At 38.1% G+C, this 288,358-nt stretch overlaps 2 protein-coding genes and 2 non-coding genes across 11 annotated transcripts; 2 read left to right on the top strand and 2 right to left on the bottom strand.

Annotated features, from left to right (window-relative positions):
- Positions 1-85,283: 85,283 nt before the first annotated feature.
- PHF8 (PHD finger protein 8) lies at positions 85,284-170,599 on the bottom strand. 5 transcript variants are annotated; one of them, XM_010970760.3, is made up of 23 exons: positions 170,464-170,599; positions 170,181-170,255; positions 167,916-168,105; positions 145,106-145,191; positions 144,620-144,728; positions 142,402-142,562; positions 141,646-141,787; positions 140,761-140,947; positions 138,890-139,052; positions 132,510-132,597; positions 132,035-132,141; positions 130,696-130,787; positions 128,103-128,192; positions 125,923-126,225; positions 125,062-125,165; positions 120,523-120,701; positions 120,144-120,229; positions 119,495-119,628; positions 118,569-118,882; positions 103,843-103,938; positions 92,841-92,950; positions 88,807-89,143; positions 85,284-87,893 (listed from the first exon to the last, which is right to left on the bottom strand). In XM_010970760.3, the coding sequence occupies exons 2-23, from the start codon at positions 170,194-170,196 to the stop codon at positions 87,805-87,807; spliced, it is 3,183 nt and encodes a 1,060-aa protein (XP_010969062.1). In that variant the 5' UTR covers positions 170,197-170,255; positions 170,464-170,599; the 3' UTR covers positions 85,284-87,804. The 5 variants fall into 5 exon arrangements, with proteins under 5 accessions (XP_010969062.1, XP_074215385.1, XP_010969088.1 ...); XM_074359284.1 differs by lacking the exons at positions 170,181-170,255; positions 170,464-170,599 and adding exons at positions 169,032-169,482; positions 169,836-169,851; XM_010970786.3 differs by lacking the exon at positions 125,923-126,225.
- Positions 170,600-171,546: 947 nt separating this feature from the next.
- Positions 171,547-171,653, top strand: LOC123613250 (U6 spliceosomal RNA). The gene has a single exon (XR_006720604.1). It is a non-coding gene; the product is annotated as a U6 spliceosomal RNA (small nuclear RNA).
- Positions 171,654-186,321: 14,668 nt separating this feature from the next.
- Positions 186,322-282,999, bottom strand: FAM120C (family with sequence similarity 120 member C). 4 transcript variants are annotated; one of them, XM_010970798.3, is made up of 16 exons: positions 281,972-282,999; positions 253,308-253,554; positions 251,982-252,064; positions 247,056-247,184; positions 244,675-244,777; positions 244,032-244,108; positions 243,308-243,588; positions 242,066-242,339; positions 240,733-240,904; positions 225,825-226,074; positions 200,381-200,495; positions 198,379-198,588; positions 196,962-197,163; positions 194,929-195,067; positions 194,495-194,552; positions 186,322-191,246 (listed from the first exon to the last, which is right to left on the bottom strand). In XM_010970798.3, exons 1-16 carry the CDS (start codon positions 282,662-282,664, stop codon positions 190,995-190,997), a joined length of 3,285 nt encoding a protein of 1,094 aa, XP_010969100.2. In that variant the 5' UTR covers positions 282,665-282,999; the 3' UTR covers positions 186,322-190,994. The 4 variants fall into 4 exon arrangements, with proteins under 4 accessions (XP_010969100.2, XP_074215383.1, XP_074215381.1 ...); XM_074359282.1 differs by lacking the exons at positions 196,962-197,163; positions 198,379-198,588 and having other exon boundaries at positions 191,046-191,246; XM_074359280.1 differs by lacking the exons at positions 186,322-191,246; positions 194,495-194,552; positions 194,929-195,067; ... (7 more) ...; positions 244,032-244,108; positions 244,675-244,777 and adding an exon at positions 245,437-246,700.
- TRNAA-CGC (transfer RNA alanine (anticodon CGC)) lies at positions 258,336-258,408 on the top strand. The gene has a single exon. It is a non-coding gene; the product is annotated as a tRNA-Ala (tRNA).
- Positions 283,000-288,358: the final 5,359 nt, after the last annotated feature.

Raw genomic sequence — 288,358 nt, 5'->3', positions numbered from 1 at the left:
CAAATGTTAGCCACTATATATCAAAATAGATAAAAATGTTTCTTCTGTATAGCACAGGGAACTATGCTCAATATCTTGTAGTAACTTTTAATGAAAATAATATGAAATGAATAAATGTATGTATATGCATAACTGGGGCATTGTGCTGTACACCAGAAATTGACACACTGTAACTGACTGTACTTCAATAAAAAAAATCCAGGTAATTATAGTACACTTCTTGGCTCTGTAGCAACTACTGATTTAGTATGAATTAGGATATAATCATACTGGAAGAGTGAAGTGAGGGAGGGTAGGAATGTGTATATGGAGGTGGATAAAATCATCTTCTACTACAACAAGATGTCAAGAGATAATGCCTCAAAATGCTAAGTTAAGAAAGAGTAGTGTAAGCATATTATATAGAACCATGGTGGTCCTTCAGTTAAAAATCTTTTCAGCTACAAGTACCAAGAAAACCCAACTGACAGTGGATTAAACACATATGACTTTTATTTATTTATTTATTTATTTATTTATTTATTTATTTATTTATTTACTTACTTATTTACTTACTTACTTATTTAGTATTTTTCAGGAAGTTAATTTATTATTAACAGAAGTGTGGCATGGGTTCAGCTGTTCAATGATGCCATCAAGGATCTATGCTATTTCTAACTTTTTTGTCTGTAATATGTAGAGTCTTCATTCTCATGCTCATCCCCTCATGGTCACAAGAGCGTTGTCACAACTCCAATCAGTATGACTATATTCAAGGCAGAAAGAAAAAGGAAGGTAGAATTGTGAGCCACGTGTGCCTAAGGAAAGCAAAAGCCTTTCAAAAGGTCCCCAGAAAACATCTCATGACCATAACTGGGACACATAGCCATCCCTAGCTCCAAGGGAAGCTAAGAAAGTTTCTGGCTCTTCAGCTTCTGAATGGGAGATGGCAAGGGAGAAGGGAATTTTGGAGTGGTGTCAGAAGAAATAGTCAAAAACTGGTAAAACAGTTTAAAGTAGTTGGCTCTAGGGAGCAGGACTTACAGTGGAAAGGAGTAGGACGGGATATTGCTGGGGTTTATTATGAGCTCTTTAGCACTATTTTATTTTTTAACTATGTGCAAGTATTATTTCGATGAAAGATAAAAATGTAGAAATAAAGTGTTATGATTTCTATGAAGGAAAAACCTTTGTAAAATAAAAGCTGGTAGCAGTTTTCTGTCTTCAGAGAAAAGGACGTCAATTTACCTTAGAAGCAAAGTAACCAGAATAGGCTCTTTACTTGGACTAATGTATGTTGGGCATTCACCCCCGATCTTAGAGAAAATTGTGCCATCACTATTAACCTGAACGTGGCTGCTGGAAACCAGTACAGCGCTGTGTAGCAGTTACATAGGTTGACTGTGCTTAGACAGTCTTGGTGCAATTTCCTGTCTGCCATTTATTAGCTCTGTGACCCTGGGCAAGTGACACCTGGGAGCCTCACTCTCCATCGTTATGAAATGATGGTAATTCAAGTGCCTGGTTCAGAGTAAGCACTTAGCAAATGTTACCAACTGTGATTCTAATGTTAAACGTTCTGAGTAGTGACATAATTTGGGTGTACTTTAACAGTATTATGCTTTCACTGAGTTCATTTTTTTAATCCTATACAAGGGCTTGGACTGGACTATCCCTGAAAATTACTATTCACACTTGAGAGACGTGCATGCATATTTTTGCTGAGGCCTTTGCTCACAGAAGATACTCCGTTTGGATCATCAAGAAGTGTGTAGGCTTAGATTGCTGTTGACTCTTGTCAGAGGAAAGCTGTAAAAAGGACTGGATTATTGTTTCCACTCGATATACTGTTATTTCACATCAAAAACAATCCACCCAGTGAAATGTGCTGCTCACTATTGTGATTGCCTTGCGTGGGCCATGGGGACCAGGTCTGAACTGTGGGAAGCAGGTGTGAGAATGCCTCAGGAAGAAAATGGATACAGGGAGTGTTATGCTGGAGCAGGAAACACAGTTGGCCTGGGAGTGGGGAACAGAGCAATGACCTCCTCTCTCTGATGTCAAGGTGAAAGCTGGAGACCTGGACTCCAGGTGGGGAACACATGGCCCCAAACCATCCAGTTGGTGGATAATAAGCATTCCCACACATGATAGCAGGCCAGGAGGCTAAAAAGAGGGACAGCCAGTTAGCAACCCCCTACCAGGGGGGGCCTGAGTGACATTCTCCTGGAGAGGTAATATATGGAATCCATTTACAATTTTCCTTTCTGGCCTGATAATTATCATCTGTTATCCTCAAGACTCCAGTAAAGTTCTGTTAAGCACACATACAGAGGAGAAAAGGATGCAATGGAAAAGGTAACTTTAGAGAATAAAGAAGAGCACTTAGAAATTTAAAATAATTTAAAATAAAAATAAAAACTTAATCAATGATAAAGTCAAGAAAATGTCTCAGAATGCAGAATGAAAAAGACATGGGATACTTTCAGTTTCTGGTCTGGCATGTAAGGAGCTTAGAAGTCATCACTTCATACATACAGTGAGAAAAAGGCTTAACAAACTGAAAATCAACAACTCTTTTTAGATCCCTAAGAGAACTGTGATCATAGTGAACACTTCTGTCCTTAAATTGAAGGGATAGCCCAAGAAGTAAGCAGAATCAGAACTTATTGGAGCAGAATACCAGGAGCAAAAAACTCTGTAGGAAACAGTATCAAGGTGGGAAAACCTAAACAGTAATTGATGAATTACTGGAGGCTGAGTGTGGAAAACTTTGAAAGTTATAAACTCCAAGGAAGCTAAGTGTTACTGGTCTCTGACATTTTCTTGAGTTTTACTTCCAGGAACCCTACCAGGTTCTCATGGTAGACTGGGGGAAAATCTTCTCCTGCTTCTGGTAAGGGGAGAGGGCTCATGGCCATATTCCCAAAACGTGTGTTCTCCTAAACAAGGTCTGCTCTTTTTTTTTTTTTTTAACATTTTTTTATTGAGTTATAGTCATTTTACAATGTTGTGTTAAATTCCAGTGTAGAGCACAATTTTTCATTTATACATGAACATACATATACTCATTGTCACATTTTGTTTTTCACTCTGAGCTACCACAAGATCTTTTATATATTTCCCTGTGCTATACAGTATAATCTTCAAGGTCTGCTGTTAAGGTGAACAATTATTACCACAGTCTGACTAAGGTTTTACCAGACACTAAATGAACTAGGGGAATGAAAATACCCAACTCCAGGCCTTTCTAACCCTCCTGCCTAACCTAATAGGGGAAAAAAATTAAGACGCACGTTTGAAGTTCACAGTCTAGGTTGACAAATACATGAAGATCTCATCATAGGTCTATAGAACAATTTCTCTCATTTGACAGCTTAGCCCAATAGGGCTCCTATATAATAATAGAGAAATACAACTGAAGGAACTGTGCATCTCAGTCTTTATTTAAGAAGAGACCTCATGCAATCGACAAGGGATTAATTTCCAAAATATACAAACAGGTCATATAGCTCAATACAAAAAAACCAAACAAACTCATCAAAAAATGGGCAGAAGACCTAAATAAACATTTGTCCAAAGAAGTCATGTAGATGACTATCATGTACATGAAAAGATGCACAATATTTCTAGTTATCAGAGAAATGCAAATCAAAACAACAATGAGAGTCATTTCATACCAGTCAGAATGGCCATTAAAAGGTCCACAAACCATAAATGCTGGAGAGGGTGTGGAGAAAAGGGAACCCTCTTACACTATTGGGAATGTAGTTTGTTACAGCCATTATAGAGACTTCTTAAAGAACTAAAACTAGACTTACCACATGATCCAGCAATCCCACTCTTGGGAATATATCCAGACAGAACTCTAACTTGAGAAGATATATGCACCCCAGTGTTCATAGCAGCACTATTTACAATAGCCAAGACATGGAAGTAACCTAAATGTCTTACAGATGACTGGATAAAGAAGATGTAGCATATATATATACAATGGAATACTACTCAATCAAAAAAGTGGAATGAAATAATGCCATTTGCAGCAACATGGATGGACCTGGAGATTATCATACTAAAGGGAGTAAATCAGACAGAGAAAGTCAAATATCACATAATATCACTTACATGTGGAATCTTAAAAAATGATACAAATGAACTTATTTACAAATCAGGAACAGATTCACGGACATAGAAAACAAACTGATCCAAAGGGGAAAGGGGGTAAAGAGGGATAAATTAGAAGTTTGGGATTAGAATATACAAACTACTATACATAAAATAGATTTAAAAACAAAGTCTTACTGTATAGCACAGGGAACTACATTCAATATCTTGTAATTACCTGTAAAGGAAAATAATCTGAAAAAGAGTATATATACATATAACTGAATCATTTTGTTGTATACTTGAAACATTGTAAATCAACTATACTTCAATAAAAAAAAACTAAAAAATGATGAGATCTCAGAGGAAACCGAAAGACAACAGGGGAGACAAAAACAAGGACACCAGATGAAATTTTAGCCTTTGACACCTAGAGCTACAGGAAATCCTGTAAGCATAGGTTAATTCCTAGGCAGATAAACATAATACCTCACCCCAAAGGCCTATTTACCTCAGTTAATATTACCCAGTACATTATGTCTGGCTTTCACCAAAAAAAATTAAAAAAAGACAAAAACAGACTTTGAAGAGGCAGAGGGATAAATTAGGAGTACAGAATTAACAGACAGAAATTACTATATATAAAATAGATAAGCAACAGAATTTACTGTATGGTACAGCAAACTATATTCAATATCTTGTAATAACCTATAATGGAAAATAACCTGAAATATATATATATATATATATATATATATCTGAATCACTTTGCTATACACCTGAAACTAACATAATACTGTAAATCAACTATACTTCAATTTTAAAAAATGGGTGAAGAGAGTGACACCAGCAAATTGCTGAAATAAAATGCTCCAGGCCCTCGATCCCCATGGAGACACTGAATATAGAACAATATATGGACCTAAATAGCTTTGTGACTACTTTAGCAGCCAGCTTAAAAGCTGCATCAACCAGGCGAATGTTTATGCAAGAAAAAAACTGAATTCAAAATGATAGAAAATATCAGATCATTTTGCCCACCCTGGCCCCACCTCATCCTCAGTGCAATACAGTGTGGTCAGAGGGGTCACTCATTTCTAGATACTCCCTCAAAGCAGAAAAGGAATATAAGTTTGCTTGCAATGTTTGGTTTATCTGAGGGTTGTCCAAGGGACTGGTTTTTGTCTTGCTTTACTTAGAGCACTGATGGGAATGACTACATAGCATGGATTGGAAGCCACGGAAAGCAGTGGCAAGGGCCATGGTGTGTTAAAGCTGCAGGGGATCTGCAGACCTGTAGGCACTTGGGGTCCAGAGATTATGAGCAGAAGAATAGAAATCCAAGGTTACTTAAAAAAAGCAGAGGTGAGACTCTTAGGGAAACTAAGACATTTAAAATCCCCCACATATACCACAAACTGGAATAAAAGCATACACAGAGGCCCAGGGAAGATGCATTTCCAGAATAAGTTTGAAAGGACACAAAGCGTTACACCTTGCTGATTAGTGAAGGACTTCCCCTGATGAAGCCAGTCTGCAAAGACTGAGAGAGGTGGCTGTTTTTTCCAATGCCCAAATTTCAACAATAGTTCACAAGGTGTACAGAGAAACAGGGTAATATAACCCATTCAAAGGGAAAAAAAAATCCAGAAATTGACCTTAAAGAAATGCAGGCCTCTGTTTTACTTGACTAAGAATTTGAAATGCGTGTCCCCCAAAGATGCTAAATGAGATAAAAAAGAACATGTACAGACAACTAAATGAAATCAAGAAAATGATGTATGAACAAAATGAGAATACCAAACAAAAATTTTTTTTAAAAAAGGACCAAACACAAATTTTAGATCTGAAAGATTCTGTGGTGATTAATTTTATGTGTCAACTTGACTGAGTCATAAAGTGTCAGGTATTTGGTTAAACGTTATTTCTGGTTGCATCTCTGAGGGTGTTTCTGGGAAATTAGCATTTGAATTGGTAGACTGAATAAAGCAGATTGCCCTTTTCAATGTGAGTGGGCATTATCCAATCCACTGAACATCTGAATAGAACAAAAAGGCAGAGGATAGGAGAATTGTTTCTCTGTACCTGATTGTTGACGTGAGACATTGGTCTTCTCTCAAATCGGAACTTAAAGACCTTTGGTTCTCCTGGTTCTCAGGCCTTCAGACTGAGATTGGAAATACACTACTTGATTTCCTGGGTCTCCAGCTTGTTGTGGAACTTCTCAGCCTCCATAATTACATGAGTCAATTTGTTATTTTATAAATATATAAATTTATAAATGTATAAAAAAATTGAAGAAAAGTGAACAGATCCTAATGGACTTATGGGAGACCATAAGCAAACGCATATATGCACTATGGGAGTGTCAGAAGAACAAGAGAGGGAGAAAGGGGCAGAGATCTTATTTGGAGAAATGACTGAAAATTTCCTAAATCTGAAGAAAGAAATGCATATGCCCATATAAGAAACTCAACCAACTCCAAGTAGGATAAATCCAAAACACCCATAGTGAAACACATTACAATCAAACTGTGGTAGGCCAGAGAAAAAGAGAAAACCATAAAAGTAGCAAGAGAAAAGTGATTTGTTATATACAAGAGAGCTCCCATAAGATTATAAGCAGGTTTCTCAGTGCTTATACCTTGCAGTGCTGAAAGAAAAAAATCCATCATGCAGGAATACTGTTTATAAACTGTTCTCATTTTTTGGGTTAGTTTTTCTTTTTGCTGTTCTAATTCAGTTATTTCTATCATTCTAGCTCTACATCACTTAGGCATTCTTATATATCACCTAGTCTGCTGCTAATTTCTTCTGGTGTGTTTTTCATTTCAGTTACTGTATTCTTCAGTTCTGACTGGTTCTTTTTTAATGTTTTCTAGTTTCTTGTTAAAATTCTCACTGTGTTCATCTATTCTTTTCCCTAGTTCAGTTAGTATTCTTATTACTAGTGCTTTGAACGCTTTACCTGGTAAATTATTTATCTCTGTTTTGTAAGTTGTTTTTCCAGATACTTTTTCTTGGTTTTTCATTTGAAACAAATTCCTGTCTTCTTCCAATTTTCCTTAACTTACTCTGTCCATGAGACTAGGTGAAATTGGTACTTATCCTGGTCTTGAAGGGTGTCCTTGTGTTGAGTGTCCATATATGGTCTGCATGTGTCTAGTGGCTTTGGTGGGATAGCTGGATCTGATGTGAGCACAAGTCATGTCGTCTCCCAGCGTGTGCAGGCAGCTATCACCTTGGTAGGAGGTGGGGCTGTAGATGGAGGGGCTACAGCCAGAGCCAGATGTGAGCCAGAGCTTCTCCTCTACTCCCTATTCAGGGTGGGGGCAGGTTCCAAGTTGCTGGAGCAGAACCTCTGCGGGTAGTCTGAGCCAGCTCCATCCTCTACAACTGCACACTCTCCTCAGCCACAGCACTCATCTCCCAGTTTGGACCTGCTTTGTGGGGAAAGAGGGACCAGAACAGGCACTCAGTGTGAGCCAGGGCATGTACTGGGGCAGTCCCAGCACCAGTCAGAGCTCCCAACTACTCCCAATCTGTCGCCCCTGTGAATACTAGTAATGGCTGCCCTCACCCTGTTCGATTGCCATGCTGGCTCCGAGCCAGCTCCATCCCATAGAACTGGGCATTCTCCTTGGTTGCAGCAGCCATTGCCCTAGTGTGAAGCTGTGCTGTGGAGGCAGCACTCAGTTCAGGCAGGAGTTTTGCTGAGGTGGTCACAGGAAACTGACCAGTGTCCTGGGCAGTTTCAATCTGCTTCCACTACCTTGTTTCAGGAGTAAGCAAGCATATACCTACTCTGCACAAATGGAATCTAGGTTTCTTATAGCTCGCTGTCATTCCCACTGGTTTTCAAACCAGCTGAGGGGAATTGTCCTCCCAGTGTTGCACTCCATGGCCGGGGTGCCCAATATGTGGTTCTAACTGCTCACTCTCCAGGAAGAATTTATAAGCTTATGTAGTTCCCCTCCTCTTCTGTATCATCTCCTAGGGGCACGGGTCTGACCTGGTCACTTCTTTTCCCTTCCTACCCAACTCTGTGTGGATCTTTCTTACAGCATTGGTTGTATAAATCTTTCCTCCCATCTCCAGTTCTCCAGTTCATTTTCAGTGAGAACTGCTCCACATGTAGACATATTTTTAATATGTTCATGGAGGGAGGTGAGCTCCACAACCTCTTCATCATCTTGATTTCCTCTTCAGAAATTACATGTGTTCAGTGAAGGGTCCAGATAAAGAGTCAGATTCCTCCCCAGTGTGTGGGAGAGAAACTGGAGGTCTCTGAGTAGGATGAGATGTGTGTCCCATAGATTTTTGGACCATTCATTGGTGTGGTCCTCTTTGGGTTGATACTGTTTGGGAATCCCTGTGCTTCCTGTACCTAGATGCCTATTTCCCTTCCTAGGTTAGGGAAGTTTTCAGCTATTATGTCTCCTAATATGTTCTCTGCCCCCGTCTTTCTTCTCCTTCAATGACTCCTATACTGCAAATGCTAGTACACGTGATGTTGTCCCAGAGGTCTCAAACTGTCCTCATTTCTTTTATTCTTTTGTCTTTTTTTCTGTTCAGCATCAGTGATTTCCATTACTCTGTCTTCCATCTCTCTGGTGTCTTCTCTGTATCTTCTAATCTATTGTTGATTCCCTCTAGTGTATTTTTACTTCAGTTATTGTGTTAATCTCTCGTTCTTCTTTACAATTTCTAACCCTTCATTTAAAAATTTTAACTTCTAGGGATTTCAAGGTGGCAGAATAGAAGGACATGGAGCTCAATTCCTCCCACAAATACATCAAAATACATCTACATGTGGAATAATTCTCACAGAATACCTACTGGACTACCACAGAAGAACTCATATAATCAAAGCTACAAGAAACATCTCCACGTAAATGGGTAGAACAACAACAACAAAAAGAATTGGGATGGGACCTGCACCCTTGGGAGGGAGTTGTGAAAGAGGAAATGATCTCACACCCTGGAAAGCCCCTTCACCAGTGGGGAGATCATCCAAGACAGAAAAGGAACTTCAGAGGTTTGGAGGAGAGCACAGCAGACAGTTTGCGGCAAGCGGAGCAGAGAGATATCAGCACAGAGGATCCATGCCTCCTCTTTGCCTTCCCCAGCCTAAGATGTGGGCCTGTTTATTGTGGCTGCTGGGTGCTGAAATTTGGGCTTCAGAGGACAGATCCCAGGGAGAGGACTGGGGTTGGCTGCATAGAGACAGCTTGAAGGAGCTGGAGAGTGGTATGGGCTGCAACTGGGAGTGTGTGCAGTGGAGCCCAGGACCACCATAAAAAGCCCCATTGTTAATGAGTGCCCACAAAGGCAGTGGTGGGACTCTGCCATAGCAGCTTCTTTCTTGGCGTGCTTGCAGCAGGCATGGCTCCTCCATGGAAGCTCCAGGTGGCTTTGGCTGATTTATGCCTCCCTATACCTTTGTAAACTCAGCACCTGCAAGACATCTGAGCAGATTATTTGTGCACTGCTGGGGCAGGTCAGGCATTAGCAGAGGGTATATGTACTTGGAGGCAGGGCTGTGGAACTGAGCTGACCCTGAAGCCATAGCAGACCCAGGTACATGACTACATGTGACTACGGCCAGTCTTAGTGACTAACTTCAGTGACTCTGTGACTAATTTCAATGGATCTGCCCTTTGTGGCTTGGTGAGTACAGTGTCCAAGGGACACCAGGGTAGATTTCCTGCATTCCCATGACTGAGGTGAGGCTGAGGGCAGTGCCAACAACAGATACTTGTTGAGCCTGCACAGTGGGTGACAGGTGACACCACAGAGTGCACATCCTGGTGGACAACTCCTGCAGAGGATTACTCAGTGGCTCTTCTCCCAGTGGAAAAGCTTCAGTCCTGCCTACCTCACACAGCAGCTCAGAAATGGATCTGGGGGCTTCTACTCCAACAACTAAGGAACAGACCCAGCCCCTGACAGGGCTGTGACAACCACAGAGCAAAGTGGAGGCCCCATTCAACATCCATTGCAGGCTCTGGTCATCACAACACCAATCAATCACACCCCCTATCAAGGGGATAATAACCAGCACACACAGAGGAAAGATATGACAGCCATCCATCCTAGAATCAGCCCTTGCAACAAAAATATTAGATGCATACAGGCTACATATGAATGCTCCCACATAAAAACAACCCTTCAAGGCCACAGTAGATAATTGTTACTCCTAAATTCATAATCATAGAAATATAAGTAAAATGAAGAAGCAGAGGAACCACTCAATTAAAAGAACAAGAAAAATTCCCTGAAAGACCAAACAATGAAATAGACCTCTCCAGTCTACGAGAACTTGAGTTCAAAAAGGAGATAAAAAAATAATGAAGGAATTAAGAAAGGTTATCTATAGAAATGCAGATCACTATAACAAGGAACTAGAAACTATAAAGAGGAACCAGGTAAAACTAGAAAAATCATTTGCCAAGACAAAGATGAGATAAAAACAATAGATAGCAAACTAACTAATGCAGAAGGATGAATAAGTGATCTGGAAGGCATAATATTGAAAATCAACCAATAAGAACAGCACATAGAAAGACAAAAAAAAAAAGGAAAATATAAGAGACTTATGTGATAATATAAAGCACCAATTATGCATAATAGGGGCCCCAGAAGGAGAAGAAAGAGAAAAGGGGATCAAAAATGTATTTGAAGTAGTTATGGCTAAAAACTTCCCAAACCTAAAGAAGGAAGCAGATATCCAAGTACAGGGAAAACAGAGGGTCCCAAACAAGATTAACCCAAAGAGACTTACACCGAGACATATTATAATTAAAATGGCAAAAGTTAAAGATAAAAAGAAGATTCTAAAGGTGGCAAGAGACAAACAAAGTTATTTACAAGGGAATGCCCATAAAGCTATCTGCTGATTTCTCTACAGAAAAGTTGCAGCAGAAGGGAGTGGCAAGATATATTCAAAGTTCTGAAAGGGAAGAACCTGCAACCTAGGATACTCTGCCCAGCAAGATTATCATTTAGATTAGAAGGAGAGATAAAGAATTTCTCAGACAAGCAAAAACTAAAAGAATACAGCAAGATGAAACCTATCCTGCAGGGGAGGTAATAGCTTAGTGGTAGAGTGCATGCTTAGCATGCAAGAGTTCCTGGGTTCAATCTTTAGTACCTCTATTAAAAATAAATTTAAAAAAAAACCAAGACTTGATAGAAAAGAGAAAATCATAATTGGAAATGCTATGATAACTACAGTGAAAAGAAAAAGAATAAACATGAAGATGTAAAGGACAACAAAAATCAGAAAGTGTAGAGGAGGAGAATGAGAAAATACAGATTTTTTTTAAGAATGTGTTTGAGCCTACTTGAAGACCAGTCTAAAGCAAGTAGATGTAGTAATGGGTTAATGTACTGGAAAAATAGGGTAACCACAGATTAAAAACATACAATAGATTCATGAAAACCAAAAAGAGGAGAACTCAAGCATAATACACACACACAAAAATCATCAAACCACAAAAGAAAAAACAAAAACAAAAAGAAAGAAACAAAGAAAAAACACAAAATCAACTGGAAAACAAGGTTTAAAGTGCAATAAATATATGTCTATCAATAATTACCTTAAATGTCAATGGACTAAATGTTCCAATCAAAAGACACAGTGTGACACAACATTGTAATCAACTATATTTCAATTAAAAAAAAAAGACAAAGCGGCAGATTGGATAATAAAACAAGAGCTTACAGTAGGCTGCCTACAAGAGATCAACTTTAGGTGAAGGACACACATAGCTTGAAAGTGAGGGGATGGCAAAAGATATTTCATTCAAATGGAAATGATAAGAAAGTAGCGGTAGCAGTACTTATATCAGACAAAACAGACTTTAAAACAAAGGCTATAAAGAAAGACAGTATATAATGTTGAAAGAATCAATATAAGAAGAGGAATCTATACTCATTAACATATATGCACCCAATATAGGAGCACCTAAAAACATAAAACAAATACTAACAGACATAAAGGGAGAAATTGATGGGAATACAATAATAGTAAGAGATTTTAACAGCCCATTAACATAAATGGATAGATCTTCCAGACAGAAAATCAATAAGGCAACAGACATACTAAATGACACAATAGAACAGTTAGAGTTTATTGATATTTTCAGGACATTACATCCAGAAAACTCCCTAGAATATACATTCTTTTCAAGTGCACATGGAACACTCCTTAGGATAGATCACATACTTGGATACAAAAGAAGCCTCAACAAATTTAAGAGGATAGATACTAGTTCAAGTGTCTTTTCTGAGCGCAGTGGCATGAAACTAGAAATCAAGCACTGAAAAACAAATAAGAAAAAACAATTGCATGGAGACTAAACAACATGGTACTAAAAATCCCAATGAGTAAAAAGTGATATCAAAGAGGAAATTTTAAAAGATTTTGAGACAAGTGACAATGAAAATACAACCAAACAAAATCTATAGGATACCCAAACACAATCTTAAGAGGAAAGTTCATAGCAATACAGGCCTTTCTCAAAAAATAAGAACAATCTCAAATAAACAACCTAGCCTACCACCTAAAAGAATTAGACAAAGAAGAACAAACAAAACCTGAAGTTAGTAGAAGAAATGAAATAATAAAGATCAGAGAGGAAATAAATAAAATAGACATTTAAAAAACAATAGAAAAAATCAATCAGACCAAGAGCTGGTTTTTGAAAGAGTAAAGAAAATTGACAAACCTCTGGCCAGGCTCATCAAAAAGAGAGAGCACACAAATAAACAAAATAAGAAATGGAAGAGGAGAAATTACAACTCATACCACAGAAATGCAAAAAAGCATAAGAGAATACTATGAACAACTATGTGCCAACAAATGATAGAAGAAATGAACAAGTTTCTAGAAGCATACAGTCCACCAAAACTGAATCAAGAAGAAATAGATAATTTGCACAAGCCATTCACTAGAAGTGAAATAGAATCTGTAATTTAAAAATAATACCCTGCAAACAAAAGTCCAGAACGAGATGACTTTCTTAGTGAATTTTACCAAACATACAAAGAAGAACTTATACTGATTCTTCTCAAACTCTTCCAAAAGATTGAATAGGAGGTGACACTCCCAAACTCATTCTATGAAGCCACAATTACCCTGATATCAAAGCCAGATAAAGACACTACCAAAAAAGAAAATTACAGGCCAATATCTTTGATGAACATAGATGCAAAAATCCTCAAGAAAATATGAGCAAATAGAATCCAACAACACATAAAAAAGATGATACACTATGATCATGTTGGATTCATCCCAGAGTCACAAGGATAGCTCAACATATGCAAATCAATCAGTGTGAAACACCACATCCACAAAAGAAAGGACAAAAACTACATGATCATCTCAATAGATGCAGAAAAAGCATTTGATAAAATTCAACATCAATTTATGACAAAAACTCTTACCAAAGTGGATATAGAAGAAACATATCTCAACATAATAAAAGCTATTTATGACAAACTCACAGCCAACATAATACGCAATTCTGAAAAGCTGAAAGCCTTCCTGCCAAAATCTGGAATAAGACAAGGATATCCAGTCTCACCACTGCTATTCAACATAGTTTGGAAGACCTAGCCACAGTAATCACAAAAGAAAAAGAAAAAGAAATAAAAGGGATCCAAATTGGAATGGAAAAGGGGAAATTGTCACTATATGCAGCTGACATGATTCTCTACAGAAAAAACCCTAAAGACTCCACACAATAACTACTAGAAGTGATAGATGAATTCAACAAAGTAGCAGGATACAAGATTAACATAGAGAAATCAGTTGCTTTTCTTTACAATAACAATGAAATATCAGGAAAAAAGTACAAACATCCATTTTATAATTGTATCCAAAAAAATAAAATCCTTAGGAATAAACCTGACCAAGGAGGTGAAAGACATATGTATATATAACTGAATCACTTTGCTGTACACTTGAAGGTAACACAACATTGTAAACCAACTATACTTCAATAAAAATTTTTAAAAACAATACAAATCACCACATTGTACACCTTAAACTTACACAATGCTATATGTCAATTATATCTCAATGCAGCTAGAAAAAATATTTATTAACTCATAACCAGTACTCTACCGTTTACAATCCCAAAAACCTTCTAATACTCAATTATTTAAAGCAAAGCCTAGATATATCATTTCAATCACAAATACTTCACTATGCATCTCTAAAAGAGAGTTTCTGAATGTTGGCACTATTAACATTTTGAGTCACAAGAATCTTCTTCTTCTTCTTCTTCTTTTTGGCTTGTGCACTGTAGCATATTTAGCAGCAATATTCATGTTTACACACTAGATGGTAGTAACCCCCACCCAGACAAAAAATGGTGACTTTGGACATTGCTAAATGTCCCCTTGGTGGCAAAATCCCCCTCCTCCTTCAATTGAGAATCATTGTTGTAAAACATAAGGAATTTAAAAGAAAAACCACAATGCCATTTTTGGTAAATAATATTAACAGCAATTCCTTAATATCATAAACCTGGTCAATATTCAAATTGTCCTGATTATTTCATAAAATTTTTTACAGATTTTTCAAATCAAGTCTCAATTAATTTGCACATGTCTCTTTTCATTTAATCTATAAATTCCCTCTCTTTGCTATGGATTCAAGTGATGTCTGCACGTATCAATTGGCTGATTTGTCTCTTTTAATATGTAACAACTTTGTCTCTTACTTTATTATTTTTTTCTTTCTGTTTGTTCATGGAAGAGACCAGGTCTTTTGTCCTTTAGAGTTTTCCATACTTTGGGTTAAGCTAACTGCATCTCTGTGCTTTTATTTAACATGTTCCTCTGTTACCAGTGTTTAGATAGATACATAGATAGATAGATAGATAGATAGATAGATAGATAGATAGATAGATAGGGAATCTTGATCAGACCAATGTTTATTTTTGGTGAGAATACTCCATAGGCAATGTTGAACATTCATAAATTTTAACATTACAGAGAAAGAGAACTGCTGACAGGTGTCAATTAATAAAATGCAAGAGGAAGTTCACAAGTACACAGCATCAACTATGATATATTCTTGCCACAAATAAAAAATTAACTTGAATCCAATCAAACTCTAGACTTAGCTACAACTTTACAGGAAAAACAGGGGATGTAAGAACATGTTAAATAACATCATGGGAATAATCAGCCAAATTCAGAATGTAGAAAACTCTGTGGGACAAATGACCCAATTTTCTCCCATCAATAAACAGGAAAAATATAGAGTAGTATAGGAAAATGTTATAGACCATCAGTGGTATACCAACCAATTGTAACACTGTAACATATGAATGTCACATAAATCCTGATTTAAACACAAACTCTGTAAATAAAATGTCTATGGGTCTTTCATGGAAATTTGAACATTCACTGGATATTAGATGTTATTAATGAGTTATTACTTGGAGGGTAGTTTTTTTATTCTAGTGATATATGCTGAGATAATTATGAATGGAATAACATGTGGAATTTGATTTAAAATAGTCCAGTGGGAAAAACATTCCTGCAAACAAAATTCTAAGACCAGATGGCTTCACTGGGGAATTCTATCAAACATACAAAGAGGAGCTCATAACAATCCTTTTCAAACTCATCTAAAAGAATGAAGAGGAGGGAATACTCTCAAACTCTTTCTATGAAACCACCATCACCCTGATACCAAAGCTAGACAAAGACACTATCAAAAAAGAAAATTAAAGGCCAATATTTTTGATGAACATAGATGCAAAAATCCTCAAGAAAATATGAGCAAACAGAATCCAACAACACATAAAAGAGATCATACACTATCAAGTTGGATTCATCCCAGGGATACAAGGATTCATCATACACAAATCAATCAACATGATACAACACAGCAACAACAATAAAAAGGACAAAAATCACTTGATCATTTCAATAGATGCAGGAAAAGCATTTGATAAAATTCAACACCTATTTATGATAAAAACTCTTACCAAAGTGGGTATAGAGGGAACACATCTGAACAAAATAAAAACTATGACAAACCCACAGTCAGCACAATACTCAATGGTGAAAAGTTGAAAGCCTTTCTACTAAAATCTGGAACAATACAAGGATGCCCACTGTCACCACTTCTATTAAATATAGTATTGGAAGTCCTAGCCATAGCAATCAGAAAAGAAAGAGGAATAAAAGGGTTCCGAATTGGAATGGAAGAGATAAAATTGTCACTATATGTGGATGACATAATACTATATATAGAAAATCCTGTAAGGCACCACACAAAAAATACTAGAACTGATAAAGAAATTCAGCAAGGTGGCAGGATACAAGATTAATGTACAGAAATCAGTTGCATTTCTTTACACTAACAATGAAATATCAGAAAAGGAAAGTAAAGAAACAATACCTTTAAAAATTGCTTTAAAAAAAACCTAGGGATAAACCTGACCAAGGGGGTGAAATACTTACACATGGAGAACTACAAAACATTGATTAAGGAAATTGAAGATGATTTAAAGAAATGGAAAGATATCCCATGCTATTGGATTGGAAGAATCAATATTGTTAAAATAGTCATACTACCCAAAGTAATCTACAAATTTAATGCAATCCTTAACAAATTACTCATGACATTTTTCATAGAACTAGAACAAATAATCCTAAAATTTTTGTGTAATCACAAAAGGCCCAGAATTGCCTAAGCAATGTTGAAGAATAACAACAAAGCTGGAGGAATAACTTCCCCAGAGTTCAGACAATAATACAGGTCTACAGTAATCGAAACAGCATGATATTGGTACAAAAACACACATAGGGATCAGTGGAACAGAATAGAGATTGCAGAAGTAAACCCACAGACTTATGGTCAATTAGACAAAAAAAGCAAGAATATACAATGGAGAAAAGACAGCCTCTTTAGCAAGTGGTGTTGGGAAAACTGGACAGCAGCATGTAAATCAAAGAAGTTAGACCACTCCCACACACCATACACAAAAATAAACTCAAAATGGCTTAAAGACTTAAACATAACACAAGACATGATAAACCTCCTAGAAGAAAACATAAGCAAAACATTCTCTGACATTAATCTTAGCAATGCTCTCCTAGGGCAGTCTACCGAGGCAATAGAAATAAGGGCAAAATAAACAAATGGGACCTAATTAAACTTATAAGCTTTTGCACAGCAAAGGAAAACATAAGCAAAACAAATAACAACCTACGGAAAGGGAGAAAATATTTGCAAATGATGCAATTGATAAAGGCTTAATTTCCAGAATATATAAACAGCTGATACAACTTAATAACAACAACAACAACAAAACCAAACAACCCAATCCAAAAATGGGCAGAAGACCTAAACAAGCAATTTTCCAGTGAAGATATACAAATGGTCAATAGGCACCTGAAAAAATGCTCAATATCACAAATTATCAGAGAAATGCAAATCAAAACTACAATGAAGTATCACCACACACCAGTCAGAATGACTATCATTCAAAAGTCCATGAACGATAAATGTTGGAGAAGGTGTGGAGTAAAGGGAACCCTCCTACACTATTGGTGAGAATGTAGCTTGGTGCAGCCACTATGGAGAAAGGTATGGATATTCCTCTTAAAAAAAAAAACCTAAAAATATACTTACCATATGCTCCAGCAATCCCACTCCTAAGCATATATCCAGAGGGAACCATAATTCAAAAATACACATGCACCCCAATGTTCATAGCAGCACTATTTACAGTAGTCAATACATGGAAACAACCTAAATGTCCATCAATAGATGACTGGATAAAGAAGAAGTGGTATATTTATACAGTTGAATACTATTCAGCCATAAAAAAGAATAAAATAATGCCATTTGCAGCAACATGGATGGACCTGGGGATTGTCATTCTAAGTGAAGTAAGCCAGAAAGAGAGAGAAAAATACCATATGACATCACTCAAATAGTATCAAAACACACACACACACACACACTAATGAACTTAATTACAAAACAGAAACAGACTCACAGACATAGAAAACAAACACAGTTTCCAGTGGGGAAAGGGGGTGAGAAGAAATAAATTGGGAGCTTGAGATTTGCAGATACTAACTACTTGCTATATATAAAATAGATAAGCAACAACTTTACACTGTACAGCACAGGGAACTATATTCAATATTTTGTAGTAACCTATAATGAAAAAGAATATGAAAATGAATATATGTATGTATATATATGACTGAAACATTATGTTGTACACCAGAAATTGATACAACATTGTAAACTGACTATACTTCAATTTTAAAAAAGACACAGAAAACGTTCATCACAACAAAGATCCTTCATATTGCCCTTTTATAACTACACTCACTTCCCTCTCCCACCTGCCTCCACTAGTCCCTAGTTCCTTGTAACCAATAATCTGCTCTCCATTTCTAAATTTTATCATTTCAAAAGTCCTGTATAATGGAATCACATGGTATATTAACTTTTTGGATTGGATTTTTACACTCAACATAATCTGCTGGTGATTATTCCACATTGCAGCATATATAAGTAATTTGCTCTTTTTCATTCCTGAGTAGTATTCCATATGGTTGTACCAGTTTGTTTAATCATTTGCCTGTTGAAGGTCATCTAGGATGTTTCCAGTTTTGTGGTATTATGATGAATGCTGGTACTAACATTCATGTACATGTTTTTGTGTGAACATAAATTTTAATTTCTCTAGGATAAATGCCCATGAGTACAATTGCTGGGTTACATGGAAAGTGTATATTTGGTTTTGTAAGAAATTGTCATATTATTTTCCAGTGTCTGTATCATTTTACATTCCCACCAGCATCGTATGAGTGATCTAGTTTCTCCACATCCTTTTAAGTATTTGGTGTTATTATTATTTTAAAAAAATTTATCTGTTTTGAGAGGTGAGTGATATTTCATTGTGCTCTTAATTTGTACTTTTCAAGTGACTAATAATGTTGAAGATCTTTTCATGTGATTATTTTCAACTGCATATCTTCTTCAGTGAAATGTCTGTTCACACCTTTTATACTTTTTCCAATTGGATTTTTTTTTATTGTTGACTTTTGAGATTCCTATATATATTCTAGCTAGAATATATATTAAGAGAAAGAATATAGACTATAGTCCATGGTTGAATATGTGGTTTGCAAATATTTTCTTCCAGCTTGTAATGTGTTTTTTCATCTTCTTCATACTATGTTCAGCAGATTAAATGTTTTTTAATTTTTATGAAGTTCAACTTATTTTTGTTTAAGGATTGTGGTATTGATGTCTAAGAATTCTTTACCTAGCCCTCGGTTCTGAAGAATTTCTTCTATTTTTTATTCTAAAACGTTTATAGTTTAACAAGTTACATTTAATTCCATCGACCACTAAAATGATAATATAAGAAGAGTACAAACAACTTTACACTCTTAAATTGGACAAATAAGAAGAAATGGACAAATTCCTTTTAAACCACAAATTATCCAACTGAGATGAAAGAAACAATTTGAATAGTTTTATAGCCGTTAAAGAAAACAAATTCATAATTTAAAATTTCCCCCTTGCACAAATATCTATGCTCAGATTGTTTTACTGGAGAATTCTATTTTATTTTTAACCTAGATGTGTCTTTAAATCTAAAATGTGTCTATTGTAGACAGCATATATTTGCATCTTTAAAAAAAAATCCAATCTGATAATCTTTGTCTTTTAATTGAAGTGTTTCATCTATTTATATTTAAGACTATTATTGATATGGTTCAATATAGAGTTGCCATTTTGCTATTTCTTTTCTATATGTTTGACTCCTGTCTTTTTTGTTCATTTTTTAAATTGAAGTATAGTCGGTTTACAATGTTGTGTTGATTTCTGATGTACAGCATAGTGATTCAGCTGTGTGTGTGTGTGTGTGTGTGTGTATTTCTTTTCTTATTGACTCCTGTCTTTTTTGGTCTCCTGTTCTTTCTTTACCATTTTCTTTTGTGTTAAATATTTGCTTTCTAGCGTATGAATTCTTTTATTGTTTTTTTTTAATCTATATTTTTAAGTTATTTTCTTAGCGGTTACTCTGGAAATTACAATATGCATCTTAATTTATTACAATCTACTTCAGATTAATGCTAACTTAGTTCTAGTAAAACATACAAATTTTATTCCAATATTTCTCCATTTCCTCCCCCCTCTTTTTTGCTCATTTGTCCTATATATTACATATTTATATGTCCTGAGCCTAGCAATAAAGTTTTTTAATTTCTTTTTTTCTTTTTAAAAATTGAGTTATAGTCAGTTTACAATGTTGTGTCAATTTCTGATATACAGCAAAATTTTTCAGTCATACATGAATATACCTATGTTCATTTTCATATTATTTTTCACCATGAGCTACTACAAGATCTTGAATATATTTCCTTGTGATATACAGTATAAACTTGTTTTTGTAATCTATATATACCTGCCAGTATCTACAAATCTCAAACTCCCAGTCTGTCCCTTCCCACTCTCCTCTCTCCTGGCAACTACAAGTTTGTATTCTATGTCTGTGAGTCTGTTTCTGTTTTATATTTAAGCTCATTTGTCTTTTTTTTTAGATTCCACATATGAGTGATATCATATGGTCTTTTTATTTCTGTTTCTGGCTTACTTCACTTAGTATGACATTCTCCAAGGACATCCATGTTGCTGCAAATGGTGTTATGTTGTAATTTTTTATGGTTGAGTAGTACTCCATTGTATAAATATACCACCACTTCTTTATCCAGTCATCTGTTGATGGACATTTAGGCTGTTTCCATGTCTTGGTTATTGTAAATAGTGCTGCTATGAACATTGGGGTGCAGGTATCTTTTTGAATTAGGGTTCCCTCTGGATATATGCCCATGAGTAGGATTGCTGAGTCATATGGTAAGTCTATTCCTAGTCTTTTGAGGAATCTCCATACTGTTTTCCACAGTGGCTGCACCAAACTTCATTCCCAGCAACAGTGTAGGAGGGTTCCCTTTTCTCCACACCCTCTCCAGCATTTGTGGACTTTTGAATGATGGCCATTCTGGCTGGTGTGAGGTGATACTTCATTGTGATTTGCATTTCTCTGATAATTAGTGATATTGAGCATTTTTTCATGTGCCTATTGATCATTTGTATGTCTTCATTGGAGAATTACTTGTTTAGGTAAGTACTGTTTTGTGCAAGTTTCTTTTAAATCAGTTAAAAAAAGAGAAAAATATATTTATATTGTATGTTATATTTACTTACATAATTTTCACATGTCTTAACACTCCTTATCTTTCCTCTACCTTTATTATCATTATAGACTCATGCCATGTTTTGGCAGATTCAAGTTATGTCAATTGACTATAATGATAATTACAGAAATTATTTTCTGTATTAGAAATAGTATACATTTTATGTATCATAAAACTATTTATTTTCATTTATATACTTTTGAATAAGCTCCTTTTGCCAGTGGGTGTCCTTCCTAGGTTGTCCTGTTTTCTCATTTCCAAAACTGACTCAGCTATCTCTGAGAGCATCCTCACTGTCTGAGAGTAGCAAGATATTCCATATTACTTTCTTCCTGTACCAATAGCTACCCTAAAAGGAGCCTGGCTCCTTTACACAAAAAAGAATTCAGTGATTCAGATCTTCATGATGTAGTGCACATGACAGGCAGTTTTAGGCAGGGTAACATGAAAGGCTATACAACTGCATCAGAGATACAGCAAGAGGAGGTCTAAGAATTATCACCTCAACTGACTTTTGACATACTGGACCTCCTTTTTAAAAATCCTGTTTTAATATGCAAGATGGTCCAATTCTGGCAGAGAGGAGACAGAGAGAGAGAGAGAGAGATGTCTTCCTAACAAATCTGAAGTTTTGTTCTATACAGTTACACCAAAAATATTGTCCAGAGCTTTTCATAGATTCCACACATCATAAAGCAGAAATTATGGCACATTAATAATTTCATTTTTGGCTCTGAGAAGACTACTGTGATTTATAAATCATAAACAAACACAAATGTGTGAGTATATGTGCATATAGCATGGTTTTTGTGCATTTTTCTTCTGATTCTAATTTCATGTTTTTCTTCAACTTCAGTCCAAGCACCCTAAAACTGACTCCAAAGTGTGCATATCCATCTTTTCTTTCTAAACATTGTCATCATGTACAGAATAGCAGTCAGGAAAGTAAAAAATATCTATATGTCTATATCTGCATCCATATCTATATGTGGAATTAAACTAGAAATCAGAGATTGGCCAATACCATTACAAATACCATACAGAATACAGATATTTGAATCTGTTTTTTTTAAATTAATCTCTTATTGGTTCATTTTTTATCTTAACTTCAAAGTTATTTTTTTCTTTTCCTTTCTTTAAAACTTAATAGATTTTTTTAAAGTCTCCATTGTCAATAATCCCCTTTGCCAGTTGTACTCCACAATATGGAACAATTCAGGTATCAGCCCTTCTCTCACCTTGTAGGGCTGGTTCCACACTTCTTAGGTCCTTGGTGAGGGGCCGAGTCCTACTCTTTTGTTAGGACACAGGGTTCAAAAAAAAAAAAAGATTTGTTTCTCTGATATTTTAAATGCAAAGGAACAGGTCACAGACAGAAAGAGATATTATGTGAAACAAATTTTGCTTAAACTGTTTTAGGAGATAATTACACAGCAGTGAAACCAGTGAAAAAGGTAATGGGACACTACTGATATTCTGACAAGCATTCACTCACTGAGGTCATATTTACTAAATACAGTTCCAGGAACTGGGGACACCATAATGCATAAGACAAGTTCTACACCTGTAGAGCTGACATTCTAGTAGGATGGGGGAGACAATGAACAAATAAGCAAAGAAATATCTAACATAATATTAGGTAATACTCAGTGATAGAAAGACTAGTACAGCAGGGGTACAGATAGGGGTACAGAAAGTGACATTAAAGTCTATTTAAACATAGTAGCCAAGGAACACTCCTCTGAGGAAGCTCTGCCTTTTGAACAGAGCTTTGACAGAGGTAAGGGAAGAGCATTTCAGGAAGAAAGATCAGCAACAGCAGTCTCTGAGTAAGGAACAAGCATGGAGTGTTTGTGGAACCATAAAAGTGTCAGTGACGTGAGAGGAGTGAGGGAAGAGGAGAGGGTAGAAGAGGTTAGACATATAATAGGGCAGGAGTCAGATCAAGTGAAGTCTTGAAGGCCATTATGAAGACATTGGCTTTTACTCTGAAATGGGGAGCTGTTGGGGGGTTTGATCAAGGTAATGATGACATCTGATTTTTTGCATTAAAAGATCACTCTGGCTGCTATGTGGAAAATAAGCCAGGTATGGGTAAGAGCCAAAGGAGTGGAACCACAAGGACTCAGTTGCACAGGGGCCTAGGCCCATACACACTGGGCCAAGACCAGCCTAGAGCTTCCCTCCACAGAGCCTATAGGCAGTAGTCCTGAGACACTGTCCCAAACACCAACAGGCCAGTACCAGGGCTGGGCACCCCGAGACCTGGAGCTAATTACCAATGGGCAAGCACTGGCTCTGGGTCCCCAGGATCTGGTCCTTTCCGCCAATGGGATGCCATGAACCCCAGGACCATGCAGGCTACACAGTGAGCCATTCTGGGACCCAGACTTGCCCACCAGCAGGCTGGAAGCTACTGCACAAGAAAGGGCCTGGCAACCAACCAGGTCAGGGGGCATTCTCACCTACCAGCATGCTGAGAGTAGTTGACCCCACCACAACAGATGTGCCCATGCAGTCCACAGTGTGCACCCCTAGATCATATTATTTTGATGACCAATGGGGAGTGTGTTACTGGGTCCAATGGGATGTCTCCTACATAAGACTTCTTCTCTGACATTGGAAAATGTAACCTACCTAACTAATACATAGAAATAAACACAGATAGAACTAGGCAAAGTGGGGAGACAGAGGAATATCTTTTCAAAAGAAGGAACAAGACAAACCCCAGAAGAACTAAATTAAATGGAGATAACTAACAAAGAGTTCAAGATAATGATCATAAAGATGCAAAGTGAATTCAGGAGAAGAATGAATGGACACTGTGAGAAGTTTAATAAAGAGTTCAAACTTATACAGAAGCTTCAAACAGAGCTGAAGAACACAATATTGAAAGAAAAATACACTAAAAGGAAACAATAGTAGAATAGATGATACTAAGGAATGAATCAGTGATAGGAATACAGAGTAGTGGAAATCACCCAAGCGGAAAAGGAGAAAGAAAAAAGATTTTAAAAAAATGAGGATAGTTTAAGAGACATCTAGAACAACATCAGGAGTACTATCATTCACAGTACAGGGGCCCCAGAAGTAGAAGAGAGAAAGAAACATGCAGAGAACATATTTGAAGACATAACAGGTGAAAACATCCTTAAGCTGGGAAAGGAAACAGATATTCAGGTCCAGGAGTCACGGAGTATCCCAAACAAGATAAAGTCAAAGAGGTACATATCAAGACACATTATAATTAAAATGGCAAAAGATCAAGTGAGAATCTTAAAATATGAGGTGAAAAGCAACTAGTCTGTACAAGGGTACTCCCATAAGACTAGGAGGTGACTTTTCAGCAGAAACCTTGCAAGCCAAAAGGGAGTGACTTGATATATTCAAAGTGATGAAAGGAAAAAAAGCTACAACCAAGACTACTTTACCCAACAAGGTTCTCATACAGATTTGAAGGAGAGATCAAAAGTTTTACAGACAAGTTAAGAGTCCAACACACTAAACCAGCTGTATAAGAAAAGTTAAAGGGAATGCTCAAAGTGGAAAAGAAAAGAATAAAACTAGAAATATGAAAATTACAGAAGAAAATTTTCATTTTAAAGGTAAATATACAGTAAAGGTAGTAGATCAACCACATATAAAGCTAATAGGAATGTTAAAACCCAAAAGTAATAAAATTACCTATAACCACAATAAGTAATTAAAGGATACACAAGGCAAAAGATGTAAAATATGATGTCAAAAAAATTAAACATGAGTGGGGGAGCAAAAATGCAGGGTTTCTAGAATATGTTCAAATTTAAGAGATTAGCAAGAGGTACATGAAATTTATGGTAACCACAAATTAAATATCTATAATAGATACACACACACACAAAGAGAAAGTAATCCAAACATAGCATGAAGATTGTCATTAAATCACAAGGGAAAAGAGCAAAAAACAATTAACAAAATGGCAATTAGTATATACCTCTCAATAATTACTTTAAATGTAAATGGATTAAATGCTCCAACTAAAAGACATAGAGTGGATGAATGGATAAAAAAAAACAAGACATATATTTATATACTGCCCTCAGGAGACTTATTTCAGATCTAAAGACACAAACTGAAAGTAAGGAGATGGGAAAAGGTATTCTGTGCAAATAGAAATGAAAAGAAAGCTGGGGTAGCAATACTTATACCAGACAAAAACTTTAAAACAAAGACTGTAACAAGAGACAAAGAACATTACATAATGATCAAGGGATCAATCCAAAATAAGCTATAACAATTATAAATATATATGCACCTAATATAGGAAAACACACAAAAATGTAAAGCAAATATTAACAAATAAAAAGGATGATTGCCTATAACACAATAATAGTAAGGAACTTTAACACCTCATTTAACATCAATAGACAGATCATTCAGATCAAAAATTAATTAAGTTAACAATGGCTTTAAATGACACTATTATACCAGATGGAATTTATATATATGTGTGTATGTGTATATATATATATACACACACACACGACATTTCACTCCCCAAACAGCAGAATACACATTCTCTTCAAGGGCACATGGATCATTTTCCAGGCTAGATCACATGCTAGGCAGCAAAACAAGTCTCAATAAATTTAATAAGATTGAAATCATATCAAGCATCATTTCTGACCACAATGCTATGTCTAGAAATCAATTTCATGGGAAAAAAAAAAACCTGTGGAAAACAAAATCATGTGGCGTCTAAACAACATGCTACTTAAAAACCAATAGGCCACTAAAGAAAAAAAGAGGAAATGAAAAAAAAAAAAAACTGGAGACAAATGAAAATGGAAGCACAATGATCCAAAATCTCTTTAATGCAGGAAAAGCAGTTCTAATGGAGAAGTTTATAGTGATACAAGCCTACCTTGGAAAAATGAAAAATCTCAAATAACCAAATTAACCATACACATAAATTAACTAGAAAAAGAAGAACAAAACAAAAGCTACAATTTGTGGAAGAAAGAAATAATAAAGATCAGAACAGCAATAATAGTCAATGAAACTAAAACCTGTTTCTTTGAAAAGGTAAACAAAATTGATAAATCTTTAGCCAGACTCATTAAGAAAAAAAGGAGATTGGACCCAAATCAATAAAATCAGAAATGAAAAAGGAGAAGTTACAACCAACACCACAGAAATATAAAGGCTCATAAGAGATTCACATGAGCAATTAATTATACACCAATAAAATGAACAACCTAGAGGAAATGAGCAAATTGCTAGAAATGCACAATCTCCCAAGACTGAGCCAAGAAGAAATAGAAAATATGAAAGGACAAATTACTACTAATAAAATTGAACCAGTAATAAAACAACTCACAACAGCAAAAGTCCAGGACCAGATGGCTTCACAGGTGAATTTTAGCAAAATTTAAACAGTTAACACCCTCGAACCATGCCAAGAAATTGCAGAGGAAGGAATGCTCCCAAACTCATTCTATGAGGCCAGCATTAGCCTAATCCCAAAGTCAGACAAAGATATCACAAAAAAATTATAGGTCAATATCACTGATAAACATAGATGCAAAAATTTTCAAAAACATTAGCAAACTGAATTCAACAATACATTTAAAAAAATCATACACCATGATCAAGTGGAATTTACCCCAGGGATGCAAGGATGGTTCCATATCTGCAAATCTATCTATGTGACATACCACATTAACAAACTGAAGAATAAATATCATATGATGATCAAATAGATGGAGAAAAAGCTTTTGACAAAATTAACATCCACTTATGATAATAGCTCTTAACAAGTGGATATAGAGATAACGTATTTCAACATAATAAAGGCCATACATGACAAACCTTCAGCTAACATTATACTACATGGTGAAAAGCTGAAAGTATTTCCTCTAAGATCAGCAACAAGACAAGTATGTCCTCTCTCACCACTTTTATTCAATATAGTTTTGGAAGTGCTAGCCACAGCACTCAGACAAAAAAGAGAAATAAAAGGAATTCAAATTGAAAAGGAAAAAAACTATCACTGTTTGCAGATGACAGGATGCAATGCATAGAAAATCCTAAAGATGACACAAAAAACTATTAGAACTTATAAATGAATTCAGTAAAGTTGCAGGATAAAAATTAATATACCAAAATCTGTTGTGTTTCTATACACTAAAAGTGAACTATCAGAAAGAGAAATTAAGACAATAATTCCATTTATAGTTGTATAAAAAAGAATATAATACCTAGGAATACATCCAACCAAGAAGGTGAAAGACTTGTACTTGGAAAACTATAAGACACTGATAAAAGGAATTAAAAGTGACACAAACAAATGAAAAGATATATCATGTTCATGGATTGGAAGAAATAATATTGTTAAGTGACCATACTCCCCAAGGCAGCATACAAATTCAATGCAATTTCTATCAAAATACCAATGGTATTTTGTCACAGAACTAAAAAAAGAAAAATTCCAAAATTTGCATGGAAACACAAAAGATCCCAAATAGCAAAACAAACTTGAAAAAGAACAAAACTGGGGGTATCAAGCTCCCTGGTTTCAAAATATACTACAAAGCTGCAATAATAGAAACAGTATGGTAGTGGCACAGACACATAGATCAATGGAACAAAATGGAGAGCCCCCAAACAAACCCACACTTAAATAATCAGTTAATATATTACAAATGAAGTAAGAATATGCTACTGGGAAAGACAGCTTCTTCAATAAATGGTGTTGGGAAATCTGTACATCCATATGCAAAAGAATGTAACTGGACATTTTCTTACACCACATACCAAAATAAATGCAAAATTGAATAAAAGCTTAAATATAAGACCTAAAATCTTAAAACATCTAGAAGGAAACTTATGCAGTACACTCTTTCACATCAGTCTTAGCAATAGTTTTTTGGGTATGTGTCCTCAGGCAAGGGCAACAAAAGCAAAAATAAATAAATGGGATTACATCAAACTTAAAACCTTTTGTATAGTGAAGGAAACATTCAACAAAATGAAAAGGCAGCCTACTGAATGGGAGAAGATATTAGCAAATGATATATCTGATAAGGAATTAATATCCAAAATATACAAAGAACTCATACAACTCAACATAAAAAATGATTTAAAAAATAGGCAGAGGACCTGAATTGACTTTTGTCCAAAAAAAGACATGTGGATGGCCAACAAACACATGAATAGATGCTCAACACTACTAATCATCAGGGAAATGCAAATTAAAACCACAATGAGATATAACCTTATACCTGTCAGAATGGTTGTTAGCAAGAAGACAACAAATAACAAGTGTTGGCTAGGATGTGGTGAAAAAGGAGCCTCTGTGCACTGTTGATGGGAATATAAATTGGTATAGCCACGATGGTAAACAATATGGCCTCTCCTCAAAAAGATTAAAAATAGAAAAATAGAACTGCCATACAATCCAGCAGTTCCACTTCTGGATACTTTTCCAAAGAAAACAAAAACAGTATTTCAAAAAGATATATGCACCTTTATGTTCATTGCAGCATTTTTTACAACAGCTAAGATATGGAAGCAACTTGTTGATAAATGGATAAAGATGTGGTATACATATACAATGCTATATTAAAAATAATGAAATCTTGCAATTGGCAACAATTTGGGTGAACCTAGAGGGTATTATGCTAAGTGAAATAAGTTATACAGAGAGACAAATATCATATGATTTCATTTATATGTGGAATCTAGAAAACAAAACAAATAAACATAATAAAACAGAAACAGACTCATAGATACAGAGAACAAACTAGTGGTTGCCAGATGGGAAGGAGATGGGGGGAAGATTTAAATAAATAAGAGAGATTAAGAAGAAGAAACTTTCTCCCTTAGCAATAATCTGAGAGTTATTGACTATGATGTTATCTTTCCATGTTAACTCTTGAGACCAAAGAGATTGGATAAATGAGACAAGAACAAGTAAGGGTGGAGTTAGGGTCCCTGGCATTTGGGGGGGGTGGGGAGAAAGAGGGGAAAAGAGAAAAAGAAAAAAAAGGAAGAGAAAAGAAAAGAAACTGCGGGGTGTCCGTGGCTCCAGCTCAAATAATTGTCCTCAGTGTGACTCATGTGAGACAAAAAGGGCCTTTGGTCTGGTACTAAAGGGAATTATAGGGACGGGAGCTGCAGCTGCCCCTTGGGTAGGATTTGCCTACCATGAGACAACCTTGAGGGACCTAACTTCCTCCCTGGATAACACACTAAAGAAAACCAGAGACACTCTAACACTCTTACAAAAGTCCCTTGATTCTCTGGCAGGGGTTGTCTTTGACAATTGCTAAGCCCTAGACTATTTACTAGCAAGCGAAGGAGGGGTTTGTGCAGTCATAAACAAAATATGCTGCACATATATTAATGTCTCAGGAGAAGCAGAAGTAAATGTTAAAAAAATTTATAAACAGGCTTCCTGGCTCCGCAGGAACAACCAAGGAAAACAGGATGGTTTCCAGGATATACCTGGCTTCTTTCATTTCTAGGCCCCATAGCCACCATATTTCTTATCTTTCTCTTTGGTCTTTGTATTTTTAACCACCTAGTAAAATTTCTATCCTCTAAAATACAACAACTTCATTTTCAAATAATGGTGCGACAAGAATTCCAACCCATCCCACCTGAAGATAAAGACCATCAACATCCACTGGACAAGGCCTCTGCCTCCTTCTACTCCCCACTCTCCATCCCTGCCACTACTAACAATTCTGAGACCCCTATCTCTGACGGATAGCAAGGAAATCTGGGCCCACAGGTAAGGACTACGTCCATGTTCAGCTTGAAGCAGTTACAGAAGACTGACCATCGTCCCTTTTCCCCTTAAAAGGTTTTAAGGGTCCAGACTCCTTGAGGGGAAAATGTTAGAGCAGGCAGATAGCTAGCTATGAGCAGAGAAAGGGGGACACAGACCAAATGGCAGGAATTGGGCAGAAAGGAGGGGCACGGGACAAATGCAGGAAATCACACATCATGTAAGCAACAGGAATCCTTGGCAGAGAAAGAAAAGCAGGAACCTTGGGGCTGATAAGGGATCATGCTTTTTGGGGTGACAAGTGGCCTGGAGAAGAACAAAGAAAGGTGAGAAAAGACAGGAATTTCCAGTGTCCGAATGTAACCTTTTGCTCATTATGCCCTCATTTCAATAAAATTAGCCTTGCAGATCAGAAGTAGCCATCATGCACAGACGCCATGACACTTCCAATCCAGACTAAATAAGGACAAAAATCCCTCCTCCCTTTGGGAAGGTGGAGTTGGGATGATAATCAGGGAATACGACCCCAAACCCTTCCCTCCCCAATGAATATTCCACCCTTTCATTTTTACACCCTATGTAGCTAACTTGCCAAAGAAACTCAGGGCAGCTGCTCACCTGAGCCTGCCTGCTCTCCCCTGAGAGTGTACTATCCATCCTTTAATAAATCCTCACTTTACCCTTTTTAAAAAGAAGAAGAAACTTTCAGTTATAAAATAAACAAGTCACAGGAATGTAATGTACAATGTGGGGAACATAGTCAATAATATTGTATTTACTTTGTATGCTGACAGATGGCAACTTACTTATCATGGTGATCATTTTGTAATGTATAAAAATATAGAATCACTATGTTGTACACCTGAAGCTAATATAATATTGTAAGTGAACTATAACTCAATAAATAAGGAAATAAAGATTATTTGTAAAGGCATACTTAAATAAACATAAAATAAAGAATTAATGTATTTTGTATTTAAACTTTTCCTCCTACCTTATTTAAAAGCAATTACATAGATTCCACATATAAACGATCTCATATGGTATTTTTCTTTCTCTTTCTGCCTTACTTCACTTAGAATGACATTCTCCAGGGACATCCATGTTGCTGCAAATGGCATTATGTTGTCGTTTTTTATGGCTGAATACTAGAATTTGACACAACATTGTAAAATGACTATAACTCAATAAAAATGTTTTTAAAAAGCAATTACATAAAGCAAGAATCATAATATTGTGCTGATGGCTTATAATTTATAAAGATGTAATTTGTGTGAAAATGATATTATGGAGAGGGGATGAAATGGAAATGAATCTCAGCAATGTTTTTGAAAACTCTTGAAATTAAGTTAGTAGTATTCCATACTAGATTCTTTTAATTTTAAGTTAAGATGGAAATTGTCATTTTTAAGGCAATGAATAAGAGAATAACTCAAAAGAAACAAGAAGGGATTTAAAATAACATGCCAGAAAATATTGATTTAACACAAAAGAAGTGAGTTATAGAGAAACATGGGAAAACAAAACCTGCATAAGACCTTACAAAATAATAAGACAAGGAAACACTGCCAAACTCATTAACTAAGGTCTATATTACCTTGATATCAAAACCAGAATAATATCACAAGAGAAGAAAACAACAGACCAATATCCCTTATAAATATAAATGTAAAACTCCTCAAAAAACATTAAAAAAAACTAATTCAGCATTATATAAAAAGGATTATATACCATGAGCAATTGGGTTTTATACCCGAAATGCATGGTTGTTTGAACATAGGAAAATTAATCAGGTAATATAATGTACTGATAAAATAAAAGGCAAAAACTGCTTCATTATTTAAACAGATGCAGAAAAAATATTTCACAAAATCAAATACCCTTTCATGATAAAAAAAAAAGTATTAACATAACAAATTGGAATAGGAGGGAACTTCCTGAAACAGATTAATGCCATTGACAGAAAGCTCACAACTAACATACTGAAAGGTGAATGACTGCATGCTATTCCCCCAAGACTGGCAACAAGACAAAATTGTCCATTCTGGCCACTTCTTTTCAACATTTACTGAAGTTTCTAACCATACAATTAATTAATAAAATAAATAAAACCCATCTAAATTGGAAAGCAAAAAATAAAGTTATCTATTTGCAAATGATGTAATCCTGAACATAGAAAAACTTAATAAATCCCCAAAGAAAATATTAAAACTAATAAGCCAGTTAAGGAAACTTGCAGAAATGAAACCCAGAAGGAGAGGAAAAAGAAAATGTGTTTGAAAATGTATTTGAAGAAATAATGGAGAAAACTTTCCAAATTTGGCAAAAGAATTTAATCCACAGATTCAGGAAGTGAGCAAATCCCAAAGAAATCCACATTAAGACCCATTATAAATAATTTCTGATAAGAAAAAAATAAATTGCAAAAACAGGGAGAATGATGCATTATCTAGAGGGTGACACCACCTTGAATGACAGTATGCTTCTTACCTGAAACCATGGAGGCCAGAAGCAAGTGGTAGAATATCCTCCAAATGCTGAAAGAATACACCTGCCAACCCCTAATACTGTGTCTGCTGAAAATATCCTTAAATAAAGATATTCTCAGACTAAGAGAAAATAAGACAGTTTGTTACTCAGAAACCTATCCTTAGAGAATGGCTAACAGAAGCTTTTAAAAATAAATAAATGATAAAAGAAGAAGGATGTGACCTATAAAATGGTAAGAAGAAAAACAGAATAGGTAAAAGTAGAAGTAAACATCATGGACTATCCTTCACCTAATGAGTTTCTTTAATTATATTTTATGGTAGAAACAACAACAACAACAAAACACCTAATGTGGTGCTCAGTGTATGCAGAGGAAATGCTTAACATAATTACACTTTAAAAATGGGGAGATGAGTAAAAGAAAAGGACAAAAGATCAATAAAGTGATAAAGGACTTGAACAAAACTATAAAATAATTGTACCTAACAGACACATACAGAACCTTCCATCAAATAACAAGAGAATATACTCATTTTTTCTCAAGAGCACATGGAACATTTTCCATGATAGACCAAATGTTATGTGACAGAAAAAGTCTCAATAAATTTTAAGACTGAAATCATAGACATGATAATAATAGGAAAATCCAGAAATCAATAAAAGTAGAAAAACTGTAAAATTCACAAATATATGAAAATTGAACAACACTCTTCAATAACCAGTGAGTCAAATAAGAAATCATAAAGAATATTAGAAAAAATTTTGAGCAAAGTGAAAACAAAAATATAGCATACCACCATTTATGGGATACAGCAAAAGCAATAATGACAGGGAAATGATATCCTATAAATGCATTCATTTAAAAAAAAAGAAAGACCTTAAATCAATAACCTAACTTTACACTTTAAGGAACTAGGAAAAGAATGGCAAACAAAACCCAAATCTAGAAGGAAGGAAATAATAAAGATTAAATTAGAGACAAATAAAATAGAGAATATAAAACAATAGAGAAAATTAAACAAACACAATATTGGCTCTTTGAAAAGATCAACAAAATTTACAAACGTTTAGCTAGATTGACTAATAAAAAAGAAGACTCAAATTACTATAATCATAAATGAAAATAGAATAATTAGAAGTGAAAGCTACAACCAATTTTACAAAAATAAAAAAGATTATAAGAGAGTACTAGGGGAGTTCCAGTCAAGATGGCAGAGTGGTAGGACCACGAGCTTGCCTCTCCTCATGACTACAATGAAACCACAACTGAAGGCTAAACAACCATTGAAAAAAGACTGGAATCTAGCAAAAAAGATCTTCTGCAACTGGAAACACAAAGAGGAAACCACAGCAGGATGGTAGGAGGGGTGTGCTCGCAATATAACTGGGCTCCATATCCCTCAGGTGGGTGACCCACAAGCTGAAGATTTGTTGAGTTGCAGAGGCCCTCCCGCAGGAGTGAGAGCTCTTAGCCACACATCAGGCTTCCCAGCTCAGGTTCTGGCATTGGGAAGAGAAGGAAACCCCAGGACATCTGGTTTTGAAGGCCAGGGGGCTTGGCTCTGGGAGCCTCACAGGACTGGGGGAAATGGAGACTCCATTCACTTGAGAAGCGTACATGGAAATTCACATGCACCAGGCCCAAGGGCAGAGGCAATGATTTCATAGGAGCCTGGGCCAGACCTGCCTGCTGGTTTTAGAGTCTTCTGGGGACATGGGGGACAGCTGCAGCTCAATCAGGGGATGTAAAAGTTGGTGGTGGACATTCTGGGAGTATTCATCTACATGAGCTTCCCTGGAGGCTGACATCTGTATTGGATCATTAACACCAAGACCTAGCCCCACCCAACAGCCTGTAGGAAAGCCTCAGGCCAAACAACATACAGGGTGGGAACACAGCCACACCCATCAGCAGACTTCCTAAGCCACAAAGGCCCCTAGACACAGCCCTACCCATCAGAGGTCCAGGACCAAGCTTCACCCAGCAGTGGGCAGGCACCAGCTCCTCCTGCCAGGAAACCTGCATAACCCTCTAGTCCAGCCTCATGCACCAGGGGCAGATACTAGAAATAAGAAAACAACAATCCCAAAGCCTGTGGAAGGAATCCACAAACACATAGAAAGATAGACAATATGAGGCAGCAAAGGAATATCTCCCAGGCCAAGGCACAAGATAAAATCCCAGAAGAAGAAATAAGTGATGAGGAGATAGGCAATTTATCTGAGAAAGAGTTTAAAGTAATGATGGCCAAGATGTTCAGAGAACTCAAGAGGAGTATAGATGCACAGAGCAAAGTTTTTAGCAAAGAGTTGCTAAATGTAAAGAATACCCAAACAGACTTGAAGAATAAAATCACTGAAATGAACAACACACTATAAGGAAACAAGAATAGACTAAATGAGGCAGAAGAAAGGATCAGTGAGCTAGAAAATAGATTAGTGGAAATCACTACTCCAGAACATAAAAAAGAAAAAAGAATAAAAAGGAATGAGGATAATTTAAGAGAACTCTGGGACAACATGAAGCACTCTAATATTTGCGTTATAGGGGCCCCAGAAAGAGAAGAGAGAGAAAATACGTGAGAAATATTTTGGAAAGATAATAACAGAAAACTTCCCCAACTTGAGAAAGGAAACAGTCACCCAATTACAGGAAGCACAGAGACTATAACATAGAATCAACCCAAAGAGGAACACACCAAGGCACATAGTCATCAAATTAACAATGAAGGATAAGGAGAAAATATTAAAATCAGCAAGAGAAAAGCAACAAATAACATACAAGAGAACTCCATAAGATTATCAGCTGAATTTTCAGCAGAAACTCTACAGGCCAGAAGGGCGTGGCACGATATATTTAAAGTGATGAAAGGGGGAAACTTACAACCAAGAATACTCTATCCAGCAAGGTTCTCATTCAGACATGATGGAGAAATCAAAAACTTCACAGATAAACAAAAGCTGAAAGATTTCAGCACCACCAAACCAGCTTTACAACAAATGTTAAAGGACCTTCTCTAGTCATCTAACCATAAGGAAAGAGAACAAAAAGAAGAAACAAACAAACAAAAGACCTACAAAAGATTGCTTTGGCTGTTTGGAATCTTTTGTGATTCCTTATAAATTTTGGAATTGTTTGTTCTAGTTCTGTGAGGAATGTCGTGAGTATTTTGATGGGGGTTGCACTGGATCTGTGGATTGCTTTGGGTAGTGGGGCCATTTTGATAGAGTTGATTCTTCCAATCCAAGAGCACAAGAAATCTTTCCATTTCTTTTTGTCATTTTGGTTTTCAGAATATGGATAACCTCCTTGGTTAAGTGTATTTCTAGGTATTTTTTGTTTTTGATGTAATGGAAATGTCTCTGCCACTTATAAAATTCTGGTTTTCGAAGTGAAAAAAAAGCAAATGAAGGGCCACAAATGGCAAAATATCCTTTTTATGGGTGAGTTGTATTCCATTACACACACACACACACACACACACACACATATACATATATACATACATATATACTGCATCTTCATTATCTATTTAACTATTGATGTGCACTTAGGATGCTTCCATATCTTGACAATTATAAATGTGTGTTGCTGTTAATAGCAGGGTGTATATATCTTTTTGAATTAATCCTTACTTTATGATTGACTTTATTCCTTTGATAACTATATAATTTTAAAAAGCTAAAGCTCTAAACATTCTTAGAAACAATGAACAGCACATATATGTAAATTTGAAAATATATGTGCAGTAAAAAAAGATCTATCAAGCCATGAAAGATATGGAAGAAACTTAAAAGACACATTGCTAAATGAAAGAAGCCAGTCTGAAAAGGCTAAAAACTGTAAGATTCCAACCAAATGACATTCTGGAAAAGGCATAGCTACAGAAACAATAAAACAATCATGGTTTCCAGGGGTTTGGGGAGAAGGGGGGAGGGAGGATTGAATAGATGGAGCACAAGGGATTTATAGGGCAATGAAATTATTCTATATAATACTATAGTGGTGGCTACATGTCATTAAGCATTTGTCAAAACCCATACAATGTACAAAATCAAGAGTGAACCCTAATGTAAACTATAGACTTTGGTTGATAATAATGTGCCCATGCTGGTTCATTGATTGTACCAAATATGCCACACTGATGAAGGATATTGAGGGTAGGGGAGCATACATGTGTGGGTGAGGAGGGCTATGTGCGAATTATCTGTGTTTTCTGCTCAATTCTATTGTGAACCTGAAACTGCTCTAAAAGAATAAAGTCTATTTTTAAAAAAAGAGTACTGGGAACAATTTTACGCCAAAAAATTAGATAACTCAGCTAACATGGACAAAACCCTAGGAAAAAACAATCTATGAAGACTGAATCATAAAGAAATAGAAAAATTTGAATAGAGCTATCATTAGTAAGAAAATTGAATCAGTAATAAAAAATTTCCCAACAAAAACTAGAGCTAGACCAGATGGCTGAACTGGTGAATTCTACCAAACATTTAAAGAAGAATTAACACCAATCCTTCTCAAATTCTTCCAAAAAATTGAAAAAGGGAGAATATTTCCTAACTAATTCTATGAGGCCATCATTATAGTAATATCAAAGCCAGAAAATGACACTACAAGAAAAGAAAACCTTAGACCATATTCCTTATAAGTATTGATGTTAAAATCCTCAAAAATAATAACAAATTAAATTCATCAAGATATTAAAAGGATTATACACCATGACCAAGCACAGTTTATTTCTGGAATGCAAGGATAGTCTAGTAGAGAAAAATGAATCAATATAACACATTAAGAGAATAAAGGAGGGAAATCACAAGATCATCCCAAAAGATGCAGATAAAGCACCTGACAAAATTCAACACCCATTTATGATTTAAAAACAAAACACTCAACCATTAGGAATAGAAAAAATTTCTTCAACATAATAAAAGCCATATAGGAAAACACACAGCTAATGTCCTACTCAATGGGGAAAAAAACTGAACAATTTTACTGTAAGTTCAAGAACAAGATAAGGATACCTGCTTTCACCACTGATATGCTCTGATAGTTTTAAAAGTTTTAGCCAGAGAAATTAGGCAAGAAAAAGAAATATAAGTCAACCAAGTTGGAAATAATGATGCAAATTATCTACTGCATATATCCTGATCTTATATGTAGAAACCCCTGAGACTCCCCAAAAAAACTTTGAAAGCAAATAAATGAATTCAGCTACATTTCAAGATACAAAACCAATACACAAACATCAGCAGTATTTCTATACACTAACAATGAACAATCTGAAAAGAAAATTATGTAATTAATTCCATTTAAAACAACATAAGAGTAATAAGATTCTTAGAAATAAAGTCAACCAAATAGATAAAAAATAAGCATACATTGAAAATTATAAAACATTGCTGAAAGAAATTAAACATAAATAAATGGAAAGACATCTGTGTTCATAGATTGGAAGAGTTTGTACTTTTAAAATGACAGCACTACCCAAAGTGATCTATGTGTTCAATGCAATCCCTATAAAAATCTCAATGACCATTTTTCAGCAATAGAAAAAGTTCCAAAGATAATGTGGAATCTCAGTGGATTTTGAATGGCCAAAACAGACTTGAAAAGGGACAAAGTTGGTGGACCCCTACTTCCTGATTTCAAAACTTATTGCAAAGCTAATAATAAGCAAAACAATGTAATGCTGGCATAAACTCAGACATATACATCAATGAAATAAATAGAGGGCCCAGAAGTAGATCATCACATATACGGTAAATAATTTTTTACAGAGGCACTAAGACTATTTAATGAGGAAAGGACTGTTTTTGACAAATGGTACTGGAAATACTGGACATTTGCATGTAAAAAACAACAACAAACCAAAAAACTTTGGACTCTTACTTTATACCATACAAAAATTAACTCAAAGTAGATTAAACACATAAATATGAGAGCTAAAATTATAAAACTCTTAGAAAACACAGAGGAAAAAGATTCATGACATTAGATTTGGCAATGATATCCTAGACGTGACAACAAAAGCACAGGTAAATCAAGAAAAAATAGATAAGCTGGATTTCATCAAAGTTAAAAACTTTTTTGCGTCAAAGAAGGGTTAACATCCAGAATATATAAAGAACTCCTACAACTCAACAATAAAGAAAATTTAAAAATCAAATCAAAATTGAGTAAGGGATTTGAATAGACATTCTCCAAAGACACACAGATCTCCAATAAGCAATGAAAAAAATGTTAAGCATCACTAATCACTAGAGAAATGCAAATCAAAACCACAATAAGACACTACTTTATCACTATTACGATGGCAATTATCAAAAGTAGCAAATAACAAATGCTAGCAAGAATTACAGAAATTCAAACACTTATGCATTGCTGGTGGGAATGTAAAACAGTACAGGTGCTATAGAAAACCCTAAAAGCTCCAAACAAAAAATACTAGAGCTGATAAAAGAATACCAGAGCAAGGTAGAAGGATACAAAATTAACATACAAAAATCTGTTGCATTTCATTACACTAACAACAAAATATCAGAAAAGTAATGTAAAGAAAAAAACCTTGGTGGTGCCTCAAAAAGCTAAACCTAGAATTACAACATGATTCAGCAATTTCACTCCTAGATATATAAGCAAAAGAATTGAAAGCAGGGACTTGAACAGATATTTGTATGCCAGTGTTCATTGCAGCATTATTCACTATAGCCAAAAGGTGAGGGGAAAAATACATGTCAATCAACAGGTGAATATATAAATAAAATATTGTATATGTACACAATGGAATAATATTCATCCATAAAAGGAGTGAAACTCTGATATAAGCTACTAACACAAAAGGACAAATATTGTATGATTCCACTTAGGTGATGTACCTAGAATAGTCAGATTCATAGAGTCAAGGAATAATAGTGGTTGTTGCAGCTTGGAAGAGTGAGGAATGGAGAATCATTTAATAGTTACAGAGTTTCTACTTCAGTGTTGAAAACTTTTTGGAAACAGTGGTGATGGCTGTATAACATTGTGAATGACTTCATGCCACTGAATTGTATACTTAAAAATGGTTAAAATCATCCATTTAACATCATGTCTATTTTGCCAAACATGCACACACACAAACACACATAAAGTTGGGAAGCTAAAGAGACCTAAATAAAACTAAGGTTTCTACATTTAACTCAAAGTGGTGAAACAACAATACCAGTAAGCAGTGATAAGTTACACATGTATTAGTAATACCAAGAACAAACACAAAAAAAATTATTCAAAATTATATATTGAATACCACTATAATAATAATTCAAGATGGAATCCTCAAAATGTTTTTTAATTGAAGTAAGTCACTTACTATGTGTTAATTTCTGGTGTACAGCACAACACCCAGTCATGTATATACATACATACATTTGTTTTCATATTTTTTCATTAAAGGTTATTACAAGATATTGAACATAGTTCCCTGTGCTAGATGGAAGAAACTTTTAAAAATCTATTTTTATATATAGTGGGTAACATTTGTAAATCTCAAACTCCCAAATGGATCCCTCCCCACCCGCTTGCACAGGTAACCATAAGATTGTTTACTATGTCTGCAAGTCTGTTTCTGTTTTGTAGATGAGTTCAAGTTTTTGTTTCTTTTTCAGATTCCACATATAGTGACATCATATGGTATTTTTCTTACTCTTTCTGGCTTACTTCACTTAGAATGACCATCTCTATGTCCATCCATGTTGCTGCAAAAGGCATTATTTTATTCTTTTTTATAGCTATGTGGTATTCCATTGTATAAATATACCACAACTTCTTTATCCAGTCATCTGTTGATGGACATTTAGGTGGGTTCCATGTCTTGGCTATTGTATACAGTGCTGCTATGAACATTGGGGTGCATGTATATTTTTGAATTAGAGTTCCCACTGGATATATACCTAGAAGTGGGACTGCTGGATCATATAGTAGGTCTATTCTTACTCTTTGAGTAATCTCCATATTGTTTTCCATAATGTCTGCACCAAACAACATTCCCACCAGCAGTTTGGGGGGGTTTCCTCTACTCCACATCCTCTCCAGCATTTATCTTTCATGGCCTTTTGAATGATGGCCATTCTGACTGCTGTGAGGTGATAACTCATTGTAGTTTTGATTTGCATTTCTCTGATGATGAGTGATATTGAGCATTGTATGTTTTCACTGGAGAATTGCTTGTTTAGGCCCTCTGCCCATTTTTTTTATTAGATTGTTGGGGTTTTTTGTTGTTAAATTGTGTGAGCTGTTTATATATTCTGGAAATAAAGCCTTTGTCAATTGTATCATTTGCAAATATTTTCTCCCATTCTGAAGGTTGTCATTTTGTTTTGCTTATGGTTTCCTTTGCTGTGCAAAATTTATAAGTTTAATTAGGTCCATTTGTTTATTTTTGCTTTTATTTCTATTGCCTGGGTAGACTGCCTTAGGAGAACATGCTAAGATTTATGTCAGGAAATGTTTTGCCTATGTTTTCTTCTAGAAGATTTATCGTGCCTTATGTTTAAGTCTTTAAGACATTTTGAGTTTATTTTTGTGTATGGTGTGAGGAAGTGTTCTAATTTCATTGATTTACATGTGGCTGTACAGTTTTACCAACACCATTTGCTGAAGAGACTGTCTTTTCTCCAGTGTATGTTCTTGCCTCCTTTGTCAGAGATTAATTGACCATATGTGTGTGGATTTATTTCTGGGTTATCTATTCTGTTCCACTGATCCCTATGTCTGCTTTTATACCAATAGCATGCTGTTTTGATTACTGTAACTGTAGAATTGTCTGAAGTCTGGGAGGGTTATTCCTCCAGCTTCATTCTTTTTCTTCAATATTGCTTTGACAATTCTTTTGTGATTCCATATAAATTTTAGGTTTGTTTGTTCTAGTTCTGTAAAAAAAAAAAAAAAAAGAAAAGTCCCAGGTAATTTGATAGAGCTCGCATTAAATCTATAGATTGCCTTGGGCAGTATGGCCAATTTAATGATACTGATTCTTCCAATCCAAGAGCATGGGATATATTTCCATTTCTTTAATTCCTTTTTAATTTCCTTAATCAATGTTTTGTAGTTCTCCATGTATAGGTCTTTCACTTCCTTGGTAAGATTTATTCCTAAGTATTTTATTGTTTTGGATGCAATTTTAGAAAGGATTGTTTCTTTACGTTACTTTTCTGATATTTTGTTGTTAGTGTAATGAAATGCAACTGATTTTTGTATGTTAATCTTGTATCCTTCTACCTTGCTCTAGTATTATTTTATCAGCTCTAGTATTTTTTGTTTGGAGCTTTTAATGTTTTCTATATATAGTATCATTTCATCCACATTTTGTTTATTTGTGTTCTCTCTCTTTTCTTCTTGGTGACAATTTTACCTCTTCCCTTCCAATCTGGGTCCCTTCAATTTTTTTTTCTTGCCTGATTGCTGTGGCTAGGACTTCCAAGACTATGTTGAATACAGGTGGTGAGAGGGGGCATCCTTGTCTTATTCCAGATTTCAGTAGGAAAGCTTTCAATTTTTCACTGTTGAGTACTATACTGACTGTAGGTTTGTCATAAATAGCTTTTATTATGTTGAGATATGTTCCCTCTATACCCACTTTGGTAAGGGTTTTTATCTTAAATGGCTGTTGAATTTTATCATCTGCTTTTCCTGCATCTATTGAGATGATCATGTGGTTTTTTGTCCTTTCTCTTGTTGATGTGGTGTATCACATTGATTTGCGAATGCTGAAGCATCCTTGTGTCCCTAGGATGAATCCAACTTGGTCATGGTGTATGATCTTTTTTATGTGCTGTTGGATTCTGTTTGCTAATATTTTGTTGAGGATTTTTGCATCTATATTCATCAGTGATGTTGGTCTGTAATTTTCTTTTTTTGGTATATCTTTGTCTGGTTTTGGTATCAGGGTGATGGTGGCTTCATAGAATGAGTTTGGTAGTCCTCCCTCTTTTTCAATCTTTTGGAAAAGTTTGATGAGGACCAGTCTGAATTCTTCTTTGTATATTTTGTAGAATTCCCCGGTGAAGCCATCTGATCCTGGACTTTTGTTTGTAGGGAGGTTTTGTTATTCCTAATTCTATTTCATTTTTAGTGATCAGTCAGTTCAAGTAGTCTACGTCTTCTTGATTCAGTCTTGGTAGGCTGTAAGTTTCCAGAAACTTGTCTATTTCTTCTACTTTGTCCATTTGATTCCATATAGTTGTTCATAGTATTCTCTCATGGTATTTTGTATTTCTTTGATATTGGCTGTAATTTCTTCATTTTCATTTCTTAATTTTGTTCATTTGTGTTCTCTCTCTTATCTTCATGAAGAGCCTGGCCAGAGGTCTGTCAGTTCTGTCTACTCTTTCAAAAAATCAACTCTTGATTCAATTGATTTTTTTCTATTCTTTTTAATCTGTTTTTATTTATTTCCTTCCTGATCTTTATTATTTCCTTCTTTCTACTGACTTTTGGTTTTGTTTGCCCTACTTTTTCTAATTTTTTTGGCGGTAGGTTAGGTTATTTGAGATTGTTCTTCCTTTTTGAGGAAGGCCTGTATTGCTATGAACTTCTCTCTTAGGACTGCTTTCAATGAATCCCATAGATTTTGTGTGGTAGTGTTTTCATTGTCATTTGTCTCAAAGCATTTTTTAATTTCTTCTTTGATTTCATCAGTGACCCATTGGTTTTTCAGTAGCATGTTGTTTAATCTGCATTTGTTGTTTTTTTTTTCCTCCTTTGTTTTTCTGTGGTAGATTTTTAGTTTCCTGCCAGAAAAGATGCTTGAAATAATTTCTACCCTCTTAAATTTGTGGAGGCTTCTTTTGTGCCCATGTACATGATCTATCTTAGAGAATGTTCCATGCACACTTGAAAATAATGTGTATTCTATTTTGTGGGGATGTAATGTCATAAAACATATCAACCAAGTCCAACTGTTCTATTGTGTAATTTAGTTTCTCTGTTGCCTTATTGATTTTCTGTCCAAAAGATCTGTCCAATGATGCTAATGTGGTGTTAAAGTCTCCTACTATGACTATATTCCCATCAGTTTCTCCCTTTATATCTGTTAATATTTGCTTTATGTACTTAGGTGCTCCTATATTGGGTGCATATATGTTAATGAGTGTAGTATCCTCATCTTGTATTGTTCCATTAATAATTATACAGTGTCTTTCTTTATCTTTCTTTGTGGTCTTTGTTTTAATATCTATTTTGTCTGAAGTCAGTATTGCTACTCCTGCTTTCTTGTCATTTTCATTTGCATGAAAAATCTTTTTTCATCCTCTCACTTTCAATCTATGTATGTCTTTCTCCCTGAAGTGGGTCTCTATATATATAGAGAAAGTGCAGCATATTGTAGGTTCTTCTTTTATATCCAGTCTGCCACATAATACCTAGAGGGTATTATGCTAAGTGGAATAAGTTAGACAAATACTGTATGTTTTCACTTATATGTGGAATCTAAAAAATAAAACAAAAGAATGAATATAACAAAACAGAAACAAACTCACAGATTTAGAGAACAAACTAGTGATTAGCAGTGGGGAGAGGGATAGGAGAAGGGGTGAGATAGAGGAAGGAGGTTGAATTGCAAACTATGAGGTGTAAAACAAATAAGATACGTGGATGTAAGGTACAACATAGGGAATGTAGCCAATATTTTGTAATAATTTTAAATGGAATATGATCTCTAAAAATATTGAATCACTATGTTGTACACCTGAAACTCATATATTATTTTAAGCCAGCTATACTTACATTAAGAAAAAAAAATAATTGTTAACATGCAACAGGAGCTCAGAAGTAGGCAAAGAGTTCATTTCTAATTTGAAGAGAAGCCTCAAGGAAGAGGAATTGTAAGCGAGGCCTTGAAAAGTATGAACTCTTTAGAGACATGAAGAAGGAAGTGTGTGGCATTTCAGGCAGAAGAGGCTATCATGTGAGCAAAAAGTTCAGAAGTGTGGTAGGGCCAAGCGTATCCATCGAGAAGAATGAAATTCACCTTGGACAAAGCATAGCATGGTGGGTAGAAGAGTGGAAGATAACACTAGAAATGTAGGTGAGGCCAGTTGTAAAAAGTTTTAAAGTCAGCAAACAGGATTGGCTTTTCAGCTGATATCAAGAGGAATCTTGAAAGTTTAATGAGAAAGAAGTCATAAACTTTAAAAAAAATCTGTAATAACTGCTAAATTTTTTAAAAACAAAGGAAAAAACATAATGACAAATGTAAGTTGAAAGTAAAAAGATGGAAAAGAATATATTATTTTAAAATAATTAAAAGAAAGTAGGAATGACTGTACAAATATCAGATAGTCTTCTGAGCAAAGAAAGTTGCTGATGATAAGGAAGGAAGTTACATGTTGATAAAGTGTCAATGTACCAAGAAGATGAAGCAATTCTAAATGAGGATACCCCAAACAGAATTTAAAATTTATGAAGTAAAAATTGATAAAGCTAAAAATGGAAGGAGATAAATTCACAATTTTAGTTGGAGCTTTTAATATCCACTCAGCAACTGATAAAATTTCTAGACAGAAAATCAGTAAGATACTGAAAAATTCAATGAACAGCATTTAATTGACATAAATAGAACAATCAACAATAGCAAAATATACACTTGTCTCAGATATATATGGAACATACACCAATGTAAACCTTATCTTGAGTTATAAAACAAATGTTTACATGTATAAGAATTCCCAATCACATGAAAGTCTTACATTGGAAGGAAATCTTGTCACATTTTACAACATGAATGAACCTTGAGGGCATTACACTAAGTGAAATAAACCTGTTACAAGAAGATAAATAATATATGAGTCTATTCATATGATGTATCTAAAGTAGTCAAACCTATAGAAACAGAAAGTAGAATGGTGGTTTCCTGGGCCAGAGGGAAATGGGAAATTAGGGAGTTGTTTAATGGCTACAGAGTTTCAGTTATGCAAGATGAAAATGTTTTGGAGATCTGTTTAACAACAATGTTAATATACTTAACAGTGTTGAACTGTGCACTTAAAAATTATCAGGATAGTTTTAAAAATTACAAGGTGTATGTATTCTCAGCTCAGTGGAGCCAAACTAGAAGTTAGTAACAGATAGACAACAGAAAAATCTCCAAATATTTGGAAATTAAACTACACATTTCCAAGTAACCCATGGGTCAAAGGGGAAGTATAGAAGAAAAAAATTTAAACACATAGAACTTAACAAAAAGTGAAAATACAACATATCAAAGTCTCTGGGGCCCAACTAAAACAGCACTGAGAGCGAAAACTATAGCTGTATGTGCTTAGTTTAGAAAAGAGAAAAAGATCTCAAATCAAAAATCAAAGGTCCTACCCTCCCAGACTTCAGACAATATTACAGAGCTACAGTAATCAAAGCAGCATGGTATTGGCACAAAAACAGACATATAGACCAGTGGAACAGAATAGAGAGCCCAGAAATGAACCCACAAACTTCTGGTCAACTAATCTTCGACAAAGGAGGCAAGAACATACAATGGAATAAAGACAGTCTCTTCAGCAAATGGTGTTGGGAAAACTGGACAGCAGCATGTAAAACAATGAAGCTAGAACACTCCCTTACACCATACACAAAAATCAACTCAAAATGGATCAAAGACTTAAACATAAGACAAGATACAATAAACCTCCTAGAGGAAAACATAGGCAAAACATTATCTGACATACATCTCAGAAATTTTCTCCTAGAAGAAATAAAAGCAAGAATAAACAAATGGAACCTAATGAAACTTATAAAGTTTTGCACAGCAAAGGAAACCATAAGCAAAACAAAAAGACAACCTATGGAATGTGAGAAAATTTTTGCAAAAGATGAGACTCACAGGGGCTTAATTTTTTGAATATATAAACAGCTCATACAACTTAATAAGACAAAAACAAATAATCCAATTCAAAAATTGGCAGAAGACCCAAACAACCAGGTCTCCAATGAAGACATATGAATGGCCAATAGGCACATGAAAAAATGCTCAATATTGCTAATTACCAGAGAAATGCAAATCAAAACTACAATGAGGTATCACCTCACACCAGTCAGAATGGCCATAATTAAAAAATCCACAAATGACAAATGCTGGAGAGGCTGTGGAGAAAGGGGAACCCTCCTACACTGCTGGTGGGAATGCAGTTTGGTGCAGCCACTATGGAAAACAGTGTGGAGATTCCTCAAAAGACTAGGAATAGACTTACCGTGTGACCCAGGAATCCCACTCCTTGGCTTGTATCCAGAAGGAACCCTACTTCAGGATGACACCTGCACCCCAGTGTTCATAGCAGCACTATTTACAATAGCCAAAACATGGAAACAGCCTAAATGTCCATCAACAGGTGACTGGATAAAGAAGTGGTGGTATATTTATACAATGGAATACTACTCAGCCATAAAAACCGACAACATAACGCCATTTGCAGCAACATGGATGCTCCTGGAGAATGTCATTCTAAGCGAAGTAAGCCAGAAAGAGAAAGAAAAATACCAAATGAGATCGCTCATATTGGAATCTAAAAAACAAACAAACAAACAAAAACAAAGCGTAAACACAGGACAGAAATAGACTCATAGACAGAGAATACAGACTTGTGGTTGCCAAGGGGGCAGAGGGTGGGAAGGGATAGACTGGGATTTCAAAATTGTAGAATAGATAAACAAGATTATACTGTATAGCACAGGGAAATATACACAAAACGTTATGGTAGCTCACAGAGAAAAAAATGTGACAATGAGTGTGTATATGTCCATGTATGACTGAAAATTGTGCTGAACACTGGAATTTGACACAACATTGTAAAACGATTATAAATCAATAAAAAATGTTAAAAAAAATTAGTAGTGGAGGAAAATGGGGAGAACATATGCCAAAAATGCTTCAATATCTCCAGTAATTATATTAGTGGTGGTATTAGTATAAATATAAATTGTAAGGAAGTGAAAAAGATGCAAGAGGGATCTAGAGATTTATGGGCCATATTCAACTACAGTGTCCAGGGATTCACATTTGGGTGATAAAAAATTTTATCAAAAAATTACAAGGAATTACTGTAAAAGTCAAGACAGTGGTTTCTTACTGGGGACAGGAGGGTCTGCATTTGGGGTATGGCACATATAAGGGGCTTCTTGTGTGACTGGCAAAGTTCTATTTCATATCTTGGTGGTTTTCACCTTATAATAATTCATTAAGTCATACATTTGATCCATTTGGTTTTCTATATCTGTATTTTATTTTACAATAAAAAGATTTTGTTAAAAAGTGTCTCAAAAATAGGTTTAGACGTTCCTTCTCTCTGTAGCTGCAGAGTTACCATTCTTCATCTCAAAGTATTTAAAAGAATCTGATTTGATAAAATGTTGTTAGGTTGAAAACATTCACAACAATATAAATTTTGTTTCTTCGTGCAAAATAGAGACTTCCGTTTATTGAATAGGTGTTATCAATTGTTTTCTCTCCCCATGTAAATCTAACCTTGGAAATATCATTTGTATAACGGTATCTTGTAAGATTCCAAAAGCTTGAGAAATTGTTGCCATGTCCTATTAAAATAGTCTATAAAAGAAACCTACAATTCTGACTGGTTGTCTTATTTGATAAATTTTTGCCCTGATAATAATGTTGCAATTGACATTTCTGTGTTACTAAAGGATTTAAATAATTATTTGTAAGGTTGCTCTATCAAATCAGAAGTCAGTCATTGGCACTTTATTCCCCTCTCTTATCGATGATTTTTAAAAAGCCTCTTTACTCTGAATTTTTCTCTGATTTTAACAAAAAAAGTGAGCATTACAAGATGGAAAACTCCATAATAAAAACAATAAATGAATTTCTGTTAGACCCAACAGGATTGAATCTTCAAATAATGTTTTGCAAAAGAGGCCAGAAACAAAAGATAATCATACTGTATAATTCCATTTATAGAAAATTCAAAACAGGCAAAACTCATTTAAAATGTTAAAAGTTAGGATACTGGTTCATATTTGATGAGGCTTAGTGACCAGGAGGGAGCATGAAGGGGAGCCTTAACAGGAGAAATAACTGGGGAATACTTTGAGGTAGAGCATTATAGGAGCAGGTAACAGGCATTTGGAGTTGCATTTTGCTTTTCATTTGTCATCTTCCCCTGCATATGCTTCTCTATTTAGAACTTTATAGGGAATATTGACAGTGTGACAGTGGTCTGGGGGAAGATTCCATTATCCCTGGGTCCTTTGACAATCATATCATCTTAATATCATAAGCATTATACCAAAATAAACTAAATTTTGGGGAGAAGGACTTGGAAGATCAACTGATTTAAATGATGGAAGAAAAACAGTGCAACTACGACAAAACTCTAATTCAAAAAAAGAAAGGAAGGAAGGAAGAAATGGAGGGAGAGAGGAAGGAGTAAAAGGAAGGAAGAAACCTTTAGTTCAGCATCATCAGTTCAGTGCATATATTGCATTCAGCAGGCACATAAGTGACAGGACAGTGAATCTCATGGTCATCAGTTGTTGGATTATATCCTTGGAAGGGAAACAAGTTTCTTGTCAGCAAATCTGGATGCCCTAGGTTCCCCCTCCTGGCAGATTTCCTTTGTCCTTCAGGGGGAGTCCTTGGAGGAACACTGGGGATAATTGACCCCAGAAAATTGTATGGCTACATCAGCTCATCTCTGGCTGGGGCTGCCATCTTTCTCTGTGAGCCTAGGGATTTCCAAAGGAACTAGGACACTCCTGCTTTGCTGGGTTAAGTTGTACACAAGCTCCTGTTCTCAAGGCTCAGGGTTTTTCTGGTGACACAACTCCTATTGGTGATCTGTCAATTTTGATTTTGTTTTTGAAGACTCTCTTGTCCGTAAGCCAATGCCAGAAATTGCTCCACTATCTTTTAGCATTCAGATTTGGGAATGAAACCACCGATATTAGTTTGATACTATTTCTCTTGTAGGTATCCCTTTCTGTCTGAAAAGTCAGTGCAGTGGTTCAGAATTACATAGATTTGATTTTTTTAACCTTTAAAAGATCTTTTCTATTTTGAAATAATTATAGATTCACAAGCACAGATCCTGTTTTGAATCTCAGCTCTGCCGTTTGTCAGCTGTGTTGCTGGCAAGTTATTTAAACTCTCTTGAACCTAAATTAACTTGTAGTAACATTTCCATCATTACATTTACCCTGACACCAAACCCCCAGGACCATGCACTTGCCAACACTGATCTCCATCCACAGAAGCACTCCATCAGTTAGACACTATACCTGACCAGTCAGCATCCTCTCCACTACCCCAGAGCCAGTGCTCTAGACAACACCACTGCAACTACCCTAAGCATGAAGGTCCTCGAAGTTTATAGGGAAAAAAAAAAAAAAAAACCCACGGTCAATTATGCTGTCTTTGGAGCTTCTCCACCAGACTGCAACAGAATTCTGATGGTGTTAATATCCATTAACCTATGGTCAGAACTTACTATCTTGACAATCCAGTGACCTAATTCCATCCTGCTTCTAATCCCTGTTTTCCTTGTTCACTGCCCATATAAATGCATTTTCTCATTTTTCCTCTCTCTCTAATATTCTGGCTTCCTCTACCTTCATATACTGCACTCTAACCCTTCTCCTTACTCTCTCAGATCCTTACAACATGCTCCCTGGAACCTTAGCCCTGTGATGCACAGACTCTCCTACATTCTCAACTTCTCTGAATATTCTTTCCTCTTCCTGCCTTCACTCAACCTTAGCTATACTCAGTCACCCTTTTTCTGCAGCAGCCCTCTGCAGTGAAGCTGCTCATTCTCATACTCCCCACAGATAGCAGTGTGGAGACAAAAGGATGGACTGCCAACAAATTCTCCCTTTCTATCATGAATAGGACCATGCTTCCTTGGGGTTTCTGCCATTTGGTGCTAACAACCTTCATTGATGTCACCTGCAAATCTATTAGACACACTCTTTTTTATATGAATAACCTTCACACTTAGCTCACAGTTCTCTTCATCTCAACTCCTGCCATCATCCTGGATAAATTCCTATCCAACAACCTGGCCTCCTCGCTATAACCTCATCTCTAATTTCTTTTTCCTCCACTCATCTCAGGTCCTTATTCCTATAATCATATTCTGGATTTCATCATAAGCTGAAATTTCTCCACCTCAGAAACTTCTTATTTAAACATTCTACTCTGACCAAAACCTTCTCTCCTTATAGTTTGATGCTCCACTGCTTTCACTTCTTAGATTTCATCAAGATTGATATAACTGATACAACTACTTTCTCCCTTTCTTTTTCCTCTCTCCTATGTCCTTTTTCCTCTACCCAGGTTAAAATCCATGGTTCATATTTTCAATGACTGTCTTGCAAATAACATCCCCAATTCCCTCTCCCCCATTGAAAATTCTTTGCAAACATTAGAATAATCCCAACCATGGATGTCTGTGTCTTCTCCCTGCTTGCACTTGGCTCACAAGCACGGCTATACAAGTCATAAAATGTGGCACATTGCTATCACACTAGATAAATGGTGATGAATGAACCCTTTGAACTACCCAGAGAGTCTATCATCCTTCCGTTGTGAATTTATTCTCTCATTCTCAACAAATCTCTCACTGCACCTCCTATCATTTCACACTCAGCAAATGACCTTGTCTTCTCCTTCACAGAGAAAATAGAAGCTCTCATCAGGAACTATCTCAGTTTTCCACCAAATCTATAGAAATATCTCTTTTGCAACAACCTACCTCTTCCCCCCTCTTATCTAAATTAAACCCATCACTTGTACTTTCTCTTTCCAGGATGCTCGGTATCTTTAAGTCTTGATTATCCCCTTGTATTGCTCTATTTTCTATGTAAGTGTATTGAAAAATACTCTATATGGCAGTGTTTTCATTTTCTCATTATTCATGTATTTTCAGCCTCCTTCCTTCTGGTTTGCGCCTATAGCAGTCCTAAATTTGTTCTTGCCCAGATGATCAATGATCGACAAATTACCAAACTCAATGGCTACTTTTAAGTCCTCATCTCATTCACCTCTCAACAGCATTTACCACAGAGTTGATGAAACCCTCCTATTTTGAACACCTGCCCTTAACATTCGTGGTAAAACATTGCTACAACTGTGCCAGAAACATTAACTATATGCAAAATTCAATTATAAAATTCTTGAAATTTCTCAACAAGTGTTTTTCTTTTTAGAAGAAAATAAACTATTTTCTTCTATGTTTATTCCTAAAAACTTTCATGCACACCTATGGATCTAAGTACTACCTGTGTGCTAACTTTAAAAAACGGCTCATTATGAGAAATTCAAGCAATACTGGAAAGCACGAAGAAGAAAGCAAAAAAAAAAAAAAAATCACCTTAAAATGCCACACTCCAAAACAATCATTAACATTAGGTGAACGTCATTTCAGACATTTCCCAATGCATGAGAAAATGCAGTTTATTAAGTTCTTCTATAAGATGACGTGCTAGTCGGCAATCTTCTTCTGTCCCTTGGGTTGTGTTTTTCCTTCCAACTAGGTTTTAAACCTGTCTTTGCATATTATGTCCCTGTTTATTTTTCTGCCTTACCACCTTTGCATAATAGCCTGTTTCTTTTCATCTTGCTCAGACTTAATTGGAAAGCTGTGTGCAGTCCCCTATTTTCTCTGCTATGAGGGGGATGAATTATACTTACCTTATCTGGAAACTTTTTGCCCCCTTCTCAGGACCACACTGTAAGATACGCTTCTAATTGTCTATGTCACTGTAGCTGAAGGAACAGTGGTAAGAGTGGTGATGGTGGATAGTCACTAGGAGGGTCTGGGCTCGACCACTTTGCAAATTTATGTCATGAGGTTAGCTTCCTTCTTTGTTTGATTGTGACTCGGTGTGCTTTTTGCTGGATTTCACTATTTTTCTTCGGGGTTCATTTTAGTAGGCATTGGAGGAGGGAAATTCTGTGATTTGACTGTACGCCACCATGTTTTACCCTGGCAGCTGACAGCATAATTCCGTAGTTCCAGTCTGGACTTCTCCTTTGTTCTCTAGATCCACGCGACCAAAAGAGTCATTGAGATCTCCCCTTCTATGCTGTGGCCCTCACTGTCCTTGGCCTATCCAACAACAACTTCCTGACCCACCCTGCCTTCCCATGCAGAGATCCCTTGATTTTATGGAGGAAACGAGACGTGATCTAAATGAGTGATACTGTTCACAATCCTCTCAGTTACTGATTGGCCTAAGGCTGGACATGCAAGAGAAGCTAATGTGATACAAGAGGAATTCTACTAGGGAGAAGCTTCTCTTTCTGAACAAAATGACCGAGCCTCACAGGAAGAAAACCTTTTCCTGCTTTCCCTTCTTCCTGCCTTGGACTTGGATGCATCGAACAGCATTTGTGACCAGGAGGGAAAAAGCCAAGAGAATTATGGAGATGTCAGCATTGACATTTTAAATCACTGAACCAACTCTGACAACCACCCTCATCTAGACCTTTTGTTTCATGAAAGTTTAAGCCCCATTTGTTTAAACCACCCCTAACTGGGTATTCTGTTGGCATCTGCATGGGTATCAGCAGCCAAAAGAATAACTGTGACACATTTATTGCACACACCTCAAAATGAACATAAGTGAACTCATGATCCTCTCTACTAAACTTGACTCTCTTCCAGTCTCTTTCACCTTAGTAACTTTTACACCACCTACTCCTACTCAGCTGTCTAAGTCAAAAACCACGAATTTCCCTTAAATCTGCCCCCTCCCCATACACACACCGACATTCTATCACCAAATGTTGTCAATTCTCTCTCTCAAATCTCTCTCCAATCTTTCCACACCTGCTGCCACCACTCCAGTCCAACTCAGCAGCATCTATTGCAATGGACTACTGAAAATGGTTCTCACCACATCTCCTCTGGCCCATCTCCAATACATTCTCCAGTATAGCAATCACGATGTTTTTAAAGAAACATATGTGATCAAGTCCATCCCCTTGCTTAATATTCTGTAATGGTTTCCCACTTAACTTGGAGTAAGTGCAAACTCCTTACAGGGCCTAGAAGGCCTTATGGGATGTGAACCTTGTCTATGTTTTTAGCTTCATCTCAAACTTGGTCCTCTTCAATCTCCGGACTGACATTACTGGCTTTCTTTTACTTTCTCGACCACTTTGAGTTCTTTTTCATGCCAGGAAGATAGACACATATATATCTGTATATATGTATACATATATACAGACACTAATATACATATACATATACATATACATATACATATATAACATTATATGATGAGTAGATTACATATATGTAAGATATGTTTATTATGTAATTATACATTCTATATAGTATGTGGCATATATTCTATAATACATAATTATAGAATATATAAAATATTATTATAATGTCACATATTATATAATGTATATAGTTCCCTCAGCCTAGTACATTTTTTCCCCAATCTTCGCCTCAGTAACTCTTCCTCATCATTCAGGTCTCAGCTAGCATGTCATTTCCTTAGTGAGCCTTCCATGGACCCACATGACTAGGTCCAATTCCTCATTGAATGCTACCACAGCACCATGTTCCCTTTAAGCACGTGTAACATCTAATTACTTACTCTGTTTTCCTGCTGGACTGGAAGCTCCTGAGCACAGGCACCATGTCTGCTTTGAAACAAAACCCTCATCTTTCCACCAACAAATCTTTAAACCTACGTTGATTCTCACCCAACTTCTTCCTCCTGTTAAGGGAGAAAATGTCTCTCCTCCTATCTCTTCACTTGTCCTTCGGCTCCCACATCCCCCTCCCCATCTTCTCAAGTACTTTGAACATATGACTCCCCCTAACCCCCACCCCTCAAACACACTCTTTTCAGAATCATTCATCTCTCCCTCTCCTCTCCCTCTGACTGACTTGCACAGAGAGACCCCCTATAATTCATCTAATCATTAAGAGCCTCCTTCCCAGTAGTGGCTTTTTGGTGAATGTTCACATGGGACGCAAATATTCTCAAATTCTGGGTCCATTTGGAGAGCTCCACCCACATGCCTCCTCTTCCAGTCTGGTCGCCGGGCTGCCAGTCTTATTCCATCTCCCAATCATTAACCACAGCCCTGAACATGAGTGTCAATCCTGACTTCAGTCCCGTGTACTTCTTGGGAAAACGGGCAGACAGTAAGATGCATTTATCAAAGTTCTGCTGACTGAGGATTTCCCTTTCCCCGCTGTACTTCAGGGCCACATCTCACTGGGACTGTAATATCACAGCCGTCCATTTCCACATGGTTTCAGCACATCCTGTAGAGCACTTCACTAGACCAGTCTAGAGCCTTTCTCCCCAGTCACCAGGTCATAAGAAACTCCCAGTGAACCCATATGTGTACGTTGAGGAACAGGTGGCAGCACAGGGAGAGATAAAAGCCCAATTTTGCATATACCATTTCCCTTTGGTGACAGAGTTCTACTGGCTACACTAGACTTATGGCTTAGTGGATGAGTCAACACCCAGTGCATGATGGGCAGCTCAAGTCACATGATCATCTGGCTTCTCATAGTCAGTCTCTACGAGGGCCAGTAGCAAGCTAAGAGCAGTTTCTCAAAAAGATAATAGCTACTTGCTCATGGAGTCGTGGATTTACTTCAACTCTAGAGTCCACTGATTTGATTCTCTTATTGGGGATTACTGCAGACTCCCTATGGCATCATGATCTGCCACAGGCACTTCAAGCACCATTGGATCTCCTGGGTCATAAGGGCTTGGTGGCAGAGCTGCTTGAATTGCAGCCTGGGACGATCAGAGAGCCTTTGTTTGCTCTGGGCTTTATTTAGTATTGGTTATTTTTCTTGCCACCTACAAAATGGGTTGGAGCAGGACACCTAAATGTGGAAATCTTTTTCTTTTTTCTTTTTTAATTGAAGTATGGTTGATTTACAATGTTGTGTGAGTTTCTGGTGTACTCCATAGTGATTCAGTTACATATACATACATACATACATACATATACATACATACATACACACACACACACACACACACACATATATATATATATATATATATTCTTTTTCAAGATATTGAATGTAGATTATTACAAGATATTGAGTGTAGATCCCTGTGCTACACAGTAGGACCTTGTTGTTTATCTATATTATATAGCAGTTTGTATCTGCTAATCCCAAATTCCTAATTTATTCTTCCCCCTCTTCAAATGTGGAAAATTTTATCTTCAGCATCCAAATTGGCCCACCAAGGGTTGTGCCTCATTACTGGTAGGGAATGAAAATTGAAGCAACTTGTCTTCCACGTTGGAGGAACTATCTCGACGTGTCTCAAGCCACTGGCCCCCTGGCAATATCACAGAGGTAGCAGGCTCCTGTAACTTCAAAGGATTTAACTCGTAGCCTGTAGAACCTCAAAATTATTTCCAAGGCATCTACAGTAACTGCTCCTTTGTCTTCTCTAGGTCCCATCAGCACAATGTCAACAGTAGTGGGCTAGCATAATTCCCCTTGGATGGTGGTGTGGTTAAAATCTACAGAGACTAAACTGGAACTCTGACTCGGAGATATGATTTACGTCTGGACAAGACAGTAAACGTATAGAATTTTCTATGCCAGGAAAATCAGACTTGCTTTTAGTGTTCTCTGCTTCCTGGAATCTAGAAAAGAGTATTGATTTGCTTCAGTAAAGAGGCTACACCTGGGATAGCAACTGCTGTGGAGCCACCACCTGATTATATTTGTGATAATCCACAGTCACACTCCAAGGTCCATCCATTTCTTGCTCTGTCTAATATTGGTATGGGAATAAGATAGGAATCACTGCCTCCGCATCTTTTAATACTTTGCTGGTGGCAAGAAATTTCTGATATTTCCACAGGCGTGTGATATTGCTTTTGACGTGGTTATCTTGTAAGGAGTGGACTATCTAGTGGCGCCTTCTTCCTCTTCCTCTTCCTCTTCCTCCTCCTCCTCCTCCTCCTCCTCCACCCCCCTCTCCTCCTCCTCCTTCTTCTTTTTTTTTGATGGGCGGAAGCAGAATTTTAATGATACCGTGGATTAGCTGGACACTTTCAGGCAATATGCATTCTGTTTGAACAGTGTTCACTTCTCCAGAATTAAGGGGGGCTATTTACTCTTCATATGCCCACATTTCTTTCTTTTTTCTTTTTCTTTATCGAAGTATAGTCAGTTTACCATGTTGTGTCAGTTTCAGGTGTACAGCATAATAGTTCAGGCATGCAAATACGTACATATATTCCTTCTCATATCCTTTTCCATTATAGGTTACTACAAGATATTGAATATAGTTCCCCATGCTATACAATATAAACTTGTTGTTTATCTACATTTTTTTTGTTTATCTCTATTTTAACACCTTTATTGTGGTATGGTTCCTGTACGGTAAACTACACATATTTTAGATGTACAACTGATAGATTCTGATAGATGTATACACTAATGAAATCACTATCACAATCAAGATAACTAACATTTCCATCACTCCCCAAGAGGTGCAATTTTCGAATTCCCAATTTATCCCTTCCCACACCCTTCACCTCCTGATAACCATAAGTTTGTGCTCTATATCTGTGAGTCTGTTTCTGTTTGTATGTAGGTTCATTGGTGTCCTTTTTTTTTTTTTTTTAGATTCCACATATGTGATATCATATGGCATTTTTCTTTCTCTTTCTGGCTTACTTCACTTAGAATGACGATCTCCATGTCCAACTATGTTGCTGCAAATGGCATTTTTTCATTCTTTTTAATGGCTGGGTAATATTCCACTTTATATGTAGACCTTATCTTCTTTATCCAGTCATCTGTCGATGGACATTTAGGTTGTTTCCATGTCTTGGCTATTGTAAATAGTGCTGCTATGAACATTGGGGTGCATGTATCTTTTCAAATTAGAGTTTTTTTTCCAGATATACGCTCAGGAGTGGGATTGCTAGATCACATGGTAAGTCTATTTTTAGGTTTTTAAGGAACCTCCATAGTGTTCTCCATAGTGGCTGCACCAATTTACATTCCCACCTACAGTGTAGGAGGGTTCCTTTTTCTCCACACCCTCTCCAGCATTTATTATTTGTAGACTTTTTGATGATGGCCATTCTGACTGGTGGGAGGTGATACCTCATTTTGGTTTGGATTTTCATTTCTCTAATAATTAGAGCTATTGAGCATGTTTTCATGTGCCTGTTGGCCATCTGTATGTCTTCTTTGGAAAAATGTCTGTTTAGGTCTTCTGTCCATTTTTTGATTGAGCTGTTTGTTGTTGTTGTTGTTGTTGTTGTTGTTGTTGTTGTTGTTGTTGTTGTTGAGTTGTATGAGCCACTTGTATATTTTGGAAATTAAGCCCTTGTCAGTTGCATCATTTGCAAATATTTTTCTCCCATTTCCTAGGTTGTCTTTTTTGTTTTGTTTATGGCTTCCTTTGCTGTGCAAAAGCTTGTAAGTTTAATTAGGTCCCATTTGTCTATTTTTGCTTTTATTTCCATTACTCTAGGAGATGGATCCAAAAATATGATGCCATGACTTATGTCAAAGAGTGTTCTGCCTATGTGTTCCTCTAGGAGTTTCAGAGGATCCCATCTTACATTTAGCTCTTTAATCCATTTTGAGTTTATTTTCATATATGGTGTTAGAGAATTTTCTAATTTCATTCTTTTACATGTAGCTGTCCAGTTTTCCCAGCACCACTTATTAAAGAGACTGTCTTTTCTCCATTGTGTATTTTTGCCACCTTTGCCGTAGATTAATTGACCATAAGTGGGTGGGTTTATTTCTGGGTTTTCTATCCTGGTCCATTGATCCATGTGTCTGTTTTTGTGCCAGTACCATACTGTTTTGATTACTGTGGCTTTGTAGTACAGTCTGAAGTCAGGGAGCCTGATTCCTTCAGCTCCATTCTTCTTTCTCAAGATTGTTTTGGCTATTCGGGGTCTTTTGTGCTTCCATACAAAATAAAATTTTTTTCTTCCAGTTCCGTGAGAAATTTCATTCTAATTTGATAGGGATTATCTTGGCCCTGTATATTGCCTTGGGTAGTATATCTTTCCATCTGTTTCTGTCATCTTCAGTTTCTTTCATCAGTGTCCTGTAGTTTTACAAGTACAGGTCTTTTGCCTCCTTAGGTAGGTTTATTCCCAGGTATTTTATTCTTTTTGATGCGATGGCAAATGGAATTGCTTCTTTAATTTCTTTTTCTGATATTTTGTTGTTAGTGTAAAGAAATGCAACAGATTTCTGCATATCAATTTTGTATCCTGCAACTTTATCAAATTCATTGATGCGCTCTAGTAGTTTTCTGGTAGCTTCTTTAGGATTTTCTATGTATTGTATCATGTCATCTGCAAATAGTGACAGTGTTACTTCTTCTTTTCTAATTTGGATTTCTTTTATTACTTATTCTTCTCTGATTGCTGTTAGCCCCTGTACTTTTAATATGGTGCCCTTAAACAGGATTTTTTTTAATTTTTAAAAATTATTATTATGTTTTATTGATGTATAGTCACTGTACAGTGTTATATGTTACAGCTGTACAATGTATTGTTTCACAATAATCAAAGCTTATACTCCATTCATAGTTATTATAAAATATTGGCTAAATTGCATGTGTTGTAAAATATATTCTTGTTGTTTATTTTGTACCTAATATTTTGTACCTCTTAATCCCCTAGCCCCTCCCTTTTTAATAAAATCAACTGTACTTCAATTAAAAAGCAAACAAACAATCAACCCATGTAAAATATGGGCAGAAGAATTCAATAGACATTTTTCCAAAAGAGGAAATGCAGATGGCCAACAGGAATATGAAAAATTGCTAAACCTCACTAATATCAGGGAACTGCAAATCAAAATCACAATGAGACATCATCTCACACCTGTCAGAATGGCCATCTCCAACAAGAACACAAATAACTAATGTTGGGAAAAATATGTAGAAAAAGGAACTCTGGTACACTGTTGGTGGGAATGTAAATTGGTGCAGGCACTATGGAAAACAATATGGAGGTTTCTCAAAAACCTAATACTCGAACTACCATATGGCCCAGCAATTCCACTTCTGGGCATATATCTGAGAAAAACAGAAACATTAATTCAAAAAGGTACATACACCCTGCTATTAACAGCAACATTAATTATAATTGCCAAGATATGGAAGCATCCTAAGTGCACATCAATAGATGAATGGTAAAGAAGATATGGCATATATATGTAATGGAATGCAACTCACACATAAAAAAGAAGGATATTTTCCATTTGTGGCCCTTCATTCACTTTCTTTTCACTTCAAAAACCAGAATTTTATAACTGGCATAAATATTTCCATTGCACCAAAAATAACAAAATACCTAGAAACAAACTTAACCAAGGAGTTTACCTATACTCTGAAAACTGTAAAAAACTGATGAAGGAAATGGAAGATGATACAAAGAATTGGAAAGTTATCTTGTGCTCTTGGATCGGAAGAACCAACATTATCAAAACGGCCATAGTACCCAAAGCAATCTACAGATCCAATGCAACCCCTGTCAAAATACTCACGACATTTTTCACAGAAGTAGAACAAACAATTCCAAAATTTATGTGGAACCATAAAAGACCCCAAATTGCCAAAGCAATCTTTTCTAGTTTTTTTTTTTTCTCTTCCATTTTTTTTTTTTTTGTTCTCTTTTCTTATGGTTTGAAGACTAGAGAAGTTGCTGTAACATTTGTTGTAAAGCTGGTTTGCTGGTGCTGATTTCTTTTAGCTTTTGTTTATCTGTGAAGCTTTTGATTTCTCCATCAAATTGAATGAGAGCTTTGCTGGATAGAATATTTTTGGTTGTAAGCTTTCCCCTTTCATCACTTTAAATACATCCTGCTACTCCCTTCTGGTCCATAGTTTCTGCTGAAAAATCAACTGATAACTTTATGGGAGTTCATTTGCATGTTATTTATTGCTTTTCTCTTGCTAACTTTAATATTTTCTCCTTATCCTTAATTTTTGTCAGTTTGTTGACTATGTGCCTGATTTATATCAACTTGTGTACCTTCCCTTCTAGCCTATGGTAGCAGTTGTCGTTGATCATGACTGCTTCCCTAGTGTCTCCACAGTGACTAGCACATACTAGGTGATAAGCAAATTTTGGGGTGGGTGAATGAACTTTCCTTCAGCCACTCTAGCTTTGCGAACTCAGGAATGAGTCCATAGTCAGCACTCCAAACCATGCCCCACTCCATCTCACCATGTCAATCTTGTTCTGCTTATAGGGGATTTGATCACCACAAAGAATTCCCAAATCCCCCAGAACCCCAGTGGGTTGTCCATCAATTTCTTTTCTCCAGACTCCATAATTAATTGACTACAGCCAGCAATCTCTAATGACAAGTCATTCTGATTACTACACTTGACCTTGCTTCCCATTATGGCCACCACACCCACTTTCTCTGTGTTGGTTCAGTGCCAACCTGGCCTCTGGCATTTAGTGATCCTCACCTTTGTATGGAAACCGAGGATACCAGTTCAGCTGCCGTGATTCCCAATAGCATTCCATGAATGTTGAGAATCTCTGAGAAAATGTTAAATATATACCAGTGTTTCAACACCAACATAATCTCAAGTTGTGGAAAGAAACTCTGTGGTCCTACTTGCATGACTTAGTCAGTGACATAAACATTAGAGTCCATCATTTTTCCCCAGATTGTTTTTAGTTACTTTCTTTCCAACATGTCAAGGGACTTCTGTTATTTCCAACTGTCTTGGGGAAAACCAGGAAGAGATCTAGTTCATGGTAAGCATTCCTAGAAACTAATGGAGCCACACCTAGCAGCTCGAGCTAACCCACAAAGTCTAAAGTCTGCAAAGTGCATCAATGTTGGCAATTTAGCTCAAACTAAAATTGCGTTTCTCCTTACCTGGTTGAGCATTCTCAAAATCCATTACCACAAATGCTATTTGGATTGTGTTGGTCTTCTTTACACAAATTTGAAGTTCCTCTCATCACCAAGTTTTTTTTGTACATTACAAATAATTTCCAAAAATCTTCTCAGAGATGTCCATTCCAATTTTCGAAGTTTCGTTATTTCCCAATTAACACCCTGATGTTCACATAAGAACCCTGAAGAAGCTGTGAATTCAACTTGTATTCTGGACTTATCTGTGGGATCAGGTTTCCTAGTTAATCTTGGGAACCAAGTTATGTAGTCTTTTAACATATTCACTTGAGTTTTAATCCATACTTTGTGGTGATTATGTGAAGATTCATGTTCTTGCTTTAATTTATTTAGTGAAGTCATATGAAGCCACCATGGTCTTGGTAATTAAGTTCCTCATTGTTTCTTCACATTCTCTGGCAAGAGTTTGTAAGTCATTCAAAGGTAGTTTTCAATGGATACTTTTTTCTAGTTTCTCAGAATAAATAATTTAAACATTCCACCACTATACTCTTGTCTAAAAATATTAATTAGTACCTCACTAATCACTGAAATGAATAACACACTAGAAACAACCCCAAATAGACTAAATGAGGCAGAAGAATGGATCAGTGAGCTAGAAGAAAGATTAGTGGAAATCACTACTGCAGAAGAGAAAAAAGAAAAAAGAATGAAAAAAATTAGGATACTTTAAGAGAACTCTGGCAGAACATGAAGCACAACAATATTCCCATTATAGGGGTCCTAGGAAGAGAAGACAGAGAGAAAGGACCTGAGAAAATTTTTGAAGAGATAATAACCAAAAATTTCCCCAAATAGGGAAAGGAAACAGTTACCCAAGTCCAGGAAGTAAAGAGATTTCCACACAGTATCAACCCAAAGAGGAAAACACCAAGGCAAATAGTCAACAAACTGACAAAAATTAAGGATAAGGAGAAAATATTAAAGTTAGCAAGAGAAAAGCAATAAATAACATGCAAATGAACTCCCATAAAGTTATCAGTTGATTTTTCAGCAGAAACTATGGACCAGAAGGGAGTAGCAGGATGTATTTAAAGTGATGAAAGGGGAAAGCTTACAACCAAAAATATTCTATCCAGCAAAGCTCTCATTCAATTTGATGGAGAAATCAAAAGCTTCACAGATAAACAAAAGCTAAAAGAAATCAGCACCAGCAAACCAGCTTTACAACAAATGTTACAGCAACTTCTCTAGTCTTCAAACCATAAGAAAAGAGAACAAAAAAAAAAAAAATGGAAGAGAAAAAAAAAAAACTAGAAAAGATTGCTTTGGCAATTTGGGGTCTTTTATGGTTCCACATAAATTTTGGAATTGTTTGTTCTACTTCTGTGAAAAATGTCGTGAGTATTTTGACAGGGGTTGCATTGGATCTGTAGATTGCTTTGGGTACTATGGCCGTTTTGATAATGTTGGTTCTTCCGATCCAAGAGCACAAGATAACTTTCCAATTCTTTGTATCATCTTCCATTTCCTTCATCAGTTTTTTACAGTTTTCAGAGTATAGGTAAACTCCTTGGTTAAGTTTGTTTCTAGGTATTTTGTTATTTTTGGTGCAATGGAAATATTTATGCCAGTTATAAAATTCTGGTTTTTGAAGTGAAAAGAAAGTGAATGAAGGGCCACAAATGGAAAATATCCTTCTTTTTTATGTGTGAGTTGCATTCCATTACATATATATGCCATATCTTCTTTACCATTCATCTATTGATGTGCACTTAGGATGCTTCCATATCTTGGCAATTATAATTAATGTTGCTGTTAATAGCAGGGTGTATGTACCTTTTTGAATTAATGTTTCTGTTTTTCTCAGATATATGCCCAGAAGTGGAATTGCTGGGCCATATGGTAGTTCGAGTATTAGGTTTTTGAGAAACCTCCATATTGTTTTCCATAGTGCCTGCACCAATTTACATTCCCACCAACAGTGTACCAGAGTTCCTTTTTCTACATATTTTTCCCAACATTAGTTATTTGTGTTCTTGTTGGAGATGGCCATTCTGACAGGTGTGAGATGATGTCTCATTGTGATTTTGATTTGCAGTTCCCTGATATTAGTGAGGTTTAGCAATTTTTCATATTCCTGTTGGCCATCTGCATTTCCTCTTTTGGAAAAATGTCTATTGAATTCTTCTGCCCATATTTTACATGGGTTGATTGTTTGTTTGCTTTTTAATTGAAGTACAGTTGATTTTATTAAAAAGGGAGGGGCTAGGGGATTAAGAGGTACAAAATATTAGGTACAAAATAAACAACAAGAATATATTTTACAACACATGCAATTTAGCCAATATTTTATAATAACTATGAATGGAGTATAAGCTTTGATTATTGTGAAACAATACATTGTACAGCTGTAACATATAACACTGTACAGTGACTATACATCAATAAAACATAATAATAATTTTTAAAAATTAAAAAAAATCCTGTTTAAGGGCACCATATTAAAAGTACAGGGGCTAACAGCAATCAGAGAAGAATAAGTAATAAAAGAAATCCAAATTAGAAAAGAAGAAGTAACACTGTCACTATTTGCAGATGACATGATACAATACATAGAAAATCCTAAAGAAGCTACCAGAAAACTACTAGAGCGCATCAATGAATTTGATAAAGTTGCAGGATACAAAATTGATATGCAGAAATCTGTTGCATTTCTTTACACTAACAACAAAATATCAGAAAAAGAAATTAAAGAAGCAATTCCATTTGCCATCGCATCAAAAAGAATAAAATACCTGGGAATAAACCTACCTAAGGAGGCAAAAGACCTGTACTTGTAAAACTACAGGACACTGATGAAAGAAACTGAAGATGACAGAAACAGATGGAAAGATATACTACCCAAGGCAATATACAGGGCCAAGATAATCCCTATCAAATTAGAATGAAATTTCTCACGGAACTGGAAGAAAAAAATTTTATTTTGTATGGAAGCACAAAAGACCCCGAATAGCCAAAACAATCTTGAGAAAGAAGAATGGAGCTGAAGGAATCAGGCTCCCTGACTTCAGACTGTACTACAAAGCCACAGTAATCAAAACAGTATGGTACTGGCACAAAAACAGACACATGGATCAATGGACCAGGATAGAAAACCCAGAAATAAACCCACCCACTTATGGTCAATTAATCTACGGCAAAGGTGGCAAAAATACACAATGGAGAAAAGACAGTCTCTTTAATAAGTGGTGCTGGGAAAACTGGACAGCTACATGTAAAAGAATGAAATTAGAAAATTCTCTAACACCATATATGAAAATAAACTCAAAATGGATTAAAGAGCTAAATGTAAGATGGGATCCTCTGAAACTCCTAGAGGAACACATAGGCAGAACACTCTTTGACATAAGTCATGGCATCATATTTTTGGATCCATCTCCTAGAGTAATGGAAATAAAAGCAAAAATAGACAAATGGGACCTAATTAAACTTACAAGCTTTTGCACAGCAAAGGAAGCCATAAACAAAACAAAAAAGACAACCTAGGAAATGGGAGAAAAATATTTGCAAATGATGCAACTGACAAGGGCTTAATTTCCAAAATATACAAGTGGCTCATACAACTCAACAACAACAACAACAACAACAACAACAACAACAACAACAACAACAACAAACAGCTCAATCAAAAAATGGACAGAAGACCTAAACAGACATTTTTCCAAAGAAGACATACAGATGGCCAACAGGCACATGAAAACATGCTCAATAGCTCTAATTATTAGAGAAATGAAAATCCAAACCAAAATGAGGTATCACCTCCCACCAGTCAGAATGGCCATCATCAAAAAGTCTACAAATAATAAATGCTGGAGAGGGTGTGGAGAAAAAGGAACCCTCCTACACTGTAGGTGGGAATGTAAATTGGTGCAGCCACTATGGAGAACACTATGGAGGTTCCTTAAAAACCTAAAAATAGACTTACCATGTGATCTAGCAATCCCACTCCTGAGCGTATATCTGGAAAAAAAACTCTAATTTGAAAAGATACATGCACCCCAATGTTCATAGCAGCACTATTTACAATAGCCAAGACATGGAAACAACCTAAATGTCCATCGACAGATGACTGGATAAAGAAGATAAGGTCTACATATAAAGTGGAATATTACCCAGCCATTAAAAAGAATGAAAAAATGCCATTTGCAGCAACATAGTTGGACATGGAGATCGTCATTCTAAGTGAAGTAAGCCAGAAAGAGAAAGAAAAATGCCATATGATATCACATATGTGGAATCTAAAAAAAAAAAAAAAAGGACACCAATGAACCTACATACAAACAGAAACAGACTCACAGATATAGAGCACAAACTTATGGTTATCAGGAGGTGAAGGGTGTGGGAAGGGATAAATTGGGAATTCGAAAATTGCACCTCTTGGGGAGTGATGGAAATGTTAGTTATCTTGATTGTGATAGTGATTTCATTAGTGTATACATCTATCAGAATCTATCAGTTGTACATCTAAAATATGTGTAGTTTACCGTACAGGAACCATACCACAATAAAGGTGTTAAAATAGAGATAAACAAAAAAAATGTAGATAAACAACAAGTTTATATTGTATAGCATGGGGAACTATATTCAATATCTTGTAGTAACCTATAATGGAAAAGGATATGAGAAGGAATATATGTACGTATTTGCATGCCTGAACTATTATGCTGTACACCTGAAACTGACACAACATGGTAAACTGACTATACTTCGATAAAGAAAAAGAAAAAAGAAAGAAATGTGGGCATATGAAGAGTAAATAGCCCCCCTTAATTCTGGAGAAGTGAACACTGTTCAAACAGAATGCATATTGCCTGAAAGTGTCCAGCTAATCCACGGTATCATTAAAATTCTGCTTCCGCCCATCAAAAAAAAAGAAGAAGGAGGAGGAGGAGAGGGGGGTGGAGGAGGAGGAGGAGGAGGAGGAGGAAGAGGAAGAGGAAGAGGAAGAAGGCGCCACTAGATAGTCCACTCCTTACAAGATAACCACGTCAAAAGCAATATCACACGCCTGTGGAAATATCAGAAATTTCTTGCCACCAGCAAAGTATTAAAAGATGCGGAGGCAGTGATTCCTATCTTATTCCCATACCAATATTAGACAGAGCAAGAAATGGATGGACCTTGGAGTGTGACTGTGGATTATCACAAATATAATCAGGTGGTGGCTCCACAGCAGTTGCTATCCCAGGTGTAGCCTCTTTACTGAAGCAAATCAATACTCTTTTCTAGATTCCAGGAAGCAGAGAACACTAAAAGCAAGTCTGATTTTCCTGGCATAGAAAATTCTATACGTTTACTGTCTTGTCCAGACGTAAATCATATCTCCGAGTCAGAGTTCCAGTTTAGTCTCTGTAGATTTTAACCACACCACCATCCAAGGGGAATTATGCTAGCCCACTACTGTTGACATTGTGCTGATGGGACCTAGAGAAGACAAAGGAGCAGTTACTGTAGATGCCTTGGAAATAATTTTGAGGTTCTACAGGCTACGAGTTAAATCCTTTGAAGTTACAGGAGCCTGCTACCTCTGTGATATTGCCAGGGGGCCAGTGGCTTGAGACACGTCGAGATAGTTCCTCCAACGTGGAAGACAAGTTGCTTCAATTTTCATTCCCTACCAGTAATGAGGCACAACCCTTGGTGGGCCAATTTGGATGCTGAAGATAAAATTTTCCACATTTGAAGAGGGGGAAGAATAAATTAGGAATTTGGGATTAGCAGATACAAACTGCTATATAATATAGATAAACAACAAGGTCCTACTGTGTAGCACAGGGATCTACACTCAATATCTTGTAATAATCTACATTCAATATCTTGAAAAAGAATATATATATATATATATATATGTGTGTGTGTGTGTGTGTGTGTGTATGTATGTATGTATATGTATGTATGTATGTATGTATATGTAACTGAATCACTATGGAGTACACCAGAAACTCACACAACATTGTAAATCAACCATACTTCAATTAAAAAAGAAAAAAGAAAAAGATTTCCACATTTAGGTGTCCTGCTCCAACCCATTTTGTAGGTGGCAAGAAAAATAACCAATACTAAATAAAGCCCAGAGCAAACAAAGGCTCTCTGATCGTCCCAGGCTGCAATTCAAGCAGCTCTGCCACCAAGCCCTTATGACCCAGGAGATCCAATGGTGCTTGAAGTGCCTGTGGCAGATCATGATGCCATAGGGAGTCTGCAGTAATCCCCAATAAGAGAATCAAATCAGTGGACTCTAGAGTTGAAGTAAATCCACGACTCCATGAGCAAGTAGCTATTATCTTTTTGAGAAACTGCTCTTAGCTTGCTACTGGCCCTCGTAGAGACTGACTATGAGAAGCCAGATGATCATGTGACTTGAGCTGCCCATCATGCACTGGGTGTTGACTCATCCACTAAGCCATAAGTCTAGTGTAGCCAGTAGAACTCTGTCACCAAAGGGAAATGGTATATGCAAAATTGGGCTTTTATCTCTCCCTGTGCTGCCACCTGTTCCTCAACGTACACATATGGGTTCACTGGGAGTTTCTTATGACCTGGTGACTGGGGAGAAAGGCTCTAGACTGGTCTAGTGAAGTGCTCTACAGGATGTGCTGAAACCATGTGGAAATGGACGGCTGTGATATTACAGTCCCAGTGAGATGTGGCCCTGAAGTACAGCGGGGAAAGGGAAATCCTCAGTCAGCAGAACTTTGATAAATGCATCTTACTGTCTGCCCGTTTTCCCAAGAAGTACACGGGACTGAAGTCAGGATTGACACTCATGTTCAGGGCTGTGGTTAATGATTGGGAGATGGAATAAGACTGGCAGCCCGGCGACCAGACTGGAAGAGGAGGCATGTGGGTGGAGCTCTCCAAATGGACCCAGAATTTGAGAATATTTGCGTCCCATGTGAACATTCACCAAAAAGCCACTACTGGGAAGGAGGCTCTTAATGATTAGATGAATTATAGGGGGTCTCTCTGTGCAAGTCAGTCAGAGGGAGAGGAGAGGGAGAGATGAATGATTCTGAAAAGAGTGTGTTTGAGGGGTGGGGGTTAGGGGGAGTCATATGTTCAAAGTACTTGAGAAGATGGGGAGGGGGATGTGGGAGCCGAAGGACAAGTGAAGAGATAGGAGGAGAGACATTTTCTCCCTTAACAGGAGGAAGAAGTTGGGTGAGAATCAACGTAGGTTTAAAGATTTGTTGGTGGAAAGATGAGGGTTTTGTTTCAAAGCAGACATGGTGCCTGTGCTCAGGAGCTTCCAGTCCAGCAGGAAAACAGAGTAAGTAATTAGATGTTACACGTGCTTAAAGGGAACATGGTGCTGTGGTAGCATTCAATGAGGAATTGGACCTAGTCATGTGGGTCCATGGAAGGCTCACTAAGGAAATGACATGCTAGCTGAGACCTGAATGATGAGGAAGAGTTACTGAGGCGAAGATTGGGGAAAAAATGTACTAGGCTGAGGGAACTATATACATTATATAATATGTGACATTATAATAATATTTTATATATTCTATAATTATGTATTATAGAATATATGCCACATACTATATAGAATGTATAATTACATAATAAACATATCTTACATATATGTAATCTACTCATCATATAATGTTATATATGTATATGTATATGTATATGTATATGTATATTAGTGTCTGTATATATGTATACATATATACAGATATATATGTGTCTATCTTCCTGGCATGAAAAAGAACTCAAAGTGGTCGAGAAAGTAAAAGAAAGCCAGTAATGTCAGTCCGGAGATTGAAGAGGACCAAGTTTGAGATGAAGCTAAAAACATAGACAAGGTTCACATCCCATAAGGCCTTCTAGGCCCTGTAAGGAGTTTGCACTTACTCCAAGTTAAGTGGGAAACCATTACAGAATATTAAGCAAGGGGATGGACTTGATCACATATGTTTCTTTAAAAACATCGTGATTGCTATACTGGAGAATGTATTGGAGATGGGCCAGAGGAGATGTGGTGAGAACCATTTTCAGTAGTCCATTGCAATAGATGCTGCTGAGTTGGACTGGAGTGGTGGCAGCAGGTGTGGAAAGATTGGAGAGAGATTTGAGAGAGAGAATTGACAACATTTGGTGATAGAATGTCGGTGTGTGTATGGGGAGGGGGCAGATTTAAGGGAAATTCGTGGTTTTTGACTTAGACAGCTGAGTAGGAGTAGGTGGTGTAAAAGTTACTAAGGTGAAAGAGACTGGAAGAGAGTCAAGTTTAGTAGAGAGGATCATGAGTTCACTTATGTTCATTTTGAGGTGTGTGCAATAAATGTGTCACAGTTATTCTTTTGGCTGCTGATACCCATGCAGATGCCAACAGAATACCCAGTTAGGGGTGGTTTAAACAAATGGGGCTTAAACTTTCATGAAACAAAAGGTCTAGATGAGGGTGGTTGTCAGAGTTGGTTCAGTGATTTAAAATGTCAATGCTGACATCTCCATAATTCTCTTGGCTTTTTCCCTCCTGGTCACAAATGCTGTTCGATGCATCCAAGTCCAAGGCAGGAAGAAGGGAAAGCAGGAAAAGGTTTTCTTCCTGTGAGGCTCGGTCATTTTGTTCAGAAAGAGAAGCTTCTCCCTAGTAGAATTCCTCTTGTATCACATTAGCTTCTCTTGCATGTCCAGCCTTAGGCCAATCAGTAACTGAGAGGATTGTGAACAGTATCACTCATTTAGATCACGTCTCGTTTCCTCCATAAAATCAAGGGATCTCTGCATGGGAAGGCAGGGTGGGTCAGGAAGTTGTTGTTGGATAGGCCAAGGACAGTGAGGGCCACAGCATAGAAGGGGAGATCTCAATGACTCTTTTGGTCGCGTGGATCTAGAGAACAAAGGAGAAGTCCAGACTGGAACTACGGAATTATGCTGTCAGCTGCCAGGGTAAAACATGGTGGCGTACAGTCAAATCACAGAATTTCCCTCCTCCAATGCCTACTAAAATGAACCCCGAAGAAAAATAGTGAAATCCAGCAAAAAGCACACCGAGTCACAATCAAACAAAGAAGGAAGCTAACCTCATGACATAAATTTGCAAAGTGGTCGAGCCCAGACCCTCCTAGTGACTATCCACCATCACCACTCTTACCACTGTTCCTTCAGCTACAGTGACATAGACAATTAGAAGCGTATCTTACAGTGTGGTCCTGAGAAGGGGGCAAAAAGTTTCCAGATAAGGTAAGTATAATTCATCCCCCTCATAGCAGAGAAAATAGGGGACTGCACACAGCTTTCCAATTAAGTCTGAGCAAGATGAAAAGAAACAGGCTATTATGCAAAGGTGGTAAGGCAGAAAAATAAACAGGGACATAATATGCAAAGACAGGTTTAAAACCTAGTTGGAAGGAAAAACACAACCCAAGGGACAGAAGAAGATTGCCGACTAGCACGTCATCTTATAGAAGAACTTAATAAACTGCATTTTCTCATGCATTGGGAAATGTCTGAAATGACGTTCACCTAATGTTAATGATTGTTTTGGAGTGTGGCATTTTAAGGTGATTTTTTTTTTTTTTTGCTTTCTTCTTCGTGCTTTCCAGTATTGCTTGAATTTCTCATAATGAGCCGTTTTTTAAAGTTAGCACACAGGTAGTACTTAGATCCATAGGTGTGTGTGAGATTCCTCATGAAGATAGCATAACACACAGAAGTGCTTTAGGAGATCTGTGTGAGCTATTTTTGTATTTAATGGTTACATATTAAAATTTTGTGTCAGAATATACTGAGGTGAATAACCAGAAGATTGGAAGAAAATGTAGAAATGTTGTATCAAGGAAGATAAGGCCAGAAGTGTTTAAAATGTAAGGATGTAATAAGCTTTGTATTGAATGCTGATCAGAGGTTAGTGTGATAAAGCCTAAAAAGTGGCCATTGAGTTTAGCAAGCTAATGGTCATTAGTGTTTTAGAAGACATATTTATGAGTGGTGGAGTCCCAACCAGACTGATGTGGGGTGAGAAGTGCATTAATAGTGAGGAAATAAGAACAGTGCTATATAGACTATTTTAAAGATACACATAGGTGTATTTTAATGCTCATCAAATAGGGCTATTAGAGATGGAAATGTAATATAGCCCCACAAAGGGGATAATCACTAAAGCAAGATGCTGGGAATGCAGGAAGGGAATTAAACACAGAACAGAGAGTGAGGTTTAGATAACAGGAGGGAAGGAGAAGAGACTGGGGCAAAAGGTAATAGGTTTATAGATTTAGTGGTAGAAGGTGAGGTTCATATAAGTTGTAGTATGTTTCATTACTTCGTCCTTCTTGTGGCTGATTAATATTCCATTGTATTGATATACCACATTTCTTTATCCATTCATCTGTTGATGGAAATTTGGCCATTGTGAATAGTGCCTCTATGAATATTCATGTACCAGTATTTGTTTAAATACCTTTTTTAAATTTGGGGGAGTGTATTTCTAAAACTGAAATTGCTTGATCATATGGTAATTCTATGTTTAATTTTTTGAGGAATTGCGAAAGTATATTCTGTAGTGGCTGCACCATTTTACAGTCCCATCAGCAGTATACGGGAGTTCCAACTTCTCCATATCATTGCCAACAGTATATTCTGGGTTTTTTAAATTATTATTTTAGCCATCCTAGTGGGTGTAAAGGGGCATCTCATTGTAGTTTGAATTTTTATTAGCCTAATGACTAATGATGTTGAGCATCTTTTCATGTGCTTATTGGCCGTTTGTATCTTCTATGGAGAAAAGTGTATTCAAGCCCATACTTTAATTGTTTTTTTTGTTGTTGTTGTTGTTGTTGTTAAATTATAAAAGTTCTTTACATATCCTGGAAATTACATCTTCATCAGATATATGATTTGCCAACCCTTTCATTCTGTAAATTGTCTTTTCACTTTCTGCATAGTGTCTTTGATGCATAAACATTTTAAATTTTAATGAAGTCCAATTTATCTTTTTTTTCTTTTGATGCTTATCCTTTTAGTATCATATCTAAGAATCCATGGCCAAATCAAGGTCATAAAAATTTGCTCATGTTTTCTTCTAAGTTTTATATTTTTAGTTCTTATATTTAGCTCTTTGATTCATTTTAAGTTAATTTTTGTATATGGTATGAGGAAGGTGTCCAGCTTCATCTTTTGGCATGTGGTTATCCAGCTAGCCAAGCACCATTTGTTGAAGAGAATATTCTTTTGTGGTTCAATGGTCATTCAACCCTTGTTAAAAATCAGTTAATCATAGATGTATGGGTTTATTTCTGGAATCTTAGTTCTATTTCATTGGTCTATATATCTATATTTATGTGAGTACCACCCTATTTTGATTACTGTAGCTTTATATTATGTTTTAAAATAAGAAAATTCCAATTTTGCTCTTTTCAAGATTGTTTTAGCTACTTGTGGTCCCTTGCAATTCCAAATGAATTTAGGATTGGCGTTTTCTATTTCTGTAGAAAAGGCCATTGGGATACTTCAGATAGCAGATAGTGCTGGAAGTGGTAATGAAAATGGGGGCTAAACACATAAGGATTGTATGAAAGTCTGTTTACGAAGCACTTTGATTTCCAAATCCTCCTCATTCTGTGAACTGGGTAATTTATCTCCTGTGCCCTGGCAAAAGACTCAAGGATTATTTTTAGAGGAGGGTAAAACAGGGTCTCTGGAATGGAGGACTGTAGGCGTAATTGAGATTAGGAACCCTTTATTGCAATGAGGAGTTTAAGAGTACATGTTCAAACAGACTGTCAGTCTCTGGAGGAAAATCTCTAACATGAAAAATAAAGAGGGATGAGAAAAAACTTGAAGGAAAATATGCAGTAAGAGGTTAGATTTGCCCCCTCTTTTTAAAAGCTATTAACCATTTCTCAGAAGATAATATGTTCCTGAAACAAGAACAGAATATTATTTTTAAAACAGAAAATGTGTTCTTGGAAATTAAATATACGTTAGCAGAAATGAAAAACTTGTTGGGAGGGTTGGATAATATGTTTGAAGAAATCTTCCAGAAAGTAAATCCGAATAACTAATTAATATGGAAGAGGGAGGGAGAGAGAGAGAAATAGCAAAGGAAAGAGAATAAATGAGAGGTCCACACCAGAGGAGCTAACTTCCAAATAACAGGGACACTAGAAGGAAAGGGAGATATATACAAGATATTGTGGTAGCTCACAATGAAAAAGAATGCAACAATGAATATATGTATGTTCATGTTTAACTGAAAAGTTGTTCTCTACACTGGCAAGTGACACAACATTGTAAACTGACTATAACTCAATTTTTTTAAAAAAGGAAAGAACGGGAGAAAATGAAAAGAAATAATTAAAAAGTCAAGAAAAATCCCTAGAACTGAGGTTTATGAATTCCTAGCTAGAGCAAGGGCAGGAGTATGCCTGGCACTTTTAGGGAACAGTAAGGAGGCCAATGTGGTTAGACTAGAGTGCATGAAGAGAGTGGAAGAAGAGGTCAGAAAGTTGACGGGGCAACAGATAAAGAAGTTAAGGATTTGGACTTTGAGTAAAATGAGGACTCATTGCAGGATTTTGAGCTGAGAAATGATCTGCTTTGACTTACATTTTTAAAGTTTTAATTTAGAAATTGTCGATTTAAAGACTGTTGCAAAGACAGTTCTGAAAGGTCTCATGTTCACCCAGTTTACTTAATGGATGGATTCCACATAATTATAATACAATATGATATTGTACTGTGTGTGTGTGTATGTATGTAACCAGGAATTTTACATTTTTGCATTGTGTTGTGTATCATTTTATGTCATTTTATCATATGTATAGATTCATATAACCACTACAATCCAGATGCAGAAATATTCCTTTGCCATACAGATCTCCCTCATGCTTCTCCAGTATAGTTACATTTTCCACCTTCCCTACCACTATCCCTAACCTTTTAACTAATTGCAATCTTTTTTTCCATTTCTATAATTTTGTCTTCTCCAGAATATTATATAAATGGAATCGTACAATGTATCATGTTTTAAGATTGGCTTTTTTCATTCAGCATAATGACCCTGGAACCCATCCAAATTGTTGCATGCACCAATAGTTTACTTAGGTTGCTGCTTTGGGTTGCTGAGTAGTATTCAATGATATGGAAGCACCATAGTTTGTTTAACCATTTACTTACTGACATTCAGTATGTGACTGACTTTTTCCACTCAACGTAATGCCCATAAGGCCCATATAAGTTGTGTGTATCAAAAGTTCATTCCCAGTTTTTTGGTTATTACAAATAAAGCTGTTATGAACATATGCATACAGGTTTTTGTGCAGATATATTTTCATTTCTGTAGGGTAAATACCAAGGAGTGGAATTCCAGGGTCACATGACAAGTATATGTTAATTTTTTTAGGAAACTAAAAAACTGTTTTCCAGGGTATCTGCACAATTTTACATTCCCACCAGCAATGTATGACAGACCCAGTTTCTCCTCAGTTTTGCCAGCATTTGATACTGCCATTATTTTGTATTTTAGCTGTTCTAACAGGTGTGTAGAGATGTCCCAGCATAGTCACAATTTGCATTTCCCTAATGTCTAATGACATTGAACATCTATTCACGTGTTTATTTGCTGTCCATATATCCTCTTCAGTGAAATGTCTCATGTTTTTTGACCATTTTCTAATCAGAACTTTTTACTGTTGAGTTTTGATAGTTCTTTATATATTCTACACATAAGTTCCTTGCCAGACTTGTGGTTTGCAAGTATTTTGTCCTGGTCTTTAGCTTGCCTTTTAATCCTCTTAACAGGGTCTTAGAGCAAAATTTTAATAAAGTCCAATTTATCAATTTTTTTTCTTTTCTGTTTTTGGTGTCATGTCTAAAAACCCTTCACCAAGCCCTAGGTCTCAAAGATTTCTCATTTAAATTTATGACCCATTTTCTGTTAATATCTATATAAGGTGTGAAATCTAGGTTGAGGTTCATTTTCTTTGCCTATAGATATCCAATTGCTCCAACACCTTTTTGTTGAAAAGAATATCTTTCCTCCATTAAATTGCTTTTGTACCTTTGTCAAAAGAATGAGTTTGCTGTATTTGTGAGTAGATAGGTTAGCTATTTCTGTGTTCTCTGTTTCATTGATCTCTGCGTCTATCTTTCCACTAAAACCACAGTCTTGATCACTGTGGCTTTAACACATTGTGTTAAACACAAGTAGAGTGATTCTTCCCACTTTTTTTCTTTTCCAAAATTGTTTTAGCTGTTGTATTAGTTTCCTATGGTTGCCTTAACAAATTATCTGTCACACACTTGGTGGCTTATAACACAGAAATGTATTCTCTTACAGTTCTGGAGACCAGATGTCTGAAATCAAGGGTTGCCCTCCCTACAAAGGCTCTAGGGAAGAATCCTCCTTTTCTTCTTCCAGATTCTGGTGGCTCCAGGTGTTCCTTGGCTTGTGGCTGCAAAGCTCTGATCTCTGCCTCCATATTTACGTGACCTTATCTTTTGTGTCTGTTTCTTTCCTTCTGTGTCTTATAAGGACAGTTACTGCATTCTGGGCTCATTCAGGTAATTCAGGATGATCTCATCTCAAGATCCTTACTTTAATCACAATTGCAAGGATCCTTTAAATAGTCACACTCACAGGTTTTGGGAGTTAGAAAGTGGACATACCTTTGCTGGGGGGAGGGGGTGACCAACATGCAATGCACTATAGTTATATAGTTCCTTTGTTTTACCATAAAAATACCAGAACAATCTTGTCTACCTACAAAAAAAGTCTTGCAGGGAGCTTTGATAGAAATTGTATTAAACTTATATATCAATTTGGGAGAACTGATATCTTTACTATGTTGAGTCTTCTAATCAATGAGCACAAACTGTTTATTTAGATCTTTGATTTCCTTCATCAGCATTTTGTAGTTTTTAGTACACAAGTCCTATACATGTTTTGTTAGATTTACATAGAAGTGCTGCATTTTTAAGTGATTGTATATTTTAAATTTACACAATTTACATAATTTTAATTTCAGCTTCTAGGTGTTGATCATTATGATATAGAAATACAATTGATTTTTTTTTTTTTTTGTATGTTGGTCTTGTATCCTGTAGCATTGCTGAAGTCACCTATCGGTTCCAGGAACTGTGGTCAGACTGGGTCACTTCTACTGTTCTATCTTCAAGTTCTCTGATTATTTTCTCTTTTGTATTCATTCTGCTGTTAATTCCACCCATTGAGTTTTAAATTTTAGTTAAAGATTTTAGTTCTAATTTCTATTGGGTTCTTTACATCTTCTATTGGCTTGCTGAGACTTTTTAGTTTTTCACTTATTTCAAGTGCGTTTGTAATTGCTTGTTGAGCATTTTTATGATGGTTCTTTTCTAAAACTTAGATGATTCTATTATCTATTTCATCTTGGCATTAGCATCTGCTGATTGTCTTTTCTCATTCAATTTGAGGTATCTTCCTGGTTCTTAGTACAATGAGTGATTTTTTACTGAAACCTGGACACTTGGGGTATTATGTTATGAGGCTCTGGACCTTAGTTAAATCTTCTGTTTGAGCTGGCCTCTTCTGAGAAGGCTCTGGCAGGGGAAGTTATGGTGCTACATCATTACTGCCAGATGGGAGTGGAAGTCCAGGTTCCTCATTTGGCTTTCTTTGACACCACCGTGTTGGAGGTTGGAGCCTTTTTCATCACAGCCCTAGGGCTCTTCACTCAGTCTTTGTCGGTGAGGGTGGGTGTGGAGCCATAGTTTCCCTGTGGTTGACTGGAGTAAAGTGGCCATTGTCTAAAAGTTTTCTGTGCTTATAAGTCACCCATTTATTGGTAAGTTCACCTAGAGAAAGCAGACTTTTTCAGGGTCTTTTTCTGTCTGCATCTGTTGGTGTTTATGGATTGCCAGCTTTTCCAGTAGCCAGTCTAGGATGTATGAGGCAAAAAAACACACAAACAAAACAAAACCAAGGAACTTATCACTGTGTTGTTTCTCAGGTCCCGGTGTCCTTAGCTGATCTGCCTTCTCTCTGCCTTTCAAAGTTTTGTGTTTGTTTATATGTAATATCCAGGGGTTTTAGTTGTACTTATTGGACGGGACAGGGAAAAAAATGTGTCTTCTCTATCTTCTCTGAAGTGGAAGTCTCTGACTTATATTTTTAAAAAGACCCCCCTTGATGCTGTGTTGAAATTAGACTACAGGGAAGTGATGGAGGAAAGAGTAAGATGAGTTAGGAAGCTATTGTAAGTTCCTAAGTGAGAAATGATGGTTCTATCCAAGGTGATAGCAGTGGAGACAGCAAAAAGTGGTCAGATTTTAGAAATATTTTGAAGGAAAGCCAATGGGATTTGCCTATAACTTGGATATGGGATATAAAAGAAATGAATCAAGGATTACCCAAGGTTTTTGGCTTGAGCAACTGGAAGGATGAAGTTGCCATCTATTAATATGAGGGAGGCCAGGACTGAAGCAGTTTTGGGGAAGGAAGTTCAGGAGTTACATTTTAGATATATTTCCAAGTTAAAATGTTGAGTAAGCAGTTGTATATTATTTTCCCTCTCTTTCCCACATATTTATTCCTTCTAAAACTCCAATTATTCATTTGTGAGACCTTCTCATTCTATCCTCCATGTATCCCAGCCTCTTTTTCCTCTCTTTAACTCTGTGTTGCTATCTGCTGAGTAATTTCCTAAGACTCATTCACTGAGTTTTAAATTTCAATTACTGCATTTTTCATTTCTAGAAGTCGGCTTTGGTTCTTTTTTCATAACTGCCTGTTCTTTTTTAAAATAGTGTTTTTGTTCTTTCATGTTTTTAAATTTCTTCTTCCATGTTCTTAATTTTAACATCCTTACTTTATTAACTCTAGTAGATTCTTCTATTATCTGAAGTTCATGAAGGTTTAATCTTACTGTATGTTGTGTTTGATGACTCTTGCTTATTGTGGATTACTTTGTTCATGTACAACAGGTTTCTATCTATGAAAATCCTGTTCAGCCTGGCTTGCAGGCGTGTTTATACTGAGAGGTCTGGTGTTTGCTTTTGTCAGATGCCCAGAGAGATCATTTTTTCTGTTAATTTTACAAGTTGTAGGCACTGGGACCATATAAGTAGTATAGGCTTAACCACAAACCCATGTAAAGCCCAGTTACATGGCTAAGAAAAACTTGTTCCCCATTCAAAGCCCAGGACAACACAGACAAGCTGCCTCAACGTGTCTCTACAACAGTAGCAAGGCTATTTTCTAGTTCCTTTCCTTGAGGGTATAGCTCCCTAAGGGCCTCTTCATCTCATGTGGGTCCATGAGCTCACCTCCCATCTCTTTTGTGTTAAGACATAGTCTCCTAGGGGCTACTCATTATATTTCTTGAATGGGGTAACGATTACAGGAATGTGCCCATTTTATGACAATTCCTCAATCTGTACATTTAGCGTTTATGCCCTTCTCTTTTACATATACTATACTTATTACACTTCAATTTAAAAATATGTAAAAATCTACAAATATTTTAAAGCTGTCAACATGTCAATTCCCTCCAAATTGGTCTATAGATTTAATGCAGTTCCTTTCAAAATACCAGCAAGATATGTGTAGGCACAGAAAAGCTTATTCTAAAATTTATATGAAAAGGCACAGGCCTTAGAATAGCTAAATAATCTTGAAAAAGAAGAATGTAGTGGGAGGAATAACTCTATTTGATATTAAAGGTTACTATATAGCTACAATCAAAACAGTGTGGTATTGGTTAAAAGATAGAAGCATAAGATTAATGGAATAGAATAGAGATTACAGAAATAGACCCATACAAGTACAGCTACTTGATTTTTGACAAAGGTGCAAAGGCAATTCAACACAGAAAGGACAGTTTTTTCAACAAACAACAATGTTGGTACCAGTGGACATTTCATAGGCAAAAAAAAACCAACAACAAAAAAAACTTGACCTAAGCCTCTTACAGTATATTAAAATTATCCAAAATTTTCATGACCTAGGGTTAGCCAAAGAATTCTTAATCATAACATAAATTTGATAAATTGGAATTTATCGAAATTAAAAACTGTTGCTCAGCAAAAGGTACTGATAAGAGAATAAAAAAGACAAGCTACAGACTGGGAAAAAAATATTTGCAAATCACATATCCAACAAAGAATTTGTATCCTAAATACATAAAAAGCTCTCCAAGGTCAATTGTAAGAAAACAAACAATCCAATTAATATCAGAAGAGAAGAGTCAGAAGGAGATGTGATTATGGATGAATGGACAGAGAAATGTAACTCTGCTAGTTTGGAAGATGAAGGAAGAGGGCCATGAGCCACGGAATGTGGGCCACTTCTAGAAGCTAGAAAAAGCAAGGAAATAGATTCTTCCCTAGAGCTTCCAGAAATAAATGCAGCCGTGCCAACACCATGTGTTTAGCCCAGTGAGACCTAGGTTGGACTTCTAACCTACAGAACTATAAGCTAATAAACTGACATTGTTTTAAGGCAAAAAAAAAAAATCAAAAGACTTCAACAGGCACTTCCCCAAAGAGGATATATAAGATGGAAAATAAGCACAAGTGGAAAGCACTGTGTTGTGTGCAGCCATTTTTTAACTATGAAGAAATATACTGAAGACAAAGCTAAGATACAAAAGAGGGCAGGACTGAGATAATCGGCACCAAGTCTGATTAAACTGTGCCTAAAATTTCCACATATTTCTTGGTTTTTCAATTACATGAGCCCATGTCCCATGTTTGACTTGTTTTCTGTTATTTGCAACTTAAAATATCTTTAGGTCTACTACACTTATTATTAAAGTCAATGTCATTCGACTTAACTCCTCTTACCTCCAGGAAATTTTTCATATCTGCTAAATGCTCTTCCTTTTCCCTTTGAGCTCTTCCAGTTCCTCTGAAGAGTCTGAATCCCTTGCTTTATCTCACCTTTCTCCACCCACACACACATACCACCAAACCCTTGTGGAACTTTTGTGTTGTTTTATCTCACTTTCCATTTTCTTCTGTTATAGCACTGACCATGGTACAATGCAACATTAAACATTTGTTACACTGAATTGTGACTGTGAGTGTTTCTGTCTCCCCTACAAGATTGTTAGTTACTAAGGGCCTGGTTGTCCCTTGACTCAGCTTCCCTCTGCCTCACCATTTCACGCATTGATCCATAAAGATGAGGCTCAATGTGGGGAGAGGAGGGAGGCTGAAAGGCAACTATCCATCTAAGTTCGTTTACTAATGCTTGTGTATCCCCCATAGCTACCTGCCTTCATGACTTTGTGGGAGAGGGGGCCACCCAGGCTCTCTCCACCTGGATCATCTTTTTATTTTCTCATGTTCCAAATCCTACCATTTCAAACTCAAGGCCTACTGTAGAAGAGGGAAGTGTTGTGATTGGTAAGGGACAGGTGAGAATCTTCTGGGTCGATGGTAATGATCTGTGTCTTGATAAGGGTGTGGGTTACACAGCTATATACATTTATCAAAACGTGAAATTATACATTTTTTAATTGGAGGTACTGGGGATTGAACCAAGGACCTCGTGCATGCCAAGTATGTACTCTACCACTGAGCTATACCCTCCGCTTATGAAATTATATTCTTAAGGTATGTACATTTCACTGTATGAATAGTTTAGCTAAAAAAGAACCACAAACATATACTGAATTCCAATTAATGGTATTCATGCAGAAGTGTTTAAGGGGATGTGTACAGGTATCTAATTTTGAAATGCATAAAAAATAAGATGGGTTGATAGGTGGATGGGGGTGAATAGATGTATTTGACAAAGCAAGTGTAGTAAAACACTAATTGTAAAATCTAGATGGTAGATATATTGGTGTTCACTGTACAACTACTTTGACTTTCTGAATGTTTGAAAATGTTCATAGTAAAATGTCAGGAAAAAAAAAAGAAAGGTGTGGGTTAACATCTTTGGTATCTTCATAGCCACTGCCCTGGTTTAGACCTCACTGCATCTTAATTGGAATCTTGCAACCACCTTTGTACTGGCTTCCACACTAACTGGGTTTTGTCTCTCCCCACCCCAAGGATCACCAGAGAAAACATTCTGAAACATAAACTGGGCCTCCATTATTGTATTCCTGACAACCTCTTTAGCTTCATCCCCCAACACTTGCGATCTTACTCCAGCCTGTACACCAACCCAACTTAAAGGCTTGTAGACACCTTTCCTTCTCCTCAGACTGGGTTTGGTCTCTTTCCTTCATGCTTCCATAGCACCCCATACTTATTTATCTTAGTACATTGTACCTAGTAAGCTCCTATTATAGTATTTATACTATGTACTTGTACATAGCATTTATCCTAGTAGACTTGGTTTCCATGTCTGTGTACTAAACCCCATGCTCCTTAGGATCAAGTCCTTCAAAGGCATGCACAGGGCCTGAAAACAAAAGAAGCTTTGATAAAGCACTGTACAACTGAACCAGTGATATTGAACTGGCAGGGATGATACTCTGGAACCTTCCAGCAAATTTGTGTCACAGATTTAGTTGTATTTCCTCTACAGGAGTGTAAAGTTCACCAAACCTATTGACTCAACCATCTATGTCCTTCAAATATGTTCCTCCTGAAGCCAACTAGATTTCCTGCCCCAGGTTGAAATATTCTCTTCAGTTCCTTTAAAGGCTTACTTTATCTGTACATTGCAGGCCTCATTGGGAAAATTTTAACTGGAAAAAAATTAAACTACATTTACTGATGACCTGAGTGCCAGACATTGAATTAAGTTCCTTAAAGACACTAGCTAATATAATTCCTCCCAATGATCCTATGAGGTAGAGGTTATATCTTCATTCTTATAGATGATGAAATTAAGTCAAGAAAAGTATGAAGTAGCCAGTTCAAGATCACATAGGTGGCAGAGCTGGAATTGAATCATTGGTTTTCACAACTCCCAGGCACATCCTCTTTCCACCAGTCTCCAGGTTGGGCCAGGTTTGAAAATCCTGGAAACCCAGAAGATGTAATAAGCGGTTAGAAGCAATGGATGTTTTTAAGCAGAAAGAGATGATGAAAATAGGACTTTAGGGAGATAACCATGAAAGTCTGAGTATGATAGCCTGGAATGGAATGTGAGGAAGGCTTGCTGTACCTCTGACAAGGAAAATATAAAATGAGTATTTTATCTCTCTATCACATTCATTGGCGAGTGCTGGCATGACATTGGGGTCCTATGGGAAAGGAGAGGGCCTTTAAAGTTGAGCTTCTTTGAGAGTTAAAAAGCTGAAAATAGGGATAGAGGGGTGCAACTTCTGTCTCTCCAGTTGTATGAGTGGCTGCCTCCATGGCTCTACCTCCTGAAAATGACTTGGGATATCTACCCTTTATGAGATGCATAAGTCCAGAAAATAGTCCAAATTGACTAGAGAGTTGGGTGAAGGCTTCCTTAGGGAAGTTGGCATTTGATGGGGCATTAGAAGATGAGATGGTGCCCTCCCCACCCCTCCTTGAGTAACTTCCTCACTCATCTCCCTGTCTTCATCTCTCTTGCTCCTAATCCACTCCTATGACTGGCGAGGGGATCTTTTTAGGAAGCAGGTTGGATTATGCCATTTTCTGTCATTCATAGGATACAGTTAAGTCTTCTGACAAACATCAAAATTATATATCCTCCATTATCTGAGATTTTAAAATAAATATTGTGCCTAAAAACTAATCAATTTTCATCATATGCCTTCTCAAACTACACATTCCCTCTTGGACTCTGTATATGTTCCCCCAGGTGAAAGTAACAGCTACAGTTATACTAAATTGCATTTCTTCTATATGCACATGGTTTTTTTCCCCTCCACTTCTGTTTTTATTCATGCTATTGCCTTGGCTTGGAATACTCTTCCCACTGTTCTCTACCTGACTGGTTAATTACTTTTCATCCTTCAACTCAAACATCACCCCTGACCGGAAGCCTTGCCTGAACTCCCTGTTTCCCCGGGACAGATCCCCTGACCAGCATCCTGTGCTCATCTCTGTCATCACATCGTGCCATATGGTGCTCTTCTCTTCCACTCAGCTTACTGGAGAGCAAGTGCCATTTTAGTCAACTTGATGTGAACAGGATCCTGATGAAAAGGGAGGAGAGCCTGTGTACTTGAGACCGGGAATACAACATAGGAAAGCAGAAGTGTGTGTGATGTGTACTCAGGACAGGTCAGCGATAAAAGATTCAGTTTGGGAATCAACAGCATCAGCATCCACGCATTAGAGGGCTTTGTAGTTGAAACAATTCCATCTGGCAAATTTAGAAACATCTGATATCAAGACAAGCAACATCTCCCAAATTAGTCACTGAGAAGGCACACACTTCGTGACAAGTCCTGTGCACTTTTCTACTCCATATTGGAAAGGGGGAAGACTGAAGTTGGGTGCTCTTGTTCTCCTTCCATTTTTTGGACAGAAGTCTCTCATCTGCTGGTACCTCCTGCCTAGATGAGGAGTAAAGTGACCAAGACTCTAGCTTATCCTCTAACCTGAGGCTGATGACAGTGCTTTGGCCCCTTACTGAAAAGGGTGAAGTGGGAGTTGGTGACAGAGAGCCCAGCCCACCATTTCCACAAGGGCTCTAAAATCCCTCCCTCTGTCCTGTTGCCTTTCTACCACAAGATACAGTTCCCCATGCCCCAGACAAGAACCTTCTCTATCCAAATCCTGCCTAATACCAAGATTCAGATTGGGAGAGCTGGAGGAGGTCATTTAGCCAGGAGGTGCCAAGCCCAGCCAGCCTCACTCTAGGTCCACCAAAGCAAAATCTCCAGGATGAAGTAATCCTGATTGTGTTCAAATTCCTTTTATAGTAACCCTCAGATGGTAAGCAGCCTGCCCTCAGTCAGCCACAGAGTCCAGACGGTGGTGAACTTGGAACTGAGGCTTCCATCTTCACCCCAGGGGCGCTCCTCAGGACACAGCCGTCAATGCTACATCTCACACACAAGTGCTTAATAACATCTGTTTGGGTCATTGAGCTGCTAGAGATTTTCTGCCATGATGAGAAGAACGAACATGAATTTTGGAGTCAGGCAGATGCTGCTGTGGAAGGCCAGTGGCAAGCTTCAGTCTCCTTCACTGTAAAATAGGGCTAATAACTATCTCAGTGAGAATTAAATGATATATCCTATGTAAAAACCCAAGCCCAATGCCTGGCACAGAAAAGGCACTTAATATCAGTGAGAGGTGCTAGAATGACGTGATAAGGTAAGAACAGAGACTGTGGAACAGGTTGGCTCCACAATCTACGATGTGTGAGGCTGGAAGATTTCTTTGCCTGTTTGCTCATCAGTAGGATGAGGATATTGGTGACAGTGAAATGAATCAATTTACACAGAACATTAAGAGCAGTGTCTGATATAAGGAAATGACCATGATATGCTAGCTCTAATAATTATATCTCTTGCACTGGCCCTAAGCACAGTAATCAAGTTCAGCTTGGAGGAGCATGTCAGAGAGAGAGAGGGAAGGAAAAAGAAAAACCCACAAATGCTCCATTTGCAGAAAGAGGATATAGGTGTATTCAGTTAAACAGCCCATGGAAGCTTCCCAACAAACTTGTCAGGCTCCTTTGAATTGTTGCACCCTTTCTTTTCTGCTCACTGTACTTTTGCTTATGTTTCTGGTGTGTGAACTGAGTTTCTTATGAGGGCAGCGATCCTGTCCCCTTCCCACCTCAGGAGTAAGGTTGGGCACCAGGAAGTGCTGAGTTCCTGGGAGAGACAGAGAGAATGTAAAGAGAAGGCAGCACTCCTGGACCCCAACACCCCACCACTCCCACTACCAAAAAAAAAAATGCCAAGCAAAGTAATTGCCAAGATAAATCACTTTTATCTCTATAGGAAAGGGAGGATCTAAAAAAAAATATAAATTACATTAGTAACACAACATAAGAAAAAAACAGGGGAAAAAAACAACAGAGAAGTCTGTATGATGCTATTCTAACCTGTTTATAAAAAGGCCCTGCATCAGAAATTCACAATCCTACCCACTTCTAAAAATATATTTAGACATGTACAGAAGCGGTGGGCTTGTTTTTAAATTGCTTTTTTTGTAAAAATATATTAAAGGTGAATAGAAATCCTCTCTCCCTGCCCCCTATCCAACCTCCAGCTCTGTGCTGGGGATTGGAGACCAGAGGTAACTCTCTTACCATGTTCTAAACCTTGGTTATGACCACTCCCAACCCCTCCCCAACTCACTTCACTTAGAACCTGAAACATCAAAAAAAAAAAAAAAAAAAAAAAAAGCACACTAGCCTCTTTGGAAAAGCATAAATCTGAGGGTAAACTTGCTTTTCATTTAAAACACAAAACAACAAACAGCAGGCTCTGAGAGCCCAACTAAACTAAACGGAAACCCAGTCAAATGGAGGTTGGGTTTCAGCTTCACAGAAACTTCTAACAAAGAAACAGAGGGGAAAGAGGCCTGGAACCAGGGGGATTTGCTAGCAATTAGCTGCCTTTGAAAGATCAAGGGAAGGGGGTGTTAATGGGCAGAAGGGCTGGGGTCCTGGTCTTGGTTACAGCAGTCAGGGCCTAGTCAGGCAGTTGCCTACACAGGGACACAAGCTGCCCCCCTTCCCTCCCCTCACTACCCTCTGCTGCCTTGAAATCCCCAAGAAAAGCAAAGCTGGGCAGAAACAGAGGGGAGGGGAGTGGGGACCTCACGTGCTAGGGGGGAGGTAGCCAGGCTTTTTGCCTTTGGTGTGACTAGATGGAGGACTGCTTGGCCCCTGGGGTCCCCAAGATAGAAAAAGCAAATGGGGCTAAGGGACCCCTGATTCCAAGGCAGGAGAGTATATGTGGGGCTGTGGAGAAAAGAAAGACAAACTGGAGACACAAAGATGACTAGGGAAGCCTCACGTATTCCCTGTGGCCTGCATGGTAGCTGTTAAGTTCCCCAGAAGCACTGGGAAAACTGGGGTGAGGTTAAAGTCGGGGGTGGAGGACAAGGATGCACTCCACTTGGGCAGTGCCAAAATGGAGAGAGGGAGACATTCTCCATCCAGTCCAAGTTGCCAGGGAGGCAAGACAGAGAAGGTGGAGGGAGATGGAGGGAGAAGGGTGGGCACTGTCTGGACAATAGAAACATTCACAAAGGGAAGAGGGGGAGGGAGGATCAGATGATCTGCTCCTTTACAGATGGGCATCTCTGCTCCTAGGCTCAAGCTCCCGAGTAGCTGGGCTGCACTCTGCTTGAGTGTCCACCTGACGTCTGGGAGTGCAGAGGCCGAGGAGTGAAGATTTGAGTTCTGAGGTCTTTTTCAGACCAACACATCAAGATGGGGAGAGAAGCAGGGAGACTCCTGTTGGAGAACCCAGGGGTAAGTTGTCCTGCCACATCCTCTCCAGAAGGTCCAGGCTGTGCTCTGTGGTACAGGTGAAGGGAGCAGGCCGTAGAGCGAGGGTTAACTGCTTCGGTGGCAGGTGCTTTCAGGCTTTTGTGAGATGGTTTTTACCTCCTGGGACCCAGCCACAGCTATGTGGATAATGTTCTGCAGGACCTCAAAATCCAGGCAAATCCCTGGGGCACACCCTGGGACAAGTAGCTTCATCTGTAGCCACCCAAAAGTAGCTTCCTCCAATGGGCTACAAAGTCATGGTCAAAGGCTTGGACGTCGGTCCTCTCCCCACCTTGAGAAGTGACAGGAATCTTTCTTCCCAGGGATTAGTGAAGTCAGCCCATGGCCCTTCTATGCCACCTCTGGAAATGGCCCACAGTGGGGCAGTGAGGAGACTCCGAGCCCTCCTCTTTTATTTCCATGAAGCATTTGGCATGAAGGGGCAGAGGCCACAGCCTTTTCTCAGGTACAAGTCTGGAGTGGGACACATCCACTGGGTTGAGGGGAGGAAGGAGAATGGGCAGAGGTGGGCAAGCTTCTGGAGACAGGGCTGGAGCCACAGAAAGTGTTGAGTACTGGGCCTCCCACTTCATGACCAGGGAAATACTGAGGGGCCCAGGCTCTCCTCATCCTGCCTTCCAGCTCTAAGTTGGGGCGAGAGTAAAGGGCAGACAAGGCTGGAGAAAGGGAAATGGATTGGAGCAGCAGAAAAGAGAGTTCTAGTCAGCTAGAAGCCTCTTTCATTTACCTGCTACTCAGAGATACAGAAAAGGAAGGCAGAACGCTCCAGTGGAAGTGGGGAAGGGAACTGATGGAGTTGGTGAAGGGGCTTGTGGGGGAGTCCATGCCTTTGGTCAGTTCCAAGAAAGCAGGACAATGCGCCTCAGCACCTTGTCCGGGGCAGGTGGGATCCAGGAGTGCCCCGAGAGTTGACAACAGAGAAGGCAATGGGGGTGATGGGGTGAGGGGCAGGGAACAAAGGGGTTCACAGAAGCAGTTTGCCATTTCTGTGGATTTTCAGGATCCGGCCGAGTCTCTGCTTTGCTGTAGCCAGGCCCTTTTTGGGACGCTTTCCTGTGGGGGAAGGGAGAGGTAAGCAAAGGCTATGGCAAGAGTGCCAGCAGCAGCTCCAGCATCCACTGTCCTTGGCCACTCCCCTCCTCTGCCCACAGAGTCTCCCCACCCTTACGCCTGGCTCCAGGGCTATCTTGGGTCAAGAAGCCCTCCTTAACTTCTTCCATCCAACACCACATGCTTTGGCTCTTCCTCCTATGACCTCCCGCAGCAGCTACAGACTCCTTAGTTAGTCTGTCTGGTTCCTTTTCTGCACTGATTCCTTTGGTCCCAATCATTTTTCTTCCTGAATTTTGAAAGGAGGTGACTGTGCCTCCCTATCCTCTTATCCTACCCGCCAAATTAAACAAGTGCTTGGTTTAGCGATTATAGCTCAGTGTCCTGAAAATTGTCACTCTCAGGGCCTTGTTTCATTAGAAACCCCAACCCTCATCACTCCAATACCACACCAATCTCCTCACCCTTGAGCTGTGTACTCTAGGGTCTGGGCTTCCAGAGCCAAAGTGAGGAAAAGGAGGGCTTGAAATCCCTTCCCCTTCCTCCTCTTTCCCACACCAAATCACCTCCCATGTCCCATGTGGCCTCCTCCATATTTGATCCATGTTTCCCCTCCTTTAGAGCCCCAGACCCTCTTCACTGCAGCCTGGACTTGTATATACACCTCCTTCCTAGACTTCCCACCTTCAGCCCACCCTCTACTCTGGCCTACCGGAGGATCTTTCTAAACCCACATCTGCGTTTGCCTCTGCTTAACACTAGTCAATGTACCTTCACAGCCTATGAGATCAAGTCCAAGCATCTTAGGATGCCCATCAGTGTCCCTCCCAGGTGTTCTCATTTACCAGGGTGCTTAGAGTTTGAAGCTACTGGCCCTAAGACCCTTCTCAGTTCTACAACCATATGGGAGTCATACCTTGTCCTGCCTGATTACTCTGGGAGCCAACTGAAGGGCGTCGCTGGGTCAAGAAGACACCAGGGGCCATGGGTGTGGTGCTGCGGTTTGCCTGGGCCATGCCAAAGGCATTGGGACGAGCAGTATACTCGTGGTCAGCAAGACTTCCTGAGAGGGCCTCTTGTTTAGGCTCGGGAGGAGGCAGGGGCGAGGAGGAGGTCAGAAGCTGGGGTGTAGTGGCCAGAGTTGTGGCTGGTGCTGCCACGCTGAGATTGGGCTCTTGAGGGCGAGGCTGTTCTACCTCCTTCAGCAAAGGCTTCTTCTTAATATATTTCTTCTTTTGGGCCTTCTGTAGCTCCTGAAACACAAGTCAAGTGGGAGGGGAGAATTTAGGAGTGGAAAAAAGAGAAGAAAATTTTCTAGAAAGGCAACTAGATAGTGGTCAATGTGGTTCTGCAACCCGCCCCCACCCCAAGCCCAGCCTGGATGTATGTACACACAACACACAGGCCTTCCAATACCTGAGGTCATCTCTTTGGTGTTGCCCATCCTTAAGTCATCACTGTCACTAATCAGTACAGTGGCAACAAAAGGGTAAATGAGTTCAGAGACTTGAGTTTTGGTCTTGGGCTTGGGCAATAAGCATTGCCACTTATGAGGTGGACCATGGACACTTCTAACAATAATAGCTAAATTTATGGCAGCAGCTGAGGCACTTTATGTATCTCACCTCATTTCATCCTCAGAAAAGTCCTGAGAAGGAAAATCCCTGTTTATAGATGAGAAACCTGAGGTACAGGGATATTAAGTAACTTGAGCCCAAAGCCTCACAGCTGAAGAGCTGTTAGGTTCAAGATTCAACCATGTCTAGCTGAACACCCACCTTGCACACTTCTTAAAATGGGACATCTGAGAGTGAAAGAGTAGTACCTTGGGAATGAGACAAACTTGGGTTCAAATCTAGTCTTGTGCTCCCTAAGTTGGATGACCTTAGTCAAGTTACTAACCTTTCTGAAACTCAACTGCCTCATCTGTAAAGTGGGCAAAATAATAGCTGTTTTTCAGGGTTGTTGTAAAGATTAAATAAAATGATGACGTAAAAGCGCAGCACACAGTAGGTACTCAACAAGTGGTAAACTATATTCTATCTTCATCTCTTCCTCTTGCTGATCTTTTTCTTTTAATAGAAGACTTGACAATCTTCCAGGTCACTGGATCTTAAACTTCAGTTTTGGATGGGAGGGATGAATAAGGAGTTGCATCACTTCTCCAGGTATCTTGGATTTCATCCATCCACTGCTCTATAGATCTACCCACTGTGTACTGGGTACCTGTATAGTGGGCATCTGGAGCCCTGAGAACCTGGAAAGGTGGTGCTGAGAGCATGTAAACGACTTCACCTTCTGAAATGCTACACAGCCACACAGACCAACTCAGTGATTACATTTCTTTGCCTTCTCTTGGCAACACGGGCCTATTCCTGCCTTCGGAAGATCCGACAGGCTGTGGCTATCATAGGAATTTCTGAGGGACAAGAATAATAATATTAGCAATACATGCCAGGCACTGTTCTATAATTTCACTCATTTAATACTCATAAGAAGCATGAAAAGAAAGAATTATAATGCCATTTTTAGAAGAAACTGGTACAGAGAGGTTGTCACTTTCCTAAGGTTACAAGGACCAGTAACTGGCCAAGCAGGGATTCAGACCCAAGCCATCTGGCTTCAGAGTCTCTTTTCTCAGCCACAGTGTTTTTCTATCCATACCAGGAACTGCATTTCTGCCCCTCATTTCTCTCACCTGAATCCAGAAATTCTCTCTTCATACTAAGATCACGTAGCCTAAATTTTTCTACCTTTGTTGCTCATCTACTTTTCACATAATTTATCCAGATTACCCCATAGAAGACCAGACTGTCTTATGACAGGGCCACATACACCTCATCAATCCCCTTGCTCAAAAGGCCATTAGCAAGTCCCCACTCAAGTTCAAACTTCCTGGCCTGACATTTGTGGTTTTTCCAAAGAGTCTGGCCACTTATACCTAGCCAATTCATAATGATAATGATGAAAGCTAATATGTCTATTGTACTTACTCTGTGGCAAGTGCTGTTTTCAGGGCTTTTATATGTATTACCTTATCTAATCCTTGGACAGAGTCTACAAGGAATCTGAGGCAGAGAAAATTAAGTAACTTGCTCAAGTGAGAGGGCAAGGATTTGAACTCAGGCAGGCTGGCCCCAGAATCCATTTTTTTCACCTCTGTTTATCTTATTCCATTCCCCAACATGAAGCCTCCAATTCAGAAAAATCTGCTCATCCATTTATTCATTCACTCAACCAACAATGACTAAACACATGGTTAGCATAGTAGGGATACTAAGTTAAATTAGGTATGTCCCCACCCTTGATGCCCTTCCTTACAGTTTAATAAGGGACACAGAAAAGTTACTTATGGTTATAAGTACCATGAGATAATGCTATGGAAGTGCAGAAGGCCACTGAAATAAATTGGTGGTGGATGGTGTGAAGGGGTATTAGGTAAAGGCATGTGAGAGGGCATGATTCCCAGTGGGCAGAGGGAACAGCTTGTGCAAAGGCACAGAAGCATGAGACAATCTACACTGAATGAACTGTAAGCACTGTAATGGAATAGTATGGCTGGTGGGTATAAAGGGCATGCATGATGGGCTGGCTTAGGTCAGGGAGGAGAGGTGACCAGAGACCATATCAAGAGGGCCTGTGTGCTATACCCAGGAGTTCTCTTCTCCTGGAAGGCCTCCCTATCCCCTACAAAAGTTTAGCCTGAAAAACCCTTCCCAATTTCAAAACCTCTTCTTAGAGGTTGTACCTGATCAACCCAACCAGAAGGGAGCTCCTCAGAAGGCACTAAGAATACTTTTCACACCTTTAATTAATTTATTTAAAAGTAGTGGAACCTCCCTCCACCGTTTTTTTCAAATTACATCTTGCATGGCACTAGGATATACATAACAGAGAGAAGTTCTGGACAAAGAACGGCCACCTGGTCTGGCTGGCTCCCAGCAACAGTCTCTAAGACATTTTAAGCAACTCTAGAATTTCATAGAACATTATATTAAAAACATCATTCTATTAAATTTTATTTAAATAGGCTATAATTACTGAATTATATAAACATTTAACTATTTCATTTCATTTAAATAACAAGTAACAGGAAATCTGAAGTTAGAGGATATGAGTTTGAACCTTGTCTCCTCCATTTACTGGCTGTATTATCCTGGACTACTCACTTAAAGAGAGCCTCATTTTCTTCACCTGTAAAATGATGAAAATATCACCTACTGAACAGGGCTATTGGGCAGATTACATGAGACATTGTACATGGAAGCACCTAACAGAAAGCAGATGCTCAATAAATGCTCTAAGCTATGGGATGTGGCATAAGGATCTAAGAGGATGCTGATAAGGAAAGAACCAGAAGATTCACCTCCAACTACTCCCAGGATTTTTGAGCACATTTAAGAAGTTTGCAAACTATAAATGTTAAGAAGTCAACTTGATTCTAGGACAAAAATTAGTGGGTGAAGTTTTCTTAGGAAGCAGGGGGTGAAGATCAAGGCAAAAGTATTTGTTATAGAGGATAAGAAAAGCCTCTCTCCCAAAAAACCACATTCTGATACTGATGGGAGACTGAGAAATTGAGTGTACTCAACTGAGTCACCTCCTTGGGGTTTCATCTGAAGGCAAATGCTCTCACCCAAGGACAGCCCTGGTACTTCCCATCTAGAGGCTTTTACACACCCAGAAAGGTAAGTGATATTAGCAAGGGCTTTTCTCTAGCACCCTATTTTCTTTCATCCTAAATCATGTCAACTGTGTGACCCGTGGAAGTAGCTTGTCATTGAGTTGGGATGTGTAGGATATAGAAGGGGGCTGGGATACTGCCATGGATTAAAGACCAAAGGTTACCCACTTCCCAGTGAGACAACAGTGGGGTCCTATCAGGCTGAAGGTCTTGAGTTTTCAAACTGGGATCAGTGGCAGGGCCATTGCCTGATTGTCAGCACCTACCTGTTGGGCCAGCTTTGCAGCTGCTGCTGCCAAACCTGTCTCAATGGAAGCTACTCGGGTCCCCTCACGTACAGGACGGTCCTGCTTCGGTAGAGTTGGGGTCACACGGGCTGCAGAGGGAACAGGATAAAGACATTTATCTGATTGCCAACCATACTCCCTACCTCTGAGCAGCCCCAAGGTGGTCTCATTGGTTTTCCTGCTTCTAGCTTTTTACAAAGCCAGATTTTGTTTCCTGTTAGGTAAACAGCTAATTCACAAATGCCCAAAGTAAACAAGTACACACTGATTAAAGGCTAGAAATTAATTCCCCTGACTTGGCATGTAAAGTTGTCTATGTTCTGCACCCTACCTACCTTCCCAACCTTATTTCCACTCCCATATTCTCAGCTTCTCCAGACAGAATGGCTTCCTTATTATGCCTCCAGAACACATACAGCTCATCCTCTCTCCCTGTGCCTTCATCCTTACCATCCACACTTCCTGGAGTACCCTCTTCCCTTTTGTCTACCTTTCAAAACCTGCCTGTTACTCAAAAGTAAGCTGAAATCAACCTTCTGCGTAAAACCTCCAGGATGTCTCGGGTTCACACTGACCTCTTCCTCCCCTGAACCTATGACATGGACAAGTCACTTAATACATAGCACATACCATCTTGTCTCATTCTCTAATGTTGACGTGTGTTATTTTTGTCTAATAACCAGGCTATAAGTTCCTAAAGATCTTACTGTATAACCTTTTTATAATGCTTTAACAACCTTGAATCAAAAAATAGTTACTCATCCCACATTTTACATAGGAAGTGTATTTCAGGATAACCAAACAGCCCCACATGATGAGGGAATGCTCTTCTTTACAGAAGAATGCCAGCCAATAAATGTGGAAGGAATGACAAAATTAGAAAAATCACAGGTTTAAAAGCCCTAATGAAACAACTGATTCTAGGGAACTGGATATTCACATAGCTCCAAAGTATTACCTCACAGATTACTTGACAGTCTCAAGGGAAAAAAAAAAAAACTAGCTTTTACAATAGCGAGATCAGGAGTTCACCCCCTTAACCTAAGTATTAACCTTATTGTCACTAACAGTGAGGCAGCCAACTTCATGTGACTTCTAATGCAATGCAGTGGGAAATTTACAGCATCACCTGGGAAGTAATTTTGCCAAAGACCTAACATCAAGTAAGCAGTTCGTATTACTTCCAGTTTTTAGGAAACAAAAATATTTTTTTAAAAAAGTTAAATGACAACACCACTAGAAAACAATCATCCTACAAGATAACTGGCCTGGTTTCATTAAAAACACAATGTCACAAGGAAGCAAGCAAACAAATCTAGAAGGTAGGATGTGCTACAGGACAATTATACCAGTCTTTATAACAAATCAATAGGATAAAACAAAAAAGCGCGGGACTGCTCTAGATTAAGAAACTCAAAAAACATGAGAGCTAAATGCCGTATGGACCCTGTTTCAATCCTGATTTAAACAAAAACACTATAAAAACATCTTTTTTGGTTAGATGATTAAGGAAATTTGATTATGAACTTAGTATTAGATAATATCAAGGAATTATCAAATTATTATTAATATTGTTACGTGTGGTAACAGGATTGTGGCTATGCGGGAAAGCGTCCATATTTTTTAGAGTTGTATACTGAAGTACATGGTGGGGTGGGGGAGGGAAAGACACTATCTGATATTTTCTTTAGACAATTTTGAAAAAAAGAAGAAAGTAATAGATCAATCAAATATGGAAAAATCTTGACAACTGTTGATTTTCAGTGGTGGGTGTATGAGAATTCATTCAAGTAAATGAAAAAGTCAATGTCACAGAAAAAGAGGCAGTGGAGGTAACTGACTTGGATTTAAAGATTCCTTGGTTGGTTAGCTATTATTATTATAAAGGAGAGTTTCTGTATAAGCAGTATGTAGATTCTAGAACAGAAAATTCAGGAGGCTAAAGTCCTTTCTTTAAAAAGGTGATATTTTACTTGTTTAAAAAATGAACTGGCCAATAGGCACATGAAAAGATACTCAATATTGCTAATTATCAGGGAAATGCAAATCAAACCTACAAGGAGGTTATCACCTCATACCAGTCATAATGGCCATCATTAAAAAGTCCACAAATGATAAATGCTGAAGACAGTGTGGGGTAAAGGGAACCCTCCTACACTGTTGGTGGGAATGTAATCTGGTGCAGTCACCATGGAAAACAGTATGGAGATTCCTTTAAAAACTAAAAATAGAGTTACCATATGATCCAGCAATCCCACTACTGGGCATATATCCAGAGGAAACTCTAATTTGAAAAAATACATGCATCCCTATGTTCAAAGCAGCACTATTTACAACAGCCAAGACAAGGAAGCAACCTAAGTGCCCACTGACAGATGACTGGATAAAGAAGTTGTGGTTAATATTATATACAATAAAAAGTATCAAGTTGTGTAAGTGGCCCCCCATCTGTGTGTGTGTGTGTGTGTGTGTGTGTGTATATATATATATATATATAATGGAATACTACCCAGCCATAAAAAAGAATGAAATAATGCCATTTTCAGCAATGTGAATGGATCTAGAGATTATCACACTAAGTAAACCAGACAAAGACAAATATCACTTTTATGTGGAATACAAAAAAATGACATAAATGAACTTATTTACAAAACAGAAACAGACTCACAGACATAGAAAACAAACTTATACTTACCAAAGGGGAAAGGGGGTAGGGAGGGATAAATTAGGAGTTTGGGATTAGAAGATACAAACTAGTATATATAAAATACATAACCAACAAGGTCCTACTGCATAGCACAGGGAACTATATTCAATATCTTGTAATAACCTATAATGAAAAAGAATATATATATTTATACATGTATAACTGAATCACTATGCTGTACACTAGAAACTAACACAACATTGTAAATCAACTATACTTCAATTAAAAAAAGACCTGAAGTAAATCTTGCAAAAATGTTAATGTACTATTTTTGGTCATGGATTCTTGGGTGTATTTTATACTATTCTCTATAGTTCTTTATGTGTGGATGTTTTAAAACAAGGCCTCAAATTCTCTGACATTTTTCCTATTGATAGGTGGGATCTATGTTCCCGACTGTTGAATCTGAGCAGGCTCATCTGTAGCCTGTAGAATGTGGTGGAAGTAACACTTCTGAGGCTAGGTCAGAAGAGCCAACTTTAATTTCTGAACTGCTTCCTGGAACACTCACACACTCACACTTAGAGCCGTGAGCAGCCATGTAAGAAGTCTGATTGCCTTGAGGCCACCAGGCAGTGAAGAAGCTAGTCACAAGGAGAGGCCACATGTTGGCACTCTGATTGGTACTTTTAGTCTCTGAGAGCTCCCAGCCCAGGGAGGACATGTGAGTTAATGAGATTTCAGATGATTCAAACTCTTGGCCATCAAGTGACCCCAGCCTTCAAATTTTCCCAGTTGAGGCCCCAGACGTCATGGAGTAGAGATAAGGTTTCTCCATTGTGTCCTTTACAAATTCCTGACCTGTATAATAGACGAGCAAGTTGCTGTTTTAATCTGAATAAAAATTAACCTCCCTGATTAGATCTGGGTTTGGGGGAGAAAAACTATGAAAGACATTTTGTGGGGACAGATGAGAAAATCGAATACGGACTGGGTTATTAGAAGATCTTAGGGAATTACTAACTGTACAAAGGCAGTGCCATTACATAGGAGGGTATTCTTATTCTTAGGATAAGAAGTATTAAGTATTAAGGGGTAAGATACTATGTTATGATGGCTGAACATTACTTTGAAGTGGCATGGCAAAAACTATAGACAGTGATAACGAAGCAAATATCGCAAAGTATTACAACTGTAGGATCTAAGTATTGAGAATATTTATGTATGCTTGAAAATTGTCATAATAAAAATTTTAAATACTGAATGAGGTTATGAGCTTTTAATAACCAAATGAAATGTGTAGTCTTTGAACAGATCCTGGTTTAAACAATCAAATAATAAAAGATATTTTTGGTATAATTGGCAGAAATTTGAATAAGGATTTGGTATTAAATGATACTATGAAATAAATGTTACTTTACTTAGATGTCATATAATGGTACTATGGTAATGGAAGAAAATGTCATTTTTATAGAGATGCATACTAAACTAATACTTAGTATGTCATAGTGGATGACATCAACAAAAATGGCAAAGTTAAGGACCTCCAAAAATTCACTTCTGAATTAAAACAATGAAAAAACTGGCAAAAATTGTCAGAATGAACTTTTTCAGAACTCTGGAAATTAACCAAAGGCTTAAAGCAACCTGGAGAGCATTTACTGAAGAAAAAGCTGAATCTCAGTAACAGCAGTGAGCTCTGTGGCATTTCAACTTGCCCTAGACTCCATCCACTTCTCCCCAGCTCAGTGGTAGTCTTGAAAGATAACAGCCTACATTCCCACTAATATAGGGAGCAGAAAGGAGCTGGAGCTTTCTTTCAAAGTCTAGTGCTAAGTTTCTCTCTGGGGGGTTATTTATCAAAAATATTTAAAGGTAAGTGCCTAATGTTATAGCTGCTTAAGGTGATGGATAACAGTTGTGGCAAATAGACTAACCCAAAAGCTGAAAAGGAAAAGCTGAGGAATGAGATATCCACTGGGAATTAGAAAAGCTCCCACATATTTCTGGGAATTCAGAAGATCATATGCAAGCATAGGGGCTTGTGAGCATGATCAGGAAAGACTTGAGAAACTGTAGGCACTCACCTCTGGCTGACTCTTGAGGCTCTGCAAAGCAGGATGTGAAGGCTAAGACAGTTGTAAATTGCCTGCCTGAGTGCTGAAAGCTTGTCCCTAAATGCACATAGAGCCCCTTGTCAAGTGCTGTGAGATTTATTGGTTCCAGGCATTTAAGGAAATTTCTGCCTAATAATTAGCTGACCACTAGGCTGAGTAAAAACTTCTACTTTAGTGACTTTTCTGAACTAATTCTGTAAACAAACAAATAACAAAAAGTAACAACAAAACAAACCCTTGAGAGTAGGGTGAGGGAGCATCTGATTTTGAGAGTTGCCACATTATTTAAAATGTTCAGTATTCAAAAAATTAGAAGATACGCAAAGGAAAAAGAAAGGATAGTAATACACAGGGAAAAAATAACGAACAAAAACTCTCCCTTACTTCCTAAACAAAGTTGGACCTACTAGACAAGGACTTTATACCACCTATTTTAACCATGTTCAAAGAGCTAAAGGAGATCACGTTTAAATAACTGAAGTATAAGAATGATGTTTCACCAAATAAAGAATACCAATAAAGAGACAGGAATTATAAAAAGATATTTCATAGACAAGTAGATATTTCAGAGTTGAAAAGTAACTGAAATAAAAATTTTACTAGAGGGTTTCAACAGGAGATTTGAGTAGGCAGGAGGAAGAATTAGTGACCTTGAAGGTAGGTCAATTGAGATTATCGAGTCTAATGAGCAGAAAGAAGAAAGAACGAGGAAAATGAGCAGGGTCAAAGGGATCTGTGGGAGGGGATCAAATTTACTAACATATGCATATGGGAGTCCCAACAGAGAGAGAGAAAAGGGCAGAAGACTATTTGAAGAAATAATGGCTGAAACTTTTCCAAATCTGATTTAAAAAAAATTAATCTACATATCCAAGAAGTTCAACAAACTTCATGTTGAATAAACTCAAAGAGACTACATATCACAACCAAAACCAGAGACAAAAATATCTTGAAATTAGCAAAAGAGAAGTGACTCATAACATAAAAGGGGTAATAAAATTGACAGCTTACTGATCAACACAAACCATGGAGAAAATTGACACAACATTGTAAATTGATTATACTTCAATAAAAATACATACAAAAAAAAAAACACCCATGGAGCATAAAGGAAGTAGAATGACATATTCAAAGTGCTGAAAGAAAACCACCATCAACCAAGAATTTTAAATCCAGCAGAACTACCCTTCAGAAAAGGAGAAATCAGAAGGGGAGGTATAGTTCAATTGGTAGAGTGCATGCTTAGCATGCATGAGGTCCTGGGTTCAATCCCCCATATTCTGTAAATAAGTAAATAAATAAATAAACCTAATTACTCCCCAAAATATTTTTTTAAAAGGAGAAATCAGGATATCCCTAAATAAACAGAAACAGAAAGTTCATTGCTAGTAGGCCTTCCCTACGAAAAATGCTAAAGGGACCTATTTAGGTTAAAATAAAAGGATACTATACAGTAAATCAAATCCACATGAATAAAGAGCATTAGTAAAGGTAACCACATAGGTAAATATAAAAGAAAGTATAAACATATTTTTTGTATCTCATTTTATCTCCTATCTAATTAAAAAGACAGCTGCATAAAGCAGTAGTCGTAATTCTATGCTCATAGGCACACAATTTATAGAGATGTAGTTTGACAGTAATAAAGTTTAAAAGAAATGGAACTATATAGGAGCAAAGATTTTGTATACTATTGAAATTAAGTTGATATTAACCTAAATTAGAATGGTATAAATCAAGATATTGTTAATCCTTAGGACCATCACTAAGAAAATAACTCAAATATATACATATAGAAAAGAAAAAAAATTAAAATGAGACACTAGAAAATAGCTACTAAACACAAAAGAAGGCAGTAAAGAAGGCACTAAGTGAAAAATTAAAAAAGAAGTAAGACACAGAGAAAATACAAAAATGGACAATGTAAACCCACTTTGTTAGTTATTAGATTAAGTACAAATGAATTAAGTTCTCCAATTAAAAGGCAGAGATTAGCAGAAAGGATAAAAACCATAATCTTACTATATGCTGCCTACAAGATACACACTTTAGATTCAAGACTACACTAATATCAGAAAACAGACTTTAAGACAAAAATTGCTATTAGAAACAAAGAACACTTTATAATGATAAAAGGGCCAATCCATCAAGAACATATGACAACTATAAATGTATATGCACCTAACAGAGGCCCAAAATATATGAAGCAAAAACTGACTGAATTGAAAGGAAAAACAGATAATTCAACAACAATAGTTGGAGATTTCAATACCCCACTTTATCTAATGGATAGGACAATTAGAAGATCAGCAAGGAAACTGAGATGTCATGCTGTCTGAAATTTCCCTTAAGATGCCTTTAAAAAAAAAAGAATGAAGCAAATAGAGCAAAATGTTAGTTATTAAATCTGAGTGATATGTGTGTTCATGATACTAACCTCTCTAATACTGTGCATATTCGAAATTTTTCATAACAAGTGTGTTATCCTAAAGGAAAAAAATCTACTGATTATTCTTGTGCTTGTAACCATGTTAATTTGATTGATACAGCAGTACAGTATATTTAAATCTTATAAAGCTAATTTCTTCTCATTTACTTTTTTCCATTCTAAAATTCTTTAATCATATCTGTTTACTCCTTTAAATTAATTTTAGAATGAGTTCCCCACAAAATTCCATTAGGATTTTGATTTGGGATAGTGTTAAACATATTATACATTAATTAAATGACCCTTGATAAAAATCAGTCCTTGTAATCAGGCACATGCTACACTTCTACTTATTCAGGCATTATTTTGTTTCTCAGTAATGTTTTGACACTTTCTTCATGTAAGTTTCACTGTATTATGGTTGATACAGACATATGGCAATTCTTGATTCTTGGATATGTGGTTTATATTCAGTGATTATCCAATTTATTGAATTCTCATATTAGTTTTAACAGTTTTTCAGTTGATTCCCTTAAATGTTCTACTTATACACACGTATCATTTCTTTCACTTGTGAAATACTTACTAAACATCTCCCATGTGTCAGGCACTATGCAAGGTGCTACAGATACAATGATGGAAAAAATATACATATATATTTGACTCTTTCTTACTATATAAAAGGGCAATTTGAAAATCTTGAAGATCTACATGGATAAATGGGCAAAGGTCAGAAATAAAATTTATAAAAGAAGAAATTCTAATACTAATACAAACATATAGGAAATGTCTAATCAAAGAAATGTAAATTAAATCACTGAGATATGTTTGCTTGTGAATTACCAAAGATCAAAAAAACAGACTATCTATTAGATAGAGACTACTTGTTTCAACCCAGTATCATTCTCCCTTTCTTGCCTACTAACAAAAAAATCATATCTTTGTGGAACAATGTTTCTAACTAAAAAGTATATTTCCTGGACCTTCTGGCAGATAATCTTGGCCATGTGACATAATTTTAGTCAAAGAGATATTTTTTAAAAAGTAGATCTTAAAATTCCTTGGGGGCAGGGGCAGTGCTCGGTAGGCCTGTTGCTTTTTCTTTGCTCTTCCTCTTCCTCCTGACTGCAATTCAGACCCTTCTGCTGGAGGCAAAGCAACCATCTTGTGACCCTGAGGGGATAATCACTCACTAAGGATGCCTGAGAGGTTCCTATTACTCATAGGCAAATACTATTCCTAACTATATGCTCAATGCCTGTGAGGATTCATAAACGAGTACTCTCACACATGGTTGGTGGGAGTGTAAACTAGTAAAACCTTTCTGGAAAACAATTTGGCAACACATATTCATGAGCTTTTAAAACATTCATATTAACAAACTATTGGCAAGAGTGTAGGGAATCAGGCACTCTCATGCATTGCTTGTGGGAGTGTAAATAATCTCTAACATGTAATTGTTAAGTGAGAAAAGTAAAGCACATAACAGTATATAAAGTATGGTTCCCAACTGAATTAAGAAAGAAGTGAAAAGAAAATATACACATGTATTTACTTGTATATGCATAAACTACATCTAAAAGGATATACATGAAACTGGTAACAGTGGTTGACTCCAGGTGGAAAATTGGAAAGCTGTGGAACTGACGTGGGAGGGAGACTTTCCACTGGATATCCTTATATACTTTACCCTTCTAGAGTTTCACTGGAATCTATCCCAAGTATATAAACGAAGATACAAATACTTACATATAAAAATGTTCACTCTAAATGTTATCACTAATTGTAAAAACTTGGCAATAGGTTAAATGACCCACATTAGAGGAGTTAGGTAAATTGGGTATGTCCATGGAATAGACTATTTTGTAGCCATTAAAATATTATGTATAAACAATGGCATAGGGACATGCTTATGATATGATATCAAAAGGCCAGATATATTTATTGGTTTTCAACTTTTACAGTCAACCTCTAATCAACAGAGTATTAATCACAAGACAGTGTTAACAACCTTGACAATGTAAATGAAAAAGTATAACTTATAGAAGGCTGGAGGAAGGAAGAAAGACTAGCAGCACTAATGTCCATATCGTAGAAAGTGGGTAATCAAGAGATTGACAAAAGCTGATGGAAAGAGAAACAGAGGATAAGTTAATAAATCAATGATGGTATAAACCCTATTGTCTTGAATTTTCGAGGTAACTACCAGAAAAATGGAAACTATAAGGTTGCCTCTCAGGCATGGGATTGGAAGTAGGGAAAGCAGAGGCAGAAGACCGCTGCATTTCATCCTAAACTTCTCTGTACAATTTGATTTGCTACCAAATATATACATTATTTTGATTAAAAGGCAAACAAATTTTAAAGTAGTGTAAATGACCGATTTCAACCATAAAAAGAAAAATGCATAAGAAAAAGGACTAGAAGTAAGTATGTCAAAATGTTAACAGTGGTTGCTTCTGGGTGGCAGAAACATGGATGATTTCTTCTTTATACTTTCCTCTATTTTCCAAATTTTCTACTATGTTAATCAGCCAGAAAGGATAGGAGAAAATAAAATCAGAAAATAGGCCTGAAGAAAGGTAAAAGAGAAATTTGCTGATTGACTCACTAAGAGAACACTTTCCAGGATTGCCCTGCCACCCCACTCCCCCAACCCCAAGCAAATACCAGAAAGGCCAAATAAGACTGGGTAGGGACAGCAGGCCCTTTACTTCCTGGGGAACCATGAGGGTACCACGATGCCAGCACCCTCTGTGGCAAACTGTTGCAGTAATTGCTCTCAGTTTCCTCACATGTCCTTGTGTGCATAGAAGGATTTTGCAGTTCCCACTCTCAAGAGATAGAATCTATTTCTCCACTCCTAGAATCGAGGCTTGGCCATGTAACTTGCTTTGGCCAATGGGACAACAGAAAACATGACACAAGCAGATGCGTGAAAAGTGCTTGCTCATTGAGGCTTGCCCTCTCTTGCTGCTGGACACCCTCCTGCTACTTTGTGAAAAAGCTTAGACCGGCTTCTTGGTGGATGAAAGGCCACATGGAGGGAGGCCCCAGCCACCCCAAACTAGGTCCCAGACACCTGAGGGAAATCTTTATAGGCCATCCAGCCCCAGCCAACTTGGTCCAGAATAGAACAACAGCTCAGCCAACCTACAGAATCATGAGAAATGATCAACTGTTGTTCTAAGCCACTAAGTTTTGGGTAGTTTGATAAGCAGCAAAAGCTAACTGACACACCTGCCAACGTAAAAATCACCTAGCCAGTGAAATGAATAAAATTCTTTTATTACCCTCTAAATTCCATATTCAACTCAACAAGCATGCTTTCTTCCTTCCTCAGAGATGGCTTCTCAGCCAGTACAGGTGACAATCTAAGGAGTCTTGGGCTTTGCAGAGCTCAACAGTCAGCAGAATTTCTCTCCTTTGACAACAATATTATTATTAAAGGGCCAGGGATGATGGTAGCAGAATGTTCTCAGGAGCCTTAGGCTGCTTGCTGAACTCTGTTCAAGATCTTCCTCTTTTCATCTTAAGTCATGTAATATCAAAAGCAACATGCTCCATTACCTCTGGTTTTGGTGATCTGAATGCATGAACTCTGTCTTACTGATCATTTTTGCTCCAGCACCTAACATGGTACCTGGCACAAAGCAGGCACTCAACAAACGTTTGCTGAATAAACAAATGAGTGACTGAATCATGTCTTCCTATATTAAATATCCTACCTACTCCAGTCTATTTTTCCCCCAACCTTCCCCACAGTTTAAGGGCAGAATACTGGATCACCTTTAGGACTCCATGGAGCATCATCTGAATTCTTCTTTTTCTTGGGTCGAGATTTCAAAGCAGGGTCATCGTCGTCAGACTCCAGGGAAGGGTAAACTGCAGTGAGAGGGAAAAGCAGGGTAAACTGAGATCTCATCCATAAGGGTGACGACACAATGATACCAACCCTGAGCTGTTCTTCCCACCCCTCTACAAGTGGACCCTTCACTTCATCCATACTCAACCTCAGGAATCCCTGAATATGCCACAAACTTATGTCTTTCCACTTTTGCACCTTTGCTGCAAATGTCCTTCTCCTAGAATCACCTAACTCTGATTTCACTCACCCAACATCTATTTGGTGAGTAACTTAATGAGTTAACGACCCTACAAAATTCAGCTTTAGGTTCACTTCCTCAAGAAGTCTTCCCTCTTCTTTTAATCTCATTCAGATGCTTCCTCAACTATCCATAGTACCCTGTGCACACCTCTACTGGAGTTGTTATACAGTATTTAAGAGATGATTAGTAAATTTGTCGCCCTCAATTTACTGAGAGGGCTGGGATATGTATTAGTGGACTTTAAACTAGGGGAGCAGAACATAATGCACAGTAGGTGCTCAGTAAGTATTTGCTGAATTCATGGAAAAAGACATGGTACACACATTCACACAAAGGGGGAAAAAAGACAACTTAGGCTCAATTAGGAACAAGATTACTGAAACTGAATGATGTGAAAGACAGAACACACATAAACAAGTATCTTATCCTATATAAATACACACAAACATCCAATTTTTATCATACTCTCCTCACAAACCATATGCAGTATCTACAGGATTTAATGGGGAGATGATCTAGAAAGGTCCTACTGATGAGGTAAAACTCTGCTGCTGCTAAACCTAAAAGAAAAGTAAAGTGAGGGTGAAAATTTCCTAATGACCACTCCCATTCCTCTTTAATGACCAGCTTCAAATTTCTCTAGAATTCTACAAATTTCTCTAGAATTCATCAGAGAAATCCAGTCTCCCATGTCCTTCCAGAAGGGCCTCTTTGTAGGAAAATGGGTCCATTTTTCAGGCCTTCCTCCTTGAGAGAAGAAGGAAAACCTCTGCTTCCTGATTCATTAAAGATTTTTTTTTAAAAAAAGGGTTGAGGGGTGGGAGAGTATAACTCAGAGTGCGTGCTTAGCATGCATTAGGTCCTGGGTTCAATCCCAAGTACCTCCATTAACAAAAGTAAATGAATAATTTTTTTGAAAAACTAAAAAAATTTTAAAAGAAGGGTCATTAATTGTCCCTAGAAAGAAATAACTACTGATAACAGAGTTGTTTGAGAAAGGTCCCATCCCTACTAGCCCAACGGCTGTCAATGTTATTTGGTTGGGTTTGAAAGGTTTTTCCACCTAAAGGAAAGAAGAAGTGTGGTATTATAGAAAGACCATGAGTCTTAGGATCAGACAATTACTTTCAAATCATGGACTAACACACTAGCTTTGTAGCCTAGGAAAACTTCTGTAAGTCTCACTACTTTCACTCATAAAATTAAAATAATAGATGCTACCTGAGTTGCAAAGTTCTTAGGATTGAGATAATATGCACAGAGCAACATACAAAAGCAATTCCATTCTAAGTTTCAAGTCTTATTCAAGATGAAATAAGATGTAGATAATAATTAATTCTAGACATTTAAAGAAAATATAAGTTAAAATATACATATTAAAAATATAAGGGTGGAAAGAGTGCTGCCCCCTCCCAAAATGATGGAGATGCGGGCTCCGAGAATCTGTCCTTCCTCTGAAGCAACCATTTAGTTGTCAAAACCTGTAAGAATCTACATTTTGGGGACTCTGGAATTCAATCAAAAACTTACAACAAGAAAGAGAATGTTTGTGAGGTAGGAAGGGATAGACTGGGAGGTCGAGATTTGTAGATACTGAGAGATATATATAGAATAAATAAACAGGTTTATACTGTATAGAACAGGGAAATATATTCAAGATCTTGTAGTAGCTCATGGTGAAAAAGAATATGAAAATGAATATATGTATATTCATATATGACTGAAAATTGTGCTGTACACCAGAAGTTGACACATTGTAAACTGACTATAACTCAATAAAAAAAAATCACACAAAAAAGAAAGAGAATGCTTAACAAAGAAAAGGCCTGCTTAATTAAGGCATTTAAGGAAAACTCTGTCATAAAATCCCAGCTGACTGCTGAGAAAATGGAATGAATACTTCAGTGACCACATACAACAAGGGATACAGTCTTTGCAAAAATTTTTGGAAATTCATTAAATATATAGGTAACTGTAGCTTATAATAAGCAGTAACAGAGTGGGGAGGAAGGAAAATACGACTTCCAGAGTTACCACATTATAATATTCAAAGTGTCCAGATTTCAACAAAAAAATTATGAGGCATGCAAAGAAATGGGAAAGTGTGTCTCATTTACAGGAAAAAAAAATTGATAAAAACTGTCCGTGAGGAGGCTCAGACATTGGACTTACTATACAAAGACTTTAAATCAACTGTCTTAATTATGATCAAAGAGAATCATGTTTCAATAAAAATGATAGTATCAATAAAGAAATAAAAAATATTAAAAGAAACCAAATAGAAATTTTGGAACTGAAAAGTACAACGGCGTGAATAAAAAAAAATTCACTAGAGGGATTCAAGAGCAGATTTTGAGTAGGCAGAAGAAAGAATTAGCAAACATGAAGAAAAAAATATCCAATCTGATGAGCGGAAAGAAAGAAAAAAAAGAAAAATGAACAGAGGCAAAGGGACTTTTGGGACACTATCAAGATTACCAGCATATTAATGTGGGAGTGCCAGAGGGAGAGGAAAGCAAGAAAAAGGCAGAAAGACTATATGCAGGTACAAGGGCCAAAAACTTTCCAAGTTTTATGAAATACATGAAGACATACATCTAAGAAGCTCAATGAATTCCAAGTAGGATATACTCAGTGATCCACACTGAGACACATTATACTCAAACTGTCAATAAACAAAGACAAGAAAGGAGAGGATCTTGAAAGCAGCATGACAGTAGCAACTTGTCATCTACAAAGGATCCACAGTAAGATTAACAACCTATTCTTTATCAGAAACAATAGAGGCCAGAGGCAGTGGGATGATGGATTTAAAGTGATGAAAGAAAAAGCTGTCAATCAAGAATACATCTGGCAAAACTATTCTTCAAAAACTAAAGCAAATTAAGACATTCTCAGATAAACGAAGGCTGAGTAGTTTGTCATTAGGAAACCTGCCCTTTAAGTAATGTCAAAGAGAGTCCTTTAGGCTGAAATGAAAGGACTTTTAGAGAGTATGAAAAACGTCAGTAAAAGCAACTACAGAGGTAAATACAAAAGCCAGTATTATTGTATTTGTGGTTTCTAACTCCTCTTTTTGTTTTCTGTATGATTTAAAATTCCAATGCATAAAATAATAACTATAAATCTATGTTAATAGGAATGATGTTTAAAGATGTAATTTGTGACAAAAATAACACATATGGGGTGGAAGAGCTGTATAGGAGCAGAATCTCTGTATGCTGTGGAAGCTAGATGGTACTGATTCAAACCAAACTGATAAAGTTAGGACGTTAGTTGTAATCCCCAGGGTAACCACTATGAAAACTGAAAAACATAAAAAAGTAAATGAGTCATTCAATTTGGTATACTAACCCCCCCAAAGTAAATTACACATAAAAGAAAGCAGTAACTTAGGAAGTGAAGAACAGAAAAGACAAAAGACATTGAAACACATAACAAAACAGCCTAAGTAAGTCCTTCCTGTCAGTAATCACTTTAAATGTAAATAGATTAAACTGAGCCCGCAAAAGGCAAAGACAGGTAGAACGGATTAAAAACATGATTCAACTGTATACTGTATATAAGAGACTTACATTAGGTCTCAAGAAACAACTAGGTTGAAAGTGAAAGCATGAAAAAAGATATTTCATGCAAATAGTGACCAAAAAGAGAGCTGGGGTGACTATACTAGTATCTGAAAAAATAGAATTTAAGTAAAAACTGTTACAGGAGATGAAGAAGGGTATTACATAGTAATAAAAGGGTCACTCAATCAAGAACATATAAAGCAAATATTGACAGAATTGAAGGGAGAAACAGTTCCACAATAATAGTTGGAGACTTGAATTCATCTCACTTTAAATAATGAGTAAGACATCCAGACAGAAGGTGAATAAGGAAATAAAATATCTGAACAACACCAGAAACTAACCAGACCTAATAAACATATATAGAACACTTCACTCAAAAAGCAGTACAATGCACATTTTTTTCAAGTACACATGGAATATTCTCCAGGATAGACCATACTCTGGCCTACAAAACAAGTCTCAATAAGTTTTAAAAGAATGAAATCATATAAAGTATCTTCTCCAACAACAATGGAATAAAACTAGAAATCAGTAACCATACTGGAAAATTCATAAATAAGTAGAAATTAAACAACATGCTCTGAAAAAAATCAATAGATCAAAGAAAAAAATCACAAGTGTGATTACTCTGAGATGAATGAAAACCAAAATACAACATACCAAAACGTATGGGATGCAGCAAAAGCAGTGCTCAGAGAGACATTTATACCTATACATGCCTACATTATTAAAAAAGATCTCAAATCAGTTATCTAACTTTACACCTTAAGAAACTAGAAAAAGAACAAACTAAATCTGAAGCTAACAGAAGGAAGGAAATAAAAATTTGAGCAGAGATAAATGAAATAAAGAAAAGAAAAACAACAGGATCAACAAAACCGAAAGCTGGTTCTTTGAAAGATCAACAAAATAGGCAAATATTTAGATAGACTAATGAAGAAGAAAGAGAAGATATGTCTACCTAAAATGAGAAATGAAAATGGGGACACTACTGCAGATCTTACAGAAATAAAAAGGATTATAAGAGAATATTATGAACAATTATATGCCAACAAATTAGATAAACTATATGAAATGGACAAATTCCTAGAAACATACAAATCACCTAAACTGACTGAAGAAGAAATGGAAAATTTCAACAGACCTGTAACAAGTGTAAAGCTTGAATCAGAAATCAAAAGGCTTCCAACAAAGAAAAGTTCAGGACCAAGCATTTAACAAAGAATTAACACCAATCCTTGTCAAACTCTTCCAAAAAATAGAATAAGAGAAAACACATGCTAACTCATTCTATGAGGCCCTGATACCAAAGCTAGAAAAAAGATACTACAGGAAAAGGAAACTACAGACCAATATGCTTTATGAATATTGATGTAAAAATCCTCAACAAAATACTAGCAAACCAAATTCAGGAGCCTATTAAAAGGATTCTATACCTTGACCAAGAGGGCTTTATCCCAGGAATGCAAGAGTGGTTCAATGTAAGACAATCAATCAAACAACCTAAGTGTCCAGCAATGGATGAACAGATAAATAAAATATGAGATATATATATGTGTGTGTGTATATATATATATATATATATGTATATATATAAAATATTAAACAAACAAATAAAGGAGTCTTATTCAGTCATAAAAAGAAGGAAATCCTACCATTTGTGACAATATGGATGGACCTTTAGGGCATTATGCTAAGTGAAATAAGTCAGATAAAGGCAAATACTGTATGATTTCACTTATATGTGGAACCTCAAAAAAAAAGTCCAAACTCACAGAAAAAAAGATCAGATTTGTGGTTACCAGAGGCACGGGTGGGGAGCAGAACAGGATGAAGGTGGTCAAAAGGTACAAACATCCAATTATAAATAAATAAGTACTAGAGATGGATGTAATGTACAACATGATGACTATAGTTAACACTGCTGTATGGTATATTTTAAAGTCGTTGAAAGAATAGATCCTAAAAGTTCTCATCATAAGGAATAAAAATCAGCTTTTTTTTCTTTTTACTTATATAATATGAGGGATGTTACCTTATCATGGTAATCATTTCACAACAGATGTAAAGCCAAGTTATTACGCTGTACACCTAAACCCATGCAATGCTATGTCAATTATTTCTCAATAAAATTGAAAAAAATGATATTTTTCAAAATTGTGTGAAGGCAAAGATTAAAAGTCATTTAAAGTTTAATGACAAAAATACATTTTCTTTCTCCTTAAAAAAAGAAAATCAATCAATACAATACACCACATTAATAAAACAAAGGAAAAAACACGATCATTTCAGTTGATGTAGGAAAAGCATTTGGCAAAATCCAACACTCATTTGAGATAAAAACACTCATTTGAGATAAAACTAGAACTAGAAGGGCACTTCCTCAATATGGTAACAGGCCTTTCTGAAAACCAACAGCTAAAATTATACTCAGTAATGAAAGGCTGTATGCTTTCTCCTAAGATCAAGAATATCCATTTTCACTATTCAACATTGTAATGGAAGTTCTGTCCACAGCAATTAGGCAAGAAAAAGAAACAAAAGGCATTCAAATTAGAAAGGAAGATATAAAACTATATTCTATGTACAGAAAATCCCAAAGAACCTTAAAAAAAATCTATTAAAGCTAATAAGAGAATTCAGCAAATTTGCAGGATAAAATGAGATCAACATATAAAATCCACACACTGTAGTACTGGCATAAGGATAGACATATAGATCAATGGAATAGAACTGAAAGTCCAGAAAGAAACCTATACATCTACACTCAATTTTTGACAAAGGTGCCAAGACCATTCAATGGGGGGGAAGAACAGTCTTTTTAAGAATGAGTGTTTGTATTCTATGTCTATGAGTCTATTTCTGTTTTGTAATTTTGATTTTTTTTTTAGATTCCATATATGAGCGATCTCATATGGTATTTTTCTTTCTCTTTCTGGCTTACTTCACTTAGAATGACATTCTCCAGTAACATCCATGTTGCTGCAAATGGTGTTATGTTGTTGGTTTTTATGGCTGAATAGTATTCCATTGTATAAATATACCACCTCTTCTTTATCCAGTCATCTGTTGATGGACATTTAGGCTGTTTCCATGTCTTGGCTATTGTAAATAGTGCTGCTATGAACATTGGGGTGCACGTGTCATTCTGAAGTAGGGTTCCTTCTGGATACAAGCCCAGGAGTGGGATTCCTGGGTCAAATGGTAAGTCTATTTCTAGTCTTTTGAGGAATCTCCATACTGTTTTCCACAGTGGCTGCACCAAACTGCATTCCCACCAGCAGTGTAGGAGGGTTCCCTTTCTCCACAGCCTCTGCCAGGAGGGTGGGGGGTGGGAAGGGACTGGGACTTCAAAATGTAGAATAGATAAACAAGATTGTACTGTGTAGCACAGGGAAATATATACAGGATCTTGTGGTGGCTCAAAGCGAAAGAGAATGTGACAATGAATGTATGTATGTTCATGCATAACTGAAAAATTGTGCTCTACACTGGAATTTGACACAACATTGTAAAATGACTATAACTCAATAAAAAATGTTTATATATATAAAAAAATAAAATATCAGAGCTAGAAAAAATAAAAGAGAAAGGGAAAAAAAAGAACGAGTGTTATACAAAGAGAAATAATAAAAATTCAGTTGATAAGTTAAAATGGAATACTAAAAATTATTCAAATAATCCAAATGAAGGCAGGAAATGAGAAACAGAGGAACAAAAACTAGAGGTAATAAAGAAAAAATAATAAAATGGTAAGCCTTTACCTGAACATACTATTAATTACATTAAATGTTAAATAGTCTAAAAATACCAATTAAAAGACAGAGATTATCAATAAGGATTTTTGTAAAACCTCCACTAAATGCTGTCTATAAAAAAATTCACTTTAAATGTAATCATATAGGTGGATTAAAAAATAAAAGAAAATAAAATTAGAAAAAGATGTATCATACTAACACTAATTAAAGAAAGCTGGATTGGTTATATTATCAGACAAAGAACTTCAGACCAAGGAAAATTAGCAAGGATGGAAAGGGTTATAACATAATGACAAGAGGGTGAACTCAACAATAAAACGTAGCAATCTTTATCAGAGCTTCTTCCAACTACACAAAGCAAAAACTGTAGGAACTAAAAGCGGAAATAAATAAATCCTCAATTATACTTGGAGACGTCAACACATCTCTCTTAGTAACCAATAAAAAAAGTATACAGAAAATTAGCAAAGATATAGATCATCACCATCAATCAACTTGATATAAATGAAATTTATAGAACGCTCAACCCAACAATAGCAGAATACATTCTTCTCAAGTTCACAATGCACAATTATCAAAGACTAAATCCTGGGTAAAAAAAATTCAAATCTTAATAAATTTTAAATGAAAACAAAAACTGTCCTTTGAAAAGCTCGATTAAACTGACAAGATGCCAGCAAGAATGACAAAGAAAAAAAAGACACAGATTATTAACATCAGGAATGGAAAGGGAGATATCACAAAAGACCTCACACACGTTAAAAGGATAATAGGGGAATACTAAAACAACTCTACACTCATAAATTCTACAACTTAGTTAAAATGGACCAATTCCTTGAATTCCACAAACTATCAAAACTCACTCAAGACAAAATAGAAAACCTGAATAATCCCATATCTACTAAAGAAATTCATAGTTAAGATCTAAAAAAGAAATCCCTAGGTCCAGGTGGTTTCACTCAAAAATCCTACTAAACGTTAAAAAAAAAAAAAAAAACTAATTCTACCCAATGTCTTCTAGAAAAACAGAAGAGGAGGGAACATTTCCCAACTCATTCTTTCAGACAACATTGCCTGATACCAAAATTAAAGACAGTACAAGAAAAGAAAATTATAGACCAATATCTCACATAGACACAATCATCCTCGATGAAATACTAGTATATCAAATCCAGTAATATATTAAAAAAAATACCATGAGCAGGTAAGATCTAGCTTGTGATCTCAAGTCTGGTTCAATATTTGAAAAATCAATCAATGTAACCCATCATATTAACAGACTAAAGAAGAAAAATACATGATTATTTCCATTGATGGAAATAGAACATCAGGAAAATTCAACACCCATTCATAAAATTGTTTTTAGTAAAACAGGAATAGAAGTGAACTTCCTTAACCTGATAACCTATACAGGTAACATCATAATAGTGAAAAGACTGAATGTTTTCCCTCCTAGGCAAGGGTTTTAGTTCACTCTCACCACATTGTGCTTGAAATCCTAGCCAGAACAAAAAGGCAAGAAGGGGAAAAAATACAGATTGAAAAGAAAGGAATAAAACTGTTCCTACTTGCATATGACAGGACCATCTAGACAAAAAATACCAAGAATATACCAAAAAAAATTCCTAGAATAAATGAGTTTACCAAGGCTGCAGTATGCAGAATTAACACACAAAAATCAATATTTATATACATTAGCAATAAACAATTAGAAACCAAAGGTTAAAAAAAGGTTCCATTTATAGTATCTCCAAAAAATACAGAACTCAGGGATAAACCTAACAAAAAATGTGTAGGATCTGTATGCTGAAAACTATAAAACACTGATGAAAGAAATTTTTAAAAGAGTAAACATAGAGGAATATATCATGTGCATAGTTTAGAAGACTTGATACACCTAAGGTGACAATTCTCTTGCAGTCCTTGTGGAAAACAGTTTGGCAGTTCCTCAAAGAGTTAAACATAGAATTACCATACAATCCAGCAATTCTACTCCTAGGTATATGCCCAAGAGAAATGAAAACATGTGTCCACACAGAAACATGCACACAAATGTCTACAGCAGCATTATTCATAGCAGCCAAAAGGTGGAAATAACCCTAATGCCTGTCATCAGATAAATGCATAAACAAATTGTGATATATCCATACAATGGAATACTATTCAACCATAAAAAGGAATAAAACACGGATACATCCTATAACTTAGATGAATGTGAAAAACATTATGGTAAGTGAAACAAGCCAGACACAAAAGGTCACATACTATACGATTACTTTTATATGACATATCTGTAACAGGTAAATCTATATGGACAGAAAGCAGATTAGTGGTTACCAGCAGATAAGGGGAGAGGGACATGGGGAACAATTACTTAATGGACCCAGGGTATTTTTCTGGGGTGATGAAGATGTCTTAGAACCCTTCACTGGGTGAGTAGATAAAGAAACTGTGGTAGATTCATACAATGGAATACTACTCTTCAATAAAAAGGAATAAGCTATTCATATGCAACAACATGGATGAATCTTAAAGGCATTATACTGAGTAAAAGATGCTAGTCTTAAAATATTACATACTGTATTATGACATTCTGGCAAAGAAAAAGCCACAGTGATGGAGAACAGTGGTTGCCAGGAGTTAGGGGTAGAGGGAGGGCATGACTACTAAGGAGTAACATAAGGGATTTTGTAGGGGGTTCTGTGTTCTACTCATTGTGGTAGTGGTGGTACAGGTGGTTATAAGAATCTAAGTGTATATATATCAACAAAGCACATTTTACTTAATGGCAATTTAAAAAATAAAATTTTAAAAACCTTTTATCGAAAGGAAAGACAGACTGAAAATAAACGACAAGAGCTTTCAACTTGAAATGTTGTACAAAGAATATTAAGAAAAAGGAGTAAAATAAACCAGAAATTAATAGTAAACAAACACCAAACATTACAGTTAGTAAATCATCAAACTAGACAAACTATTACTAAACACCACAGTCAAGACAGCTAATCCCAAAAAGGAAATGTCAATTCAAAATCAGTAATTCTACTAATGTAAATCACCATTAGCAAATTAACAGAGAAAAACTATGAGTTTATATCAAAGGATGCCAAAAAAAATTTGAAAAAATCTAATTCCACTCCCGATTTTAAAGCAAATAAAAACCCCTCAAACTATAGTTAGAGACTCCCCTGAACTTCATGAGAGTAGTCTATCAGAGACCTACAGAGCCCTACATATTGAGTGAACAAACACTGGCAGCATTACCTTTAAAGTCAGGAACAACACAAGGATGCCCGATCACCATTACTATTGTTATAAAACTAGAAAATCTAGAGGTGTGAATACTAGAAAGAAAGGGAATGTTATGGGCTGAACTGTGTCCCCCAAAATTTGTATGTTGAATTCCTAACCCTCAGTAATTCAGAATATGACTGTATTTGGTGATAAAGCTTTTAAAGAGGTAATTAAGCTAAAATGAGGCCACTTGAGTGAGCCCTAATCCAATCTGGCTGGTGTCTTTTTTAGACGAGATTAGGCTATACAGAGGGACACTTGGGGCCCATTTGCACAAAGGGACAACCACATGAAAAGGTAGCAAGAAGGAGGTCATCTGCAAGCCAAGGAGAGGCCTCAGGAAAAACCAAGCCTGCTAGCTCTTTGATCTTGTACTTCTAGCTTCCAGAACTGTGAAAAAATTAATTTCTCTTGTTTAAGCCATCCAGTCTGTGGTATTTTGAAATGGAAGCCCTAGTAAACTACAATAGGGGACATAGATTACCTACCTCAAGAGCCCAAGACTGAAAAACTAATAGAACTAGTAAGAGTATAGCAAGGCAATCCAACACAGGATCAATATAGAAAAATCATTTTCCTGCACACTAGCAACAGCCAATTAGAAAATAGATAAAAAAGATGCCATTTTCAATAAGAACTAAACTGAAAAATAAAATACCTAGTAATATACTGAAGAAATAAACTGAAGAAGAGCTATATAAGAAAACCTGGATGAACAGAGAAAGACCATGTCTGAAGATAGAAGGACAAGGTGGCCTGTTTTGTGACTGCTCTTACCCAAAAGGTAAATGGCAGAATGATCCAGAAGTTGCACTGGTTCAAAAGCATTTTTTCCTGGCATGTTGTTTTTAACCAATCAGTGGTGAATTTTCTCATATTTCAGAGAAAGCCTTAGCTATATATGAAGACCTACACACAAAAGCTAAAAATCCTGCAAATACTGCCTCCCATCAGAGGAAGGACAAATGATGGCTTTGTTTTCTACAAAGTTCAGCTCTGGTGGGAGAGGAGGATGGCTAAGAGTGCAGATGAAGAAGCACTGAAGACACTTGTCCATTTTAAAAACAACAAAAAGACTGCTGATGACTAGGCTCTGGATAAGATTTTAATTTGATGAAGTTGGTATCTATCTTAAGCAAATACCCTCAAGAACCTACACCTGGAAGGAGGAAGCCTGAGCCCAGCCAGGGTTTAAGGCTGCAAAGGATCCACTGACTCTGACACTGGGTGCAAATGTCAATGGGCTCTAACTGGGCAAGGATGAGTATTAGGACTGTCATTACCTAGGCCAGTGTTACAGTTTTGAAACCACAGAGATTTCGAGGGGTGTGCTCCAACACTCTTTTTCCTGTAAGCCCTATTATTTTTACTGCACAAATTTTCAAGATGTTTTCAGAAATGCATACATCCCATTAAAGCAGAAAGGCCTCTGACGGAAGATGTCAGTCTCCATAAATTAATCTACATATGCCGTGCAATCCTAATAAAAAGTCCTAGCAGGATTTTTCATGGAATTTGACAAGCTGATTCTATAATCCCTTTGGGCTAGAAAAAAAATCAATAATGGCCTAGAAATTCTGGAAAAATAATAACAAATAGGTGAGTATTTCCTTGTTAAACTGCCTTTCCAGTGCTGCTGGGTAAAGCAAGGACCGGGAAGCAGAGATTGAGTAAGCTGTTTGTTCTGAGGTAGGACTCATTAGACCAGGTCCAGATGTCTTGGCTATAGGTCAGTGTGATTGTATGCTGAAGGCAGGATGTGGTAAGCCAGGGAAACTTGACGTGCCCCTAAGACCAATCTCAGTGCAGCCCAGAGATGGTGGGCTTGCTGAATATCTGTGTTCTCCTCAGGTCCAAAGCACATTCTGCAGAGGGAATTTGCCCTACCAGACTTAAGACCTATAGTAACTAACCTATGTGGTATTGCCATAGCAATGGACAACTGTTTTTATGGAATAGAATATTAATGACATCTAACACACAGCACTTACCATGTGGTGGGAAATGTTCTAAGTACTTTATATATAACTATTTAATCCTCACAACAATCTATGAGGTAGGTACTATTATCACAGAAAAGTTAACTAGTGTGCCCAACGTCACATGGCTATTAAGGAACAGAACTGGGAACAGTAGAAAATCAAATTCACTTATACATTGGAATTTAGAACAGAAGTGAACATCACATCAGGGGGATAATTCACAAACTAGTCAATAAATGGTATTGGGGCAAATGACTATCCATGTGAGAAAAAAGTTAGATTCTTCCCTCCCACAATTCACAAAACTTATTCCAGAAAAAGAGCTAAAACTTTAAACTTCTATACAAGTTTCAGGTGAAAATATAAGAAAGTCTTTTCACACAAAACATAAAATACAAAAAGTTGATAAAGATGACTATGTAAAAGCTGAAATCTCCAACATGCTTAAAATAACATAAATAAAATTAAAATACAAGCAACAGACTAAAGAAAACACTTTTCAACATTTGTAGAATATATTAAAAAAAAACACTCCAACAAATCTAGACTATATTAAAAGAATGCCTAGAAATCAATAAGAAAAACTAACATCATAATAGAAAAATGAGTGAAAAACTAAATAGATAATTCACAGGAAATGAATAAGGAAGAGCCAATAAAACAAACTGAGACACCATTTTTGCCATCAGATTGGCAAAAATTAAAAAGGCTGATAATATCCACTATGGTAAGGCTTTGTGGAAATAGGTATTTCTCATACACTGCTCATATACTGACCCTTTTGGAGGGAGTATGACACTACTAACATTTATTTTGTACATTCCTTTCAACTCAGCAGGTCTAGCTACCTTAGAGAAATGTTAACTGGCTCATGGGCACAAAAGGTTATTTAAAGGAATTTTCATTGCAGCATTGTTAGTAACATTAAGAAATCAGAAAAAGCCTAAATGTTAATCAGTAGGCAACGGTTAAAGATATGATGGTACATCTATGCTATAGACTACTATGCAACAGGTAGATTTCAATGTATTGATCAAGTAGAGCTCTATGGACTAATGTTGAAAGATATCCAAACAAGTTGTAGAACCACACACACTAAAGGAAACTACACCTCTATGTGTACATATGGGTATAAATACAAAAAACTGAAAGGTATACATCAAACTGACAACAAAGGTTGTCTTTGGATAACCTTCCTCAGAGGGGGAAGAGTGTTAGTAAAAGGGAATTTTTGCCTTCTCTGTCTTGTTCAAATTTTGGTCAATGAGGATTAATTTTTTTTAAATAACACTAAAATAAAAACCTATAATTAAAGTCAGCTTTACTATATAAAAACGGTGCTTTATACTTTGTAGTACTCAATACATTTTAGCTTAAAAAAGGAGTCATCTATTAAATGTGACAAGCCCACTAAAAGGTCATTATATACCTTTGTAAGGGATGAACTGAACGACACAACACAAAAGATACAAGTAATGGAAGTAAAATAGGCAAGAGGGAAAAAAGAGTCATCAGCAGTAAAGATTGGACAATGCTAAAAATGGCTAATAGCTATCATTTTTTGAGGGCCTCCCATGAGCAAGGCACTGTACCAGGTGCTCTGTGGAAGCATCATATCTAATTCTTACCATCGACCTGTGAGATATCCACCCCCATTTTACAGATTAAGAAAATATGGCACAGAGAAACCAAATATCTAGGCCTTTGCTCACTATAGGCTCTCCTGGATTAGATTTGGGATTGAGACTGGGGCTAGGGGGAGCCCTTCTGGCCTGGACTCAAGCACTCAGCTGCCCTTACTATACTCTGCATCCTTGAAGCATGCTCCCAAGCTGTCCTGTTCATCCAGACTGGCGTTCTCCTCCTCCTCCTCGCTCTCGGTTCTCCAGTATGCTGGCCGCTTGATGGGCCGCTTCCCTGGGGTGCGCTGGGAAGCAGGACTGCTAGACACTGTGCCCAGCCCACTGCTGGAGCTCCCACTGCTTCGGTCCTGCCCCCCGGTCCACCAGGCCTGCAGGCTGGAGGTAGCTGGTGAGGACGATGAGGACTGCAGGTTGGCCATGCACAGCATGCCCTGGATGGCCTCCTGAGTGCTGGGAGAGGCAGGGGCCTCGCTGCAAAGGACAGAGGAGAAATGCTGAGGGAGCTTCTCTAGTTGTCAGAGGAAACCAGTCATCAGAATAGTCAGCGAGGAGGGACAACAGGTGTGGGGGTCGGGGTGAGAGGAAGGAGGAGAAAACCATCCCAGGTGAAAAACCAGAAATCAAACTAAAGACCAAAACAGTATTAAAGACTGTTTTCATAAAAAGACCACTCCTTCTTGACTCAAGTCTCTCCAGAGACAGCAGGCAAGATGGCAATGAGAGGGGCGCACCTCCCTCCCTGTTTACCCATGCACATTCTTTTCTTTCTTTTCTTTTTTAAACAAGGCCCAGAAAAGGCACCGTTCTCCTTCCATGCTTTTTCCAGACCCTCTTCCAACTTCCAAAGAACCCAAAACTGATTACCCTTGAAATCTGTACATCGCCTCTCGGTCAGATCTTAAGTTCTTTGGGACAGATTTCATATCTACTTTATTCTTTCAGCCCAAATTCCCTGGCTAATTCTTTGTCCCTTTAAATGGCTCAATTAATATCTACTGCTTGGCTGACCCAGCACTTTGGGTGGTGAGCGGGGGTGTGTGTTGTCTGATCACCTAGAAAGGGGAGATCAAAGTCAGTACTCACGTGAGGGCAGCATAGTCAGGTCCCCCCACCTGCCTGCTGGCCTTGAGCAGATCAAGAATTCCACCGGCTCCACTCCCATTCCCAAGCTTGCCTTCGACTCCTTCTACCATGTCCTCATCTGTTGTATAGTCCTCCTATTGGGGAAAGAGGATATCACCTCAGCTGCCCAGGGTTGGTCTGGTAAGGCCCCAGTACAGGGTTGACAGTCTTATTCCTGATACTAATATCTTTTGAGCACCAAGTGTATACCAAGTACTAAGCAGAATATTCGTTCTTTCATGTTATCTCCACAGCATCTTTGTGAGACAAGTATTATAACTCCCATTTTACAGATAAGGAAACTAAGGCTCAATGAAGTTAAATAAGTTGTGTAAAGTCAGAACCAGATATTCCAAATCAGATACTCTTTCCTGCTACATCACATTGCCTTTTATTCTACTCCGTGTTTAAGGGTTTTAAAAATATTTCAGCTGAAGTATAATCTTCCATTTATATATTCAGCAGCACTTAGCATACAGCCTTTCACTAAATAAATATTTTGGGAACTGAATGCATAGAAAGTCATTCTAGTTGGAAGCGGGGGAGACAATGTGTATTCTGTCTCTGTAACCAGAATGAGCAGAAGACTAGAAACTTGGCAGGATCCTACCTCAATGTCAAACTCAACCTCTCCTGGTTCACGAACTCGGTTGGGGTCAGAGCAAGGCTTCGCACGGGGCAACTTTCGAGGAAATTCTAGAAAAAAATGGAAAGCATTTATCATGAAGCTAAGATTAGCATCTGAGCCAAACACCCAGGGGAAAGAATATAAGACTGTAATTTTCCTGAAAGTAATGACCACAGATGACTAATTTAGACAGGTTAGGAATTAGCTTATAAATAAACCTCTAGAGCAAAGTTACAGGGAAGCCTACAGAAGTGGTAAATCAGAATGTCAACAAGTTAAACCTAAGGTCTTGAGCCTATCGAGGGTACCAAAAACAAATGTGAAATGTGCAGGGCAGGAAAGAAAAAGAGCCAGTACACACTTGGTCTTATTATTAGGGTCGCCTTCTCCTTTCCCAGTCTCTCATCAATCTGTAGTTCATCATCTGAATCCAAGTCAAATTCATCCTCCATCACCGGTTCCGCCACCAGCCTAGCCTTGTCTGCCTTCTTTGAGATCTTGGCTTTCCGAGACTTGGATAAGCTCTTTACCCTCTTGGTACTGGAGAGAGAGGAGGAGTACATAAAAACAGTCATACTCAATATGGTTAAGATGGCAATCCTCCTCAAACTGATCTAGGATACAATGCAATCCTATCTGAATCCAGCTAGTTCTGTAGAAATTAATAAACTGATACTAACATGTATATGGGCATACAAAGGACTAAACATGGCCAAAACACTTTCAAAAAAGAACAAAGCTGGAGGACTTTTACTACTCAGTTTCAAAATTTACTATGAAGCTACAGTAATCAAGGTAGTGTGATATTGGTGTAAGGATAGACATATACATCAATGGAACAGAACTGTGAGTCTAGAACTAGATCCTAAATTTATAGTCAACTGATTTCTTACAAAGGTGCTAAGGTAATTCAGTGGGGAAACAATAGTCTTTTCAACAAATGATGCTGAAGTGGGGAAGGGTATAGCTCAAAGTGGCAGAGCTCATGCATAGCACGCATGAGGTCCTGGGTTAAATTTCCAATACCTTCTCTAAAAAATAAATAAATAAACCTAATTACTTCCCTCCCCTCCCCAAAAAACAAACAAGTAAAAAAAAAAACAACAAATGGTGCTGAGGTAACTGAATTATCACATGCAAAGAAATGAATGTGGACTCTTAACTCACATGATACACAAAAATTAACTCAAAATGGATCATAGATCAAAATGTAAATCATAGAGCTTAAACTATAAAGCTTCTAGAAGAAAGTATAGGAAAATATGTTTGTGGCCTGGGATTAGGTAAAATTCAAAATGTTTGTACTTCAAAAGACACCATTATGAAAATGAAAAGACAAGCCACAAACTGGGAGAAAACATTTGTAAATCATTTACCAGGAAAAGGATTTGTATCCAGAATACTTAAATAACTCTTAGAACTCAACAAAAGACAAACAAGTCAACTAAAAAACAAGCAAAAGATCTGAATAGATATTTCTCTAAAAATGATATACAAATGGCCAATAATCACATGAAAAGATGCTCAATATCATTAGTCATTAGGGAAATGCAAATCAAAACCAAAATAAAGGGGGTAGGGTTATAGCTCATTGGTAGAATGCGTGCTTAGCATGCACAACATCCTGGGTTCAATTCCCAGTACCTCCATGAAAAATAAAATTGAAAAAAATTTAAAAATTAAAAGATTTCTAGGAAAAAAAAACACAGTAACATTTTACATCCATCAGAATGGCTATAATCAAAAAGACAGACAATAACAAGTATTAGCCAGTATATGGAGAAACTCATAATTGCTGGTGGGAGTGTAAAATGGTAGTTGCTTTGGGATAAATTTTGGTAGTTTCTTAAAAAATTAAACAAAGTTACCATATGACCCAAAATTTTACTCATAAGTGAGAAACAAAAACATTTGTCCACACAAAAACTTGTACATAAATGCTCATAGTATTATTATTCATAATAGCCAAATACACTATGACCATCAGTGAATGAATAAACAAAATGTGGTAAATCCACACAGTGGAATACTATTCAGCAATTAAAAGGAACCAACTAATGATACATTCTACATCATGGATGAACCTCAAAAACATTATTTTAAGTGAAATAAGCCAGACACAAGAGACTACATATTGTATGATTCCAGTTATATGAAATGTCTAGAATCCATAGAGATAGACAGTAAACTAGTGGTTGCTTGGGCCTGGGGATGAGAACCAGGACTGACTGTAAGTGGATATGAGGGATCTTTTTGTGGTGATAGAAATGTTCTAAAATTGGATTGTGGTGATGGTTGCATATTTTTTAGATTTACTAAAAGTCATTTAATTGTACACTTAAAACTGGTTAATATATGGTATTTGAATTATACTTCAAAAAAGCTGTTAAAAATATATAAAGGAAGTGGGAAAAACTCAAAAGTGGCTTAAAAAATCCTGTTACACATGGTAAACAATATTAACCAGTACAAACTGCTGAAATAAACCTTATAGTTAAGAGAAACAAATTTTTGGTAAATCAGTACACCTGACACATTCAGCAAATGGTCATTTGGTGAATTGGCTTTTGGTGAATTACCTGTCATTAAATTGACCTGTTTTCTACCTCATAGGGTTACTGGGAGGATTAAATGAGCTAATAAAGAGACTGACACATGGCAAGTGCCCAATGTTAGCTAATCTTATAATTAAATTCTCTGGGCCTCAACTTTCCCACATTAGTAAAATAGGGATAACAACACTTAACTTCAGGGTTGCTGTGAAGACTGAAGAAAATAATGCATGTAAGCGGCTAAGACAGAGTCTGACACAGCACGTGCTCAGTAAGTGGAAGCAATTTATACTCGATCTTTTATTAACTTCTAATTATGAAAAATCTCAAACATACACAAAATATTAAAACACTCCCATGTACCTATGACCCAGCTAAGTTTCAGCAATTAACACACAGCCAATCTTGTTTCCTCTACACCTTAGTCTCCACGAAACACGTCATTATTCTAGAAAAAAGACCATAGTATCATATTGTCTGTAAATATTTCTATACGTTGACTCCCTAAGTTCACTTAGCAGCAGCCTCTGGCATGTGCAGGACATAACAGAAGCAGTACACGAAAGACTGGTGGGGAAAGGAAAAATGTCTCATTGTGTCCTCAATAGCCATTATAGGCTGGACCCTTAGGACTCTCAATTTTCTCTTCCCTAGGAGACCAACCATGGGTTCTGGACAAAGGCAATGCTCAACAGTCTTTCTAATCTTATTCTTCAGTAACTAGGTTCTCAAATCACAAGGATAGCTCTGCTGCTTTCAGAATCTGCCCTACTCTTACACTCCCTTTCCCCCTATTTACCAGCCAGGTAGACCTACTACACTCACCCTTGGGATCTAAAGACAGTCTTTTCCTATAAAAATGCTATTAAGGTATCCTTGTTGCTTGTGTTCATACACTGTTCAGACTCTGTACTTGGATCTTGACTGCTCCTATCTGGTGTTCTGAGTGTCCAGATGGTAACTTTTACTATCTTCCTCTGCCCCCTACATGTTTCAGGGTTTCTGGTGACCTAGTTAGCTTCTGGCCATACCCACAACCATCATCACTACCACCATCATCATCTTTCACCTCCATCATTGTATTTATAAGAGCTACCATTTTTAAAGCATTTACTATGTGCCAGGACCTGTGATAAGCACTTTACATACATGACCTCATTTAGTCCTCCAACAACCCTAAGGTAAGTTTTATTTATAGAATAGACAAAATGAGGACAGTGAGGGTCAGATTAACTTCTCAAGGTCACCCAGTGAAAACGTGTCATAGCTGAGATTCAAACTCGGGGCTGCCTGATTATTCCTAACCCCATGCTTTCTGTCATGAAGAACTTTCATTTTATTCTTTTAGAAAATTGTTAAAAATTATTTTAAGAAAGTAATATACGCTCACTGTACAAAATTCAAATGCTACTAAAGTGCAAATTTCCTCTCCTGCCTCCCTTATCCTACTTTCCAAAGGTAACTACTGTGACAGGTTTGGTGTGACAAGTATAAAATATGTAACGAATATATTTATTTGTGTGGATGTGTATAAATATCTCTGGAAGGAAATCACTGACATGGGGTGGGGAACTGGGAAACACGGATGGGTGGGAGCAAAATTTTTCACTATGTATTCTTTCACACTTTTTGAATTTTAAACTGCATAAATTAAATTTTAAACCTCTTCAAAAAAGTTAAATTAAAAATAAAGGAAAATCTTTATGTCACTTTTCTATACACACATGTGCATACGTGTCTTTTTAAAAAACTAAAGTGAACTATTTTTATATATTATCTTGTAACCTGATATGTTCACTTAAAATATATTTTGGAAATCTTTCATGTCAATAGATACTAAACTCATTCTTTTTAAGTTACATGGTACTCTAGAGTACCATAATTTATTTGTCCAACCCTTACTGATCAATGTTTCCAATTGCTTATTATAATGATACAGTGAACACTGAACATTTCTCTTTACACACTTGTGCAAATATTTCTGCAAAACAAATACCTAAAAATCTAACTGCAAAAAGTATATGAAAAACGAAAGCTCTTAACCAGTGTGCTATCCTACCTCCTATTCCTGCCAACAGTTTTAATCCGTTGACTTGTTGAAATTTCTACAACTATACAATATTTTTTCTCAGGATTGCCAATTAGTTCCAGACCTCTCCCCAATCCACCCCCATAATTACATAGTTCTCTGTACTAAGCAATGATATCCGATAATACCTGGGTATTTCCCCAAGTACAGTTCCTCCCCAATCCATGCCCCAACCCCAGGTCCCAATTCCATGCCTTATCTTAGTGACATACTGCCACCAACAATCCCAGTATCTCTGTGCTCCTTCTCCCAACCTCACCTGCCATTGGACATCAACAGGGCCAGCGGGCCCTCGTTCCCATCAAGGTCCAAGTCTGGAGAGTCATCATCTGAGTCATTCAAGCAGGTACCAGTGATGTTGAACTGCAGAAGGAGGAGGCTCAGTTGTCAACTGTCTGGGACTCTCATGTGAATCAGGATGGCCAGTTCCCTCCGGTTTCACTGGCTGAGTTTACTGTTAAAACCACCTGAACCAAGGCCTTCTGCTACGCTGTCCCCCACCCCCAACCCAAACGATCGCAGGAGCAGGAGGTTGAGAATGTTAAGACTGGCTCAGGGGATATCTATCAATCTTATAAAATACGTTTCCTTAAAAGAAGGGGAAGCATGTTCACATGCCCATGGAGGGCACCACAATCTTGAAGCAAGGTAGAGCCCTGGAGGAGGGCTTTTTTCAAAAACCTGTTCAAGACTCCAACCTGACACTCATATACCATGTTCTCAAATGTAATTCCCATGCCAGCATTTCAATATTCAGCTCATATTTTCTGAGAAGAGCTCCTGACCATCACCCCTACCCAGATAGAATCATCCCCTCCCGTGTCTCGGGGTCCCCCACACACCCTTGATTGTGGCATCCACAACACTTCATTGCATTCATTTGTTTTTATGCCTATCTTTCTCACTAGCCTGTCAGCCTCTTGAAGGTTATGTCCACAGCACCTATCACAGTGCCCAGCATAGACAAGGTCTCAATAAATGCCTATTAAATGAGTGGGACTGGTAGCCAAACACCAGGGGCCCTAAGGGAGGTGGGAAGACAAGATAGCCTGTCTTTTTGATACCCTGCTCTTCCAAGGGACCCAAAAGGGTTGGGCTGAACCCATGGGCCAGCACCCACCTTTGCTTTCTGGGAAGAGCCTGTCTTCAGTGCCTGATGATTGTATGTATCCATGAGATTATAGCTCAATTGGCCAGCAGGCCCCAAGGCTGAACTCTCCTTGCCCTTTCGCTCTGCCTTCTTGAAGAGTTCCTTGGGCTTCAGGCCTTTCTTCTTTGAACCACTTTTGGAGGGCAGTGACAGCCTGGACATGGATACTGAAGTGGAATGGGCTGGCCTGGTTAAAGGAATGGAGCCGGCTGGGAAGATCCTCTGCAGCCCAAAGATATTGCTCGTCTTCCCAACGTTCTGTTGGAAGATATCCTACAAGAGTGTTAGTACACGATGGGGTTAGAGCTTACTCAAGGGTTCTCTCTACACTAAGAGCAGAGGTCTATTCATGGCACTGGTGGTACTGCCATGAAGGGGCTTACAGATGCTCCACAGATGCACACCCTAGTTTTTGCACAATAAGTCATCAGGAATTTACTGGGTGGCATTTCTTTACCCAGCCATTGACGAGTAAGGAGAAGACGAGCGGAGGAAAAGCCCAGCGCCACTGTCAAAACTGGAGAGAAAAGACGCCAAGAACAGCTGACATGAGACAGAAAATAACTGAGTACTAAACTGTGTGGTTCCAACTCTAAGAACAGCAGGATTTTAGACAAGGAGAGAGGTTCTAGTCCCAATTCTGCTACTAGCTAGCTCTGTGACCAAGGGTCAGTTATCTAACAACTCTGGGGCTCTGTTGGCTCAGCTGTAAAATTAAAGGATTAGACTGGAAAGATGGTTTTCAAAGATGCTCTGTGGCTCCTCTGAGCTTCTTGGGAGGAGCCCTGGGGACTGGAAGTAGGTGGAAGGCAAACAAGAGAAACAAGTGATGCTCTAAGCCTCCCACCTTCATCTTATTCATAGCAGTTAGGCTTTGATTGGTTGTACATATTGAGCTTCTATGTAAGATCTCATTTGAAAAAAAAGGAATTCATTGCTTCAAAACATTTGAAAGCCAATGGAACAGATATGATCCACCTCTAAGTCCTCTTCCAATCAGTCCAAACTTCTGTGTATACAAAACTGGTTTAAGTGGGGAAGAGTCAGAGAAAAGGTAGGCCTTTTAACTAAACCCTGAAGGATTCCAACAGATGGGAGTGGAGGAAAATGAGGTAGGAGGTGGGCAATGTAAGCTATGGTGTAGGCAGTGAAACATGCTGCAAGCAGTGAGGCTAGAAGCCCAACTTCCTAGTAGCTCACTCTGACCACCCTTCAGCATAGATTTAGTGCCTATATCCTGGGCACTAAATGTAACCTTACAGCTTCTGAGCTAAAGGAAAGTTGAAACTTCCCCAAGTTCAATTCTCCTCTGGTGCCTCTGCTACTTCACCAGCCCACACTGAGTTCTCTCTGCTGCAAAGTCTATTAATAACAATGGCTCACATTTATTGAGTACTTACTCTGCCAGGCACTGTGCGAGGGGCTCTATATACATTAGCTCTTAATCCTGACAAAACTGTAAAAAGGTGGTGTTATCCTCACTTTACACATAAGGATATGAGGCTCTGAAAGGCTTGCAAGTGACAGAGCAGGAAACAGAACCCACGTTTCTCTGAATCTCTTACCACTACACCTTACTGCCTCGTGGTATATGCCACCTGTTGAAACATGGCTTTGTAATCATCTTCAACCCGGGAGAACTGTCATTTTGTAGAATGCAGAGACTGAGTCAAAATATTAATAACAACAACTACTACTATGAACTCCACCACCCACAACCACCAAGACCCACCATCAGAATTTACTGAGGACCTATGTGTGCCAAGCACTATACTTCATGTTCAACCTGTATTACCTTATTTAATCTTCTTAACAACCCCTGAGTAGTTATTAACTATCCCCACTTTAGAGATGAGGAAACTGAGGCTCAGACAGGTTAACTTTGCCCAGGGTCTTCTACTAGACCATGAATTCTCTGTGGGCAGGCACTGTATTATTTATGTATCCTAAGGGCCTAGCCCAACGTGTGGCCCACTTGCGAGGCCCATAATAAGTATATGAATGAATGAATAAATGAATCAATGAGTAGGGTCCTTGGGTAGAGTTTTCCCAACCTTCCCCCTAAGCTCTCATGCCAACTGCAAAAGCCTGACCTGCCATTTGAAACTTGAGCCCTCCCCAAACACCTCCCCGGCTCCCATGCTTCTTACTTCCACCAGGCGGATCTCCCTAGCCAGATCTTTAATGAGCTGTACGGTCCGTACTGTCTCCGGGATCTCATCCTCATGATCTGGCAGAGCCTGTCAAACAAAAGGCATGAGGAACAAATCCACATAAATGAATGTCTGATTTTCAACAAACTTACCAAGGCAATGCAATGGAGAAAGGATAGTCTCTTTAACAAATGGTACTGGACTGATTAGATATCCAAATGCAAAAAAAGAACTTCATTCCATATCTTGCACCAGATACACAGACAAACTCAAAATGGATCATAGGCCTAAATGTCAAATCTAAAACTCTAAATCCTTTAGATGGAAACAGATAAGAAAATCTTTATGACCTCGGGCTAGGCAAAATTTCTTTGGACATAAAAAGCATGAATCATAAAAGAAAAAACTGATAAATTAGACTTATTAAAAAATAAAAACTTTTCTTGGAAAAACACTGTTAAGACAAACCACTAATTGGTAGGAAATATTTGCAAAACATGTATCTGATAAAGGATAGTGTCAAAAGAGTGTGAGGAACTTAGCTGTGGGCTTGAGCCACGCCCCTCAGAAAGTCAAGAACCTCAGGGAGTTGCCTAGGGACAACCCAGCCTCTCCACTTGTGACGAGAGAACTCAGTGCTGAACAGCTACAGGTCCACAGCTAGTTCGCTTACAGCTAGCTTAAGAGTAACCTATTGGTTGTCTCCCTTTTAATTTATTTGCAATCTTATTTACATGTTTATGCAGATAGACCTCTCAAGCTTTTCCTTTGTGATTTCTTCTACCAGTCTGGACTTCACTTCTGTATCCAGAGGACTGATAAAAGTTCCTCAGCATTTCCTCCTTGCTTTCAATGGTTTGATTCTTTTAACTCTTTTAATCTATCTGGAATTTATTTTGGTGGCTGAACAGGAGTGGGGGCTGAGAATCCACATGACCTAGTTGGATAACCTTAAAGGCTCCTCCCAGCCCAGGGGCTCTGGAAAGGTGAAGAAGCAAGTGCATCTCATGGCAGTCATCTGCACCTCACAAAAAACTTCTTCCATGAGTGTGGGTTCCTCAGTTCTGTGTCGTACTCTCCTCCAGCTCCCTTCGGCCATGCTGTTTGGGGCCATCCTTTGGTTCCTGGGGCCATCCTGGTCTGGGACATGAGTGCTTAGGACCTACCCCTCTCCCTCCCTTTCGGTGTTCCTGGGACAGTCACTCTGAAGTTCACTTCATGGGGGGTCGGGTGGGGAAGCAGGGTCAGAGATGAAACCCAAGGTAGCCACAACTGAGGGGTGTGGAAAAATAGAATCAAAGGCTAAGGTCCAGGTGTAGGTGAGCCCAGGGAGCAAGAGAAGGCCCAAAACATGAAGTCCAAGGATGTCTGAGGGGAAGACTGGCAACAGGAAATGGGGAAATTGTGCAAATGGCGCTGGAAAGTCTCCTCAGGCTACTATATGCAGGGGAAGGAGTCTATAAAGAGTATTAGAGGCATAAAAGAATATATTGACATTTCTTCTCTCTTTGCACTTCTGAAAACTGGCTTTTTAAATAAATTCAACCTTTTGAGTAGGTATTTATTCACATAGTTCAAAAAATCAAACAATATAAAAAGATATATATTGAAAAGCCTCAATATATATCTGTCCCTGCCATCAGCACCCCCAGCCTACCCCAACAGGTAACCACTTTTATTAGTTTCTTCTGCATCCCTCCAGATTGTGTCTTCAGGCAAATACTCAGCACACACAAATACACTTCTTGTTTTTCCCCTTTTTTACACATAAGGTAGCACATTATATACACAGTTCTACACCTTTATATGACAAATTCTGCAGATCTTTCCAAATCAGTACATAGAGAGCTCTCTTAATCTCTTTCATAACTGTTTAGCATTAAATTGGATAGATGGATACTGGTATATTCCTAAAAAGCCATTTTGGCGGTATGCATCAAGAGTCCTACATTTTTTCATATACTTTGATCTAGTGATTGCTCTTCTAGGAACTGATCCTGAAGAAACAATCAAGAGATGAGGGACAAAGACTGATGCAAAAAGATATTTACTGCATGATTTTCTACAACTACTCCCCAAATAAGTAAATTAAAAGGAAGTGACAATAAACAAGTATTAAGGTAACAACAGTACATATCTGCAAAAGAATATCATGTAACTATTTAATGTTTGTGAAGAACTTTGGTGACACAGGAAAATTAAGATAAGCCAACCAATTCAGATACAAAATTGTATGTACAGGGTGATAGCAATCATGTCTTAAAAATGCATAATTAAAAAAAAAAACAAGAGAAAATATACCCAAATGTTAATGTTAATTCCCTCTGAGTGTTAAATTTACAGGCAAAGTTTTTCCTTCTTTAACACTCTTCTGTATTTTTCAAACTCTCTACAGTAACCATGTATTACTTTTTATAATGAGAAAAAAAGTTAAAAAACATAATCCAAGGAGTCCTAGCCCAGTCCTCCACTCTAATCACAGGAGTCCATAAACCTCCCCCGTCTCTTCTACCTCCCCAAAGGATCTGCCCAAAGCCATTCCCTACGGGGAGTAGACCTCTAAAGTAGATAGATAAATAAGTATATTTACTTCTTTCCTTGTCCAGGCTCTAAAGGCCAAATTCAGGGCTTTGCCACCATGGACGAGGTAGGAAGCAGGGTGTCTCCTGTTTTCTCGCAAACCTAGAGGGGGAAAGAGGAAGGCAGTGTGTCAAAGAAGCCATGCAAGGAATTGAAGGATTTGTTATTTTTTTCAAGCGACCAGAGAAAATGCTCAAGGTTCTAAGCACAACTCCAGATCTCAGTTCTTACAATAGTGTTCATTTCATGAGTACCTTGCATTTGACACCTACTATCTTGTTTAATCCTATACCCAACCCCGTAAGCCAGATTTCATTATCTTCGTTTTATCGTTCAGGAAACTGAGACTCAGTGAGGCAAAGAGACTTAACCAAGAGACACATGTGGTAAGTGCCAAAGCCAGGACTGAAACCATGTCTGTATGAATCTGAGGCCTGTGCTCCTTCTACACTACTCTGCCTTTTGGGTTTCAAAATGTGAACACTCATGGAGGACCATGATTACCACCTACACAGATCTGAAGAACCATTAATGCCTTGTTCTGAGTTACTCCAGGAGGAGGTTATAACAAACAGCCAGATTTAGGCTCAATAAAGAATTTTCTTCTGAACTGAGCTGTTCAGAACAGATAATAAGTAGTTAGTCATCCAGCCTCTGAATGAACATGTAAGTGACAGTCTGCCTAGGTGGCAGAATAAGGGTTTGAGCTATTGTGTAAGAGACTCATTGGCCTCTGAAGTTCTTTGTTACTCTTGAGATACTGATTCCTCTCCGGCCAAGTCACCTTGAAGAATCTCAGGTCTGGGTAAGGGAGCCACTCTATTTGAGTAGATAAGGAAAGAGGAAACCCAGAAGGTTGGCTTCCACCTGTGTTGATACCCAGGAACCAACACAATGATGCCAGGATGGCCAGGACTCAGCCTTGTCCTCATGGGAAGCATATCCAAGGAACCCTGACACTATCCAGATTGAGTTTCTTGTTTTAATTGGCAGGAAACAGGAATAATTGCACTGTAATCCAATTTTCTCAGCCATCTTTGCTAAATAAAAAAGTTAAAATCCAGGCTCTACCCTCCTACATCATGCTTAGTTAAAAAAAAGCCAATTTCAAAAGATCACATACTGTATGGCTCCATTTTTATAGCATTCTTGAAATGACAAAATTATAGAGATGGAAAACAGATCAGTGGTTTCCTGAAGTTATGGATAGTGTAGGGGGAAAAAGTGGGTGAGACTACAGAGGGGTGACACTACAGAGATCTTTATGGTGATGGAATAGTACTGTATCTTGATGGAAGTGATGGTTATGTACACAGGGCAAAAGGGACAGTTGGTAAAGGGCTCTGTACCTCGAAAGATGTCCAGGATGTGCTTTCCCACATACCAACAGATCGTCTCAAAGTTGGGGAACTTGAAGAGGTCTGCTGTGCTCAACCGCTTCTCAATCTCATAGGCTCTGGAGGAAGTAGGCACAACAATGACAATGATAATAAGGATTCTGTTTCCTGAGCACCTACTACGTATCAGGTATTGTTCTGAATGCTTTGTATTCATTATCTCTACTCCTCACAACTATCCTGTAAGACCCTACTTTATGCGTTAGGAAATTTGAGCTCAAAGGTTATGCAACTTGACCAAATTCACATAACTACTAAGTGAGGAAGAGGTATTGATCCTCTGGCTGTACATCATACAGAACTAGTACCCATTCCTTTCTGATCATCTCGCCTCCTTCTATGCTGCACTCCTTACTACAGGGGAGAACTCAAGGACTCTAGCAGATGGGAATGGCCAACTCGGGATCAGCACAGCTTCAGGACTCACTTGAGCTGCATTTCAATGTTAAGGCTGTGTAAGAAGTTCCCTCCAAAGGCAAGGCAGTCCACGGGGGTCAGCACAGCATGGATCCATCCTGCAGTGTAACAAGGCAAAATCATAGCTGGCAGAGGGCCTTTCTTTCTTTGGGCATCTCCACTGCCCACTCATCTCAAACATAACTCCTTAGAGCAGTCAGCCTGGTAGTAACTCAGAACATTCTAGGTTCCTCCACTCTCCCAACATCCATTCTGGCCAAGTCTGCCATTATTATAACCATGAACTGGACCAACCTATGGGGTTAATAGACTCCTTCTCCTTCTACTTCACTCCTCTCCACATCAAAATCTCTTTGCCTCCCCCATCCTCACTCTTATCTCTAAGAAGGGTACGACCTCCTTGCCATGACTACTCCTTCTAACTCTGCCTTAGGTAAAGCAGAACTTTTGTGTTAGACAAACCTGGGTTCCAATTCTATCATTTTCTAGCTAAATATATACTTCACAGGTTGGTTGTAAAGCATGTACCTAGTTGAACCTCAGTTATTTTCCCTGCCCTTGACCCTACACTGCCTTCTGGGTTCTTCTGATTTTTCTTCTTAAATCTCTCTCATATTCGTCTCCCCTTCTCCACCCATGCATCCTACCAATGGCTTGGTTCAGACCCCTCATTATCGCTCACCTAGGCTACTTGCTACAGCCTCTGAACTGGTTCCTCTTTACCAGTGGTTCTCAAGATGTGATCCAGGGAAGTTTGGGGCTCCCTGAGACTCTTTCAGAGTATGCGAAGTTTAAATTACGTCCATGACAATGCTATGTTATTTGTCTTTTTTACCCATATTCTCTCACAGGTCTACACTGGAGTTTTTCAAAGGATACATGATATAATATCACAACATGCAGAAGCAGATTTGAGGACTTAGTCATTTTCTATTAATCCAAACATTACAAGGATTTGCAGAAATGTAAACATCACTCTTTTCACTAACTTTTTTTTTGGTTTGAAAATAGTTACTTTTCATAAAAATTGTTACTTATGTTAACATGTAATGGGTTCATTCTTGTTATTTCTCAATAAACTAATAAATATTTTAAAATTCTGTTTTGATTTATAATATGGTAAGTAATGATAAATATAAACCACATAAATAAAAGCTCTTCTGGGTCCTCAATAACATTTAAGAATATAAAGAGGTCCTGAGTCCAAAGTGTTTGCAAACACCACTCTACACCAATCTTGACCTCTGAAGTCTGTCCTCCACATCCCAACCCTAACTGATATATCTGAAAAACAAATCTGCCCATGTCATCCCCTACTCGAAACTTCAATGAAGTGCACATCCACAATACATTTCTGTATACTCATACAATGGAATACTAGAAAGCAAGTAAAATAAATGGACAATAGCTACATGCATCAACATGGATCTCACAATCATCAGGTTCAGAGAAAAAAGTTGAGAAAAATACATCTAATACAATTCCATTTATGTAACATTCAAAAACATGTAAAACAATACTATATACTGCTTAGTAAGGCATATCTATGTAATAAAGGGATAAATGCATGAGACTAATGTCATCAACTTCAGGACAACACCTAGCTCTGAGGGCAGAATGGGAATGTAATTAAGGAGAGGTATACTGAAGGCTTCAATTATATTTGTAATATACTTTAGTTGAATTAGGAACATACAGGTAGGTGTTCATTATTTTATTCTTTGCATCATTTGCTACATCTGAAATATTTCATAAATTACATAAACACACAAATAAACCTTCAATGGTTCCCAGTGAGTGAGTTCAGCCTGCTAACCTTTTCAGCTTCATTTGTTCCCAGCCCCTTGATCTTTAGGCTTCAGTATCCATAAACTGCTTCACCTGCCTTTGCTTTGCTTATGCCTTTCCCCATATCTGAGGGGGTCTTTCCTGCCTCCTTTCCTTGGTCAGTCCCTACTTACCCTTGAGGTGTCACTCTTCCGAGAAGATTTTCACAAACCTCTGGCTAGAATAAATGCTCTTCTCTACTTTGGCTATTAGAGCATTATACTGAAAAGGCCTATCGATTTTTTTAACTCTAGCACCTAACCCAAACCTGAGGCAGACAGGAGACACAAAATGCTTTTAGAACTAAGTAGATTGCACTCAGTTTGTGGGAATTTCTACCAAGTTGTAAATCAATCCAACTCAAATCTCTGGTAGGCACATTCAATTCACCAAACAGTTACCAAGTACCCAGTGTAGAAAAGACATTATATGAAACCCAGCAAAGAAATAAAAACAGGTGAATAAATACCTGGGAATAGAAACCTATAAAAGAAAAAAGCAGATGCATATGGGAAGAGAGGGTAGGGGAAAAACTTGCCTCATCATATATTAAACATTCTATAAAAGCAATGTAATCAATTCAATATGATATCGATATATGCATAGACAAACAGATCTGATCAACAGAAAAGAAAATCCAGAATTATACAATATAATGTTAGACAAAGATGTTAGAATTATATGACATGAATTTTAAAGGAATCATCATAAAAATGCTTCAATGAACAATTACAAACATGCTTCAAACAAAAAAAGGAATAGAAAGAAAAGCTATAAACAGAAACAAATGGAAATTTTAGAACTGAAAACTACTACATCTGAAATAAATAATGAAACAATAGACTCAACAGAAGAATGGAGACAATGAAGAAAAGAATCAGAGAATCGGAAATCAGAACAATAGAAAGCACCCAAAATGCACAAGAGAGAGGAAACAGACTAAGAGAAAAATAAACTCAGGAACCTGTGGGACTACAGTAAAATATGTTACATTTATATAATCAGAGACCCAGAAGAAAAGTTAGTGTAGGGGTGAAAAAGTAGTTGAAGAAATAACAGCTAAAAATCTCATGAATATGGCAAAAGACATAAACCTACATGTTCAAGAAGCTCAGTGAACACACACAGTATAAAACCCAAAGAAACCCACATCAACACATTATAGTCAAATTGCTGAAAAACTAAACAACAACATCAACAAAAAACATTGAACGTAGCCAGAAATGACACATACAGGGAAAAAACTATTTGAAGGATAGCCAAAATCTCAACAGAAACCATGGAGACCAGAAGGAAGCAGCACAACATTCTTCAAGTGCTGAAAGAAAATAACTATCAACCCAGAATTCAATATTCAGCAAAAATATCCTTCAGGAGTGAAAGGGAAATTATGACATTTACAGGTGAGAGAAAACTAAGAGAATCTGTTGCCAGCTGACCTACCCTGAAACTCTAAACAGAGAGGAAATAAGAGAAGGAATCTTGGAACACCAGGAAGGAAGAAAGAACAACAAAGGAGTAAAAATACAGGTAAATACAATAGGCTTTCCTTCTCTTGGGTATTCTAACTTATGTTTGACAGTTGATACAAAAATTAAAACAACTACGTGATGTGGATCTCAGTGTATGCAGAGGAAATATTTAAGACAAATATATTATAAATGGTAAGGGTAAAGAGGCATGAACAAAGGTTAAGGTTTCAACCCTTTCCTCAAACTGGTAAAATGTCAATTAAAATGTCAATACCAGTAGACTGTGGTAAGATATATATATATAAATAAAACTAGAGCAAACACTAAAAAAAATCTATGTAAAACCTGAAGCTAAAAATTCATATGGAAATTCAATAATCTTGAAGAAAAACAAAGTTAGAAAGCTGATGCTTCCTGATTTCAAAACTTATTACAAGTGTACAATAGTTGAGACAGTGTGATACTGTCATAAAGACAGACCTATAGACTAATGGAATAGAATTCAAAGTTCAGAAATAAATCAATTCATCTGTGGTCAACTGATTGATTTTTGACAAAAGTGTCAAGACAATTTTAATGGGGAAAGAACAGACTTTTCAAATGGTTCTGTGACAACTGGACATCCATATGCAAAAGAATGAAACTGGACCCTTATATCACATCATATAAAAAATAACTTGAAATGAATGAAAGATATAAATATAAACACTAAAAGTAAAACTCTTAGAAGAAAACATAGGTGTTAATCTTCACAACCTTGAATTGGGCAATTAGATATGACTCCAAAAGGACAAGCAAACAAAGGAAACAGTAGATAAACTGGACTTTTGTGCTTCATAAAACACCATCAAGAAAGCGAAAAGAGAACCCCCAGAATGAGAGAAAGCATTTGCAAATCATGTATCTAATAAAAGTCTAACCCAAAACACATAAGGAATTCTTACAATTCAACAATAAAAAGACAAAGTATCTAACTAAAGAATGGGCAAAAGTTTTGAATAGACATTTCTTCAAAAAAGGATATATAAACATCCAATAAGCACATGGAAAGATGTTCAACATCAATAGACATTAAAGAAACACATATTAAAATCTCAATAAAATACCACTTCACACTCAATAGGATGGCTATAATCATAAAGACAGACAAGAACAAGTGTTGAGGAGGATATGGAAAAACTGAGACCCTCATAAATCACTAGTGGGAATGTAAAATACATCTGCTTTAGAAAAGAGGAATTTCAAAATTCCTCAAGAAGTTAAACACAGAGTTACCATATGACTCCGCAAATCCTTTCCTAGGTAGATATACCCAGAAGAACTGAAAACACATGTTAAACACAATAATTTGTACATGAATGTTTGCAGCAGCACTATTCATACTAGCCATAAAGTGAAAGTAGCCCAAATGCCTATAAAATGAATAGATAACAAAATGTAGTATAGCTATACAATGGAATATTATTCAGCCATTTAAAGAATGAAGTATGATAAATGCTGTAACATGGATGAACCTTGAAAATATTTGGCTGGGGGAAAGAAGCCAGACATAAAAGACCACATGTTGCATGATTCTATTTCCATGAAATATTCAGAACAGGTAAATTCATATAAAGAAGAGTAAAAAAAAATGGTTGACGGGGCTGGGGGGAAGAAGTAATGGGGAATGACTAATACTAATGACTGTATTAATGACTGTACTAATAGGTACAGGGGTTTCTTTCTGAAGTGATGAAAACTTTGCGGTATTAGATAGTGTTGATGGTTGCACAACTTCATGAATATTTTTTTAAAAAACTGAACTGCACCCTTTAACGCAGTAATTTTTATGGTATGTGCATTATATCTCACTTTTCTAAAAAGCACACTTAACTAAATGAAAATACAACATATGAAAATAATTAACATGGCGAAATCAGTACAGAGGGGGAAATTTATAGCACTAAATGTTTACGTTAGAAAAGAGGAAAAGTCTGAAATCAATCATCTAAACTCCTGTCTGAAGATTGGAAAAAGGAGAGCAAAATAAACCCAAAGCAAGTATAAGAAAGGAAAAACAAAGGTAAAAGCAGAAATCAATGAAATTGAAAACAGAAAGGCAACAGAGAAAATCAATGAAACAAAAAGTAGTTCTTTAAAAAGTTCAATAAAATTGACAAACCTCCATCAAGACTGACACAGAATAAAAGAGAAGGCACAAATAACTAATATCAGGAATGAAACAGAGGATATCACTAGAGACTTGAAAGATATCAAAAGAATAATAAGGGAATACTATGAACAACACTACACACATAAATTTGACAACTTAGATAAAATGGACCAATTGCTCTAAAAGCACAAACTTTCACAACTCATCCAATACGAAATAGATAATTTAAATAGCCTAATAAAGTTTAATGAAATTGAATGTTAATCAAAAGCTTCCCCAAAAGGAAATCTCCAAGTCCAAGTGACTGCAGTAGAGAATTCCACCAAACATTTTGAGAAAAAATTAACAACATTCTAAAATCAAGGAGTTAAGAAATTTGAAAATCAAGAAAAATCTAAATAAATGGAGAGACATATTGTGTTCTTGGAAGACTCAATATACTGTAGATTTCAACTTTCCCCAAATTGAGACGGCTAGGGGGACTTTCAAAACACACACTCAGATCCCACCTCAGGCCTACAAATTCGTAATTCTAGGGGTGAAGCCTAGGCATGCATTGTTTCGGGGGAAAAAAAACTACCCCCACCTGGGTCATTTTGATTTATAGCCTACAATGCTAGTCTCTCAGTCACTATCCTACAGTCATGCAGTTGAGAGTCTTGCTCTCTATCTGTCCACCAAGTTGACATCAGTCCAGTGCAAAAGAGTCCATCAAACACCTCCTGGACCTCCCTACCTGCAGCCTCCCCAAGCAACCACGCTGCCTGCTGGCCAATCTGTGAATTTTCTTGAGGTCCAGTTCTGAGGCTTTAGACAATATGAGAGGGATATCCCACATAAACAGATCAATACATTATGGGAAGGAGTTGGTTCTGGTGCCACAAGCTCTCTTCCTCTTCCCACCCTCCTCAAACCCTCCCAGAGGGGCCCAGGGAAGACCTGTAGGAATGAAAAGTGTCTGTCCTTGCTTCACGGAACACTTGTAGCACTTGTCCACCTGGTCCCCAAAGAACATCTCATTCTGGTTAGAGGAGCTGCTCCAGCACTCAAAGAGAGTCAGGTTGGCATTTGTTGGGCGGATCAGGTAGAAGATCTTCTCACCCTGAAAAAAAAAGTCCTTTTGCACTCTGCACTTTTAAGTTTCTATAAGATTGACAAAAACAATTTGGAAAGGGCACTTGAAACAAAATTGTCAACTTAAGACAAATGTATATCATGTATTTTAGATGCAATGCCAAATGAAAAATGGCCTCTACAGATGAGCAGATCAATACTACTAGCCCTAAGAGAATTTAAGGCCACATTACTAATGAGAAGAAAATTGAATTTGCCTTTAAATGTCATTTACAGGGAGTTCCTTCTCACACCTGCAATCAAAGCTAATAAAAGTTTAAAAGTTCAGTAATCGCCCAAGGACTTCTGAAAGATTATATGTTAGGTGATTATCTGTTGGAAGAACATTTTATTTCCTAATTACGTTTTGCATGGATAATCACCAGATAGATAATTTGGCAGAAAAGAAAAAAATACCCACTAGCACAAAAATATCCCCAACTCACAGCTTGATTAGTTTAACCAGTATTTCATGATAATAAATTTCAATGTAGAAAAGCAACAACACTAGAAATTATCTACTGTACAACTGGAAAAATTTGTATCAGATCTGTAGATTAGACAATAGTATTATATCAGTATTTCCTGATTTTGATAAACTATATTGTGGTGATATAATACCCTTATTTTTAAGAAATACATAATGAATTATCGTGAGATAAAGGGACACTATGCGTACTTCAATAAAAAAATAAGTAAATAAAAGGAACAACATGGCTGCAACTATTCTCAAATGTTTCAGAAAAAATATATAAATAAAATTATGTTATTATGTTTGCCTCAGAGAAAGAGAGAATATAATAAAATGGTAACACATAGGGAATCTGAGTGAAGGGCACACAGGAATTCTTCCTATTGTTTTTGCAATTTTTCTATAAAAAGAATAATTATTTAAAAATTAAAAAGTTAAATTTAATATTTACATAACACTTTCATTTACACACTCCAATTTCTTCATGATAAACCAATGAAAACAACTAGTTCAGGATCTGTAATCTTTCAGACAAGAGCTATCTCCAAGTTTTCTGCTCTTTCCTTGGCATTTCTGATAAGAAAACTAAATAGCATGAATAATGGTAGAAAACAATAAAACTTACTTAAGAAATTTGTTTTCCAGACCTCAAAAATCCTTTATAATCACTGACAATCAATATGCTAATTACAAAATTGTTAACAACCACTAGAAGGGAAACTATAGGAAGGGTGACATTAAAAAAAACCTCATATACACTCTATCTTGATGGCGGTGGCAGTTATATGACTATTTATACAATTGTCAAAACTCATCAAACTATACACTTTAAATATAGCAATTTTATGGTATACAAGTTATACTTCAATAAACTTGGGGGGAAGAAGGAGAAGTTTCTCACATTACCAGGAATTTCTGCAGTAAGTATGGACATTTCCATACATAGCAGTAGAAGTACAAATTGGTTCAATTAAGGCAACAGTCAGAGAAAACCTTAGGCATCTGCATAATTAAAAAAAATGTTAAGCATCAAAATTGTAACGTAGAGACAGTTTAGATGGCATATCCACTAAGTACCCAACCCTGATAGAGAAGTTATGTGGAAATGTCACCCAAATAGAGTCTGGAAGGCATGTAAGCCTTAGCAGCCTGTTTTATGCTGCTACCTGAAACAAACAGGGAAGCCCAAGGCCGGGCTGTCTCCAGAAGCCATATCCATTCCTACCTTGAGCACATGGTACCAGACCGAGGTGCCGCCAAAGTCAATGTGAAAGTCTGTATAGCTATCCCGCACACTCATGAGGCAGTACTTCTGCACGTTGGGCCTCTCAAAGATACACTCCTCCGGCCACAAGTTCTCCACCCATGAGAGCTTCCGAACAATCTTAGGTGTCTCGACAAGGTTAGAAAGCCTAACAAGGAAGGGGTGGAGAGCAGATGTTGGCTGGTAGGGAACTGAAGGTTGAAGCCTGAATAAAATGCCCCCCCTATCCCAGTGAGAATCAGGTAAGACAAAGAAGTTCTCTCCACAGAATCTTCAAAGGCACACAAGATACTTATTTTTTTAAGTCTGGTCAGCATCTTCATTCCACTCAGCTCAGAAGTCCCAAGTCCCAGCTCCACAGCCTTCCCCAAAGGTGACCATTTCCGCCACTAAATGCTCATACTCCCCACATCTGGGCCCACTCACTTGGCACTTGATGTATAACAATACTGCACTGTCCCCATCTCATAGTGTCTTCTTTATGAGGAACAATTAGAGAAACCTCTCAGAGCTCAGTTCCAGGTAAAGACCTATCCTGGGAGTTAAACAGTGACCATGCCACACTCTAAACACCAGCAAAAGGTTTAAGAAAGTTGTCCTAGGTCTTGAAGGAGACAAAAATTAATTAAAATACCTACTGTATAATCTATCCAATGCTAGAAACTGTAGAGGAGAAATATGATTTGGTTGTTATGTCAACAGCCACCCTAGAAAGTATAAACCAGCTCCAAATCCCAAAGGAAGAAACCTCTAGGAGAACAGGAAAGGAAGACTAATATATATACTCAGTATATCACAAGTTCTAGGCATTCTGTGAGGCTTTTTACTTACCCCTGCCCTTCCTACCTGGTATCAGAGAATTCCAAACTAATGACATTGAGGACTTTCTCCCTCTTCCCGCTATAATAATATTTCACAAAATCACCGAGCTTCATCTTGCAGTCGGCCTGGCGGGTCACATCAATCACATCAATCTCTTTGTCAGAACCTGGAATAAAGAGATGGGTTCCACAACAAGTGGCCTCAGGGACCGGGAAGACTCTCTTGTCCTCTAACCAGTCCCTAGAATGACCTTACACTTAAAACTTCTCTCCTCAGACACTGTATTTGTATGTGCACGTATGGGAGGTAGGGGGCAGGTATTCCTCACACTCTCCTTAGACTACATGCCAGGTCCAGATCTGCTAGGGCAACAGAACTGCCAGACACACAGTCTCACTCACAGTATAATCCACCTGCCCTGGGCCCTGCTTCCTCACTTCTCTTCCTTTCCCCCAAAACTCATACCCAGAACACAACTGGCACATGAGGGCAAAAGTCAAAGGCTTTCTCATCTTAATAGAGGACAGAGAGACCATTACAATCCCTGGAATTCCCCAGGTAAACAATGGGGCTTGCCCTGGGGTTTTGTGGTCTATTTAGAGGAGATGGAAGAGAACACCAAGATTTTGGTTCTAGCTTTGTCTAAGGATGACTCCGGGCAAGGCATTTCACCTCAGATTCCCAAAATGGCTAGAAAGGAAATGCAAAAGGTAGACTGGAGGGGAAGGGTCGCAAGTTTTGATAGGGGTGAACAATGTTAAGAGGGTCTGTGGTGCTTACCAACATAGTGTTCCACATCCCTCACAGTGAATGATGGTGAGGGCAGCGTCATCCCCAATCCATCCTTCTTCAAGACTAGGATGGGCACACTGAAGCTATTCTCTTCCAGGAATTCCACGGTCAGCTGACTTCCAGTGGGCTTCAAAATCACTTCATCTGAGCTGTGGGCCAAATGAGAGAAAGCCTGAACCCTAGAGGCCCTGCTACTGAAGGCCTCACTGGATGCCGCCACTCATCCAAGAGGTGGGGTCTTCCTAAGGAGACCTAATGTGGGCTGGCAACTAATGAATGGCATAAACTTCACATGCCAGAGAAGAAATGACCTATTTAAGGCAAAAAGCCAGGTCACCAGCACAGATGGGAAGCTAAATCCAGGATATCCTGTCAATAAGGTGCTCTTCTCTAGATGAGAGAAGAAGAAATCAGTCAACACCCTGCCCAGGAAGAAAAGACGTATCTGACAAGTTCAGCTGATTTACTCTAACCCAGAGCAGCATCACCCCATTTTAAACACTGGCAAACAAAGAGAAAAGACTGATTAAAAAAAATAAAAACAATTTTTACTACCACTGTCTTGACACACATACTTCCTTAACTAGAAAACAAGAGTTTTTGGGTTTTTTTAAATCATGCTGGAGAAAAGATAGGCTATTTGACAAGTTGTATTGGGACAAACATCTGGAAAAAATATTAAGATCAATGTCTATCTCACTCTATACATAATTCTAGATGGAACAAAGATTAAATTGGAAAAAATAAAGCCAAAGTTTAAAAAAATCATGGGAGAGACAAGGCCCAGTAACCATTAAAAATAGTATTAAGTAAATTTAACTACAGAAAAATTAAAATTTTCTACATGGAAAGCTATTATAAATCAGTAAGAAATAGGCAGTAATCCAACAGAAAAACTGTCAAACAACATAAGCAGGCAGTTAGTTAACAGAGAAAAATAAAGATGACTTATAAATGTACAAAAATATACATGCTTCCTTCATAACTAAAGAAATGTAAGTGGAAATGATGAAATCTCATTTTTTACCTTATCAGAAAGGCAAAAAAGTTTGGTAATAAACAGTTTCAGCCGTATTTAGGGAAATAGGCACCCTAATACATTGTCTAGTGGGAGTATGAGATAGGACAGCCACTTTAGAAACAATCTAGCAATATTTATAAACAATTTTAAAGCACATACTCTTTGACTTTTCACTTTTTTTTTTTGATAATTTCACTTTCAAGTAGTAAATCTACACATACGCAAAAACTTATGTATGAAGACTTTTTTTTCAATGGCAAAATACTAGAATCAGTTTAAATAGAGGATTGGTTAAATAAATCATATATCCATACAGTGGAATACTAAACACCTATAAAAAATAATGAAGAATATCTGTATGTGCTGTTATGGATTGATCTCTAAGATATATAATTGAGTTTTTTTAAAAAGCAAAATGCAGAAAAATATAGTGTTTCTGCTTGTGTTTTTTAATAAAAGAAGAGGAACACACACACACAGATACATGTTTTTGTTTAAGCAAAAACTATTTCTGAAAGAATGCACAAGAAATTGGTTGGCTTTGGAGAGAGGACCTGAAGGGTTTAGGGTAGAAAGCAGATTCACAGCCTATAAATAAAAAAAACAAAAATAATTATTAAGTTGAAGAAACACTTTAATCCTAAATAACACTTCAATTCCAGGAAAGCTGAAAATGGTCAAAAAAATTAAAAACTATGCAAAAGAGAATACTGTATTAATTTCTCTAACTTACTCTTTTGCTCAATTCAAGTAACTTATTTTTAATAAACATCTTAATTTTTTAAAGGAAAAAAAATTTTCTTGATTGTAAAAGAAACACATGACCACTCAATTTTTTTTTAGAGTTTCCTCTTCTCTACAATGAGAGAATTAAACTTTCTGATCTTTAAGACTCCTCCTATAGCATTCTCTCTTGGCATGTATCATCTCCGGACTTAGGCAAAAACTGCCCACTACTAAGAATTTTTTCAAGTGGACCTTAGCATACTCTGTACATCAAATTAAACTCTGACAATGTTTCTCAGAAACCGACTAAAACAGAAGATCCCTCCCCAGAGAGAACACACAGAGCCCTGCAGACACCCCCAAATGAGGGAGGCACCTAGTGGGGCAGCAGGAAAGAGAGATGGGTCCCAGCTTCCCCGAGCCCTGGCATTCACTGGCCTTTGGAGTTGGGGTCCTCACCTGTCAAAGGTCCTACTCCGGAGCTCTCGAATGAATGTTGGGCTTCCAGTCTTCACTGGCTTCCCCTTGTGTGTATCATGGCCTTTTGAAGATACACGGCGTTTTTTCACTAAGCCAGAAAAAAATGAGACTGCGAGTCAGAATGGCCATGCGCTATGGTTCCAAGAGCAAAGGCCTCTGTTAGATCCAATCTAACAACCCCTTGGAGCATCTGGAGTCAAGAAGGCCCTCACAGACTCAGGAAAATTCCTGGGGAGGATAGGTGCTTTCTCTGGGGAATTCCTAAGGAAGGGAGGGAGGTGAAGCTCTGCATTTCTGCCCCCTCAGTGGAGCAGCTGCTGGCCGGCAGGGCCTACACAGGCTTCTGCTATTTCCTAAGGGAGACAAATTTGAAGCACTCAGACAAAGACAACCTCCCTTCCAAGCTTCCTTTGCTTTGTCTCCCCTCTGGACCACCTTCTCTTAAAAACCTCAAGATCTACTTACTGATGGAGGGTCCATGTAAGACCTCACAATTAGGGCAGTGGTAGAGGTCAATATCAGCAGCCTTCTCCTCTTCAACACCAACACAACTAGAAAAGAGAAAACCAGCCAAGGTTTATGGAAATTTTTTCATAAGGTCCAGTATACATGTGCTGTCCAGTACACATAGCTATTTACATTTAAATTAATTCAAAATAAGTAAAATTTTAAAAGCAGTTCCTCCATGACACTAGCTACATTTCAAGTGCTCAGTAGCCACATGTGGCTAGAGGTTACCATACTGGGCAGATAATCTAACTTTTTCATCAATGCAAAAAAGTTCTACTGGATCTCACTGGTCTAAAATAATTATGACAGAACTAAAAATGTACAGATAGTAAAGCTTCATTAAGACTCAGAAAGGTCAAAGCTGGAAGAGACTCTAGAGTAATGCTGTCCAGCAGAAATATGTGAGCTGAATATGTAATTTTAAATGTCCTAAAAACCACATTAAAAAGGCAAAAAGAAACAAGTGAAACTAATTTTAGTAATATTTTATTTAACCAGTACATCTAAACTATTATTTCAACATATAATCAAAAACTTAAGCAGCAACATGGATGTTCCTGGAGAATGTCATTCTAAGTGAAGTAAGCCAGAAAGAGAAAGACAAATACCATATGAGATCGCTCATATGTGGAATCTAAAAGAACATAAATACAAAATAGAAACAGACTCATAGAATACAAACTTGTGGTTGCCAGTGGGGAGTGGGGTGGGAAGGGACAGACTGGGAGTTCAAAATTTGTAGATACTGACAGGCATATGTAGAACAGATAAACAAGATTATACTGTATAGCACAGGGAAATATATACAAGATCTTGTGGTAGCTCACAGAGAAAATAAAATGTGACAAAGAATATATGTATGTTCATGTATAACTGAAAAATTGTGCTCTACACTGGAATTTGACACAACATTGAAAAATGACTATAACTCAAAAAAATGTTTAAAAAATTTAAACTTTACTGAGCTATTTACTTTGTTGAATGAGAAGAGTATTTTATAGTCAACAGTGGTTCCCTCTGAGTAAAGGATTACAGCACATTATACTCTTCTCTTCCTTATCTGTATTTTCTAATTTTCTACATGAACATGTGCTACTAATGTCATATTGTAATGTCTGAAAAAGATTTATTTAATTTTGAAAATTTGAGTTTGCATGTATGTGAGGTGATAATCTCACAAAATTTAAACACTTCCTCACTGAAGATGTCATCAACAGCCCTCCAAGTAACCTCTGGCTAAGATACAACTACTAAAACCTTTGCTTAGCCGCACACAGCAGGTAGCATAAAAATTAGACAGACCTCCAACTGTTTTGGCTAAGTCCATGCTCTCAAACTGACTTCCTGGTATTAGGACCACAACTACCTTCCTGACTGCTAATCCTTGCTTGTAAACCCGTTGCAATAAATTGGGGACATTACCATCAACTTGGTAAGGATTTTTACGGACTCAGATAATGTGTATAAAGTGCCTAGCACAGTGAGCAGAATCTGGTGCATAGTCAGTAAGTGATAGCTCATATTATTTTTTCACCCTTTAACGGCCTAAACCTTCTTTAAATATATCCCCTGATCTTGTACTATTAACTTGCTTCCCTGGACTACATGCTTTTGGTCTCACACCTCTGTTACCCTTGGATACTGCTGAAAAAGTAACCCCTCCAGTCATCTCCCTCTCCTGAACTTTCATCCCATATAGCTATGTGCTTTCTCCATCCCAAACCTCCACTGCTCATCAACTTTCCCAACTTTTCTGTTGTACCTCCAGCAACCCCATTCCTTGGTAAACAAACCCCTCTGCATTCACGTCCCCTTCAACCAACCCCTTCACCTTTCTAGCTTAACTGAATACAGTTTCTCCTACAGGAAAACCACTTTCTCTATACCACCACCAATCAATCCTTTTGTAACATAAAAATTAAGGATTAGAAATTTTATGGATTGGAAATTTTAAAAACCCTGGTCCTTTACCAAAGAAAGTCTAAGAAGCATTGTGTTAGAACCCTGTCAGGTAGAAGCTGTACATTCTTCCAGACCCTTATAACTGAGGGCTGGGCTGAGCGTTGATGTCCCTCTCACTTTCCAGTGAGACTTTGAGATCATCTCTCTGCTAACTTTGTGTAAGATCTACTCCTCTGAGTTTCCTATCATCCAGTCATACCTCTTCTCACTCCTCTTCAGTGTCAGCTACTCAGCTCCCCAACATATCCCCTTCACTCACTGAAGAACCTGCCCATAGATTCCTCTCCATCCCAAGTCCTGCCAACCTCCCATGTGACATTAGTATGGCTATAGAGGCCTAACATCCCAGCCTCTTAGCTCACTGACCTCCTCATCTTCAGAGACTGCTGCCTCCACTCCCAAATGAAGATACCAGCTCTAATGGCCATCCCCTAGACCCTGTCAACATTTGCAATTGTTCCACTTCTGAATTATGAAATGCAGACATCACACCCTCTGATCACAAGTACACCCATCTAGCTCTCATTCATTACACCTGTTCTTTGCCCTCAAACTCCCTTGATCCTACTTTGCACCTGTTCACAACTACTGTTGACTTCACCCTTCTTCCCTATCTAATTCATAGATTCCAGCATTCCTCACTTCATTCTCTTAGATATCCTCAACTCACTTTGCAAATCGCAACCCTGGCTCATTCCAACTACATAACACTGGACCAGTGGACACGGCTAGAGAAAAATCACCCACTGGATTGGTGCCACAATAAATTCACACCATCCAAAATATCTGAGTCACAGAATAACCAACACAACATTTAAGAAAAAGATCAAAGTTGGAAGACTGATGTTACCTAACCTGAAGACTTACTATAAAGCTACAGTAATCAGGACAGTGTGGTATTGATGAAAGAACAGACAAAAAGACCAAGAGAACAGAACAGAGAGCCCAGAAATAGATCAACATAAATAGTCAACTGATTTTTGACAAAGGAGCAAAGGTAATATAATGGAGCAAACATAGTCTTTTCACCAACGGTGCTGGAACAACTGGACATGCAAACAAATGAAATTAGACACAGACCTTAAACCCTTCACAAAAAACAGAACTCAAAATGGATCATAGACCTAAATGTAAAATGCAAAACTATAAAACTCCTAGAAGATAACACAGGAGAAAATCTAGATAACCTGGGGTTTGGCAATGACTTTTTTTAAAAATGCAACACCAAAGGCATAATCCATGAAAAATGAGAATTTATAAGCTGGACTTCTTTAAAATTAAAAATCTGCTCTGTGAAACATTGTCAAGAGAATGAAAAGACATGCCAAAGATTGGGAGTAAATATTTGCGAACAACGTATAAAGGATTAGCATCCAAAATATATAAAGAACTCTTAACATTCAACAATAAGAAAATGAACCTAATTAAAAATGGGCAAAAATTCTGAACAGACACCTTACCAAAGAAAGTATACAAATGGTAAATAAGTACATGAAAAGGTGCTCCACATCATATGTCATTAGGACAGTGCAAACGGAAACAAGAAGATATCATTATACACCTATCAGAATAACCAAAATCTAGAACACTGACAACACCAAACGCTGGTGAGGAGGTGGAGCAACAGGAACTCCCATTCTCTGCAGGTGGGAATACAAAATGGTACAGCTACTTTGGAATACAGTTTGTCAGTTTCTTACAAAACTAAACACACTCTTACCATACCATCTGGCAACTGCAGTCGTTGGCACTTACTCAAAGTAACTGAAAACTATGTCGACCCAAACTCCTGCACACAGATGTTTATAGCAACTTTATTCATAATTGCCAAAATTTGGAAGTAACCAAGATGTCCTTCAGTAGGTGAACAGATAAACCTGTGGTACATCCAGACAATGGAATATTACTTGGTGCTAAAAAGAAATGAGCTAGTAAGCCATGAAGATATGGAAGAAGCTTAAGTGAAGGAAGCTGATCCAGCTACATATTATGATTCCAACTATATGACATTCTGGAAAAGGCAAAACTATGGGGACAGGAAAAAGATGAGTGATTCCCAAGGGTTAAGGGGGAAAGAGAGATGAATAGGCAGAGCTCGGAGGATTTTTAGAGCAGTAAAACTATTCTCTGTATTATTAAAAAGATATAATGGTGGGTACAAGTCATTATACATTTGTCCAAACCCACAGAATGGACAATATCAAGAATAAATCCTTTGTATAAATTGTATAAATATTGTATAAATTTATACAATGGAATACTACTCAGCCATAAAAACTGACAACATAACGCCATTTGCAGCAACATGGATGCTCCTGGAGAATGTCATTCTAAGTGAAGTAAGCCAGAAAGAGAAAGAAAAATACCATATGAGATCGCTCATATGTGGAATCTAAAAAAAAAAAAAACACAAACAAAGCATAAATACAAAACAGAAATAGACTCATAGACATAGAATACAAACTTGTGGTTGCCAAGGGGGCGGAGGGTGGGAAGGGATAGACTGGGATTTCAAAATTGTAGAATAGATAAACAAGATTTAACTGTACAGCACAGGGAAATATATACAAGATCTTATGGTAGCTCATGGAGAAAAAAATGTGACAATGAATATATGTATGTTCATGTATAACTGAAAAATTGTGCTCTACACTGGAATTTGATTCAACATTGTAAAATGATCATAAATCAACAAAAAATGTTAAAAAAATAAAAAATTAAAAAAAAATCCTGATGTAAACTATGGATTTCGGGTGATAATCATGTGTCAATGTAGGTTCATCTATTGTAACAAATGTTCTACTTTGGTGGCGGGGGATGTTGTTAAGAGGGGAGGCTATGCATGTGGGGGCAGGAGGCATACGGGAAATCTCTGTACCTTCTACTCAATTTGGCTATGAACCTAAAACTACTCTAAAAAATAAAGTCTAGTTAAAAAAATATCTGGGTCATGCTGCTTGATAATCATATACTTTGCTGCTCAGTTCTCTTCCCCCATTAGCCACAGTGGCTATTTCAAATCCTTGACCTCATGACCTTTCTCTTCTCTCTCAGCAAATAACTCTGTCTCCTACTTCTTAGACAAAATGAAATAATCAGATGGGAACTACCTCAACTTCCCACACCGAATCCACCTCCTTCTGTACCCGTCTTTTCCTACTGTTACAACAAAAGAACTATCTTTCCTTCTTTGTAAAGTCAGCTTTTCCACCTGGGTCACATTTTTTTTTTAACCATCTCAATAAATTATCCCTTCTTTCTGTAGTATCTTCAATCTCTCCCTTCTACCTTCTCCTTCACAACAGCATTTAAACAAGCTTACTGATCTTTAGAGGTAAAAAAGACAAGATCCCCCTCCCTCCTGTCTGCCCCTCTCTGCTATTTCACAGCTAAATATCTTCTTTGTTTAAAATTACACAGTTTCATAATGACTTTTATTTAAATAGGTATCAGTTACACATTTTATGAAACTCAAAAGGTACAGAAGTATATACAGTGAAGTCTCCCTCCTGTTCCTAGTCACCCGGTAGTATCCAGAGATGTTCTGCCAGGGCCAAACCTATAAAAAAATTTTCAAGTTGCTGTATATTCTTTCTCACCCGCTGCTGCTGATTGTAGTCCTCACCTCCTCTAAAACAGATCTCTCTGATGTTCTGGCCTCCGTATTGATAAATGCAATTAGTACTTCTCTCCTTTATCTCACCTGACCTCCCAGCAGCATTACCACAGTGCCGACCCTGTGCTCTCTCTACCTGACAAACTCTCTACCCTTGACTTCCCTAACACCCCATTTACCTGGTGTCCATTCCTCCAGATAACATTTAATAAACATCTTAAGGGCCCTGGTCTACATGCCGGGAGAGACAAAGAAACAGAACAAAGCATACAAAAATTCCTGCCCCCATGGAGCTGACATTCTAGTGAGGGAAACAGACAAGAAATAAGATAAATCAATGTAATCAGTGAAATATTATGGTATGTTAGATAGTGAAAAGAACTAAGTAGAAAAATAAAACAGGAAGGGGAACATGTACACATGTGTACATAAGTACACACACACACACACAGTGGTTGGTGAGGAGAATGACAATGGTATTGAAATTTTAGGTAGGGAAGCCAGGGAAGGACTCACTGACAAAATGACTTCTGAATAAAGACCTGAAGAAAGTAAGGGCGTAAGCCATGTGTATATGAGGGAAGAGCATCCCAATTAGAACAGCAAGTACAAAAGCCCTGTGGCTGGAGTGTGCCTAGATTATTGAAGTGATAGGGTGAAGGATAGTGTTCTGGAACAGAGAGAGGAAGGGGAACAATAACAGGTCAGAAAGATAATGGGCTCATGCAGTAGGGTCTTGCAGGCCATCATAAAGGACTTTGGCTTTTCCTGAATGAAGAACTGGGCGAAATACACAGGAGGATTATGAGCAGGGATGTGATGTGATCTTAATTATGTCTCTGGCTGCTCCTCCTTCTGTTTCCCAGTGCACTCTTTTTCTCCTGCCCACTCCTTAAATGTTGACCTTTCTTAGGTCCCCTTGCCTGGACACTCTTCTCTCCTTACTTTTCCTCATTGGTCTCACTCACTCCCAGGACTCCATGTGCCCTCTATGTACCTATAGCTGCAAGCCAGATCTCTGCTGAGTTTCAGACCCCTCCATCAAAATGCCTCCTGGATATTTCTACTGGATAGCCCACTTACATACTTCAAATTTAACATGTCCAAATTCAACTTCTCCCCCTGCCTGCCTCTCAACCTGTTCCTTCTCTAAATTGGAACCATAATCTCACCAGGTGTTTAAGCCGGAAACCTGACAGCCACTGGTGACTTGTCTCTCACCCTTTCCCTCCACTATACCCTAAGTAGGTGTTCAATCATCAAGAACTTAGACTTTAGTTAGGGCCAGACTGCCTGGGTTTACATCCTAGCTGTACCTTCCACTTAACTAGCTGTGGGATCTTGGGCAAGTTACTTAACCTCTCTGTGCCTCAGTTTCTTTCTCTAAGGTGGGGATAAAAATTTTATGTGTATCATAAAGTTGCTCTCAAAAGTCAATGAATTAATTTACATAAAGTGTTTAGAATAGTGCCTGGTACACAGTAAGTGCTCTGTATGTGATGCTATTATCATCCAAGTAATCACCATGTCCTACCAATTCTATTTCCTAAGTGGCTATCAATTATGCCCTGTCATCCTCACTGCCCCTCCCCTAATCAAGGCCATTATTACCTCTAATTTGGATTATTGTCCTGTCCTCCTAACTGGGCTCCTGATCTCTATCTTGTCCTCACCCAAATGGCCCTCCATACTACAGCCAAAGAGATGATTTTTAAAACACAAATTTGATCCTGTCAACCCTTGCTCAAAACCCCTCACATGCTTCCTATTTTTCTTAAGGTAAAGTATAAATTTAACATGGCTTAAAAGGCCTCACCTCTTGCCTCTCATACACAGCATTGGCTACATAATGTGTGGGGCTGGTGCAAATGAAAATCAGAGGCCCCTTGTTGACCCGTCCTCCCCAGAAAAGCTTTTTTCTCTCTTCCATGATCTCTCAACTTGTCATGGGGCTTTTTATTTGCTACCTACTGTCACGCTCCCTTGGGCACAGGGATGCTTAAGGGGCGAGTGCAGGCCGTCACAGGCACTCAGGGGCCAAGCCCTGTAATTCAGTGAACAGGGTACATGCACCTAAGCCTGACTCTCTGGCACCTGCACCCAGGCCCAGCAACCCAGGTAGCCAGCTGAGAACCTCTTCAGGGAGGCAGCAAGACATAGGACCACAGGTGAGCTAAAGCTCTAAGTCCCCAGGACACACTCATCCTATTGGACCTCACATACAAAACATAAAGTCAAAGGTAAAATTATTTAGAATTTCAAGACAACAAGCACAGAGCACTAAACTTCAACCATGGACATGGGGCCCCCTTCCGAATATGAGGCTGCATGTGACTATAGTGGTCACACGCCCATGAAGCAAGCCCTGCTCTAAAAAGCCAGCTGGACTCTCACTGCTATGCTTCTTCTGGTCTCTGGGTCTCATCACATGTGGCTCCCTATGCCTAGCACATTTCTTCTCTTCCTCTTCCCTATTGCTGTGGCACCCCCCCCCCCATACACTATCCCTAGTTCAGCACTTACCCTGTAGACTTGCAACTGCCCATTTACTTGCTATCTGCCCCCACTACATACAGCAGACAGCAGCTACCTAGCTCACAAGTCCTCACCTCATCCATCTCCCAGTCTTGCTTTATTTATTATTCAACCCAATTCAACAAACATTCATTGGGGTAGATTAACTTCTCACATCAGGAAGGCATATGGATGAAAATCAGGCTTCTGGCTACACTGTCTCAATAATTATCACCTGGGACCCAGAATCCTAAATGCTATTTTGCTTCCTTAGTGAAGAGGACAATTATCACAGCACCAGGTCTCAAGATTAAGATGAATTATCCCCAAAGTGCACCACAGAGCCTGGCACATGGTAGGCACTCAATCAGTACTGGTATGTAAGTTAGCACATAAATTCAATAAATATTGATTGAAAATACCTACTGCCTTCATGGAGTGTACATTCTAGAGGGGGAGACAGACATGTGGTGACAAAACAGTTTTGTAAGTGCTAGAAGTAAATAAAGTAGGATAAGGGGGTGGTGAGTGAATTTGAAGCCTGCATAAAAGGAACCGAGGGGAAAACTAACCTATGAATCACACATATATTATCACATTCAATCTCCACAGCAAATCAGGACATTCTTCAGTATTCAGAGGCACAGAGTTTAAAAGTACAGACTTGGGAGCCAAACTGCCTAGGTTTAAATCTCACCTCTGCCACTTACTAGCTGCGTGAACTTAGTCAATTTCTTTAATCTTGCTATGCCTCAGTTTCTGCATCTATAAAATGAGAGTATTTATGGTACCCTTCCTCATAGAGTTGTTAGGCTTAAATGAGCTAAAATAGGTAAAGAACTGAGAGTACCTGGCACATAAGTATAAGCTATCATCATTATTAATATTATTCTAATTTAACAGATGAGAAATTGAGTGGTTAAGTAACTTTTTGGTCATTACAAAACTAATTAAGTAGCAGAGCAGGATAAAAACTCAGATCTGTGTGACTTTACTACACCACTACAATATGTAACTAGAATATAATGTCGGGTTATTAGTAGTCAAGTGCTATGAGAACACAGAAGTGAGCATTCAATTCTTCCAGGGGTGTGGAACTGAGTTGGGCGCTGAGGACTGGAGAAGCTTGAGAGATGACAAGGTTGCTCAGGATCCTGTCTGGCTTATCTGCTCAACCTCTGCTCTCTGAGGGTGCCCAAAGAGTCAGGTCCTGTCACCACCCATGCATTGAAAAACAGTATCTTCATTCATACATAAAGAGGGAAAAGAGCATATTTTACCTTTCTTCCTTATTAAAAAATATCAGAAAAATCCAAGTCAATTTCTGGTTTCCTGAAACAACCTTGATCAGGCCAAGCACAATCTATAAAAACAGGGCTGGACCATCCCTAAGAGGCTGAGGCACCCATTATTCGAACCAGTGGCCCCTCTGCCTCCAGGCACATAGGACTTGGAGGAGTGTAAAGGACACTGAGCAAGTTTCGGTGCCCCTGGTAAGTTTCTTTTTTGGCTTACCCAGTCCCTGGCACATAAGTTTGCTAATAACAGGCTTCACTAAATTCTGGATGCAACAACAGAATCACTCCATATGCGCTGACGTGCACGTAAACAGGCAATCTCTATCTCCCACAAAATCCAACCAAACAAAAAATCCTCTTTGACCCCTTCTGTCACTGCCCCATTACTCTGTTCCCCGTATACCAAAACTTCTCAAAATTGAGTCATCCTTGAGTCCTTTCACAACCCAATCCAATCTGTCAGCAAATCCTACTTATCAATATATATTCAAAATCCAACCACTTCTCATCACCACTGACTCTAGTCCAAGCCACCATTGCCTAATTAGACCACTGTTTCTCAAATGTTAAGGAACATCAGAAACACCTGGAGGGCTTGTTAAGCCAGATCCCTAGGCCTCATCTCCAGAGATCTTGATTTAGTAGGTCTGGAGTGGGGCCCATAAATGTGTAGTTCTAACAAGGTTCCAGGTGATGCTGATGCTGCTGGTGCAGGGACCACACTTTAAAGAATAATGACCTAGAGGAATCCCCCAACTCTCCCTGCTTCATCCCTTACTCCTCACCTCGAGTCTGTCCTCACAACAGCCAAAACCTAAACCAGATCACAACTCTCCTTTGCTCAAAACCCTTCTGTGGCTCCCATCCCACCTGGAGTGAAAACCAAGTATTTATAATGGCCCATATGGCCCTATACTTGTGGTTCTCAAACTTTAGTGTGCATCAGAATCACCTGGAGGGCTTGTTAAACCACAGATTCCTAGATCCCACCTCCAAAGTTTCTGATTTGGTAGGTCTAGGGTAGGATGCAAGAATCTGCCTAACTAGTTCCCAGGTGATGCTGATCCTACTTGGAGAATCACTGCCGTATATGATCTGCACCCCTCAGTTCCTACCATCAGCCTCTACTACTTTCCCCTCACTCTGTCCTGTACCACTGGTGTCTTTGCTGTGACTGGAATGGCAACATGCAAGGCATACTCCCAACTCAGGTCCCTTATTGCCTATACCTGGAACACTCTTCCCCTACTTACCAGCATGGTTCCCTCCCTCACTTTCCTTCAGGCCTCTGCTCATGTGTTACCCATCCATAATCACCCTATATAAAATAATCATGTCCCCAGCCCTGGCGGTGGCACATCTTTTCACCCTGCTTTACCTTTCTCTATACCACTTACTAGCACTTGACACATTATATATTTACCTGTTAGTTTACTGTCTCACGTTCACTGCTGTATCCCACCTTCCAATTATCTAGAACAATGCCTGGCACATATCACATATCTATGAACAAGTGAGCATATAAATGAGTGAATAAATGAATGAATCCATCTTGTTTTCTAGCCTGAGCTAATCTAAAGGTCACAGCTATGTCTTATTTATCTCTATCTCACACAGCTCTTAACTCACTCCTTAGGAAACAATTAATATTCAATAAACCCTTATTGCATGAATGTTATAGGTGACAGCCAGAATTGAGTATCTACTATGTGCCAGGACTGTGCTAGGTGCTTTGAAGACATTCTCTTACTAATCCTCACAACAACTATATAAAATATGGATCCTTTGTTTTAAAGCTGAGAAAGCACACCTGAAACTAATACAATATTGTATATAAATGATACTTCAATTTTTTAAAAATTTTAAAATAAATAAAGCTGAAAAAGCAGAAGCTTGGAGAGATGAAATGAACTGCCCTAAGGCAACAGGGCTAGTAAATGGAAGAGCTATGATTCCAAGCCAGGTTTCTCTGGCTCCCAAGCCATGTTTTCACCATGGTGCCTGTACTTCCAAAGCAGATTTTCATTTAGCTCCTATAACGCAGTCCTGGGCATCATGCCTATCAGAGCTTCTGATCTGAATTTTCCTGACCCTCCTCTTGGACACTGACCACCCATCCTTTGGTACATGTTCACCATTCCAAATTTCTTCTAGGTGGGCTGGGGCAAAAATTGCTACCCCACTGTTGAAGGAACAGTTCTATATTCTGATTGTTGTGGTTACATGAATCTACAAATGTGATAAAACTGTATAGAACTAAATACACATACACACACAAATGAGTTTGTGTAAAACTGATGAAGTTGGGATAAGATTGGTGGATTGTACTAAGGTCAGTTTCCTGGTTTTGATATTATACTATAGTTATAGTTACAGTATCACCATGGAGGAAACTGGGTAAAGGTACAAAGGCCCTCCCCATACATTTTTGCAACCTCCTTTGCATCTATAATTATTAAAAAAAAATTATGGAAAAAATGCCTCTCCAAGAGACATCCTATGAGCCCTGACAGAGTGGGCTGTCCTTCTGATTCTTCTAACTCCACACCCTACAAGACTTTCTCCAGGGCAGGGCTTCTAAAGCCCATACATTATGTCTAGTAAACCCTAAATATGAATCCTAGACTTTCCCTTTGCTACACACTCCTAAGCTGTGGGCTACCCTTCTGCTGCTTCAAAAAAAAAAAGGGGGGGATTGTTCACTTTAACCTGATCTCACTTGGAACAAAAATGTAGAGCATGTGTGAGTTATAAGCCAGATTTTCTCTGTCTTCCACAACATCTTGAAAACGGCTTAACCTGAACAGTGCTTTATACTATCTATAGTATCATATCCTATAGTAAGAGTCCCAGAGACCGAGGTTTGGCTCATAGTCGAGCAACTAACTGGCTTTGTAGCTTTGGGCAAGTTATTTAGCCTCATGAGAGAAAATAACAGCTCCAAAGAGCTATTGTAAAGATTAACTGGTCACTTCTGGTTCTGGAACAATGAAGTAAACACACTTCACCCACTAAGGACAACTAAAAATCTTGGATGTTATATACAAAAAAAAAGTAAGATGACTCTGAATGATGGAAAGAGGGCAGCTTGACTAGAGACAGCAGTAGGATCTGAGGTAGTGAGTGCCAACAGAGAGCAAGTGGGGAAACCTGGACTTCCACTTCTACCTGGCAGTAATGAAGTAGTACCCGCTTCCCCAGCCACTGAAGTGCACTGTCGGAAGAGGCCTGCAAAAACAATTAGACATAATAATATCCAGAATCTCATAATACCCAAAATATTCAATAAACAATGAAAATAATCACTCATCATATCAAGAACAAGGAAAATCACAACCTGAAGAGCAAAGAAAATCAATAATCTCAACAATGAAATGATACAGATGTTAAAATTATCTGACGAGGATTTTAAAGGAACAACCACAAAAATGCTTCAGTGAACAGGCCTGAAACAAATGAATAAGTACAAAGTGTTAACAAAAAAAAATAGAATCTCTGCAAAGAAATAGAAGATACAGAAAAGAGCTAATGACAATTAAAAAAAAAACAATCACTTAAATGAAAATTCATTGCATGGGCTCAACTGCAGAATGGAAACAACAGAGGAAAAAAATAGTAAACTTGAAGATAGAACAATAGAAATTACCCAATCTGAACAACAGAAAGAAAATAGGTTGAAGTATGAAAAACTATAAGCCAACAAACTGGACAACCTACAAGAAATATATAAATTCTTAGAAACATACAACCTGCCAAGAATGAGGAAGAATCAGAAAATCTGAAGAGACCAATTACTCATAAGGAGATTGAATCATTAATTTAAAAAAACTCCCAATGAAGAAAAGCCCAGGACCAGATGGCTTTACTTGTGAGTCTTACCAAACATTTAATGAAGAATTTCACCAATTTTTCTCAAACTCTTCAAAAAAATCAAAGAGGAGAGAACACTTCTGAACTCATTTTTTATTAGGCCAGCATTATCCTGATACCAGAGCCAGATAAGGACACTACAAGAAAAGAAAACTATAGGCCAATACTCCTGATAAATACAGATGCAAAAATGCTCAATAAATTACTAGCAAACCCAATTCATTAGCACATTAAAGGAAACACCATGATCAAATGAGATTTATCCTTGAAATGCAAATATGGTTCAACATAAGCAAATTGATAAAGGTTATCATATTAAGAATAAAAGAAAAAATCATCTCAAAACAAGATGTGGAAAAAGCATCTGACAAAATTCAACATCAATTCATGATTAAAAAACATTAAAAAAATGGGGCATAGAAGGAACATACCTCAACATAATAAAGGCCATGTATGACAAGCCCACAGCCAACATCAGATTCAGTGGTGAATGGCTGAAAGCTTTTCCTCTAAGATCAGGGACAAGGGTGCCCACTCACCATTTCTATTCAACAGAGCACTGGAAATCCCAAACAGAGCAATCAGGCAATGAAAAAAAGGCATCAGAATTGGAAAGAAAGAAGTAAAATTATCTCTATTTGCAGATAACATGATTTTATATATAGAAAATCCTAAAAAATCCACCAAAAAAACTTAAGATCTAATAGATGAATTCCGTAAAGTTGCAGGATACAAAATTAACATGCAAAAATCAGGAGCATTTCTATAAACTAAAAACAAATTATATGAAAAAGAAAATGGTCCCATTTACAACAGCATCAAAAAGTATAAAATACTTAGGAATAAATTTAACAAAGGAGATGAAAGATCTCTACACTGAAAACTGTAAGATACCAATGAAAGAAATTGAAGAAAACACAAAGAAATGGAAAGATACCCAGCCTTCATGGATTGGGAGAGTTAATATTGTTAAAGTGTCCATACTGCCCAAAACCATCTATAGATTCAAAATAATCCTTATCAAGATTCCAGTGATATATTTTTACAGAAGCAGAAAAAAAAATCTTCAAATTCAAAGGAATCCTGAGAAACAGCAAACTGGGAAGCATCACATTTCTCGATTTCAGACTATATTATAAAGTTATAGTAATCAAAACATAGACCAATGGAACAGTATCAAAAGCCCATAAATATACCCATGCATACAGGATCAACTAATACTTGACAAAGAAGCCAAAACTGCTCAATGGAGAAGACAGTCTCTTTAATAAATGGTGCTGGGACAACTGGATATTCACATGTAAAAGAATGAAACTAGACTCCTGACTTACACCATTCACAAAAACTTACTCGAAATGGATTAAAGACTTAAATGTAAGACCTAAAACCATGAAACTCCTAAAACAAAACATAGGAAAAAAGGTCCTAAGCATGGGTCATGGCAATGATTTTTTGGATATGACACCTAAAGCACAAGCAACAGAATAAAAAATAAATAATACCAAAAATAAATCAAAAATTTACCTTGACCATATCAAACTAAAAAGTTTCAGCACAGCAAAAAAATAAATCATCAAAATGAAATGTAACTTATGGAATCGGAAAAAAAACACTTGTAAATCATATATTAAATAAGGAGTTAATATTCAAAACACATTAAATACACAGCTTAATAGCAAAAAAAGTCTGGTTACAAATGGGCAAAGAAACAGAATAGACATTTTTATAAAGGAGACATAAAAATGGCCAACAGGTACCTGAAAAGGTGCTCAACATCACTAGTCATCAAGGAGATACAAATCAGAACCATAATGAGATATCCTATCACCTCACACTTGTTACAATGGCTTATTATCAAAAAGACAAGGGATAACAAGTGTTGGTGAGAACATGGAGAAAAGGGAACCCTTGTGCAGTTTGCAAGTGGTGGGTGCAGTCACTATGGAAAACAGTATGAAGGTTCCTCAAAAAATTAAAAATAAAACTACCACATGATCCAGTAATTCCACTTCTAGGTATATACCTGAAAGAAAATCACTATGTCGAAGAGATATCTGCACCTCTGTGTTCACTGCAGACTTATTTACAATAACCAAGTAATGGGAACAACCTAAGTGTCTATCAAAAGATGAATAGATAAAAAAAGTGTATACACACACAACACACACAAAAAATGAAGTACTATTTAAACATAAAAAAGGAAATCCTGCCATTTGCAACGATATGGACAGACCCTGAAGGCATTATGCTAAGTGAAATAATTCAGACAAAGACAAATACTATATGATCTCACTTATATGTGAAATTTTTAAAAAACCCCAAACTCATAGAAAAAATGATGTGATTTGTGTTTACCCTCTGGAAGTGGGAGTATAGGTGGGAGAACTGGATGAAGGTGGTCAAAAGGTATAAACTTCCAGTTATAAGATAAATCATTTCACAATATATGTAAGTCAAGTCATTATACGCTACACAAACTTAAACAACACTGTATGTCAATTATATCTCAAAAAAACTGAAGGAAAATAGATTGAAAAAAATGAACAGAGCTTCAGCAATCTGTAAGACTAAAACAAAAGACAAACCCAGAGAAATCCACGCTGAGGAATAGCATAATCAAAATCCTGAACACAAAAGACAATGGAAAAATCTTGAAATGAGCGAGAAAAATGACATTTCCTAAAGGAGAACACCAATTTGAATGACAGAGGATGTATCATCAGAAGCCATGGCAGCCAAAAGGTAGGAGCACAACAGTTTTCAAGGGCTGAAAGAAAAGAACTGGAAACCCCGAATCTGATATCAAATGAAAAGACCCTTTAGGAATTGAAGGAAAACCAAGAGTATTTGTTGCCAGTAGACCTATCCTAAAAGACGGGCTAAAGGAAGCTCTCTAAACAGAAAAGAAATGATAAAAGAAGGAATCTTGGGAACATCAGGAAGAGAGAACAAGGGAAAAAGTAAAAATATGGGTACATACAATATATTTCCTTCTCCTCTTGAGTTTGCTAAATCATGTTTGGCAGTTGAAGCAAAAATTCTAACACTGTATGATATGGTTCTCAATGTATGCAGATGAACTATTTAAGATAAAGAGCAGAATATAAAGGAATTCAAGGGGAAATAAGGTTTCTACTTTTTACTCAAACTGGTAAAATGTCAATACCAGTTGATTGTGGTAAGTTACGTTAATACCTAGAGAAAGTATTGAAAAAGCTTACAAAGCGATACACTTAAAAACAGTATAGATAAATCAAAATGGAATTCTTGAAAAGATTTAAGTAACCCACAGGAAGGCAGAAGAAAACAGAAAGAACAGAGGAAATGACCCGAAAAGGAAAAAAAAAATGAAATGATAAATGTATACTCTAACATATCAATAACTGCATTAAGTATATATGGTCTAAATATACCAATTAAAAGAGATTGGCAGAGAGGACAAAAATAATACTGAACTATATGCTGTCTATAAGAAACTCACTTCACATACAATGATGTCAGTTAAAAATAAAGGGATTAAAAAAAGATAATACCATGTAACCTCTAATCAAAAGAAAGCATGAGTAGCTATATTAGTATCATATAAAGTGGACTTCCATGCAAAGAAAATTACCAGAGACAGAGAAGGACATTACATAATAAAGTGTCAATCCATCAAGACACAGCAATCCTAAATGCACCTGCATCAAACAACAAAACTACAAGATGTGAGGCAAATGATAGAACTGAAAGGACAAATTAACAATTATAGCTGGACATTACAATATCTCTTTTCTCAACAACTGACTGAACAACTAGATAGAAAATCAGTAAAAATATGGAAGAATTTAGCAACACTATCAACAACAGGAGTAAATCAACATTTATAGAAAACTCCTAGCATCAGCAGGATATGCATTTTTTTCAAGTGACCATGGAACATATACCAAGACAGACCATATTCTGGGCCATAAAACAGACCTCATAAATTTAAAGGAACTACAACCCAATCCAAAAATAGGCATAAGACCTAAACAAGCAATTCTCCAATGAAGACATACAAATGGCCAATAGACACATGAAAAAATGCTCAAGATTGCTAATTATCAGAGAAATGCAAATCAAAACTACAATGAGGTATCACCTCACACCAGTCAGAATGGCCATCATTCAAAAGTCCACAAACAATAAATGCTGGAGAGGCTGTGGAGAAAAGGGAACCCTCCTACACTGTTGGCAGGAATGCAGTTTGGTGCAGCCATTGTGGAAAACAGTATGGAGATTCCTCAAAAAACTAGAAATAGACTTACCAGATGATCCAGCAACCCCACTCCTGTGCATATATTCAGAGGGAACATTAATTCAAAAAGATACATGCACCCCAATGTTCATAGCAGTACTATTTACAATAGCCAAGACATGAAAACAACCTAAATGTCCACTGACAAATGACTGGATAAAGAAGTTGTGGTATATTTATACAATGGAATACTACTTGGCCATAAAAAATAAAATAATGCCATTTGGAGCAACATGGATGGACCTGGAGAATGTCACTTTATGTGAAGTAAGCCAGAAAGAGAAAGAAAAATACCATATGATATCACTTATATGTGGAACCTAAAAAAAAGACAAACTTATTTGCAGAACAGAAACAGACTCACATAGAAAACAAACTTATGGCTACCAGGGGGAAAGGGGGTGGGAAGGGATAAATTGGGAGTTCAAGATTTGCAGATACTACTATATATAAAATAGACAACAAGATTATACTGTATAGCACAGGGAACTATAATCAATATCTTGTAGTAAATTATGGGTAAAAAGAATATGAAAATGAATATATGTATGTTACTATATTACTGAGGTATTGTGCTGTACACCAGAAATTGATACATTATAAACTGACTATACTTCAATAAAAATATATTTTTAAAAAATTTAAAGGAACTGAAATCAGAGTATATTCTCTGACCACCATGGAATCAAACCAGAAATCAATAACAGAATAACAGGAAAATCTGCAAACACTTGGAAACTAAACAACATACTTCCACACAATGCATAGGTCAAACATGAAATCTCTGATAAAGTTAAAAATTACACTGAGCTACATGAAAAGGAAAACATGAAAATTTGTGGGACACAGCTAAATCAGTACCAGTGAAACTGATAGCACTAAATGATTACATTCAAAAAAAGAAAGTCTCAAATCAATAACCTAAGCTCCCACCTCAAGACATTAAGAGGAGCAACATGAATCCAAAGCAAGAAGGAAGGAAATAATAAAGTGCAAAAATCAGTGAAATTGAAAGCAGAAAGACAATAGGGAAAGTCAATAATCAAAAAGTTTGTTCTTTGAAAAGATCAATAAACCTGACAAACCTCTAGCAAGTCTGACAAAGAGAAAAAAGGACAACACAAATTTTCAGTATCAGGAATGAAATGTGATATCATCACCGGGCCAGCCTGCAGATATCAAAAAGATAATTCTACACACTTAAAATTTGACAACTTAGAAGAAATGGATCAATTCCTTAGAAAGCACAAACCACAACATACCTAATATAAAATAGATAGTTTAAATCATTCTATAACTATTAAATGAATTGAATTCATAATTTTAAAACTCAAAAAGAGATTAAATAAAGATAATTATGCAAAGTGTTTAGCATAGTGACTGGCACACTAGCCAGTGCTCAATAAACAAAGGCCATTACCATTTTATTTAAATCATCACAACCACTCTCAGGGAAATTGAGGCATCACAGAGATGAAATCCTTTCCTAAAAAGTAACAATCAGAATTTGAATCCAGACCTGAAGCCAGTGCCATTTCCTATAGAGTATAAAGTCCACATCACAGCCACCCACTTGGGGATGTGACAACCAATACTTCCTTTACACATAGGAAAACAGTGAAGGAATGAGGTTTCACCAAAGCCCCAGACATCAATAAATGCTTGCAAACTAACTTTCCCCACCAGTATACAGCAATGTTTCTCAAAAGTTTGGTGCAACAGAATCTACCTGTTTGTTGACTGCTGAGTCCTAACCCAAGAATTCGCATTTTTTTCACAAATTCCCAGTTAATGAACCACACTTTGAGAACAACAGTGCACAGGAATGATATGTTAGCCCACCCATCTCCCAACATCAAAAGGTGTCACACTCCACAGAAAAGGAAGGAACTGAGACAGAACAATGCTCTAAATCAGTGGTTCTGAGAGTGGCCCCCGCTCACATACTGAATCAGAAACCCTGTAGGTAGGGCCTACCTATCTTGTTTGTCTTTTACTAGGTCCTCCAAGTGATCCTGATGCACACAAAAGTTTGAGAACCACTGCTCTACAAATCAAAGTGCTCTGTAAAACCCAGGTCTATACAGTAGGAGGATGGAGCTATACCATCTTTTTTCCACTTTTGAGAACCTAGGCTCTGGAGCCAGATAATTCTAAGTTCAAATCCAAACTCAAAAATAACTTAACCTCCGTGAGTTCCAGATTCTCATCAGGAAAATGGAATAACCACTTTCCCTGTCATAACCTTTCCAGGAAGTAATGTGGCATTACTAATCTCTAACTGGACTTTTAAGAAATCTAGCCTATAGAACCCATCAGAGATGTGAACAGATTTATATCTACAGGCATTTGTGGGCAACCATGAAAAGTCCACAATATTTAGTAATTTTCAATTACACTAAAGTACAGCCTTAGCTGGAGCACTGTGAGCCTGGAGTGTGGGAGTGTGGGAGTGTGAGAGTGTGAGAGTGTGTGAGTGTGTGAGAGTGTGAGAGTGTGTGAGTGTGTGTGTGTGTGCAATGCACTGAGTAAGCAAGAGCAGCCACCCATCAAAGACCTGATTCTCAGCTGGCTTCCATATTCTCTGGCAGCCCATAGAGAAAAGTATGAGAAGAGATAAAAACTTGGTCTCTTTCATGGGAAAAAAATTAATGCAGTTAACTTATGTCAGGGTATGCACAGAAACATAGGCTCACCACAGAAATGTGATTAAGGAGGGGTCTAGCCCATAAACCCATTTCCATATTTGTAAATTTGGAATTCTTAGAGGCCTCAATGGTGTTCCTTGTAAATGTTAAGTCTCTACTGTGCAAAGATGTTCAACCACAATGTTTTTCCTTTTGTTTTAACCAGCACCCAAATCAAAATGCAAAACATTTCCAGAACCCCCAAAGTTTCCCTCACATCATAGTATTATTTATAATACAAAAAAGTAGAAATAACATTAAGTATCCAACCTCAGAGGAAATGACCGAGTAACTAATGACACAGATATATGATGGGATATCAGAAATCAGGTTTAGAGGAATATTTAATGACCTGGTAAAATACTCACATTGTAGTATTAAATAGGAATAAAAGTCAGGTTACAAAATGGTATTTATTTAAAAAAAAAAGTACTTATAATACAATCCCATGTTGTAAAAATATATGTTGATATTCTAAGTCAAGTGATGGGAGTTAATGCAACAAAAAAATTAAACAGTGGACTGTGCTGGATAGCAGGCTCATGGATAATTTTTATTTCCTTCTTTTTTCTTCTGTAGTTTCTACAATGAGCATGTCTCATCTGTATAATCAGGAAAAATATTTAACATTATTTTAAAAAGTAATATCTAACTTTCAGACTTAGATGTGGATTAGTTGAGGTAAATGTATGCCAAGTCTCTGTCATGGGGGCCTGTCACACAGTAAGCACTCAAGAAGCACTAATTCCCATTCCCTATTCCCAGATTGCAGAGTTGGGGTCTCTATATTGTGGGTAGGCATTCATTTTTCAGGTTTAAACCTATACAATCCAAAGCAAGGGCCACAGGCAATAGCTTTTTTCAAGAAGACTCACTTCATTCATTCAACTATATACTCAGCATCTATTACATGTTTAGTGTCGAACTAGGTTCTGAGAATATCAAAACTGAAAAGATGACACCTCTGCCCTCAGGTAACTCCTGTAATGAGTGACATGGACTTATTTATAACTATGATATGATGAAATAATTACTTTCAATAAGGATGAACACAAAGTGCAATGGGAACCCAAAGGAAAGAGGCCTTTCACAAAGGAGGTATGCTGTGAGTTGTAAATGGGAGGACATTAGTGGGAATAGCATGTGCAAAGACAAAGAGGCATAAAGAAGTATAAAGTTTCCTCAGAACTATAAGTAGTTTAGTCTTGCTGGGACATAATGAACAAGAGAGGAGGAGTGGCGGGAAACTGAACAAGTAGATCACAAAAGGTTTTGTCTGTCACACAAAGACGACTGAATTTTACTCTGTAGGGGAACCACTGAAAGAATTTTAAGCAGAGGAGTGACTTGATCAGCACTAGCAAAGATACCAGGAATCCTGAAAGACATCTTAATCCCCACTTATTTCCAGAGGAAAGAAAAAGGCCCCATCCTCTAGGTCTATCCCCTCTTAAATGAAATAACGGTGAGGCAGGAAATAGACCTTTGCACCTGGCACACAGTAAATACTCAATAAAGATCAGCTGAATATGAATTTAGATGTGCCACACGGGGCAGTCCATGCTAAGAGCAGAATTTCAGCAGCACCAGCACCTTCAGTTTGGTCTTGGATGTGATAACAGGGAACAGCTCCTTTGGAAGGGACTGGTGACAACTGAAAATTCTAGAATCTAACAACACACAAGAGGAAGAGGGCACCACATACTGTTTTGTCCTCCAGTATACAAATCCCTCTCATGGTTTTCTTTCCAGAGTTGGGATATAAGTCCCAATAATGGGATAATATTACAGGTTTATTCCACACACTAACCTCTCTGGAATCCTGGGTGACAGGTGCTTACGTGCACACATGTTGAACTGAAGGGAATTCATTAGTGGTTTCCCTCCTACTGTTTTACCTAATATCTCCTCTGCTTAATTCGATTTAGCTGGATGGTTCTGCAGATAAACACTGCAGAAATAAAATACTATTGCATTTGTGCCCCATTTACCAAGTTCTATTTAAAGCAAAATTCTTTAAATAATCAGGAAGAATGTATCAGATATATTTTATACGGGAAGACAATGAGGCTTAGAGATGCAAAGCAACTTGCCCAAGGTCACTCTGATAATCAGTTGCAAAGCCACAACTCAAATCCATGTTTGTTGGACTCAGAAATGCAGTACTGTCTATCCCAAAGCTTGCATCTGAAGCAAAACAAAATTGCCAGAATACAAAACTGATACTTTCTGGCTGGTAAAAACATATTTTTCTAAGGAAAAATAAGTTCAGAAGAATAATACAAAGCAGAAACACATAATGAGAAAAGAGAAAAAGAGGAGAAATCCAAGGCCAATGTCAGCTAGGCCCTAATCTACAAGGAGGGATGGAAGAATCTGGGTCTGGGAGATGGGTTGGAGTTAAATCCTCGGGGTGGGGGTGGGGGTGAGGGGGGATACGTTTCTGAGCAGGAACCTAAAACAAGAGTTGGGAAAGGAGCCAGCCAGCGAGTGAGCACCTGGCCACTGCACCCTGTCCAGCCTGGCCTGCCCTCCTTACCTGCCGTGAAACCAGTCCTGGCACATGTCACACTCAATCATGAAGCGGGTCACGTCGTAAGGCAGCCGGCAGAGGCAATACACCGGTACCGAGGCCATCTTCGCCGGGCTTTGGAGCGTGGTGCGGTGGGCCAGGTTCCTAGCGTCAAAAGGAGCGGGAGGCGGCAGCACGCGTCCTTTCTGGACGAAGGCTGGGCACAAACAATACTTGTTACAGTGTAAATCAGGTCTCCCTGGGTACCAACCCCTCAGTTCACAAATGGGGAGTGACTGCTGCCGGGATGCAACACAGCTGGTGGGGCTGTAGGGGGCAATCAGAGAAAGTCCACCGGCCGCCAGAATTCCTTTAACAAATAAAGAACAGCGCTCTGCCGTCGAGGCTTTTTTTCCCCCTTCCCTACCTCCTTCGGCCCCAAGGGTCTGTGATAACTTCTTTCCGGGTTTCAGGGAAAGATCTGACGCCTTTTCAGGAAGCTTTAATCCCTTACGGCCCCCTCTCCTTGCTAGCAACCTTGCTTCCCAGGGCTTTCTTTATTATGACGCAAACCATAGCCTAAAGGGTGAGGCTGAGGGTACCTCAGAAAAAGCCCCTCCTCTCCCCCCAAAATAGAGGCAACTAGAGAGAGATGAGGAATCTCTGGAAGTCCTCAAATTACTCGAAAATTAGCTCGATGTCTTTCAGGAACGAGGCAGACAAGACTAGGCGCCCAACTCAAATCACAGTTCTGGGGTCGTGTGAATAGAGTTTAAATGATCTGCTCCTTCAGTCTCAAAACCATTCCATCCCCAACCATTTGGGATCTCATCACCCCAACAACTGAAATAAATCTCAGTCTCAAAACTGATAAGCTCACCCTCTGCTTCAAAAACGACAGGGTTCTCGTTGCACCCCAGAAACTCAAAAGGATCTCTTCAAAACCCCTGAAACTGGCTAGAATTCCCTCACACTTAAGCAACTAAGCAAGGATTCCTCACACACACACAGCTCAGAAACTAGCAGGCATCTCCTCACAGCCCCCTCAAACTGACCAAGACTCCCACGTCCCCCCAAACTGACAGGGATCTCATCAGAGATCCCAAAAGTGACAGGAATATCCTTGCAGCCCCCAAAACTTACGAGAATCTCTTCACGCCTCGCAAACTGACAGGAACCTCCTCACGCCACAAACCTGACAAGAGCGTCTTCGGTCCCAAACCCTACAAAGACCTCTGCATCCGCAAAGCTGCAGGGATTCCTCACGCCCGCGGAGCTCAGTCCCCCCGACGCGCCGGCGGCCGGGCTCGGCGCCTGGCTCAGCGGAGGCTCGGCCGGCAGTTCCGGCCCCACAGGCGGCGCGCGCCGAATTCTGGGATCGTCACGGCAACGCGGCGAACCTCGCTCGCCTTCCCCTGGAACCACCCGCTGGGTCGCGCGGCCCTGGCCTCCCAGCGGTGCTTCAGGGCAGCTTTCTGCACAGCTCTGCCCCAGCCCGGTCGTTCGGGCCTACTGGAGACCGCTGCTCGGGCCTAGTCCGGAGGCCGCCCGACGAACGGGCAAGCGGCGGCGTCTCTGGGCCGACAGGAGATTGCTGCGAGCAAACCAACGAGGAAGGAGATGAACCAGCGGCCCGGTTGCAGAAAAACGGCCTGAAAAGCCGCCGGGAGAAGCCCAGTGGCGGTGGTAGGCAATTCGAAGTAGTCAATAAAGTTTATTCAAAACAACGAGGAAGTTGAGGCGGAGAGGGGAGGAGAAATATGGGGTAAACAGCTACCATATTGAGAGTGGCGGCGCCGCCGCGGGGAGGCAACCCGACCGCCATCTTATGAGGGCCGGGCACGCGAGGTAACCGCGGCGGAGGCGGGGAAGGGCGGGCTCCGGCTCCCGCGTGACGCCATAGGGGGCGGGGCTTCACCTTGAGAAAGCGGGGCGGGGTTCGGTTACCTTTGGACCAGCTCGACTCCCCAGGTACCCAATCGATGCCTAGGGCCCAGAGCCGAGAGGCGGGGAAGCCGCCATCTTAGACGAGGCGGGTGCTTGGCTCCATTTTGAGTGGGGCCAGAACCTTCCCCGCCTTCCTCCTTCTTCGGGCTCTAAGCACCACCCCTCCAACCACAACCCCACCCTAGACACACACACACAGGCATACACACATACATACACACACACACTCCTCCTATGAGAGGAGATGAACTGTGTGACTGCGCGCTGCAAACTTAATAGGCGGCGGCGGCGGCGGCGGCGGCGGGGCAGGCCTTGGGCCGGGGTGGAGGCGGAGTGAGTACTCACAGAGGCTCCGGTTCATTGAGCACCTTCAGCGAGGCGGGCTCTTTCCGGCGGTCTCCGGGTCGTTTACCCTTCACCCTGCAAGGGAAGCTCTATTATTCTCCCCAAGCGAGGACACGGGCTCAGAGAAGCCAAGTGGCTTGAGTTGCAGAGCCGGGGAATTGAACCTTGCACTCTCTACTACCCCCGCGTTCTGCCCTGGGTCCCTGGGTCGTAGTTCCCCCGTAAAGCTTCTGTCAGCTCCCCAGCAGCCCCTTCCCCCGAAATCGCTCTTCTTTGACCCTACTGTTTCAGTTCAGTTCCGATGCAGTTCAGGGATTTCCATGCACCTGTCCCGCGATTTTCTGACTACAGCCTGAGAGTGGGGTGGGAGAAGTTGAGTGAATGGAACGCCACACACATGCTTCCAGGTGGCGCTGGTTTTCTCAGGCATTCTAGAATATTCTCTTGGAATACACTTACTGTTTCATTTTCTTAAAGGGTCCCACCGCTTTAGAAAAGAAAAATGCCTGTGCTTACCAATTTGCCAAGTGACGGTGGGTTAGGCCTTGGGGATGCGATGATGAAAAAGACGGACTCTTTGGCTGGAAATTGCCAGCCAGTGCAGCAAACTAGCTTGCAAGTCAACAATTGGAATACAGTATCCAGTAAGCACCCAGATACCTCTTGCAAAGTGCAAAATGAGGCCAAGAAAGTGCCTCAGAAGCTGCTTGCTGCTGTCAAGGAAGATTTCAGAGAGACTTGGAGGTTAGAAATTTCACTAAATTAACAACATTGTATATAAAAGGATTATCATGTACAAATGCATAAATGCACATGGGAAAACATTTACAAAAAGAAGTTGAGTGTTAGATTTTACCCTGTAAGCAATAAGAAATCACTGCAGGTTTTTGAACAAGAGCAAGAGAGTTGCATCTGGCTTAGCCAGAGACAGTGCAGGTTTAGTGGGATCTGCAGCTTATACAGTTTGTGAGGTGGGATTTCATTAAGAAAAGAACATACACTTGTGAATACAAAGTTAACGTTCAAAGGTAGACAGTAGAGTATGCCTAGAAGCCATTGCTACACTTGGGTAATAACTATAAATAGAAGTAATACAAACCACATACAAATGCCCTCCACCAAACCCAAACTAAATGTATGCCCCAAATCAACTTCCACTTAGCTGGGTCTCAAAAATGCCTGAGGCAGCTCCAACATCACCTAATACAAGGAAAATGTGATCAGGAAAACTCTCAGCAGAAAGGGACAGCAATTTTAGCCAATTATGGTTAAAATATATTTTGCAAACCTTGTAAGACATATGACCATGTGGCAAGTGACAAGCCCTGTAGCTTAAGCTTTCTTAGCTTTACAAGGAGGCAGGAGGATGTTTGCTTCGGCAGCATATATATTAAGATTGAAAAGACACAGAGAAGATTAGCATGGCCCCTGTACAAGTATGCCATGCAAATTTATAAAGCATTTCATAATAAAAAAGGGGGGAAAAGGGAGGCGAAGAGAAAGAAGTAGTTGCATTAGTCATGAAAAAAAGATGAGGCCTGAATCAGGATAGTTGCAGCAGGGGTAGAAAATGATCAGGTAAGTGGGATGTTTTGGAGGTTGAATAGACAGGGCTAGAAGACTACCTGAAAATAGTGGGTAAATAAGTGAAGGGAGTGTGAGTTCATTTCTGGGTTGGGTGTCAGAATGAATAATGGTGCCATTGACTGAGCTGGAATATAAAGAAGGAAAAGCAGGTTTGGTGGGAAAGAAGAGTCTAAGTTCAGTCTGAAGTATGTTGAGGTGTGTGTGGAACATTAATTCACTCACCCAGCAATTCTTTGTTGAGCATCTACTGTGCACCAGGCACTGTACTAAGTGTGAGGATGTAGCGGTAACCCACATAAAGTCCTGGCCTTCATTCTGGTGCTAACATTCTTCACAAGGATGAGTCAATAATCAAACAAATACCATTTCATCCATATGTTTATTGAGCACCTACTATATACCAGGCATTGTTCTAGGCAGTAGGGATTCAAACAAGGTCCCTGTCCTCCTGTGATTCACATTCTAGTGAGGGAGACAGACAATAAAATGAGTTCAAATAAGAGAATTTCAAACTGCAGTGAGTCCTGTGAGGAAAATAAGTTATGTGACGAAGAAAGATTTGGATAAAAGGTAGTCTATTTTAGATAGTCAAGGAAGGCCTCTTGGAGATGCTGACATATGAGCTAAGACTTGAATAACAAGAAGAGCTGGCCAGGGACAAGGCAGAAGGACTAAAAAGGGCAAAAGCCTTAATGTGGTGGGAGGCAGTTCAGGGCACCCTCTCAATAACACCTGAGCATTTATGATGGACTAGGCAGGGTACAGGTGGCGTTTGGGGGTGGGGGTCTCCAGACATGAATAACAGACCCTGTGTGTACCCTTAAGGAGTGTCCAATCTAATGAGGGAGGCAAGGTTCAATGACCAATAACAAGGCTGAAAAGGGTCAAACCCTAAGGGCTACCTAGAGGTACGAACATGTGTAGGAACAAAAAGGGAACCACAATTAATTCAAACATATTCGGTGGGTATGTCAGGAAAAGCTTGACAGGAGGTGGCATTTGACTCAAGTACAGTGGTACTCACCCCTACAAGCGTCTCCCCAGTGTTCTTCGGTGGCAGGTTTGGAGCATAAAGGATAATGGGGAAGGCAAAGCTGTCAGGGGGCTGAATCTGAGGCAGTTAGATTTACTGACCAAAGAACTCAGCCCTGCCTTGGATGGGAGGCTGCTGGCTGTTGCCTTGGAAATATGTGCACCAGTTGTCTCTCCCACAGCATCAGTCCATGATCTGAACTGGCCAATGTAGTGCGAGTCCATCCTGGAAACTTTCCTCCCCCACCCCACCTCCACTTAACAGTTGTAAACACTTATTTTTAACTATGTAGGCAATATAGTAAATGCATACCCATTGTAAACATTCAAACAGGCTGAAGATCCACCCCACCACCACCACTCAATCCTGTTTACTTCCCTAGAGGGTATCTCAGCGAGCTCTTTTTTGATTCATCTTTGTGCATATACGTACAGATAACTGTTGAGTTGAAACATGACAAGGGCCAAAGTGCACTATAAAATACATGAAGAAAAATGGGGGGAAATGGGGAAACATTACGTGAAGAAGAACAGGTTTGCTCCAAAACGGGTTTGAAAGTACAAGGACAGTGAAAACAAAAGACGAAATAATAACAAATAACATTATCTGAGAAGCTACTGTGTGCTAAGCACTGTTTTAAGCTCTTTACATGCATTAACTCACTCAATCCTTACAGCAACCCCATGAGGTGGGTACTAGTACAATCCCCATTTTATGGATGAGGAAGCTGAGTTAAAGAGATTTTAAATCACTTGCTTGAGGTCTCATAACTAATATGTATGCAAGCTGGGGTTCCTGGTGACACAGGTCCAGGATCTAGGCTCTTCACCACTCCAGGTGTGGATCTAACAACAACTGGTATCTCTAAGACCCATGTCATGGGGGAAGGTGATCAAGGGTTCTTCGCATAATTTGAATCACAGAAGCAAGATAGGAGTTGACATTCACTTGGAATGACAACTAGCAGGATGATCCCCCAGGTGCCAAACGAGGTAGCAGAGAACACCAACCCATTCCTCCAGGGCCAGCTTTAGGGGTGTGCCACCTAGACAGAGCTCTGCTCCCAGAAAGGGCTTCAGGCTTGGTTCAGTGCTCTCCTGTCGCTGTCTTGACATTCTTAATAATTTTATCTTTGAACCTGTGTCTTGTATAGTCCAGTGTGCCAATGGCGCATACACATGAGCAGAAGAGGTACACTGGGTGGCAGTAAGCACAGCCAGTGGGCACAGTGTGTGGTGTGTGTCCTGAGCAATCGGCCAGGCCACCTGGCATGTACAAGCGCATCTGGGGCAGTCTGGGGCACCATGGGGCCCAGAGTGAGGGCCATTGGGCCACTGACAATGGTGGCAGCAGTAGCAGGAGCAGCAGCAGGGGTGGCTGTAGTCATAGCCCTGAGAGGAAGGACGGCCTCTGCATTGGGGCAGTGACGGGACCTGCGGTGAGAGGCAACCTTGCCTTTCTGTTACCAGAGCCTGTCCCTGCAGCATTTGCACAAATATTAGCTCTGGCCTGAGCACTGGGACAGGAACTGCTGGCACTCAGGCAATGAACTTTGCAGTAAATTATTACAAAATTAAAAGGTACTCATGGACTTTGCGGTAAGGTACATCAGGGAGTTATTAGAACTCTTTGAAGAGTTTGGAATCTGTTGTTTTGAAAACAGGTGCAAAATTGCAAAGTAAATATCCACAGATTAAGAAATGGAAATTAAGTTTAAAGATCATCACATTAGGCACAGTGGATGAAAGCTTTGGATGAACCTGCTATTAATGAGGAAGGCAATTTAAAAGTGTCTTCCTTAGAATTGAAGATACAGTGGTAGAATGCATAAACATGCGTTTTGAATTATAAATAAATTTTGAAGTCATTTTCCATTTCTTGTGTGACCTTGTCTTAGTCTGTTCAGGCTGCTATAACAAAAATGCTGTAAACTGAGTGTCCAATGGACATTTATTTCTCACAGTTCTGGAGGCTGGGAAGTTCAAAATCAAGGTGCTGGCAGATTCACTGTCTATTGAACGCCCACTTTTGGGTTCATAGATGGTGATCTTCTTGCAGTAGTGGGAGGGGTGAAGGAGCTCTTCAGAGTCTCTCTTATAAGGGCACAAATCTCACTTATGAGGGCTCCAGTCTCAAGACCTAATCACCTACCAAAGGCCCCACCTCCTAATACCATCACATTGGGGGTTGGGATTTCCACATATAAATTTGAGGGCAGGGATACAAGCATTCAATCTATAGCAGATCTCTACAAGTTACAGGAAATGTCACAGGAAACATTAAATGCCATTGTATAAATTTACATTTAAAATTAGAATCAGACTTAGACAAAACTGATTTGTACAAAGAGTTAAATCTTTTTTGAAAAATTGTTCTACAAGAATCATCAGCTCTAGATGCATTAAAATTTGTAGTTTGAAATAACTTATCAGAAATCTATCCTAATGTTGTCATAGCCTACAGAAAACAGTGCCAGTAACAGTTGCATCAGCTGAAAGTTCCTTTTCAAAATGAAAACTTACCAAACATTTGCACTCTTGTGACTGATGTTGCATTCAGTTATATTGGTTGAAAATGAAATTGCTAAAAATACAAATTTTGAGGACTATATCATTGAATTTGCAGAAAATTGAGCCAGAAAAATCTATCAAGGTATATTAGTAACATGTTATTATTTATTTTATTATATAAATTACGGGAAAATGTTGTTCTGCAATTTGTAAATTTATGTTGTTATTCATGTGTCACTATTATCCCTATTATATTGAAAAGTAATAAAATATTTTTAAAGGAAAAAACCACATATTAATCTCCTTAACTGTACTTCCCACCTCTACCCTGGTTTTTGAACAAGGAGCCCTCCATTTTCATTTTGCATTGGGCCCCACAAATTATGTAGCAGGCTCCCACTACTGCTAGATGGTACTTGTGAGATGATGTGAGGGGATGGTCGCCACTCAAACAGCCTCACTAACCAAACTCCTCTCCTTTGGGAGTAGGGGGTGGGGGCGGGTAGAGACAAGATGATGACAGAAATATGGAGGTTAGTGTGGCTGTTTAGCATTTTCTCGTGAACAGGAACATACTGTCCGTATCATTTGGCCAACTGCTTTCTTCACTTGGCAATGTCTTGGAGATCTTTCTACAGAAAGAAAAAATCAACTTTGTTCTTTTTTGAATTCTTGTTCAGGAAATTCCATAATTCGCATGAGTCTTGATTTCTTTTTTCACTCCCCTGATGGATGTTTAAAGTGGTTTTATTTCTCAGTAATACGAAGCTGCTGAGAACATACCAGTAGGGGCCTCCTCGTGCATAGGCATGTTTCTCTAGAAGGACACTCAGAGGGGTTGCTGGGCCATGGGGTATGAATATTTTCAATCTTAATACATACTGCCAAATTGCCTTTCAAAAGCATCATGCCAATTTTCACTCCCATCAGCAGTGTAGTTTCACATTTCCTAAGACTCTGACCTTTAAACTGTTTGCCAATCTGATGGAGGAAGAAATGGTAACGTGTTTTTGTGTGTGTGTGTGAAAAAAATGACATTTATTTTTTTTGTTTTTTTAACATTTTTTATTGAGTTATAATCATTTTACAATGTTGTGTCAAATTCCAGTGTAGAGCACAATTTTTCAGTCATACATGAACATATATATATTCACTGAGACATTTTTTTCTCTGTGAGCTACCATAAGATCTTGTGTATATTTCCCTGTGCTGTACAGTATAATCTTGTTTATCTATTCTACATTTTGAAATCCTAGGCAGCGGGTGGGAAGGGACAGACTGGGATTTCATGTGTTTGTTTTTAATTTGCGTTTTCCCTCACTAGTGCAGTTGAGCATCTTCTCAAATGATGTTTATTGTTCCATCCTCTGTGAACTGTTAACCTTTGCCTGGTTTTTCTTACAGGGTTGTCTTTTCCACATTAAGTTGTAGGAGTTATTTATATTTCTGTATATTAAACCTTTATATATTTTGCTGATATTTTCCCATAATGTGTAACATGTTTATGGCTTGTGTGATCATACAGAGTTTTAAATGTTTGCATAGTCATTTGATATATTTATATCAGTCTTCTCTTCTGTGGCTTTTCCATTTTGTTTTTTGTTTTGGAAGGCCTTCCTTATCCAAGGCAATAACCATATTTTATCTTTTTTTTCCTTCTCATTCTGTTATAGTGCTTTCCATTTAGGTCTTTAACCTACCTTAAACTCATTTTCTTCTCAAAACTTTTGCATTTCTGCTCTCTGTAACTCTCCTCCCTCAGATCTTCCTGTGACTGACACCTTCAGGGCTCAGCTCAAATATTGCTTCTTCCAAAAGGCCTTCCCTGACCACCTTAACTAAATTAACCACCACTCCCCATTAAGATGTGCTGTAGTTCATTACCTTGATTTATTTTCTTCATAGACCACCTCTTTCTGAAGTTTTCCAAATTTTTTTGTTCATTTGTTCATGATCTATCTCTCCTTAGATTTGGAACTCCATGATTTTGTCTTGTTCCCAGCTTCTAGAAAATGTTTAGAGTTTATTATAGTGAATTTGATATGATATAAGGATAGCTTTTTTTCCCCCAAAAGGATAGTTGATTGTCTCAACACCAGGACTCTTTTCTGAAGGAAAACTATTTCAGTCATTCTGTTTTTCTACTTCTACTAAATACTGAGTGGGTTAGGAATGGTTCCGATTAAAGAATTCCCACAGCTCAATAAAATAAAGACAAATAACCCAATTTAAAATGGGTAAAGGATCTGAATAGATATTTGTCTAAAGAAGACATACAAATTACCAAAATATGCTCAACAACATTAGCCATCAGGGAAATACAAATCAAAACCACAATGAGATACCACTTCATAGCCACTAGGATGGCTAGACTCAAAAAGTCAGATAACAAATATTGTGAGAATGTGGAGAAATTGGAGCCCTCTTACACTACTAGTGGGAATATAAAATGCCAGTTTTGAAAACAGTCCAGCAGTTCCTCAACAGGGTAAATATAGACTTACCATGTGATCTAGAAATTCCTCTCCTAGAAATATAGAAAAAATATATGTCCACCCCAAAAATGAGAACCAGTGGTTCTCAACTCTGGTGATGTATTGGAATCACACTTGGAGATTTTTTAAAATTTAGATAGTGTGTATTAGTTTCCTTGGACTGCTGCAACAAAGCACCATAAACTGGGTGGCTTAAAACAACAGAAATTTATTGTCTCACAGTTCTGGAGGCTGGAAGCCTGGAATCAAGATGTTGGCAGGCCACATTCACTCTGAAAGCCCTAGCAGAGAATTCTTCCTTGGCTCTTTCTGGTTTCTGGTGGTTGCAGTTCTTGACATCCTTTGACTTGTAGATATATCTCCTTCTCCATTGTCACATGGTGTTCTCTCTGTGTACCTGAATTTCTCTCTTCTTATAAGGACCCCAATGTTGGATTAAGGTCCATCCTAATGGAATATGACCTCATGTTAACATGGGTATACCTGCAATGGCTGTATTCCAAATAAGGTCACAGTCACAGGTTCTGGGTGGACATGAATTTGGTTGGGGGGGCACTATTCGACCCAGTACAGAGTGTCACATTTTAAAAATCTGCTTCACTAGGTCTGGAAATTCTTAAAACCTTTAAAGACTTGACAAATGATATAAATGTTCACCTGGAAAGGTAGACATGGGGGAAGGCCCTTTTAAAGAAGAATCCCAGACCCAGAGGCCAATAAAGAAAAATACTGAGGAATTTTACTGCATGAAAGTCGAAAGCTTTGTGGGGCAAAAAAAAACTCAAAAAACAAAAACATAGACAAATGCAAAAGATCAACAAAATGGGGGAAACATTTGCATCATATATGACAAAGGGCTACTTTCTTTAATTTACAATGAGCCAGAAGAATTAATATGAAAAAGACGAAACCCAATGGTAAAATGAGCTAAAGAATAAGCAGGTTATTTACAGAGAAAGACATACACACATCAATAAAGATTTGAAAAGATGTTCAAGCTCATTTGTGATTAAAGGCATGTAAATCAAAACAATAAAATACCATCTTTACCTGTTAGACTGGGAGATGTTTAGATTATATGTAGAGTAAGTGAGGGTATGAGGAAATACAGATACTTTCATACACTATTGGTGGGACTGAAGTTACTACAACTTTTTTCAAGTATACGTTGGCAATATATATCAAAATAGAACACACACATGTTCTTTGACTGAATGTTGTGGGCTTTGCCAGTGCCTTCTGAGTAGTCATTCCCCACTCTTTCTTTCCTAACAATTTGTAGATTTTTATTTGTGTATCTATTCTTCCCACTCATAGCCTATGTATTTTGGGATAAACTGATCCTACTTGCAGTTCTTCTGACTTCAGACATTATTGTTTCAGGGGAGGACTTGTGACCTAAGCAAGCAAATTAGGGAGCACCTTGGGAGTCCTGCTCATTTGGAATGCTGAATCAGAGTTTTCTCTTCTCTGCTGGACTTAAAGGAAGAGACTCAAAGCCTCCATCGCCACTGGCAGCCATCTCATGACCACCTTGGCTAAAGTACCGGGTCTCAGCCTTTAGTGTGCATCAGAATCACCTAGTCTGTTAAAACACAGAATGCTGATCTCCATTCCCGGAGCTTCAGATGCTAAGGTCTGTGGTAGGGACTAAGAACTTCCTTTTCTAAGAGGTTCAAGATGATGCTGATGCTGCTGGTTCAGGGTCCACACTTAGAAAACCACTTGGATAAAGTAGGAACTGCACAGCAGAGAGACTTAAAGACACTGGGTAGCTCTAGCTCACCCTACCACTGGAGTTGGGTTTTGTTACTTGTAACCAGAACATCTTAACCAATATACCCAGCAATCTTGCCATTTAAAATTTACCCTATGGATATACCTGTAGAAATTTACCAAAATATATGTCCATGGATGATCATTGCAGCATTCTTTGTAATAGCTAAAACTGAAAGCAATCAAAATGCTTGTCAATAGGGAATTGATCCATCTGATGGAATCATTCATCTAATGGAATACTATGTAGTGTTAAAATTTATGAAATATTCTGTATGTGCTCACAGAAGAATATCGCTAAGATATATTAAGTATAAAAAATCATGCTGACTAAAAGGGAGTAATTTATACTTTTTAAAACAAAAGAATAGATAAACAGATAAATATCTGCAGGTATATGTTTGATTATTTCCTGGAAGGTAAATTCTGATTAAGAATGGCTATGTTTGATGAAAAGGGTTGGGATTGAGGTGGTGCTAGAGGTGTCTCAGTCTTCATTTTGTACATGTTTATTCTGTTGAGTTGTCTAACCTTAGGTAAATTTTCCTTTTTTTTTTTTTTTTTTTAAAGAAAATGTCATTTGGAGTTATCTGGGCAAGGCATAGACCCATTTTAATTTCCTTCTTTGTATTTCTGTATTGAAAAAACAACTAATAAGTGTTATTTTTTAAAAGATTAAGTCTTTTTAAAACTCTTTTTAAATCAATATTTCTTTCTTTAAAAGTTTTAAATTTTGGGGGGCAGGCAGGGGGAGGTGATTACATTTACTTATTTATCTTTAGAGGAGGTGCCAGGGATTGGACCCAGGACCTCATGCATGTTAAGCATACACTCTACCATTTGAGCTACACCCTCCCCACTAAAAGGTTAAATCTTGAAAAGAGGAATAGAAAATTAAACACTTCTCAGATATTCTGATCAGTAGCCAGGCTTGAGTGCCACCAACATGGTGCACAGGTTATAAACTGATGAGGACTTATACCTGTTCAGATTGAGGCTTAATTAAGGAGCTGCTTATTATACTTTAATGTGCATATGAATTATATAGGGATCTTGTTAAGATGCAGATTCTGATTGAATAGACATGAGGTGCGGCCCAATATTTTGCTTTTCTAATTTGGTTCCCAAGTGATGCTAATGTTGCTGGACCACTGATCACACATTGACAGCAAGAAAAAAGAAATAGAAGAGGAAAAAGAAGGAAGGGGGGAAGGGCTTTGAAAATAGAGAGGAAGGGACAGATACGAGACACTGTAGAATGATTGGGCATGTGGAATGAGGAGAGCTTGAGATGATGAGGTTTTTGGCCTGGGTTATACGAGGATAAAGATGGTAGTGACATTAACCAGAGACAGAGGAATCAAGATGGAGGAAGAGGAGGTACAGGAAACAATGAAGGGGTGTGAGCAAGACTTCACATTGAAACATATTGAGTCGTGATTTTTCTGGGAGACAATTATCTGGATGTGTCCAGCCGACCATTTGAACTCTGCCCTGGCTCAGGACAGTTCACACAGAGGTATATTTGGGAGTCATTTGTATACAGGTAAGAGCTGAGGCCAGGAGGCTAGGATGAAACTGACCAGGAAGAAAGAATAGTGACAAGATGTCTGAGAACAGAAACTCTGAGGAATGCTAATCTTAAGAGACATGCTAAGAAGGAAAGAAAGTAGTCAGAGGCAGTACAGAAGGCTAAATATCCTGAAGGGCCTTCCTGCTACCGAACAACTAGATCCTGCCTAAAACACAATTTTTATTGTATTGCTGGATGTGTGAATTAGCAACCACTGCATAACAAACCATCCCCAAAACTCAGTAGCTTGAACCAAACCATTTATTATTGCTCATGTGTCTGTGAGTTGGTGCTCTGTTGATGTGGACAAGGCTTGGCTGATCTTGGCTGGGCTCACTCATGTATCTGTAGTCTGTTGGTGGTTTGGCTGGGGGCTGACAGGTCTAGGCTGGTCTGGCTGGTTATAACTGGACAAATGGGTCTCTCATCCTCCTGAAGGCTCATTCACATGGTAGTTCCCGAGGTCCAAGAGAGTAAGCAAAAGCATGCAAGGCTTATAACTGACATAATATCACTTCTGCAACAGTCTACTGACCAAAACAAAACACAAGACTAGTCCGGATTTGAAGGGTGGAGATATAGATGCCATCTCTTAATGGGAAGAGCTGCAAAAGATGTAGATGCAGGGAGATGTGAACAACTGTGGCCATTTTTGTAATCAAATTATCATGCTGGGTTTATCAGAAGTAAAAGGAGTCTTTAAAGAGCAAGCAGAACAAAGCAAGCAGGCAAACAAAGCCATGACAACAACAGTTAATAACCTCAGTGAGCTGGCTGGGAAGAGCAGGTCACTTGAGGATGCTTCCAAAAATGGAAGAGTTATTTCCTTGGAAAATTGACGTGCTACTACTGGAAGAAATGAGGAAAGGCTGCTGGTCAGGTAGAAAAAACAGACAGACAGATATCAGCATCAGAATCCAAGAGTCTAGTCTTTGTCATCAGAAAATCCTATAAATACTTCAAACTGACATGGAACAGTCTTAGTCTTTCTGGTCCTTGAAACCAGTATGCACATGAGGCAACTTTGAGGATTTTGAGCTTGGACTCAAAACCAGTATGTCAACTGTCTTCTTAATGTATTGAAAGTATTTTCACATTCACTATCTTGTGTAACTCTCACAACTACCTGAAAGGGAGATAAGGCAGGCATTATTATTCCTATTTAATTCTACTTTTTGAAACAATTTTGTCACTATCTTATAAAGGTGAGCATTTGCATGCCTTAGGTGCCAGTCGGACATGTGTGTGTGAGCGTTTGTGGCAACATTAATGGAAAAAAGCCGTATTTCCATTGGGCAGAGAATGGGTAAATAAATTGTGGTATAGTCACACAACAGAAGAGTATACAGAAGTGAAAATAAATTAACTACCATTACAACAAACCATACGTTTGAGTCTTAGAGAAATCAAGTTGGGTGAGAAAAGGAAGTTGCAAAAGACTACATAAAAATGACATTTTCATCAAATTAAAAAGCAAATACAACCTAACAATATATTGTTTGGGGGATAATTACATGTGATAAAACTATTTAAAAAGAAGATAAGGGAATGAAAAATAAAACTCAAGATACTGTTTACCTCTGGGGAAGGCAGAGAGATGGGGTGGTTCTTAGTGTTCTCAGTGTTCATTTTATTATCGATTTCATAACATATATTATACATATGTCCTTTTGTGTTTATCAAATAGTACCTAATCATTTTTTAAAGGAGGCAAAAAAGGAAAGAGAAACAGTAGAAAAGTGTCAGGGAAACCAGAGAGTTTCAGGAAATGGGTTGTATTTCGGTGTCAATTATCATGGACATCCTCAGCAAGATGCAGTCCTCATGAAAACCCTGGACTTGGTGACTGGGAGCACAGTAGTCACCTTTGGAAGTAGCCACATTCAAATGGGAAGGGTTGACGCCAGATTATAGGCTAGGAAAGAATGTGTGATGAGGAAATCAGGACTGGGAGCGGAGACAAGTCTTTCATCTACTCCAACCTATCCCCCTCCTCCAGCCAAACCCATAACAACAGCTAACATTTACTGAGGCTGCAATTTATTCCAGGCACTTCACAGACACTGTGTCATTTCATCCTCACAACCACGCCCAAAGGGTGGGCTAGAGGAGCTAAACTCAATGCTTGTGTTACCACCAGATTATATTCACTTGAGCCCACATGCAGAGAATCCCTCTGACATGGGAATGGGAATGAATGCTTCACTATTTCGTTCCAAACTCTAGGTGTAATGACTCAAGTGTCAGCTAATGACAACCAGCCAAAAGTCGATGAATCAAATCTACCCAGAAATGGGTCATTTCTCCCTGTGATACTATTATTGCAACTCACCAAACTTACCTCTCCCTTGTTCCAGGAACATAGCAGAATTGTACTTTTTCATCTCTATGCAAATTAGGTGCAACCATGTGACTTTCTTTGGGCAATGAAAAGAGATAAGTGATGTGTGACATTTTAAGTTTTTATAGAGTCAGTGTTGGGGTGAGGGTAGTGGCTCAGTGGTAGAGTGCGTGCTTAGTATGCACAGAGGTCCTGGGTTCAATCCTCAGTACCTCCATTAAACAAACAAACAAACCTAATTACCTTGCCCTCTACCAAAAAAAGTCAATGTGGATTTTGATCACATTCCTTCCCCTTACTTGGTTTGAGTTCTCAAGTGACTTTGGATGAACAGAGCTCTCCTGCCAATCCATGTTGGACATAATGAGCAAGAAACATACCTTTATTATGTTAAGATTTTGGGGTTGTTACTGCAGCAAAATCTAGCCTATCCTAACTGATACACTCCCCTTTGCTCAGAGAGTATGAATATATAAGGACTAAATCATAAAATGAAAATGTTTTAAAATGTATAAAATAAAGTACCTAGAACTCTCTCTGGCACATAGTAAGCGCCTGATAGATGACGTTCTATGTCTGCTTCTAATAGATGACCACAGAATTTTCGTATTTCTCACACACAAATGAAGACTAGTTGTAGAAGATATAAACAGAAGACAATGTTCCAGGTTCACATTGTTCCTAATGCTTGGTGATTTTAGAAGAGATATTTTCATTCTTGGTCACTTTCTCCCCCAAGTCCATGAAAAAGTTATATACATAGTCAAAGCAAACTTAGATTTAGAACCTTGGTTTTTAATCACTTATTAGCTATGTGTGAACTTGGGCACCACTGAATCAGTTTGCTCACATGTAAAGTGAGGGTAGTGCTTCCTTTGCAGTTTTAGAGACATTAGACATAATGTACAAGAGCCCAGTACTATGCTTGGTACCTCACAGGTCCTCAATAAGCAGTAACTAAAAGCCAAATGCTAAAGATTTCCCACGATTACATTCTGAGTCCCAACACCCAAAGATCAAAGGCTAGGAAAAGACATCTATCGCCATAACAAACCAAATATAAAACAAAGTGTGTTACAAATAATAGAGTTTTCATGTAAGGGTGTTTACAAGCTTTATTAACTACTAATGTTCACCTTTAGGCTCAGCTGTTTCCTTTTATCATCAGGAAACATAAGGCACAGAGCAGTCAGGGAGGCCCAGCCCAGCTAGCATCACTCAGCAGAAGCAGTAAGGTAAGAATGCCCTAGAGTCCTGGCTCCAGACTCTGCTCCAAGCATCCGTCTATTGCTCAAAGATGACTCAGAGCTCAATTTTTTCACGGACACAGGAAACAAACTTATGGTTATCAGTGGGGGGAGGAGGTGGGAAGGGATAAATTAGGAGTTCAAGATTTGCAGATACTAACTACTATATATACAATAGATAAACAAGTTTTCTACTATATATATAGCACAGGGAACTATATTTAATATCTTGTAGTAACCTATAATGAAAAAGAATATGAAAATGAATATATGTATGCATATGTATGACTGAACTATTATGCTGTACACCAGAAATTGGCACGTTGTAAACTGACTATGCTTCAGTAAAAAAGCATATTTAAATGAATTCCATTCAGTGATGAACCTTCCTATTTAATCTTGCGTTTTTACCACCATCACATGCTTTGCCTAAGAAGTCTACCATCTCCTTTGCACCAGGGAACATTTTCAAAGGTGTTTTTTAGCTGTTCCTGATTTAGTCATCAGACATTTCTAAGTGCATTGCTGGGTGGCAGATGCCAAGAAGACAGAGATGGTCAAGTTTATTCTAGGGGCAGAGATGGAGCAAAACGCTATAGGGACTGGCTGTGATGAGTCTGTACAGGGATCCCTATAAGGGATCAGGAAAAGAATCACAAAGACATGAGCTGAACCTTGGGGCACGGGGAGGGGGCAGTTGAGACTGTACCAGAGATGAGTGGAGAGAGGCATTCTTGGCAATGGTATAAGCAAATGAGAAGAGGATATTAACAGCTTAATGTCTATAGGATGCATTTTTCTATTGCTAGAGTGAGTTGAGGTGGCAGAAAATGAAGCTAGAGGAGTGGTCAGGGGCCAGATCATGAAGGGACCATGGAAGAGGGCATGCAGCATGTTAGAAAGACAGATTACTCTGGAAGCTAAGAAGCATGGTGGATTAAAGCAGTGGTTCTTAACGTCTCTTGGATCATAGACTTCTTTAAGAATCTGAAAAAGGTATGGGCCCTTTCACTGGGAAAAGGTACACACATTTAGACACGAAATTTGTTCACAATTTCCTGATTAGGAATAAGACGGGAGCAACCGCAACAGTTCCGGTGAGACACGAAGAGGCCTAAACTAAGCCACAGCAAGTGGAGAGAGAAAACAGATGCGAGCAACAGAATGATGGTTGAGTGGTACCAAGAGATATTGTCATGAATTGGATTTGAGAAATGAGGGGAAGGCACGGGTCTAGGATAACTCCCAGGCTGGTTTGTGGTTTAGACATCTGAGTAGAAGGTAGTGTCGCTCATGGAGAGGAGCAGGCTTCAGAAGAGAGGATGGGTTCAGCTTGGGCAATGGCAAGTCAAAGGTACCTTTAGAACATCCAAATAAAGATGTTCAGCAGGAAGCAAAATATGCCCTTCCTTTCGATGATTCTTGTACTGGCTCTCTTGCCCTGATATTCAACTACAAATAGGCTCCAAAATATCTGCACAACACTTCAGAATTGAGCCAAGTGTATCTTCCACTTGCAGAAAGGAGTCCAGAAATGGGAGAAGAAATTAAACTTCACACACCCCAAATTATTTCACAATTTTTTTAACTAAAAGAATAGACTTTTATTAAGCACTGTAAGTTTCTTTCCATCAGCATTAACAGAACAACAGACCAATTTCCATCACAGAACAACTCCTGAGACATTTTCATTCCTTTCTGAAACATGATTTCGTTAACTCCTGCAGTTTCCCCTAAGAAGCATCCATTCAAACTTACATTAATAAACTATGGAGCTTTTGTGGTGAGGTGGGCCAAAAAGGCAGGGGATTTGGAAGAGAAACACATATTATCCATCCACTAAACACACTGTCAAGAGCACAGAAGAGATATTAACACAGGAAAAAACAATGAAAGAATTTATTACTTTTGTCAGCAACATCATTTACCAGGGAGCACTAAAAATTATTGACTCTGCAGTTAAAGTTTCTTTACCTAGTATGTTATTCTAAAAATAGAATAGAATAGAATAAAATAAAAGGTGGGAAGGGAAGTGTCTTCTGGGAAGTAACTAAAATGAAGTCATCAGATTTGGCAGGGTTATGAGAGATTAAAAAAGTCTGAAATATTTATTTTGTTTCATTCACATGAAAATTCACTAGTCATTAGTTACTATCAACACGGACAAAAAGAGCATCTATAAAAGTACAAGGGCAATGTCAAAAGCTGCAATGGGCACCCTAGCACAGGGGGTATTTTGTTTCACTTTTAACTTGGAAAAGATTTTTTTTTTTTGTAAAAAATGAAGTTATCTTCTTAGAACATCAAAATAACCTCTGACAATACTGAAGATAATTAGCAGTAATAGGGGAAGAGGTGCACTGAGCGCTACCTGCACCAGCAGACTACTGCAATAAGCCAAGGGAAAAGAAAATGGAAAGTCAAATAAAAGATGCCAAAGTCACAAGAGAGGGAAAAACATAGGGTGATACACAGTGAAACAGTGAAAACTTACCCACCCCCCCACCCCCACCAACCCCCAAGCATATTTAGGAAATATGCATCAGGAAATGAACAAGTATAATGATTAAACCTTAGTAGAATTACACTAACTACTTTAAACTGTGGTCTACTTGTATTGTCATTTCAAAGTAGGGGGGGGGTGTCTTAGAGGCAGAAAGAGTACCACTGACATGCCCACAGGAGCCTTCTAAGGTTCCAGCGGACTGTATCACTATAACCAGTTACTCCTACATTCTTTCTACCCTACAGAAGCCTTCCTCCCCCCACCTCCCTCCTTAATCACCCTCCCTAATGCCTTATCTGGTGGTTTTTCTCAGTGATTAAAAAAAAAGTTAATGTGACTTGGCCAACGATGCCAGAAAATCAGGATGGAGACAAAAATCAAATGTCACTAGCCAAAGCAAGTGTCATGTCTTGGGCTTTAAAGTCTATCTGAAGTCCTACTGGCTCAGAATGAAAATGATACAAGAGAGCAGAAGTTTGTCAGGCCTGGTCCAGACTAGGCTGGCCACTGAATAAGGGTGGGAGTTATAGGCTGACCCTAAGACACACTGGCAGAAATCAAGAACTGCAAGTCCTTGGGAACCAGTGGCTATATACATCCAGGGTGCTTTTGCTTGTGGCCCCACAAGGTAAAGGGGTCATTTCTGGGGGTCCCTACATGATTTTGTTCAAGAGAGGCCACATCATAGTCAGAATTTGAACCTCAAGTGAAGGATGACAATCTCTTCAAGTGGTACTCACAGCAAAAATCAGACTAATCTTCCCTAATTTGAAAGAAATTACAAAAAGTTAACCTTCTGATTAGAAAAAGTTAATCTTCCAGTAATAAACCTTAGTCTTTCTGGCTTCTAAGTAGTATGTTTTGGCAGGTGAATTAAAATATAGGAATATGGCCCTTCATGGCTCTTTCCTTAACCTTCCCAACCCAACATGCTGAATCCAAATAAAAATCAAAGTTGGAAGTGAGCCACTTGTTTCATCCTGGGCCAGGCTAGGAGAAAGTGGAGGTGTGTGGAAGGGAGAAAGCAGGCCTTTTGGCAAACTGGAATCATCCCTGTCAAAGCAACAAGTTTACTTCTCACAGTGAATGCCTACAAAATAAGAAATCTTCTTAATGCTGTGAGAGTTAACAATACTGTCATCTGATTGTGTCTGATAGATTCAAGATGCACAGAAACAGCAACTGAAGACAATACCTTTCCATGTAACACCAAGTACTTCCTATTAGCAAATGGAAATAGATAGATACATGATTTAATTTAACACAGCTCAGTGATTCTGGTTATTCTTAGAGCTCCAAAGGATTCCTCCCTCTGTGGTTGGAGAAAGAAATTTCCAAGCCACCTAAGTTCACGACTAAATCCCTCTCTTACTGGATATAGAAGTGCTAACCTTCAAGATGTGAAAGGCTGGGCAGGTTAAGAAAAGAGGAGGGAAGCAAATTAGGGGAGCCAATTCCATTGAGGCTTTCGTACACCTTGTTCTTGGTTATATCTGGCTGGGTATGCAGTCTTGTCATCCTGCTTTGGTTTATGTAAGAAGTGTCTGGGCAGGGGGAGAGGCATTCTAGAGCTCCCTCCCCCTGCAAATTGTGGGTTCTCTTAAACTGGGCCAGACCAGGATAAAACAGTCTGAGACTGTTTTCAATCTCTCATGATGATACACTCATTGTAAATGGGTAGCGAGCAAACAGCCCTTTGGTTGTCTGGGGAAAAAAAATCACCAAGGACCTGCTCTGGGTTAAGGTGCATGGGGTTTTTCAAAAAGAGAGAACCCTGCTATGAGTCTAGTCAGTTGTATTCCTGTAGAAATGGTACTTCTTGGGCAAGAATATAACAAAGCCCAAAAGGAGGTGTAGGAGGCTGGAAGCCTCAATTCCTGAATGAAGACACAATGCTAATCTGTTGCAAGCCATCTTCCCATCCCTCATACATAGGTTGCTGAGGAGGGAAACTGGAAATGCAAGGTTGTCTCAAGAGTATCTCCGGCAAGGAGGAACAGCTTCTTTATCCTGGGCAGATTCTGGCCTCACCTGGGGAGCTGGGAACCTTTTACAGAATACCTCTAAGGCCCGGGCCAGAGTCCTCTGAAGTCTTCCTTGCAAAGCAAATGAAAAGATCCAGTAGTCAAAATGTCAATGAACAAATGAAACAATCTAGGCGTGTAAAATCAAATTGTCAATTTCCTCACACTTCCCTACCCCATCTTTCCAATGCTAGTCCTCTCTCCTTCAGGGATTCATCGCAATCGATTCTAGCCTGAGGCCAGTTTGCGCCTGGAGTTGCAGATGAGATTTCCTCCACATTGGCTGCAAGCCCTGCTAATCACCTCCCATCCCCTTTCTCTCTCCCAGCCAGGCTTCTCCTTCATTAGGAAATACCCGACTCTTCCCAATCCCATTCCAACCTCCTGTTTTTACCATATGGGATGTGAGGACTCTGTTCAAGATTAAGCTTGTGACAACCCAACTGTTTGTTGTTCTGAACAGGCGATCTCTGGAAAGTACTTTTTGTCTGCTTTAGAGAAGCCCATCTTATAATTTGGATGGGCTGTGACTTAGTAAGGATTTTAAAATATGGTCTTTTGAAACCTACCACTCCATAGCAGTGGAAGCATTTCTGGGAAATTCAGTAAATCTTCTGGGACATCACCATGTATGTATGTATGTGTGTGCGTGTTTATAAATATATATATACGGAAAATATATATATTTATATTTATGTATACACACATACACGTATATTTTTCTATATATAAAATACGTATAGATAAATAGATCTGTCTCTTTATATAAAGGGTATGTGTATGCATATAGATACACACATTCATATATACATCCACCCAAACACCCATACACACACCCACACACCCACATACACACATACACACACGTAAGCACATGCAGTCTTTTGAGTTCCCTTTCATACTCAATTTCATTACATTGATTCCCACTCTTTCAGGGTGTGGGCAGCAGGGAGTGGGTGAACTGCACCACATCTTCTATTTTACAAACAATGTATGAGTTCAGAGGCAGGAAAAATCTGCCCAGTACTTTTCCGACTCACTTGAATCCCCCAGTACAAAGGCCATTGGTAGTTTGTTTTTTAAGTGTATAAAATTAACAACATAAAATAAAATAAAATAACATAAAATAACCAATACTAACTCACTTCCCTGAAAACATCTACCTATCTGATTGTCAGGCCAGAGCTAGAGGCAATGGTGCAACATCCTGGCACAGGTGAGTGGGGAGAAAGAGTTAGAAGAAGGTGGATACTGATTCTACGAAGGCCCTCCTACTTCATAAAGAAAAAGCAAGTTAGGAAGCCATAGACAGCAGTCTCCACCACCCCGTGGGTTTTGAGCATCATGATAAAGACTCAGAAAATCAAAGCTGGAACTTTTCTAAGGGATCCTACATGATAACACCCGATTTCTGATAGTCACTGCCTTACGAGACTCTCAGGGGAGGTAACGAGAATATTGGCACTATATATTCAATTTGAGAATAGGAACTAGTCTTGTTGCCATTCATCTTTGACCAGAGCTTCCCCAGAAGCAGACCGCTGAGTCTGGAAGCCCCGAAAAGACACAGGGAAGGGGGAAAGATGGCTACGGTAGAACACCCCATCAAAATCCTGAATAAAACTAGGGTAAGCGTTTTATGTCCTCCTCTAACTTGGGCCTCAAATCAGAAAAGTATAGGTTTTCCCCTTTTCCTGATCTGATGAAGCCATCTTCTGCTCGTTATTCCTCTTTCTGCTGTGCTACAGTTCCCAGCTTTTGCTCTCGTAAGCGGCTCTTCTCGCCATTCTTCCCGGGGAAGTAGCGGTTACCATTGTTACACACGCTGCTGTCTCTGGATAAGGCACACTGTGATGGAGCCAGAAGGTGATCATTCTTCTCTTCCTTGATCAATGTGCCATCGTTTCCATTTATCTGTGAGCGGGACCGACTCTGATGAGGCTCCAGGGATTTAGAAACTCCATCTGAAGTGCTCTGCCAAAAACAGAGATATTTAATAGACATGGTAGGCCCAAACTGGCCGATCCTTCCCAAGCATGATCATAAGCTAGCCTGTGGAAGCTGCTTCAGTTCTTCAAAAATACCAGAAAGCCCACAGCTTGTTCACACCTAGTCCACTCTGATACTGCCCTGAGAACTCAAGGTGACAACAAATAGATCTGACTCAAATCCAATGGCAATGACGACAACACGATAACGACACAGCTGCCGTTTACAAAACTTTACAATATATTTTTTCAAATGCTAAAAGGGACCCTAAATGGTAGATATTATGATGGCCCATTTATATGAGGAAACTGAGGCTCAGAAAGATTAAAGTAACTTGCTCAAGGAGACACAGCTAGAAAGTGGTGGGGCCAGGATTCCACTCCAGGTCAGTCAGCCTCTAAAGTGTATTCTCTTAACTTCCAAGCAACACTGTCCAATGCTGAAACTGGACATGTAAATGGAAGGGAAAAAAAACCAAGCCATAAGATCTCTGTGCAATATTCCACAGCATCTTCCATAACTAAAAACAATCACCTGTTTTTCTTTTCATTTCAAAAATATGACTGCTCTTGAAATGCTAATGACATGAACTGCATTACCTTGCAGTGTGGTGCTAGCTCTCAATGAATATTGTTAGGAATAATAACAGTTTCTGATGATTACTAAGTGGTTGGGCATGCCAGGTACTCTGATGTTGGGTTTTACAGATAAGACAGACAAGGCTCAAAAAAGTAAAATGACTTGCTCTAGGTCCCTTGCATGCTTAGACTTGTATCCAAGTCTGTTTGACTTCAAAGACATTGTTCTTTCCACTAAGACAGCATACATAATGGAAATCGAATACCTGTTGAATTTGTGGTCAATTACAAACAATAACTATTAATTTTTATTGAGTACTTCCCATGTTCCAGGTTCTGGGTTAAGTACATGTATCATCTCCTTTAATACTCATAAGAACTCTAATTCTAATAATCTACTCATAAGATACCAAGTCTTCCATTTTATACGTGAGGAAACTATAGAGCACAGAGAGGTTAAGGAACTTGCCCATGGTCACAGAACTGGTAAGTGGCAGGGCCAGATTCAAGGCTAGATCATCTGGCTCCAAAGCCTGTACAACACGGGTGCAATTGTGAAGTCTTGCTCAAGAACCTGAAATAAGATGAAATTTGTAATAGATAGACTTAGCCACCTAAAGGAGTCAACAAAGAAATCAAAAGGGAACAAATAAGTGACTGAAGAATTTGAGAATGCCCAAAATTCTAGTGACCTGGGAATAATCTCAACAAGACAGGACTATAATGTAAGAAGACTTAAGAAGCAGGGATAATTAATTATTTCAGACTCTGGAGAAAGGGCGACTGGACAGAAAAAGGAGAGTTAGCAAGGCAATCAGCAGCAGCTCTGTCCAGGGAAGATGCTTTAGCCAAAAACAAAAACGTGAGGATTTCCTTGGCCAGGCTACCTCCAGAGGAGGTAACAGTGCCCCCAGCAATCTTAGCTAAGAGAAACTTAAGACCATATACCATCCCTTGTTTTCCCTTAGTTTGCTCATCTGTAAACTACAAACACTAATAGTATCTATTTCAAGGTTCCCATGAGGATTCACTGATACACTCCAGTAAAGCACTTAGAACATGTTGCACCTGCCACACTGTAAGAACTCAAAAAATGTTAGCTAATGTTACTGTTTTGATTCCATGCCCCCAGGCAAACCCCATACCGTGGCCTCCCCTGCAGCTTGTTCTTAGAGACAGAAAGCTCTGGTAGGCATAGTTAAGAGCATGCATAGCAGAGTCAGCCAGGCCTAGGTCTGAATCTTGCAATTAGAGTTGTTATACTGTATTGGAATTCGCACAGCACAGGGCTTTGGAATCAGTCTGCTCAGGCTGGAATGTTGACTTGGATCCTGACTTGGTAATTTTTGGCAAGATGCTTCACCCCTCTGAGCCTCAGTTTTCTCCTCTTTAAAATGGGAATAATAAATACCTCACATATATTTAAAAGAGTGACTAGAGAAAAGTATACAATATATTGCGATAATTACTTCTCACTATAAATCAGTACTTTATCATTCACTCCCTCCCTTCTTCTCCCCTCCCCCACTCCTTTAGCTATATCCACATAGCTATTACTGTGTTCTTGGTTAACCTGAATCAACCACTGAAAGATGGATCCATTCTTACTGTACCAAAAATTCAGGTTTTTCAGACTGTATGCCTAATGATCAGACCCCAAATCATGGTGAGGTCACCAAGGCATTACTACCTTATGGGAAACTATCTGAGTGACTGGTTTTCCTTCTAGGTGCAATCCTTTTTACCTTACTGAGTAGCTTCTGGAAAAAGCTGAGAAGCTTAAAATCCTAAATCATTGCTTTCTGGCTTTGGAGTATGCTACAAAATGCTCTGTGTGGGGGACTTACCATTCTAGTTTCCTTTTGGGCTCAAAATAACATTAAAGCAAATTTGTATTCTTTGAGAAAACATTAGACAGTGGGGCTTAACATGGATGCAGTGAGGGCTGGCTACAGGAGAGCTGAGCTGGGATTGAGGACTGACGACATAATTGCCTTGCAGTATGGTCTAGCCAGTGACCCTTGTGAGGACTAGAAATTGCATGTAAAATGTCTAGTAGAGGACAAGGAGAAAGTAAGCAGTCAAGCAGTGGTAGCTGCTATATTATTAGGAGCCCAGCAGCCTGAGTTCAGTACAAGATTTTGGATCACTACAAGAATAGGCTTTCATATTGGAGGGGGGCATGTGTTTAATCAAGACCAGTGAGTTTAAGACCATTCTGAACTATTAAGAATAAGCAGAATGGCAATGCCTCCTCCCCTCCCAATATCAGCAAAGGCAAAAGTCCAGTTTTCTAAGCATATCTTGTCATCCCTCAGGACCTCAGGCATGCTGTTGGCAACCCCACTGTTAACTTCACTTTGGCCCCTTTATGGCTGCATGTAGCACATCCTATGCTAGGTGTGGTCACCAGGACACAGTACCTGGTTTCTAGCTTGTGGCCTCACTCAGGGAAACGGATGACACTCTGCAAGCCTGTGGGAACAGCCTGGGCAGGTTAACCCTCACTAGACTGCCAGAGGGCAGGCGGAGAAATCAAAACGCTGAGAGAAGCTATGAAAGCTCCCAGGTTTCCATGCCTGATCTGATCTCTTGCAATTTAGCTAAAAAAGACAAGAGGTAGTAAACCGAAAATAATCTCAAAAAGGTACTTACTTGTTTACTTCCTTTTTTATGTCCTTTGGCTCCTCTACCAGTCTGTTCTTTTCCATGCCTTTAGAAAGTAGGGGAAAGAGTAATTATGAGGAACACGTACCTCCATTTTTACTTAGTTAACTACTCATCTCCTCTAGGAAGTTTGACCCTCTTAAGTTAGATGCCCCTCCTCTGTGGTACCACTGTAAACCTCTATCTCTGCCATTTCTATGTTATGTTGAATTGTTCTGTGTCCTATGTCCTCCTCTGGGACAAAAACTTTTTCATCAAGGCAGGGCATTTATTCTATGTTTGCCAAACTAAACTGAGAACTGGCTTTAAAAATGGAAAGATGGTTAATGCCTCTTACCTTAACAGAAAGATTCAATAGCTGGGCATTTTCCCAAGAGCACCTTGACTGACACTAGCTTATACCAAACTATTCAAATACATACCCCTTCCCCGGCCCACCGACAGAAACCACTTGCATTCCAAAGGAGCCTCGGCCCCTGGAGGATCTGCTGCCAGCCCACTGGCCCACAACCATCCCCGCAATCTCCAGTTTTCCTCCTTGGGGTGGGATTGGATGGAGACCTGGAAAGAGAGGAAGTGAGAGGTAAGATAAGTGGAACAAAAGATCTACAGCCCACCTACTCTGCTTTATTTTTACTTCTCTATGATAAAAAGACTCTGATAACAATGAAGGGTCACGGTGGAAGCAAAGTTAGGGAGAGGGGGTGAAGATCTGCACACATCCGCTTTAGCAAGTGGGGTATGCCTGATTCATTTTTCAACCACAGAGCCTGGTACACAGTAGGTATTCAGTATTTGTTGAGAGAATGCAGTCTTAAAATCTAGCTACTGGAAAATTATAGGCCAAAACCACCTCTGATTCTAATACATGTCACTACACACTGGAGGATTAGCCAAACAACCAAATGAAACTGAAAATAATCAAACTAAATGAAACAATAATTTATAATTAAAAAGCAAGAATAGCAATAGTTGAAAACCAGAACCAATTTAAGATGAGATAGCATGACAGCTCCTTAAAACAGAAATTCCAGCTCTGTGTGTGAGCTCACAAGCACAGTACAGCTTTGTAATTTGGCACAAAAGGAAGCCTTCACAGAATACAGAATTCCAGTAAATGTTTAATTTTAGTTTATGGAAAAAACCCAAATGTGAATAACCCTTCACTTATTTAGCAGACTGTTAGCAAAGAGCCTTTCATTTATATACAAGTGGGAGCCTAAGGGAACTGGGGTGCTAGTTAATCCTGAAAGGGCAAGAAAGACATGCATTTGGTGATCTGATTGTGGCCTTTCAGGAGGCAGGAGGCTCCTCATGAACCACCAGTAATTGGAAACTAAGCATCACTGGGAGCTGGGGCAATGGAGAGGACCTCCTGAGAACCTCGTCTTCATTAAGACTGTCTTCTGAGACATGATAAAATCATCAACATGCAAAGAATGAGAGTAGTCATCTGTAAAGATGCCTTCAAAGGATGGAAAGAATGGCTGGCTCCCTGGTTGGTAACACTTGATCAGAACCTGACTGAACACAGCAGATGTTCACACTGCTCATCTAAGCATGGCCTTGAGCTAAACATCCATACTGAATTTTGTGACTCTAAATTTAAGACAAACTTCAACTTCCAGCTTTATTATTTTAATGTGTACAGGCAATACACAACAAACACTTCAACCATAGCAATGACACTCTCACCTGATCACAGAACCTCAACATTTTGTGTTAACATGTCCCCATTAAAATACCCTGTTTCAGCAGGGCACAGGTTGTTTGAAGTATCAGGATCAGTATCTGAGCTACCTAAGCACGACTGTCTGTTCATCATTAAGCCACAGTTCAAATAGCACCATAATCTATATATATAGGGGTGTGTGTGTGTGTATACATGTAAATATGCATATTTGTTTTCCTCACTAAATATGCAGTCCACTGGAGGGTATGGACTGTGACTTACTTCTCTCCACACTTCTGGAAATGTATCAGGTCTACTCTCAGAATGGAAATGGGTGCATCAAGCTATGGTTACCTGCTGACACCGGTCATTTACTTGCCTCCCATCACTTTTCTTGCAAGTGCCTGTGTACATCTGCCTACGGGGAGTGGGTGAGCCAACCAGGAACCATGAAGATCCAGTTCACATGAAACACAGTTCTCAAAAGTCACAAAGTGGCTCCTGTTTTCTGTGGCAGTTACTTCATGAGTTTGGGTGGTGAGGGTCAAGTTTTTAGGGACCAATCACCTCTGTGGAGAGTGATCTGGGAAGTCATGGACTTTCTTCCCCAGGCTACAGCCCTCCATCTCAATAAGCTCCTCTTCAAACTACCACCACATAGCACAGAAGGTAAGTGAGATAAGATAAACATGAAACTGCTGATTCCATAACTGGCAGTAATTACTGGCTGGGTTATTATGAAATAGACTGAGGTTGACAAATACCTCATTCTTAGGTACTGACCTGCAAACCCCCGGCTCCTTCCTTGGTGGGGAGGTGGCATTGGGCCCATGGCTCGGGAATAAAGTGAAACAGGGTAGAGAGAGGGCACCATGGGCGGCACAAAAGTAGGTGATGGAAGTAGAGCAGAAGGCGGTGGATGGTTCATGTTGACTCCTTCAAGGATACTCTGTCTCATCTTTTCCACTTTGGTTGCCAGGTCAGCCTTCAGATGAGGAAGAGAATAATCATAGCAGTTGCCATTTGTTGAACTCCAGCTATGTTTTAGGCACAGTACCAGACAGTCTAGATACAGTCTTACAAGTCTATTCCCATGAAAGGAATTGTGGTCCGGAATTAAATGGCTCAAGGCCACATACTCAGGAAAGCCTGCCTGGCCCCAAAGTCCCCACTCTTTGCATGACACCAAACTACCATTATACTGGTTCTGACTGAGACCTTGTGAGGCACAGTGACTAGGTCAAGGAAAACAAATAGAACAACAAGTATCTATTAATGGCCTGTTACATGTCCAGCAATAGGCTAGGTTACTTTTTAAGGGGGAGATAACAGAATTAGGTAAAAGAGAGAACAAAATTTGACACATACAAATGCTTTAACCTTCTCCCACATACCCAGAATCAGAGACCATGGCCTCTGTCTGGGATAAGTCCATGCCTCTAGTCCAGAGGTCAGAAAACTTGTTCTGAAAAGGGCCAGAGTCTTTGTAAGTCAGATTGTCTCAGCCACAACTATGTGACTCTGCCATTGTAGTGTGAAAGCAGTCATGGACAATATGTAAATGAATGAATGTGGCTATGTTCCAGTGAAGATTTATTGGAATAAAAATTCCAATGTTTGGATTTTTTTTGTAGTTTGCTGACACTTGCTCTAGTCTCTCAGCTTACTCCCCCAAATGGACAAAGGAGTAAATAAGGGTTCCTTTCCCTTGCCTTCTTCCCTCATCTTTCCCAAGGTTTTATTGCAAAAAAAACAAAACAAAACAAAAACCCCTGCTTTTACTGTCATCTACTTTACTACCTTCTTTTAGTTCCAAAATAGTTATTTTACAAAAAATATTATCACTTACAAAAATGACTTACAGTTTTTGTAAATAAGGGAAATGAAATTCTAAGAAGTGAGGGCAGGGCCCAATGTATACCTGAATATTCCATGGGGAAGAAATACTTGGAGAAAAAAAAAATGTGAAAACTTGAAGCTCATTAAAAAAAAAAAACTCTTCCCAACATACGATTTTGTAACGTGGACATATCAGACTGTGGGCCTTTAGGACTATCCTTGAGCAAGCCAGGTTAGGGTCAGGTACATTCTCCCACTTCTGCTACCTTCCTCCCCAACGCCTGTTCCTTTTCCCCTCTCTGCCCATTCATCCCTACAGCGGATCAGAGATGGTCTTAGCAGTTGCCTGACACGCTGGTACCTGGCCATCACAGAGCTCAACCAGGGATACTCGCTCCCGGCCTGCTTTAATTAGCTTGCTCTGGAACAGCTTGCCATCGAAGTAAATCCAGGGGCAGCAGTGTTCCCAAGGGACTGGCTGGCCACAGGCGTCATTGGCGAACAGAGCTGTGTCGACCCCACTCATGAAGAGGGCAGCAAGCTGGATCCCGCGAGCATCCAGCTTCTCAATCTGAAATCACCACGGAGGAAAAATGGCCATTAAGGATTTACTGTTATTGGTTACATTTGCTCTTATTCCTGTTTTGCTGATTATTCCAGTTAAATTAGAACATGCTGCCTTTCAATACAGACATGTGGGTGCACGAGCAGCTTCTATCAGTTTCCTGCCCTGAGACGGTTTGGAAGATACTCATTATTTCCAAAAAAAAAAAAAAAAAGACATCAGCTTTAAAACTTTAAAAAGACACCAATTTGACATAGCATGTTTTTGCCTGTCAAATTAGAAAAAATTAAAAAACTGAAGACCAATAAAACACCCAAAGCTGATGAGAAAGTAGTGAAATAAATGGGCACACTCATATAAAACTAATGAGTAATGTATATTACAATTAAGTAATATGTATCAACAACCTTAAAAATATTCACATTTGACTCAGAAATTCTACTTTTAGCAATCGATTCTAAGGAAGCAGAGATGTGAATAAAGCTCAATGCATAAAGATGTTAATTATAACATGACATATAATAGAGGAAAATGAAACCAAATGGCCAACATTAGATTAATTCAACGATACATCCATATGAAATATTTACTAAAATTTTTTAAGGCACAGAAAATACGTGCTATGTTAAGTTTAAAAATGCCATATATAATTACATAAACAATATCTCAACTATGTAGAAAATGCATGAGAAAAGACTGGAAGAAACCATCAAAATGTTCACAGTTGGTGGTTATCTCAAGCTGGCATGTTAGATGGCTTTAACAGGAAAAGGGGAAGTATTTGCAGATCCCCTCCTAGGAGTGGTCTGGAGTAAGTACCTGCTCTAGTACCAAGCAATAATACATTTACTGTAAAAAGGAATGAACACTGTTTGTCTAATACTGTTTTCATCTTTTCCTCAGTTGACGTCTCTTAAATTAAGATTTTGTAAGTCTTGATCCTTCTTCCAGTTTGTACTAGGGCCTCAAAGGATCATGGCTACTGAGGTTGGAAGAAGAATGTCTTGCATTAATACCTAGTATTTACTGAGTACTGTGTACTTAAAATATGCAAGATACTGTTGTAAGTGTTTTTAATGGATTATTTTATTTAATAGCCTCATAATCCTAGAAGTAAGGAAACTGAAGCTACAGAAGTTAAGCAACCTGCCCAAGGACACACAGCTAGGAGGTAATGAAGTTCAGATTCTAACTCAAGGCAGCCTGGCTGCAGAGCTTGCTCTCCAACCTACTATGTTCTACTGCCTTCAGTTATATGTGGATTTACTTTCTTCCTTATGTTTTTCTAGACTTCCCTCTAATAATCAATAAGTATTATTAAAAAGGGACAGTAGCACAGGGAATTATACCTGTTATCTTGTAATAACCTACTTGCAGAATAAAATCTGAAAAAATACTGAATCACTATGTTGGACACCTGAAATTAACATTATAAATCGACTATACTTCAATTTTAAAAAAAGGGGAGGGTGGACATTTATTCAGAGACAAACAGGGAACACCAGGATAAGTTCCCCGTAATGTCTTTTGCAAGATATGGAAATCTTCCTGTGGTCTATGGGTCACAACTTATTTGTCTTGCACAGTATCCATCTTTTCTATCCATTCTCACCCATCAGTATGTGGACAGTGTTGCAGGTACCTCTTGGTTTTATCAATAGACATAAATATTTCGCTAAAGTACATCAAACATTTACCTGCAGAACTTACTCTTCTTCACAGCTCCAGGAAAAGAAGACCCAAAATAAAGCTATGAGCTCATAAAAGAAAGAATTTAAATGAGGCTAGATCACATCACCTTGAGTTCTTGAAGTTGATCTGGTTCATAAAGCTGGGTAGATACTGCCTGTGCAAGGAAGGTATCTAGCTCGTGGCGATGCAGGATTCGGCCACCAGGCCACTGAACCATGTACCTAGAAGAGAAAAGCATCATTACTAAGCCATAAAAGCTCATTTACCCATCTCACAAACACTTAAGCTAAGAACCTATCATGGGCCAGACCCTAGCTAGGTTTTGGCAATTCCAGTGGAATAAAGTAAAAGAATGTCTGCCTTTGGTTACTTACAGTCCAGGCAGTAGAGGAGACTGGCACATATGTCAACAATGACAGGATAGTGTGTTAAGTGCTGAGACAGAAGAAAGCCCAGGGTGCTATGAGAGCACAGACAGGGCTATTATTGGAAGAGTGAGGAAGGCACCCTGAAAACAAAGTCAGCAGGAGCTGAGTTTCAAAAGGCCTGTAGAAATCAATCAGACAAAAGGTGAAGAAAAGATTTTCTAGATTGAGGGAACAGTATGTGTAAAGGCATGGAAGTTTGGAGTTCAGTATGATATACCAGGTTCCACAGTGCTGGAGCTAAGCAAGTTTGCAGTGACAGGAAGCAAGATTATAAAGTAGGCCAGACTATGGAAAATAGTACGGAGGTTCCTCAAAAAATTAAAAATAGAACTATCATATGATCCAGCAATTCCACTTCTGGGAATACTATATCCAAAGGAAAGAAAACACTAACTTGAAGAGATATCTGCACCCCCATGTTCATTTCAGTGTTATTTACAACATCCAAGACATGGAAACAACCTAAGCATCCATCAACAGATGACTGGATTAAGAAGATGTGGTGCATATATACCATGGAACATTATTCAGCCACAGAAAGTGAGGAAATCCTACCACTTCCAACAACATGGATGGACCTTGAAGGTATTAAGCTGAGCAACAGAAGTCAGAGACAGACATACTATATGGTCTCATTTATATGTGGAATATAGTGATTAAAAAAAAAACTTTCACCAAACTCATGGAAAAAGAGATCAGATTTGTGGTTATCAGAAGTAGGGGGTGGAGGGAGGGGGAACTGGAGAAAGGTGATCGAAAGGTACAAACTTCCAGTTATAAGATAAGTAAGTACTAGGGATGTAATGTACAACATGACGACTATAGTTAACACTGATGCATGGTATATGGGAAAGTTGTTAAGAGAGTAGATCCTAAGAGTTCTCATCACAAGGAGACTTTTTTCTCTTTTCTTATTGTATCTATCTGAGATGATGGATGTTCACTAAATCTATTGTGGTAATCACAGTATATGTAAATCAAACCATCCTGCTGTATACATTAAACTTATACAGTGATATATGTCAATTATTTCTCAATAAAACTGGGGGGGGGGCGGGGAAGAAAGTAGGCCAGATCATTTTGAAGGGTCTCAAAAACAATATTAAGAAGTTTGCACCTTCATCCTGAAAGACACTTCAGGATTATCAGCCAGAGAGGGACATTAATTGGTTTGATACTGACTGGCTCAGATGGTAAGAGACAAGAGGTATGGATACCAGTTAGGGGGCAACTGCAGCAACCTGTGGCTGAAGAGGTCTGAACAAAGGCACTGGCTGAGAGGATGGAGAGGGCCAGGGAACAAAGACAAGAGTCACCAAAGAGATAAATCCATAGGGTTTGGTCATGGATTTTTATGGGTAGTGGGTAAAGGATAGGGAAGAGTCTAAGATTCCTGGAATTCTGGCTTGGGTAGATGGCTAGATGGTGGGGTCCATTCCCCGAGATGGGAAATCCACTAATTAAGTAAATAAGCATTCATTGATGAATATTTGCATTGAATTCCATGAATTGAATATACCTTACTGTTGCAGGCACCGAGAATGCTCTAGAAAGAGAGGGAGAGGGGAAAAAACAACTACATCAGTTCAGTCTATGTCCTTAGCTCCCTGGAGGCCCACAAGACAATGATCATTCATAGTTATTGGAGCTGTGAGAGACTTCACACACTTGGCATTTAAAGCAACAGCTAGTCTCTTCTGAGTGGCGTATGAGATGGGTTCATGGGGACTCTGGCCCAGTTACTACTACCAGGAGGCAGTGCGGTAACCTGGAAAAAGCCAGGGCTCTACAGCCAGACTGCCTGGCTTTGAATCTTTAACCTGCTGTTCCTCACCTAGAATGATCACAGCAGCACAGGCAGCCCGACCCTCATTATTAACTATCCAGGGTGGTTCTGGGATTGTGGGACATGCCAACAAGCCTTGTTGCTTCTTTAGGAACTAAATTCTAAATGACTGAGCTTCCCATGAGGAATCTTCCTGGGCCACATAAAATTTCCCTTTGCCCAGAACTATTTCCACCCTCTTCCCTGCCCATTCTCCACTTGGGGAATTTATTCTTTTTTTTTTTTAAGTTGAAGTATAGTTGATTTAGTTTCTGATGTACAGAAAGCAATTCAGTTATACATACATATATATATTCTTTTTCAGATTCTTTTCCATTATAGGCTATTACAAGATATTGAATATATTCCCCTGTGCTATACAGTAGGTCCTTGTTGTTTATCTATTTAATATATAGTAGTTTGTATCCACTTGCGAAATTTATTCTTATTTTACAACCTATTTTGTACTTTTTGATGCTCCATTATAGTGTGTAATTCATAGATTATATTTTCCATCAATATAAAATATTCTCATTTGTCCTCCTTAATGTTTTTCTTTGTCTTGAGAACTTTATTATCTATTAATATTGTTTCTTTCTTTTGATTTGTAGTTCCTTGATTTACCTTCACCCATTCTTTTTATTTTTTTATTATTTTCATCTTTCTTTGTTGGCAAAATGTGAGGCAAAAATAGAAGAAAATGAACAAAAATGCATTTACAGTGGGAAACTTTAGTTATATTACCATCATGCTATGACATGTAAAATATATCTAAAATACATTTAAAGTCACAGAAGTTTTGAAAGATACAATAAGGTTCAAATGCTTGACTGATTCTGTACAAAGAAAACACATTCTTTTCAAGTGCCCATGGGAGTCCCCATGAGATCTAGGACCTTGTTTCTTTGCCTTTGTCTATTGTCTTGTTTATTATTTCTATTTATTATGTACTATCTAGTATACTACATGGTGTTGAGAAATGTATAGTATACTAAATGGCATTGAGTAACTGGTAAATATTTATTGAGGTACTTACTAAATGCATCAATCAAGTCATGCCAAAACAAAAAACAAAAAACCTCAACAAAAATCCTCCAAAGCAGAATTTTACCAGTCACATCATGACCACCTCGCAAGAAAAACTGACCTAAAGGAGTTAAGTGTGGGAGACAGGCAGGCTCACTGAAAGACTAGTACAATGAATGGGAAGGGTGTGATTTTACAAGTGAACAGATTGTTCTGGGTGCTCTAAGGAGTGACTAAATTTACTTGGGAGAATCCGAGAAGCCTGCACAGAGGAAGGAACATTTAATTTCCTAGGAATTTGAGTTGCTTGGTTTGGTTTATACTCTAATGTTAATTTTTAATTTTTCATGCCCCTCTAAACTTAGTATAGTGCATGGCAGAATACCATTCTGCTCAATAAATGTTTGATGAACAAATGAGTCAATGTCAGGATATTCAAAAGGAAATGCTAAAAAAGAAAAACTAAATGGAATTTTGTCAGAATTGTTAAGATTTGTGCATTTTCATTATTATATATAAAATAAACAACAAGGACCTACTGTATAGCACAGGGAACTGTATTCAATATCTTGTAATAGCTTATGATGAAAAAGAATCTGAAAAAATATATATATATATTGTATGTATGTATATATGTATATATATGTATGTATGTATATATATAACTGAATCTCTTCGCTGTACACCTGAAACTAACATTGTAAATCAACTACACTTCAATTAAAAATATTGAAAAAAAAAAGGAAATGCTAATTCCATCTTTTGGCCAGCACTGCTACCCAACCAGCCTTGAAAGAATTCTGAGATAGGTCCAAAGAGTCAGAAGAGTGAGAGGCTCATAAATGAAACAGCAGGAAATACTAATTATTAAATCAACCAATATTTAGTGATGCTCATCATGGGCTATTTTTTTAAAATATATTATTCCATTGGAGGTTTTCTCTGGAAAAACTACAGCATTACTGATTTCCCAAGGAACTTCCTCAATCTCAATGACAAGATGATATCCTTATTATTACTATTAGTAGTATTTATATTATTACACATACTATGTACAAGCATTAAATATTACATTATAACATATGCAAAAACTGTAAGTTACTCATAAGAACAACATTTACTAAATGCCTGTTGTATTCTACAACATCTTGCCAGGAACTTTATATACCTAGAATGTGGTAGCAAAGAACAGACTGGGAGTCTGACATACCTGGTTCCAATCTAGGTCTCGCTACTTTTCTATGTGACTCTGGGCAATTGCCTTAACCTCTGGGGGCTTTAGCTCATTCATCTCGAAAATGAGGATAATACTACCTACATCTCAAAAGGTTGTAACAGGTAAAGGAGAAAATGCATGTAAAGGCACCTAAGTGTCTGGAAGAACAGAAACCTTGGTTACTGCTTGTAACTGAGCCAATTATGATAGTATTTCCTTTACTATTTGGTGAAGCAACCCCCCATATCATATATTAAATTCTCATACACACATGGATCGGTTTCTACCTTATTTATCCTACGTTTATTTCTCATGCCAGTACCATCCTGACTTAAATTTTAAATATCTTTTCATATTTAGTGGTCTCTACTTTTATTCTACTTCTTTTAATTAAAAAATTATGATTTTATTCTGATTACAAAAGTTGAAATTTATTCTCATTCAGAAAACATTTAAAAAGCCAAAAATGTATAAAGAAAATGAAAAATAAAAATGAAAATAATCTGTAATCTACCATTCAGATATAATATACCACTGTTGAGATTGTTATGATTGGCTTCTTTCTTCTTAGCATCTCAAATCTCAATTTTTCCTCTCTTTTTCACACTATATATAGACTACTATATCTTCCTTTTTTCACTCAACATTATAAGAACTTTTCTTTCATTACTTTTCAAAAACATGATTTTAAAGGACTGCATGTTCATCACGTGAATGTTATCAATTTACTTAAATATCCGTGCAATATTGGAAACATACTATTCATACTTTTTCTTTTATTATGAACAATACTACAAAGATATTCATATATATACATCTTATCTGTATATCTGATTATTCATTCCCTGAAGATAGATTTCTAGAAGTAGGATTATTATGTCAAAGGTTATGTCCATTTTAAAGGTCCTCAATACATACTGCAAAATTCTTCTCTGGACCTATTTGTCTTATCTTCCAGCAGTGTGTCAGCAAAGATTGTTATCATTAGTCTTTGATGATTTAATTGGCAAAAAAAGTCTCTTGCTATTTAACTTTCTGTCTCTTTGACTGCTAATGAAGAGGTTGCATATTTTTTCCAAACAAATATTTACTTCTGTGACTGGTCTATTTCTATCATAGACATATCAGTTAATTGGCTTGTTTTGTCTATTGCTTCTTCTCAGATAATCTAAAGCCTTATCTTTATAATAGTGACAGCTATTTGGATACAGGGTGGACAGCTGATCCAAGTCAAATCAATCCATGGTTTGCCAGAGTCTTGAGAATTTGAGCTAAGAGATTCAGAGACTGATGAAACAGACAAGCAGAAAGAAGAGCTATGCAAGCCCAGGAGAGAGTGTGTGGTCTCTGTTCCTGTCTCTCCAGGACTATTCCCTGCTTAAACCACTTTTCTTGTCCTTGAATGATTATGAGGCTACCTGATATATCTTTACAATAGGATAGCTGGAGTGGCTTTTGTTTCTTGTAAACAAATGAATCTGAAGAGTGTAATTTACTCATTTTTGTTTTGGAGTACTAGTATTTAAAAAGCTTTTATATATTGAGAATACTCACACACTGTCTGTTCCAACTGTTGCAAATATTCTCCCAGTTTGTCATTTGTCTTTTAATTTTATGTATTTTGACATAAAGATACAGTCATAGTTATTAATCTCCTTTTTATATTTCCCTTTTTTTGGGGGGGGATCCTAAGTCTATTTTTTTCTTTAACACTACTCATTTTTTAAAATAAACTTTGTATTTTGCAATAATTTTACATATATAGAAACTTACCTAAAAAGCTTTATTGAGATATAATTTACATACCATAAAATGCATCCATAGTAAGTGTAGAGTTTAATGTTTTTAGTAAATTTAGAGTTGTGCAACTATCAACACACTTGAGTTTTAGAACATTTGAATTGTCCCCAAAAGATCCTTCATGCCTCTGTGCAGTTACTCCCCCTTCCCACCCCTAGGCAACCACTTTCTATCAACTTTACTATCTCTAACAACTTTCTATCTCTATAGACTTGCCTTTCTGGACATTTCATATAAATGGAATAATATAATATGTGGTCTTTTGTGTCTGGCTTCTTTCCTTAGCAGAGTTTTTCTTTTAATTAAACTTTTAACTTTGATACTATTGTAGATTCACATGCAGTTGTAAGGAATAAATAGGAATCCTTTGAACACTTTATCCAGTTCTCCTAATGGTAATATCTTGCAAAACTATAGTACAGCATCACAACCAGGATGCTGATACTGACCCAGTCAAGATATAGAATGGTTCCATCACCAAAAGGATCTGTCGTATTGCCTTTTATAACCACACCCATCTTCTTCCTCCACTCTATGTTCCTAACCCCTGGCAATCACTAATCTCTTCTCCATTTCCCTAATTTTGTCATTTCAATAATGTTATATAAATGGAAGCACACAGTATGTAATCTTTTGGGATTGGCTTTTCCATTTAGCACAATTCCCTTAAGATTCATCCAAGTGGCTGTGTGTCACCAAAAGTTTGTTGTTTTTTATCATTGAGTAGAATTCCATCATATGTTGGCTAATTCATCCATTAAAAGAAATCTGGGCTGTTTCCAACTTTGGAGTATTAAGAATAAAGATGCCATAAACCTTAGTATACAGGTTTCTGTGGGGATATAAATGCTTATTTCTGTGGGATAAATGCCCAAGAGTGCAACTGCTGGGTTGTACAGCAGTTTTTTTAAGAAACTGCCAAATTGTTTTCCAAAGTGGCTGTACCATTTTACATTTCCAACACTAATGTATGAATGATCCAGTTTCTCTGTGTTTTCCCCAGCATGTGGTATTATCATTATTTCTGATAGGTATGTAATACTATCTCATTGTAGTTTTACTTTGCATTTCCCTAATGGCTAACAACACTGCACATCTTTTCATGTGTTTATTTGCCATTGTATATCCTCTTCAGTGAAATGTCTGTTCATGTATTTTGACATTTTCTAATTAAATTACTATTATTATTTTTAACTGTTGAGTTTTGAGAGCTCTTTATATATTCTAGATACTAGTCCTTTGTTAAATATGCGGTTTGCAAATACCTTCTCCTGGTTTGCAGCTTGTCTTTTCATCCTCCCCACATGGAATTCAATCAGCAAAAGTTTTAAATTTTGATGAGGTCCAATTTATTCATTTTTCCTTCTATGGATCACGCTTTTGGTGAGAAATCTTATGAACTCTTTGCCTAGCTCTAGATCCTGAAAAAATTCTATTTTTTCTAAAACTTGTATAATTTTATATTTATATTTAAGTCTATGATCCATTTTGAGTTAATTTTTGTATAAGGTGTGAGGTTTAGGTCGAAGTGTCGTTTGTGTTTGTTTGTCCTATGGGTGTCTAATTGTTCCAGCTCCATTTGTTGAAAAGGCTATCCTTTCTCCACTGAATTCTTTATGTACCTTTGTCAAAAATCAGTTGAGCATATTTGTGTGGTTCTATTTCTAGGTTCTCTATTTTTTTCCTTGACCTATGTGTTTATCCCTTAGCAAATACCCCCACTGTCTTGGTTACCTTAGCTACATACTGTGCCTCAATATTGAGTAGAGTGATTCCTATACTTTTTTCTTTTTTTGCAAGATTGTTTTAGCTATAAGGGCCTGTGCCTTTCTATATAAACTTTAGAATAAATTCATGTATGTCCACAAAAAACCTTGCGTTAAGCCCACAGGAATTGTATTAAATCTACAGATCAATTTGAAGAGAAGTGACAGCTTTACAATGGTAAGTCCATGAACTTTTCTTCTTTGATTTCTTTCATCATCATATAGCATAATGATTTTTGGGCCGATTCATGCTTTGGCATGCATCAGTAGCTTGATTTTATTGCTGAGGAGTATTTTATTGACGGACATACCACATGTTTGTCCATCTACCAGTTAATTTGAGTTATTTCCACTTTTTGACCAATATGAACAATATTTCTATGAACAGTCATGTGCAAGTCTCTGTGTGGACACATCTTTTCAATGCCCTTAGGTACATACAGAAGAGTAAAATAAATGAGTCATATGATAAAGTTATGTTTAACCTTTTAAGAAGATGCCAAACTAATCTCCAAAGTAGCTGTACCACTGTAAGTTCCCACCAGCAACGTATTAAGAAATCCCAGTTCTCCACAGCCAGACCTACATTTGTCCTTGTCTGTCTTTTTCATTATAATCATTCTAGCTGAGTGAAGTGGTGCTTCACTGTGGTTTAGATTTGTATTTCCCCAATGATTACTGAAGTTGAGTCTTTTCATGTGTTTATTTCCAATCCTGTATCTTCTCTGGTGAAATGTCTATTCACATCTTTTACTCATTTTTAGATTGATTTGTTCTTTTATAAGTTGTGAGAGTTCTTTATATATTCTAAGCCCTTTATCAGATATATGATTTGTAAACATTTTTCTAGTCTGTGGCTTGCCTTTTCAGTTTTTTAATGGTGGCTTTTGAAGTGTAAAAGTTTTGTATTTTGATGAAATCTATTTTTTAGTGGATTATGCTTTGGTTAATGTATCTAAGAAATCTTCACTTAACCCCAAGTTACAAAAATTTTCTCCTGTATAAAAATGATCCATTTTCTGTAATTTTTGTGTATAGTATAAAGGGTCTAAATTCATCATTTTTATCAGGTCAGTTGACAATGTGGCTTGAGTCTTCCACATTTTTGCTGACTTTCTGTCTAGTTGTTCTAGCCATTATTGGGAGTAGGGTATGAAGTCTTCAACTATTATTGTTGAAGCTTCTATTTCATTCTCAAATTCTACCAGTTTTTGCTTCATATCTTTAGGGGCATTGTCATTATGAGTACATATTTATAATTGCTGTATCTTCCTAATGAATTTGACCCTTCTATCACTACAAAATCTTACTTGTCTATAGTAACATCACTTGTCTTGAAGTCTACTTTGTCAGGTATTAGTATAGCTATTGCAATTATCATATGGATATTTTTCTATTCTTTTTCTTTCAACCTATTTGTGTCTTTGAATATAAAAAATATATCTCCTTTAGATAGTTCATACTTTTTATCCAATCTCACAATCTCTGCCTTTTTATTGGAATGTTCAGTCCATTTACATTTGATGTAGTTGTTGATATGTTTAGATTAATAGGCTGCCTTCTACTGTGTTAAACAGATATTCTCTAGCGTAGCATTTTAATTTTTTCTTTTTTTTTTTTACTACATTTTTTGTTATTTTCACAGTGGTTGCTGTTTGGATTATGAAATATACCTTAACTGACTCATTATATCAAATTAATACTAAAAAATTCCAGTAGGAGGTAGAAACATTGCTCCAATATACTTCTCTTCTTTCCTCCCTCCATTGTTTTATTGTCATGTATATTATACCTTTATTCTAAAACCAATACACAATTTTATAATTATTGATTTATGCAGTTGTCTTTTAAATCAGTCAAGTGAATAAATGAGAAAAATATATTTATACCACTTTTTATATTTATCTATGTAATTACCTTTCCAGGTGGTTACTCTTTATTCATTTAGTGTTATTTCCTTTAAGTACAAAGGACATCATTTAATACTTCTTGTAAGGCAAGTTGGTAGCCATATATTCTCTTAATCTTTGGTTATTGGGTGATCTATTTCAATTTCCTTTCTACTTTATAGCTTTATTGAGATAAAATTATTACACCATACAATTCATGTATTAAAAGTATATAATTCAATATTTTTAGTATATTCACAGGGCTGTGAAACCATCACCACTATATAATTCCAGAACATTTAAATCACCCCAAAAAGAGACCTCATATCCATTAGCAATCACTGTACATTTGCCCCTCCCCCAGATCCCTGGCATCTATAGATTTGCCTATTGTGAACATTTCATACAAATAGAACTATATAATATATGTCTTTTTGTGACTGTTGTCTTTCACTTTGCCTAATGTTTTTTTAAGGTTCATCCATAAATGTAGCATAATCAATAGCTAATTCTTTTATATAGCTGAATAATATTCTATTGTATGAATATACCACATTTTGTTTAATCCATTTATCAATTGATAGACATTTGAGTTGTTTCTACTTTTTGGATATTATGAATGATGCTATATTAATATTCGTGAACATGTTTTTGTGTGGATACGTGTCTTCACTTTATGTTCTTACCAGCAGTGTTCTAATTTCTCTACATCCTCACAACGCTTGTGGTCTGTCTTTTTGATTACAGCCACCCTAATGGGTATAAACTGGGATCTCAATGTGTTTTTGATTGGCATTTCCCTAAATATTAGTGATGTTAGTATCTTTTCTTATGCTTATTGGTCATTTACATATATTCTTTGGAGAAATATTGAATTTTTTTGCCCATTGTGAAAATTAAATTATTTCTCCTTTATTGTTGAGTTGTAAGATTTCTTTATACATTCTAGATACTAGACCCTTATCAGATATACAACTTGCAAATATTTTCTCCCATTCTGTGAGTTATAATCTCCCTTTCTTCATGGTGGTGTCTCCAGCACACAAGCTTTTAGTTTTGATCAAGTCCAATTTATATATTTTCCTTTTTGTCACTTATGCTCTTGGCATTATACCTAAGAAACTATTGCTTAACTGAGATCATGAAGATTTACACATCTGATAAAGGTTTTATAATCTGAGCTCTTAAACTTAGGTCTATGACACATTTTGAGTTAATTTTTGTGTATCATATGAGATAGAGGTCCAACTTCACTCTTTTGCATGTGGATATCCAATTATCGCAGAACTATTTGTTGAAAAGACTATCTTTCTCCATTAAATTGTCTTGGTATCCTTGCCAAAAATCAATTGATCATAAATGGAAGGGTTTATTTCTGGGCACTCAACTATACTCTATTCATTTATATGCCTATCCTTATGCCAGTACACCGTCTTGATTACTTTGTAGTAAATCTCAAAATTGAGAAGTGCAAATCTACAACTTTGTTCTTTTTTCCAAGATTGTTTTGGCTACTCTGAGCCTGTTGCATTTACATATTAATTTTAGTGTCAGCTTGTTAATTCTGCAAAGAAGCCATCTGGGATTTTGGATTACTCTGACTGTGTAGATCAAACTTGGGGACTATTGCCATCTTAACAACCTTTCTTGTATATAAACAAGAGATGTCTTTCCATTTATTTAAATCTTCTTTAACTGTAGTTTTCAATTGACAAGTTTTGTACCTCTTTTGTCAAATTTATACCAAGTATTTCAGTATTTTTGATGTTATTATAAAAGGAGTTGTTTTTTTAATTTTCTTTTTGGAATACTGATTACTAGTGTATTAAAATACAATTGATATTTGTATATGATCTTATATCCTGTGACTTTGTAGAATTCATTTATTGCTTCTAATCACCTATTTGTTGTCATTGCACTTTAAAAAAATGTGGTAAAATACACGTAACAGAAAATTGTTCATCTTAACCATTTGTAAGTGTACAGTTCAGTGATATTAAATACATTCACATCATGCAACATTGCTATCATCCATCCTGATAACTCTTTTTATCTTGTTAAACTGAAACTCTATACCTATTAAACAATAACTACCTATTATTCCCTCCCCCTAACACTGGCAACTAGTATTATAATTTCTGTCTTTATGATTTTGACTACTCTAAGTACCTCATATAAGTGGAATCATACAGTATTTGTCTTTTGTGACAGGATTATTTCACTTATCATAATGTCCTCAAGGTTCATCCATGTTGTAGTATATACATTTTCTCATTTTAAAGGCTAAATAATATTCCACTGTATGTATATACCACATTTTGTGTATCTATTCATCAGTTGATGGACACTTGGGTTGCTTCCACATTTTAGCTACTGTGACTAATGCTACTATGAACATGGATATACACATATTCCTTCAAGACCCTGCTTTCAATTATTTTAGCTATACACCCAGAAGTAAAATTACTGAATCATATGGAAATTCTATTTTTTTCTTGAGGAATCACTGTACTGTTTTCCAGAGTGGCTGTACCATTTTATATCCCCACTAACAGTGCACAAGGGTTCTAATTTCCCCACATCCTTGACATCCTTGTTATTTTCTTTTTTCAGATTTACCATCCTAGTGGGTATGAAGTAGTATCTTATGGCAGTTTTGACTTGCATTTCCCTTATGATTAGTGATGTTGAGCGTATTTTCATATGCTTATTTGCCATTCATATATCTTCTTTAGAGAATTTCAAGTCCTTTGCCGACTTTTGAATTGGTTTTTTTTTTCCTTGTTGAGGTTCAAAGTTCTCTATATATTCAGGATATTAATCCATTATCAGATATATGATTTGCAGATATTTTCTCCCATTCTGAGTTGTATTTTTACTTTGTGGATAGTATCTTTCATAAATAACTTTTTAAAATTTTCATGAAGTCCAATTTGTTTATTTTTTCTTTTGTTACCTGTGCCTTTGGTGTCATATTTGAGAAATCATTGCCAAATCCAATGCTGTGAAGCTTTTGTTGTATGTTTTCTCCTAAGAATTTTATTGTTTTTAAGTCTTACATTTAGATCCTTGATCCACTTTGAGTTAAATTTTGTATATGGTGTTAGGTGAGAGTCCAACTTCATTCTTTTGCATGTGGATATCCAGTTTTCCTAGAACCATTTGTTGAAAAGATTGTCCTGTCCCCATTAAATGGTCTTGGTACCCTTGTCAAAAATCATTTGACCATATATGTGAAGATTTATTTCTGGATTCTCTATTCTAGTCCATTGGTCTATATATTTCTTTTTGTAAATAGCACACTGCTTTGATTACTGTAGCTTTTTAGTAAGTTTTGAAACCAAAAGTATGAATCTTCCAGTTTTGCTTTTCTTTTTCAAGATTGTTTTGGCTATTTGTGGTCCCTTGAAATTCCATATGAATTTTAGGATAGGTTTTTCTAATTTTGCCAAAAACATCACTGGGATTTTGAGAAGGATTGCATTGAATCTGTAGATTGCTTTAGGTAGTATTGACATTTTAACTATACTAAGTTTTCTAATTCATGAGGATGTGATGTGTTTCCATTTATTTGTCTTTAATTTCTTTAGCGACATTTTGTAGTTTTCATTATACAAGTCTTTCACTTCCTTGGTGAAGTTAATTACTAAATATTTTATTCTTTTTGATGCTACTATTAATGGAATTTTTTATAATTGTCCATTGTTTCCATATACAAAACCAACTGATTTTTGTGTGTTGACTCTATATCCTGCTACTTCACTGAATTCATTTATTAGTTCTAACGGTTTTCCTGAGTCTTTAGGGTTTTATACAAATAAGATTATATCTTTTATTCCCTTGTTGATCTTCTGCATAGCTGTTGCATCCAGTTTTGAAAGTGGGGTATTAAAGTCTCTGATTATTATTGTTTAACTGTCTATTTCTCTATTCATTTCTGTCAGTTTTCACTTCATGTGTTTTCAGGCCCTTTTGTTAAGTGCATATATTTATCATACTTATACGTCCCTGAGGAATAGATGCTTTTATCATTATCAAATGTCTCTTGTCTTTAGTGTTATCTTACTGTCTTAATGTTTATTTTGTCTGGTTATTAGTATAGGCACTCCAGCTATCTTATGGTTGTTGTTTGTATCTGTATCTTTTTTCATCCTTTTACTCTCAACTTATTTATATCTTTGAATCTAAGTGTATCTCTGGGAGACAGCATATAGTTGGGTTTTATTTTCTTATTTAATCTGGCAATCTATGCCTTTTAATTGGATTTTTAATCCTCTCAAATTTAATGTTATTATTGATATGGTAGATTTGAATCTCAATTTTGCTCTTTATATGTCTCATGTGTTATTTGTTACTCTACTCCTTTTTTATTTTCTTCTTTCTTTTAAGTAGACATTTTCTAGCACATTTTAATTCCTTTCATAATTTTTAAATTATATTTTTGAATTATTTTCTCTGGGGTTTATAATACACATCTTAACAGTATCCACCTCAGACACATCAAAACTTTATTCTTATATAGCTCTATTTTCTCCTCCTCTTTTTTGTGGTATTATTGCTATACATGTTATGTCTACCCAAACTCAAGAATACATTGCTATAATTATTACCTTATATAATCTTACTTCTTTTAAAATGCTGAGAGAAGAAAAGAGAGCAAGTATATATTTATAGTTTTTGTTGTAGTAATCTAATTCTTTCTGGTTCTCTTCTTGTGGATTTAACATGTGGTGTCATTTCCTTACTCCAATACATCTTTGTTCCCATACACCTTTTTGCTGATAGTGTCAAATATATTTCTATATCTTACAGGCTCAATATTATAAATATATTGTTTGATATAATTACTTTTTAAATAAGTTAAGAGAAAAAAGGAAGTATGCAATGATTCTCTCTTTTGTAATTACCTACTTAATTACCTTTACTGGTGTTCTTTGTTTTTCTATATGGATTTGGATTACTGCCTGTTGTCTCTTGCTTTTCACCTATAGAACCTCCTTTAGTATTTCTTATAAGGCAAGTCTACTCGCAACAATTCTCTCAATTTTTCTTTGTCTTTGAATGTCTTCATTTTACCTTCATTTTTGAAATATCTTTTTACTGGATATAAGGTTGGAAGTTGAGAGTTTCCTATTTCATCATGTTGAATTTTGTTGTCCCACTCCATTGTTTCTGATGAGAATCTAATCTTTGTGGTTCCCTTGCAAGTAATGAGTCATTTTTTTTCTTACAGCTTTCAAGATGCTCTTTGTCTTTGTCTTTTATCATTTTGACTATGATATGTCTGGTGTAGTTTTTTGTTGTTGTTGTTTACTCTACTTGGAGTTCATTGAGCTTCCTGGATGTATGGATTAATGGTTTTAATCAAATTTGAGAAGTTTTTGGCCATTATTATTTTTATTTTTTTCTATCCCTTTTGCTCTTTCCTCCCCATCTGGTGGTCCCACTACATGTATGTTGGTGTACTTAATGGTGTCACTCATTTCTCTGAGGCTCTGCTCAGTTTTCTTTATTCTTTTGTCCCTCTGCTCTTCACATCACACGATCTCTATTAATCTGTCTTCAAGTTTGATGCTTCTTTCTCCTGCCAAGTCTACTGTCAATCTTCTCTAGTAAATTTTTCATTTTGGTGTATTGTGCTTTTCAACTGTAGAATATCCACTTGGCTCTTTTTAAAACTCTCTATTGATATTCTCTATTGGAGGAGACATTGCCATCATGTCTTCCTTTAATTATTTATGTATGGTTTCATTTAGTTCTTTGAACATTTTAAAAATACCTGCTTTGAAGTCTTTGTCTGCTAAGTCTACCATCTAGGTGCCTTCAAAAGTCTGCTTTATTTACTGTGTATGGGTTGCACTTTCATGTTACTCAGAGTGTTGTGGAAGTTTTTGTTGAAAGCTGGATATTTTAGATAATGTAGTCTGACAATACTTCATACTGACTCCACCTTCCAGCCCAAGGCTGGTTGATGTTCTTTGCTTGGAGGTTCTGGTACTGTATTATTTAGTGACTTGGCTTCACTAATTCTGTGGTTTATTTCTTAAAAAGTGTGCAGCCTCTGATGCCTTTACTGAGAACTTTCCCTCTTGTTTTTATCTTTAGCCTGGGAAAATAGATGTCATCCCTTGGTCATAAGCCACAAATTGGTCAAAGATTATGCTTAAGTCCTCTTAGTTAAATGTTTATCTTTCACCACTGAAATATGTGTGGAGTAAGGCTGCTATCATAGTTCAGGGAGTTTACACTTTTTTTTTTTTTTGCCTCATATTCAGCAAGGGAGTAGCAGTTTGTAGGTTCCTTCTCTGATCATTGTTTCACTGTTGAGAAGGCATAGATTTGGGTATTCAGTCTTCCAGTCTAGCAGTAATGAGTTTGATTCTAGTTTTAAGCCTAGCTTCCTAGAAGTTACTGCTGGGTCAAAGGCAGTGTTTCATTGCTTTATGCCAGTGAGGTATCTGCTCTGTATTAACGGGGCTTTGTGTGGTTTGGGGAATGCCTTGAAGTCTGTCCGCCCCATGTTCTGTTCCAGTTGCTCCTGAGTGAGTCCCATCTAGTGCATGCACACATCCTTCCTGATCCCCAGAGTTGACTGTGATTCAAGGAGGGCTCTTCTTGGCTGATTCTTTACCTGGTTCTCTCTATAAAACTTATGCTATTTTACTTGTTTCATAGAGCTACTTGCCTTCTCTTAACTCCTCACCATCAAGATCCCTATTGTTCTTGATATGTTCTTAGGCATGGAATTCTCCATGCTCTGTTCTATAAAAAGAAAGTCACTTGAGGCAGAGGTATGGAGCTTCTCTTTCTTATGGCGTGCAAGTTCCCCTGAGAAGGACTCCTAGTCATTGCACTAGAGCTGGGGCTGCTTTTCCCAGAGTGACAAGTGACATCCTGCTCTATAAGTGGGTACTGAGGACTAGAGTAGGGATTGGCAGCCCCTAGTCTTTTCGGCTTGACACTCCAGTGTGGAAACTCCTTCTGACACATGAGCTGGGTGGGAATGACTGGGGCCGCATGCTGCTCTGGATTAGAGCTTCTGTCCTGAGTAGAGGCTGGGTATGTGATCCTCTTTACCACACCTACCTGAAAACAGGACTGAGGTTGATAAGAATTGGCAGTATTCCCCTTCCAGGGTGAAACCATAACCCAAGAATGAGAGCTGGGAGGAGGAGCCCCTGTCTTCCTGGCTATATATGCCTGAGGGTTAAATGATTAAAAAAAATAATTTTCACCAGTCAAGTTGTGATGTTGCTCAGGACAGGGTTTGCTCACCTCCTTACTCTGAAAGTCCCACCCCTTGTCTTCCTTTTTGTTTTTCTTGTGGTAAAAGATACATAATATTTACTACTTTAATAATTTGTAAATAAATGTACAGTTCAGCAGCATTAAGTATATTCACATTATTGTGCACCATCACCATTATCCATCTCCAGCACTTTTTCTTCTTCCCAACTTGAATCTTGTACCTATTAAATACTAACTTCCCATTCCCCCCCTCCCCTCAGCTCCTGGAGATCACTGCTTTACTTTCTGTCCCCATATTTGATCACTCTAGATACCTCTAATAAGTAGAATCATACAGTGTTTGTCTTTTTGTCACTGGCGTACTTCACTTAGTATATCTTCACAGGTCAGCCATGTTGTAGCATGTGTCAGAATTTTCTCCCTTTTTAAGGTTGAATAATATTCTATTGTATGTATATACCACCTCTTGTTCATCAGTTCATCCATGAATGGAAACTGGTTGCTTTTACCTTTTGGCTATTGTTAATTTTCTGGTTCCTTTTCATGTAATAAGTTGCTTTTCTGTTGCTTCTTTTAAGATTGTCTCTCTCTTTTAACAGTGTCTAAGTGTGGATCTCTGAGGTTACACTACATGGAAATTTTAATCTTAGATGTGTAGATTTAGGTTTTTCATCAAATTTGGGAAGTTTCCAATTCTTATTTCTTCATATATTCTTTTCTAACCATTCTCACTCTCTTCTGGGTCATCTATTATGAATATGTTGGTATGCCTGATGTTGTCCTACAGGTTTCTTAGTCTCTTTTCATTTTTATTCATTAATTTTACATCTGTTCTCAAGACTGGATAATTTCTATTGATGTACCTTCAAATTCACTAAATTTTTTCTTCTCTCAGTTCAAAGCTGCTGTTGAGCTGAAGTTAATTTTTTCATTTCAATGAATGTACTTTTCAACTCCAGAATATATATTTGGTTTCATTTTGTAATTTCTATCTCTTTTTTTTTTGAAGTATAATTGGTTTATACTATTATATTAGTGTCAGGTATACAGGATAGTGGTTCAGTATTCTTATAGATCATACTCCATTAAGAGTTGTTACAAAATGATGAGTATAATTCCCTGTGCTGTACAATAGATCCCTATTGCTTATCTGTTTTATATATAGTAGTTTGTATCTCTTAACCACAGAACCGTATCTTGGCCCTCCCCACTACCCCCTCTGGTAACTACTAGCTTGTTTTCTACACCTGTGAAAATGTTGCTGATTTGCTATATGCAGTCATTTGTGTTACTTTTTAGATTCCACAAATAAGTGATATCATACAGTAATTTGTCTTTATCTGATTTATTTCACTATGCATAATACTCTCTAGGTCTATCCACAATGCTGCAAATGGAAGAACGTCACTCTTTTTTATGGCTGAGTAATACTCCATTGTATATAAAAACTACATATTCTTTATCCATTAATTTGTTGATGGACACTCAGGTTGCCATTTTAATGATAACATGTCTGGTGTGGGTATGTTTGGGTTCACATTGTTGGAGAACCTGTGTTTCCTGCACGTAGATATCTGCTTCCTTCTTCAGGTTTGAGAAGTTTTCAGCCATAATCTCATCAAATATATTTTCAATAACCTTACCTCTCTTTTCTCCTTCTGGGACTCCTATAATGCAAATGTTAGTATGCTTAATATTATCTCAGAGATCTCAAACTGTTCTCATTTTTTAAAATTTGTTTTTCTGTTTGCTGTTCTGATTGGATAATTTCCATTACTCTATCTTCCAGATCATTTAAGTGTTCTTCTGAATCACATGGTCTGCTATTCATTCTTTCTAGTGTGTTTTTTTATTTCAGTTATTGAATTCTTCATTTCTGACTGGGTCTTTCATATTTCTGAGCTCCTTGTTAAAATTCTCAGTGTGTTCATCTATTCTTTTCTCTAATTCAGTTAACATTCTTACTACTAATGCTTTCAATTCTTTATCTAGTTAATTGTTTATTTCTTTTCATTATTTATGTTTCAAGGGTTTCCTCTTGCTGTTTCAATTGAGACCAGTTCCTCTGCCTTTTCATTTTGCTTAAATTTCTCTGCCTCTATGAAATTAGGTGAAACAGTTACCTACTGCAGTCTTGAAAGGGTGTTCTCATGTGGTATCATCCCTATGTGACCAATGCCTTTGGTTGGAGAGCTAGATTTGACATGGATGCAAATCATGTATTTCATCAGGGTGCTAGCAACTATCATCTTGGGAGGCGGTGGGGCTGGAGATGAAGGTGCAAGGGCTGGAGCCGGTGTGACGTAGGATCTCTGCTCAGGGCAGGGGGACAGGTCCAAAGCTGTTGGAGTAGAAGCATTTAGGATCGGGCCAAACTGGCTCTGTTCTCTTTAAGTGTATGCTTTCACATCTCCCTGCACTGAGACTCTTACCCCAGAGGCAGGGAGTGCTAAAGTGAGTGAGGCTGTGTGGGCTCTGGGCTTACTTCAGACATAGACAGAGGTCTGAGCTGTCTTCAATGCACTGCCACTGCACTGCTCTGCTGAGATGCAACCTCAGGTCGAAGTCCCCTTTGACCCTCACAGCCCATCACTGCCCCCATCCCCTGCTGCCCCTGCCCTATTGTGGAGCCACACTGCAGGGCAGGAAGAGGGCCTGCATTGATTCTTGGTGCATATCAGGGTAACTCACAAAAGGCTTTCAGCTGACTTCTCAACATAAAAACTGCTGGCCAGAAGAGAGTGGCAAGATATATTCAAAATCCTGAATAAGAAAAAGCTGCAACCTAGGATGCTCTCTTCGGCAAGACTATCCTTTAGAGTAGAAAAACAGATAAAGTTTGAGACAAGCAAAAACTTGAAGAAGAATTTAGCAATATTAAATCCATACTCAAAGAAATATTGAAAGGTCTACTATAAATAGAAAACAAACAGGAAGCTATAGAAAGCAGAAAACCATAATTGGAAATATGATAACTGCAGTAAATTGCAAGAGAATAAACATGAAAATGTAAAAAAAAAAAAAAGAATATCAAAATCATAAAATGTGGGAGATGGAAGCAATAAAATATAGATTTTTTTCTCTCTTCTTTTTTCTTCATTCTTTTTAGAATGTGTTTCAGCCTACATGACTATCAATCTAAAGCAATAGATATACTAATGGGTTAAGATACTTGAAAAACAGGGTAACCACAAACCAAAAGTATACAGTAGAGTCACAAAAACAAAAAGAAACCAAGCTAATACAAAAGAGAATTTTCAAACCACAAAAAAAAAAAAAAAAGGAAAAGAAAGGATCAAAGAAGAAATAGCAAATCAACTGGAAAACAAAGTTCAAAATGGGAATAAACACACATCTATCAATAATTACTATAAATGTTAATGGACTAAATGCTCCAATCAAAAGACATAGAGTGGCAGATTGGATAATAAAACAAAAGCCTACAACATGCTGCCTTCAGGAGACCTACTTCAGAGTGAAGGACACACACAGACTGAAAGTGAGAGGATGGAAAAAGATATTTCATGCAAATGGAAATGACAGGAAAGCAGGAGTAGCAATACTCACAGCAGACAAAATAGACTTTAAAACAAAGGCCATAAAGAGAGATAAAGGACACTATATAATGATCAAAGGAGCAGTACAAGATGAAGGTATTACACTCAATTACATATATGCACCCAATATAGGACCACCTAAATATACAAAACAAGTACTAACAGACATACAGGGAGAAATTGTTGGGAATACAATAAAGGTAGGAGGCTTTAACACTTCACTAACATCACTGGACAAGTCTTTCAGACAAAAAAATCAATAAGGCAATGGAAATACTAAATAACACAATAGAACAGTTGGACTTGGTTGGTATTTTTAGGACATTACATGCCCTAAAAACAGAATATACATTCTTTTCGAGTGCTCATGGAACATTCTCTAAGATAGACCACATACTTGGGCACAAAAGAAGCCTTCACAAATTTAAGACAATAGAAATTATTTCAAGCATCTTTTCTGACCACAATGCCGTGAAACTAGAAATCAACCACTTAAAAACAAAGTGGAAAAAAACAACAGCATGGAGACTAAACAACATGCTACTAAAAAACCAACGGGTCAACGATGAAATCAAAGAAGAAATTAATGAATACCTTGAGACAAATGACAATGAAAACATAACTACACAAAATCTATGGAATGTAACAAAAGCAGTCGTAAGAGGGAAGTTCATAGTGATATGGGCCTTCCTCAAAAAAGAACAATCTCAAATAAACAACCTAATCCAGCACCTAATAGAATCAGAAAAAGAAGAACAAACAAAACCTAAAGTCAGCAGAAGAAACGAAATAATAAAGATCAGGCGGGAAATAAATAAAACAGAGATTATAAAAACAACAGAAAAATCAATCAAACCAGGAGCTGATTTTTTGAAAGAGTAAACAAAATTGACAAACTTCTGGCCAGGCTCACCAAGACGAAAAGAGAGAGTGCACAAATAAACAAACTAAGAAAAATGGAAAGATTACAACCACCACCACAGAAATACAAAAAATTATGAGAATACTATGAACATTTATGGCAATAAATTGGACAACTTAGAAGAAATGGATAAGTTTCTAGAAACAGACAGTCCACCAAAACTGAATCAAGATGAAATAGATCATTTGAACAGACAAATCACTAGAAGTAAAATAGAATCAGCAATAAAAAACCTCCCTGAAAACAAAAGTCCAGGACTAGATGGCTTCACTGGGGAATTCTATCAAACATACAAAGAGGAGCTCATAGAAATACTTCTCAAACTCTTCCAAAAGATTGAAGAGGAGGGAATACCCCCAAACTCACTCTATGAAGCCATCACCCTGATACCAAAACCAAAGACACTACCAAAAAAAGAAAGCTATAGGCCAATATCATGGATGAAAATAGATGCAAAAATCCTCAACAAACTATTAGCAAACAGAATCGAACAGCACATAAAAAAGATTATACACCATGATCAATTTGGACTCATCCCAGGGACACAAGGATGGTTAAACATACACAAATCAATCAATATGATACATCACATCAACAAGAGAAAGGACAAAAATCACATGATCATCTCAACAGATGCAGAAAAAGCATTTGATAAAATTCAACACCCACTTTGATTAAAAAAAAAAATCTTACCAAAGTGAGTACAGAGGGAACATATCTCAACATAATAAAAACTGTTTATGACAAACCTACAGCCAGCATAATACTCAATGGTGAAAACCTGAAAGCCTTCCTGCTAAAATCTGGAACAAGACAAGGATGCCTACTCTCACCACTTCTATTCAATATAGTATTGGAAGTCCTAGCCATAACAATTAGGCAAGAAAAAGAAATAAAAGGGATCCAAATTGGAAGAGAAGAGGTAAAATTGTCACTATATTTCAATGACATGATACTATATATAGAGAGCCCTAAAGGCTCCACACAAAAACTACTAGAGCTGGTAAGTGAATGTGGCAAGGTAGCTGGATACAATATTAACATACAGAAATCACTGGCATTTCTTAACACCAACAACAAAATATCAGAAAAGGAAAGTAAAGAAACAATCCCTTTTAAAATTGCTTCCAAAAAATAAAACACTTAGCAACAAATCTGACCAAGGAGGTGAAAGACTTATATATATGGAGAACTACAAAACACTGACTAAGGAAATTAAAGATGACTTAAAGACATAGAAAGATATCCCATGTTTTTGGATTGGAAGAATTAATATTGTTAAAATGGCCATACTACCTAAAGCAATCTACAGATTTAATGTGATCCCTATCAAATTACACAGGTCATTTTCCACAGAATTAGAACAAATAATCCTAAAACTTATATGGAATCACAAAAGATCCAGAATTGCCAAAGCATTACTGAAGAAAAAGAAGGAAGCTGGAAGAATAACCCTCCCAGACTTCAGACAATACTACAGAGCCACAGTAATCAGAACAGCATGGTATTGGTACAAAAACAGACATATGGACCAATGGAACAGAATAGAGAGCCCAGAAATAGACCCACAAAGTTTTGGTCAATTAATCTTTGACAAAGGAGGCAAGAACATCCAATGGAGTAAAGAAAGTCTCTTCAGCAAATGCTGTTGGGAGAAATGGACAGCTGTATGTAAATCAATGAAGTTAGAATACTCCCTCACACCACACATAAAAATAAACTCAAAATGGCTTCAAGATTTAATAAGACAAGACACTATAAACCTCTTAGAAGAAAACATAGGCAAAACATTATCTGACATACATCTCAGCAATGTTCTCCTATGGCAATCTACCCAAACAATAAAAATAAAAGCAAAAATAAACAAATGGGACTTAATTAAACTTACAAGCTTTTGTACAGCAAAGGAAATCATAAGCAAAACAAAAAGACAACCTACAGAATGGGAGAAAATATTTGCAAAAGATGAGACTGACAAGGGCTTAATTTCCAGATTATATAAACAGCTCATACAACTTAATAAAAAAAAACAACCCAATCCAAAAATGGGCAGAGGATCAAAACAAGCAATTCTCCAGTGAAGACATACAAATGGCAAACAGACATGAAAAAATGCTCAATATCGCTAATTATCACAGAAACGCAAATCAAAATTACAATGAAGTATCACCTCACACCAGTCAGAATGGCCATCATTCAAAAGTCCACAAACAATAAATGCTGGAGAGGCTGTGGAGAAAAGGGAACCCTCATACACTGTTGGTGGGAATGTAGTTTGGTACAGCCGTTATGGAAAACAGGATGGAGATTCCTCAAAATACTAAAAATAGACTTACCATATGATCTAGCAATACTACTCCTGGGCATATATCCAGAGAGAACCTTAATTCTAAAAGACACATGCACCCCAGTGTTCATAGCAGCACTATTTACAATAGCCAAGACATGGAAACAACCTAAATGTCCATCCACAGATGACTGGATAAAGAAGTTGTGGTATATTTATACAATAGAATACTACTCAGCCATTAAAAAGAATAAAATAATGCCATTTGGAGCAACATAGATGGACCCAGAGATCATCATTCTAAGTGGAGTAAGGCAGAAAGAGAAAGAAAAATACTATATGATATCACTTAGTATATGATATCACTTGTATGTGGAATCTAAAAAAAAAATGAACTTATTTACAAAACGGAAACAGACTCACAGACATAGAAAACAAACTCATCATTATCATGGGGGAAGGGGGTGGGAAGAGATAAATAGGGGCTTCGAGATTTGCAAATACTAACTAATACATATAAAATACATAAACAACAAGTTTATACTGTATAGTATAGGGAAATATATTCAATATCTTGTAGTAACTTATGGTTAAAAAGAATATGAAAACAAATGTATGTATGTTCCTATATGACTGATGTATTGTGCTGTACACCAGAAATTGACATAACATTGTAAACTGACTATACTTCAATAAAAATATATTTTAAAAAGTAAAATAAAATAAAAGGTAGTACTTGAAAGTCACCAGATTGGCAAAAATTAAGAAGTTATATATGAGAACTGACAGTAATATGAAGAAATAGAAATCTTTATGCATTGTTCATAGGGCTATAAATTATAGCAGATATAATTTAGATCAATTTGGCAATATTTGGTGAAAAATCTACATGCATATTTTACAGGACCCTGGAATTCTACTACTGAGTACATACTTTAGATAAACTGACAGAGGAACACAAAGAGTCAGAGGCATCTAGGATGATATTCACTGCAGCACTGTTTACAATATCCAAGAACAGGAAACAAGTATCCATTGATCAACAAATAAAGATATATGGGTAGAATATAATCCAGCAGTCAACAGGAATGAACCACATATGAATATGGATAGATCTGAAAAATAACACTGAGTGAAAAAAGAAATAGAAGGAGATGTACAGCACAATATCTTTCATGTTAAAAAAGGAAAAAGATCTATACATAAAGACATCACTATAGACTGGGCATGGATACGTATATGTCTAAATAAATATATGGAAGACGGCTTGGAAGGATACACATCAAATACCGAAGAGTGGATAACTATGGGTAAAGAGAAGGGAACTGGAGCAGGAATAGCCCGAAGAGGAAAAAAACCAAATATAAAACCCAACATAAAAGAGGGTTCATGCATGGGCTGATTATGACAGAGGATCATAAACTTAGGAAGACTATCATAGCAATCAATTCCAGTGTTTCTGATGTCTAAGGTCAACATGAAACAAAACCACCCCATCCCCAAACACCATAAAAACATTTGCTTAAGGGAAATACCACGAAAGTAAAAGAGAAATGAACTGCTCACCTCCCTGTCACATGGCTTACCGGAGTACACAGCACATGAGTAGCAGATGCGTGGGGACATTAGCTGGATTTAGCATACTGGGTGTGTCTGACTTCATACAGGCCAGGAAGGCACGCATCCTTCTGTTCTTGTCCTCAACCGCTTTGCCTAGCCAGAGCTTCTTGAGGTTTGGGCAAGTCCATTCCCGAAATGTCAGTGCAGACACCAGCTCAGGGGTTTGAGGTGACTTCCCTTTATAGGCAGACCACTCCTTAAGGATCACTGAAGGAACTAGAAAATAGAAATTGAGGGAAAACAGGCTCTAGAGAATCTCTAAGCATTTCTGCAGCTGGCCACAACTGATACACGCCATCACATTTCAACATCTTTTTCTTTTCTGTCACTGTAATTTTGTATTATTAGCAGTAGTAACAGCAAGAGTAGTATTTATTAGGTGCTTGGTGTGTGTTAAGTACTTTACATATAAATGTAAATCTTAACTCCTCATAACAAACCTGAGAGAGAAGAATTATGACTATATTATCACAAAATGCAGTGCTCATTCTGCAGATTAAAAAAATCAGAGCTCAGTTGTCAGACAGTTCTGCTGTCACACAGTAGTCCCCCCCTTATTCTCAGGGGGTATCTTTGAAAATCCCCAGTGGATGCCTGAAACCATGGACGTACAGCGAATCCCATATATACTATGTTTTTTGATATACATACAGACTTGTGATAAAGTTTAATTTATAAATTAGGCACAGTAAGAGATTAACAATAACTAATAATAAAATAGAACAACTATAACAATATATTGTAATAAAAGTTATGTGAATGTGGTTTCTCTCTCTCAAAATCTCTTACTGTGCAAATTTAATGCCTTTTCCATTGTAACTGAGCACCTATGTACTGTGTCCATAACTTCTGCAGTTCAAGATGCAACAGTAAAACTAACACAAATTTTTTTCCTTCTTCACACTTTCACAGACAGGAGACTCGTTATTACCATAGATCTTTCTGTTCTTATTGTATATCTTAGCAACCTCAGCACATGATTTTTTTTCTTCCCTTATTAAGTCGAGAACTTTCACCTTTTCACTTAAAGGAAGCACTTTACAGCTTCTCTTTGGTGTATTAGAATTGCCAGCATCACTACTCTTGCACTTTGGGGCCATTATTAAATAAAATAAGGTGACTTTAACACAAACAGTGTGATACTGTGACAGTTGATCTGATAACCAATATGGCTATGAAGTGACTAATAGGCAGGATACTCTGAACAAAGGGATAATTCACATCCTGGGTGAGAGGGAGCAGGACAATGTGAGATTTCATCACACTACTCAGAATAGTGTGCAATCTAAAACTTATGTCATCTTTACTTCTGGAATTTTTCATTTAATATTTTTGGATCATGGTTGACCTCAGGTAACTGAAACCATGGAAAGTGAAATTAAGGATAAGGGAAGACTACTGTACTTTGAAACTCATTTCTTAAGTAGATGTACCAGGCTAGGCAAGGAAAGAAGCAAGGAAGAATTTCATGAATACCTGGCTTCATAACAGACTATAGGACATCCCTAAAGACTTAAAAGAATTTCACAAAATTCTCAAAAAACCAACATCTTTTAGATTTATAAAGGTGTAACAGACAAGGAGAATATGGCTTCTGTCTACTTCTAGTACACCTCAGACTGCTAAACTATGGCTTCTTTTACTTAAGACATTAGCATCTATTGTTACCCTGGAAGTCATCCAGGAGTCCTTACTGCCTTTCACCTCCTACATCAGGTTATCTCCAAGGTCCTGCTGATTCTACTGTCTTATCATCCCTTATGTCTGTTCTCTTTTCTTCATCACAACAAATATTGTCAAGGTTTAGATCTTATCATCTTTCACCTGGCAAGAGTCTCCAAACTGTTGTCCCTGCCTTCGTCCTGTCTGTGCCACCCTAACATCCATGCTCTACAACCACTGGAGTGCTCTTTTAAAAAGGCCCTTTTATTTTAATAACTATAGATTCACAGGGAATTGAAAAGACAGTAGACAGACGTCCTATGTGTCCTTTACCAGGTTTCTCTCAATGGTTATATCTAAAATAATTATACTATAGTATCAATGTTAGGAAATTAACATTGGTACAACTGTGTGTATAGTTCTGTATCATGTGGAGATTCATGTAATCACCTCCGCAATCAAGATACAGAATGATTCCATCACCACAAAGATGTCCCTTTTGCTACCCCGTTTACGGTCACACCTAACACCCTCCAGCACCATTCTTAATCCCTAGCAACTGTCTGCTCTCCATCTCCAAAATTTTGTCAATTTGAGAATGTTATATAAATTGAATCAGTATGTAACGTTTTGAGATTGGCATTTTCACTCAGCATAATGCCCTTGAGACCTATCCCTGTTGTTGCAGATAACAATATCTCATTCCTTTTTTGCTGAGTAGTATTCTATGGTGTAGAGGTACCATGGTTTACCTTTTGAAGGATATCTATCTTGTATCCAATTTGGGGCTCTTATGAATAAAGCTGCTATGATTATTCGTGTACAAGTTCCTGCATGAAAATAAGTCTTCATTTCTCTGGGATAAATGCCCCAAAAGGTAAGTGCCACACACTTATTCTTAGTCTATTTTTAGTATTAAAAGGAACTGCCAAATTATTTTCCAGAGTGGTGGTACCATGTTACATTCCCACCAACAAATTATGAGTGGTCCAGTCAGTCTTTCCACATCCAATCCAGCATGCGGTATTATCACCATTATTCATTTTAGCCACTCTCATAAGTATATAGTGATACTTCATTGTGGTTTTAATTTGCGTTTCTCTGTTGGCTAATGATATTGAACATTTTTTCTTGTGTTTATTTTTCATATGTATATCTTCTTCAGTGAAATGTCTGTGCATGTCTTTCACTGATTTTCTAATTGGATTGTTTTTATATTGTTCAGTTTTGAGAGTTCTTTATATATTTTAGATTCTAGGCTAAATGTGTGGTACTTGTTCACCTATGGATGTCCAACTGATCCAGTATCATTTGTTAAAAAGACTATCCCTCCTCCAATGAAGTGCTTCTGCAACTTTGTCAAAAATCAGTTGTCTGTACTGGAGTGGAGCTATTTCTGGGTTCCCTAGTCTGTTCCATTGGCCTATATGTCTATACCATTGCCAGTACCATGCAGTCTTAATTACTGTAGCTACACAATAAGTCTTGTAATCAAGTAGAGTGATTGCTCCCAATGTATTATTCCTTCTCAAAAATGTTTTAGCTATTCTAGTTCCTCTGTTTTTCTATATGAATATTGGAATAATCTTGTCTATATCTACACAGAATCCTGCTGGGATTAGAAAGGAACTATGCTAAACCTGTATACAGAAATACAACTAATTTCTATTGAATCAAACATAACAAACAAATTCCCAACAAACAAAAGTCCAGGATGAGATAGCTTGATAGAGAATTCTATCAAAAATTTAAAGGAGAGCTAACACCTATCTTCCTCAAGTGATTCCAGAAAAATCAAAGAGGAAGGAATGCCTTCAAACTCATTCCATATCAAACAAAAGTATCCTCCAGGAATGAAAACATCCTCAGATGAAGGAAAACTAGGATACTTTTTTTAAAAAGTATCTACTACCCTGAAAGAATGGCTAAAGGTACTTCTCTACACAGAAAGGAAATGATAAAAGAAGGAATCTTGTAACATCATGCAGGAGGAAAAACAATGGGAAAACAAAAATATGGGTAAAAACAACAGATTTTTCCTTCTTCTCTTGAGTTTTCTAAATTATGTTTCACAGTTGAAACAAAAACTACAACACTTTAATATGGCTCTCAATGTCTGTAGAGAAAATACTTAAGATAGCTATAGACGAAGGAAGGTAAAGAGATGCAGAAGAGGTCAGGTTCACTTCACTTGAACTGGTAAAACATCAGCACCAGTAGACTGTGATAAGTTATGTATATACGACATACTACCTAGTGTTATGAAATAGCTGAATATACTGAAATAGTTATACAAATAATATACTCAAAATGCTATACATACATAAAAATGGAATTCTAAAAAATGTTCATGTAGTCCACAGGAAGGGAAGAATAAGAAAAGAGAGATATGAAAAACAGAGAGAACAAACAGAAGTAAAATGACAAGCTTAAGTCCTAACATGTCAATAATTACATTAAATGTAAGTGCTCTAACTACACCAATTAAATACAGACATTGATAGACTGGATAAAAAACATGACCCAACTATATGCTTTCTACAAAAAAATTCACTTCAAATATAAATGATATTGGTAGGTTGGAAGGAAAAGAATAGAAAATAATATACCATGAAAACATCAATGAAAAGACAGAAAGAATGGCTATATTAATACCACATTAAGTTGACTTCAGAGCAAAGAAACTGCCTGGGACAGAGAGGGACATTATATAATAGTAAAAGAGTCAATCCAACAAGAAGACATAGCTATGCCAAACGTGTGTCATCAAATAACAGAGCCCCAAAATACATGATGCAACAACTGATAGAGATGAAATGAGAAACAGACAAATCCACACTTATAACTAGAGACTTCAATCCCCCTCTCAATAATGGTTAGATCAACTATACAGAAAATCAGCAAGAATATAGAACTCAACGACACCATCAACAAATAGTATCTAACTGACTCTTACAGAACACGCAACAAGAGCCCAACACATGTTCATTTCACATGGCCACAGAACATATGCCATGTTAGATCACATCCTGGGCCATAAAACACACCTCGAAAAATTTAAAAGAATTGAAACCATACAGAGTATATTCTCAGACCACTATGGAATCAAACAAGAAATTAAAAACAAAAGGTAACAGAAAAATCTACAAATACATGGAAAATAACAAAGCACTTCTATATAATTAGTGGGTCAAAAAGGAAATCTCAAGGTAAAGAAAGAAATATATGGAACTAAATGAAAATAAAAATACAGCATATTGAAATTTGTAAGATGGAACTAAATAATTGCTGAGAGGGAAATTTATAGCACTAAATGCTCACATTTAGGGAAGAGGAAAAGTCTTTAACTGATCATTTAAGCAGAGTAGGAGGAGAAAGCCAAACCTACAGCAAACCAAAGGAAGGAAATAATAATGATAAAATCAGAAATTAATGAAATTGAAAAAGGAAAACAATAGAGAAAAATTAATGAAATAAAAACTGGTTCTTTGAAAAGAACAATAAAATTGACAAAATTCTAGCAAGACAGCAAAGAAAAAGAGACAGAAAACACAAATTGCTAATATCAAGAATAAGACAAGGGTAGAGGCGCCAAGATGGCAGAGGAGAAGGAAGCTCTTAGCTCACCCTCTCCCGTGAATACACCAAGAGAGACATCCACGGACCCACCCATTCACTCAGAACACCTGCTGAACTTTGACAGAACATTGCCCACTTCAAAAGATAAAATTCCTCAAAAATCTGGCAGGAGGAAAAAAAAAAAAAGAAATCAGTGCAGGACCTGTCCTATGCGGAAGGAGTGGCAAAAGAGGAATAGTGCTCTTACACTGGGACAACCTCTCTCCAATAGAGAAGTCAGCAGGGACGGAGGGGGAACCTCTGAGGCTCAGAGGAGTGCACAGCAACCACGTAGCCAAAAGGACTGAGAGAAACCAGCACAAAGGGTCCCTGTGATCCCCAGCCCTAGATGCGAGCTGGCAGGGGTAGGCCAGAACAGGCTGCCTGAGCCAGGCAGAGGGGCTGAGGCACACTGCGTAGAGGCAGCCTCAGGGGGCAGGAGTGTTTTGTGGGCCATGGCTGTGAGTGTATACAGTACAGAATAGCCTGGGTCCCCCATAAAAAAGCAACACTGCTGGTGCATGTTGGGGGGAGGGGCACGATGCAGCTGGGTGGAAGCCTCTGTCTCTGCAGGCCTGCGGCACCATTGCTGGTGTGTTCTCAGAAGAGCGGCAGGGCTCTGCCATAGCCACCATATCTGCTGGTGCATGGCTCCCAGGTGGAAGTGGGGTTGAAACCTGAATCTGTACGCAAGGACTCTGCAATGTAATAGGCGGGATGGAGATTTCTTTAAATCTCCAGGGAGAGGGGACTGATTTGCTCCATGAGTGCCTTTGTGGACCCGTGCCTCTAAGACAAATGAGCAAGGAGCAGAGTTCTCACACAGCAGGGACAAGAGCAGGTGCACAGTTTACAGCAGAACTGCATACCCTATGTGGACGGGGTACTGGGGATGGTGCTGACCCGGCAGCATGCCTGCACAATCACTGTGGGTCTAGGGGCTCTGTGATTGCTGGCCTTGTAGATAAATGAGTGGAGTCTGCACAGCGGGGTGAGTGCAGGAACCGCATTTTCAGCAGACTTGTGTACCATTTGTGGACATGGTGTAGGAGATGGCACTGACCTGATAGCACACCACGCCACAACACCCAGATGTTGGCAGATCTGCAATGACACCTCTGAGGGCAGAGAACATGGGGGACACCAGAGCAGAGTATTGACATTTCCACAGCAAAAGGAGGGACAAGGGCAAAGTCAACAAAGAGTACTTGAAGAGCTCCAACCCCGCCTACCACGCACCACAGCTCAGAAACGGTATGCAAGCCTCCATTCCAATAAAACTGGAACAGAGCCAGCCCCTATCAGGGCTGTGACAACCACAGAACAAAAAGGAGGCCCTGCTCAACAACCAGGGCAGGGTCCGATCACTACAGCACTGGACACACACCCAATCAAAGGGATAACAGCCAACACTCACAGAAGAAAGACGTAGCAAACATCCATACTAAAAACAGACCTCACAACAAAATTATTAGAGGCACACAGTCGACACAGGAACCCATCCTCTTTAAAGAAAAATAAAAAACAGCCCTTCGGGACCACAGTAGATAACTGATGCTCCATAGTGCCAGAGACATAAGTAAAATGAAGAAACAGAGGAAATACTTTCAATTAAAAGAACAAGCAAAATCCCCTGAAACAATGATCAGTGAAATACACCTCGATGGCCTATTAGATCATGACTTCAAAAAGGGAGTGATCAAAGCACTGAAGGAATTAAGAGACTATGAATAAACATGCAGAATACTATGAAAAGGAAATAGAAACTATAAAGAGGAGACAATTAAAAAGATAAAACTCAATTGCTGAGGTAAGAACCGAGCTAAAGGCAGTCAAAAGCAGACAAGATAATGCAGAGGAACAAATAAGTGACTTAGATGTCAGGATAACAGAAGTCACTCAATCAGAACAAAAGAGAGAAAAGCAAGTTAAAAACCAATGAAAGCAATATAAGGGACCTATGACATAATATAAAGCATGCTAACCTATGCATAATAGGGGCCTCAGAAGGAGAAGAAAGAGAAAAGGGGATTGAAAAGGTACTTGAAGAAATCATGACAGAAAACTTTCCAAACCTAAAGAAGGAAACAGATATCCAAGTACAGGAGGCACAGAGGGTCCCAAACAAGAAGAACCCAAATAAACCTACAGCAAGACATATTATAATCAAGATGGCCAAGTTTAAAGGTAAAGAAATGATTCTGAAAGCAGCAAGAAAAAAACAGAGTTAGTTGCAAGGGAACCCCAATAAGGTTTTCAGCTGATTTATCTACACAAACACTACAGGACAGAAGGGAGTGGCAAGATATATTCAAACTCCTAAAGGAGAAAAATCTGCAACCTAGAATATTCTATCCAGCAAAACTATCCTTTAGAATAGAAGGAGATGTAAAGAACTTCACAGACAAGCAAAAACTTGAAGAAAAATTCAGCAATACTAAACCTATGCTAAAAAAAATATTGAAAGTTCTTCTCTAAATAGAAAAGAAGCAGGATGCTATAGAAAGGAGAAAACCATAATTGGAAAGGCAATAACTACAATGAGTTGCAATAGAATAAACATGAAGATGTAAAAGAGGACATCAAAATTATTAAAGGTGGGAGAGGGGAGCAAGAAAACATAGATTTTTATGTTTTCTGTTCTTTTTAGGATGTGTTTGAGCTTATGTGACTATCAGTTTTTAACAAACAGATATAGTAATGGGTGAATATACTTGAAAAACAAGGTAACCAGAAATCAAAAGCATACAACAGAGTCACAAAACCCAAAAAGAAACCAAGATAATACAAAAGAAAATTATCAAACCACAAAAAGAAAAAGGAACAAAGAGGAAATACCAAATCAACTGGAAAAGTTAGTTCAAAATGGCAAAAACACACATCTCTCAATAATTACCATAAATGTCAATGGACTAAATGCTCCAATCAAAAGACAAAGAGTAGCAGACTGGATAATAAAACAAGAATGCTGCATAAGAGACCTAATTTAGGGTGAAGAACACACATAGATTGAAAGTGAGAGGATGGAAAAAGATGCAAATGGAAATGACAATAAAGCAGGTATAGCAATACTGATTTCACACAAAGTAGACTTTAAAACAAAGGCCATAAGGAAGGATAAAGAAAGACACTATATAATGATTACAGGAGTAATACAAGAGGAGGCTATTACCCTCGTTAACATATATGAACCCAATATAGGAGCACCTAAATACTAAAGCAAATACTAACAGACATACAGGGAGAAATTGATGGGAAGACAATTAATAGTAGAAGACTTTAATACCCCATTAACATCACTGGACAGATCTTCCAGACAGAAAATCAATAGGCAATGGAAAAACTAAACGACACAATAGAACAGTTGGGAGTTGGTTGATGTTTTTACGACATTACATCAACCCAAAACAGAATATACATTTTTTTTCAAGTGCGCATGGAACATTCTCTAGGATAGATCATATACTCGAACACAAAAGAAGCCTCAACAAGTTTAAGATAGAAATTATTTCAAGCATCTTTTCTGACCACAATGCCATGAAACTAGAAATCAACCACACAAAAACAAACAAGAAACAAATGCCAGCATGGAGATTAAACAACATGCTACTAAAAAACTAATGAGTCAATGAAATCAAAAGAAGAAATTAAAAAATACTTCGAGACAAATGACAATGAAAACACAACAATACAAAATCTATGGGATGCAGCAAAAGCAGTCCTAACAGTTCATAGTGACACAGGCCTTCCTCAAAAAACAAGAGCAATCTCAAGTAAACAACCTAAACTGTCACCTAAAAGAATTAAAAAAAGAAGAGTAAACAAAACCTAAAATCAGCAGAAGGAAGGAAATAGTAAAGAGCAGGGAGGAAATAAACATGAGATTAAAAAAAATAGGAAAAAAATCAATCAAACCAAGAGCTATTTTTCTGAAAGAGTAAATAAAATCGACAACCCTCTGGCCAGGCTCACCAAGAAGAAAAGAGAGAACACAAATACAATAAGAAAAAAATGGAGAAATTACAACCAATATCACAGAAATACAAAAAAACCCCATGAGAATACTATGAACAAATATATGGAAAGAAATTGGACAACCTAGAAGAAATGGAAAAGTTTCTGGAAACATACAGTCCACCAAGACTGAATCAAGAACAAACAGACCACTTGAATAGATTGATTATTAGAAATGACTAGAAAAAGGAATAAAAAAGCCTCCCTACAAACAATAGTCCAGGACCAGTTGGCTTCACTGGGGAATTCTACCCTACAAGGAAGAACTCATACAAATTCTTCTCAAATTCTTCCCAAAGATTGAAAAGGCGGGCATACTCCCAAACTCATTCTAGGAAGCCATTATTACCCTGATACCAAAACCAGACAAAGACACTACCAAAAAAAGAAGGCTATAGGCCAATAACATTGATAAATATAGATGCAAAAATCCACAACAAAATATTAGCAAACAGAATCCAACAGTACATAAAAAAGATCATATACCATAATCAAGTTTAGTTCATACCAGGGAAACAAGGATGGTTCAACATATGCACATCAATCAGTGTGATACACCACATCCACAAAAGAAAGGAAAAAAACCATATGACCATCTCAATAGATGCTGAAAAAGCATTTGATAAAACTCAACACCGATTTATGATAAAAACTCTTACCAAAGTAGGTATAGAGGGAACATATCGCAACATAATAAAAGCTATATATGACAAGCCTACAGCCAGCATAATACTCAACGGTGAAAAACAAAGCCTTCCTGCTAAAATCTGGAACAAGACAAGGATGCCCACTCTCACCACTTCTATTCAACATAGTCTTGGAAGTCCTAGCCACAGCAATCAGGCAAGAAAAATAAAGAAAAGAGGTCCAAACTGGAAGAGAAGAGGTAAAATTGTCACTATATGCAGATGACATGATACTATACATAGAAAACTCTAAAAGCTCCACACAAAAACTACTACAGGTGATAAAAGAATTCAGCAAGGTAGCAGGATACAAGATTAACATAGAGAAATCAGTTGAATTTCTTTACGCTAATGATGAAATAGCATGAAAAGAAAGAAAAGAAATAATCCCTTTTAAAATTGCATCCAAAAATAAAATACTTAGGAATTATTGTAACTCTCTGTAGTACAGATTGAAATCAGGGGCTGTGCTATCTCCTGTTTTGTTCTTTCTTTAGATTGTTTTTGATATTTGGGGTCTTTTGTATTTCCACATAAATTTTAGAATTGTTTGTTCTAGTTCTGTGAAAAATGCCATTGGTATTCTGAAAGTGATTGCACTGAATCTGGAGGTTACCTTGAGTAGTATGGTCTTTTTTAACATTAATTCTTCCAATCCATGAGCACTGTATACCTTTCTGTCTGCTTGTGTCATCTTCAGTTTCTTTCATCAAAGTCTTATAATTTTCCTAGTACAGGTCTTTTACCACCTTGGTTAGATTTATTCCCAGGTATTTATTCTTTTTGATGCAAGTGTTTGTTGGGAGTTTTTAAATTACTGATTCAATTTCATAATTGACCTGTTCATATTTTCTATTTCTTCCTGATTCAGTCTTGGGAGGCTGTACATATCTTCTAGGTTGTCCATATTATTGGCACAAAATTTTTCATAGGAATCTCTTATGATCCTTTGTATTTCTGTGGTGTTGGTTGTAACTTCTCTTTTTTCATTTCTGATTTTATTGATTTGGGCCCTCTTTTTTTCTTGATGAGTCTGGCGAAAGGTCTATCAATTTTACCATTTCAAAGAACAGGGTCTTAGTTTCATTGATCTTTTCTATTTTTCTAAAGTCTTTGTGGCACTTATTTCTGACCTGATCGTTATTATTTCTTTCTTTTTACTATCTTTGGGGTTTTTTGCTCCTCTTTTTCCACTTTCTTTAGGTGTAAGGTTAAGTTGTTTATTTGTGATTTTTTTGTTTGTTTCCTGAGGTAGGCTTGTATTCCTATAAACTTCCCTCTTAGAACTGCTTTTGCTGCATCCCATAGATTCTGGATCATTGTGTTTCTATTTACATTTGTCTCCAGGTATTATTTGATTTCCTTTTGAATTCTTCAGTGACCTATTGGTTGTTTAGTAGCATATTGTTTAGCCTCCATGTATTTGGGGGGTTTTTGCAGGGTTTTTTTCCTTTGTAGTTGCTTTCTAGTATCATACTATTGTGGTCGGAAAAGATGCTTGATATGATGCCAATCATTTTAAATTTACTCTGACTTGTTTTGTAACCCAGCATGTGACTTATCCTGTAGAATATTCCATGTGCACTTGAAAAGAATGTGTATTCTGCTGTTTTTGGATGGAATGTTCTATATATTCCTACTAAGTCCATTTGGACTAATGTGTCATTTAAGGCCAGTGTTTCATTTATTTTCTGTCTGGATGATGTATGTTTGGTGTTAAAGTGCCTACTATTATTGTGTTATTGTCCATTTCTCCCCCTATGTTTGTTAATATTTGCTTTCTGTATTTAGTTGTTCCTATGTTGGGTGCATATTTATTTACAATTTTTATGTCTTCTTCTTGGGGTGATCCCTTGATCATTATGTAATGCTCTTCTATGTTGCTTGTCCTGGAGCCAGTGTTGGCAGGCTAATGGGTGGGGCTGGGGCCCAGGGGATGTAGTATCTGGTGTTCACCTACTGGTGGGTGAGGCCAGGTCTTGGGGCTAGTGCTGGCCCATCTGTGGGCAGAGTCAGGTCCCAGGGTCTTGGAGCTGTTATCAGCCTGCAGGTAGACGAGGCTGGGTCCTAGGTGGTTGGGGACTGAGTATGGCAGCCAGCCTACTGGTGAGTGAGTCTATGCCCCTACTCAGCTAGCTACCTGGCTTAAGATGTCCCAGAACTGGTGCTGATCAGCTGGTGGGTAGGCCAGGTGTAGGCACTAATAAGCTAGAGAGAAGGTTCCAAGATGGCACTTACAAGCACCAATATCCCTGTGGTAGGATGAGCTCCCAGAAATGGCTGCTGCCAGATTCTATGCCCTCGGGGTGAGTTTCAATTGCTTCCTGCCTCTCTGGGAGGCTCTCCCAAGACCAGCACTTGGTCTGACCCAGGATCTTTTCAAATGACTGCTTCTGCCCTGGGTTTTAGAGCTTATGAGATTTTGTATACACCCTTTATAAGTAGAGTTTCTATTTTTCACAGCCCTCTGGCCCTCCTGAAGATAGGGTCCACTGGCTTTCAAAGCCAAATGTTCTAGGGGTTTATCATCCTGGTGCAGGACTCCCAGGCTGGGGATTATGATGTGAAGCTTGGACCCCTAGCTCCTTGGGGAGAACCTTTGCAATTGTAATTATCCTCCCATTTGTAGGTCACCCACCTGGCAGAATGGCTCTTGACTATACCACAATTCCACCCCTGCTACCAGTCTTGTTCTGTTTCCTTCTTTATATCTTTAGTTGTAGATGTTTTCTGCTAGTCTTCAGGTCACTCTCATGGATAGTTTCTCTCTGTAGATAGTTGTAATTTTGTTGTGTCCATGGGAGGAGGTGAGCTCAGGGTCTTCCTACTCCACCATCTTGGCCCTTGACAATTCTTTTCTTTTGACCTTTGAAAATGCTGTGGCAGAAGGGACTCCATGGCTTCTGATAAAATATCAGCTGTTAAATTTGTATTTCTTTTTTCCATAGGTAAAGCATCACTTCTCTCTGGCTGCTTTCAATAGTTTTCTGTCCTTAGCTTTCAAAGGTTTGACTGTGATGTATCTTGGTGTGGATTTCTTTGGGTTTATACTGTTTATAATTCACTCACATTCTTGAATCTGTGGGCTTATGTTTTTGCCAAATTTGGGAATATTTCAGCTATTATTTCTTTGAACACTTTTGCAGCCCTAACCCCTTTCTCCTTTCTTTCTGAGACTCTGATGACATGAATATTAGGTCTTTTGTTATAGTTCCACTGATATCTGTTCTTTTTTTCCAGTCTATTTTCTCTCAGTTATTCAGAGTATACAATTTCTATTGTTCTGTCTCCAAGTTCATTGATTATTTTCTGTTTCCAATCTGCAGTTTAACCCATCTACTGAGTGCTTTATTTCAGTTATTGTTTTTTGTAAGTTCTTAGTTTCCATTTGTCCTTATCTATGTATTATATCTCTTTGGTAAGACTTTCTATTTTTAATTTGTATCAAGAATGTTCAGAATTGTTTGTCAAAGCATTTCTATGATGGCTGCTTTGAAATCCTTTTCAGGTAATTCAATCATCCGTGATATCAGTGTTGGCATCTACTGATTTTTCTTCCTCAGTCAGTTTGAGATCTGTTTGAAATCTTTCTGATTCTTGGTAGGATGAGGGATTTTCAATTCAAAACTTGATATTTGTGGTATTATTTTGAAAGACTCTGGATCTTATTTAAATTTTGTGTTTTAGCAGGTCTTGTCTGATACCACTCTGGTGGGTGAAGGAGGATGCTGACTCATTACTGCCAAGTGTGAGTGGAAGTTCTAGTTCCCCACTTGGCCTTGTCTTACACCTCCACAGCAGGGGCAGGCGGCACACTCTGCTATGGTCTGGCAAGGGTTGAAGGCTAGGTTCTTTATTTGGCCTCTGCTGGTCAGGGTAGGAGTAGGCTACAGTTTTTCTCTTGTGTTTGGCTGGAGTAGAACTGTTATTATACAAAAATTTTCTCTATTGTTAGGTTGTTCCTTTTGGGTACTTTGGCTAGAGAAAGCAGGCTTTTCTTGGGGTTTTTTTTATTAGTCTGCAACTGTTCATGTTTCTGGGCTGTCAGCTTGTCCTGCACCCAGTCTGGAATATATAAGGCACAAAGAAAACCCAGGGAACTCACTACTACGTCATTCCTTGGATCCCAAGGTCCTTAGCCAGTCTGCCAACTTCTCTTCAATTTCTTGAATGTCTTGTACTTTTTTTTTTTAATTGAAGTACAGTTGATCCACAATGTTGTGTTAGTTTCAGGTGTACAGCAAAGTGATTCAGATATATAGCTATAGATATAGATATGTATCTATCTATATTCTTTTTCATTATAGGTTATTACAAGATATTGAATACAGTTCCTTGTGTTACACAGTAGGTCCTTGTTTATCTATGTTATATATAGCAGTGTGTATATATTAATCTCAAACTCCTAATTGATCTAAGTTATTCCTCCCTCTTGTGCTTCTTTTATATATAATATCCTGAGCTTTTAGATTTATTTAGCAGGAGGAATAAGGAAAAGTATATTTACTCCATCTTCCCAGAAGCAGAAATCTAGTTGTTTCTTTTGAACACACTAATTCGATCATGTCACTCTGCAGCTTAAAACATTTCAATGGCTCCAACTACCTACAGGATCAAATCCCAAAGCAAAAACCTCACGGAGGAGGAGAAACTGTCTGACACGCCTCCACATTTGTTAAGTCCAGCCTGGTTCTTATAAGTACCAGTCACCCTTGAATGCTTAATAATTAAAGAATTGGGGCTTAAGTTAATGCATTTCCCATACCAATATGTATTCTGGGAATTATGCATTTTGTCAAAGACTGTTCCATAGCAAAAATATGATGTACTTGCATAGACATTTTGCTCTGAGTCCAAAGTTTGAGAAAACTGTCAAAGCGAGAACCACACTTACCTTCTACAGGCAGCCGCCGCCGTATGGCCAGGCGTTCCATTTTCCGCTGTGTCTCTGCCAGACTGAAAAGGACCCCATATACATATTGACGAGCTGACCGGAACAGGAGAGCAGCTGGAGGCAGCTCCATGTTACACTCATCCTCAATACATACAGGGATCTTAATCTCACCCTAACAAGAAAATGGTTCAGAAGAAAGGAGAAAATGAATTACCTCAAGGTTTGGAGTTTTGAAATACCAAATTGAGCTAAGAACAACCCCAGTAATGAACTGTAGCCTCTGTAGTCACCTATTAAATTTTCTACTCGTATTTAGACAGAATTTCAGACTAAAAAGAAGCTGTAACAAGCCCAGCTGACCACAGCCAGCTTAAAAGCTATCTTCTATTTTTAAAGTCTCTGCTATGACTGACTATAGTTGACTAAATGCGGAAAATTTATCTTAGACATTTTGCTGGGGGTTAGACTTGTATGGGAAGGCCGGAGAAGGGGAATAGTTCTGGAGAAGTGGAGGAAGAAGTAAAGAACAAAAGCAGAATACCTCTTCTTAGATTGTGTCCGTCCCTAGACCAGATGCACAAACTTGGTGCATTATCTTCTTCAAAACTCTTGATGGCTCTGCTCACCTGTGATGGCCGGCCTCAGTGCTTAGCCTGCTTTTTCTTAAAGCACCGGTTGAAACAAGGAAAAGGGTCTCATTCTTTCCTTTTAGAGGGCCAATATCACACTGTTTTTTGTTTTCAAATTACTTATTTGAAAAAACAAACAAAAAACTGATCCTTGCAAACATGATTCCTGAAGGCAGACATGAATGATGCTGCAAGAACCATCTTTTAAATGAAAATAACTATACTACCAATGTTACATTTTCTGAAATGTAGCAAATAGAATGCTCAAAAGATTCTTTGGTGGCCTCAGTTTCTTGTTTGCCTTTCTAGATGTGTGCTTTTCTCAGCTGTTTTCAGCGTTGGGACCAAAGGGATTGTTGAAATTTTCCCAGCAGTCTAATCTCATGACTGTGTTCTTCTCCCAAACAAGAATTGATAGGTAAATGCATTAAACAAGATATATATATTTTTAAAAAAAAAAAGGTTAAAAAGAAAAAAAAAATCTCACCATTACACATCCAGGCCTCATTTACTGCACAGTCCCATCTCCTGCTGGTATCACCTCATGAGGGACCCTTAATACAATAAGGGGCCCCAGCACACCTGGTCTCCTTTGATCTCCCTTCAATACCAATGATCAGAATTTTCTCTCATAACTTACTGTCCTAGGAAGTGTGAAGTACAGTGTTGAGAGCAGGGAGGTAGGTGTTGATAGACTCTCTTACCTTAGTGAGGACATGGTAGATATATGGGTACATAAGACCCCTTCGATGTCTGTGTTCAGCAACCCGCAAGACTTCTGGAGCAACTGGAGGTAAGGGTGGAATGGTGATGTCCATGTGGTTCCTCGTAGACATAGACAGCAGAGATGGGATGTGGGGCTCCCCATCACCCAGGCTAGCATCTGAAACTCCAGCATCGATGGGCTGCACCCAGGACCCTCTGTCACCATTTGGATCCTCCCATCCAGGCTGCTGCTGAAGTGTTTCTGTGATGTGACTAAAAGGTTTAAAAAGGCAGTGTGATATGAAAAGGAATATATGTATATTCATGTATAACTGAAGCATTATGCTGTATACCAGAAATTGACACAACAGTGTAAATTGACTATACTTCAAAATATATATAATATTATAATATATATATAATATATAATATATATATATACCAAAAAAAAAGACAGTGTAGAAGAGAGAAAGGAGGTTGATAAGAATATTCTAACTCAAGATGTTGGCTTTGATCCCAAGGAATCTTACAAATCCTCTGGAAGCCAGGACACTGGGTTAGCACTGGACCTGATAGCTTTCCTCTTAGTGGCCATTACTACCCTCCTGGCTTCTTTCATCTGATATAAACCAAAGTGATCAAAAGCCATGGGAACCATCCTGAATCCTTTATATCTTTTAAGAGGCCATGTTTAGAATTTGCTTATGTTCTGAGAAAATAATTACAATTGAAACCGTGAAGCAGCTCTGCCTCCGAGGAATAATCTGCTTGGAGGAATTATCTAAAAACAAATGAGTTCGTACAAAATCCCACTGTTTAATCCTCAGAACCCTGTCTGAGTTGCTAAGCAATATAACTGCATACTCAACTGTTCTAATACTTCAACTCTATAAAGTCTTTTCAATTTTATTTTTTTTACATTCAGTCTATTCCCCCTCACAAATTGAGAAATGACAGCCATGATACATAGCACATTCCTACCAGGCAGGGCTTCCCTAACCAGCCACTATATGCCTTCTACCTCAGTGGCCTGGGTATCTGAAAATTACCACCTACACACAGTCCAAATGAGCATGAAGTGGCCAAGCATAGAGAGAGTTTTCCTACTTCACCTAAGAGCAGAAAGTCCCAGAAAAAAAGCCAGGAAAATACATTTTCCCACACCCCCTACCCAGGTTACCAGCAAAAGAACACAGATGCTTCAGAAGTCTGTTCCCTGGGGTGCCTATACAGATACTTACTCAGAGCTGGCTCCATTTGGCTCATCACCATCAGAGGAAGAGGAGTGGGAAGAGTCTGGTCCCAAAGGAGGTGAGGCTTTGGAAGTCAGGTAATTGGGAAACTGGGATGCAGAGGAATCGTAAGAGACAGCCCAACTGGCAAAGGGGCTGTCCTGCAGCATGGGATCCTCAGAAAAAGCATGGGATTCCCCCAAAGCGTGGGAGGAGAAGAGAAGAGAGGAGTTGGGTCCCACTGGGAATGGTGGTGGATATTTCATTTTCTGGGGCACATGGTGAGCAAACTAAAGGACAAAAGAGACAGAAAAGCTATTTATTTAACATTTTACCAGGCTCCAAGATGGCTGCCCCAGAAGCTGTGACATAGTGGATGGTGCCAGTAGCTGGAATTGTTGGGATACAAAGAACCTACTGAGAATAACAAGAAATAATTCTAACAGTGATGTACAGATGGAATCTTCCCAAGGCAGGACAATGGACCAATCTATGTCTCCTAAAACCATTCTTCCAACATTAGCTAATCTACCTTCACATGTCTTAGTGGTTACTGATTTGGATGTTTACACAGTCTGCCAGCCTCCATTTGAGAATGTGACATAGGTATATACAGCTTTGATGTTCTCATAATACTGAATCATCCTAACTCCTTAACTTAGATTATAAAAACTGGGAAGCAAGCTGAGTCTAACGCTATCAAATGGTCTCAAGCTTCTTAAAAGATACTTACCATTGGTTTTCCACCAGAGATAGTGCCCATTTGATTTCGTGGAAGGGGAGGATTTCCAAGCCGGTTATTCCGAAAACCTGATGCAAAGAGAAAGGGCTATAATTTAATCAGTCCTAATAATTCGGCCCTGTTACATTCTGCTAACCCCCTATCACCTGAGCAATTATTAATAAATAAGCTACAAATTATTGAGCAGCTACTGCGTGCCATGCCAGGAACCTTACGTAAATTATTTCCTCTGATAACAACCCTATTAAGGAGGTACCATGAGTCACATTTCATACAAATGTGACTTGCCAAGATCACACAGCTAGTACATAGCAGAGGTGGAATTCAAACTCAGGCCTGATCCCACAGACAGGGCTATTTTACATATACAGGCCACAATGGAGGTTAGCACCAGAAGAAGTCCAACCTAAGGAAATGGCATTGGATTTCATCTATAAATTCAAGAAATCAGGGCCCTGTCTCATGTCATTTCTCTTACTACATGGAAATCAAAAGGAGAATGTCTACCAAACAGGAATGACTTCTAGGAGGGTGCAGTACAAACAAGTGATTCCACTCTGGCCCAGGAGTTCCTGAGGGACTAACTCAGTTTCCCCTACAGACAGACCAGCTTGGGGTCAGGTAGAAGCCTTACCTAGAAAGGAGGAGGGACCAACTGGCAGTGAAGAGAGTTTAGTTGTGACTGAATAGTACTCAACTGCTTTCTTGAATCGCTCTATTTTATCTTCTGTCCTGGACTGGATGTTGGAACATCAGATGTTCAGAAGAAGAAATAATATGAGAGTATTTTTTTCATGCAATTTATAATTTGGGAGTCAAAACAACAGCAGAAATCAAACGTTTAAGGAAACCCAAGAGAGCAATTTTTCTTGCTGCAGAAAAGAGTAGGCCAACTCATTTTATGAGTCTAGCATTATCCTGGTATTATTCTGATATTAAAACCAGACAAAGACAGCACATGCACACACAAAAAGTACAGTGCAATATTACTCATGAAAATACGTGTAAAAATACTCAGTGAGATACTAGTAATTCAAATGCAACAATATAAAAAGGGAGTAATACATTTTTACTATAGCCTGGGAATACAAGGATGGTTCAATATTCAAAAACCAATGGACTAAAGAAGAAAAATCACATGATCCTATCAACATAAACAAACAATATGCATTAGAAAAAATATACCATCCATTAATGATAAAAACCTCTCAGTAAGCTAAGAATAGAAGAGAACTTTCTCAACCTGGTAACATGCATCTGTAAAACCTATAGCTAATATTATACTTAATGCTGACTGAATGCTTCCTCCAAAGATCAAGAACAAGACAAAGATATCCTCTTTCAGTAGTCTTATGTTCATACAAAAACCTGTACAGAAATGTTTATAGAAGCTCCATTTATTTTTATTTATTTATTATTTATTATTTTTATTGAAGTACAGTCAGTTACAATGTATCAATTTCTGGTGTACAGCACAATGTCCCAGTCATGCATATACATACATATATTCATTTTCATTAAAGGTTATTACAAGATATTGAATACAGTTCCCTGTGCTATACAGAAGAAAGTTGGTTTTTTAAATCTATTCTTATATATAGTGGCTAACATTTGCATATCTCAAACTCCCAAATTTATCCCTTCCCACTCCCTTTCTCCTGGTAACCATGATTGTTTTCTATGTCTGTGAGTCTCTTTCTTTTGTAGGTAAGTTCACTAGTGTCCTCTTTTTTTCTTTTTTTAGATTCCACAAATGAGTGATAACATATGGTATTTTTCTTTCTCTTTCTAGCTTACTTCACTTAGAATGATGATCTCTAGTTCCATCCATGTTGCTGCAAATGGCATTACTTTATTCTTTTTTATGGCTGAGTAGTATTTCATTGTATAAAAGTACCACAACTTCTTTATCTAGTCATCTGTCAGTGGCCATTTAGGTTGTTTCCATGTCTTGGCTATTGTATATAGTGCTGCTATCAAGAGGCTCCACTTAAACCACCAAAAATTGGAAACAACTCAAGTATCCTCTAGGGGTGACTGGATAAACAAACTGGTATATATAGCCACACAATGTATACTACTTGGCAATAAAAAGGAATGAATTATTGATAGATGCAACATTCAACAAATTAGAAGAACCTCAAAAGCATTATGTTGAATGAAAAATGCCACTCTCAAAAGACTATATGCTGTATGATTCTGTTTATAGGCTATTCTCTAAGAGATATAACCACAGTGACAAAGAATAGACTGGTAGTTGTCAGGGATTAGGGATGGGTTTGGTGTGATTACAAAGGAATAGCATGAGAACTTCTGGGGGTGGTTCAACCAGGTTTCTGATCCTGATTGTGATGGTGGTTATATAAATCTATACATGTGTTAAAAATTCATATAACTGTACATACACATATGCAAAAGTACATTTTACTACATGTTAATTTAAAAAATAAAACTGAAAAAACCCAGAGTACAAGTATAAATGAAATTGTTAAAAATAAAGCTAATTTATTTTCTTGACTTTTAGTTTCATTTTACAAGACAAAATCCTAGTTGAGCTCTTTTTTTTTCACTATTAACAATGAAACATTGGTCCTTGTTTTATGTGGACCTACTTATGTCGTTTTCTTCAGGACCCGTTATCTTCTAATCAGCAAAACCTCCTTTATATTAAAATATACATTGAAACAAAAAAAAAAAAAGAGAGAGAAGGATATATACCAGAGTGATAACTATAGCAAATTGCTTCTGGATAATGAAATTATAAGTGACGTTTTCTAAATTTTCCAGAATGAGCTTGTATAACTTTAATAATCAGCGGGAAAAGCTAAAGAATCCTTTAAACCCAGGCCTAGTAATGTTTCCTAAAGGAAACTTTGGGGCTCCAGTCTGTAAGCAGGGAGAAGACAAGCAGCTAGGGGGAGAGAAGGTTGGCAGCACAAAAAAGATCAGATGTGCTGGTGGTACTGGTGAAGGTAGGAAAATTAGTGATTCTTAGGAAGGGGAAGGCTAGCTTACCTGAGACTGTTTGAAAACATCCTTCCCAACCACGTCCAGGTTTGAGGGGTCTTTGATGGAGCTAACATATTCAGAAACAGCCTTGATCACCACATCACAGGGAGGAAGAACCAGCTGATGAGCTCTGACCTAGAAGAAGTAAGATGAGCAAGGCACACTGACATCAGAGATGGATCACCAAGAAAAGGGGGTAAGATGGGGTGAGATACAGAGTTCAATTCAGTAATTCACTGAGAGAGTTAAATCCTTTTATTTAAATTAGTTTCCCTCCTAATTCTCAGTATAGAACACTTGGACCAAGATTGAAAAGTATAAAGAAAGATAAAATCATATCATCTATAACCCTACTACAAAGATAACCACTGTTTTCTGACATTGCTATAATTAATTAGTTTTCTTTCATGATACATTTTGGCTGCTTCCAAATTTGTGCTCTTAAAGGTAATGCTGTAATGTGTGGACCACGTTTGGATCCTGATTTGAACTAACCACAAAAAGGTCTTTTTGAGACATCAGGAAAATCTAAAAATGGACTGGATATTAAGATGATACCAAGAAATTATCATTAATTTTGTTAGAAGTAATAATGGCATTGTGCTTACGTAAGAAAATGCTCATATATTTCAGAGATGCATATCAAAGAATGTGAGTGTGAGGGGGGAGGGTATAGTTCAGGGGTAGAATACTCGTTTAGCATGCACAAGGTCCTGGGTTCAATCTCCAGTACCTCCATTAATGAATAAATGAATAATACTTCAAAGAACGTGAGCATGAAATGACTTGAGGTCTGGCATTTGTTTTAAAATACTTTAGTAACAGCAACAAAAACCCCCCAACAACTGTGATTACTGTTGGATCTGGAAGATGTTGCAATGGTAGTTCACTATATTATTATTATACCTTTGTCTATTTTTGTGATGCTTTAAATTCTTTTAGATAATTTTTTTTAATGCTGTGATGAAATGTAGGTATTTTTTGTTGTCCACTTTTCTATTATTTAATTACAAGCGTCCTAGCATGGTAATTACTGAGCCAAAGGGTATAAACTTCTTAAAGGCTTTTTATATAAATTATTTAGCCCAAAGGCTGTACCATTTATTCCTTCAACAAATACTTACTGCCTACTGTCCTTGGCACCAGCGATACAGCAGTGAACAAGACAGACAAAAATCCCTGCTCTCATGGGAGCTTAAATTCTAGTGTAGGAGTGCTGGGATGGGGTAAGAAGAGTCAAAAAAACAGAACAAGTAAAATGTATAGTGTGCTAACCTGGAGCTTGTCATTCTAAGTGAAGTAAGCCAGAAAGAGAAAGAAAAATGCCATATGATACCACTATATGTGGAATCTAAAAAAAGAGACACAAATGAACTTATCTACAAAACAGAAACAGACTCACAGACATAGAGAACAAACTTATGGTTACCAGGGGGTAAAGAGGGTGGGAAGGATTAAATTGGAAATTCAAAATTTGCACCTCTTGGAAAGTAATGGAAATGTTAGTTATCTTGATTGTGGTGGTGGTTTCATAGGTGTATACATCTATCAAAATTCATCAAATTGTACATCTGAAATATGTGTAGTTTACTGTACAGGAATCATACTACAATATAGGTGTTTTAAAAAATAGATTTTCAGCTTTGCATGTTCAGGTATTCAATTTTATCACTGCATTCATGCTCTGTGAAAATGAGTCACATGACCAAATTCTTGAGACCTCAATTTATAAAATGATTTATTAATCTTAATTAATGATATATCTTTCTAGTTCACTGAAATGTTTTATAATACATTTTCCAAAATATTTCTTTTATCTATAATAAAAAGAATTTGTTGTTGAAGGACCTAAAAAAATGTATAGTGTGCTAGACGTAGAAAAGTGCTACAGAGAAATCTAGGCAGAGAAAGGGCCAGGGAATGCAACTGATTTGGGGGAAAGGGGCAAGTAATTTAAAATAGAGTGTCAGGAAAGTCCACACTGAGAAAAGAACATTTGAGAAAACCTATAGGAGTGAGGAAATAGCTATGTGGGAGCAAAAGGCATGCCAAGTCGAGGAAATGGTTAAGTGCAAAGGTTCTATGAGCAAAAGAGAAGGGAAGATTAAATCAGAGCTGTACAGGGGTGTGGGGGTGTGGAGAGGCAGGGGGCAGAGGGCACAGTAGGCCATGGTAACATGAAGAGCCACTGGAGGATTTTGAAAAGAGCAGTGATATGATCTGAGTCAGTTTTTTAAAGGATCACTCTGGCTGTGGTATTGAGAATCAATTTGGGGTGGGGGTGAGGTGGGGCACAGGGCAGGGAAGAGCACAAGCAAAAGACCAACAGTTAGTAAACTGTTATAATAATCCAAGCAAGAATGGTGGCTTGACCAAGGTGGTAGCGGTGAAAATGGCGAGAAGTAGATGTATTTTGAAGGAAGAACTGATCGTATTAGCTGCCAGAGGAAATGTGGGGCGTGAGAGAGAAGTCAAGGATGATTCCAAGATTTTTAGGCTGAGCAACTGGAAGGATGAGGTTGCCAATAATGAAAATTAGGGATGGCTGTGGGAAGAACAGGTTTAGGGTAATGATCAGGAGTTTCTTAGTAGGCCATTAGCTATTAGAGTCTGGAGTTCAAAGGGGGAGATCAAAGCTGGAGACATATATTTAGGAGTCATCAACGGACAAATGGTATTTAAAGTCATGAGTCTAGACGAAATCAATCATCCAGGCAGTGTGTGTAGACAGAAAAGAGAAAGGGACAAAGATAGAACTCTAAGACGCTCCAAAGTTAAGTAGAGAAGATATCCAGGAAGCAGCAAAGGAGACAGAAGCAGCAGCCAGTGAAACAGGAAGGAAACTAGAAGAGAGTGGTGTCCTTAAAGCCAAGTAAAGAATATGTTCTGAAAAAGAAGAAGTGAGCAACTGGGTCATGTGCTGCTGACTGGTCAAGTGAGATGAAAATTGAGATCTGGTCATTGGATTTATTATCACAGTCATTGGTGATTTTGTCAAGAGCAATTTCAGCAAAGCAGATTGAAGAGAGAACAGGGAAAAGGAATAGCAAACAGCTCAATCACGGACAGCTCTTGAGAAGAGTCTCCTCTAAGGGAATAAGTATGGAGCAGTAGCTTGGGTGGAGGGAGTGAAGTCAAGAGCAGGTTTTGTTTTACTTTTTAAGATGGGTGCATGCTTATATATCTGATGAGGAAAGAGCCAATGAAAGGAGTGAAATTGATGACGTGAAAGAAAGAGGGGAGAACTGCTGAAGTGATGCCCTTAAGTTAGCAAGAGGGGATGGATCTAGCTTAAGAGTGGAGGGGGTTGGCCTTAGATAGGGACATGGACAGGTCATCCACAGTGAACATGAGGCGGGCAGAGCATGTGGGCACACAGATGCATGCAGGTGAGAAGATGGGAGCTGATGGAAGTTCTCTTCCCAGTGCTTCAATTTTCTCAGTGAAATAGGAAGCCAGGTCATGAGCAGAGGATGAGAAAGGAGGAGGGAGCATTAGAGGCTTGAGGAGAGAGGAAAAGGTCTGAAATGGTTGTCTAGGAGAGTGAAAGAACTGGGGAAATAATAATACCACCACCAACTTATACTACCACAAGTGTATGAGAGTATCAGTCTCACCACAGCCTTGATAGCAGTAGGTAGACTAACTTTTCGATATTTTGTAAACTGTTAGGTTAAAAACAAATCACACTGCTCATTTAATTTGTATGTCTGATCACTAGTGAGGATGAATACCTAGTCATAATATTGGCCATTGTATTTCCTCTTTTGTGACTTGTCTGCTTCTGTCCTTTGCTCATTATTTCACTTATTGGGGTATTAGTATTTTTCTTCATAGGTTTTTATGGATCTTTAAGATAATAAGGGTATGAGACAATAGAAAATATGTATTTTTCTCTGCCCCCTAGTTCCTGACACAAAGCTCCTGAAACTCTTGTAATTTCCTAAGTGGTAAGAGCACTAGGAACATCTTTTGCTCTAATGAGGTGACTCTGGGTGGGTTCTGGAATGAGGGCTGCTCACCAGAAAGATCAAGCCACAATTAGAAGCTTGGAGTCTTCCTCGACCCCTCCCCCACTATTCTCTTGAGAAGGGAGCAGGGCTGAAAATGGAGTTAATGTTTGATCATGCCTATGTGATGAAGCCACGATAAAATCCCCAAAGGACAGGGTTTGGAGAGCTTCCAGGTGGCAAACACATCTACATACCAGGAGGGTGATGTACCTTAACTCCATGAGGACATAGGGTCCTGTACTTGGGACTCTCCTAGACCTCATCCTCTGTATCTCTTCATCTGGCTTTTCATCTGTGTCCTTTATCATGTCCTTTAATAAACTGATAAACTTAAGCATTTCCCTGAGTTCTGTGAGCTGCTGTAACAAATTAATTGAATCAGAGAAGGGGGTCATTGGAACTTCTAATCTATAGCCAGTTGGTTGGTCAGAAGCACAGGTGATAACCTAGGCTTATGACTGGTGTCTGAGGTGGGCAAGGGTTAGGGGGAAGGCTTCTGGGACTGAGCCCTTAACCTGTGGGACCTGACACCATCTCCAGGTAGATAGTGTTAGAATTGAGTTCAGTTGTAGGATACCCAGCTGGTGTCACAGAAAATTGCTTGGTGTGGGGAGAACCCCCCACATGCTCAGTGACCAGAAGTATCAGAAGTGAGGTGTTATATGTGAGTGTGGCAGTAGTGGGGGAGTAAATGAGACACAAAGGAAAGAAAGACATAAGAGGGAATAACTGGATGTTTCCCTGCACAGAAGGTGGAAAACTGAGTTTTTTCCTTTTTAAGTGTATTGATCACAGTTTATAAACTTTTTGTCTGTGAGTATCTGAAATATGTTAGGTTCACTGAAAGATATTCTATCAAAAATTCAAAACCTGATGTCCTCTAGGCAGGGATGTATAGGCAGGAAGTGGGGTACATTACCTTAAGTGATGCAAGGGGATGTTCTGGTCCCAAGAGGCTCCAGTGAAAAGCAGCCAGGTCCTCATCTGGGAGAATGTGATTACCTATAAAGTATATTGGTCATTTATTGATGTTACAAATGTTTTCTTAGAACTCCCAGGCCATGAAAGGACTTCTGGGAGAGAAAATGATCAAATAATTCACATAGGTCTATGTTCTTAATGTGATAACTACAGTAGCTCTGTGTTGATTACCTACCATGTATCACATGCATTATATGTACAGTCTTTATAATAACTGTGTATGCTAATGTCATTATCCCCATTTTACAGATAAGGAAACTGAGGTTTGAACAAGTTTGGTGACTTTGCCCAAGGGGGTACGTCTAATGAGTGCCCACACTAGGATAAGAAGCTAGAACTGTTGGATACCAAAGCCCATATTTTCTATCACCTACTCATGCTGCCTTTTATAATAACAGCCACCAATTACTGACTGCCTACTAAGTGTTGGGCATTTTATATATCTTATTTCACTTAACCTTATCAACAACATCATGAGGTATTATTATTCCATTTCAGATGAGGAAATGGAAACCAGAGGGGTCTAACTTCAGTAATTTGCTCAAGGCCTAATTCCAAAACTTGTGCTGACTCCACTAGGTTATCCAAGCTCAGTTCCTTTGGGATTACAAGCAGAGGTCACAACTCAAGATATTAACCTTCATGCAATCAGTACTTAGAAAACCAACCTGAAACATAATCAACACTCTGCAACTTACTTTGAAATACATCTTTAAAGGAAAGACTGATAGATGGATAGAATGGATAGATACATGATAAATCAAGTATAGTAAAATGTTAATGGCAGAATACAGGTGGTAGATATAGGATTTTCACACAAAATTCTTTCAATTTTGCTGTACGTTTGGGAATTTTCATACTAAAACTGTTAGCACAACAAAAACAAGAAGAAAACCATAAAGAAAAATTTGTGTTCTTGATCTAAATTTAAACACTGGAGTAGAAGTGCTAATGCTTTGAGTGGGAAACCAAAGCTGTCTAGGGCTAAGATGGTACTCTGCATAAAACGGTTATCACAACTAACAAAAGAAAAAGGGTTTTAAGAATCAAAATAATGCTCTGGAATATCCTGTATTAATTCATAAGGCAAACATGCTGAGTCTCTAGTAAGAAGTCCAGAAGCACAGTGTTTGGCACGTGGACTTTCAGAAGCTAAATTCAATCATGATAGGCTAAATTGCTCTGGTCTACATCCCTTAACACTGGAGGAGGAAACTTTCCTCCAAAAGGCTGATCACAAAAGTCTGTTCTTTGGACCACCTACCTAGCAGTGCAGCAAATATGGGAAAATTCATCCGCTTCAGGCCCAGCTGCTTGGCCACCTCCTGCATCAGGAACTGGTTGGTAGTAAGGTTCTTCCCATTCCAGCTAAGCTTCAGAGCATGGGAACTATAGTAAGAGGGAATATTGTAGAGAGCATACTCGGAATCATGGGCAAGAAGACCGTGGAAACCATTTTCCCTGAAAAAAGCCACCACTTCCAAATGGTGGTCTTCAAGGCTCTGAAAGACCTAGGAGAGAAGAAGAGAAGACATCATGCAACAGAAGCTGATCTGTATTTGGTTAGAAGTCAGGAAAGTTAGTAATTGAATTTTATAGTTTGTTGAAATTTTAAGACTATGATGAGGGTCGGGGAGAGAGTATAGCTCAATGGTAGAGTGAGTGCTTAGCATGCACAGGGTCCTGGGTTCAATCCCCAGCACTGTCAAAAAATAAGCAAATATAAACCTAATTGCCTCCTCCCCCAAAAAAATTCAAAATAAGATTACGATGAGAGTGAACAAAATACTCTTCCAAAAAAAAGCCTCTCCCAGACTAGAACTTGATTATTACTGTAAACACAGGCAGCATTATCCATGTGTTCATTCAAATGACCAGTTTTTTTTTCTGACTCCTCGCATGAAACTATAATCTGAGGCTCTTTAAGAGAATACTGAAATTAATGTGGTATATACTATTTAAGTTTTTACTTTAAACAATAACAGAAGAGACCTTTGTCAGAAAGATAATGCTATTATATATTGCTCAGCACCTTCTAAACACTGCGTGTACTTTACATATATTATCTCATCATCAGAACAACCGTGGGCAAGGTAAATATGGATGAAAAAACAAGTGGAAACAGACATAGAAATGTTAAATAATACACAGCTAGAATCTGAGTCTAAGTTCATCTGACTCTTTTTCAAAAAATCCCTGCTTTCTTTCTTAGGAGCACCTTAAACCGCAGGGCACCCAAATCAGGCATTTCCAACAATTAGACGTCAGAAGTATCACCCCATTTTAGAAATGGGAAAACTAAGGCTGTGAGAGGTTGGCTATCCCCAAAGTTGCATAATGAGTGAGCATATACAGGATTCAAACCAGGTTGAGCTGACTCCAGAATGCACACTTTCCATTGTATGAGGTTTCTTCCTGGAGAGCAGTATTTTTAATGTAACAGAGGCAGACTGTTGAGTGCCCTTCCTATGCATGCCGCTCCTGCCTTATACAAAGCATACTGAAATGATCTGCACACTGGGTCTACTACACTAAATTCCTTGACTGCAGAGGCTTTATTTACAACCTCTGTATTCCTGGCTCCCACATAAGACCTGAGGCATGGTAGTATGAATAATAAATACTAACAGATAAGGAACATGTACCATATGCTAAGCAATGCTCCAATTGCTTTATATTCATTAACTCATTTAATACTCAAAACAATCTCATGAGGACATAGCTGCTATTATTATCCCTGTTTTACATTATATTCCTAAGGTCACACGGCTATAAGGAGCAAAGCCTGCACTGTAGCTCTAGAGCCTGTAGACCTTGAAAATTTCGTTGAACTCAACTGACCTTTTTACTTTTTTTTCATTTAAGTTGTAAAGGAATGGTAATTTTCTGGAGTCTGACAGGAGTTTCAATGCATTAAGCTTTTGCTAAGCTACAGAAAGAGAGTCCAACCATAGTAGATAGTCATGTCACCACATTAAGTTGCACAAGGGGAGGCACACTGGCAAGCAGATAGCAAAACAGTCAGTATTTGTTTGATATCCAGACAAAGGAAGCAAAAATCCTTACTTTGCACCACAACATATTTATGCCTAGAGTTATGATTAACTCCAGGTGGGTCAGGGTAGGAGTAGTTTTATGCTGTCCCCTGGTGATAGCTGCTTCCAGCATATACCCCTCATACCAATCACTGATTGAGCATCCATCTACCTTGTACCAGGCATAGTGCAGAATGTGACGCATTCTCTCTCAACATCACAACCTGACCATGTAGGCATTATAAGCCCCATTTTATGGATGAATAAATTGAGGCTCAAAGAAGCAATGTGCCATGCTCAGAGCCACCCACGGAGCTGGGAAATGGGAGCCTAGGTCAGACTAACATGACAGTCCATGATGCTTTTTCTACAACAACATATTACCTTTAGCTGGTCTGAAGCTGATTATGCCACCATCCAAATGATTTCAACTCCAGAGAGCCAAGGTCTAGTGACTTTCAAGAAACCTGGTGGCTCTTATAACACTAGGAATGTAAATCACAACCACCTGGAAAGCATTTTCATAATGTACAAATCTGTGCCTCACCTCAGACCTGCTGAAACAATTTCCTGAGTATAATCCAAATGCCTATACTCCAAAATAGCTTCTGGTAGGTTCCGATGCACATTCGCAATTAAGAACCATTGAACTAATCCAACTACTCAGTTTAAAAAGATTTCACTTTATTGAAATTTAACTGACATATAGAATTGTAAGATATTTGAATTGATAAAGAACTGTAAGTGTACATCATGGTGATTTGATACACATATAACCAATCACTCATTTTCTGCTTAGGCAACTAAGGCCTAGAAAGGATAAATGATTACCTAGCTAATTTGCAGCAGAACCAGGATTAGAACAAGAGTCTCATGATTCCAGGTATAAAAATTCTTTCACTACATATTCTGCAATAAGTAATAGAAAACAATAAAATAAGAACTTCACGAATCTCTCTCATAATTCTCCAACCAGGCTAGTTTCCTAACTACCCTTCTCCAGGATTACTCCTGTTTCTTCTCTTTGCTCACTTGGTTCCCTGCTTAGAATGCCTTAACTGCTTCTCTTTCTTGGTGTTTCAAATACTTTCCATAGGCCTACCTCCTCTTACATAAATTCTTTGATTATTTCCCTCCTCTTAACTCTGACAGCACTGAGACACATGACACAGTTATGGAACTAGCTTGACAATACCATCATCTCTAAGTTTTAAGATCATCGATTCTTTCTTACTCTTGTGTGTATCCTCCATGGCCCTGACCAGCACTAAGGACACAGGGCTGGAGTCGACAGAAAAGCAAAGAAAGGCTTACAGAGGTTGTTAAAAAGAAAAGCCGCCCTGGCAAATGAAAGGGCACCATCATCTCAGTATTTGACTTGTACAACAGACATACCAAAGTCACCAGGAAAAGGCTGCCGGGACTGCAGGTTAGCTACTACAGCTCAAGCAGCAAAGTAATATTAAGTATCAATCAAGTACCTACTCTGTACCAGGCACTGTTCCAAGCACACTGTGTTTCACTAATCTTGCAAGAACATCATAAGGCATTATTATCTCCCTTTTACAGATGAGGGAGCAATGAGACCCAGAGGTTGAAGAACTTTGCCAAAGTCACACAGCTAAAAACTGAAGCTGGATATTAAGCACATGAAAAGATGCTCAAGATTCCCTAGTTATTAGAGAAATGCCAATCAAGAAACCACAAAAGAAAATCAACTGACACATACTAGGATAGCTGTAATTTTTAAAATGTAAAATAACAAGTGTTGGTGAGGGTGTGGAGAAACTGGAGTCCTCCATACATTGCTCGTGGGAATGTAAGATGGTGCAGCCACTTTGGAAAGCAGTCTGGGAGGCCCTCAAATGGTTAATGTAGAGCTATCATATGATCCAGAAATTCTACATGTCGGTATGTAACAAACAGAATTGAAAACATACGTTCACACAAAAACTTATACATGAATGTTCACAGCAGCATTATTCATAACAGTCAAAGTGGAAACAACCCAAATGTTCATCAACTAATAAATAAACAAAATATGGTATTTCCAAACAAAGGAATATTATTCTACCATAAAAAGGAATGAAGTACTGATTCATGCTAATACATGAATGAATCTTGAAAAAATTATATGAATTGTCCAGAATAGGAAAGCACACAGAGATGGAAAAAATAGATTACTGGCTGCCAGGGACTGGGGGAAAGGGAAAATGGAGACTCACTGACAGCAGGTACTAGCGTGTCCTTTGGGGGTGATAAGTGTTCTGGAATTTGATAGTGGTAACAGTTGCACAACTTTGTGACTAAACTAAATACCACTGAATTACACATTTTAAAACAGTTAATTTTATGGTATGTGAATTTTATCTCAATTTAAAAAAATTCAGCTCTGCCTACAAAGCTCCCTCTCACTTTTTAAAGTTTTGATTATGGTGGGGGGAGGGTAATAGCTCAGTGGTAGAGCACATGATTAGCACACATGAGGTCCTGGGTTCAATCCTTAGTACCTCCATTTAAAAAAAAAGTTTTGAGTACATAAAATTGTAAACATACACAGGTAAAGAGAATAGCATAATGAATCCCCATGATATCATTATCTACTTTCAAATATCAATGTTAAGTCATTCTTATTCCTCTACCTTGCCCCTTTTTTTCTATGGCATTTTTTCCCCCTCTGGCATTTTTAATATGTTTTTGTTGTGTGTGTGGTAAAACCTCACATACCATAAAATTTACCATCTTAACCATTTTTAAGTGTACATACCAGTTCAGTAGTTTTAAGTATACTCACATTGTCCTGAGACAGATCTCCAGAACTTTTTTAATCTTGCAAATCTGAAACTTTATACCCATTAAACAACTCCCCATTTCCCCCTCCCTTAGCCCTTGGCAGCTACCATTCTACTTTCTGTTTCTATGAATTTGACTACTTTGGATAGCTCATATAAGTGGAATTATGCAGCATTTGTCTTTTTGTGACAAGTTTATTTTACTTAACATAATGTCCTCAAGATTCATCCATGTTGTAGCATGTGACAGGATTTCCTTCCTTTTTAAGGCTGAACAATATTCTATTGTATGTATATACCTATCTTCTTTATCTATTTATCTGTCAATGGACATCTGGGTTGCTTCCACTTCTTAGCTATTGTGAATAGTGCTACTATGAACATGGGTGAGCAAATATCCCTTGGAGAGCCTGCTTTCAGTTCTTTTGGGTAAATTCCCAGAAGTAGAATTGCTAGATCTAGGGGGGAGGGTATAGCTCAGTGGTAGAGCGCATGCCTCGCATGCACAAGGTTGTGGGTTCAATCCCCAGTACCTCCACCAAAAAGTAATAAATAAATAAATAAACCCAATCACCTGCCCCCCAGAAAATAAAATTTAAAAAATTAAGAATTGCTAGATCATATGGTAATCCTATTTTTAATTTTTAAAGGAAGCTCTATATTGTTTTCCATAGTGGCCACATCATTTTATATTCCCACCAACAGGGCACAAGTGCTCCAATTTCTCCACAACCACACCAACACTTGCTTTTTTCTTTCTTTCTTCTTCTTTTTTTTTTAAATAGTTGCCATCCTAATGAGTGTGAAGTAATACTTCATTGTGGTTTTGACCTGCATTTCTCTGATGATTAGTGATGTTGATCATCTTTTCATATGATTGTTGGTCATTTGGGGCATTCTTTAAAGCAAATTTCAGATATCAAATCACCTATAAATACTTCATTATTTATCTGTAACAGACAAAGACTTTAAAAATAACAAACATAATACTATTATTTCACCCAATAAAATTAGTAGTTTTTTAATAATATCCAGTCTCTAATCTATTTTTTCACGATTGCCTCAAAAACACCTCTGGATAGTTGGTTTGTTCAAGTCAGGATCCAAATAGGGTCAACATGCTGCATCTGGTTGATACGGCTCCCAAGTATCTTAAATTTATAGCAGTTGTCCTTCCTTCTATTTAAATACCATTTATTTGTTGAAAAAAAAATTCCTCATTTTTTAAACTATAAAGGTAACATAGATTATTCAACAAATGATACTGGGATATTTGGACATTTATTTGCAAAAAAATACAATGGATCTATTCCCTTACACTTTAACTGAGATGACCATAAAAATAATAAAAGACATTGCAGGGGAATTTTTTAAAAATAATTTCAGAGTCAGGAAAATTTACATATAAGAGAAAACCCAGTAACAGTAAAGAGAAAGATCAATCTTCTTGACTACATAAAACAAAACATTTCTGCTTAGAAAAAGCCAATGTAAGTAAACTCAAAAGACAAATGACAAACTGCAAAAAAAAAAAAAATTGAAAGTCATAGTGCAGAGGGCTCATTTCTGTAGCACAGAAGAAAAAAAAAAAAAAAGCCTAACAACCCAAGAGAACATTTCACAAAAACAGGAAACACAAATAGATTTTAAGCATATAGAAAGGTAATCATACTCACTTGTGATAAGTGAAAATTAAAACAATACTGAAACATGGTATTTTGCCTATAGGATTAGCAATTATTGTATTGGTGAGGGAAACATGCACTCGGAGATATTAAGTTAGGGGTATAAATGGTATAATCTCTAGGGAGAGCAATTTTACAAGATCTTTCAAAGTTACAAATGCACAGACCTTCTGACCCTGAAATTCTGGTTTTAGGGATTTACCTTTTAGATATGTAAAGCAGTTGGAACAAGAAAGCAAGTGTTTAAGTATAAGCAATGGCACTGCAATTGTACAAAGTGTTCACTACAGCATTATTTGTAATAGCTGAAAAGTGGAAACAATCTAACTGCCCATCAATAAGGAACTAATTATATAAATTATAACATATGCATGCAATGGAATAGGGTGGAAATGTGAAGAATAAGTTCAAAATTCTATGTACTCATGTGGAAAAATCAACATGATATATTAAATGATAGTAGCAAAGTACAGAATATTATATAAAAGTGTACTATCATTTTTTTTAAAAAAAGATGTATTTGTGATTTCCGGTCAAGATGGCGGAGTAGTAGGAACTCACGAACTCACCTTTCCTCACAACTACAAAAAAACCACAACCAATTTCTGAATAGCCATCAAGAAAAAAGACTGGAACCTAGCAAAAAAGATCTGCTTCAACTGGAAACATTGAGACAGAACCACAACAGGAAGGTAGGAAGGGTGCACTCACAATATAGTTGGGCCCCAACTCCCCCAGCTTGGCAACCCACAAGCTGAAGAACAACTAAGTCACAGAGGCGCTCCCACAAGAGTGAGAGTTCTGAACCCCATGTCAGGCTCCCCAGACCAGGGTTCTGACAGTGGGAGGAGGAGACCCCAGGACATCTGGTTTTGAGGGCCAGTGGGGCTTAACTTCAGGAGACCCACAGGACTGGGAGAGACAGAGACTTGACTTTCTTGAGAGGCGTACACGAAAAACTCATGTGCACCAGGTCCAGGGGCAGAGGCAGTGATTGCATAGGAACCTGGGCCAGACCTGCCTGCTGGTTCTGGAAGGTCGCCTGGGGAGTTAGGGGACTGCTGCAGCTCACCCAGGGAACATAGAAGCTGGTGGTGGACATTCTGGGCGTGTTCATCTACATGAGCTTCCCTGGAAGCTGACATCTTGATTGGATCATTAGCACCAAGACCCAGCCCCACCCAACAGCCTGTAGGCTTAAGGGCTTGCAACCCTCAGGCTAAACAACATACTGGGTGGAAATACAGCCTTACCCATCAGCAGACTTTCTGAGCAAACACCTCTAGGCAGGGCCATACCACCAGAGTTCCAGGCCAAGCTTCACCCAGTAGTGGGCAGATACCGAACCCTCCTGCCAGGAAACCTACATAAGCCTCTAGCCCACCCTCATCCACCAGGGAGCAGATACCAGAAATAAGAAAACAATAGTCCCAAGCCTATGGAAGGAATCCACAAACACAGGCCAGACTCTACACTGGGACCAGGTAGACCCTGCCCCTCGGGTGACAAGAGAGGAATGTACTGCTGGGACACAAAGGACGTCTCCCACAGAGGGCCACCTCTCCAAGGTCTAGAATCATAACTAGCCCATCTAAAAACACAAAGAGAAAGACAGACAAAATGAGGTGGCAAAGGAATATCCTCCAAGACAAGGCACAAGTTAAAACCACAGAAGGAGAAATAAGTGATGAGGAGATAGGCAATTTATCCAAGAAAGAGTTCAGAATGATGATGGTAAAGGTGTTCAGAGAGCTCAAGGGAAGTATAGATGCACAAAGTGAAGTTTTTAGCAAAGAGCTGGAAAATATAAAGAATACACAGAAATGAAGAATAAAATTACTGAAATGAGTAACACACTACAAGGAACCAAAGATAAACTAAAAAAGGCAGAAGAACGGATTAGTGAGCTAGAAGACAGAACAGTGGAAATCACTATTGCAGAACAAAAAAGGAAAAAAGAATGAAAACAAATGAGGATAATTTAAGAGAACTCTGGGACAATATGAAGCACACAAATATTCACATTATAGGTGTCCCAGAAAATGAAGAAAGGGAGAAAGGACCTGAGAAGATTCTTGAAGAGATAATAACTGAAAACTTCCCTAACTTAGGAAAGGAAACACTCACCCAAGTCCAGGAAGCTCAGAGAGTCCCACACAGGATCAACCCAAAGAGGAATACACCAAGGCACATACTAATCAAATTCAGAAAATTAAGGATAAGGACAGAATATTGAAATCAACAAGACAAAAGGAACAAATAACATACAAGGGAACTCCCATAAGGTTATCAGCTGATTTTTCAGCAGAAATCCTTCAGGCCAGAAGGGAGTGGAATGATATATTTAAAGTGCTGAAAGGGAAAAACTTACAGCCAAGAATACTCTATCCAGCAAGACTCTCATTTAGACTTGATGGAGAAATCAAAAGCTTCACAGATAAACAAAAGCTAAAAGAATTCAGCACCTCCAAACCAGCTTTACAAGAAATATTAAAGGAACTTCTCTAGTTCAAAGCACAAGAAAAGAGAACAAAAAGAAGAAAGAGAAAAAAAAGGCCTACAAAAACAAACAAAACAATTAACAAAATGGCAGTAAGAACACATTTATCAATAGTTACCTTAAATGTAAATGGATTAAATGCTTCCACCAAAACACACAGGCTGGCTGAACAGATATAAAAACAAGACCCATATATATGCTGTCTACAGGAGACCCACTTCAGAGCTAGAGACACACGCAGGTTGAAAGTAAGGGGATGGCAAAAGATATTCCATGCAAACAGATACCAGAAGAAAGCTGGAGTAGCAATACTTATATCAAACAAAATAGATTTTAAAATAAAGACTGCTACAAGAAACAAAGAAGGGCACTACATAATGCTTAAGGGATCAAAGAAGAGGATATAACAATGGTAGGGTCAAGTAGGGTCAAGATGGTGGAGTGGTAGGACCAGGAGCTCGCCTCTCCTTGCGACTACAATGAAACCACAACTGAATGCTAAACAACCATCAAAAAAAGACTGGAACCTAGCAAAAAAGATCTTCTGCAACTGGAAACATAAAGGGGAAACCATTGCAGGATGGTAGGAGGGGCGTGCTCGTGATATAATTGGGCCACATACCCCCTGGGTGGGCGACCCACAAGCTGAAGATCTGCTAAGTCGCAGAGGCCCTCCCACAGGAGTGAGAGCTCTAAGTTCCATATCAGGCTCCCCAGCTCCATCCCAGCATTGGGAAGAGAAGGAAACCCCAGGATATCTGGTTTTGAAGGCCAGCGGGGCTTAGCTCCAGGAGGCCCACAGGACTAGGGTAAATAGAGGCTTCATTCTCTTGGGATCAACTCACAGAATCTTGCGTGCACTGGGTCCAGTGGCAAAGGAACCTGGCCAGACACCTGCCTGCTGGTTTTGGAAGGTCTCCTGGGGATGTAGGGGATGGCTGCGGCTCACCCAGGGGACCTAAAAGCTGGTGGCAGACATTCCAGGAATGTTCATCTACATGAGATTTCCTGGAGGCTCACATATTGATTGGATCATTAACACCAAGACCTAGCTCCACCCAACAGCCTGTAGGGAAGCCTCAGGCCGAACAATATACAGGGTGGGAACACAGCCACACCCATCATCAGACTTCCTAAGCCACAAAGGCCTCTAGACACAGCCCTAACCACCAGAGGTCCAGGACCAAGCTTCACCCAGCAGTGGGCAGGCACTGGCTGCTCCTACCAGAAAACCTGCATAAGCCTCTAGCCAGCCTCATCCAGCAGGGGCAGATACTAGAAATAAGAAAACAACAACCCAAAGCCTGTGGAAGTAATCCACAAACACAAAGAAAGATAGACAATACAAGGTGGCAAAGGAATATCTTCCAGGCCAAGACACAAGATAAAATCCCAGAAGAAGAAATAAATGATGAGGAGATAGGTAATTTATCTGAGAAAGAGTTTAAAGTAATGATGGACAAGATATTCAGAGAACTCAAGAGGAGTATAGATGCACAGAGTGAAGTTTTTAGCAAAGAGTTGGAAAATATAAAGAATACCCAAACAGTGTTTAAGAACAAAATCACTGAAATGAACAATACACTAGAAGGAACCAAGAACAGACTAAATGAGGTAGAAAAACAGATCAGTGAGCTAGAAGACAGGTTAGTGGAAATCACTACCTCAGAAGAGAAAAAAGAGAAAAGAATAAAAAGGAATGAAGATAGTTTAAGAGAACTCTGGGACAACATGAAGCACTCTAATATTCACATTATAGGGGTCCCAGAAAAAGGAGAGAGAAAGGACCTGAAAAAATTTTTGGAGAGATCGTAACTGAAAACTTCCCCAACCTGGGAAAGGAAATAGTCACCCAAGTCCTGGAAATGCATAGAGTACCACACAGAAAATCAATAAAGAAATACAGGCCCTAAGTAACACATTAGACCAAGAGACCTAATTGATATCTATAGAGCATTCCACCCCAAAACAACAGAATACACACTCTTCTTAGGTGTACACGGAACATTCTCCAGAATCGACCACATGCTGGCCCACAAAGCTAGCCTCAGCAAATTTAAGAAAATTGAAATCGTACCAAGCATCTTTTCAGACCACAATGCTATTAGGTTAGAAATCAACTACAAGAAAAAAACTGCAAAAACTGCAAACACGTAGAGGCTAAACAATATGCTACTACACAGCCAGTGGATCACAGAAGAAATCAAAGAGGAAACCAAAAAACACTTTGAGACAAGTGAAAACGAAAACACAACAATCCAAAACCTCTGGGATGCAGCAAAAGCAGTTCTCAGAGGGAAGTTTATAGTGACACAAACCTATCTCAGAAAACAAGAAAAATCTAAAGTGAACAACCTAACCTACACCTAAAGCAGCTGGAGAAATAAGAACAAACAAACCCCAAAGTTAGTAGAAGAAAAGAAATCATAAAGATTAGAGTAGAAATAAATGAAATACAGACCCCCCAAAAAAAACAATAGAAAAGATCAATGAAACTAAAAGCTGGTTCTTTGAAAAGATGAACAAAATGGATAAGCTTTTAGTCAAACTCATCAAGAAAAGGAGAGGGCCCAAATTAACAAAATCAGAAATGAAAAAGGAGAAGTTACAACTGACACCACAGATTTACAAGGAATCATAAGAGGATACTATGAGCAACTCTATGCCAACAAAAATGAGAATGCAGAAGAAATGCGCAATTTCTTAGAAAGGTACAACCTGCCAAGACTAAACCAGGAAGAAATAGACAATAGGAATAGACCAATTACCAGTACTGAAATAGAATCAGTAATTAAAAACCTCCCAACAAACAAAAGTCCAGGACCAAATATCTTCACAGGTGAATTCTACCAAACATTTTGAGAAGAGTTAACACTTATCCTTCTGAAACTATTCAAAAAAAATTGCAGAGGAAGGAACACTTTCAAACTCATTCTATGAGGCCATAATCACCCTGATACCAAAACCAGACAAGAATATCACAAAAAAAGAAAATTATAGGCTAATATCACTTATGAATGTAGATGCAAAAATCCTCAACAAAATATTAGCAAACCAACTCCAACAATGCATTAAAAGGATCATACACCACGATCAAGTCGGATTTATCCCAGGGACACAGGGATTTTCAATATAAGCAAATCAATCAATGTGATACACCACATTAACAAACTGAAGAATAAAAACCATATGATACTCTCAATAGATGCAGAAAAAGCTTTTGATAAAATTCTACACCCATTTATGATCAAAACGCTCCAGAAAGTGGGCATAGACGAAACATACCTCAACATAATAAAGGCCATATATGATAAACTTGCAGCTAATATCATAGTTAATGGGGAAAATCTGAAAGCATTCCCTCTAAGATCAGGAACAAGACAAGAATGCCCACTTTCACCACTTTTATTCAACATAGGTTTGGAAGTCTTAGCCATAGCAATCAGAGAAGAAAAAGAAATAAAAGGAATCCAAATTGGAAATGAAGAAGTAAAACTGTCACTGTTTGCAGATGACATGATGCTATACATAGAAAACCCTAAAGAAGCGACCAGAAAACTACTAGAACTCATCACTGAATATGGTAAAGTTGCAGAATACAAAATTAATATACAGAAATTAGTTGCATTTCTATACACTAACAATGAAATAGCAGAAAGGGAAATTAAGGAAACAATACCATTTACCATCATGCCAAAAAGAATACAATATCTAGGAATAAACTTACCCAAGGGGCAAAAGACCTGTAGGCAAAAAACTATACCACACTGATGAAGGAAACCGAAGACGACATAAACAAATGGAAAGATATACTGCATTTTTGGATTGGAAGAATCAATACTATTAAAATGGTCATACTGCCCAAAGCAATTCACAGATTCAAAGCAGTCCCTACCAAGTTACCAAAGACATTCTTCACAGAGCTGGAACAAAAAAAATGTTAAAATTTGTATGGAAACACAAAAGACCTCAAATAGCCAAAACAATCTTGAAAAACAAAAATGGAGCTGGTGGGATCATAATCCTTGGCTTCAGACTATAATACAAAGCTATAATAATCAAAACAGTATGGTACTGGCACAAAAACAGACACATAGATCAGTGGAAAAGGATAGAAAGTCCAGAAGTAAACCCACTCACTTATGGTCAATTAATCTATGACAAAGGAGACAAGAATATACAATGGAGAAAAGACAGTCTCTTCAATAAGTGGTGCTGGGAAAACTGGACAGCTACCTGTAAAAGATTGAAATTAGAACATTCTCTAACACCATGTACAAAAATAAACTCAAAATGGATTAAATACCTAAATGTAAGACCAGTTACTATAAAACTCCTAGAGGAAAACATAAAACATAGGCAGAACACTCTTGGACATAAATCACGGCAATATATTTTTTTGAACCAGCTCCTGGAGCACTGGAAATAAAAGCAAAAATAAATAAATGGGATCTAATTAAACTTGAAAGCTTTTGCACAGCTAAGGATACCATCAACAAAATGAAACGACAACCTACAGAATAGGAGAAAATATTTGCAAGTGATGTGACTGACAAGGGACTCATTTCCAAAATATACAAACAGCTCATACACCTTAATATCAAAGAAACAAGCAACCCAATACAAAAGTGGGCAGAAGAGCTAAACAAGCAGTTCTCCAATGAAGACATACAAATGGCCAATAGGCACATGAAAAAATGCTCAGCATCGCTAATTGTCAGAGAAATGCAGATCAAAACTACAATGAGATATCACCTCACACCAGCCAGAATGGCCATCATTGAAAAGTCTATAAGTGATAGATACTGGAGAGGCTGTGGAGAAAAGGGAACCCTTCTAACACTGTTGGTGGGAATGCAGTTTGATGCAGCCATTATGGAAAACAGTATGGAAGTTCCTTAAAAAACTGAAAATAGACTTACCATGTGATCCAGCAATCCCACTCCTGGGCATATATCTGGAGAAAAATAAAATTCAAAAAGACCACATGCACCCCAATGTTCACAGCAGCACTATTTACAATAGCCAAGACCTGGAAACAACCCAAATGTCCATCAACAGATGACTGGATAAAGAAGAGTGGTACGTATATACAATGGAACACTACTCAGCCATAAAAAAGAATAAAATAATGCCATTTGCAGCAAGATGGATGGACTTGGAGACCGTCCTTCTAAGTGAAGTGGGCCAGAAAGAGAAAGAAAAATGCCATATGACATCATTTATATGAGGAATCTAAAAAATAATAACACATAATGACACAAATGAACTAATTATTATTTTAATTTCTTGAATATGTGTAAGCACATTTGACTGTCCTTTATGGTTGGATTACCATATTCTGTTGATTCTTAGTTCTTAGTTGGCTTTATTCCTTTGATAACTATGTAAGTTTAAAAAGCTAAAGATCTAATCTGTTCTTAGAAACAATAATTAGTACATATACGTAAACTAAAAAAATGTGCAGTATACTGTATACATGTATTTACATGCAATATAATGTGTATGTGCAGTCGAACTGTAATAATTCTATCTAATAAAACTGAAAAAGGAGAAAAAGTATATTTGTGTGTGTATAATATGTATATATATAATGTGCTTATTTGTATAGTTACATAGATTTGCTTTTATATGCATGATATCTTTGGAAGAATACACAACAAACTGATAATATTGGTTATCTCTGGGGAGAACCTAGTGGCTAAGGATAACAGTAAAAGAGATTCTTTTTTCCCATACATCCTTTAGTGCGGGGAGGGCATAGCTCAGTGGTCAAGTGTGACCTAGCATGCATGAGGTCCTGGGTTCCATTCCCAGTATCTTCATTAAAATTAAAATAAATAAATAAACCTAATTACCTCTTGCCACCCCCAAAAAGCAACAACAGCATATATCCTTTTGTACCTTTTGAATTTTTGTACCATGAATTGCAAACTTATTTAAAAGATAAATTACTACTGAATAAAAGCAAAACATACTCCAAGTTAAAGGAAAAATCAAACAATACAGAAGGGTATACAATGAGATTAGTCCTCTTATCTCCATTCCCTGGAGGTAACTGCCATTCTAGGGCTCTCCCTTGAAGAGTCTGATTCGTAGGTCTAAGGCTAGGCTGGGGATCTATTTTTTAAACCATTTTATTGAGATTTATTGACATACAAAAAACTGCACATAATGTATACTACTTGATGAGTTTAGAGATAAGTAGCATCACCAGAGTCTATACTGTAAATATATCTATCACCTCCAAAAGTTTCCTCTTGCCTCTATTATTATTTCTTGTGATAAGAAGACTTAAGATCTACTTTCTTAGCAAACTTTTAAGTATACAATACAGTATTAACAATAGGCACTATGCTGTGCAGTAGATCTCTAGGACTTGTATAACCAAGACTTTATACTCTGATCAGAATCTCTCCATTTCTCCCTCCCACCAGCTCGTGGCAACCACCATTCTGCTCTCTGCTTCTGTAAGTTTGACAATTTTAGATTCCTCATGTAAGAGTACCATGAAGTGTTTGTCCTTCTATGTCTGGCTAATTTCACTTAGTATGTCCTCCAGGTTTATCCATGTTGTCCCAAATGGCAGGATTTCCTTCCTATTCCATTGTATGTATAGACCAGATTTTCTTTATCCACTCATCCAACAAGGGACACTTAGGTTGCTTCCAAGAACCACAGGTGACTGTCACAATGAGAGTCAAGTTTAAGAAACAGTACTCTGTAGTCAGATCACATAGCATGGCAACTTATTCCTAGCAAAATACAATCTAGAATGGCTGATGGTAATTAAATCCTGACGAAGGCAAGGGAAAGGCCTTCCAGCCACAATGCCCCTCGGAATAGCTGAGCACCCTGGCTCCATTTCCATATCTATGATGACTGCTGCCCTCTAAAGCAGCATGAGCTCCTGGCCCAAACTGGTCCAGCCTAATTGTTAACCTTGCAATTTTCCAGGAGACTGAAATAATTTAGGCGAGATTAAACAACAACATATGCAAACAAAATAATCAGAAAAACAGCACATTTGAGCTTCAAAGAAAGTGAGAGTTGAGATTCTGAACAACTGTCTATAGCTTTTAATTGCTGGCTCACTGTTCAGTCCAACAAATACGAATCGAGTGACTACTAAGTGCCAGGATGCAGACATCACAGAGTAAGACAAAGACACTTAAAATCCATGTGAGAAGTTATAAGCATGGTACCATGGAAACACAGAGGAAAGGCATCTGAGCACTCAGTGGGGTAATACTTTCTAGACGAAGCGACACCTATTTGTAAAACTCAGGGGAAAATAGCTCTCTGAGAAAAGTTCAATGTCTCATTTCCAATTACAGGTAGTGTAAAGCACTGGCTTTTAAACTGTGCTTCCCAAACCGGGATTTGGGTAGATGGAGAATTGGACCAAATAATAGGACAGGTGCTCCTATTTTCTCTTCAATCTGAGTTCATATTCTCCATTTTATCTATTTTATATTTTGGCTCTTTTGGAAATATTTTACTGAAGAATACTTTTTATTAAAAACAACTAGAAGTATTTATCACTAGAAGGGAAGCTCCAAGAAAGCTGGGATTTCTTGGTCTGTTTTGTTTACTGCTGTACCTCCAGGGCATAGAATAGCCATACAAAGTAGGGAACCAATGAACCATTTCAACTTTCAAGCAATATTTACTGAGCCAGGCACTGATCCATGCCAGGCACTAATCTAGGTGTGGGGATATAACAGTGAACAATGGACTCAAATTCCTGTCCTCACGGAGCTGACATTCTAGTGATTAATATTTCATGACAGGCACTGAGCTAAGCAATTTAAGACATATCTCACTCATCTTTCTAACCCTATGAAATGGGTTATCATTAATTTTCCTCCCCATTCTTTTTTTTTAAACAGAAAAATTTAAATAACTTGCCCCAAATCACACACCTAACCAGATGGCAGAACTTGGATTGAACCCAGTTAGGTCTGACTTCAAAATAGTGCTTTTTCCATCAAATATGTTGTTTCTCAAATAAAGGCCACTGGAAAACTGAACATACACTATTTAGATCAATTCATAAAGTAATACATTAAGCACAGGGCCATAAATAACAAATATTGTGAGACTGTTCATTGCAATGATTGTATTACACCCATCTGGGTCTCTAGAACCTTGCCTGGACCATAGAGAGCTTAATCCAGAGGCAGTATCACTTTCTGATCTCTGTATTACGACTTCCTCCAGCTTGTCCCAAATTCCATTGGGATACCAGCTGCACTCTCATATACCACACTAAATACATCAAACTGGTGTCTGACTCAGGCAGAGCTCTGTGGTTCACCTTCTCCACCTGTTCTCAATTCCAAAGCAAAAAGAAATCAGAGATAACAAGGAAGCATCACCTTAGAAGAAAAGTCAAGGGGAGGGGTGGATTATGTATAAATCTGCTTTGGCTGTAGAAATTTGGATGGTTTATATTTCAACTGCAAGGCCTATGAAGTCTATTTTGAAAGTACAGACCAAAACTACTGTTGATGCAAATGTACATCTCTACACTCTGTGGAGTTCAATAACCATTTAGAAACTAAATTGACAAAACACGAAGCTAAGGAATATTGTCAAAATGCAACAGTAAGAATAGCAGCAATCGAAAACCATAGCTAATTCAAGGCAACACTGACAAAGTGGCCTTCCCTCTCAACTATAGGAATTCTAGTTATCTACATACGCACGTTAGAGTATTTGCCATTAAATGCTACAGTCAAGCCAGAGGTAGTAGAATACTGGTCCAGTGTTCAGTAAACGCTATTAAGGTGCTAATTTTAATTTGTAAATACCCAATTTTAGTACCTTTAATTGTTCTTAGGCTGCCAGGAGCCAGCCCATATCTGTAGGTGAAACTGCCTGTCACATTCTAAGAACAAAGGAAAAACTTAGATTTAATTTAATCTGTTGTGGCTCATTTGGGGGCTGGAGACTCTACTTTGAGAATAACTTTCGTTAACAGTGGATACAGCAAGAACTTCAGCATTCAGGGAACCTACACTCAAATTCAAAGCGGTGGAGCAAATCACGGGCAAGTCACTTAGCTTCTTCATCTATAAAATGAATATTTTGCTATATTCCTACCTAACTGTAAGATTTACAAATTATTATATAAAATGCCTAGCACACAGGCTCTGAAAAAGTGATTGTGAAATAAAGCATAGACTGTTTATTCTGCAGAGATGAAGTCTACAGTATGAACTGCTTTCTACAGGTCCTCAGAAATCATTTGAAACAAGTAGATTTCAAAATAGGCACTTGATCTGCCCAACGCAAATCTTCATGATAGAAAAATCAGAAGGCCTGATCAAAGGTATTCTTAGGAATAAGAGGAGAACAAGAGTCCAAGGTAGCTTTTGGGTTACCTTAGAAAGGAAGCCAGGAACTGCAGAGAGGACAGTGATGGTAAGAAATTTCTGAGTCCTTGAATCAGGGGCTGAAAATGCTTACAGGGTCTGGGCGGCTAACATAAATGAATGAAGGGGGTGAGTTAAGAAAATCAACTGCATTAATTTTTTTTTTCTTCTAAACTATGCTGTGGGTGGTAACAATATAAACATGCAAAATACTGGAGTTTACATTTTAAGTTCAAAATTAAAAACACAAGTTAAAAATAGAAAAAATTGAATTACATTTTTGTGTCTGTGATTTCTTCTCTGACTTGGAACAGGAGATCTGATGCCTTTCTTATGCACCACGAGGTCAATGTTAGTTCATATTTCTGTGTTACAATGTGCAAGAAACAATTTAGCCCTAAATCCTTATAATGATTAATTTTATCTTATTTCATAATGGAAAACATCTGTTTAGAAATGCAGACATTTCCAAACACAGACAGACGTTCTGCACAATGTTTTTTATATTTAGGGTTACTACTCCCAAGATATTCGCAGGATTTTGCTATTTCAATGACATCATGCTTCATCTTCAGTACCATGGCACAGTAATTCACTATCTCCACTCTAGCTATTCTTTCACACCATGAACATTAATTGAGAAAAGATTAACTGAACTATATACTTGTTCATTTTCATAAAGTATGTCAGAGTCTTTTCTGGAATTTGATAGACAACTCTACAATTTGGGGAACGTAATTCAGGCCATCACAGTCATTTCTTGGAAACTAATTTCAGCAAAGGAAATTCAACCAGTTTATCTCCTGTCAAATGAGTTTCCCAAAGCCAGAATTTTGCTAGGAATGAGCAAATACAACCATACAATTGTGAAGGTATTTCTGAACAACACTGCTTTTCTTCAAAGTGTCTAAATGAGTTGTAATGTCAACCAAACAGGTCAAATATTTAATTTCAGTCTTTGCTGGTGTGCTGAATGCCTTTTGGATGCCAAATAAGTCATTTTTTTCCCAGTATATTCAGTACCATTCCTCATCTAGGTCAATTAATCTCCATAATAGGTCAGATCTCCATGACATTAATCTAATAATTTACCAAGCAAAGTATTCAATCTATGTTTGGAGCAAACCAGTGTTAATTACTAGTTCTTGGCATAATTCATTTTGAACATTTGTGCACAAAAGTGGAATTCTAAGGAGTGATACAATGAATAGCTCCAAGTTTAAGTCCTTGTAAAGTGTTTCAGATTCAAACTGAAATTTCCTAAGTCCAACAGTAATACTATTGCAGAAGCACCATCTGTAGTCATAGTCACTAATTTTGACCAATCTATACTAAAAATTTCAAGACTTTTCTCAGCACACAAAATCCAGGTATTTCTGGATGTACCTGTCACAGGCAAGTCCAAAAGAATTAGACTGCATCAAAATTCTTAATGCATGAATTATATATCTAGGTGCAGAGGATCTCAAACTTTAGGGTGTATCATAATCAGCTGGAGGGCTTGTTAAAACAGATTGACAAGTCCCATCACCAGGTTCTGATTCAGTAGGTCAAGGCCGGACAATCTGCATTTCTAACTAGCTTCCAGGTAGTACAGTGTTGTTGATCAGGGACCATACTTAGAGAACTACTGGCTAGGCATATAAGCTAAGTGTATAGTTACATGTATAGTGTTTATATCTGTTGTAACCAGCGTTAATCTGAAACTTCACAAATAATTTAACTTCTTGACCCAATTTGTCACATAAAAAATGTACAGGCATCAATCTTTAACATCCTGAGCAGCAGTACTTAACTACCTTTTGCAAGTGCTTGTTTATGACATAAATTCCGCTGTACTCAAAAGATATTCTTTTCTGAAACAACTACCTATAAAAGGCTTTCAAGTCCTGGCAATTTTTTCATGTAATACATGATTGCATTTCATGGCAGTACTACTTAATTCTGTCGGTATTCGAAAACACAACCTATTGAAATTCCAAGCCCTTTTACAAGTTCTTTTTATTTAAGCACTCACCATTCTTGTATACTGGTCATATTTCTTACAACAGTTTATTTTTAAATGCTCTCTTAAATTGTAGTCTTTCAACAAATATACTTTATTTTGATATAAAGGAATACTCATCACTTCCACTAGGAAATAGGCTCTCTCTGATTTTCCTTTAAATATATGATCTTCTTGTATAGATCATTTTTCTTTGTTTTTCACTTTACATAGATGTGGGTATGAGAAGTATTTCATGTTCTTCAAAACTTCTATGAAAAAGTACAGGCACAACAATCAATGGTGTTTCAGTTATTGACTTCTATGTAACAAATTACCCCCAAAACTTAAGTAGCTTTAAAAACACATTTATTTTCTCATAGTATCTGTGGGTGTGGCTTAACTGGGTCCTCTGGCTCAAGGTCTTTCACAGGCTGCAATCAAGGTGTCAGCCAGGGCTGCAGTCATCTCAAGGCTCGACTGGGGAAGGATCCGCTTCCAAGCTCACTCACATGGCTGTTGGCAAAATTCAGTTCTTTGTGGGTTGTGTTGGACTGAGGGCTTCAGTTCCTCACTGGCTGTTGGTTGGAGGCTGCCCTCAGTCCCTTCTCATGTGGGCCTCTCCATTGGGCAGCTCACAATATGGCAGCTTGCTTCATCAGAATGATCAAGCAAGAAGAGCCAGAGAGATCAAGAGAGAGTGCAAAGAAGATGGAAGTCCCAGTTTTTTATAACCTAATCTTGGAAGTGACACCTTATTACTTTTGCTTTAGCGTATTCATTAAAAGCTAATTACTAAGTCCAGCCCACACACAGGGGGTGGGGGTGGATTAAACAAGAGTGTGAATAGCAGGAGGCAGGAATCATTGGGAGCCATGCAGAAGATGGTTATTATGAAAGGCAAGTGGCACCTGGTCACTGTGTCATTGAGACACCATGGAGTAGTAGAGACTCCAATAAATGAAGACCTTGTGGTTTAGCAAAATAGGGCAACCAGTGTTGCCAGAGGATCTGATATTTCAAGAGTGGTTGGTAAGTCAGAATTCTTGGTAATATTTCATAATTTTTAAAATATTGGCAACAAGTTCCTATTTGTTTAAAAAAAAGAAATACATTTGTAAAATGCAAGTTAAATGATAAGAGGGAAATAAAAAATCATTCAGCTACATGATGCCTAATATTCAATCCAAACCCACTATTTGACTTTCGATTCTGATGAACACTGTTTATCAGTGAAAATCAATGAAGTTTTTAAAAAAATGTGTGGGGCTATGGGCTGCCAGTTTGCCATCCTTGCCATAACCCTTGTAATTTCCTTTGTGGTATGGATGAAAAGTTTTGGTGTCTGATATGCAAACTGTGGTTCTGCCACTTCCACTATGTCTTTGGGCCTATGACAAGGGTCACAGAAAAGATCCTCAGGGCTCGTACTGTTAGTATTTTCTTACTTGTCTCCCCTACTAGACTATGAACTCCTGGAGGGTTAGGGTACCCGTCTGACCTCAACACTCCCTTATCTCACTTTCCTACTTCATTTTTCTCCACAGCACTTACTATACCACCTAAAATACTATATAGTCTTTTTAATCTTGTTTATTGTCTGTCCTTCCCACTAGAATATAAACTTCATGAGGTCAGAAATCTCTTTTGGTCACTGCTTTATCTTCTCAGTATTGAACCGTGCCTGGCAAACAGTAGGAGCCCAATAAGCATCTGCTGAATGAATGAATTCCACTGTTCATAGCACAGTGTTTGGCACAGAGTACGTGCTCAAAAAATGTTAATTAGACTGAAAAGCACTCATTGCCCTGTTAAGAAAAATGGGGTGAAATGAGGCCAGAGAATGGTAGGCAGATCATGAAGTATCCTGTATGCCATGCCATGCCATGCCAAACTTAAAGCATGAGAGTGAAATGATCAATGTCCAGCCTTCTTGGCACACAAGATATTCTGGTCAAAGTAATTGTAGCTACCATTTACATGGCATTTACCATGTGCCACATAATATTCTAAGCATCTTACTTATGTCAAACCATTTAACACTCAGAATGAAGTCTGCGATGTAAGTCTTATTACTATCTACCTCTTTGAAATGAGGAAACTGAGGCACAAAGAGGTTAATTTGCCCAAGTTTTATATAACTAGTCAGTAAAAGAACAAGAATTTAAACCCAGGCAATGTGGCTCCAAGGTCTGTTCTCTTAACCATTACGCTACACAAACGAAATATAAGAAAAATGTTCTGGAAAAAGTTACTAAAATGCAACTATACTGTTTTGAGATACATTAAAGATGAAGGATTTTAATGTCAAATATATTTAGGTTCATATCTTGGCTCAACCACGTTCCAGAAGTGTAACCTTGGACCAGTGAGTATGCTAAGCCTGTTTTTACTTTAGCTATTAGAAAACGGAGATTAATACATATCCTGACAGGTGGTTGTGATGATTAAATGACAAAATGAATCTATGTGAGGTACCCAGCCCATGTGGTAGCCATTATTACTATCACCAAGGGGAATTTATTCTATAAATGCATTGCTAAGCAGCTACAAAACTTACTTTTATTTAACAGTTTGGCAATTCCATTTGGAATCGAGTTAATTTACATGGAATTAACATGTAACATTATGAAACACTGGTTCTACATTCTTCCCTATCTGACTTTCAAAGTCTCCTACAGTCACTCAGTCAATCAACAAATCTCTCTCTTTCAACAACCATTATTGTACATAACGTGTCAAGCCCTAGAGCAAATCTCTGCCCTCTTGGAACTCAAATGACAGATAATTATACACAAACTTCCAGTTATAAGATAAGTTCTGGGGATATAACATATAACATGGGGGGGGAAAGAAAATTATAATGTAATATGAAAATACTACAGGAGAAAAAATATGAGAGAGGTTAAAAAAAAAAGAACACTCTGGTAGCACAAGGAAAGGCATCATTCATCTTGGCTGGGAAAGATTTCATAGTGATAACTGTTAAGCAAGAATAAGTATGAATTTGCTATGTGAGGGTGAGCATTACATAAGAAAAGCACCATGTGAGAGGACATGGTATGCCTAGGAAACCAAAAAAGTTCAGAATAGTTGGGACATTCCAATGGTTGGAACAGGTGTGGGCAAAGGTAAGCACCAAGTAAGTCTGGAGAGAGTCTGGTATCAGACTGTGAAAGGCACTGTCGGCTATGCTGAGAAGTCCGGACTTGGTAAGGTAGGCAAAAAGTAGCCAGTGGATATCCTCAGGCACACAACAAAGTCAGCTTTGGTTTTCAGGATGGCGTCTCTGACAGCATTGTGGAAGATGGACCAGATGATGCCCAGATCTCCAGATCCAGATGTCCAGAGAGTGGTAAACGAACAAGTTGAGGCTATTTTCACAGTTTAGATAAGAAACGATGGCAGCCTGAACTATGGCAATGGGGGCGGAAGTGGCTGGACTCAGGAGACATTTCTGAGGTAGAGGTGACAGGATCTGGTGATCAAGGGAATATGGGAAGTGACAAGAAAGTGAAGAATTGAGGACTCCATAGTTTATGGCTCGAAATGGATGAAAGACAACATCTATAGAAAAAGAGAATACCAAAAGCAGAACAAGTTTTGGGGAAAAATAATGAATTCCATTCTGGATATTTTTTAGTATAAATGACCTTAAGATATTGAGTAGAAGAGAGCTGAAAAGATGTGTCAAAAGCTCATGAGAGAGGTTAGGGGTCGAGAAAGAGCTATAGGAATCACCAGAATATTGTTAATACTTAAAGCCGTAATAATTTAGGGTGACACTGCTCAGGAAATGAAAGGAGAAAAAAATGACTAGGACAGAGGCATTGAGAGCGCCAAGGCTTAAGGAAGCAGTAAGAGAAGGAGGAATAACTTAGGAAAGAAGAAAGAACTAGAGACTTATAAGGAGAATCAGCAATGAGCAGAATTATGGAATTTAAGGAAGGAAGTTCAAGGAAAGGATGGCTCAATAGTGTCAGTATCTCCAAGAGGACCAAGGAAGGGTGAGAACGGAAATGGATGTGGCAGCTTCAGAATGGTCACATCACACACCAAGTAGCAACAAACTAGGGAATGGGGAATGAATGCAGTCTTTTATTTTTTTAAATAATGGTTAAAAGGGAAGAACAGGAATAAGGATAACGGCTTAAGGGAATTACAAAGTAAAGGAAAAGTTTTTGTTTTTTTTAAGGTTATTTGAGTATTAGAAGTGAAGGAAACCAGAGGGGAAAGACTGAAAATGCAGAAAAGAGATTGCTACTTTTGAAGTCCTATAACTTCACTGTATGCCTCACTCACTTGGCACTTAGCTTACACGTTTGCCTTGTACTGGCAGTACTGTACATTTAACAATGCTGACACAAACTAAGTGCTCATTAAATCTACTTATTATTGTTTTTTCTTCATGTATCTATGCATATTATCTGGCCAATAAAAGTGTACAATCTTACAAAAGAATGTACAAAAAGGAAACCGTGTGGTGGAATTGTGGAAAGAGACGCTGTGCAATACAGACCCAGAACAAAGATTTTTATCCACCACTTACTAGTTAGTGTCCAGACCAAAGAAAAATTATTTCACCTCTTTGCACCTCAGTTATTCAACTGATAAGTGGGAAGACTACTATGCATTCTTGCGAGCTTGTGAGTATTAAACAAGATATTTAAAAAGCACTTTCTATACAACTTGGTGCTTAAGAAGTAGTAATAGTTACTATTATGATTAGCATTATGATTTTTCCTACCACTAGTGCACCTAGAAGAGTCATTGACTTTTCAAGATGTGTCTATGACTGAGGATAAGTAAACAATCAAGAGGAATAGTAGTCATTGCTATACTGTATTCTAGAGAACAAAAGCACAAAATGGCATCAGCTCTTGATCAGACTTCTCAAATTTGGGTTATTCATTTACCATCAACATGATTTATGCCATATCCAAGTACTGCCAACTTAATACTTTTCTTTAAGTCAACGCACTTTTCTTTAATTGGCCCCATTCTAAAAAATTATAGCTGTGAAATTGTGAGTTTCATGTGTTGATTATCTTTTTTTCTAATATATACAATAACCATTAAAACAAAAGCATTCATCCCATTAACCACCCAACATCATCTCTCAAACCACATTCTAAAACTGCTTTAGGGTTGCCCTACTTCTGAGACCCTTAGGCAGAGATCAGGTAGCAATTTTTGGTTTTACTTCATTTTTCTCCTACTGGCAACTACCACTTACAAAGGTTGCAGAACATACAAATGAAGCCAATCAAGTGACAAAATTTATCCCAGTAATATACACTGAATCTTCTCATGGGAAGTCCCAAATTGTCTAAAGCTAAACAGACAACCCAGCAATTTATCTCTTAATCTCTCCACTTCTATTTTCTCTATCACAAATGAAAACGAGACTAGGAATAAAGGCCCATCTTGTGGCCTAGCCTCAAGAACAGAACCAAGCGGAGGAGAAATTCAGTGGTGGGTTTTGCTCTGAAGCACTAGCATTTCAGTCAGAAGAAATGGCAGGCATGCAGATCACGCAAGTGAAAAAACTTCAAGATAGTGCAATACACCTCTGAAAAGGCAAACTACCATCAATTATTAACCAATACCTTTCAAATCTGTGTTATAAACCAGGAAGTTCTCCATCATTCCAACAACAGATCACTGACCAGAACCAGGAGAGAGAACTTCACTGGTAACATCTGTAGATACTTTATGTACACAATTTTGGGCCAGTCTTAAATCTACTATATTAACAGCCACACTACACATGTTTTAAGTCACTTCTACAATCCCTTCTGTTAAAATCACTAACCCCTTCATTCATGGGAAAAAAAAATGTATCCTATACCTAAAATACACAAAATTTTATGTAGAATATGAAAAGACCAAAGAGTTTATAATCTAGCATAGGGAATAAGATTTCTGTATTTCCCCAACTGTAGTACTCATGACTGAAGAGGATTGCTGGGAATTCTTTTCCCCAATATTTTATTATAAAAAATTTTAAACATATGGCAGAGCTGAAATGATTTCACAGTGAACAGGCAAATACCCACCACTGAGATTCTACCATTGTTATTGTACTTGCTTTATCACATATCAATCCATCTATCCAACCCATCTTATTTCTTGATGAACTGCTGGGATTTTGGGAACAAGACTATGTATGATGAAAAATCTTGGCAGGCCCTATTAGGGTTGCCTCTCAAAAATGTTGACTGATGGAGTGCATGAACAAAAGTTTGAAAACCACAAACCTGTAAGCAGTGTTCAACTCTGCTGCCAACCTCCAATCAAAATCTATTCGGAGGTCCTAGCAGGACATATTAGGTCTCCACACCCTTGTCCACTATCTGGACCATCCTTCCCAGACCTCTTTAAGGCTCAGCACCCATCTCTGAAACCTCCCCCAACTTTCACCCAGAATTAACCATGCCACATTTTTTATCATTAGCCATTAGCTCACAGTATCTGCCACTTTGTTTTCAGTCTCTTTTACTTAATTCTGACCTCCTTGAGGGCAGGGATCCCCTTATTTTCCTTTGGCACAGTATCTAGCCTAGAGCAGGCACTCAATAATTGAATAATATAAATGAATAGCTCAGACCTGTCTTTACCCAGGAGCCAGGGAAGATGTTTGATGCCTGTGGGAATGATTTAATCACACTGGCACTTTAGGAGATTCATTTTAGAGAACTGCTGTCAAGAGCATGAGCTTGGGAGCCAGACTGCCTGGGCACAAATCCCAGAATACCAGCTCCGCCATTTATTGCTGTGTGACTTTTGGGCAAGTTTCTAAGCCTCCTGTGCCTCAGTTTCCTCATTTGAAAAATAGATAATACTGCTTCTCAGGTTATTGTGAGGATTAAATGAGATAACTGCTTTTTGTTAAAGCACATAGATTAGCAACTGGCACACAGTAAGCGTTTCATCAGTGTTAGTCATTGGTGCCAATAACCAGGTTAATGACAATGAGGTAAAATGTCCTTAAAGCGAGGGTGGCAGCAGTGAAAACAAGTGGAAAGAATGGCCATGAATGAAGAATCTACTGAGAAATGCTCGGTCAGGAAGGCAAGCAAATGAGTGTCTGATACACTGTTATTTTTCTACTTTGTATGTTTGAGATAGCTCATGAGGGAATTTTTTAAAAACTACTAAAAACAGCTATAACCTACCCAGTTTAGGCACAGATTAGATGCTGGGCACAAGGAGGCTGGACTCCAGCCACAAGCTCTATAATCACTGCAAGTAGTTTTATGCAGATCTTTCAGTCTCTCAGCTGAGATTTTATTTTTCCTCCTCATTACTCCACCCAGCACTATTTCTTTAGTTTATGATTCTCACAATTCCATGTTCCTGTCCTCTGTGAGCACATCCCCAAGAGCCGTGGTTGGGGAATGGGTTTGCCGTTTCATCCTACCCAACCCTGTACCACTTTTCTTTTTCCTGCCTACCTCCTCTACTTCTCAAGCCTTGCTATTCCCTACACGTAGGAACTTGAAACCTAAGAGTATGGGAAAGCAACAGAGCAACAGCAGTTGTGCCAAGAACTGGGGATGCTGCCAAGCTGTTCCCCAGGACCCATATGCAGTGACCAACTACATGCAGAGATTGGACTGAACTGCCCATGGGGCCTCACATGCTAGATATTCCCATTTGCTTATGCTCGTTTTCCCTCTCCCACTTAAAGAAGCCTCTTCCAAAACCTGTAACCAATTCAAATCCAACTTATCCTTGAAACCCAGCTGAGGTTCAGCTTCTTCAAGGAAGCCTCCTCCGACCGTTCTAACCCACAGATATCCTCCCTCCACAGACACACACCAAACAACTACTATACTTACAAACTGTACCATAAAGCTTAATCACACACATTTATATCATTAATAAATGTTTCATGTGCATATATTTGATATACTTGATTTGCCAAAGGCAGGAACCATGTCACACGTCTTTTAAACCCCTTACTCTCAATGGGTTAATATTTGTTGAAAAGTGACTGAATCAGTGGGTTTGGTTGGTTGTTTAGGCTAAAGAAGGATGAGGCAGAAACATGTTGAAATGAAAAAGGTTGAACGGACAGATGTTTGAAAAAGAAGCACTGGTTCAAAACGGGGGGAAAGTTGCAGAAGAAAGGTGTTCAATTAACATGTTTAATTGATTTGCTGCAAGGTTGGAAAGAGACATATAGAACAGAGATATCAACTGGGAAAAAGGTATTTCAGCTGAGGCAGAAGACAGCAGGAGAAACATGGGGCTACAAAAGAAATTCTGCTAAAACCTAGGGATAGGCCAGTTGGGTAAGTAAAGGTAAAGGGAGTTATTGGGATGACATAGGTAGAGATGTGATTATGCAGGTGAGCGAATCAGTAAGGGGTGGTATGAAGGGTTGGATAGATGGATAAAATGACCAAGGGTAGTTGGGCAAGTGGGTTAGCTGATTGGGCGGTGAGTGGGTAGATGGGAGGCAGGTAAGTGGGTGGGTGGTTAGGTGTTTAGTTGGGAGGGAATAGGTGTGGGGCGTATTATTTAAGATCCGGCCCCTCCCTCACCTTGACCCGGAAGCGGATGAGTGCTAGCCTCACGCAGTGGCTCAGGCAGGCCGGTGGCAGGAACCAGGCCCGTGGAGGAGGGGTGCCCTTGTTGCCCACGTGTCCCACGATCAGTTGCGCTGTCTGCCGCTCAGCCTGGCACCGACGGCCCCACTCGGCCAGCCGGTCCTTGCCCAGGCCCCCGGGGAACATGACCACCAGCTCCAGGCCGTCGCCGCCGGGATAGGCACAAGCCTGACATAGCGCTGACAAGTAGCCCAGCATGGCGTTCCATTGGCCGCCACACACCCAATCCGTCTGGTAGCCGCCATAAAGCCGCGGGAGCGCCGAGCCCGCGTCCACCAGCACCCGGGCCCCGGGCAGCGGAGGGGGCGGCGGCGGCGGCGGGTGCAGCCCGGGGTGCGCCTGGCCGTGGTGGTGGAAGTGGTGAGCGGGGTGATGGTGCCGCGTCGGCCCCGCGCCCCCGGAGTAGGAACCCAAGGCAGCGGGCGGGAGCGGTGGTTGCAGAGGCGCGGAGCCCCTGGCGGCGCGTGGAGCCCCGGGCGCTAGGGCTGCCGTAGGCGGCAGCTGGCGATGCTGGTGCTGCTGCTGCTGCTGGCGCGAGACCGTGCGCGCGAGTTTGAGGAGGTCCACGGGGACCACGGCCCCGGGACAGCGCTTCTCCAGGAACTCTTGGAAGCCCTGGACGCCCATGCTTCGTCGGTGGGCAGCCGAGACGGAGGCTGCGCGAGCAGGCTAGGCGGCGTTCTGGGCGCGAAGCTGGGGGCGGGCGCGTGCGCACTCCGCGGGGGGCGAGGGGGCGGGAAAAGGATTCCCGAGGGGAGGGGTGAGCGAGCGAGGGAATGAGGGCGGGGTGGGAAGGAGACCACAGGTTGGATTTGGGTGGAGAGGAAGGGTGAGGCCGACCGGACTGAGGAGAGGCTGGGAGGATAAAAGCGATGACGGGCTCTAGTCACTTCTCTTTTTTATCCCTCTCCGGCCGCTCTTCACCGCGTCAAAAGAGGTGAAGCCTCTTCCTTCCACCTCCGGGAGCCATGTTGCCTCGTCTTCTCTATGGTACACGCTTTCTAGCTGGAGGAGGGGGAGCTGGGCGGAGCGGCGAGGCATCCTGGGATTTGTAGTCTTCTCTGTGGCCTCGGGATATAGTGCTGTAACAAGATTACCAAGCCTGTCAACCCTTGCGTTCAGAATGTCTCAAGTGGCGGGGCGTGATATGCGTTTAAGTTTGCCCTCCATCTCTTTGCATCTACCGAGTTGCTTCAGGCTATTTACCGCCTTTCCAGGGAAAAGGAGGCGGAGGTGATGCATCATGGGAAAGGAAGCTGGGTGGATTAATTGAATTCAGCTAAAGTATGCTAAAATTCCCCAGGAGGAATTTTTCTGGGGGTGGGGGGAGAAGGATAATGTGCGTAGCTTTTGATGAATGAAAAGGACACATATGAAATGTAAAAATAATCACCACCACCATTTCTGTAGCAATACACTTAACTTTTAGCTACTGTCATTCTTTGAAGATGAGTTGTTGGTCCCAATTTATGAATGGTGAAACATATTATTTATTTGCCCAAGGCAATGCAGAAACACAGTGAAATCAAATATCCGTTGTACCCGGAATCTCTGGTCAGGGAGATAAGCACTGACACAAATTAAACTACAAGTTGAACCTTACTGGCACTCACTGAGCTACAACGTCCTATGGTTAGGACCCTTGTTCCCAAACCTCACTGTGAATCATTCTGTCGGGGAGCTCTCGCAGAATAGCGGTAAAATCCCCCATTCCAGACTTACAGAATCAAAATCTTGAAAAATCTATTTTTCGGCATTCCGCTCAGTTGATTCTTACATAGCGCCAGTCTTCTGACTGGCTTTTAGGGTCCACTGCTTCAGCAAGATGAGGACAGAAAACAAGATCCTTTCTGTTCTGTAACAGTGAGTAGCAGCCAGATCTGACTTGGAACTTAACGGAGGGTGGGAGAAAACGGTAGGCCGTGCTAGAACACAAAAGTGCAGAACCCAGGAGTAAAGAAGGTGAATGAAGTCTGGTAACAGTGTATTAGGATGCAAAAGCTGAGAAAGCTTCAAGCTCCATAAAGAAATTTGTCATAAAAGAATAGCGGAGCTAGAATAAGCCAGACCGGCAAAGAATGAGTAGACGGTGAAGCTATGCACATAGATAAGGCTTTTGAAAACAGTGAAGGGAGAACAGTGGCTTGAAGGGATGGAGGATGGAAGGAATAGAGGTTTTCTAGTATAATGGATGCCTATTGGATTATCTGCTCAGCCCTCCTTTTCAAGCACGACCCTCCCCCCATTTACAGAGTTACAGCAAAAACTGTCAGGTTAACCATAACCGTGCCTGATTGGGTCAAAGGTAGACAACGAATCCAATATGGGTTGATCAGAATCTCATTCTCTAAAAATTGGGAATTGGACCAGAGAGATCCGTTTTTCTCTAAGTGTAAAACTTAGAAGCTCTCAGCACTCAGTTTTCCCAAAAGAGGGACAGAAGTAAAAGATGCTGATCTGCAGGGAAAAAAAATGCACTCTCAGAGCAGAGATGGGAGACAGGGAGTCTTCATTGTGTTTAAGTCCCAGGTTCTAGATCATTCCTCAGGCATTCTTGTCCTTGGTTTCTCTGAGGCAACCTCATATCCTTATTATTTTTGTTTAAGATAGAGTTGGATTAGAAACTGCTTATGACCAAAAAAAAAATTAATTCAAGAACTGATTCCAGAAATGGGGTGTGGCAAATTACAGACCCTAAACTATGGAACTGGCAGAGATTGGAGATCTCCCATATCATTTATTTGAAGTTGACATTCTGTGTTATTTGGCAGTGAAGCAGTTTCTTATTGGTCTTGAGGCTCAAAAACAGAGCAGCCCTTCTGCCTGTATCAAGAGTTCAGCAATTGCTGGTGGTCAGATACTCACGGGCTTTGCTGACTTATAGCAGTAGAATTCTGTCTCACTTCAAATGTTTCACTAATTAGAAATCTGGCATCCAGGCAACTGGAATGAGATTTTCTGTATAAACCACCATAGCGTTCCTTGTTCTCTAACTCCCCCAAATGTGATATCTTCCTCTGTAAATGCATTCAGCTGGAATGCAAAGAAGAAAGGGTAGGTGTAACATTCCCAGAGCAGATTAGAAAAAAGAGGCTTCACATCCTTGAACTCAGCCTACTGTTTCCTATCCATGCTCTGAACTGGAGACCTTGAGCAGAATGCCAGGGAGAAGGAGCCAAGTCCTTAGGTAGAGAGCTTAGAAACAGCTGCAACAAGATGAGGCAGGTTATTCCCTTTAGCAAATCTGAAGATTCAAAGAGCATAAGTTGCCAAGATTCTTGGCACTTTGTTATTAGCGTTGTGAGTCCCCTCAAATGAAATCAACAGGCAGTCAAATGAGGTTTTGAGGAAGTTGTATCCCTAGAAAATCATATATGGTGAATGAGGACCATGAGCCAGAGCAGTGATTCTCAAAGCACATGGACCAGCACATTGGCACCTAGGAACTGTTAGAAATATAAATTCTCCGGCCTCACCCCAGACCTCCTGAATCAGAAACTCTGGAGGTGGGGCCAGCAATCTGTGGTTAAGTGATGTCAAAGGTAAACAAAGCCCGACATCAGTTAAAACAGTGAGAACAGATTACTGACAGTAGGGAAACAGCAGAGCTCCATTCCCATTTGTGCACAGGTGACCAAGCATTTTAAAGGGAGACGGAGGGAAGAGGAGCGAGCAGGGGCTGAAGTAGACTCAGGGAAGTGAAAACTTAAAAAGAGTTGGCAAATGTAAATGCAGTTAGGCCAGCTGTGTCTGCTAGCTGGCAGTTACTGAATTTAGGATTCTGTCCTCCCACAGTTAAACAGAGGCCCTAGCCCTTCTGATGATTACATTTCAAAGGACCGGTCCTTGAAACACACACTCTAGTGTTAGGAAATACATATACATCTCAAAGGGATGGGGAAGAAGTCACAATTGTAAGTCCTTTTTGGTAAATGCTCTAAGAAAGGGAGGTCAGGAGTCTATCGTCAGGTGTCAGCTAGAGCAAACTATAAATTCTTTTTACAGCCCTGAGTTTTTCCGGATGGGTCATCCCAGACTCAGGCAGCTAGAAGCCATATTAAAGTTTGGTTAAGTCTCTTGGTGCCGCTGGTGTTTGAATGGACTTTTTGTGTCGAGAGCTTTTGCAGATCTCACTAGTTTTCCACCTGATTTCAATGCACGCTCAAGTTTGAGAATCACTGCTCTTCTAGAGTGGGCCCAAGTCCAGGCTGGTTAAGAAAGAAGCATCAATAAACTGACTCCCGTAAGTTTTTCTATACTCGTAATTTATTTTTCTTCCTTCTTAATCCAGCTGGAAATGGTGCAGACTCAGACTGGGTGGCTGATAATGGTGTGCCCCTCTCCTTTCCTAAAAGGGAACTTTGAAGTTAATCTAAGTATTTCTCTACTATTGTGTTAGATACATTGGTGGCAGTTAAGTTTATCAGGAAGTTGGACAATCAAGAGGAGCCACATATAGACTGTCACTAAACTAGATGAGGAAGGGGCATGTCCATGCCATGTAATTGCTTCTAGATGCAGTAGTTACATGTGACTTCCAGTTGTCCATAGGTTATGTTAGGTGTGGGCATTTATGGAGCTGTAGATATGGGGAAAATGGCATACGGGTTTATGGGGCAATCCAAAGGAGGACTATAGGTAAACATCTATTGTTTTATCTCCCCAGCGTCCCTTTTGTACCACCTTCTCTACCTTACCCTCATAGTTGCACCAGGAACCACTCTTTATGTAACTTCCCAAAGAATTGGGGATTGAGCTGGAGGAGGAGAAATGAAAAATCCTGTCTACATGCAGGCACTTGATTTATGTGTTCTTAAGGCCCATCTGCATTACCCTTGGGTTTTGTGAGACCCCACCATCTTTGTAATAAATTCCTTTTTCTTAAGCTTGTTCAAATTGGCTTTCCATTACTTATACACAAGAGTCTTAACATATTTAGCACAGGAGAAACTTTATGCTAGACATAGGCCACTGAGAAGGGTAGCAATAACAGAGGCCAAAGCCCTGGAAGCAGAAGGGGACAGTAGGTGTCACAGAGTGGTGTGTGCTTTGGAGCCGGGATCTGGGCTCCAATACCAGTTTAACTCCTTATTCGCTGTATAACTTTTAACAAGTTACTTAACCTCTTGAGCCCTTAAGGTATCTGTGAAATAGACTCATTAATTTATTCACCAGATTTATTTGGTACCTACTGAAAACAGTTTTCAAGACAGTCAAGGAGCTTAGAAGGGAGATGGTAATGATACTTACCTCAGAAGCTTGTGAAGACTAAATGATGTGATGAAGCACTAAGCATACTAACTGGCACAGTAAGCACCTAATAAATGTTAATTCTTATCATGAAAGGTAGAGAGAAGCATAAATACGTTGCATGGAGAGTTCACATTGGATTCACTCTTCTGATATTGTCCATCTTAAGTAACTTAAGTAACTGGCTTTTCAGTTTTTGTAAGGGGCCCACTGAAGCTTTCTCTATTGCCCAAATCCTCAGGGCCTGTTTGAGAGGCTGTAAGCTCATATGGTAATAGGAAATAATTCATTAGAAAGTCTAATGAGGCTGCCATATTGCTTGTGTTTCTTGAACCAGCAGTAATAGCAGGGAGGACCTTTGATGAGTAAAGGAAACAATGATAGTGGTTCTCAACCCTAGATAAATATGTATGATACTAACATATCACCTGAGGAGATTTTTAAACCAATATTAATTATAGGGATGGGACCCAGACACTAATTTTTATTTTAAATTGTGGTAAAATACATATAACAGAAAAATCACCATCTTAACCATCTTAAGTGTACAGTTCAGTACTGTTAAGTATATTCACATTGTTGTGCAACCAAGACACTAATTTTTAAAAATAGCTCCCCAGGTGATTTTAATAGTCAGGGATGAGAACCTCTGAGCTGGAATGGAGAAACCTTACAAATACTGGTTAAATTCCTGAGCCTATTTCCTCATTTGTAACATGCTTGTGAACTAGTCTTTTCCAGTTCTTCATCTATTTATCCCAAGGTCCTAGGAGCTCCTATTCAGACCACATGCTTTACTTCATTTCTGTCTTGAGCTCCTGTCTTAAGACCCACCTTCTTTTCCCCAACTGCTACTACTTCAGCTTATTCTAAACTCTTTAGTCACAGACTTAATTCTGTCATCTTCTTTTATCTAGTGCTCATTAATGATGGCACATTTTAAATAGATTGTATGTTGTCTTCTCCCCCAATGTGAACACTTTCACCTCTGAATCCCACTTTATTACATCATCTAGCACCATTGGCGCCAATACCCAATCTTTCACCAACAGACCTCGTGTTGACTCACAT

This window comes from Camelus bactrianus, chromosome X, assembly GCF_048773025.1.
Source record: "Camelus bactrianus isolate YW-2024 breed Bactrian camel chromosome X, ASM4877302v1, whole genome shotgun sequence".
Taxonomy (NCBI): Eukaryota; Metazoa; Chordata; class Mammalia; order Artiodactyla; family Camelidae; genus Camelus; species Camelus bactrianus.
This window is presented reverse-complemented; position numbering and strand designations above follow the sequence as displayed.

Excerpts from the sequence above, each read along its gene's own strand:
- PHF8 (XM_010970760.3), bottom strand. Across the intron at positions 145,192-167,915 it reads CAGGACTGGTTTCACGGCAG|TTGTGTTGGTGTTGAAGAGG; the intron begins GTAAGGAGGGCA and ends TCTCTTTTCTAG. Across the intron at positions 118,883-119,494 it reads CCTGACTATGCTGCCCTCAC|CGAGGCCCCTGCCTCTCCCA; the intron begins GTGAGTACTGAC and ends TGTCCTTTGCAG.
- FAM120C (XM_010970798.3), bottom strand. The coding sequence starts at position 282,664 with ATGGGCGTCCAGGGCTTCCAAGAGTTCCTGGAGAAGCGCTGTCCCGGG. Across the intron at positions 244,778-247,055 it reads ATGTTTTCAAACAGTCTCAG|TCCAGGACAGAAGATAAAAT; the intron begins GTAAGCTAGCCT and ends TCCAACATCCAG. Across the intron at positions 240,905-242,065 it reads TCTACCATGTCCTCACTAAG|GGTGAGATTAAGATCCCTGT; the intron begins GTAAGAGAGTCT and ends TTTTCTTGTTAG.